This window comes from Aythya marila, assembly GCF_965140915.1.
Source record: "Aythya marila genome assembly, chromosome: 13".
Taxonomy (NCBI): domain Eukaryota; kingdom Metazoa; phylum Chordata; class Aves; order Anseriformes; family Anatidae; genus Aythya; species Aythya marila.
The window spans coordinates 8,378,573-8,633,282 of record NC_139054.1 but is presented as its reverse complement, the minus strand read 5'-3'; the positions used below and the strand labels follow the sequence as shown (position 1 = coordinate 8,633,282).

General features: G+C 42.2%; 6 protein-coding genes across 12 annotated transcripts; 4 read left to right on the top strand and 2 right to left on the bottom strand.

Annotated features, from left to right (window-relative positions):
- The first annotated feature begins 35,431 nt into the window (after window positions 1-35,431).
- On the top strand, window positions 35,432-60,586 carry WDR44 (WD repeat domain 44). 2 transcript variants are annotated; one of them, XM_082770829.1, is made up of 20 exons: window positions 35,432-35,605; window positions 42,063-42,096; window positions 45,430-45,504; window positions 45,995-46,628; window positions 47,279-47,409; window positions 47,507-47,599; window positions 48,505-48,641; window positions 49,558-49,641; window positions 49,944-50,050; window positions 51,006-51,157; window positions 52,552-52,690; window positions 52,786-52,850; window positions 54,031-54,144; window positions 54,982-55,104; window positions 55,718-55,909; window positions 56,079-56,180; window positions 56,537-56,652; window positions 58,103-58,230; window positions 58,961-59,092; window positions 59,489-60,586. In XM_082770829.1, the coding sequence occupies exons 1-20, from the start codon at window positions 35,529-35,531 to the stop codon at window positions 59,581-59,583; spliced, it is 2,730 nt and encodes a 909-aa protein (XP_082626955.1). In that variant the 5' UTR covers window positions 35,432-35,528; the 3' UTR covers window positions 59,584-60,586. The 2 variants fall into 2 exon arrangements, with proteins under 2 accessions (XP_082626955.1, XP_082626954.1); XM_082770828.1 differs by having other exon boundaries at window positions 35,436-35,605; window positions 59,492-60,586.
- A 5,240-nt stretch (window positions 60,587-65,826) lies between these two features.
- DOCK11 (dedicator of cytokinesis 11) lies at window positions 65,827-148,081 on the top strand. 3 transcript variants are annotated; one of them, XR_014318413.1, is made up of 54 exons: window positions 65,827-65,966; window positions 81,234-81,350; window positions 81,576-81,665; window positions 82,360-82,442; window positions 82,957-83,026; window positions 85,279-85,374; window positions 88,413-88,547; window positions 89,670-89,847; window positions 90,308-90,387; window positions 90,964-91,047; window positions 93,025-93,165; window positions 94,949-95,158; window positions 95,706-95,828; window positions 96,713-96,795; window positions 97,833-97,955; window positions 98,136-98,212; window positions 99,330-99,514; window positions 99,617-99,682; window positions 99,829-99,921; window positions 100,336-100,459; window positions 101,149-101,270; window positions 101,707-101,793; window positions 103,162-103,251; window positions 104,710-104,828; window positions 107,199-107,268; window positions 107,348-107,473; window positions 108,052-108,123; window positions 108,532-108,678; window positions 109,098-109,181; window positions 109,610-109,721; window positions 113,296-113,474; window positions 115,469-115,582; window positions 116,269-116,344; window positions 116,671-116,774; window positions 118,816-118,927; window positions 119,079-119,145; window positions 119,633-119,680; window positions 120,223-120,365; window positions 120,996-121,111; window positions 122,903-123,040; window positions 128,009-128,191; window positions 128,903-129,016; window positions 130,732-130,947; window positions 131,029-131,086; window positions 132,506-132,612; window positions 133,579-133,701; window positions 134,580-134,693; window positions 136,983-137,129; window positions 138,174-138,384; window positions 138,683-138,873; window positions 139,521-139,621; window positions 141,119-141,257; window positions 143,882-144,261; window positions 147,940-148,030. XR_014318413.1 is itself a non-coding variant. In XM_082771013.1 (53 exons), the coding sequence occupies exons 1-53, from the start codon at window positions 65,865-65,867 to the stop codon at window positions 144,002-144,004; spliced, it is 6,210 nt and encodes a 2,069-aa protein (XP_082627139.1). In that variant the 5' UTR covers window positions 65,827-65,864; the 3' UTR covers window positions 144,005-148,081. The 3 variants fall into 3 exon arrangements, 2 of the variants coding, with proteins under 2 accessions (XP_082627139.1, XP_082627138.1); XM_082771013.1 differs by having other exon boundaries at window positions 101,710-101,793; window positions 143,882-148,081; XM_082771012.1 differs by having other exon boundaries at window positions 143,882-148,047.
- A 3,316-nt stretch (window positions 148,082-151,397) lies between these two features.
- IL13RA1 (interleukin 13 receptor subunit alpha 1) lies at window positions 151,398-167,474 on the top strand. The gene is made up of 10 exons (XM_082770429.1): window positions 151,398-151,527; window positions 154,978-155,135; window positions 156,927-157,062; window positions 158,259-158,379; window positions 160,644-160,828; window positions 161,255-161,406; window positions 162,611-162,743; window positions 163,144-163,240; window positions 163,732-163,816; window positions 164,627-167,474. The coding sequence occupies exons 1-10, from the start codon at window positions 151,440-151,442 to the stop codon at window positions 164,744-164,746; spliced, it is 1,275 nt and encodes a 424-aa protein (XP_082626555.1). The 5' UTR covers window positions 151,398-151,439; the 3' UTR covers window positions 164,747-167,474.
- A 21,024-nt stretch (window positions 167,475-188,498) lies between these two features.
- Window positions 188,499-220,036, top strand: STK26 (serine/threonine kinase 26; the record flags this gene model as incomplete). 3 transcript variants are annotated; one of them, XM_082771009.1, is made up of 12 exons in its annotated part: window positions 188,500-188,782; window positions 188,922-189,043; window positions 204,652-204,882; window positions 211,087-211,143; window positions 212,874-212,982; window positions 213,071-213,228; window positions 215,276-215,461; window positions 216,082-216,230; window positions 216,808-216,901; window positions 217,358-217,420; window positions 217,510-217,646; window positions 218,101-220,036. In XM_082771009.1, exons 2-12 carry the CDS (start codon window positions 189,002-189,004, stop codon window positions 218,123-218,125), a joined length of 1,251 nt encoding a protein of 416 aa, XP_082627135.1. In that variant the 5' UTR covers window positions 188,500-188,782; window positions 188,922-189,001. The 3 variants fall into 3 exon arrangements, with proteins under 3 accessions (XP_082627137.1, XP_082627135.1, XP_082627136.1); XM_082771011.1 differs by lacking the exon at window positions 218,101-220,036 and having other exon boundaries at window positions 188,499-188,782; window positions 217,510-217,650; XM_082771010.1 differs by lacking the exons at window positions 188,500-188,782; window positions 188,922-189,043 and adding an exon at window positions 204,213-204,257.
- A 2,932-nt stretch (window positions 220,037-222,968) lies between these two features.
- On the bottom strand, window positions 222,969-235,128 carry FRMD7 (FERM domain containing 7). Of its 2 annotated transcripts, XM_082771185.1 has the most exons (12): window positions 234,621-235,128; window positions 230,632-230,736; window positions 230,218-230,260; window positions 228,972-229,050; window positions 228,170-228,267; window positions 227,954-228,068; window positions 227,642-227,789; window positions 226,415-226,510; window positions 226,134-226,297; window positions 225,858-225,926; window positions 225,704-225,779; window positions 222,969-225,571 (listed from the first exon to the last, which is right to left on the bottom strand). In XM_082771185.1, exons 1-12 carry the CDS (start codon window positions 234,675-234,677, stop codon window positions 224,540-224,542), a joined length of 2,082 nt encoding a protein of 693 aa, XP_082627311.1. In that variant the 5' UTR covers window positions 234,678-235,128; the 3' UTR covers window positions 222,969-224,539. The 2 variants fall into 2 exon arrangements, with proteins under 2 accessions (XP_082627311.1, XP_082627310.1); XM_082771184.1 differs by lacking the exons at window positions 228,972-229,050; window positions 230,218-230,260; window positions 230,632-230,736.
- Window positions 235,129-245,101: 9,973 nt separating this feature from the next.
- On the bottom strand, window positions 245,102-253,517 carry RAP2C (RAP2C, member of RAS oncogene family). The gene is made up of 4 exons (XM_082770548.1): window positions 253,391-253,517; window positions 252,895-253,294; window positions 250,818-251,137; window positions 245,102-246,716 (listed from the first exon to the last, which is right to left on the bottom strand). The coding sequence occupies exons 2-3, from the start codon at window positions 253,165-253,167 to the stop codon at window positions 250,859-250,861; spliced, it is 552 nt and encodes a 183-aa protein (XP_082626674.1). The 5' UTR covers window positions 253,168-253,294; window positions 253,391-253,517; the 3' UTR covers window positions 245,102-246,716; window positions 250,818-250,858.
- Window positions 253,518-254,710: the final 1,193 nt, after the last annotated feature.

Below are 254,710 nucleotides of genomic sequence, written 5' to 3'. Positions count from 1 at the left end.
AGTTACCCCGAATCAGTTAAAAATCCTATTTAATAAGAGCTACTGTGCCTCCACGCTGCGAAGCTCAGCTAATATGAGCGATGGGTGTCCAAAAATAGCTTCCAATGGGGATTAATTTGGGATCAGCTTTACTAGCAAGTGAGAGGACAGTCCCAAGCTGCTCTCTGGGCTGTAACATGTAGTGCTGGAAAGCTCAGAATTGCTTCACCCGCTCTTGTAGCGCTGCAGTATGGTGAAGTCTCCTCACAGCACAATTCTCTCTTTCATGTGGCCCTCATCTGGGGACTGCTGTTCTGCCTGTATTGTTTCCTGTAAACACAGCTTCAATTACTAAACCCCCAACACTCAGCAAATTTTTGACTCTAGGTAATCCTACGGTAATAACACCCTAGTTAAACCCAGTCAACCCTAATGAAGATACAGGAATTTCAGCAATGCAATTGAGGGCAGAACTTGATGCAAAATTAATTATGAAGCTGTAGCATGGCTCCTCATGGCAGCTCTGTAACTTCAGCTTGGTAACTATTTTTGTCTTGAAAAATGTCAGCTTAAAGAAAAGGTTATGCAAAATTTGAGAACATGCCATACCATTTGAGAGTTGCCCATCCCCAATGTTGCTTGCTTTTAAAGCTGTCTTTTATATAGAAATTTTCAAAGCCGTTCTGTTAAAGGCAGAGCACCATCTGGGTCAGAGGGAAAGCATTTCTAGTCAAGTAACTAATGGATTTTGCTATGGATAGTTTCATGTTCACTTCTGTTCTCACATCATTAACATCAACTGAGGCAACCTTCAGCACAAAAAAACAACTTATCACTACACACAAGCTGACAAGAAATTCAGTGTCTCGCTTGCAGAAGAAAGCATTTTTTGTGTATATATTTTCTGACTTCTGTCCATGAAAATGACCCCTTGATAAGCCAATACCTATCTCTACTTCTCTTCACAAAACTTGGGAAGAAAAGCATCTCTGCTGAGAAAAGACACTGAGATAGTGACACACTGGATATCTCACAAATGTTCCCAAATAGAAGAAAAACTCTTGGGACTGCTTACTCATAGTGTTTTACAAATGGCTTGTAATTATGAGTTCTTCATCTTTCTCCTTACTTATCTCCATTAGAAAGAAAGTGAAATCTATGTTTTAAATAGACTGTAGTTATAAAGCACATACCCTTTAAACACAAACCTCTTGCAGCTCTTTGTACTCACAAGGCAAGGTAGTGTCTCCAGTGCACATTTAACACAGGCTCTTGTCCAAGTTTCAAGCCGATCCCACATTCCTAGCCACACAGAAACTTTCTGACCCTCATTGCTTGCTGACATGGCAGAAGGTGAGTTTTTTTTACAGCCCAGGTTTGATCTCATTTCATTTTTCTCTCATTTTTCTCTCTCTCTCTCTCTTTTTTTTTTTTTTTTTTTTTTTTTTGCAAAGGACTTGGCAAACAAATCAGGTGTTCCAGTGTTCTTCTAGCTGTTCCACCCTTAACACCAGGCAAGTTTTCTGAGGCTTATGCAGGGCCTCATGGCACCAAGGCCCATGAAAATTCCTCTGGAAACCCCCAGGAGACCACAGCACAGCAAGGAAAGCAAAGGGCTGAAAATCTCAGTTCATCTAACCTATGTTTTGTCACTAAGGATTCACACTTCTTGTGAAATGCAGTCTTACTGAAATTGCATGTAGTAGAGCTGCTCAAATGTTATTTTGTTGTTAATAAAATTATTCTAAAACACTCTTCTACAAAGTTTTGATATCTCTGTTATGTATTTCTTTGTGAGAAATTCAACTTAAATTTGCTGCAGAATCTCTCTGTCATCTCAAACTATAAACATGACACAAGACAAATACACAAATTTATTAATATAAAACTACTTGCAAGGTAAGTCCTTTATACATGACTTTACCACCACACTGTAACCACAAATGCTTCCTATTAAAGTCTACAAATAGTGAAATTCCTTTCAAAAAAAAGCATTCTAAGTACACAAATCTGACATTTGATAACTGCATTGAGCACAATTTATTGTCACAGTATATATTTTCAACATCTAACAGCAGTACAAGGAATGAACAAAACTACCAGTTCAGACAACCGCATTTATACTCACTTTACAGCCATTTTGCATTAATATTACAAATTAGACAAAGAGAACAATACCCATTAAGCAAGAGTATTTCTCCTTCCAAAATTTTACTTGATTTATTTAAAAAGAAAAAATAATTCATACCCAGCACCTGAGCTATAAGCATCTCATTCTGAACATATGCCATAAAGTATAACAAAGTCTATTATAAAGCTGAATGCAGAACTTGGGTGGAAGAGGAACTAAGCTCTATTAAGCTTCAATTGCTTGTGACAAGGTATATTCATTATTCACAGTTCTGCAGATATTTGCAGGTGAAGTTAGCTTGAGCATGTAAGTAGTTCCAGTGTAAGTACCCACAGACACGTACTTACAGCAGCCCTTCCCCAGCTGTTCTGACTTGCTTTGACTGCCAAAGAGAACTGTACAATCCAGGCCCCCTTCTACAAGTGGTCCGAGGGCAATGCTTTAGATAGAGAGGCATCTCTCTGCCACTAGGTCTTGAAGTGAGCTCATGTGGTCCATGAGCCCTGCTTTTGCTTCCCATTCCCCTCTTGGCATTTTTGTGTGCTGCAGTTTGGAAAACGGTTACTTTCAGGATCACGTTCGTCATGCTTTCTCTGCAGTGAAAGTATTCCGTTCCAGTAAATCTGCATATTCATGCCACAGTAACAGCCTGAAAAAAATAAGAGATGGGGTGCATGTATGTCAATCGCTAAACACAGAAAACATTTTCCATTAAGAAATCATCCCTTTCAAGTATTGGTAAAGCTCTCAACTTTCCCCCTCACCCACAGCTATAGCCATCTTGATTCCATCCATGTGCACATCTTTCATCATATTTGCAAAGTTCATGGACTGGTCTGGTCCCTACTAATGCACAGCAAATCCCGCATAGCCATTTTTTTCAAAGTCATTTTATTAACTTGGAATAAAAAGCCATATTTACACCTGTTCAGGGGAGCTCTCACAGGCAGACACCACAGTGTCCTGCTCCATCTCCATTTCCAGCAGCAGTCGCGAAGCAGCAGACATTTTCTAGGAAGTCCAGCATGAAAGTGCCTCTCCCATTTTCCAGGTATTTCCTGCAAGGAGAGGCTGTGCCCCAATCCAGAAGTGCAAACTGCAACAAGCTTGGTGCCCAAAGTGGAAAAAGGGAAGTGTCAACCTTCCAGGTTGGTGCTTTAGGGCAGAGAAAGAACTATAAGCTGGGTGGGTGGGTGACTTGTATGCAATCTTGTAGACATGCCCTCAAAATAAATTACACTAAAAATATATTAAAGCTTGGTGCAAAAGATATTTGAAATGTCTTTGAAATTTGTTTGAAATTTCATGTTTGACCACACAAAACTACTAGATGTATCACAGTTTTCCTCTGTCCTTAGAAGAGGAAATATCTGCCTGCTCTGTGCTGTCCAATACTAGCATTTTAAATGACAGTTACAATACAGAAAAACTATTCATGTGCAAGCCTTGATTTTCAGCCTTTTTTACCATTCACAGTCATTTCCTCGTGTGCAACAGGGGTAAAACACCAACCTAACAACTGTTTGTTTTTTTTTAATACCACTTTTAACATCTTGCCTCTCCTAGCCGTTGGTACAATCTCCCACCACAGAAATGACAGTATTGGGGCAGCAGAGAATCACACACTGTTTTGACAGCCTGCCCTTCTCTTCCAGGCAAAAATGCAAGAGATCAAGGAACAAATCAGCATAAATATCACTGCTATTCTCAGAGAAACATTTTCGATGTAAATGGAGCATTTCACTAGAGAGAAACAGTCAAGATATTAAAATATGTAGGAAGGGGGAATTATTTTGGCCACCGAGCATTAAAATTCAACATGTGTGGGAAAAAAAAAAAAAAAAAAAAAAAAAAAAAAAAAAAAAAAGCAAAAACGTTCAATATACAATTGATCAAAACCTTGGGAGTTTGGAAAGATAAATGAAATGTGAAAAGAGTGAAAGGAAGGATGGGAAAATCAGAGGAGAGTTCTGCAGGGAGTACAGTCAGTAAATAACATTCTGGCAGAGAGAAGGACAGCCAGTGCAATCTGAGGTTTAAATGCCTCAGGAATTTTGAGTAGTTGCAAAATTTAACATAGCTATTAAGACAGTATCTGACCTAAATGCACCACTTACATCCTTAAATTGTCTAGTGCTAAAGTAACCTCTATAATTTGTGAACATGAAGGACCAAAGTAAAAATAACACTGATGTTTTAATACAATTTTTTAAGTCACAAATAATAAGACTGCTGATTGAGCTAGTCTTTATAAGAAATACAGTGGATCTTGTTTTTATATCGGCTTTGTATAAATGAGTAAAGTCAGGAAGAGAGAGACCATTGTTTCCTTTCATCACCAGAGGTCCATTGCATAGTCTACAAGTTAGTATGGTGGACAAACAAAATGTTCTACACTCTTAGTCTTGCAAATTCTTGTAAGATTGCAACATTTACATTTACAATAAGGACTTCCTCATCTTCAGTGTTTTGAAAGACTTCCGTGGACACATAAGCACTGACAAATAACAAGCCTTTATCAACTGCAGTCTTCCAGTCCCTGGCCATAGTTTTCCTTTACTTCTAAGGAATTCTTTCAAAGAAAATATATAGCAATGAAGCTTGCTCATTTCCTCCAAAGTCATTTTACAGTTCCTCATGTTTTTTTTTCCTCCAGCTAATCTCAATGAAGCAGAATTTTAGATTTGGAGGAACAGATATTTTAAAAATAGACTTCTTTATGCTATCATAATAAAAGCATCTGTCAGATGACTGGTAATTGGTCAGCCGAGGCAGGGAGCTTTGCAAAGCTGTAGGCAGTGCCAGAGGACTCAGTCAAGCTGTTTGTTTGGCAGCTCAGGTGTTTTTCTGCAATAACATTTATTTGTAAGTCATAAAGGCATTTTCTTGTAAATTCTTTCATTGCTGTCTTTGAGATATATTTTTGTAAAGAGTAGTCAGGCTACTTAATTTCTGAGTTGTATTGTTTCTCTGCATATCTCTGTTTTTTAATTTCTGAGACAGTAAGGAGAGGGGTGGGCATTTGAGTTCGAGACATAGATCATAGATTTTCAGCAAGTTGAAAGTTTCAGTTATCTGACTTTTTAAGCCAGACTTGTATATTCATGCTCCTTTTTCCAGGGTTTTGCTTTCTATCTCAACTTACTGTCTTGGGAAAAATATCCAAATGTAACACTTTTTCATTATTGAGCAATTAGTGAAGCAAGTAAAGAAATGCTCCAAAAAAGTCAAAGGAAAAGAGCAAAAAACAATATTCAGGTTCAGCTATACACATTTCCAAAATGTACTATGTACTAGCTTTTTTCTTTAAATACCTATATAGCAAAACATGCAAACATTAAGCTTTGAGGTGCTATCATGGGGTTGCTTTATCATTCATTAAATAATTACTTTATTTTTTAGCATATATAAGTTCCAAGAGCCAACAACAATCCAGGGCTAATCAATGTCTTCTACAATTTGTCACTGTTCTTCTGGTTTGGGCAATAACTACAAAATGATTTTTTATTATTTTTTTTTTGCACGGAATCACTAGTCACTGAAGATAACTATTTCCATCACTATAGATTAGTTCCAGGCTAAACAGTTTGTAATAGCACATTTATATGCCTTTGTTCCTCACTGGCAAATGGTACCAATTCCTTGTGTATAACTGCAGGTAGACTTTAAGAACAAGAGGAATTTTTACTTCTTTTTTTTTTTTTCTTTTTCTCAAACTTCAGTAAAATCATCTTGATTTTGAGTCATAAAACTTACTTAAAAAGAGGAAACAGGGAGCTTAACACTCCTTGTCTTGCCAGGAGTAAGGAAGGATAAAGAAGCAAACTTTCACCTCCCTTCCTGTTCCCACAGGTAGGGAAGGATAAGGAACAAGCACCAGCAGAGGAAGCTCTGCTCCAGCCAACAGAGTTCAGCAGGATACAGGAAAAATGGCCTGTGCCAGATATGGGGCTTATGTATAGAATTTCCCCTGGAGCAGTAGGGAAAACAGTGACTTTGGATGAAGTAATAGAATAGTGCAATCCGTTGCTCAAGCTGTATGGCATAACCCATACTAGCTTGGCATCTGGACATTTCTTCCCATAGAAGAAAGCAGTACATCTTTGTTTCCTTCTACATGAGCACTAAGGGTAAAAAATAAATAAATAAATACATAAATAAATAAATAAATAAATAACAACCCCTGTGCGTCTTATTAAATTATCGTTTCTCACGTGATATCAAAGCAAGATACAGACTTCTGTCATTTGTGCTTTTTAGTATCATGAACAAATGATTAAAAGCAAGATTTTTCTTGTCTTCTGGAAACACTCATGCTGATTTCTGGAGTGCTGCTGATGTGCACAAGATCTGATCAAAGGTGGTTATGACACAGTATAGCTATGTTCTAGCAGAAGACCTACTGTTACTTCTAACATCACAAAAGCAGTACAAGCAAACAACTGTATGTTCTTGTTCCCTAGAATGTAAGCTAAGTCTTTCCACAGCAATTAATAACTCTTACACTCAAGCAATCCATCTTTAGGTTAATTTCCACTTAAAGATTACAATCAATATAAAATAAATTACTGATTGCTGCCAGGAAATACATTAACAAATCTGTCTCCAAGCAAAAACAGCTCAATGGTTCCAAGTGGAGCAAATTTAGTAACTGTCAGTGATTTGGAAGTTCTCATTAATCAGCTGAGCTGACCCACTAGTAAAGAAGCTTAGTACACACTGAACTGCTCCTGAGCCAGGTCATGGAAACAATACAGGACTATCCAGTGTGTATTTCCAAAAGTGATACTTCAAAAAGAAGTTTCAAGTTGTCACAGGGCAAAATGTATTGCCTCCTCAGATGTTCCTAAAAACAATAGAGCACTTGTTAAACTTAAATGCTCTCCTACCCCAAGGCAAAAAATAGTGACAGATTTAGACACAGCTACAAGGCCAAAGCTGGACTGCAGGAGCAGCAGTGAATTATTTATTTGCTGTTATTTCTTCAGAGATAAATCACAAAAAAATGCTTGCTCCACTGAGATATCACAGGGTGCACACAGGATCAGAACCTCAAGAAAAGGGCATATTATTGTTACAGGATGCAGAATCTGTATGGATATAAATCCTTAGTTATGAGTTGTGACTGTACTAAGAGTCCATGCCCTTATCTTTCTGACTAGCAAAAAGGTATTGACTGTGGAGGAAAAACAGAGAAACCATCCAATCTTTTACATTAGCAGTAGCAGAACATTTCAGCACACAGAACTGGTTAAGACCAAGATTTGCAAGACCAGAGAGGACTGAATTGAATTTTAAGGACCCCCTCCCTTGAGCCCAACTAAATGAAATGAGGTAAAAGTCACAAACAAAAATACAACATAACACACATCAGAAGAGAAATGAGCAACTCATAAGCATCACAGCCCAGACACTGAACAGCTCTATCACTCCGCAAGATCTGCCTGGGGATTTCTGTTCTGACCAGAGATTTACTCCCTTTATGAGCTGTCTAATATGGGCTTAATTTCACGGGCACATTTTGCAATAAACAGCAGCAATCACTCCAAAATATCACAGTTTCACTACTTCTGTTCAATTTCCCATAAAGTGTATTGCCATGTAGGGAAAGAAAGAGCAAAAGCTCCTGAATATATGAGCTTAGTACACATTGCTAGGTCATTCTTCCAGGTAGAAGATAAGAAATGATGGAAGATCCCTGAAAAGCTGCTTGGCAGGCACATCTACTACCTATTGACTTGGATGTTTTTTGTTGTTTACACACATTTTCAGCTCCTCCTCTCCTCAGATGTAAAAGCTACATTTTGTGTATGAGAAAAAGGGGGCACAGCAAAGACTGCCAATGCTTCTAGAAATCTTGATCACCATGGGCCCTCTTCACTGTGCCTCTGGGCCTGTAAACCCCCTGCTTGCTTTGCTGCCAGGGAGGAAATAGTCTCCTAATTTTAAAAATTTGATTCTCTGTTTTTTGGCAGAAATTCTCAGCAGTATACAATTCTCCCTTCAATGAGACAAAATGAATTAGCATTAAATGGGGGTTGTAAATTACAGGTCATCAGTATTGGCAGAGAAATTATAGGTGTTCAGCATCACAATATATACTAGAGGTAAACCCAGCCAATTGCTTTAGAAACTCATTATTTAACACTGGTCACAGCTGCAGAGCTATGATGGCTGTGAATATAGCTCCTGTTTATAGTGTACAGGGGCAAGCCCCATGGAATACAACATCAGAAGTAAAACAAATATACAGGATGACTGGGTCAGTGAAGCCATGCTTCATTTGGTTCAACACATTGTTGAAAATAATTTCCATTAAACTATTGATCAGGCATTTTCAAAATATCCCTGAAAAGATCCTGGAGACAGTTGCAAGTGCCTGATGAGAAAGCACAGCTAGTGCTCATCTTCGTGCCATTAAAATCAGCCACAGAAGCAAGACTTGATTGTCTTTTCTCTGGTGTTTTGTTGTCTGGGCTCTGTGACAGCGTTTTTTATTCAGTGATTGGAGCCTGCACAGCTGGGGATTCAGGGGGCTTTATGATACAGATCCTCCTTTTCCTTTCAGGCATCCTGGATGTCTGCTCTCCAGCAATCCCTTTGGTGCCAGGGAAGCTCTAATCCAGGTGTCCAGGCAAAGAGGGGAAAAGGAAATTGTTCTTATATTTCCCCTCAGGGGCACAGTTTGCAACGTGCAATCCCTTGCCAAAAGAGGGTCCTACTGGAGAGTGATGTCCACTCATCCTTCCTGGGTATATTTTTTCACCTCCATTAAGCCCTGCTGCAGAAGTCATTTCTCTCCACCCAAGCATGTGGGATGATGTTTACTAAGGGGGACATCAGCCTCCTCTGTTTCCAGCCTGCTAGAATGCTTAGAACCATGCTGTGCCATGCAGGGCTCCCTGAAAATATTGAAAAGCTTACCTCTTTTTTTACTGAGGGAGAAATTTAGAGCATCATTTTTTATAATTGTTATTGCCCAGCTCCATTTCCTGGCCAGCCCATGCACCCCAGTAGGGCAATGTGCCTCTCGCCAGGAAGAATCAGTTTATTGGAAAATGAAATGAGGATTCTCATTGAATGAGAATACCCATGTCCATCCTCAGAGCTGCTATCTTAATGCATCATTGCCAAGTTTCTTAAACCCCTTCTTGATCTCCTTGTGCAGTTCGTATGCAGTGACCCAGAGGCAGATCCCAAAAGCCCTGGGCTGAATGCAGTGCTGTGCTGTGAGTCTCTTCTGAGGAGGAAAATTGCATCCTTCGCACTTGTTCATGTGCTCTTTAATACAGAGCATCTGAATTTTTATTGAATTTTAGCCTGCGGCTAAGTAGAAAGACATTAAAGACAAACTTCAGTGTTTCACTGTACACTTGATGTTCCACCGTACTTCTGAAAGAATTGATTTTCTCTATACCAGATGGACTGCTCTGCCTCTTTGCTTCCTTTCTCCTTTCATATTGATAGGAGCACATGTATTTTGTCTGTTAGTTACTTTATCAATTCAATTTCAATCTTTATTTTAAAGTCACCTAAGAATATTCTCAGGGAGAGGATTACATGTCTGGACACTGTGCTGATGCCAATGCATTGCTGTTCTTCACCTGTGGTTCTGCAAGCCCCTTCCAGCATCCTGCTGTGTCTTCCCAGGCAGGCTGCAGAAATATGGACCATGTTCCCGTGACATTTGTTCAAATCTCTGCCTGACGCTGACTGGGCTGAACTGCATGTATTTCCTAAGTAAACTATATTTCAGTGAGGACTGCTGTAAGGACAAGGTATTATAGATAATCCCTAAACGTAAAGAGAGATTGTGGCTGCATAACCTGAGTCTATATGAAACACACTTCTCTAAGGAGGTTATATAATGAACAGCAAAACCCTGGGAGAGCAGAAGGTTTTAGCACTTAGCTCACTGCTTTTGCTTCAGAAGAGAAGAGCAGCCTGCCAAAAACTTGTCTGTTTTTTGTTTGTTTGTTTGTTTTCAGCTGAAGAAGTCTAAGAAACCCTCTCTCCCCACTACTCCTCAGGTAGGAGCTTCCACCAGTGTGGAGCCCTTGTTTAGCCAAAGCAGGACAGAAATCAGCATTGCTGAGGGACCATGCAGGCCTAAGGGAACAGGTTTGGCCAGAATCATGGGGTGTATGTTGATGGTCCTACTGTGAAGTGTAGGCAGAGAAGCTTTCTCAGGGTGCCACAACACCCTTGTTGGTGCTATAGATGGGAGGCAGCCTCCAGGCTGTCATCTCCAAGGTAGCTGGGGAGAACAAATGACAGACAGACACACATACACACAGAGGTTGTAGAAAGCTCATAAGGAAACCAAACATACATGTATATTACATATGCTAAATAGCATAATAAATAAAAGTGGCACAGACCACTTCAAAAACTATATGAGTCACTGTGCACTTTGTAGCAATCCCAAATCAATTGTTCTTTGAATACATTTCAGTGGCAGCTACAAATTTATTTGATTTGGATATACATTAGCCCACTTAATTTGTTGTGCTTGGGTTTTGCAGCATGACTCTATCCTGGTGCTGAAAAACACAAAGTCAGTGTCAGAAACAAACAAACAAAATGGTATTAGGAACTGTGCATCCCACAGGGGAGAGCAGCCGGGCTGCCTCATGCCCTGAGCATCACTGGCAGCTTGCTGATTTGCAAGAAGTGCCGATACTGCTGGAGCATCCATGCACTGCAGGGCAATTTGGTGGTGGTAGATGCAGTGGTCAGCCCAGGCTATGGCCACTCCTGAGCTGCAGTTTAATGTAACTTCCTGCTGCTACAACCACTGCACCTGCTGTTCTCCTTTTACCTGCATGATTTAGCAATGTCGCTCAAGTTTGTTTGTTTCTTTATTTCACCATGAGTGCTATTGTTCTCAGTTATTCTACATGTAGCATGAACATGGAAAATGTGTGAAGGGGGGTTGTAAAAGTTGCTTTTTCATCTGGAACTCAATGGAAGAATGAGAAAAACCATGATCAGACAGAAGAAACATGGAGTTGCTATAAATGAATACGTGTACCCTTACAAGAGTGGATTTCCAATAAATGTTTGAATACATAAACCTCTGACATCAAACTGCTAAAAATAGTCTATAGCTTTTCTTTTCAATGAGGAGAGTACCTTGTTGCCAGAGGAGACTTCTCTGAAGTTTGAAAGAAAAGGGGAACAAGAGATAGGTGGGAATGTTTTCTCAGCTGGAAGAAGGGAAGGTTGAGGTTAGAGGAAATAGTCTCCCACACCATGGAATATAAAGGTTGAGGTTAGAGGGAATAGTCTCCCACACCATGGAATATAACGACACTTTTCCCTGCTGATATGAACCTGCTGCTTGCCAGCAGTGATAGCAAGCCATGCAGGTATCATTGTCATAGCAAATGCTGTGTCCTCATCAAACCTATCTCATTTTTATTCTCAAACCACCACAACTCCAGGAGTGTCACTGCTAAGAATTTTCTTCTTGTTTTTATGTTGTCTTGCAATTTTCTGTTTTGATTGTTTGTTTTAAGGGTGTTTCTTGATTTAAAGAAAGCTGTAACAATATAAAAAGCAACCTTACATTCAAGAGCAAAACTTTCTTGCTATGTCCCATTTCACCTTTGGAAGAGCAACATTTCTCCCTGCCCAGCTCTGGGAATCCTATCCAGTGACTTCCACAAATATATTGCATAATTCATTTTGTATATTTTATGACTCATTTAATGTGCTTGGAATAAATGAACAGTCAAGGGTCCACACACCAATTCCTTGAAATGTCTGTGATTTAGAATAAAACTATTTTGGTGTAAGAGGAAAAAATAGTATTCCTAAGAAATGAAATGTCACCAAAGAGCTGGACATTGAGGAGGTAAAGAGGGATCTAAGCCCTTCTGCCACTTCCAACATGGGGATAGAAATTACTCCCACTCCTGGGCCAGCACTGGGGGGCTGGCCCCAGTTCACTCTGATACCACTGAGGGTATTCAGGGGGTTTCTGTGAGAACAGGGCTCATGCAGAGGAGCTGAAACACTGGGATACTGCATCTATGAAGCTGGGGGGGGGGGGCGGGGGGGGAAGGAGGGACAGAGAAAGGCAGAGGTCCTTCCCAGGAGCCCCAGGGGAGCTCAGTCCAGATTTGCAGCCTGGGACCTACACAAGCTGCTGCTAGGGCAGGTCTGTGGTTAGCAATGTGCAGCCCAGTGGGAAAACAACATTTGTTTTCATAGTTTGTGGAGATAATTCAAAGCATCCTGAATGAAAAAGATAAAACAGGCAGAATTTTATAAATCTTTAATAATGGTAGGATAGTGTGGCAATTAATGTTGAATGTAACTAGCGTATAAAGCAAAAATGTGTGTCATTTGGGAGATGTGAGCTCTCTGTGACAAGTCCTGCCTCTCACTGACTGCTCCCTGGAGTGACAGCGGTAGAAAACTCTAACTGCTAAATGCAAAAAATAATTAACCCAAACATGAGTGCATGAGCAGTGGGAAGCTGTGGATGGCACAGGAGGCAGCATGTGGGTCAGTGGCAGTGGGAGCCATTTGCTCTCCTTTCTGCTCTGCTTTTGCTCCAGTAAAGAAGTGTGTATGCTGCTCAAGCAGAGAGGGTCTGCCAGTGCATGTCTCTCCTCCTTTGAATGCCTGCTGGTCCCTGCCACAGAGCTGTGCTGGCCCAGGGACACAAGGCAGTGTCCTGCATGTTGACTTTGGCCCATGGACGTATTTACAAGCCACAGGAGGAACAGCTGACACTAAAATCAGCCAAGAAAAGCATCCACACAACAGAGGGGTTATTGCTTGCATGTGAGTGAGTGAGTGAGAAGTGCAAAAAAGCTGCTCCCTTGCAATACTGTGTCTTTCTGAAAAAGTAGGAAATGAAAAGAGACCAAGTGTCCTGACAGAGGAGAAAACATGACTGGCTGGGAAAAAGAAAGCTGTAGGAAGAGGCACAAAAAATGCAGAAGACCAAGGATAACTTCTGTCCTGTGACAGTTTCTGGAGGCGATTGAGCAATGTGATCTACAAAAAATAGCACAGAAGGTCCAGAAAGAGATATTGAAATGCAAGGCAAGGAAGCAGGCAAAGAGGAAATGAAGGTTGAATGCACACACACGGAGATGATGCCTGGCATAGCACAGACAAACAGAAAAAGGTTTACCACAAGACAAATGCACACAGAAACATGAGTGCAGTGTGCAAGCTTCCAGCTTCTGCTCTGAAATATACCCTGGCCTCTCTGAGGCTGCTACATCCGCCCCACTCATCTCAGGCATGGTCATACCAGTGGCCATGGGCATTAAAGTGCTCTGTTGCCACAGTGGGAACAGTGATCTAATCCAACAGCACTGAGCTGCATCCATATCATTTTGTTATATCAGTTTGAAGTGCTTCATGCAACTCCCATGTCTTCATGATTCTCTGCTCACAGCAGCTTCCCTGCTGGGAGGAGGACAGGACATGGTTGGGGCTGTGCTCTGCTGGTTCCAGGCTTCTGCCTGGAGCCCCCAGGGAGCACAGGGAGGAGCCATCCCTTTGCCTTCTTCCATCAGTCTCATATTCAGATTCATCTGAATGTGCACATACTGCCACAGAATATAATTGTATTTACAAGCGTGAATGAATCCCATCAGCTTGGCTTATTATTTCAAAGGGTTTTTGCTTGCTTAATGCTCCATAGTTATTGTCTCTGCTGTAGAAGAGACAAAGCTATTGCTCTGTTCTCAGTCACAGCTATTTATATCTTGTAATAACACTCCTCAGGATACAAGGAAAGGTATGAAACCAATAGTGTAAAATTAGGACAAAGACAAAACCTCCAGGGCCATTCTGCTCAAAAGCTGTCACTAATGCTATCACCTTGCTTTTGTTTTCTCTACTGGATTCCTCCCCTGCAATCTCTCAGGTAGAAGCTCTTCATTTCTGTGTCTTTAAGCTTAATTCAAATCAAAAGGAACCTGTGTCTTTGGGGAGATCAGTCCCACATTTAGCACTAGACATGCTGACACTTCCAGGAGGCCAGCGACAATAAACCCTTTAAAAGCCTCTAAAAGCTGGGGAAATCAGTGGTGGCTTTTGGCATCATGAACCAGCAAACACCCCAGCTCTGAATCTAGTCACAGCTCTCTCTGTGTGCGGCTGCTCTCAGCTGGACATGGCTAACCCTCCTGGCCAGTGTGAAGCCACTCACTGGAGGAGATTCCCAAGGGACCAAAGAGGAAATGGACACATGACAATTGCCACATCTGAGCACTTGGCGAGTACATTTTGTGCCTCTTTAAATACTTCCTCTAACTTTAAAATCACTGGCATGTTTTTTGTTGTTGTTGTTTGTTTTGTTTTGTTTTGTTTTCAGGAGTTTGTTGAGATACTGCATTGCTGCCCTCAGGATGTTTTGCTCTTAATGATTCCAACTGGCTTACAAAACTAAATAGTTAGTGATTTTTTTGGAATTCATATGTGGATGTTATTCCCTTTCAGATGCAATTAAATATCTTCTGCCCATTTCATTGCACATATGCAATTCCTTGTGTGTGTATTTAGATGATTTTTTTTGTGTGTGCTATTAAGCCCATCTGCTAAAATTTCACAAAGATAACATCAGAGGCCCCACTCCTTCAAAGAAATGCTGTGCTTGAAAATGACTCATGTAACCAGATGTGACATAGTGTGTTACATATACTCAGGGATATTTTTATTCTTCACTGTTTTCATCATTGATTTAAGCTTCTATCACATAACCTGGCACTTTGAAACTTCTGCTGGACCTCAATACCACCATACAATGCTCCATCCCACCATATATCTCAGTCTGGGTAAATCAAGGTAACTGCAGGGAGATGTTGCCCTGTGTGCTCTGGGCAGATTAAGCAGCTTTGAGCACAGCTGTGATGCCACCTTCTCTGGTTTTGTTTTGAGAGGTGTCTCTTCTCAAAAGGGCGGAGATGCTTGGGCTGTACTTCAAGGTCTGCCTGGGCTCTACTTCCAGGTCTTCCTGGGCCTGAAGGAAGCCAGTTCAGGCCAGGGGAGATATGGAGACATTCCCAGCCCACCCTCACTTCATGCCTGCCACAGGCTACAGCCCCAGTGGTACTGACCGATGGCATGTGCCAGCCCTTGAGGACAGCACCAAGAGCTGGGCATCCAACAGCTGCAAAGCTGCTGGCCATGGGGCAATCCCCAGTTCTTTCCCTTTCACTTTTCCCTACACCATTTTTTTTTAGAACAGTCAAAGGGTGATTGAAATTTACATGGCTCCCAAAAAAATTCAATAACTTGATAAGGGTATCAGAAAAATGACATTTTACAAAACCCAGCCATCATGTAAAGTTTTTAGAAAAACACATCCAAAAACCAAACCAAACAAAAATGAAAAACCTGTCAATATTTCAAACCCCAGCACTTGTGACCAAGAAGCAATTAGTGCAGATGTGCCATACCTTGCCCTGTGTCTGCAAGGAGCATGTCTGGAGCTTTTGCACCCAGGCAGATGCTCTGCTCCTGAACCCACACAGAGCTATTTCATTTCTTCCATCAGCTCAGAGCTGCTGCGTCAGTGCCGGCTTCAGGAAAAGTGTTCATTGTATCTAGACAACAAACATGACTTCTTCAGCAAATATTCGACTAGAAATGTAGACAGCATAATCAAGATAGCCATCTACTGCAGAAAAGGCTTCTGAGGAATTAAGTTACACCCTTTATACATCACATACCAGATTATAATTCAGTTCCCCCTCGGGGAATTAACATAGAAGCTAATTATTATGTAAACTGCAGGATGTGTGGGAAACTGTCTCTTATCAGCAGCAGTGTTATCCCTGGGAATGAGAAGGCTCCACAGCACCAGTATGCTAGGTCGTCCCTGAAGCCCTGCCGCCCACTGCTCCAGGCTTCTGGATGTTTTGGGGACTAGGGAAGGCAGTGGCTGTGAATGGTTTGGCCTGGGTTTTTCCCTGTTCTAAGCTCCCTGGGGTGGATACAGCAATTTGGTATCGCAGGTCCTCTGCAAAAACACGGATTCTGACACAGCTGTGGTCTAAGGCTAGGTATGCTCCTTGCTGGGGGAGGAAAAAAACTTGCAAGGGCTGGTGATGAGTGCTTGAGAACCTTCCCAGAACCTTGCAGCTGGTTCTAGAGGATGGCAACCCCCAAAGGGAGAGTAATTCACCCCAAGCACCGCTGGCACATCTGTAATCCCCAAGGCGAGAGCTGGAGCAAGCTGCTGCTCTGTAGATAAAGATGAGTCTTTCTCTGCCTGAGCAGCAGTTTCCAAGTTACCAGGCAGGATTTTTTTTTCCCCAGTAATGTTTATTTTTATTTTTATTTTTATTTTTATTTTTATTTTTATTTTTATTTTTATTTTTATTTTTATTTTTATTTTTATTTTTATTTTTATTTCTATTTCTATTTCTATTTCTATTTCTATTTCTATTTCTATTTCTATTTCTATTTTTAGGTTTGATCTGGAAAGGTGTGATTGAGAGATCACAATGAGAAGATGGTGCAGCTTTGCTCTGAGGAAGCCTTGGGAAGCCACTGTGTCTGCACATTGCCAGAAGGACTCAGTTCATGATTTTTTAGTTTAACTTTTTCAGGAGATAATGTGGTGTCTACCAACTCAGTGCTTTCTACTGGAATATCGTGTGAAACACTTTCTTCCTACCAAGAAGCAAGATATTTCATTTTGTGCTAGCTCTTAGAGATTTGACATCTGTCATTCTGCAGAATTATGTCAAAAACTTTTCCAACGTCCTCTGGCTGAGCCATCATGTCAAGAGCCGTGTGTCCCCACACCTGCCAGGGGCTGTGTCCTATGAGGAGGATGCAGGCAGGAGGCCCCAAGCTGCCTCTACATGGACTTGAGCAAGTACATGATGCACTGAGCAAATACCTGGCCATGTTTACAGAGCAGGGATAAACTTTTAGACTGACTGATGGTTAAGAAGGTGCCTGGCACCCTAGGGCAGGTCTGGACTTAAGTCTTTATGTGACACCTCCCTGGGCATCATGGCAATGCAGGCAGCCCCAGCAGTGCTACACTGACCCAAAGTAAAATGTTTTGGCATTTCCAGTTTATTCTTTATTCTTATTATTATAACTTTCCATTTAAAAAAGACTTGATACATACACCCTGTGTCCTGATCCGGGGCACAACAATACATCAAGCTGTTGGCCTCTCCACAGGCCTCTCCCATCACTGCTGACCTTTGCTAAACAAAGCTTTGCCCGAACATCAAGTCCTGAAACAAGTTCCTGGCTGGCATGAGGCTGCTCATGCTGAAGGTGCAAACAGGTTTCAGCTCTGCCAGCAGACAATGCAGCCCAGGATGTGGTGGCAGCAAGGACTGATGGTATCAGCTCTCCAGGACATCTAGAAAAGGGTACATTTCTACACCACAAGTTTACAGAAAGTCTCTGGGTCGTGCTGCTTCTGCTTCCTTACTTCTGGATTTCTGAAGTCACTCTGCAGAGTTGCCTTTGTCTTATCTACAGACAGGTACAATTTGTGGTTCTTTATTGCTAGTGTTGGCCCACAGTGAATAAACAGCAAAAGTCACATTAGCATTTTCCCACAATAGTCTGCTTGCGAGCCAAGGCTGCAGTGTTATCTGCATCAGTGCAGTGGTAAGTCCCTGAAACCAGAGCCCTGACATTTTCTCAGATTAGGACCACGATACCCAGCCCCCATGAAATTCTTACACAGCCATCAGCTATGCAGAGGCCTGGCAAGCTATTAATTGAACACTTATTTGGACAGCTCAATTCAAGTTGGACCTAAATTCAGTGCCGAGGGCACCTACAAGGAAGGCGAGCGACTCCTTGCTGCTCCTGGTTCATTCCATCTGAGGGGTCACAAACGGGGTCCACACCCAGCACCCAGCAAACACTGAATACTGATGAATTCCACTAAGACAGCTGTCAGTGCTTTCCATCCTGGATAAATAATAAATGCAATAATAACCCTGGCCTGAATTTCCCCCTTAAAGTCCAGAGGAAGCTGAAATGAAGTTCAAATAAATTAAATCTGCTTGCTCCCTTTTGGTGATGAACTTCACGTTGATGAAAGTGAACTATTTTTAGTGCTAGCTAGAGGCACAAGCATATGGCTGGCAAAGCACAGAGAATGTTTCCCTGCCCTGCCAGTGCATCCAGCTGGGATCTGCACTGCCTCAGTGCAAATGATGGCACAAGCCTCAACACTGTTATGCAGCTGTGCTCAGCTGTGCCCCTTTTCCTTTAAAGAGCACTGGCAAGCAGGGACCATGGCTGGGGAAGGGGCAGCCCCCTTCCAGCTGCATGCCTGAACAAGAGGAGATCAGTGTCCCAGCCTCCCCTGCCAGCACCAACACTGAGTGCTCCCCTGAAGCCCCTGTGGCTGCTTGGGAATGCTCTCCTGTGCCTCTTTCACATGGAGGAGCTCTTTTCAGCCCAGATCCCCCAGGGGGGTGCCTGTCCTGCTTCACCCATGCTGGGGGTGACATCCCTGTATCCAACATTGGGGTGCTGGCATGTGAGCCACCAGAAACAACCTGGACACACTGCTTTTCTGCCTTGAGACAGCTAATGGAAATGCTCTTGCTGCCACTACATTGCTGACATTGCAATGTGCTGGAGAAAGAGGAGAAGTCATCTCCCTTAGGTTCAGGGTCATCCTCAGTTGCATGAACTGGAAATTGGCTCTTGCTGCATGTCCTGTGCCTCAGACCATAATGGTGGGAGGACGGGGACGCTTGTATGGGGGCTCTGCAGAAACAGCCTCTATCTAAGTGCTCCAAGGGCTGCTGATGATTTCAGCTTTACTTATTGTAATGTGTCCTTTACCATGGTCGTTTGTCTTGTTCTTTAAAGGCTACAGTCTGACATTTGAGTTTTGCTGGATTTAGCATTGCTTGTGAGCATAAAGGTTCTGCCTGCTTAAATAAAGTTTTATCCCAAATGTTATTTACACTTTTCCGTTCTCTCCTTACCAAATGTCAATATTTGCTTTTAATGCAGGCTGGCAGGGCACCTCATGCTTGCTGCTGAATAGCAGTGCAGACTGCGCCCACTCAGCCTGTGTTTCTGAGCCCCCAGCAGCAGCTTGTGGGGGCCACGTGCCCTGGGAAGAGGCAGTGGGATGGCCAGGCTGCCCACAACATGCAGCTGCAGCTTCTCTGGGAAGGGTCTGGCTCCTTTATTTCAAGATTCATATAGATAGCTACTCGTTGGGCCTTTTATACACAGATGTTATCTCTTAAAATGTTTTCTTCTGTTCTTTGATATATTTCTTTGTGTCTTTGTCCTACATGCATGGAGTATATCTGCCTGGGGATGTATACACTGTCCCGGAAAAGGCAAGTCTGTATCTACGGGCTTCATAGAATTAGATGCTGACTTTGCTGTTGGAATAACAAACGAGGGGTTGTAATCAGCAAGGAAGCAGGATTCTCTCTTGTGTTTCCAAGTACAATCCAAGGCATGCACAGACTGCAGGGAAGGAGTAGGGCTGCATTGGAGGCAATGGCCCTGATGGGCAGTGGGAGCAGCAAGGGTGAAGCAGGGTCCCTGCCCACAGTAGCTGCTGGATCCAGGCCAGCACATGAAGGGACAGGTGCATGGCTTTCCCCGCCGAATGGCATAGCTGGGGCATTGCTCCAAGGGCTTTCTTCTATCCCGCTCACAAGGTTTTACATCTAAAAGCAGTGATGGCTGTGACACCTGAGAAGCAATAGAAAAACAGAGATAAACCATACTGAAAGTGATCTTCCACATAATGGAGGTTAGTTGTTCTCTTTGTGCGCCAGAGTCTCAATTACAACCATGTACAGAGGTCCTTCAGTTACAGTGAACTGCTCTGAACTCACAGGAGTTAATCTATTTAAATTACTCTGCCCTGCTGTAGGACACTGGACAGGCTCTGAATGTCAGAGCTAAGGCCTCCTCACGTAAACCCTGTGCTGAGGACAGTCAGTGGATTTACCACTGACAATTGCCTGCATGCTTATCATGGATGGGCATCTGTTCTGCAATGTTATCTGGGAGATCTGGAGGCTCTGATCATTGCAAGACTGCTAGCGTTTTAGTTATGCATTTGCTGTCATTAATGACAGCAGTTGATAAAAATGCAATTATAAAAATAAGGCATAAGAAGTATCTCACAGAGAATTCCTGTGGCTCAGCCCCCTTGCCCTTATCCCTGGAAATCCTTGCAGGATTTACGGCGCAATAGCAGTGCCCATTCTTCTGACCCATCATCGCCCTCCAAGCACTGTGCCAGGTAGGAGCAACCCTCCATGGCTTTGCAAACTGCCTTCCAAATCACACAAAAAGCCAGCAGTCTGCTTGCCAAAAGGAGCAGGCTCGCGGGGCTGATGCTGCTTTGGCTCTCAAGGCAGAATGACTCTGCGGGGAATCTGGCAGCAGAAATCCCCCCTGCCTGCAGCATGACTCTTGTGTTCATGCACACACAGTCCCCCACAGCAGTGCCATCTGCATGTTGTGGTGCCGTGGCAACACCCAGACCCGGGTGGCAGGAGTGGAGAGAAGCCCATGGGTGCCATCCTTGGTGCAGCACCCAGTTCTGGACCCTCCTGCCCATGGGCTGCTTTGCTCCAGTGCCAAGCAAGAGGGGAGCTGCATCTCCACTGCACCAAATTGCATTTCTTCCCCCACAGCAGTAGGTTTTTCCAAGTCATTACTGCAGAAGCAGCGGTGCTTTTCTGTTATACCAGAATTACATTTCTCTCCTGCCTGAGGAAGTGCGTAGTGAAATGTTGTTTGCTCTGCTTTAGGAAATTCTGAGGGGAGATAAGCACCAGCCAGCAAGCTAAGCAATACAGCAAGCTCTTTCCACTAGACACAGGCCTGTGCTGAGATCTGTTCAATGAATCGGTGTTCTTCCCAGAGACCTTATGAAACCAGATTCCTTTAATTCTGTGGCATTCAGGATGCAGAGCTAAACTCGCAGGAGTTGATCTATCTAAATTGCTCTGTGATTTATATTCAAGAAAACTGAGCTAAACTCATAAGAGTTAATGCATTTAAATTGATTTTGTCTTTCAGCCTTTCTGAAACATCTGTGCAGGAGAGCTCATGGGCTTTTGACATTTCTAAGTTAAGAAAGAGAGCAGCCAAGCCAAATCATGTATGGAAAAGGGAGGACCAAAGTCTGCCTTATTGCAAACACACTGAATCTGGTATTTCAATTGGTACCCCAAAACCAAGCTGCTGGAAATGAGCTGGAAAAATTCACCAGGGTCCTACATCTTGCAATAAAAGGAGAGAGGATCAAAGTAACCCCTGAGAGCTGCCACAGAGATGAACAAGCAGATGGGTCCCAAAGGAGTGAACACATCCAAACTCATATCTCATGCAGAGGCTTCAAGTTAGTTGCTTTTTCCATCCCCTGGAGGGAGACATGATCCATTTTCCCTTAAGGATGGTTCTAGCTATTGGATACCACAACAGAACATGTTCTCATTCCCCTTGCAGTATCAAACCCAGGGGAACCAGCATCCCTAAAGCCACCAGCAGAGTTTGAAACAGGGGCCCCACCACTACGGCTGCAGGGGCCTTGCACTCTTGCCCCATGCCCATGTGCTTGAGCGTTGCACACACTCACCATGGGCTGCCCCTGAGCCCCACCAGTCACCTGCTCTCTGCAGCTTCACTGAGCTGCACTGCTTTGAAGTAAAACCAAGGGAATTTCTGCCAGACAAAACACTCTTCCCCCCCTCCCTCTTTTTTTTCTTTTTTTTTTTTTTTCCTAGACCCCAGTTTACTTTTTACCTCTTTGAGAGGTCCTTGCTCTGGGGAATCCCTCGCAGACCTGCGCACACCAGGAGTTCACCGACTTCTGGGAAAGACAAAAAAATAATACATATATATATATATGGCAAGACACACTCATTTGTTGCAATTTGGCTGATTTTCCTCAAACAACCCAAACCCTGGCGGCGGGAGCCCTGCCCGCTGCGGGCTGTGCGCACTGCGGGGACCCAGCGCCACCGTCTGGGGACGCGTCCGGAGCCGCCCCGGCCCCGGCAGCCCCCCCGACCCCCGCCGTATGGTCCTTTGCTTCCCTTCTCCAGCATCCCTCATCTCCCTGTTTTGGGGCACTTTTGGCAGGGCGCAAGGCACCCCGTTGCATTGCCCGTGCCCCACTGCAGGGAGAGCACTGAGCTGGTTGCTCTGCATTCCCTGGGCTGTGGTTGTTCCAAACCCCTGAGCTGCCACGTGCGCTGCGGTGGCCCAGGGACAGATGCAGGGGTATTAAGGACAATCATGCCTTTAATCACAGCCACGTTCTCCCTGCCAGGTCTGATGCTGCAGCCTGGTCCTGTCAGCACCAATGTCCCCCCGCAGCCAGTGAGCCTGGATGCTGCCCATCGCTCTTGGCATGGATGTTGCTTCCTCTGGTGATGCATGGGCAATGCTGGCAGTGTCCAGGTGCACCCCAGCCTTGGCAGCAGGACACTGGCAACCAGTAAATAGCATTTAGTTGCAGGTGTGTTTGCTGACTGCTCTGTAATCCTATGTGGTGAGTGAAACACAGGTTATATTCTTCTTCCTAGGGAGTGAGATTGTGCTCACAAACAAGTGCAAGGTTGGTTTTCTGGTGTGTTGTCTTCACAGGGCTCTGAGATAGCAATAACGGACTTTGCTTTGCACCCTGATTTTCCAACTTAGATGAAAAGTGCTCTGTAAGAGCAGGATATGGATGCTTTTTCAGGAAAGGACATTGTGAGCAGCTGACATAACTCAGAGCAGCCCTGTGATGCACATCCTGGCACAGAACCAGAGCTATGACACTCAGGCAAGGACTTTAACTTTAGGCCACAAGGTGCCTCCATGCTTCATTTTCTTCTGTAGAAGGATATTTGCCAGTCATTGCAGACAGCTGCACCATGCTGCTGTGATGATACCCCACAAAACACACAGCAGGAGCAATATCTGCAACCTTTACACACCTGGTATTACACCCCTCACATACACTTATCACAGCACCCTTTGCCGTGCTGCCTCCAATCCTTACTCCGTCCCCTCTTTGCTGGGACCATGCCCAGCACTTTCCCTAAATGAGCTGCCCCCTGGACAGCCCTTGATCAGAACTCTCCAACCTCCATTTCTCCCATATCCACTGCCCTGAGACTGCTCAAGCCCCCCACTCAGGCTCTCACTAACATTCAGTGCTGGACACTCTCATGCAGCACTTTTTTCCACCTGTTCCATCCCACTGACAGTGCTGACATCTCCAGGCCTTCTGCAGGAAAGGTGTTCTCCAGGATCAGGTGCTCTGCAGGTGGTGGCCCTTTGTTCCTTTTGCTGAAAAAGCAGCATGCACAAAACATACGGGGGACAGCAGAGCCTCAGATCATGCCAGATGGTTGCCATTTATCCAAAATATTTGTTTGAATGAAGCTATTTCAAGAAGTGTATTAACAGATTAACAGATTAAGATTCTTAAATCTTCTGTCCTTTCAGGTTAAAAATACTGACCATTTTTGAGACTTGTCCTGATAAACTCTATAATTTTATTTGGCTTGATCTCTTTTCATATTAAATATTTGTTAGTTTGTTTGTTTGCTTGTTTCTTCAACATCTCCAGCTAAAGGGAATCATCACAGCAGGAAAGACACTACTGCAAAGGAAACTTCACAGGAGCAGCAAGACTTTCTGCAGAAGAGACCTGCCAAAGACTGCAAAACTACCAGAACAATACTTGTACAAACAGATATTCTGAGAGCAAATTATTGTATAACTTTAGTAACATGCCACGGATGTGAGTACTTAATATCTGCTTATAAAAGACTCCGCTTGCTATTTATTGCCCCTTCCAGGATTAGCTGAGGAAGGAAATGGGAAATTTTACTCTCTGGCATGTCATGAATGTGTCTGAGATGCTGAGGAGGAAATGGAGCTGGGACCAGCGGAGAACAGTGCTTTCCAGCTAAGCTCCATGGGGTGTTTTGCTTTGCATTACAATGCCAGAAAGGTCCAAGTCACACATAACCATCCAACCTTCCCTACAACAGGGGCAGCACCTTTCCTCTGACTGCTGATGGTCTGTGTCAGGAGAGAGGAGGCTTTAAAAAACTTCTTCACTACTTGGATGAGAGTTTAAAACCAAACCAGAGCAGCAGGGAGCATTTCTGCTGCTTCCTACCGTAGCTGCCAACCACTGCCCAGCCACTAGCTCAGATGTGCCACATTGTCCCCAAAAGCCATCAGTGGTGCATCCCTCACCCTTTTGGTGAAGGTCACTGTTGTCCTGCACACTGGGACATGACAAGAGGAGGGTCAAGCACATGTCCTTCCTGTTGAAAAAGGCATTTCCCTCCTGTGCTAAATATGGGGGCAGACATAAATTCTTCCCAGGGTCAGTGGTGGCATGGGAAAACTCAGAGGAGGCTTTTCCTTAGCCTCTTCCTACAGCCACTTCCCTCACACTGCCGACAGAGCCAGAGCTAACACAATACAGGGGCTGGAATTTAGCACCCCACTGTTTGAGGGAGGTTAGTTTTCCCAAAAAGGCTTACCTGAGAGCATGCATTGCCTCCAGGCTGCCTCCAGGCAGGGGACACAGTGTGCAGTCACAGCCACTGGGTTCTGGGCATCCTCCCTGGGGTGCACACCCCCAGCTCTAAGCTACAGGAGCATGGGGACACAGCAGGAGCTGCTTCTTTCCAGTAGAAAGCTGGCTCTGAAGTAAGTTACATTGCCTTTATTGTTCCTTGGCTCCAGCCTTTAAAAGTTCAAACTGTTTTTGTTTTTCCTGGTGTTAGTCATGCACACAGATTGGGAGTCCAACCTGTAATTCTGGCTTTGCTGCTGCTATAAAACATTCACACTGTGCTGCTCTAAACCAGGAGCAGAAACCTTTAATTTAATTCCACTAGAGAAGTTTAATCTAGGACTATGACATTTCAATTACTTAGTAATGCATATTTAACATTTAGCTGTACACGTCTAAAATTAAACCAAGGAAAAATGTTGTATATAAGCAACTGTAAGGATTTTATTTAAAGCCAGTAAAAGTTGTAAATTTAGAACAAAGATCTAAACAAAGACATTTAAAGTAAACACTTTTGCTTGTTAGGCTGCATGATTTATAGAGCTCTATTCAAAACAAAATGGCTGAGATTTCCATTTCTCCCTGTTTTTTGAATTTTTGGCTGATGGGGACAGAAAAGTTCAAAATATCGTAAGTTACCCCTGAATGGGAAAACCATTTCTGCACCGTGTGGGTCCCAGCATGGAGAACACAGATGTTCCTCATCTCCAGGGCTTGGTGCAGCGATACAGGAAACCGCTCAGGTTTGTTCTGATCGATGCTGAGGGCCGGGTGTGCTGGTTTGCAGTCTAGCAGTCCATAAAATAATGGGATAAGCAATGTGCTGGTACTTTTGACTCTCGCACAGAGAATACAGGCTTATTGCTCCCCAGTTTGACTTTGTCTCCTGGTATCTATAGGTCTCCTCTTGCTTTTCAGGTGGGTTTTGAGTTCTCAGGGGTGTTTCCCCATGCCACGTTTTAGTGGGGATGCTGGTCCAGTGTGGCAGCTCATCCAGAGCTTGGCATTGACATACTGCATATATATATAAGAAGTATATGAAGTGCTTGACAGTTTGGCTTTCTCAAATGGTGTCATTAAGAAATATCTTCAATTTTATGTTCTTTAACATCACTGCTTTCTGCAACCCCATAGATGGTTGTTTATTGCCTGCTTCCAGAGAAGTTTCTATTCTTCCATAACATAAGCACAATAAATCAAATTCTTTTTAGCACAGCCTCCAGAGTTCCTTGAGCAGTTTCAGTTCCACAGGCCCATAGCTTGACTCAAATCAGCAAATGGATAGATAGTCTTTCCCAGTCAACCTCTGTTTCTACCCAAAAGTTATTGGTGGATATTGAGTGGTTTCGATTCTACCAGGGATCTCCAGCCTCTGGTGTAGCCCCTCTGAGCAGAGTGTTGCAGGGCAAGCAGAGGCAGTCTTGTGAAGGGATGCAAGACACAGACTCCTGAAGGCTCTTGAACAGGAGATGTTTATTGCCCTTTTTCACTACTACATATACTTTCCCTGTAGCCCCACGCACTGTCCACATGCTCGAATCTGTCACACAATTGGTTAGAGACCCTCAGACATGTGCCTCAAGCCAGCCAGCAACTGGCCACTGCCCAAAGCTCATCTTTAACACTGTAGCCAATTTACTTCATCTCAACCTTTTTCAAGGTTTTGTTTCTACCGCTTGTTTCCTCATTATCTCTAACTCAGGGACATGTGAAACAGCACGGAGCCACCTGCAAATTCCTTTCCCACAGTCTTGGAGGTCTGGGGTGGTGCTAGAATTGAAGAACAGCAAAGGAAACCCAGGGAAAAAGGAAGAAATCCTGCTGGGCTGCAGCAGTTTGGAAACAGCCCTGTGGAAGCAGTTGCTTGGGTGAGAAACAGAGCTTCCCCACCAGGGCTTGTGCATGCACACTGACCCATCACGGGCAGGATACAGCTGGGTTTCTGCACTTCCTAAATATTTTGGGAACCATTATTATTTTCTAATTTAAATGAAGTTGCAGGAAATTAAGGGAGGTGAGAATGAAAGTGCAGGTGTCAGCAAAGGAGCTGTTTTGTTGTTTCTCAACCAGGCACAGCAGGGACCTGGAGCTGCTGGCTAAGCCACAGCAATGCCAACACTAGGTTCGTGGAACTGCTTTTTACAAGTGACCACTGACGACTCTATTAGCTTCCACAGCAGGTTTCAACACCTGTAGAAGGAAGATTTGTTTCCACTAATAACACATTCCCTGCTAGCAATGTAGAATAAGTTAAATACTGTGAGCTTTGTCTTAGAATAAAGGCTATAGGCCACATAGTGCCCTTTTAAAGCTCAGATGTGATGTTTGTACTAAACTTATCAGTGGTGAAATAGGCAGGTTGCCCTCCTGGCTGCCAGAGCATGCAATGAGGCTAAACATGGTTCTCAGCAGTCTTTAGAGGAAAAGTAAATACTGACTCTCATTAAATATAATAACATATAATAACCTGATATTCATTTACTTAATGCTCATGCTATTAATAGGTGATATTGACCTAAATGTCTGAATAGCCTTATCCAATGTTCTATCATCTACCATTAATCCTTATCAGCTTTGTGGTCATGTTCAGAGATCTCCCTTGGGTATGTTTCCTGGACACTAGTAAACAAATAAATTGCTTCTGCTGGCTGTAATTAAAAAAAAAAAAACAAAAAAAAAAAAAAACAAGCAAACAAGATTTCCAGCAGCAAAGGGGGACCTTGCACTATCCTTCAAACAAAGTACAGTGGCAGAATAAGGCTCTCTTCCTGCTGGCAAGGAAAAAGCAGAAAAGAGAATGTGAGATCAATGCAGACCAGATGCAGTGCAGTCCCTGGAGTGCCCTGCCATTTCCACAGCAAATACTTTTCTGGGCAGGGAGGGCTCTGTCTTATTTTTCTTGGGCACTTCTGCCTTCCATTGCTGTTATTCAAGTTTTACTTGCACCCCTCTCTGCCACCCTTCATGGACAGCTCTTTGCTATCACCTGCTTTTCCCTGTCTTTCTCTGTCCTCTGCCAGTATTACTTCTTACACCAGGGAGTACAGCTCCCCTCCAGGAACAGGACAGGTGATTCAGTGAGTGGAGCTTTGGTGGATTCTTTCCAAACACCGTAAAAGCCGCAAAGGCCCATTTCAGACTGTTCTCCCACATCTGACTAGAAAAGTTTGCAGATATTCACCATGTGTTCTTTCTGGGCACTGGAGAGAGCAGCAATTTAATTCCCTCTGGGAGATGGAGTCTATCGAGAGAAAAAGCAGCAGAACAAGCCACTGGAAGTAAACAGTAATTATCATCAGAAGCACAGATATATATAAACTGGGGTTAAACTAATACTAAGGTTGAGGCAGAAAACCATGAAACCAGGAGAATTAATGCTAGGGCTGCCATGGCAACCCTGACTTACTCTGGCGTGGTTGGGTGTTGCAGCATTTCTCCAGGACCTCCCAGCAAGTGCCAATGTTTAGCAGTCATGGACATTTTTGGACAGGTAACAGAGCTGCTGGAGAAAGTGGCTGGTGCATTTGTGTAAAAGGATGCAAGTTCTGATGGAAGATCTGGAAACACAGTTTTGCATCAGTAGACCCAGGCTCATGAGTTAGGTAGCATATGAAATCTTGAGCCCCCAGCCCAAGCAAGACATTACACCAGCAGAAGCTGATGAGTCAGGAAAGCAAAAGCTTTAGCAGTGAAACTCGGAAAAATGAAACCCCAGCTGCAAGTCCAAATCAGAGTCAGCTCCAGCACTAGTCCTGTTGACAGAGCTGCTAACTTCCAGTTCCCTCCCTGCCCAGCAGATATCTCTGTGCAACAGAAACAACTTCATTTTCCTCTAAGTAATATTCCTTATGGCCGTTCTTAGTGTGACTCAGAGTCGTGGTTGCAATTGTTCTGTGGAGGAAAGGAGTCTACAGATTAATAGTTGATAAAACCCTAGTTTAGGAAACATTTGATAAAATCCTAAGTTTAAAAACCATTCAAACTGCTGATTGTAGCCCAGGGAAGCCTGGGCTCAACTTGAGGCTCAGCAGAGGCTTTGTCCAGGCATGTGCCCTGTGGGCTATTACACACAGATGTGATGACCATGAATTGGAGATGTTTTCTTAGTAGTGACAAGCTTTGTGTTAATGGCATATATAAAGTTATAACTTCCAGATACCATAATACTTTGTGGCATTATTATACCTTTCAGGATCTAACTGATTTTTGTGAATGTTTTAAGAGAACATCTACTTTGGTTTAAATTTCTGTTCAATGCAGAAAATGTATGCAAGGTAATCAATTCACCATAATGTTATTACCTTTTCTATTTCTACTTTCTCTTTCAAATATAAGAAGGGTCTGTAAAGCGATGTTAGTAAAAGCTACTTATTTGTTTCTGATTCAACACTTAGATTAACTTTGGATCCTTTTTTGATCTTCACAAGTAGCTAATTATCTTTTCAAACCTGACAAAATTCAGTTCAAAGGGAGCTGCTTACAATTCTGCCTTAGAAGAATAGTGAATGCACCTTCTTTTACTGTGGATTGCTTTCATCGTGACTTTTGATGAGCTACAATGAAGAACAAAAGCAAATCTCTAGAGGAAATCATGGCTCCGCTATACAGTGAGGCACCAACTCTGATTCATATTAGCAGTACGCTTCTAGGCACTTAAAGATGGAACACAGAGCAAACAAAAGTGTAACAATTGTGTATGAAAGCATACGCATCCACTGAACATCTTCAGACAAAAATAAAAAAAAAAATAAATAAAAACAACACAAAAACGTGGAAATTTGGAGGATGGAGCATTTGCATTGGCAAAGGCTGAGACACAACTCATCTGCACATGCAGAAATTGTCAGTATGCCAGGAAGAATGAATAAAGAGCATGTCTATATAATTAAATTGGTTTATTTGTGAGAGCAGATGATGTAGCACAAGTCAGAGCAGCAGGAAAGTTCTCTGAATACAAATCTATGCACAGTGAGTTTCAGGAGGGCACCTCAGGAGGCAGCTGGGGCATTCTCAACCATTTCTTATTCCATTCAGCAGGCACCCAGTTTACATTTCACCTTCAGTTTAGTAGTTGTGCTGTGTCCTGTTTTTTATTTTGGATAGCTCCCCTCAAAAATAACAAGGTTATTTCTCTTCCAACAAACCAGCTTGATGCTCTGGGTCTGGAAGCTAGGGGAAAACCTCAGATGTTGCCAGTTTTGCTCAGCTCCAGGCACCACATCCTCATGCTTGTGGGATGGACACAAGCATCTTGTTGTCAGAGCACCTTTTCCTCTTAATCACGTCGGGAAAAAATCCCATCCATCCTGGGACAATATTTTCCAGAGGAACTCTTCTGCATTTCACAGACAGGGTTATTTTCTTTCCTACAGTGTGACCAGTGCTGAGCACTTTCCATGTTCCCAGGAAGGAAAAGCTTTTGCTACAGTGCCGCATGATCCCTGCATGAATGCAAACCTGTTCATTGCTGCTAGATTAAGCAGATCAAGCACGACAGCCTTGCAGTGTGGCTTTAGTGATCAGTAGCCAGCAGATGCCACTGTCTCTTTCCACACCCATCACACACAGCAGCTGCCACAGCCACCATCGCCTTATCTCCCTTGCCCCACCTTCTTCAGCATTGTGTTTGATGTATTTTTGTCAGTTTGCAGTGATTTCATTTGCTGTTTATGAGTGTTTAGTTGCTGTTGTCACCTGGACATCTGGAGAGGGCTGTCTGGGTGCCCTCAGCTGGGTATGACATGTTTCCCAGCACAGTTTTTCTCCTCCTCCATACCTGGAGGCAGGTGTTGGACCACATTCCATCAGTCGCCCTCATATTTGCATTTCTCAGCATGTTACTCCATCCCTCACAGGATGATTTGAGTTCACCCATCATGTCTGGGCTCCCTGCTCCCAAGCATCCTCCCTCCTTGCTCCAATGTCCCTCATATCCTCTCATTGCTGACACTCTCCCAAAGCGGATCCCTTCTTATCACCTTCCCACCACCCCTGCTAGCTCTCCTGCACCATTTTGGGTGGTGGCAATTTTGGAAGGCTCTTCCGCAGCCTGCAGCAATGGCTAGATCTGTGCCCTGGGATGACAGTGCAGCATGTCTGCTGGACATCCACCTGGTACCATGGCAAGAAAAAAAGCAAAGGAAAGCACACAGAGGTATAAGTGATAGAAATTCAGACCAGAACACACCTCTGAATGCCAGCCCACGCTGTGCACAAGCAGTGATTGGGTGGATGTAGTTGGGACACAGCTCCTTGTGGCTTGCTCAGCCTCTGCTGCATATTGCATTGTGCTGCCTTGCTCCCCAGTATGCTTTTTGGGCACGTTAGCTGTAACAGAACACTGTGTGCATGTCTATGCATGTGTGCATGTGTGTGCCCTGACACATCTGCACACACAAACAGGTTCAGGGTGTCATTTACCACAGCAGGAGCCACAGGGCGCCACTCACCACAGACCCCAGGCTGTTGTTAGCTCTGTGCAAGGTTAAAACTTCCACGGATGGACTGCCATTGGCGCAAAGCTGCCTGTGCAACACAGCTGTGACCCAAACTCCCCAGTGAGCCCTGTCACCAGACTGGTGCAGGGGCCGGCTGCTGCCACATGACGGCTGCCCAAGCGGCGGCAGTGAGTCAGCAGCGGTTTGCAGTGCTGGGAAGAAGCACTGTTCTCACAAAGGGAACCAGAAATCATAATTTACATCAATGGGCTGTCAAGCGAGTTGGCAAAGATAGATCCTCCTCCCGTATGTATGTGTGTGTGTGCAAGGTATGCAGCTTTTCCTGTTTTCCTGCTCCGCTTAGACCAGCACAGGCTTGATGCTCAGGACTTTAACCCAGAGCGATTCATCCTCTTTCAACTGACCATTGATGCCATCCCCAAGCCACATCACAGCTCCACACAGACATCACCTCTGGTCATCTTTGTCTCTCTTACTCTCACCAAATGCCATAACCCAGGGGAACATGGTTATGCAGACAAGCATCTCCAAGCCCTGCGATCAGATGCAGGAGACCTTAGTGTGATTGTTGGGTCAGTCACATGTTCTGGGCTTGACTTTGATCTCTCCTCCCTATGGGTGACATGGAACCATAGGACCCTTGCCTCTCCCTGCACGGACAGGGTAGACAGAAGATCCCCTGCTGGCTGTGCTGTGGGTGGAACCCGTTCCAGCTTTGTTCTGAAAGTACTTCTTGCCTTTGTTTTTTTAAAGCAATGAAAGTAATAATTTTGCTTTAACTGTTTATGCCCCTAGTTGACTAGATGGATTGGGAGACAGGTGATAATTTGCAAAAGCTTTGAATCTACCTTATATCTGTCTGCAGTAGGTATCTTAAGATTTAGTGAGAGCAAGACCTATCTTCCAGCATAAGCACTGCTAGCACATGAGCTAGGAAACAACTGAGAGAGACTCCTGTGCTTTCTGGGCCTCTAACCTAGGAAAGCAGCAGCACGCTCACTGAAGCAGACACAACCCTTTCTGCTAGAAGTCAGGCTGGCAGTGGCCAAATGCTGGGAAACTTCCAGCTGCCAGTGGTGCTTTTGGTAGGATGGTCCTGCTGACACCCCGGGGTGCTGGGGACAGGCTGACACATGAGCCTAATTTATGGAAGTCCCTGAGGGAAGTTCACATCTAAGCCAAAGGGGAAAAAAAATCACTGTAAGCTCAGGAAGGGAGCAGGCAGGTGGGGCTGCAGCAACGGGTATGCAGCTCAGCCATGGGGCACAGAGATGCACTGGGACCAGCCTGTGCTCACCCAGCTATGAAACACATAGACTTCCTGCCTAGCAGTACATAGAAACCAGAAAGTAATTCAAGCTTTGACAGTGGGGTGAATTTTCTATTATTTTATGTTAGAAAATCCTAGCAAATGAACTGTCTGCTATGCCAAAGAATTTGCATTTTTAGCTCCTCTTCCTCTTAGGAGCCTGAGGCTTTTGGGAGAACTTTTTCTAGGCTCAGGGGCCATATTGGGTACAAAATTGAGGATCTAGCATCCCACTTCTCACAAAAGTGTCTGTCATGGCCTCTTCCAAGCCACAGCATGTCACATTTCATCCAAGCATGCTAGACACATCCATGCCAAGGTGAGACAAACCCTTGTTAACTCTCATCAACGCTGAAACTGTCCCAGTGTTCATCCCTGCCTGCAACCTGGGAAAGGCTGTGCAAGCCCTGGGGTGAAAACATGCAGGTCACTTGTTATTCCTAATCATAACCTGTGAAGCTGATTGTAATTTATCTCCATGGACAAAGGTGGGCTGGGTTGTGCCACAGTGGAACTGTGGTTGTAGTGCTCCTGCTCTGGAGGCTCTAACAGCCTTGGAGGAGCCAATCTGATGCAAAAAGCAAGTGATTTTGGAGTGTGAAGGTCAAGACCATTGCAGTTAGGCTGAATTTTATTCACCACATAGACCTGACTAAGCCCCTGAGCTGTACTTTTATTTTAGCGTTCCTGAATTCTGCAACTATATAATTTCCTCTGCGTAACAGAGCATGAAGTCGTGAAGCTGCCGCCAGTTACTGACAGGATGCTAAACAATTCAAGATGCTTTTCAATAGTTTTTTTTTTTCCCCCCATTTTCTAGAGCTGCCTGCCTTTCCAGCTAAGGTTACATCATTGTTGTCTTTAATAATTTAGAGACCATCCCACTTACACTAATGCAATCGGTGTGTTTGGCTGTCAGTTAGAGCAGGAACAGTGAGCAGTGAATCACAAGTCAGTAATTTTCTGTACCAGTTATTTGCTCAAATTCTTCAACACTAAGAGCTTAAGGTGTACGCTAGCCTCCTACCTACTTATTTTTAAGAAGAATCAAAAGAATTGGTCATGCATTTCCAATTCACCTCCTTTCTGTTGTCCCAGCTTCATGATTTTTTAAGGAAACAGGAAGACACAGCCCCATACCACATGTGTATGCATATGCACAAACACCTCAGTGTCAAATGATTTGACAAGAGTAGCTCTCTCAAACATTTTAAGTTCTTACCAGTTTTACACTGTCTCAACAGTTAATCAGGCTCAACACCTGATTTTTTCACAGATTTTGACTATAGCTGTACCACACAGTGACCCTCTACTAAGCTGTGCTCAGCAGGATGCTCAGAAGCATGTACTTATTGCTGTGCAGATATTAAAAGATTTCAAAGGAAGCTTCTTTCCTTCATGAGTTATTGCTGTCTGATCATTCATAATTTGATGGCAGAACAAAAACAACCAGAAGATGAAATGAAAATTTATTGGAAGGAAAATACAAGACAAAGCAAATAAGGAACCATATAATTTAATTCCTGCTACTGGTTTCAAACATTCATTACATTAGGTAATTAGAAAAAAAAAATCCTTTTAAGGATTCTTAGCAATTAATCTAACAGACTAGCTTGATTCTCTGTCTTTTGTTTCTCACTATTACCTTGATTCTGATTTCCCCCTGTGACCAGACTGATGGGAAAAAAACAGGCTTTCTCCTCACTTCTTTTCCACTGTACATTTGCTTTATTAACCAGGTGTTTTGGCAGTGTTTAACAGCGTGGATAAATATTTGCATCTGATTTATTGACCTCTATTTGAACGTCACCTGAGAGGTCACACTAAGCGCTGCTTTGGTTGTAGCAATCTCCTTGAAACTGCGTTCGTGCGACAAGCAGAAAACTGGGGAGGGTGCTGCTGTGTGTGGTGATTTTACTCAGGTGGGCAGCTGAGCTCTACCACAATCCTTCTCACTCCCCCTCATCAAAGGGCAAGGGGGAGAAAATATGATGAAAAGGGCTCCAGGGTTGAGGTGGGGATGGGGAGACCACTCAACAATTATCACGAAGCCACCCTTGCAGCCCCCCACTACCAAAACCTTGCCACCACACTGTGCCACCGCTGCCTCGATGCCTTGAGCGTCCAGAGACTCTACCTCACATCCCATATGAACCAAGGGACAAGCCTGTGTTCAGTTTTGGGCCCCTCACTACAAGGACATGGAGGTGCTTGAGCGAGTCCAGAGAAGGGCGATGAAGCTGGTGAGGGGTCTGGAGGACAAGTCCTACGAGAAGTGGCTGAGGGAGCTGGGCTTGTTCAGCCTGGAGAAAAGGAGGCTCAGGGGCGACCTTATTGCTCTCTACAGGTACCTTAAAGGAGGCTGTAGTGAGGTGGAGGTTGGTCTGCTCTCCCACGTGCCTGGTGACAGGACGAGGGGGAATGGGCTAAAGTTGCGCCAGGGGAGTTTTAGGTTGGATGTTAGGAAGAACTTCTTTACCGAAGGGGTTGTTAGACATTGGAACAGGCTGCCCAGGGAAGTGGTGGAGTCACCATCCCTGGAAGTCTTTAAAAGACGTTTAGATGTAGAGCTTAGGGATATGGTTTAGTGGGGACTGCTAGTGTTAGGTCAGAGGTTGGACTCGATGATCTTGAGGTCTCTTCCAACCTAGAAATTCTGTGATTCTGTGAAAATGTGATTCTTGGCCTGAGCCAGCCCTCCTGCACCTGGCATCCCTGACTGACAGACATAGCCCATAACGGAGCCCCTGCAACCCTGGAGGGAAGGGGACAGAACTGTGGGCAAGAGCGCTGTCAGCACGCCTTTCCCCTCTTCTTCAGCACCCCGCACTGCCCTGGGTCGGCGCACAGCCGCAGGGCCGAGCCAGGGGCCGGTCGAGGCGAGCAGAAGGGCGCAGCGCCCCGCCCAACAGCCCCACTAGGGGGAGCCGCCATGACGGGAGGCGGCTCCGCCATACTGCCTGCTCCCGCCCTTCCGCCCGGCACAGGGCGGTGCCGCCCCTCTCGCGAGAGCCCCGCGGCCCCCGCCCGCTCCCCCGCCGTGCCCCGAGGTGGCGGCGGCCCCGCCAGGCCCGGCCTGGTCTCCGCTCCGTGCGGCCCGGCCCCGCCATGGCCTCCGACAGCGACACCGAGGAGTTCTACGACGCGCCCGAGGACGTGCACCTGGCGGCCGCCTCCCCCACGCCGTGAGTCCCCTGCCCTGCCCTGCCATACCCTGCCCTGCCCTCCTTTCCCTCCATGCCCTCAGCGCGGCTCTAGGGGGGGACGCGGCCGCCCCCTCGCCTGAGGTGCGGAGGTCCCGGGGCGGTGGGGCCCTGCCTCAGCCCTGCGGCCCCCCAGCAGGGTGCTGGGCCGGGTTGGGGGGCCCTGCTCGGCCGGGGGCTGCTTGAGAGGGTGGTGAGGTGACAGGCAAGGGGATGCGAGGGACTGGGGTGGCTCTCGGGGGGCTTTTTTGGGGGCTGGCAGCAGGCGTGGTGTTGGTGAGATGGTAACGGCCCGTCTGGGGCAGCGACACGTAAGGTTTGGAAAAGATGCGTGATGAAATAAGGGCTGGCGGAACTGATTCTGGAGCGCGATTAAAATAAAAGAGCTTTCAGGGGGAAAAGGAGAGAGCAGGCTCCCCCAGCAACAGGCGAACTGTTGCTGTGCGTAAAACAACTTCTGGTGCACCCTGTCACTTGTTTTTAACAGCGTTGCATTGACGTGTCTTGTGAAATGCAAGCGTGGGGTTCCGTGCGGTGAGTTTAACAGCATTTTTATAGTGCAGATTCAGAGCTGTTACCTCAAACAGCGTCACTACATTGTTAATGTTAGTGAAACACATTATTTCTTCTTTAATTTATAAATATCTTTCTGGTTTTGTGCTAAAACAGGTTATGGGTTGTATCGGTTCTGGTTTTCACGCAGCCTGGACCAAACCTCTCCATCATTTGATCTCGCAAGATGAGGTTTCATGTAGGTTGTTTGAAGAGCAATAAGATATGGATTGTGGGATCCAGCCATTTGAAGCTTTAATAATTGACTAAGAGCTCATTTTAATCTGTGTGCCAGTGGCTGCTGGATGCCTTGAACAAAGGAAAAACGACCTGCGCTGCTCACTCCCACATCCTGTATCAAAGCTCTTCTGAACTTAGCTTTTTACATAGCACCGTGAAAAGCACATCTTGGCATGCAGTTCTGCAAGATATGGTGAGACAAATTAACAGCACGCTGTTGCTGAAGTGTTGTGTTGCTCCAGCTAACCTTGCCCTGGCACTAGTGGTCATCAGACTCTCCTGAGTTGCTTTAACTCAGGAACTGAAAGCAGCTGAAAACTAGAAACAGCAAAACCTATTCAGTAAGTTAAAACAGCTAGAATCTGGGAGGGCAGGGACAGGAGAGGGTAAAGGTGTGGGATTGTGTGGCTAGAAGCAGAAGTGGGAAGCAGGAAACATCTTTTGCTTCAAGAGAGCCATTAAATCTGACCTGACTGCATATCCTGCCTTTTATTTGATACAAATAATGCCATATGTCCAGGCTTGAAAGTTTCCCCCACCTGTATCTAAGCAGAACTTGATATGAAGTTAATAACTTAAAACTGAAGATGCTTTTTGGTTTTGTATTGCTCTTCCGTAACCTATAAGGATGCATCGTTGACTCAATTTGATAGAGATCAGTCAGCTTGAGTCAAGGAAGGAGTTAATCTCAGAGGATTTACTTTGCAGTGCAGATACTGAATCTGTTATTCATCTGACATTGAATCTCTATTAACAATATTGAGAATATTTTCTCTAAATAAGCTCTGAGATTTCTTAAGAGCTAATTTCAAATTTCCATTGCATGCTTCTTGGAAGCAGGATTGTAGATTGTAGTTTTGAGACCTGTATGTGTACTGAGTTGAGATCCACAAAAAACAACCCAAAACCTCATGGGAAGAAGGGCAACTGAAAACAAGTTCATGTGACCCTCTGCAGTTAGAGGTTTTTCTTTGTGCATTCACCATTCTGGTATCAGCAAAATGACTTGGGAATTGATTTTGCAGCATGTTACGGCCAGTTTTTAGCAAAGTAGTGTAGATATATTTGCCCTCATTAAAATTGTGGGTTTGGTAGCTTCCTCCCTTCTGCCCTGTGTGGGGAAGTTTACTAACTGCTGATACAGAAATTCTGAAAGCGGCAACTTCTTTGCTATTTAATTGTTTTGCTAGTTATCTCTTGTGATATGCAAGAATGGAATTTTCAAGTTGGATGTAAGCTCCCAGTTCCCACCTGCAGTTTGGGTTTCCAAAGATTAAACTCTCGCTCTCAAGGAAAGCACCGTATCTGCATACTCACTTACACATGAACTGGTGCTTTACAAGGATTAATTAGTAAAAAATTACAGAACTTGTTACAAAATGTTTGTCATATAATAATGAACTGAGGTAGCTCATGGATTGATGACTTCTGTAAGGGGAAGTGTGTTTAAATGAGATGTTTGGAGACTATTGTTTTGCCACTGGGGAGGCCTATATCCTTCACGTCTGCTGCAGGTAGATCTGTCCTTTTGAGGGTAGCTCTGCTTTTGTCATGACATATGGAGAGTGTCCATCTTACTGATAGCTAGGTCAAAAGCAATGTCCCTTTCTGAAAGCTTTTTAAGATAACTAGTGAAAAAGAAACTATGTGGACCAGTCAATGAAGGCATCTATTTGTTGTACGGTCAACAAATTGGCGAGGAAGAGGTAGTGTGGCAGAAAATGTCCTTATTCAACCTCTATCACTCTGCTTTCAAAAGATGGTAACTACGGAAAAGGTCTTCATGCCTTTAATAATTTCTGGGTCTCTCATGAAAAAGGATGTCAGCTTTGAGAGAAGAGAATATGAAGTAAGGCTCCCTTGTTTGGATGCAGGCATGACTGACTTTATCTCATAAATAGGGAAAGCACTTCACCCACTCAAATCAAGAATAGCCAAACCTATTAGTTTGAATATCATATACTTAATAGCAAGGAGTAAGTTTGTTCCTGCTATACTCTTATCCTAAAAACTTGTTATACGAAACCAAACAAAAGGCACTAGATTGAAGAGATGGTGTAGGTAAAGAGAAATATCGTGTGGTATGTCCAGAAATTTAAATTCTTAATTCTAACTTCAGTAGTCCTGTTTTTCTAAAGATGTTTCAACACTTTTTCTGAAGAAATGAGTTTTCTCTGTAGGAAGCTGGATAATGTTAAGGTGTGCCCTGTTTATACATGAGACATGTTTAGCACAACTTTGTGTGTGTGTGTTAGCCAGTGCACAAAACTGAAGTCAGCAGGAAGTGGAGCACTCGTCACATCGCTGTAGTGCCTTGCAGCACTGCAGACAGGTTTCTGCATCCTGAGCTAGCTGAAGATCCCACATGCTTTCCAAGGCTAGCTCAAACAGTGCATTGCAGTAGTGACTCGGTGTGGTTTAGAAGGTGTGGACTACCACAGAGAGCAGCTTCAGGAATAATTGTAGCTTCCAGGCCAGCCTTGAGTTAGAGGGAGGAAACCATGGTGTGCCTCTGCAAGCTGAAGGACACCAGTAAGTACTGTGCTGGCTGAGGTTGAGCCTGTATCTTCTGTACAAGGTGCAACAACTGTCCATACCCTTTGAATCTCTTTCCATCTGCCTGTTCCCACGCTTTCTTTGTAACAATGTTCATCCTCCCAGGAAATCAGGCAGTTTACTTCTGGAGTTTGACCAACGGGAATCGTTTAGCACACTGGGTTTGTTTTTTGAAGGGCTAAATGTATTTTATTTTTTTATTTTTTTTTCTCTCACAAAACTTAGCAACAAGAAGTTGAAAATGTGAAGCTTAGTAAAGATTGAGTTAGTTGTTGGAAAAGGTACTGGGCTGGAGCTACGAGTGGGAGAGACAGCCTCATGTAGTCTGGTCAGCATTAGGATGAATTTTGCAGCTGAAGAAATACAAAAAAGTTCTTCAGGAGTTTGTTTGACTTAGATATTAGTCAGACATGCGGTTATGTTTGTTCAGGTGAAATGAGCAGGTGAAATAGGATTTTTCTTTGACTATTGCCTAATCTTTATAGATAACCTTGAACTTCTCCCTTTGTTAAACTGGTATTACAATGGTATCATAAGAAAACTGAAGCTAGAAGCATTTTATTTGAAGTGTAGTCTACAAAATCTGTTGCTATGAAAGTTTTAATCATATTATTCACTGAACAATCATATGAGAAAACAAAATGAAGTTCTTGCATTTTCTGTGGTGTGTCAGTCTTTATGTTTTACCTGATAACCCTGTAAAGCCACAGACCTTTCAAAGCAAAATCAGTATTTGGTTATTGGGTTGTTGATCTACATAGAAAATCTTTTCAAACGCTTTTGCTGCTACATGCAGAAACACATACAGGCAGGAATTTCAGATGCAGTGTCTATAAAACTATTGGCCTTCACGTAAAACTGAATGGGAAGAAGGCTGGTAACTTCACATGGTTGGGAAGGCGAGACCATTGCAGAGTAGTGTTGACCTGTAAGATACTTCAGTTACCAAACTTGCTCTTTGGCTTATTTTCTTTATAAATGTAATAGTGCGTAAGCAGCAACTAATCGTGACTAGGAGAATGATATTGAATAGCTGAAAATTTTTCGGCCAAAATATTTTTCAGGGAAGCCACTGAACTTACGTGGCTATATTATGAACGTGTCTGAAAGTGGTAGCATTGCCAAAGTCATGGAAGCTTTGCAATGTTTTCAAAGCATGATAATTTAAATGGCAAAGCTTTACCTTATTAGACTTGTATGCTCAATAAATCAAGCAATCAGTACAGTTATATTCTATACCTGTGATCTCTAGCATTTATCCCCTAAGCAGCTTTGTTGTAATGCATCTGAGTAAAATAGTGGGAAATAACATCTGTTTCAGTCTTTTTGCAGCTTGCATTTTTTGTTACCCAGTTGGAGGAATGATTTGCCTGTACTGGCAGCGATGTGCTAATTGATGGGAAGTGTCAGAAAACTGAAATAGGGATTTGCACTTTATTTGGGTTGTAACGTCTAAGCAGTACCTTGTACAACTGGACCATGTGCTTGCTGAAGCCTAGGCATTAATGTAGTAATTATAAAACGTGTTTCATTATTGAAGTCATTTTGTGTATTTAATGAACTGACACACAATTTGACCTCTGTTTCTGTGGAAATCCAAGAGTAGATAGTAGAATTGAAAATATTTCAGTAACAAGAAATTCAGCACAGGTTCTAGTCTTTCCCAGCAATATATTATTATGGGAGACCAAAGACATGTGTGTTTTTCAGGTCAAAATACCAATTGCTCACTTTGCACACCGTGGTCAGTACCTTCTAGAAAGGAGCATTCTTTGAAACTGTGTTACAGATCTTGTGTGTTTTAAATGTCAAGATCTGCACAGATACCAGTTTAAGAGATTAAATTAGTTACACATAACATAGTCTTTAAACAAATCCTCTGTGCTTTCCTTAACTCTGCTGTACAAGTGCAGTCTTTTCTTGTTGCCTTAAAATATTCTCAAACAGTAAAGTATAATTAAAAAAGAACCAAAATTCTTAAAAAAACTAGTTGGAAGTATGTCTTTTTCAGAAGATATTGTCTCTTAAAGCCATCATTTTGGAGTCAGGAGGGTCAAATTAGACTGAAATCTGTATTTGTCTGTATTGGTTGGTACAAGATGATACAAATTGTTGAATGTCCCTGACCTTGGTAGCTACCTGGGATGATTTTGCACTCCAGATTGTAGTTACATTTAGTGCTAAACCTGTAAGGCTGTAATCTGTAACTTGGTTCTGATTATGACTGACAAACTTCTTTATGTATTCGTAAGATCTTGTAGACATAATAAACCAAGTGAGTCATTGCTTAAGTATCTTCTAGAATTCTGAAAATCTCGTGAAAATGCAATTTCAGGATATAATAAAGGTTGACAGTTCACAGATGGGATTGCATGGTGATCTGAAGAGAAGTAATTATTTGATACCAGTCCCCTTTGATACCTTGTTGCATGTGATTAGTGATATGAGAGGTTGTGTGTGAGTGGATGCTAATGCAACTTAACTGCTTCAGAGTATGCATTTTGGAAAGTAAGCAGTGCAAAACTGCTTTTCTCCTTTCATGATGTAAATGCTTATATTTACATTCAGCATTGTGATTAGAAACAAGAGTTTTCAATTACTAGAGATGTTGAAAAGCAAAATGTCTATGATAATGTTGACACTACAGATTAGGATTCAGGCACTTGATTTGCAAGATACTAGGGCGTTTGTACTTCTGCTTCCCATTTTGGTGTCCACCCTGTGCTTTCTGTATAAACATGCTGATTTTAAAGTATCTATAATGGGAGATGTTCTTCAATGTCTGCTTGGAATAGCACCAGTTTAGAAAAGGGTGATAGAAAAACGGTTTCTAGAAACTTGAGCTGAGAAACTGTCAGGGATTATAGAGCCTCCAGTAGAGCTGTGCATCTTAGTTGGGCACTTACCTCTATGTGGAACATTTTTTGTAAAAGAGAGAAGTATCAGGAGCATTCACTTTGCTTGTGTGAAGCATCGAGTATACATTAACCGTAAAGGAAGACTCTGTTAGAGATTGTTTAATATGAAGTTTACTGTTAAGAGATGTATTTTTCTTGGAGCTGTACTTAAGTCTGTCTTTTCTTTCTAACAGGTCACCAACAAAAGTTGGATCCCATGTGTTAAAGGTAAGTTTCTTAAAATCAGACAAATATTTGTTGATGAACATAGTGCTAAGCATTTTCACCTAATGTAGTTGTGCTATGGTAGTTCTAACATCTACACAGACAGGAAATTGTAGACTTTCCTTGCTGTAGGGAGCAACCGTTGGGCTTACATATCTTGAAGTTCCAACTTTACTTTTATTTACAGTATGTTAACGTGTCATGAAGCTAATTTTATTCAAAAAAATAAAAAATACAATTGAGCTGTACCCAATTACTAGACTGTCCTTTCAGGTGATTTGTGAATAGGAAGTAAGTTCCTGCAGGACTTGTTCTTTTGGTCAGAATTTATCTGAAATAGTTGAGTCTGCTCCCTTCAGTCTTCAAAACAAGAAAAATCTTTGTGTGTATACTTCAGAAAGCCTCCCCTCTAGGTTATATGAAAATAAAATACTATATTTAGCTTATTGAGACAGCATTGCCACTTCCCACGCGGGTAATTGGTATGCTGCATCTGTGCACAGTGACGGTGCAGCTGAAATCTGACACACATTAAATAGGTGAAAAGTTGGAACATTGTACAAATAACACTCATTTGCCTGTCTCAGAAGGGCCAAATGTGGTACTATGCAATACTTTCACATGGAGTAAAGAAGACTTCACACTTGACACTGTCCTAAAAATGCTGGTCGCACAAAATAAGTGTTTATGACTTGTCAGCAGTGTTAGAAAATAAGTTATAGTACTCTGGTCTCCAGCTGCCAGCAAATCAATAATCTTTTTTTTACAGTGATACAATATCTTCTGGTATCTCTTGTGGAACAGACTTATCCCCTATTTTGTGTTCTACTTAATATCCCTTTAATCGTAAAGTATTACATGTTTAAACCTTTCAGGAAACGTAACTATCATTCTGACTAAACTCATTGCAGTTAAACTAACTTTAATGTCAAATTTTGTTGACTGAAATGTGGAGAATTTTTAGCTATAAAGTTTTGCATGTTACAGTTTTTTCTTTTTGTAAGTGTCTTCCTAAGTCACTTGTTTAGGTGTTTTTGAAGCTGAAGCATTAATTCCTTCTCTTATTGGTACCATATCAGTTCAGTGAGTGTGTGACTAATGGTATAGTTTGTCTTGGAGTGGGGAAGAATTATTTCTTAAGTCCAAAGTTTAACAGGTGTGGGAGATAAAATGTCAACAAAATTAGAAATTAATACAATGGGCTACTGTAGGCACTGGTTACACTTCAGTATTTAAGTTATATCTTTGAAGACAGATTTTTAGTGATAAAGCAAAATAGAACTTGCACTTGCACTAGAAAGATTTTGTATGGAAGGTGGGGAAGGGAGTGGACAGAAAAGAAGAATTTTTCTGTAACTGCAGCTGTCTCTGCGTGACATTCCATTTCTAGAGGTCAAAGCTCTAAAAGGTGAATGTTTACAAGTGTTTTTTCCCCAAACATTAGTGTGTGTTAATATGCTATAAAAAGTTTTTGACTAGCTGAATATCTTAGAAGAAACATCTTTTTTTTGTCAGCACTACGTAGCCAGAAAATCTTTCAAAGTCAAAAAAGGAGAGGTCTTTTAAAATACTCACTGAAAAACGTGAATTAAATGTTTAATATGGAGAATAACTTATTTTGTGTATATCCAAAGCCGTGTAAGCTAAATTAAATTAATAGCCCAACAAAAATATTTTATAATGGTAACAGTTAATCTCTGTGGGCTCTAACATTGTGGGGTGACAGCTGAGGACTGCTGACCTCTGCAGGAATTATCAGAGTTCTATATCTGTTGGCAAGAAGGAGTAGAAGAACAACAATTCTGTATCTCAACTCAGGGAATTGGTCAAGATACATTTGTTTTCCCTTAATTTTTTGAGCAGTTGTTGGCTTATTAGGTAGCAATTTTTAGATCCAGTAACGAGAAGTCCTTCTCTTTTGTGAGACAAACTCTGGGCTGCTCCATTAGTCAAGAGGTCCCTTCCAACCTCAGAGTTTCTATCAAATTCCACTTTTGATACGGCTTTTATATATAGTATTTGCAGGCAATGTCAAAAAAAACAAACAAACATGCAAACAGAAGGCATATGATGAATGTGTTAATAGACCATACTAACTGAGGTTAAGGTAGGCTTCTGGTTAAAGCACTATCCTTCTATGGTATAAACTACTTCTCTGAACACAAGATTTTTTGGGAGTTGAATATTTTTACTCACAGCTAGGGTATTTTCAGACCTGTTTTAAGTCTTTGTATAGATTTCCATACCTAGCATGCCCAATATGTAGTCTAATTCTTTTGTTCACAGGGCTGCTTATCCTAAGGATGATAGCTTTAAGTCTTGCGTAATAAAAAGTAATTAAATCAATTGCAAAGACTGAAAGCTTGATTTTGGCACACAAACCCACTTCTAGTGAAATCTTCTATTCTTCATTTGATAGGATATGCCAGAGTGTTGATGCTATTTATACACTTCTAAACTATGCTTCTTAAATTGCAAACTGACTTCACATCACTAGTGTAATATACTCGTAGTGTTGATGATACATATAGAAACTATAAATGGTATACTCAGTTTTGAATATTCATGCAGTCTTTTATCCAAATGTTCTGAAAATGTTCTTGTTTTTTTTTTTTTTTTGCTTGAATCTAGTAATTCCATTTGTTCTGCTACAGTTTATATAAATTTCAGAAGAATCTGCATGAAGATGACTGATAGCAAAAATAGTGCTAGATATAGTTATTGTAGTAGAAGGTAAGATTCCATGTCAGAACCTCAAAGGCGTTTTTGTGACTACTTGATAGATCTGCCTATCTTAACCTGCTAACTTCTAATTGTTTCTGTCATAAATGGTGATAATACAGTTCTTGCATCCTTTCCCACAACCTGATAAACAGGAAAATATTTTTGTAGCTTTTATTTCCTCCAGATTATTATATACATGTATTTCTCTAAATTTCATGCTACCTTCAGTTTTATCTCAGTTGAGGTTGCAACCTGTTAAATATATAGAACTTATGCATATAAAAGAAATCTTATTTGGAAAAATATTAATGTTTATCTTGGAGCCTGTTCCATCAGATTTCCCTACACTGCAACAGTAGCAAGGAGAAGGTAGAACACCAAATGTTGAATTGCATTTTTGTTTAGTAGTGTGCAGGCTGACTCTGTGTGCGCTAGTGTGAAATAATATTCCTGTGTACAGTGCATTTCTGTGTACTGTACATGTTTATATGACAGCGGGTGAAAATGCTGCAGAATTATTTTCCTTACACTATTTAGTTTGTTGTAGCTGTACTTCAGATCAGTTTATTGAAGAACTTCTTACTACCTTCTACATGTGTCTTTTTTTCATAGGACCTAGACAGCAAACTACACAAAGCTGGAAATGAAACCTTTGTACAAGAAATGAAACAAGATGATTCAAAAGAGGTTAGCTAAATACTGCTTTACTTTTTCATCATCACACAAGAAATACTAAATAATAACATTAATCAGTTGTCATCTGAAAACTGACAGAGGTTAGAATTCATTGTTAATGCGAGATTGTTCATCTAAAGTGTAAATATCAAGCTAAGCATTCTGAAAACAAATTTAAGATTCATTAGTGATAAATTATTTGTGTGGTTTACAGGATCGTATGTATCAGTGTGTGAGAGCTTGGAGGGTTGAACAGCTTTTGAGACAGAACCAGCTGTCTCAAACTAAGTTAGAGGAGTGGAAATTATTCACTTTTATCTTTCAGATATGCCTATTTCTGCACCTAGGTTTTAATCTCCAGAATTTTTAAGCAAAACGTATTTTGAATGCAAAGCAACTCTTCAATGGAAGGATTTTTGTGGGTATTGTACAGACCAACTGGTAAGTGTTCTCCAGGAGTGCCTGCTGTTTAACAATAGAATTTCTTTTTTCATTTCTTTAGATTATTGACAGTATTATAGAAGAAAGCCAGAAGGCACAGCAGCTAGAGGATGATGATTCCTTAGGTACTAGAGGAAAAGGACTGAGTGTTCCAACTTCAGATACAAATGCTTGGATTGCTGGAGCAGGTATCATTAGTAATATTCCAGAAGTATTAGCAGCTAAAATACCATTACAAGAAGATCCAAGTGAACCAATGTGTCAGAGTATGGGTAAGGACACTGACCTGAAGTCTGGGAAGCTTTTGTTTACTTCTGAGGAACAGGAAATTGATAAACTAACAGAAGTAACAAATATGACTGACCATAAAATGAATGAAACTGAAGCACAAGAAGAAACATCAAAAAATGAGGACATAACAGAGAAGAAAGAGGCAAACGCTTTAGAGCAAGTGGCTTCAGATTTATCTACCAAAGACCTTCATACAACAGAAGAAATGCCTCCAGCAAAACCTCCAAGGCAGCTTACTGTAGAACCTGATATAGTTGCTAGCACAAAGAAGCCTGTTCCAGCACGACCACCACCTCCAACAAATGTTCCCCCACCAAGACCACCACCACCTGCACGGCCAGCTCCACCACCCCGGAAAAAAAAGAGTGAACTGGATTTTGAAGTGCAAAAACCTGTTTTAGAAGGCAAGTATTCAATTTAAATGGCTTTAGGTGTCTACATGGTTACTGTTTTTGTGTTTTCAGTGGAGAATCATTTAATCTTGTGATTTCAGTTTAATTGACCTGTAAAAAGAGGAAAAAGTCTTTTAACAATCTTAGCTTCTTACAATGTAAAAATACCCTTTTGCATTACAAATGTTCCTAATTCGTGGACTTTCTTGCGTACAGACACATTTTACCAAAATAGCTACTTTTGCCACAGTAATGCAGAAACAAAACAAAACAAACAAAAAAAACACGTGATACAATTGCAGAAGTATCTTACAATAAAGTATCTGCAATCTGTATTAGCATAGAAATACAAGTCAAGGTGTAATCTGAGGCTTCATGAAAAAGAGTAGTTCTAGGTTACTAGAAAAATGATCAAAAGGGGAAAAAAAAAGTTTCTTAATAAAATTTAAGAGAACTAGGTGTGAAACCATGCTTATGCATCCAGCTACGTATGAAATATGTAAGTGATGAGACACCTATAGTGGTGGTTGGTATAAAAACAAACAAAAACTTGCCAGAAAGGGTGCTTGGGAGTTAAACTATTATGCTAGGACTCCAGTAAACTGTGTAGCCTGTCCATGGCTAGTTTTATGCTCTTCTTCCTGATATGAATCTCTTTCCAGTTCCTCGAGAGAATTTCACAGCTGGTGGTCTTTTAACTCCAGCTACAGCAACAGAAGGCATGCCCAAGGATTCTCAGCCGTCTTTGGATTTGGCAAGTGCAACTAGTGGAGATAAAATAGTCACTGCACAGGTATTGGGAAGTGGTTCTGAGACTGAGAATAACTAATATTTTCTTTGATTCTGTTGTTATACTAGAGATTATGTATTCTATATTTGCAACGTTTCAGGAAAATGGGAAAGCAGCTGATGGTCAAACAACAAATGAAGTACTTGGACCACAAAGACCGAGGTCTAATTCTGGAAGAGAGCTCACAGATGAGGTAGTAATAAATGTGGTCTATACATAGTACTTTTCTGTGCTTGCAATTTCCTGTCTGAGTTAAATGGTATAGTCACATCACTCTTGCCTTCTGACCCACTGTATGCTGTGACTAAAGGCTCAAGTAGAAGGGACAACATGCTGACTTTGTCCACATAAAGACTTCATAGTTCCTGAGTCATTTGGGGTATTAGTGTTTGAAAGCATGAGGTGTAATAGATATGGGATGATACGAGTCTGTGCTTGTAGCTGTACAAACATAGTACAAGATTCAACATAAGGGAACACCAGGAAACTTGGTATTTTTTTCACGCATAGGAGAAAGGAAGCAGTCAGCAATAAGAGAATGACCTTCCTAATATTAAGAAATAGTTTGTTCAGTTTATAAACTGCAATAATCCTAGTGATGTTATCAAACTGTTGCCAGTTTCTATTGGTGTATGTTTGTGGGTGGTTTATTACTGCTGAACAGGTATACTCATGCTCCAAAAAAACACTTTACTCTTGTGTTCTGCTTGCTAGGTTTAAATACTCTTTCTCTGTAGGTAAAGGTTCTTCGACTAAATCTAAACTACAGCTGCTAGAATATCTGAAAGGGTATTCAAAATCTTTTAATTACATATTAGCATGGAAGGTGTCAGGCAGTGTCTGATGTCAGTATAGCTTCACTTCTGATCTATGAAACTGAAGCTTGTGACGACATGTAATTGTTTCACTACATGTAGTGGTTGATAGCACTTGCACTAACATGCCAAAGGCAAATTTAGCTTGAACTTTCTTCAGAAAATATAATGAATTAGAGAATCATTCTGTAATATAATGTGTAAGACCAGATGATTTCTGTTTTGCTCTAGGTTTTGGAGCCTAATCAACTCATCTTGACTTCACACCTTATTTTTTCCATAGGAAATTCTAGCAAGTGTAATGATAAAAAACCTTGATACAGGTGAAGAAATACCCCTGAGTTTGGCAGAAGAAAAGTTGCCAACAGGCATTAATCCCCTCACTTTGCATATCATGAGGAGAACTAAGGAATATGTCAGGTATGAATGATGATAGCTATCAGCTCTTTATAATACTGTTGCTCTCATTGTTTTTGCATGCATGGTGACTCTTCTTATGCAATTAAGATTCCTGATCAATCTGTCTCTAATTTGCACGTTCAATTCCCAGCTCTTTATGAACTAGCTTATTTATTGAGGCAACAGAATTGTTTATTGAATTATTCTAATTTAACTAAAAGTTGATGGTAGTACTGGAATGTGCACCTCTCAGGGAAGTATCTCTGAAAATCCAACTGAACTGCAGTTAGCACTAAATGTGCTAAATATTATTGTTTCCCTTATGAATTAAAGTACTTGAATACAAACAGTAATTATTATGCTCATGCTACCTCCTCCTTTAAGCTTTTCAGTGTTTAATTTAGTAGAATGTGGTGCTGTGAGATCTGTGATCATTACAGCTGACTACATGGGGGTTTTCCTTTTCTCGGCAGAGCATTAGGCCCTTCTGATGCTTAAAACTGATTCTATTTGTAAAACTTGGTTTAAAAAAAATATCTAGACTGATGCTTTCCTGATTTTCATCATCAAGAAACTGGATTTTTTTCCTAATGCCTAAAAATAAGTGCATTATAAATTAGATAATTTCTTTTTTCTTTTTTTTTTTTTTCCATTGCTCTGTTATTGAAAAGCTCACTTCTATGAAACTATCTTTGGTACCTAGGGAATATATGCAGTTTTAGTATCAAGATTCCTAACAATTGAAAGATCTGTTTTATCACTTGGTTAACATTGTGTCCGTATATTTCTGATATGTGATGTGAAAGAATGAAGTGGAATCCTAAAGTTCCTACTTCATTGATAGTAGGATCCTAAAGATCCTACTTTGTTGATGTTTCAGTCAGTTTAGATTTAGCATGATTTTATACTAAACAACAATCACTTCTGTGTTTCCTAGTAATGATGCAGCCCAGTCTGACGATGAAGACAAAATACAGACGCAGCAAACAGACACTGATGGAGGGAGGTTAAAGCAGAAAACGTAAGATATTGTTTCATGTCCCTACGAAGAAATGTCAGATTTCATTTTAGTAACCTGAAGTTCCCCTTCTCACTTCTGAACAAGTTCACTTTTAGGTACAAGTGATACCTGAAACTACGTAAGCCCATTGTTCTGCAGTTAAATTAAAGGTTACATGACTGCTGGCAAATTAAATGTTTATTTTTAGAAGCAATAATGGAAAACAGTAATACTGCATTTCAAAACAAAGTTATTGATTCATAATAGGGGAAAATAAGAATTTGCCAGTATTATGTGTTGAAAAAGTTTCCTTGCTTTTTAAGGACTCAGCTGAAAAAATTCCTCGGCAAATCTGTAAAGCGAGCAAAGCACCTTGCTGAAGAATATGGCGAACGCGCTGTAAATAAAGTGAAGAGTGTTCGAGATGAAGGTCAGTGACACAGTTTCCATGCTCCGCAAATAAGTCTGTTTATCCTCACGCCTCTTGAAATCAAAGCTGGCTGAGGGGCATTTACCACTGTATGCTACCACTGTACAGTTGATAATGATGTGGCTTCTTAAAGTTTGTAGCTGAGTAGGCATTTTGAGAATATCAGGCTACGAGAATGAATTCTTGTATAGTAGCTGGTGAATGACCTTTTTGGCTAAATCAGTTAAATACTGTATTTTTTTATGCTGTTAGAAAGCTGTCTGGATATGAAAACAAACTTTTTGAGAAGTTATTCCAGCAAAGTAAGAAGTTGGGATTGTCTTCACTGCTTTAATGACTGTCAGAAAACTATCTGATTTCAATTCCATATTCTCATAAAAACAGAGCTCCTATTAGTTTTCCTAGCTACAACTGAATTCTCCCTTTGTTTCACCATTATTTTTTTTCAGGCATATATGATACTTCAGTAAGCCAGTCTAACCGTAGCCTGAGATAAGTGCTATAGAATTGCTGTGCTTTAGAATCCTATGTTACCGCTGACTGTTTGCCCCACCTGTTTTTGCAATTCTTATGCTTCACAGTCAAACCACCTGGCCATTTCAGCACATAGAAACCAATACAATTAAATGGATGATTTTCAGCATGCATTAAATTGACAGAAATTGCTAACCACAGGATGTGCTGAATGCAAAATTTGTTGCAAGAAACAGGGCAGAACAAAAAATGATGGCAATTACTTCTAGTGTTGACTGTTTTACTGCAACGTAAAATCAGCGTAAATGTGTTTTTAGACCTTGATGCAACAGTACTTTTGTTTCGCTTTAAGATCTTAAAATTGCCTATCAAAAGTTGCTAATTCAAGACTGATTTGCTACCAAAATGTTTTGGCACAAATGCTTTCTAATAGAAAAAATGTATGCTGCAATATGTACTTCCAAATTTGTGTTCCTCTTAGTCTTCCATACAGATCAAGATGATCCTTCTTCCAGCGATGATGAAGGGATGCCATATACAAGACCAGTTAAGTTCAAAGCAGCACATGGCTTCAAGGGACCTTATGATTTTGAGCAAATTAAAGTTGTTCAGGATCTCAGCGGGGAACATATGGTATGTCTCAAATTTCTTCTGTGGCTTTTTTTCATTTCTTCTGATGACCTTCAGAAATAACTGTCAAATTTCTTCTTGAAATTTCCATTCCGAAAAAGTAATATTTTGGCATGGCAAAACCACCGCATCTGGCAAGAAATGGAAATTCAGCTGATTTGATGAGATCATCAGAAAAAAAAAAACCAGTAGTCTACACATACTTAGGCATGAGGAATTCTCCAGAGCTTTTCCTCAGAAGAGTTTGTTTTTCTGGTTCTTGTAATTACAAATCTAGGCTGAGTAGTCTATGATTCGCTACCAGAACTGAGCACAGAGCAGTGAGTTTGAACCAATCAGCAGCAAATAAGCTGTTTTGCTTAACAGAGATTTGACTGTAAGTATTGAACTGAAACACTACATTGGTTCCATAGGCAAAAGTGGGGAGAGAATAATGGGGTATATACATTGGAATGATAAGGATGGAAGAGACTGGAGTGTGATGCTTGCAAAAGGACAACTGTGGAGAGTGATGCAGCAGAACTACCCATCCATCACTGAAGCGTGCATGCTCCCCTGCAGAGTCTGAAATGCACTGTAGTATTCCTGACTTCCCAGATACTTCTGACAGCAGCTGTGTAACAGCAATTGAAGCTGTCCTTTATCTTTAACTGTTAGACCAAGGATAATGACCTGTAGTAACCAGTTTGACTGTAGAGTTCAAGCTTGCCCTCCAAAACTGAAGTTTCTGGTCCTGAAGGTAATGCATCTGTATAAGGTTTCCATCAAGCCGGTAGCTGACTTCTTAAAACCTAGAAAATTACCCAAAAGTATCCTAAGAGAAAGTTAGGTTGGTGGAATCAAGTATCTCGTAGCTGTTCATTAAATAACAAAGAGGAGGTTGAATACTGCTTGTGCAGTATTGTGTTCTTATTGGTTGCTGACTTTTTGAACTTGGCACTGGAAAAATAATTGTTGTCATCACAAGCTTTGCAAAATGCTCATTTAATTTATATATACGTAGCACTTGGTTTGGGTGCCAGAATGCAACTAAGCATGATTTCTCAAAAAAAAAGAGATAACACAGCTTGTGGTAACTTCAAGCACAGCTACAAATACTTGCTACTTCTGCAAATAAGCCCTGCCTTGCTGACTGTTAGTAAGCATATCAGTTTTACGTAGAATGCTGTGGCAACATCGAGCTTCCTTAACTCCTCTCTTCCAGAATAATCTTCCCTATATGCTTTATCTTTTCAACTATTTTTTGCAAAGCTTGTTACGCTGTCCACAAGCTTTAACGACTACCTTTCAGTGTCTTGATAGTGTGTCCTAAATCATATCAGTGGATATTCTAGAAGGGTTTTTTGCTATGGAAAAGGGCACTTTAACTTAAACTGCAATCTCTTTGTTTTTTACAGGGTGCTGTTTGGACAATGAAATTCTCTCACTGTGGTCGATTACTTGCATCTGCAGGACAGGACAATGTAGTGAGAATATGGGTTTTAAAAAATGCTTTTGACTACTTTAATAATATGCGAATGAAATACAACACAGAAGGTATCTTTCTGTATATTAGTAGAGCTCTAAAACATTAGAAATTCTAGTTTTGTAGTAACATAGAGATGATCATGGAATTTCTGCCTTTGTTCTAGGCCGTGTTTCTCCTTCCCCATCTCAAGAGAGTCTGAATTCTTCAAAGTCTGATACTGATGCAGGGGTATGCATATTAGATATTGAGAGGGAAAGAGGTGGGGGGAGAAGTTGCACTGTTCTGCAATGCCAAATCTTTGTTGTCACTTCATCCAAACGCATTAAAGAATTTTTGCCCTGAGGCATGGGCAAACTGTTTAATCAACAGATTTCATCAGTTGAATAGTTATCCCATATATATAAGATGTAAGCAAGAAAAAGTCATTAAACTCAATGCATTACAAAATCTGCTTAACTTCGCTGTGACCTTCTGACAACTAACTCGTTCCTCAGAGTAGATTTCAGAATTAAATACTAAAGAAGGAAAAAACGTTATTGAATTTCTTGACCTAGTGTTTTGTCTTAGAGCATTACTTGGAGTTAACATTTGACTTGATGCCTTTTCTGAGAAAAGGCAAGCTGAATAATAGGATACTCAGAAGCCTGTTAAAACATGATGTTCTTTACACATCTGTATAGAATTAAATGGAACATGTCAGACCAAAAGTTAGGACATTGTTACTTGTATTCAGATATTTTGTAAGCTTGCCATTAAAATCTACATAATCAGGATTTTTCTATTTTTGGTTTTCAGTAATGTAAGAAAAAGATAATAAAATTGGGGGTAAAGTTTTTTAGCAGTAGCATTATTTAATGTGTTGCCTTGGTGGTGGGGAATCTTTCCTTACCCTTAAGTGAATATGCCACACACAGCAGGGTTGTTGTTTTGATTTTTTTTCATGAGAGCTTTAGTATAGGAACTCCTAGTTTTGTTTTGCACTTGTCTATTCTGGAAGGCGCTTTTATTAGGAAGCTAACGTTCTTGATATGCACTAGGAATATTGAAAAATACGTCAGTTTATTTTCTAAATCAAAATGCACTTTCAAGTTTGGTATGCTCTGTTCCAAAAACTTATCTTCAACTGTTTGCTTTAATTGCTGTCAAGCTTATCCCATTGAATAAAAGCTGTATTGATGGACAGTGTAGAGCTGCTTTGTTTTGGCATTTTGAGATGATGTTTCACAGCGCGTTTGTACTTGAAAATGACTGTTTTATTTTTTTATTAGGACAGTGCTGTTTATTTTAACTTTTCTAGGAGTAGTTATTCAAATTCATATTGGTCCTGTAGATTTTGTTAGCAGTAAATGCTATATTTTTAATTTTTCCAACTGACATTTTCTAATGTTTCAAAACACTTATCTGATAGATTTGCAGTGGAGTTGATGAAGACCCAGATGATAAAAATGCCCCATTTCGTCAACGACCATTTTGCAAATACAAAGGCCACACAGCAGATCTTCTTGATCTTTCCTGGTCTAAAGTAAGGCACCATAATAGAGACATCACAGTTCTGTGTTTTCATTTTTTTCTTTTGACAAATGTCATTGGAACTATATTTATAAACAATATGAAATAATTTTTGAATTTAAAAGAAAAGGTTTTTAGAAACATTGCTTATTGCATCTGAAATAACTGATAAAATGAATAACTTCTTAGACTTCTCTAAGTCTTGAAAAAAAAAAAAAGCTAGTAACAATTACTAGCTTTTTTTTTTTTTTTTTACTAGTTGTGTATTCACTACTAAAGCTAGCTTAATTGTTTAGAGTGAGAGGAGAAGAATTTCCATTGAGCAATTTTGTGATTTCTGATTTATGGCATTAACTGCTTTTCTTGATTTCCATATACTTCACTGTTTTTTGCAAAATGTACAGATTCTATAGTTATTGAAAACATAATATATATTACCTTGTACTAAATAGAAACTAGAAAATTTTCTTGTACTTCTGAAATATTTCACATGAAGCTAACTTGAGTAATTCTTCATATTGGAAGACTTGTCATTTTATTTAAGAATTCAGTCTGGTTGGAGGACCTTAGGCAGGAGAGGTTCTCAACCCCTTCTCTGAAGACTATTTTGCAATAAAACCCTCTCTTTTATACTGCATTACAGTCAATGCTCTGGAAATACTGTGGTAAAGAAAATTTTTGCATCACAGTGAACCAGTGTTAAACTAGAACTGTTAAACGTATTCATCAGTTGCAAGAAAGCATGTACAAGGCACTGCAATGCAAGCCAAAATTTGCAGTATCAGGTTGCTCCTGTATTTTCTGTTACGTTTGTGCCTATTAATAACCGTGGAATTCTTTTGTTACACAGAATTACTTCCTGCTTTCTTCTTCTATGGACAAAACTGTCAGATTATGGCACATATCAAGAAGAGAATGTCTCTGCTGTTTCCAGCATATAGACTTTGTTACTGCTATAGCATTCCATCCAAGGGTAAGTGTAATTGCCCTGTTTCTTCTAGAGACAGAATTTGAAATGACAAGTCTTCCCCCTTTACTTTTGATTTTTAAAAGCACATTGAATAACAGCATTTGTACACTTCAAAAATATCCCCATTAGATAATGTTCCAGAACTGTGTGTTGATCTTCATCAAACATCTCCAGAAATGTACGTTTAACCATACAGAGCTTCCTAATATTAATAAAACTGAAGGAGAGAAGCATTTTTGGCATTCCCTGAATCTATTCATATGTAACTAATAGATGCATTAGGAACTCTGAAGGGAACTTTGAGCTCCTGACAGGATTAGTATTTTTCTAACTTATGTTCAGAGGATAAAAAGTAACAGTGAACAATTCTCTAACTTGAAGTACTTCTGTTCCTTTGACAAGGTTAAACGTATTCAGTCTAAAATCTCTAAGAAACTGAACTCTTTTTACCAGTAACTTTAACATTGTCTTTTCAGTAATCTGAAACTTCATAATCAATTAATTTGGGAGGCTCTAGATAAGAAGTTGTTTCAAAGCGGGGTGGGAATATTTTAAGGAAATACTTCAAGGGCATGTTCATAGCATAAGCTGAGATTAATGCAGTGTGTCCTCTCAGGATGACAGGTACTTCTTAAGTGGTTCATTGGATGGGAAACTTCGACTCTGGAACATTCCTGATAAAAAAGTGGCATTATGGAATGAAGTAGATGGGCAGACAAAATTGATTACAGCTGCCAACTTCTGTCAGAATGGCAAATATGCAGTCATAGGCACATATGATGGAAGATGCATCTTCTATGACACAGAGGTAAAAAGTTTTGAAACCGTTTTCTCATGCTAAAGAACAAATGGATTTAAAAGTCATGCTTATAATTTACCTATAAAGAATCAAACCTGTTAGAACTTGAAGCAAAATAGCTTGAAATTGAAGTTTTTACGATTATTTCAAATCAGGATAAAATTTAATTTATTTTCAGCACTTGAAGTACCATACACAAATTCATGTGCGTTCTACTAGAGGCCGAAATAGAGTTGGAAGAAAAATTACTGGCATTGAACCTTTGCCCGGGGAAAATAAGGTACCATTTTTCAGTGCAACTTTGGCTCAGTCTGGCATTTATATCTAATGCTCAGTAAGTTTGTTTTGCTTGCTCAGCTAAGCTATTTGCTGTAACTTGCTTAAATCAAGATTCTTCTAAGACTCCTAAAACAAAATTGCTCTTTGGTGTTACACACTTACAGAACGCTGAATAGTGTTAAAACATTTTTTAAATGACATTTTACTCTGTGATTAATGCAAAACTGAGAAAATGCTTGTAGATGGCTTTCACTGATTTTTTTTTTTTTTTTTTAATTCTTACTGTTTCAATTAACTCTGTTGCTCCTTCTTGGGCATGCTAATGGTTTTCTTTTCTACGTTTCTTATCTTTTCTAGATATTGGTCACATCAAATGATTCCAGAATCAGATTGTATGACCTAAGAGATTTGTCTTTATCTATGAAATATAAAGGCTATGTCAACAGTAGCAGCCAAATCAAAGCCAGCTTTAGGTAAGACAGGAGTTCTTGAATTTTGGAAATACCATAGATGAAGTACAGAGGCTTTTGGTTGAATAACCCATTTAGTTCGGTATGAAAGTGAGTCTCTGAAACGTCACTTAGCTCAGAATACAGAGGTAACTGCAGGCTCTGGTCAAGAATGACATAACTGCCTATGGGCTGAGATCCTTCTATAAATGAGTGAATCCTTTTATATTGACAGTATGATCATTCTAATTACGAGAACTGTGCTGCAGCTGGTAGGGCTGGAACACTGTATTCTTTCTCCTCTGTGGTAAATACATTTAATGCCCTTACTTTTGTTGTGTTGTAGATTGGTTGTTGGTCACCCAAATATTGCTCAAGGCTGTTAGTAACCCCGTGTATCATAACTCTCAGGAAACAGCCTGAAAATCTGAGTTTGAATTCTTTTTTCCTGTTTCCCTGTGCTTATCTAAGATGTTCTTCTCAGTTTGGGTGTATTGCTGTGACTGTCGCAGAAATAGTAGTTTTTAGGATAGAAAAAGGAAGGGCAGAAGGGGAGAAGAACATCTACTCTACTTCTCTTTGAGCCTTTTAGAAGTTGAAGGGGAAAAACGCTTGGTTATCTTTTTAAGCTAGATGTTTGAGCACAGGAGGGTGGTGTTTAAGGAGAATAATAGTAGGTTTAATCTCGGTTGTCATCTGGTGGTCTTTGGGTCAGCTTAAAGATGGTTTCAGTGTTTCACAGAATGGCTGATGTTGGAAGGGACCTCTGGAGGTTATCTTGTGCAGACCCATGCTCAAGATTAATTTCCCAAATTAAGTCATCTCTACTTACAAGACTGTAGCATGGTATTAGTTTTGATAAGTAGCATATGTATATAGTAAGTAAATTATATACTTGAGTATATATTGATATATATTATATCAATATATATATTGAGTGCATGTATAGCTTTGTCTCTGTCAGTGTGTATTAGTCATCTGGTTAGTCTTATTGAATGCCTTTCATCTTCCACTTGTGTGGACTTTTTTCTGCCCATAATTTGTATTGCAAACGATTCCTGTTATACAGTCTCAGGTGTTCACACAGGTCCCAGACTCAGAAGCAAATTGTGCCTAAAAATTATGCCACTTTTTTGTTGTTGAGCATAGCTGTTTAATTTAACCCTATTCTATTCTAGTATTACCCTATTATACGAGATGCTGCAGGAGAATGGCTTCTGTGCACCATTATGAAGTTGTCTTATTCACAAGAACAGTTTTTTCAAAGTTTTTTTCTTTCATCAAGAAGCTTACATATACCTTTTTTTAGAGACTGCAGATCAAAAAATACAGTCTTCAAAGATAAAGGAGCAGTTTTGAGTTGTGAACTTAGCCTGGCTGCACTTGTAAAGTTGCAAGTCATCTGAAGTGCCGTTGTAACAGTTGCTTGAACATCCAATGAAAGTAATGGTTTTTTTCTTCTTTCTATCTTTAGCCATGACTTTACGTACATTGTAAGTGGTTCAGAAGATAAATATGTTTATATTTGGAGTACCTACCATGACTTGAGCAAGTTTACGTCTGTAAGAAGAGACCGTAATGACTTCTGGGAAGGCATTAAAGGTAAATCAGTTTTTGATCTTTGTTTTATCAAAGCTTATATGATTTAAAAAATTAAAAAATATTTTTCTTTCAGTTTTAATTTGCTTGGCAGTGCTATTCATTCAGTTTGAACAACTTGTTAGCATTTCAAAAGCAAGGTGATATTAAGTTGTGGGCTTTTAATAACTGGACTCTGTCAGAAAACCTTGTCCTCAGGAAAATGATGCATGAGATTGGGATGCATGACTGGGATGGCAAGTGGCAAAGTAGCTTCAGTCAGAGCTACTGAATTTAATGAAATCACTGAATTTAATGAATTTAAAATGAAAAATGAATTTAATGTATCACTGGCAGAAATGGATTGCTCATCAACGCTTAAATCCTTTATGGAAAAGTAACTTTGCAAACAAATGCAAACATTCTTATTGTTCTTTAAAATCTATAATGAAAGAAAAAAATGCAGCTCTCTTCTATTTATCCACCATGCCCCCCATACCCAAGTGTTTGGAAAATGCAGGACTGTTTATATTAAATGTGCTTCAGAGTTCTTGACAACTGGTTTTGGGCACTTCAAAGAGCTGAGATCCTCAATCTTGTAAAACAATGAAAATTGTTCCTTGAATTATGAGCTTACCTGGTTCCACTAGCACTGGTATTCTGGGATATTTACTGAAATGTATGCTTGCTGTTTCTTGTAAAGATTAATAATTCCTTGAAACAATGTAATCAAAATTGGGTTGTCTTTCTGAAGCGCACAATGCAGTGGTGACATCTGCGATTTTTGCTCCCAATCCTGGCTTGATGGTATCTCTGGAAACTTCTGATAAGCAAGAAGCTGAAAGTAAAGGAGAAGATTCTGAAACAGCAGATACCATTCCCTCTGGTAGGTATTTACGATGATCTCTGCTTGTTAGCATGGTATGAGAAGGAAAACAAGAAAACTACTTTCAGTTTGGGAGGGAGGCTTTGGAACAAAAGTCCTTGTAGGGAGCATGGATATATTTGTGACTTAGCAGTGGAACATTTTGACAGCTCTTGCATTCTTAAAATCACAGAGAAAATGAAGTGAGGGGCATAGCTAGTGCTCTTCGTACTTTAGGTGTATTCTTGTTATATCTGAGCTGTTATGAGGTATGTCTGTCTCTACCACATTTATAATGTAATAGTCCCTTTCCTAGAAATGCAGATGTTTCTTGAAGTAATAGTTAGAAATAACGTTTATATATATTTATATATATAACAGTTAAATAGAAATAACAGTTTATTTTCTTTCCTTAAGGAGCATTGAAGATGGATCACACGGAAGTGCTTTTATCAGCTGACTTTACTGGAGCAATCAAAGTCTTCATTAACAAAAAGAAATATGTATCTTAATTATTTTGCAACTGACAGCATAAAGCTATGGTACTATGGGATTCAAATTCCATAAATAATGTGGGTAAAAGCAAAGTATCTAATGTAATAATGTTACCGGCTGATTTATTTTAAAATCTTTATTTTAAGGCTACTTAAATATTGGATCCTTGGAAAGCAGTGTACCTATTAACACCTGGGCTTATAGAATAGAGAGGAATGTGTAAGAATAATCCTGCCATACATTAGAATCTAAACTTTCTGGGGGAAAAAAAAAAAAGATATTTGCAATGTAATTGTGAACCTGCACAGGTTTCTGCACGAAAACGTATTCACACAGGTGTGTGCCTTTTGGTTACATGCGCTAATTTGAACATATATCAAGAAGAATATAGTGGTGCTTGTGGCCACTAGATGTCAGGAGTGAGAGTGGAGACGGATGGAGGGGAGGGATGGCTGAAAAGATGCTGAATGATTGTCTGATCTTTGCACAAAAATCCATTTGAGAAAGATCTTGAATTTGTAGTAGTTCTTGTTCAGAATTTTAAGTTATGCAAGTTATCAGTGGGTCAGCAACCATGTGTAAATGTTTTTATAAATTTCTGAACTTCAGGACGTGAAAATTTTTGTTGTCTTTTAATTGTTGTGGACTTTAGATTCTTATATATAATTTTTTTGCACACTGGAGCACAATACTTGTGTAAAGAATTCTCTCATTCCTTGTTCATGGGCACCAGGATATATTCACCTTCCAGATAAAATTAAGCTGCATTAGAAAATTCTTATATTTTACAACTCTGTAAAATAAATTGTTTACATTTTTTAAGCATTGTAGCTTAAAGTTCTAAGTTCCTGTTTATTTGTTTAGTGCCACTGAATTTTGAAAGTCTTTGTAAATATTCATATAACACACCTATGAAGTAACATTCTGGGCATCATAACCCACGAAATGTTATTGATGGTCAAGTGTTTCAGAGAACAGATGTATCATTAAACTTGGTCACACACTTGGAAGTTGTTGCTTCTTTTCCATTTTGGTTCATAAATTCGCCTTTTGTCTAAATAACTTTGATCAGTTTCTCGCATCATTGTCTTGCATTCACTTGTTACTTTGGAGTTCTGCTTTGTCTGATCTTGTCACTTTTTAACAACTTTATTTCTGAAATAATGGGGAATAGTGTATTGGAAATGGATAAGCTGTTTTTTTAAGCATAGTTAAAGAGTAGTTACATGGTAATTTAATGTAAGGAGGAGACTTCAAAAGTGTGTAAAGAGAGCTGTCCTTTCCATTAGTGGAAGAACAAAGGTATGGAAAGTCAGGAAATCAGTCCTTCTCTTTTAATTCTTTTCTTGCTTGGGAGAATTTGACCATGACTGTGTAAGACTGTACCAGTACAAGAAAGGGAGTTGCAAGGGGTACATTGTCTGACAAAATAAGTAGAAAAAATGTTATGTGCTATAGAAAATTATTTTCAGATGGCACACTTGGAGTAAGTATAACTCAGATTTGAAAATGCTTGTGTACATGAGACAAAAACAAGCTCTCAAGATTTTGGTTTTGTTACTTTGAGTTCTACGGAGTTGACAGCTGACACAATAGAGAGGAATGTGTAAGAATAATCCTGCCATACATTAGAATCTAAACTACGTAAAATATTTGGTATGTGACAATGAGTTTCTGCAATAGGTTATATATCTAGATGACTGTAACTGACAGTTTCCTGTGAGCTAATCTCAGACACTTCTGAAGTTTGGTATAGATGCTACACATTTAGTGACATGCAAGCAAAGAAGCTGCTTTATATAGTATAAACACCACCCCTTTGCTACAGCTTTCATGAAGAATCCTGTAGATCCTGCTGGCCCCCCAGCTTGCCTTGCACAAGGTGAGTTGGCCCCACCTTGTACAGCAGCCCTGGCATGCAGAGCAGCAGTGAGACCCTGCTGAGATAAGCACTCACCTGGACTGCACCCTTCTGGGAAAATCGGTGTTTGGACTTCATGGTTCTCCTGTCTTTGAGCTGTGGTTGTGCAATCCTGTGTAAGTCAGCAGAGGGCGGTCCTTTAACAGCAAGGGCTTCAAATTAAGCATCAGTAAGCATTAATTTACTGCTACCCAGCTGCAGTATGCTTCCTTCACAGGTGTGGAGAAGCCAACAATAAGCAGTTTCATGTTAGTGCCTTTGACATATCCAGCATTAGGTGACACAAGTCAATAGGCAGGACAGATGGCACAGAAGGAGTAACAGTAGTAGCTAAGGTCTGCTAAACCCCAGTTGACAACAGAGTCCAAACTGTGCTGTTCTTGCCATATCCAGCCTTGCATGTAACAGTGCCAGTGCTTTAATCAGGCTGCTTCTGGGGCACCAGATGTGCAGTGTATAGCTAAGGAAAAAGCAAGTGGTGTCTAATCAGATTATCAAATACGTAGGTTTTTCCCATTCTTGCTTGACATTAGGCATGAGCTACACAGAAAGCACTGCTTGAAGAATTCTTCACTTCTGAACCCAGAGCAGTCTGTCCCTTGGCTTTGTTATCAAGAAGGGTAAATGCGCAGATGTGATTCCAAGGCTGCATCCTTTTTATTGTCGTTATTTTAAATCTTGAACCACTGAAATGCCTTAAAATACCTCACAGAAATTGCGAAGTGAGGGAACAGAAGACGTAAAGGCATTTATAACCCCTTCCCTCCCAGCAAAATATGTCTGGATCTGGGTTACTGAGTCCTGCAGGTTCACTGCAGGAATGCAGGCTACTGCCCAATGAAGTGAAACAATGGGATTAATCACCTGCTTAAGGTCAGTCACTTAGTTAAGTGTTTTTCTGGGATAGGCCCTTTTGAAGGTGATAAAAAGGCCCACGGTTAACCAGTGAAGGCAGTTCTAAACGGGATTATTTGCTAATGATAATGAGTGTCTTTTACTTTGGTTCATAAGAAATGAAATCCTAAACATGCTTCTAACCCTTCAGCTTGTCTCAGAGGCTTTCAGAGCCGATTCCAGAGTCCCATAAATAGGGTTCTGGATCTTATATTAGTGTCAGCTACAGGCTGATGTCTATTACCCAAAAAATTGAGTGTCCCTTAGTGCATCTTCCACGTCACAGTGCTACTGATAAGTGGGGAAGATTCTGCTGTTGGTCTATTATGATGTCCCTTGCAAATCTTGTTTTCTTGTAGTCTGTTCTGTCCATCTGACCTAGGGAAGGAGCTGGCAGGAGAGCTGCTTCACCCATGTTGGTTATACTTTCCAGTGTATCTCCTTGCTGTTCACTGTGAGCTGGTGCTGTTGCTCACCCTCTGATCAGCCAGGCAGGTGCAGATGTCTCTGATGACTTGGAAAGCTGGAATGGATGTCATTAAGATTTTAACTGTCTAGAAAGTCATGTAAATAGGTAAATATATATATATATATATATATGTGTATTTTCTGTTATCTTGGGTTGCCAGTCCAAGCTTTTTTTGTGGGAATGTTTGGATCTCCAGGGTGAAAAGATTTCTGTCATATTCCATCATCCTTCCTTCCCTTCAAATCTCGGGCTGCAGGTCAAAGTAGCCTGGACAGCTGTTCACACACACCCTGGTATTGTGGGTTTTCAACATCAGCACACACAATGCAAAGCACTGAAATCCCCTTGTGGTTTCTGATATGTCATCAATTCTGTGCTTGCTCTGAGGACATTTCAGGCTTTTTTTTTTTTTTTTTTTTTTTTTTTTAAAGCTGGTAGTCAAAAGCTGATACAGGCTGGAGGTAGTTTGGCATCAGCTGTGAGTTCTCTTCTGGCTGTGAACTCCATGTTGTTTTAGGAGCTTTACTTTTGTTTGTTTGTGTGTTTGTGTCTGTTCTATTACTTATGTTTTATTGAAATTTCCTTTTAGGTTGGGTAGACCATAAAGCCTGGTTAGTAGCAGAGTACATTTCTACATTCAGGCTGTCGATTTTGCCTCTCCTCAGAAAGAGGAGTTCCCTGCCTGACCTTGATGAGTGAAGGGTGACAGACAACGGAAGCAGGAAGAGCTATCCTAAAGACAACCTTGGACTGCAGCGAAGACTATTTCTTCAGAAGACCTGGTGTTCATTGCAGTTCCTGTGCTCCCAGTAAATGCACGTGCACGTGCCTGGGAAAAAGGCAGCCGATCTGTCAGTTGTAACCCATCAGCTGGAGAGCCTGGTGCTGGGTGCTCTTGTTGGAATCTTCTAAAGGCAAAGGAGAGGCTGCTGATGCTTACATGGAAGAAGGCAGCAGCCTGGGCATTACTAAGTTATACACTGAAAGAATATTTTACTAAACTGTTTTTTGAAAAATTAAACTGGGATCTGCATTTTTTTTTTCTGAAAAACAGTCTCTGGCCTTTCTTCCCCATGCAAAATGAGATACAAGTCTTGCAACCTTGGGCTTTTTGCAGTAATAATAACTATTATAATTTTGTTGCAGTGATGCTGTGGCTGCTGTTATCTTGCCATTGTACTCCTTGTGCTTGAAACTCATATTCTGATGTTCGAACTTCCTGAGAGGGAGTCAGAGCTTTCTGCATGTTGTTTACATGTGATGTGTCCTTCCCATTATTTCTGTTTTCCTTTTGTTTTCATGCTTAGCTCCAAAAATCAGCCTCACTCTTTGCTGGTCTTCCATGGCTTCTTAGCTCATTTGAGTGGGATGCTGATGTGCAGCTGATCAGATGCAGCTCCTCACTGGCACCACACCAAGCTCATAACCTTACTGGAAAGTTCTTGCTTCTCACTGCATAAACAAGGGTGGGTGCTCTAGGGATGATTTTATTGCAAGTGACCCATCACAACGCTCTTCTTAGCCCTTTGGCAAATGTTCTAGTTCTCAGAGCTCTTCCTATCTAGCAAACCAAAGACAGAAATGGCACTGCTCTAAGTGCTGGTCCTTGATCAGAGGTGCTGTGCTGGCCCATGCTCTCCTGTGGTGCCCAGGCTGCCCTAAGCAACCACAGGGGCTGGGGCTGTTCCCTGCAGGCAGCATGAAAAAGGCTGCCCTGTTCTAGGACAAGCAGCCCTACGCACACAAGTTATGCTGTGTTCCCTGTCCTCTCACAGCCAGGTGACTGAGCACTATTGCCATAGCCCGGCTCATCACAGTGCAGTCGGTGGGGTTGTGTAGTGTGGCACTTTAGCTGGCAAAATCTCTGCAAGAATGTGCACGGGTGAAGGGATAAGGAAGTGAACCTCAGTGCTCTGCAGCTGGAATTGTTTTTCAGAAAGCTTATTGCTTCTTCAGAAACAATTTAGACAGATTTGGAAAAGCCTAGTGAAAGGATGTTTGTGAAATGCTAATTCTCCAGCTAATAGCCCCCTTCTTTTCCTGTCCCTCATCTAGTAGATATTTTACATTAAAGGATAAACTTTTAGATTTGTTTTGCCTCTGGTGTAGAAAATCAGAGCAACGCTTAATATGAAATGGTGTCTGCTGCCCCTTCAGTGAACTGCTAAAAAGCAGAACAATAACTCTCTTGCATGCTTTAGAAGTCACAAATAACATTTTAAATGGTTTGGATCATAATGGCTGTATTCATTGCCCCCCTACAGACTGGCTCTCACAATCTAACCGATTTCTCTATATGTTGTGTGACTGACAGCGTGCCTCTAATTCCAGTGGAGTCCTTGTGAACAGTATTTAATCAGCCATATGGCACAATATGTGTAAATTCCTTAACGCTGTGACTACAGGGCAGCTCTATTCCATTCAGTATTTTACTGTGCAGACAAAGCACACAATAAAAAACAAGCAAAAGCATTTAAAAGAAAGATATTAAGGTGCAAAATATATATGAAAAAAAAAATAAAAATTAAAATTAATGGATCTCTCTGCCTTTATTGTAATTTCAAAATCACCCTCCTGGGAACAATGCACGGCGCTAAAGCAAGCGGGACCAGGAATTAATCTCACTTCTAAGCACCCTTCCTTCCACCCCCGCTGCTTTGCTTGTTTTTGCAGCCAGAGAGCTGGGCTCACGGCTGCTATCATCACAACCCCGGAGAGGCTCAGGACCACGATCTCGTCCCGGCTCCAGCTTAACCTTACAGCAGGGACCCACCTGGGGCAGAGCTGCACGGAGCCTCCCCCCTCTCCGCTCCCGGGCACCCCGGCCGGGCGGCACCTGCCGCGGGGACAAAGCGGGGCCGCGCCGGGGGCGGGAGCCGAGCTCGGGCCCTCCCCAGCTCCGCCCGCAGCCGCCGAGCGGCTCCGCCCGGCCCCCGCCCGGCCCCGGCCCGGCCCCGGCCCCTGCCCCGCCTGCCCGCAGCAGCCCCGCTCGGCTCGGCGCGGACCATGCCGCTATGGCGGAGGTGAGGAAGTTCACCAAGCGGCTCAGCAAGCCGGGCACGGCCGCCGAGCTGCGGCAGAGCGTGTCGGAGGCGGTGCGCAGCTCTTTCGTCCTGGTGAGTGCGGGGCGCGGAGGGGCGGCACGGTTCGGCTCGGCTCGGGCTCGGCACAGCGGTACCTCGGGCAGCTCCCGCCGGGGCCGCGCCCAGCCTGGGGAGCGGTGGCGGAAGGGGTAGAGAGCGGCAGGGGATGCTCAGAGCAGGGGAAGAGGAAAAAGGAAAGGGCTGGGCAGGGGATGGGGATGAGGATGGGGGAGGTGGGGGCCACCTGCAGTCCCTGTGCCCGTCTGAACGTCGCTCGGAGATGCGAGGACCGCAGGAACCGGCGCTTCTGTCGTTTAGGATTAGGGTTAGGTAGCGCTCCCGTAGCAGGAGCGGGAATTAATAAGAAGCCATCAGTGCCGGGCAGCGAGCGAACAGGTGCTGGAGCTCACCCTGGTAGGGTGCAGGCAATGTAAATTTGGCAAATAAATAGGGTAGGACTGAAGGGCGCAGCCTGGCAAGGTGAGAAGGATGTGGGCATTGGCATAAGGGGCAGTGTGATGTATCCCAGGAATCACGCTCAAACGTCTGGGGCGAAAGTCATGTGCTTTCTCAGATGCATTTCATCCCTGCCTGTGGGATGCTGCAGCAGGTTGTCTTTGTTGTGCTCACAGCTGTGCAAATGTTAGCTGTGGTACCCTGGGTGGATGCTTGGGTCAGTTCAAAGCTTCCCTGGGCTTTGTTGGATGTGTTTCACTGCTGCTCATTGAATTACTCTAGCATGCAATCACGCTTGACCTTGACTTTGATGGAAGGTTGTTCAGTGGGACATGCAGAAAGTACAATACAAGTTCAGTGAATAATTCCTATTCAGTTTCTGCTGGCACATTAAGTGGTGTGTGAGCTAAGTGGAGGGTTTTTAACAGTTCTCTTTAAAATAGAGTTTTCTTGTAAATGTGTTAATTGCTAGGGCTGAAAAAAAAAATCATGGTAATAATACGGTCTGATTTCCTTGTGCCAAGGCTATTGTTTCCTGTGTGCAGTTGTTCAGGGATCTTTAGAAGCTCCTTTGGGGTTTGCTTTCACTCTTTCATCAACAATACATAGAGACAAATGCTTTGTGGAAGCTGATGGAACCTCGTTTAAAATGAGCTTGTTTAGGAGCTAAAGAGCTTTGGTATCCTACAGGCAAACAGTTACACAAGGCCTGTGCAGGGTTAGGTGGGATTGCAGATGAAAATAAATGAAATCCTGACAGCAACCCAAAGGAGCCAGCGGAGTCCAGCAGCTGTCAGCAGCCACTCTCTTTCTGAGCCTCTCTAGGGTTTCATTGCCCACACTGTTCCTGCCAACTCTATCTCATTCCCTTTCAGACAGGCAAATCCCCCAGGGCTGCTGTGCTGCTCAGTGTGTTTGCAGCCAAGCGCCGGAGGAGGTTGAGGGAAGGTGTCACTGATTCCCTGGGCTTGGCAGAGTTTCTTGCTTCTGACAGTTCAGTGGCAAGGGATAAATCCCAGCACTTCTGCATCACCAGGAAGAGCCATAAGATGCTGCAGCGTTCAGGGACTGTGGAAGGAGGTAGTGTAAGCTTAAGGACTGTCTCAGATAATCACTGCAGGTGTCTGAAATGCTATGTGTGAGGTGCATACTCCCCAGGTTTCTCCAAGGACAAGGTGGTTCCTCTGCATCTGCCAGATCATCATGTTTGTGAGGAAGGGACGGATGTCTGTGCTGAGGTGTGCTGGCTGTAGCTGAGTCCACAGAGATCTGTGAATGTTAACATGGATGAGACAAGGGGTGGGGAGCAGAGCTAACACTGCATGTGCCAGATCACACAACTTCATCTGCAGGAGGAGTGGGCACCATAAAGGTCCATTACTGTGTAGATGGAGCTCAGCATTTTGGGCATTCAAGGCACTCCCTTGAGAGGAGGAACTGTCTGGAGTAAGACGCCATTTGCAGTTAGTGAATGAAATACTGCTAAATGAAAACATCTCAGGGAGGAGAACCTTTAACGTCACAGAAAAGGTCAGGCTGTGTGGAGCCATAATTTGTGCGTCAAAGGAGACGCATCTCCAGTCAGGAACACTGCGCTCCTGCAAGGCCACCCTGAGTGAGTGGGACATCTGGCGTGATGCAGCTCCCAAAATGCTGTCCTGCAGGTGCAATGCAGTTGTTTCTGTTCCTGGTTTCCCATTTACGCTCACCTAGCACCATGAGGATATCTGTTCTTCTCTTTGGTGTGCAAACCTGGAGTGAAGTCAATGTGAGTTTTGTTGGTAACTTCTGGCAGGGCTTTGCTCTTTTGTGAAAGGGAAGCAGCAGAAAGTGTGGTGCTTGGGCTTCCCAGCAAAGAGAGGCTGCCCACAGCTTCACTCCCAGCCTTCCTGAGGTGGCCTGTGTTGCCCATGTCCCACCCATTGCCCTTTGCACCAGCTGCTAGGATGCAGTCGTTGTTCTTCCTGTCATGATTTAAGGGGAGCTGTGATCCTGATCTGTAGCAGTGAAAGTCTAGGCTGTGGTGGGGAGCTCAGAGGCAATTCAGTCCCCCTGGATGGGGAAGGATGAAGCACAGCTTTCACTTGGTGCTGTTCTCTTTCTTCTTCCTGTGCTGGTGTTCCCAGTGTGCTGGCTGTCATTCTGGCCTTGCATCACGTTCACAGACAGGCTTTGTAGAGGAGGTCTTGGCAAGAAAAAAGACTTCAGCAGGAATCTCTTGAAAGCACACACAGCCCTACAAAGCACTGCTGCAAGCACTTAGGGTGCTGTAGGCACCAGGGCATGTGGGAACCCCGATTCTGTCTGCACACTTTTCTTTGCAAAGCTGTAGGGCAGATTGTATCAAATTCAGCTTTGAATGGTCCCTGATGCATGCTACCGATTATAAATCATTGGATAGAGATTTGGCAGAATAACAGACAAACAAGGTCACTGTTGAAATAGACAAATGCAAAAGCATTCAATTGGCTGGTGGGATAAATGACATGCAAAACAATGAAGGAAAAAAAAAATACTAAGATTTGGTTAAAAAGAAGAACAGTCAAAGCATAAGTATGATAACTGACACCACTCTTAACCAAGGGATTACCTGCAGTTTAAACCTTGGGGCACCAATAGTAAAATACTGTGTTAAAACTGCAACTTCAGAGCCAGAGTACAAAGTGCTGATGCTATCTGAGAGGGGTAGCGAGGCCAGACCTCTAGCAAGAAAAGGAGCAGCCAGGAGACCTTTGACAGTGAATAGACACTCTTCGTTTTGGCTCAGACGTTCAATGAAATCTCCCTCCTCTCCATGTTTGGTGTGTTGCTGGCCATTAATGGGAAGGTCGTGTGGTGAGGCAGGGGAAACCTGCGCTGAGTTGCCTGCCAAAGTGGGACCTGCACAGCCATGGCAGCACTGTGGGACAGAGCTCAGCCCTCACCAGGAGGATGGAGCCCCATGCTCCCTGGCCTGGAAGAGGTGCCTGTGCACCTCTCCCTTGCCCCATCTTTGCTTTCCACTCAAAACGTTATGGGGTACTGTAGAGTTGAGCAGAGCGCATGTGCTTGAATGAGATCTGTAATTTGTGGCACTGCCAGAAGAATAGCAAAGGCTCTGCCTTCTGCCTCAGGATGCAGATCAGCTGCACATGGTCACTTGCATTGTTTGGCCTGGGTGAGCATAAGGCCAAGGCTTCCCTGTGCCTCCCCACCTCACAGGAGCCGTGCGCCCAGCAGCGGCAGGGCCCTGGTGGGGTGAGGGTGGTCTCAAGCCAGTTGCAGGCTTTCCAAAGGTGTAATTCGCTGTGCTGTGACAGAGAAACGAAATGTGGGAGATCACAGGAAGAAGTGTTTGACAAAACCCAGACAATCCATTTTCCCACAGTGCTGCCAAAACCAGTCATCTGGTGGTAATTGTAAGTATCCCCCAAGTACTCTGATTTTCTTTAGATCATTTCTATGCAGATTAACTGAAGACCCATTCACTGCTTCACCACAGAGGTTTACACAGGATGCAGACCCAGAGCATCATACCTGGGCACCTGCAGCTGTGCAGGCTTTCCCCAAGCTGGGTGTCAGCCCTCTCTGTGGGTCATCCCAAAGCGCAGCTCGGTGACATGTGTCCTGTGCACGCAGGCACAGCTTGGTGCTGTGTGCCCCACGCGCTCAGGCACACTCACAGCTATCAGCCACACATCTGGCAGCACGTGAACTCCCAGCAATTGCAATGTGGGAGGACCTCTGCTTGCAAACAACTGCATCAATCCTTGCCATACAGATGTGTTCAAATCCAGAGCATCTTCTCTCCTATGTTACGCGGTGCTATGGGATGTGCTCCCTGTAACAGCACCGTGAGACTGTGGGCAGCACGCCAGGAGGAGAAGATGGCTTTTATTTGATCCTGGTGGGACTGGGTTGGTATGTGTTGCTCAGTTTCAGGCAGACACAAAATAGGAGATAAAAAGCTCCCAAAGAGAGATATTAAGAAGGTTTTGACTTGAAGCAAAAAGGCACTTTGTTCTTTCTGTGTGTGTGTAGTTTGTTTTTTTTAACATCTTAATCTATATTGTATGTGACTGAATTTGTACTCATGCAGGGGAAATCAGCTTTCTGTATAGAATCCTATTTTAATTATCTAAATTTGCTTTGATCAATGTGCAGACTGTTTATGCGCACTGCTCGTAGCGATCTTAGTGCTGAAGAGAGACACATTATATGCATGTTCCCCCTTGGGTGTAGTCAGTACTCTGTGTTTGCATAACTTCAATAGAAAAAGAGATGTACTGGAGACAAGGGAGGAAATTCAGCCCTTACTTCAGTGGGTGGGAGTTTTGCTGCCGGTTCAGCTGGGGCAGGCTTTCCTGCTGCGGCTGGCTGCCTCCAGAGACTGCCGCTACTGCTTGCTCGAGTGGTTTCTGTGGAAGTGCACACAGTGAGATTATTACTCACAGGGGCTTAGTCAAGAAAAAACTTATACACATTCTTAAAATTAATCACATACTTTCCTGAATTGGGGCTTGTGTACTGTGAAGGGCTGAATTTAGCTCAGCATCGGCTGGTTGCTGTGACATGGCCTTGGGCAGTGCATGCAGTGGAAGTGGCCTGGTTTGTTCCTGCGTGAGCACAACTGGGGTGTGCTCTGGATGAAGGGCACCACTTTACAGGGAGGAGCAAGGGCCCTGCTACACCACACAGCTATTTGGGGCCACTTCTTAGCAAATCTCCTACCAACGCCCAGTCCGGAAGAGAGAGCAATACCTCCCCCATGCATGCCTGTGTGCTGAGGAATGGGTACTGTAGTCTGAGCTGTGGTCACTACAGCCTTTTCTGGAAGTTTTTGGAGACTACAACAAACTTCTGATAGGTATTAAATCTTACCCTTCCCAAAGCATCATTTAAATATGATTCATCTGAGGAAGAGAGCAAACCAGGCAGCCCTTAAACTCATGTGCATGTACCTCTTGCCACTTTTTGCTGGCTGTATGGCCGGGGCTTTAGCACTCATTGGACAAGGCTGAGAACGGTTTGTCCTGTGCCAGAGGCAGTGTCATGAAATTACAGGTGTCCCTGCATTGACAGCATCTGCCCCGACCTGCCACCGTCAATGCAGTGAAACGCCTGGAACAGATGGTTGTTCTTGGTGCCTGCAGCTAGTGCCAGCAATGCAGCTGGGGACTTGGTGTGCTCAAAATCCAGTGAGGGGACAGTTCTAGGGCTTTGTTTCATCTCTTTCTGGTGTCTGGGGATATTTGCAGAGTCCCTCCCAGAACCAGGATCATTTGAACCTGGGCTGCTGTAGTGCATATTACAGCATCCTTTCATATAGGCAGTTTGGTGTATCTTAGAGTGTTTCACTTAAGTCTTTGCACACTGATTTATCATCTCTAATGATGCAAAATTGCACAAGGCTTTTGACATTTCTGTGGCCTAAGAATGCAAATCACAATCACACACAGTAGCTGAACAGCAACCACTCCTGGGGCATATGCGTGGTTTTAGATTTCCCTGCTTAATTGCCTCCTCACTGCTGTTCTGGCCAAGGAAGAGAAGGATGGCTTTGTATGCCTTTGTGGGCATCGCTGTCATCTTAGAAACGCTGGAGTGTTTTTCCCTGCTGCCATCTCCCTCCATCTCTTTCATTCCCTTAAAAAGTACAAATCAAAGCTCTCCCTTGCTGACTCCTCTTCCCTTCAGCGCAGCCCTGTCTCATCTTTACCATTTTTCCCTGCCTCCTGCTGCTTCTCTAATGGGGTCAGGTCTGCTCATTCCTAACCCCTTTCTCACCCCTGTCTCCTTTCTTGCTGAACTGCAATTTCTTTCTCTCTTCTATTAATAACTCCTGCCACAGGGCTATCCCTGGGGAGCAGCTGTGTGTGGAAGGAGACCCTACCTGCTTCAATACAGAGCACTCCATCCTCCTTCCTATGTTTTGGCAGTGGTTGGGAGCCTGGGATGCAGGTTGGAGCTGTGCTAGCAGGGTGCAGATGAAGGCCATGGACTGCAGCCTGCATGCCGAGGGCTTGGGGCAGGGGTACCCAGGCAGCAGCAAGGTCCCGCAGCATGGCAGAAGCTGTGGCTTCTCTCGGGTGTTTGGTAGAACTGGGGAATCCACGAGTGTTGATTTTTTTGTGCAATCCAGCCCCACACATCTGCAGAGTTGCTGCAGGCTGTATCAGGAGAGATCTTCTCTCTTCTCAGGAGAGAAGAAAGGAGTCTCCTCCTCTTGTAGGGAGATGATTGTCTTGGCTCTTCCCACAGCAGGCTGGGGCTTCAGGAAAGTTGCTCTTGGCTCAGGTTTCCCTTGCAGTTCCACTTTTTTCTCCACGCTCCCTTGTCCCTTTGAATAATGCTGGAGCTTGTGTGGATGTCTTCACCTGGGAGAAACTTGGAGGTGCTTCCATCAACAACAGCATTTCATCTGTAGCTGAGTCGAAGCATTGCAGAGCCTGTCCAGCAGCCTCAGAGACCCTCCTGGAGCACTCAGCCACCATGTGTTTACTGGGGAGAACGTGGTTTAACTTTGCAGCCGCTGCAGCCCAAAGGCAGAGCTGAGATGGGCGCTGACACGATTTCCTGAGCTGGTTAAGTCACCACTGACATCCCCGGGGCCTGACTTCACTGTTGTGGGTGTTCACTCTATTGCTAAGGCAACCCAAAATCAGATTGTGACTTCCTGCTTTGGTTCCCCCTGCAGTGCTGCATGGGCTGGTGCCTAGCTGGGCAGAGAAGCAGCTCGCCTCCTCCCGGGGCTGCTCGCCTGCGGGGAGTGGCTGCCCAGTTGGCTCGGCCCAGTGCGAATGAGATTTCTTGAGTGAAAAACAAGGGTTTTTTAAGAGCAGGCAGGAAAGGGAGGGGTTCTGCTTGTGTGCAATTAATTGTTTTCAGATGTTCTGAAGCTGGATCTTCTGGAGATGGATGCTAAATATAAAACTGATACTACATAAATAAATGATGAAATACCAGTGACATCTGAAAAGCACTTTGGGATGCTCTAGTTAAGAACTTATATAAATATCATGCATTATTGTCATTATAATAACTAGTTCCCTTTTTTAGCATGCCCGTGCTTACAGAATGTTTTGAGAATTCCTATCTGGCAGAAATTCAGCTGTCCCATGGAAACCAGTAGCTTTTTGCCAATTTCTATTAACACTATTATTTTCAGAAGAGAAAATCAAAGCTGCGCTGTGTTTCCATCTCTCATGCTCTGCAGCAGATGCTCAGCTGGATGCAGGTGCAGCTCTGCTGACACAGAGATGCACTGATCCTTCCCTCTGCTCCTCATGCGGAAGGGCTGGGTTTGAGCCTGGACATACCTGTGCCAGGGTATAGGATGAGCACTGCTGGAGTACCCTACTGAAGGCAGCACCTAACATCTCCTCAGGGAGCCTGTGCTGCTGCAGAGGAGATCTGTTTGCTGCTGGAAGAGGAGTAAACAACTGAGCAAAACCCATAAAAGCTGCATGGAAAAAAGCCTTTTTCCAGTCCCTGTCTCCAGACTCATCTCAGCCTTCAGAAGTGCTTCCTCCCGTGCACCCGACCCCTCCACCTATAAGCCCTGTATGCCATTCACACAAAGCCCTCTGAGAGCTTTTGGGTCAGGGTTACAGCAGAGTCTTGCACTCTTCCTGGGATGCAGTGTTTTTGTTCCTCCAGCACAACCAGGATTCCTGTCTAGGCATTTGTCTCATGTTTCTAAACTTCCTTCTCTCTGGCCAGTGTAAAAATAGTTTTGGCCTGCTCCTACCCTACTTTATTGACTGTTTCTCATCCCTGTGGTTTTACTGTAGCACGTCTGTGTGCATCTCTTACTGTGCCCGGCTGTTCCATCCAGCCGAGGGCTGAGTTTGCAGCAGACTCATAGGCAGGAGCTCCCCGCCACCCAGTGAGAGCTGCCTCATTGCCTCCCTCCTGGTTTCTCCTCAAAATGTGGCTTTGCTAAGAAGTCTGCAAACCCCTTGGCAGCAGCAAGGCTGCGTCGTGTTGTGACTGCTGCCATCTGTGCTGACTAACGCTGTCGCCCTGTTTGCCCTTCCTCCCGTTTCTCCATTTCCACCTCTTCTTTCCTCAGCTTCAGATACTGTTTGGTTTTGCACTGGGTTACAACAGTTCCAGACATTGAACAGGCAAGCTCAGGGTCTCTCACTTTTTGTTTTTCTGCCTTATACCCAGGTTCCTGGAATAATGAGTTACATGTGAATCTCAGCTTTTTTAAATGAAGTACCCTAGCCCTCTTGCGAGCTTGAGCTAGAGCCTGTAAATGCAATCAGATGGCAGTGCAGGAACGGGGGGCAGGGAAAGTGAAAAGTTACCAATGTGCTACTTAAATAAATAAAAACAATAATAAAAAACTCTTCAGGACCAAACGATCTGAGAGTGCCGTGACTTGTGATCTTTGAACCCTTGACTTTGGAAAAGTTTTTCTATGGATAGAAATTTCTCAGTTCTGCATGTCCACAGAGGTTGCCAAATGGGTTTTTTCAGTTCCCAGATTCCATATAAATTCTCCCATGGACTGTCAGGTTTAGTGCACAAAACCCCAATTAAGGAGTTTTCTTCTCTGAGTGGTATCTTTGCATTTCCAGATTGCATACTGTGGTAGGAAGTGGTCCCTCTCTGACGAGGGCTGCTGCCAGTCTCAGAAGTGATGCGACTGTGACTGTTATGGGCAGGGGGTAGTTGTGCACTTCCTTATTTGCCCCTTTAGCCTTGAATCAATTCCCCAGATTTAATTTGTTGTCTATTTTCTGTGTATCTCACCTACTTGGTCCCTTGGGATTTATTTTAAAATCTGGACTTCGCTAGGCTTTGCACGTAAGTGCATTACTGGGTTGCAACAGATGAAGCAGTAAATAAGTCAGCTATAAAATGCTCACTAATTTTTTACAGAACAGTTGTACAGTGTGAGGCAATACATTTACATGTGCACGTGGTCTGCACTATTTCCTTTTCTCGTAGGTACCTTAAATAAACATCTCTTTTCTTATATGGATCCCTTGCGTCTCTAGCTGCTTCGTGAGCATGGATTCCTGTTGCTGGCTGAAGATTTCCCTTCTGAGGAAGTGAGAAACTGATGTCCCGGGTGCTGCTGAGCCTGCAAGCTTTTCAGTGAGAGGTGCGAAGGAAGTGCTGCAGGAACGGCTGAGCATCACGCAGGGCAAGCCCAGAAGCAATGCGTGCGCTAGCCGTTAGCAGCGCGGCACTCGCAGGGAGAAGCGAAAGCCGAACACCGTGCAGCCGTTGCGCTGGGGCTGTGGGTTTTTCTGGGGTTGGCTTCCGCTGTGCAATGGGAAACGTGCGCTGGCAGCCACCGTAGGGCTGGTGTCAACACAAACAGATGAGCATAGTGGTTAAAACAGAGCCAGACCAGAGGGGTTTGCCATCAAATTGTTTTATTTTCTAGGTATTGTTTGTTTTAAGTGAGAGACAGCCTGAAAGGACTGAAAATATGCATACTTTCTGATAGTTTTCCCTTGGTTTCTGTTTTAAAATATCCTTGAACAAAACATTTTTCCTTCACTTTCTGTACAGTTGTGTCAATCTGATTATGTTTGTTGTAATTATGGGAGAAAAGGATCTCAGACAAACACTAATAAGAATAAGCTTCTATTGTGCAACAAAAGTTGCACATTTGTACAGTGTACAAATGCGGGACAGTAGAAGACAGTCACTTTTTTGAGCAATTAAAGTTGAAAATAGAAATGTCCTTCCCAGTATGAATATGTCCAGGTGTTGTTGTGTACCCTTGTTTATAAAGCAAATATAAGGAATTTGATAAGCTTTGCAAATGGATACAGAAAGGAGACAATTCAGTCTGACTGCTCCAGATTCCTTCACTTTGGCTAATGTGTTACTCCCTTGCTAACACTTTCCTTCACCCCTATTTTGTGGTGTCTGTTCAGTGGAGGTTTGCTCTCGTGCTTTTTTGTTGGCTGGGCAAGCAGGGCGATGAGGTTGGGAACCTTTACGTGGGGTTTTCCTGGGGCCCAGCTCTTTGTGCTTGTGCTTGGACGAAGGCAGAGCCTAGCGTTGGCGTCCGTGGGCATGTTGCTGTTGAAGTAATTCAATTGAATTTCCTGTTAAAATGCCAGCCAACTTGCTTCTTGGTGGTGAGTCAATACTGTAATAGATTGGCTGTTGTTTGGCCTGTGCTGTTGTCCAAAAGGAGCCTTGTGACCTGACCTGGATGGGGGTCACAGAGGGGTCCTGCAGACCCCCCCTTTCCCTCGTGCACCGCAGAGCCCTGTGCTCATGAGAGCAACGCTCTTGGGGCAGAAGCAGATGGGTACAGCACACGGTGTTTTCAGGAGCGGTCCAGCGTGCAGGGATTGAACCAGGATTTTTTGTAAGAGAAGTGAGAGGGCTCATCCACAAGGGCTCACTGCTCCTCTCATTAAAATTTTGTTTAAAATCACATTAATTTATTTTTCTCCTCTGTGAGGTCTTTCCCAACAATTCCCTGTTTTTATCCCAGTGCACTGGACTGTGGTGCTTTGGGTTGGAAGCTGCTGCTGGGTGTTCTCAGTTTCCCCCTCCTGCCCACCCTGGTACAGGGTGCTGGAGCAAGCCACAGGGCAGCACGGGGAACCCCTCTGCCAGCCCTGGGTAAGCAGCTGCTGTATGCCTGTCTGGAACAGGCTTGCTTTGGCATCATTGTGTGGTTTTTCCTGCAGAAATGGGTTGATTTTGTTGCTGGACTGGCAGCATTTCTTTGCACTTGGATATTGGCTTTCCCTGTGGAGGAATTTGTGGTTTCTAAGACTCTAATTGCTTTAGTGTAATAGTTCTTCCTCTGCTTTTGTAATGACTTTGGTGGGTGCCATCTGCTGTTGTGACAGGACGGGGCAGCATGAGGCCGAGCCTTGTCTGCTGGGAGATGTCTGAATTAACCAAGCTCATCAGAAAAACTAAGACTTTGAAATCTGATTTTCAGGGCTTAAAGTTTTATCTCCTGCCCTGATGGGACACTGAGCACTAGGGTGGGCCAAAGGATGAAAAATATTTGTGATATCCCTACTTACTCTGGAGCTCTGTTTGCAGGGGCGTGAGCATGTCTGGCCCTGTGCAGTTCTGGACAGACGGAGGCGTCCGTGTTTCCTTGGCAGCAGGCAGACAGGCCACATCCTTCTGCTAGCTGTTGCTTTGCTTACATATAGCTTGACCTGTATCTTTTGGCTTTGCTTTAGAGACACTGGTGTGGTTCCCCTCGTGGCCTGTGACAAGTTGGTTATACTGTGCTGGGTGCAGGGACAGAGGGCTGCTGTGTGTGGCTACCCTTGTCCTGCACTCTCCTTGCTGCAACAAGCCAATCGTGCAGCCGGGGTAAGGAGAGCACTAGGGGCTGTGTTTCTAACGTCCCTAGAGGAGAAACGAAGTCTGTGGGGACTGCAAACCCGCCTGGGGGACATACCCATTGGCACCCACCTCTCGCCTCTGGGAGCTCTCTGGACAATTGGCCGCCCACCCTGGCGCTGCAGCAGCCTGCACCATGCTTCCTGCCCGGTGTCACCAAATGCACAAGTGGGGAAGGGCAGCACTGAGTTATTTTAAGAAGCTTATTTGTACCTGCAGTGGACAGTGCTATAAGGGTTTTGAAGCCTCTCATGTGAGAATAAGGGGTCCTCTTTGGTCCTCAAAGTCATTACCCTGTAATTGACATCAATGTTACCATAAAATAACTTTTACAACAACTTCTGAAACACAGTCCGTTTCAGAACCATGTTGCAAGCAGGACTGAAAATCATGAGTAATTGGGAGGCTTGAATTCAGAGTACCCAAAGCCACTATTTAATGCCACAGCAATGTGCAAGACTCTTAGAAGGAACCTAATTTACCATTACAGCTGCTGCTGGGGTGAGATGAGAACAGGAGCTGGTGGGACCTTTTAATGCCAGGAGTGTTGTTGGGATTGCTGTGGTGATGGCAGTGAGAAAGGTGGATTGGGCAGCGGAGTGGCTGAGATTTGGGAATGCCTGACTTGCAAATGGGAGAGCAGCTCATGAATGTCCTAATGTGTTAAGTCACGTTAATGTGCCAGGCTTGGCAAATTTGCAGAAATGTGTAGCATTATAACGAAATAAGGCCTGTGCTTCAGATGATTAAACAAATCTAGTTAAGTATTTAAAGAATGTGAGGCTAACTGAAGAAAAAAGGGGTTCCTTTTCTCCATCTTCCCGCTGGATTTTAGGGACTCCTAATTTTTCAGTGATCTCCTTTTACATGAGATTCAGTCCTGGCTGCCAGAGCAGGAGCAGCTCCAGGGGTGGTTGTGCCGGTGGCACACAGTGCTGGGGCTGGCAACACTTGCCACCCCACATCACAGACTCCCCCCAACTCCCTAGCTTGGCACACATCATGGGCTCTCTGCTGGGCAATGCTGCCCTTCCTTACTCATGTCCTGGTGGGCTATTCCCTGTGATGCTGCAGTGCTGCTGCTGGTCATGCAACAGGAGGCTTGTGAGGTTTCTTTTGGGACTGCATTAGGAATGAAGCAAAGTTTTCCAGAGAGCGATTAAGAGGAAGCTGTTTCAAATATCTGAGCTAATCCCTGCTGGATTCCTGCAGCATGGAAAATAGACATTCTGAATGCAAAAGTGCCTTGGGCAGGAGGTATATTTTCTTCAGTCAAAAGTAAGAGTTTCTTTGTGGACAGCCAGAAGCAGGGCGGAGCGGGTGCTTGACAAAAGCCAGTGCAGAAATCACCCTGACCAGAGGCATCGCTTATGCTAGTAACACAGGCCTTGATTACACATAGGCTCTGCTCTCTCCTCCTTCAGTGAGCTGCTAGGATACTGTCCTGATGCTGGGATGCAGTCCTGGGAAACGTGTCATGCGAGGTACCCACTTTGCATTTCTGAAGTGCTGTGGGGAAAATATTTCATCTCAGTTTTGCTTTCTGAACATACTACAAGTTTCCTGGGCATGCACCTGGGATAGAAGAACAGCCTCTGCTCAGCAGGGCTGCCCTTTGAGTGGGAAAAGCCAGAGGCAGCCTCAGAGAGACGTCTGCCTTCGCTGTTCCAGTCCATCAGACCATCCAGGTCTGCCACAGAGCCTGGATTTTTATTCTCTTTTTACCATATGCCAGAGTATAGCAGAAAAAGGGGAAAAAATCTACAATTCCTTTATTTTTTAAGATGCTTCTGTATGAGAAGATATCAACATAACAAGATTTTCTACAGTGTTTCAGAAAAAGATAAAAACAAGATTAAAACATGACCACCCCTGAATGGCTCTCACCTGATACTGTTACCTGCTGATGTGACAACTTTCTCCCCAAAGTCACAGCACCAGCTCCACTTCAACATAAGAGATGCTCAGCTGTCATTAGAACAAGTGGCTCACATTTGCTGCAAAGGGCTTGATCATATTAACCCATGCTGGAGACTCAGGTGCCAAGGGCATAGGACAGAAACTCTGGCTATGATTGCTTTTGGAAGAGCAATGTTGATTTCTTCTCTCATGCGTCACAGGCAATGTTGAGTTGTTTGGATGCTCAGTGGCATGGCTATTTATTTACCTGTTGGTTTTATATGGTGCTGAGCTTTCAATCCTTATTTTTGAGTCGTTTTCTCAGGCTGCAGCTTTCATTGTCTTCAGCAAGAGACTTCCACCAGTCTAATTTTTAATTGAGGGAGCTATGCAAGTAGTTCATCTGGGTTAAAAAAAAAAAAAAAAAAAAAAGAAAAAAGAAAACAAAACAAAACAAAAAAAACTGTGTGGTAAATCTTGATGCTGCTGTTGGAGAAGCATCGGACATTCCTTTTCCAAGGGTGAAGAGCCCAAGCACACCATCTTACAAGGGTGTTAGCTCCCCGGGGCACGTGCCAGCCTGGCTCCACACAAGCTGGGGGGGTTTTGTTAATACCATCCATAGCATGGCCAGGCATCGACAGTCTTTTGGTAGGAATTCAAAGCAAGGGAAAGTTCATGTATTGGAATTTACTTCCCCTTTTGTTATGAGCATTCTTGTGCATACAGGGTCATGGGTTTGATTTGGTGTCATTTTTACAACTGCAGTGCTAAGTGCCTGACTCTTGCTTATGAAAGCCAAAGTCTAGGAGTGGGCAGCTAAGATGATGTTTTCCTACTTTGGAACTTGTCTTTGTTTTTCTAACATTTTAAAGCTATGTTTTCTGGGCTTGTAGCATGAACGGAAGTAATGCAGTGGTAAGCATACTGGCATTCTCCTAATAGTTCTTACTGGTGACTCCAGAGATTATGGAGAAGTTCCTCTTGCTTTCCAGAAACGTAAATGAGAACAAAACCAGGCCCTGGGGTTTTCCAGATGTGGGCTGTGGCTGAGGTGTGATTCATGGAGAGGGCTTTCCAGAGGAATCTTCATTCCACAGGGAGAGATTCCCACACCGGAGGTTATTGCAGCCAGCTTACTACCATCCCACCAGCAGCACATTTCCAGAGATAGCACAACTCTCCTCATCTTGTCTAGCAAAACTGGCTTCGACCTGGTATAGAGTCCGTATTCCTTCTGAGCTGTGCAGATGAGCTGCTCATACTGGTGAAAGCTGAAGCTTGTAGCTGTTAAAGCTGTGGCCTTTCCAGGAGAATTGCTTTCTCCATTAAGAAATTAGAGACTGTGCCTGGAGAAGAACAGCACAGTACTTGCTTTCTTCCTGTAGCTTATTACCAAGCACAAATAACGTAACCCCTTGTTTCCCTCACTGCAATGCATGTACATCAGTAGTTCCTTGTATCATGCAAGTATCTGATTGTTGAATTCATAAGCAGTCCATTGGTAACATGGTTTGAAGTTGTCAGACCAAATTAGGCACAAGATGTTACTTACTGGTTATTTGATATATTATACATCTGTAAATATTCTACCTTTTATTCATCCTACAGGAAAAAACCAAAGTTGTTGAACCCTTGGACTATGAGAACGTGATCCTTCAACGCAAAGTTCAGATCTACAGTGATCCCCTCCGGGACCTGCTGATATTTCCGATTGAAGATGTGTCTGTGAGTTTGCACTGGCTCTTTCTTATGTTTGAGGCTCGGTCATCTCCAGTCCTGTTTACTTTGGAAAATTTCCACGCTTGTCTACATGTTGATTTTGGCTGCGTTACTAACACATAAAAGTGAAACAACCCGTGGGTGATTTGGGCCCGCCATATTTATTTAAAGCAAGTATCAGTTCCTGAAGACCCAGTTTACACTGAAACCATTTTCTCCTTTTCCCTGCAGATTTCAGTTATCAGTCGTCAGAGAAGGACTGTCCAGTCTACAGTGCCAGAAGATGCTCTGAAGAAAGCTCAGAGTCTCTTTGTCAAAGAGGTAGGGGTAAAAGTCCATGTGATGCCTGTGCTCAGCGCACCTTCTCCCTTAAGCAAGATGCTCTGCTGTAGCTGCTTGTCTATGAGGTTGCAGATCACTTAGTTTATCCTCGGAAGCATCGATCACTGGCAGGGTACTGCACTAGCTAGTTCCTACATGCCTCTCGTATGGCACTTGTTTTCATCAGGTTTTGTATGCAGACAATGTGTGGGGCTTGAGCTGCAAGGTGCGGGGTGTGCAGCAGGGCAGGGGCTGGGCTGCACAGCCTTTCTAGCTTCATCCTGAGTGCTGCAGATTTGTTTTTGTAAAATGCTGCCCTCTAAGACCATTCCTTCCAAGTGCAGTGGAAGTAAATGCCAGGCGACGGTCAGTGTCGAATGAAAGGCACTATAGTTGTGAGGGCAGGAAATCAGTGCTTTCAGGAAAGCAGTCCCCTTGCAAATCACTATTCCTTTTTTAAAGTGTTAGAGCTATGTGGATACAAAATCAGCAGCTGTGTGGCAGTCCAGATGCTGTGTGATTTTTGTCTCTGTGCTGAAAAGGTTCCTTATGACATCTTGTATGGTAGCACAAAAATAAGTTCACACTTTCCACTTATAGTTACATCACCCAGCAGTCTGTAACCTTTTGAACTTGTGCATGGTTTTGTTATGCTTTCTCTAGCTTTCAAATACCTGTATTGTTTTCTTTTCAGTGCATTAAAACCTACAGCTCAGACTGGCATGTGGTAAACTACAAATATGAGGAATACTCAGGCGACTTTCGGATGTTGCCATGGTAAGTGTCATGCTCCCTTGGAATACTAATGCATGGTCATGGGGCTGTGGTTTGATCAGGCTTAGGAGAAACAGTCTGGCCAAAGTAGCTCTGTTCTGAAGATCTTGCAGGGAAGTGAAGCAACAACAGAGCAACACTGTTGAACAAATTATATTAAAATTTGTGAATAATCTTGCAGTCTGATCTGGCTTCTCCTTTAGCAGGATGGAAGATAGATCTGCTTCATCCCTGTGTTGCACAAATGCAAGTCAGCAAAAACTCTGCAAAGGCAGACGGCTAATACAGAGAATGTTAATTACGTGCTCCTTGTGCTTAGCTTCAATGAAGTGCATTCAGAAGTTAGATATCTCCAGCTGTAAAGGGCTGTAGGTCTTTTGAACTCTTCTACGGTTGGACAGTTCTGCTATGCTCTGTAATCTGCAGTTTGACAGTCAGTTGTGGAGCCAGCATCAGACAGCTGGCTTTGTGCATCCTGGTTTCCCAGTCATTAAAAATGAAAATGTTGTGATTTCAGCAAATCCTTTAGGCCAGACAAGATTCCAAGTCATGTGTTTGAAATCGATGAAGACTTTGAAAAAGACGAGGTAAGGAGAAAGTTTTTTACATATTCCACTCTAAGATCTTTTATAACGAGATCTTTTATAACTTTTATATATTTCACAAGACAAAGTCAGAATTCAGCTCCCAGGAACAGCTTTATGGTGAAATGCTTCATACTGCAGATATGGGGCCAAAACTGAGACAGTGATTTATTTGAAAGTGTGACAAGATAATCTCTTGGAGCCAAGAGTCTCCTAAATTAGGTGGAAGATTAGCCTTAATGTTTCTCATGGCTTTTTCACTTGATAGAGTCCAGCAATGAAATAGGGGAAATAAAAAAAGGAAGCCAAGAAATTTACTAAGTAAAATTCTTTGTGACCATAATTTAAAGCAGGCAGTTTAGTTTCCAGCTACATTGTGATACAGCAATATCAGGGTCCTCTGCTTTAACAGGTTGGCGCTCTGCCTTGTAATCTGCCATTCTTAACCAGTTACTTCTCCCCAGCATGTTCACAGCACATCAATCCTAATTCTGTATACACTCTGCAGATATTCAGAGGCATTCACCTCTTCTGGAAGCTAGCGCCTTTGTGTTTACCTGTCTGCAGGGGAGATTTTGCAGCTTGAGAGTTTTTCCACATGGAGGAGCTGGGGGCTCTGACAATTGCGATATCTCAAACCTGGCAGTCATTTCAGGAAATACGTATGCCATGTTTTCCCCATGCATATTTGCATTTTTGGGGTAGGGCATTGGCATGTTAACATATTTCTTTATCAATTACCATGTGAAGTTTAGTTCCAACACTTGACGCTAAGAAATTTTAGTTTACAGTCTGAAGAATTTAGTCCAGCTGTTTAAAATCCTTATGGCACCAAGGTGCTGCTGCTGAGGAACAGGAAAGTTTCTGTCTTGCAAAGCTGTAGATTTGAAGGGCTGTTTCATACACATTTCTAACAATTGCTATGCATGTTCCACACCTCATGTCTGGACTTGGATGACTTTTTTATAAATGGAAATGTATTGTCAAGTTTGGCCTTATTTTTTTTGGCTGCATTGTTGGTTTTCATTACACTGTTAACTTGAGCTGTTACTTCTTTAATAATATCTAATTTTGGCTGGAGACAAAACTGAGACAGAGCTTATCAGCATACCTCTGAAAAAGTAAAGAGATAAAAATATGCTATCAGAATTTGGTGGAGACCTTTTTTTCTTCTGATCAGTGTCCCAAATATGCAAACAAATGAAGTTACTGTTGTTGGCAATGGAAGAGTATTCCAGATACTTTGGCAGATATTTTGACATTTATGTCTTTTGGCTTGGTCATATCTAAAGGATTCTGTTACAATTTCCTGACAGAACATTTGCATTAGAACTATGCAATGGAAATTTGAGTAAAAGAAATCTCTTGATGAAAAAGGGCAAACCATTATAAAGGATAAATTATTGGTTGTTCTACCCAGAGAAATAAAGCATTAGAAATTTTACTTTTCTCACTGGAAGTTTGACAAGAAAAGAGTGAAAACCTGACATTTGAGGTGCTGGAGATGATATAAACTAGTGCCTTGATAGCTCGTCAACAGTCAGTCCAGGTCCATCTCTGCTGCTGAGTCATTGAAAAGACCAGGGCAAGTTTTTCATCAGTCTGGGATCTTGTTTCCCTCCATCTTCAGTGGAGGTCACTGTTGGATATGGATGGAGAGCTGTTCACCCATTCTGGGACCAGAGGACAGGACAAAAGATAGAAATCCCAGCCAGTATGCCAAGAATAATGCAGTTGAGTCACTTGAAACTTATCATTTTGATAAATGTGAAATACTCTAGTTACTTTTCAGTTATTTGGGTTTGCTGTTCTTTTACCTAAATTTAAAATGCAAGTTGATTTGTACAAAAGGAAATGATGAAATAAATCTAATGTTCTGCATTTTGCAACTGTCCAAACAGACCATTTTGAAAACTTCTTGCTTCCCTGGGTTTTTGAAATACTACCTAAGAACCATGCATTTCTTCATTGCAAAATCCATGTGCAGTTCTGTCAGCACAGATGTAATTTTTCCTTGTTAAAGATGACCAGAACTAGCCTGTTTCACTTCTTTGTTGGAAAGAGATGACCCTGATATTTTATTGTGGTCACACTGTATATGTAGATGTGTATGTGTACATTCTACATGATAGCTTTGTTGCTGTAGTTCTCAATATTGCTTTCCAGCGCAGACATACTCTCATGTCCAAGGGAAATTTTGCATGGAAGGCAGTTCACGTGACCTCCTCTTTTTATGATCCTTTGCTCTCTTTCAGGATTCCTCATCATTGTGTTCCCAGAAGGGTGGTGTGATAAAGCAAGGCTGGTTGCACAAAGCAAATGTAAACAGCACAATCACTGTTACCATGAAGGTGAGACTGATCCAGCATTGTGTTAATTGGAAACGAGACATAATCCCTGTTAAGTTCAGCTCACATCTCTAAAGGTAGCAGGAGTGTAGCAGTGGGTTCAAGTTCAGTTGGATGTCCATCCGTTTTGTAGACCATCCCAAGGTAGATTGGAAAACCAATCTGGAAACAGCTTTTGACCCTTCCCTCCCAAGAATATAAGACCAATGCACTTCAAATCTTGACAGGCAAGCTGAAGAAAAAGGCAAAGCTGTTTTCATGATGAGCAGCTGAGGCTAGGAAGAGGAAGGCAATTTAAATAACTGAAACAGCTGCCCTGCAATGAAGACTTTATGAATAGATAGTTTCCTTGGCAGTAGAAAATACGTACAGAGAACAATTTTAAATTGAAATAACAAGGCTTTGCTCTAAGAGGAAGGATGATGTCACTGAGGAGATGGAGCATTACTGACCTAAAAGCAACAGCTGCATCGTCTCCTGTTCTCCCTTGTACATAATCTGGCATGACATTGCTTAGATTTTGCAGGGGAAGTTTTTTATAGTTCCACTGAAGGTTTTTGCTGTGGCAATGGGCCTTTCTGTTGCTCTACCCTACAGTTGCCTTCTTAAAGCATAGAGAGAAAGAATATTAGGTAATTATGTTCAACTGTGCAGCTGAGGAATGGCTGCAGTGGGGTTCTTTACTTTGTAAGGTCAGTTGCTCTAAGGTTCAGTTCAACACGTTTTACATTCATAAGTGGAACTGGGCAGTTCATATGGCTAATTTTAATTTGAGTTTTAAAATGACTCCTCATGTACTTGAAGGAAATAGAGCAGGGATTTCTGTTTATCTGTTTTTCTGAGCAGCAAGTTTGAAGTCATTTCGGCTCCTGTAACTTCTGGAGAAGGAGGTACTACCATATATGTTCAAAGCAGTTAGTTATGTCCATTCTTGACTGAGCCTCCTGTGGTATTGTTGGCCTCAGTGCCCAGCACCTTAGACCCACCTTTCAGAGATGCCTGAACTGCACTGCTTTCAGTTCAGTTAATAAAAATCTCTCATTAAACTTAAAGTACCAGTAAGGAGTGGCCATTTTCTGAGCTGGTCACTGCTGTGTCTTACAAATCACCTTCTAAGGCACATGCGAGAAATCTGAGGACTTTGAAAGTCTTCACCCTTATCGCCACTTCAAGAAGCTGCTGCACTACTGTGGAAGCAGACACATCCATCTTCTATGTGCTGGTTCTTTCGCTGCTGTGACATACTGAGTCTCTGGTACCTCATGCTGTTGCTAAGCTCATACAGAGTATATTTTGTGGAAAGCCAGCCCGTGAGCAAGCTGTAATGAGGCTACAGCTGCCAAAAATTATTTGAGAGTAACCTTTCCTTTGCAAAGAACTTCCCACTGCTTCAGTGGGCTGCTCTGCAACAAGGGCGTCAGGATTTTCTCTTCTTTCGTCTCTGCCATAACAGACATCTCCAGTTCTCTAGCTGTCCTTCTGCAATTTCCATGCTCGTCCGCAACATCTGTAACCTGATCAAAAGGGATGTTTCTTCTGTTTTTAGGTTTATACTATTTATTTTAAATGTTTGTAGACTTCTGACAATTATTTCTGACAGCAGTGCTTAGAAGTGGGGCGAAGGTTACAGGAATAGTGTTTGCTTCTTGCTTCTGCATCTTTCCCTCGAACAGAATTCAGAGGATACAAATGGTTTTGCACGAAACCCCATATCCATGAGGGATATCAACCCTGTAATGTGTAGAGAGATATACATGTATAATGGGTTTCTGTAGCATTAACTATCAAAGTTTCCAAGACTGATTCAATGAAGTGCTGAATCAGTGTTTAAGTTGGTATAACACTTAGCAGACTTAGATTTCTATGTGTTCTTACGCTTTGCTAAACTAAGGTTTAGTTGCATTTTTTTTTCAGTAAATCTGAAGCTCCACAACCTTTGATGCATCTCCGCAGCAAACTGCTCATCTAAATGATGCCAGAGGTTACCGTTCAGAGCAGTTAGTCACAATGCTCCCTACCAGTTCCATGCAAGTGAGCAAATGGTTTTATTGAACATACGATTGTGTCAGTAGTGGTGGGTGCAGGAAATTACTGGCAGTCTCCTGTCTGGGATGAAAAATATTGTGTTCATTCATAGCTCTTCCAGATACTCAGAACAGTGGAAATACTCTGAGCCTCGCAATGCTGCTTGCCCTGGCTTGCTTTGTGGTTCTCCTGATATCCAGCAACTGTGAAATGCACCCTGCTCCTCACACACCTGGCAGCATATGGTGCTATCTTAATTGCTGCCAGAATGTTCTCCTGAATGATAGTACCCTGCCTGTGAGCTGACAAATGTGAAGGAAGGTGTTCTGAGAAAAAGCTGGAGAGCTTTTTCTTTTTAAATCTATCTGGGGTCTCTTCATAATGATCAATAGCTCAAGCATATGAATACTTCTCCCAGATTTACTGCTTTTTAAGGTGAGAATTGAACATACTAAGCCAAAGCTAGTTTGTGAAACTAGGTGTGTTAGGAAAAAATGACAACAACAACAAAATACCTTGAGCAGTTGCATGGATTACAGTGTTCTTTGGCTTGCGTTTGAGTGCTAGGAATTTCCACATCTGCTCCAAAGTCTTCCGGAGAATTGCTTTGTAATTCTAACTGAGGTCTTTATCAAAAAGGCTCTGGAAATACCTGCTTTAGGGTGGGATGAATCTTCAAGCAATATATTGATCTGAATTTACCATGCAGCATTATTTTATGAAGACAAATGAGTCTGGAGCCAGCTGAGAGATGAGCTTGAAGCCCTAGGGCTTTGCTTTAGATAGGTGAACGTATAATAACAACAAGAACGTTAAAATTAAAGAAGACAAGAAAATCTCCCCACACAAAAACAAGTTGTACTCAAAGGGGTGCGTTTGCAACACTCTAGGGTCATCAGTGCTTCTATTTATAGTATTTTCTCCGTAGCAGGAGGGCAGATACTGAAACTGAGACTTTTGCTTGTAATATACAGAAGAGTGAATACTTGAATGAGCAAGACTTTGCACTTTTGCAGGTATTCAAGAGGAGGTATTTTTACTTGTCACAACTTACAGATGGCTCCTACATTCTTAATTCCTACAAAGATGAGAAAATTTCAAAAGAATCCAAAGGCTGTATCTTCTTGGATGCTTGCAATGATGTTGTTCAGGTAGGTGGACTTTCGCCATGACTGTACGTAGGCTTATGCATTGCTAGATCAGACAGAAATGCTCTCAGTCTGTGACACTGAGAGCTGAAAGCATGAATTTAGAAACTAACCCATAGCTTTTTTGCCCAGTTAGTCTCCCTGCTTTGTCCATCCCCTTTACCATGTGCCTTCCTGGTAAATGAAATATCTCACACCCCGAGGACTGGGGCCAATAAGTAGCTGGTGCAGCTAAGTCTTGGGCACCTTCTTTGTTTGCTGTTAGCACCAGCTTCTTATTAGGTCTTGTTAGGTTCTTAAGTTAAGTCTTGATATGTCTATGCTAACATACAGCCCTTTGGGGCTTACCTCCTGCAAATGGCCTGTAAGGTTCTTGGAGGAGGTATTTGCACTGGGCTTAAACTTGGGGTTTCTTTGTGCTGAGAGTGAAGTGCACAGGGGAATTGCTGTTGTGTCTTGTGCCATTGCTGTCTGTGCTGAAGCTTCAAGCACCAAGTGCGATGGAGCTGATACAGGGCAACATAAATTACTTTGACTGTTTTCTTCAGTGTAGATGAGTCAGAGCTCTGCATTTCCATTTATCTTTCTGAGTAGAATAAAAGCAGTAGTAGAGATGCCTCGGTGATGTACTTCCCAAGTTGCATCAGATTTGCCTGGGCTTCTCATTAGAAAGTGCTGTTTAAAGGCCAGCAGAGCTCCAAAAATTGTATTGAACCACTTGCCTTTAAGATAGATGCCTCTAAATGTGCTGGAGCACAAAATTACTGTGGACAAAACCAATTCCTGGTTTCTCTGGCTAAATATTAAAGGTCTAATGACATAGGAAGGAGCTTGCTTCTGTTCCTTAGTGCTATGTCTGTGGTTCAGTCTGATTTTCTTCCACTCTCAGAGTAACTGGCTACTGTGGAACTGCATACTGCTTGATCACTATTGTAAAGCCCTTTGTGATTAACTGCAGGAGAGGTGCTGTGGCAAGGACATTCTTACATTCTAAGTTAGGTGGTTTTTTCCCTGTCATGGTATTTCAGTTCAGGATGCTTTCTGCAGAGAGGAGCCTTGCAGAAGGTACTATGCGGAGTTATTGAGGAAAGTGTAACACAAAGCTTGCCCTTTTTGTTTGTCCAGTGTCCTAAAATGCGCCGCTATGCATTTGAACTCAAGACAATAGATAAATACAGCCACTATCTCGCAGCTGAAACTGAGCAGGAGATGGAAGAGTGGCTGGTAACTCTGAGAAAGATCATTCAGAGCAATACTGAGAGTTTGGTGCAAGAGAAGAAAGATACTGTGGAATCTGCACAAGGTCAGTTTATAAATAAACACCTACCTTCACCATTCTCCAGCAGGATGTGAGCAGCGTGCTTATAAAAGCATATACTTTTCTTTCTGGATTAATCGCAAGAATTGTGGTTGACACAGGATATCATGATGAATGGCTTAGTACAATGTAGACAATAGTCAGAGGAATAAAAGTGGAGAGAAACATGACCCTTCCTCTGGATGGGAAATCCATGGCAGTGTTTCAAGACTCCTGGAAAATTGGATCTGTGCTGAAGTTCTGCTTTGGAAAGACATAGCAGGCTGTTAATAGTACGCTCTGGTACTAGTAATTTATGGAAAAATCTTACATCCTAGAAGTGGAAAAATCTCCATAAACTGTTTCTGTTCTATTGTAGCAAATACTGCAGTATGCTTTCTGGCAGAGGGAAATAAAATGGTGCTTAGGCAGTTGTTTTGGACATCTGTGTTTTTTGTCCTTGCAGATGATGAATCAAGCATGCAAGGAAAATCAGAAAACATCCTGGAGAGCCTAGAGAGAAGCATGCATCCAGAGCTGATGAAGGTATTGTGTTTGTAGAGATCGCTCTCCCTGCCCTATAGCTAGTTCTCTCCACCACATCTGTAACAGGAGTTTCCCTGTGCTTTGACTTCAGCTCTGAGGGAGCTGGGCAAGCACCAAGTGCTGCTGGGGTCTTGGGCGTCTCACTTTCCTGTCCCCAGGATGGAGCTAGGGGAGCTCCATGGTTTGAGGCTGCATGGTGCTCACTCTTAGTGTGGGACCCATGAGGGAGATCCATGCTTACCGAATGAAGGGTTGTCATGGCTGGTATTACTCATTCCTGCTCCACAGGGATGACTGTCCTTGCTATCAGTGCAGAGGGAGTTAAGTGGCAGCTGTCTCCTGCATGATCCAGAGCTCAGTTGCCTCCTCCTCTCTGCTCTCTCATTTAGCAGAGCCACATCATTTTACTCTGACTGTGTGGTGTTGGTAGATATAGCTAGGAAGCTTTGCATTATCTCATATATCACAAAGGGAACCTGAAACATATTCATTTTGTTTTGCTCCCATTCCTTCCAAATAACGAATGTTTGCCTCTGTGTGGCCAGGCAGTAACATCAATGCTTTTCTTTTGCCTAGTATGGAAGAGAAACAGATCAGCTGAACAAACTGAGCAGAAATGATGGAAGACAAAACCTCTTTTCTTTTGACCCAGAAGTCCAGGTAAACATTCCCTTGTTGGCAAATGTGAGGTTTTGCTCCCTTGGCATCATGCCTACCCTGTTCCCTTGCATGGCCACAGCATTTGCCTGTAGAGGCAGTATGTTTTTTGGTGGGTTGGAGAATAGGAGTGCAGCACATGTTCTTTTCAGTATGAGCCAAACAACTTAGATGATAGCTCAAATAAAAGGAGAGCTCATGGCAGCCCCACAAAGGGCCTCCCTCCAGCTTTGCTGGCTTATGTGACGCATCTTGATGTTTCTGGATCCTGAACCCATCATATGGGCCTCTGGGAGGTTCCCATGTTGGGTCAGAAGCTTTAGAAGTGGAGAAATCAATGCACATCTGGAGGAGGGAGCAGTGATCTTAGAGACAATCCTAGGAGCTTACAGGGAGAGCCTCAGTCTTCAGAGAGTTTTTAGATGTGGGGGAGGTACAAACAAAAAACACCATATGCTGTTCTCATGCACTGGAACAGGGGTTCATTGACTATTTGGCTTGTTTTCTTCTCGGCTTTGACCTCTTAGCTGAGCTTTCTGCCAAGGCCCAGGTGTGGGATTTCAGTGGAATGAGCTGCAATTGTTAACATGGATTTAGAGAAGTGTTCCAAGTTGTTTCGTAGTTTCTGGTTTTCCTTCTGGCGTGCTTTGGCTTGTTCACACCTGTGAAAAAAAAACATCCTGGTTTACCAAGGACATGTAATTAGTCTTTAAAAGGTTTGTAAGTTTTTTGTTGTGGTGGTGGTTTTGTTTGTTTGTCTGTTTGTTTTGAAGAGAAGCTTTGAGAAATTTCCTATCTTTTATTCAGATAATAAAAATGGAAATATCATTCAGTGTAGCGTGCAGAGCATCTGAGATGCTTTTTTCCTAACTAAACATTTTGGCTATATTTACTGCCCTCCCTACATAGACAGAGCTCTTCATTATGGCGTGGGCCAGTCAGATCTGCTGTAACATTGGGTATTCAAAATCACTGCCCCAGGCAGTATGATGTATACTTGCATGCTTGTATGCCTTGTGCTAAGCAAACTGGGAGCAGGAACATAGACCTGCAATGCACTTTTCTCATGCAAGGGAAATGGGGAAAACAATGGTAAGAGTTTCCTAGAATCAGATTAACAATTGCAGCCTATTTTACTGAAATTACTTGTTTGTGAGATTTCAGTATCCCAAGTTTGGCATGCAGATTTCTGCAGGATGTGAGGAGGAAAAACTAATAAGACTGTGTCAGATTGTCACTAAGAGATGTGCTGGTATTTAGGGGTGTCTGGTAGCTGTGTGTTCCTGGTGCCCAGGACAATGGGTGTGGTGAAGGCTAAGGGTCTTTTTCTGGTTAATGGTATTTTGGTCATTTATGTATCTGCTTTCTGAGAAGGGCAGACGTTGTGGCACAGACCAGCCATGGGTGTTCTGGGTTAGGAAGGAGGTGATTATAATCAAGGCAGTTTGGATTTCCCAGCCAGCTCTGCAGAGTCTTTGTTGTTGCTAACCATGCCAGTTATTGCTGTGCATCTAGAAATGCCTTCCAGTTCAAGATGTTGTTCACGATCCCAACAGAATGTGCCTTCTCTCTATTTCAGGCACAGGGACCATCTCTTAAACTAGTCAAATCTTCAAAGTGGAAGATACTTTTCTGAGTGTAACGACGGCTTATGTTCCGCTTTCTTCCCCAAGCTCTAAATGGTGTTTGGGAAGATCCCCAGGGTTACAGCAAAGCAGGAAGGAACTGAAATCATTCTGAGGTTTAGTTTTCTGTGCTATACAAACCAGATTGCTAAAAATTGATACATCCCCATGAATTCATGTCTTGAATACATTTGTGTAACATCACCAAATGACACTCATTTGTGAATGTCTTGTAATTTTTACACCACCTAAATGAAAATGGTTAAGATAGTATTGGCTGTAATGTGATCCCTTAACATTATTCAGGAGTATATTTTCTTTTTAATGAGACTACATTTCTTTCTTTGCTGTATAGAGGCTAGACTTCTCAGGGATTGAGCCAGACGTGAAGCCATTTGAAGAAAAGTGCAGCAGGCGTTTTGTGGTGTGCTGCCAGGATTTGTCCCTCAACCTTCTTGCTCAGCTCAATGATCGATCAGAAGGAGGACCTACCAACGTAAGGAGAGCTCTGGCATTTCCTGCTTTGGCATCTTTCTATTCATTGGCCAAAAAAAAAAAAAAAAAACAAACCACAAAACAACAACAACAAAACTATTGTATGTTAATCTGGGTGGATAGAGACATCCCATTCTGTCATAAGCTGTGATGGAACCTGGGCCAGTGGTGTCTGCTGGCCCAGGGTCATTGCAGGATTTGTCTGCCTTGGTATTCTGGAGTTCCAGAATGTGTTTGGGGAAGAAGTTTGTCCTTCCGTGCCTCAGCCTGCCAGGAACTGGGACTGCTGGGAAGCCAGAGGTTCACAAGCATAGAGAACAAGGAGCGTGTCTGCAGTATTCTGAGTCCCTTTGAAAGTCCTGTTGGTAAATGATTAAGCTCCATCTCCAAACCACTCACTGCTGTGTTTTATTTCGTTTCCTCTAATGGCAAGGGATTTCCCTATTCTGAAACCTTCTCCCGAGTCCCAGACCAACAGTGTTCACAGCCACTTTATTGTATGCATTTGTTATTGTGCCAAAGTTGTACCTTAACCTAAAAAGCTCTTCCTTGTATTTTCTGAGCCTCTCGGGTCTGTAGACAGCAATTATATCTCTCCTCAGCCTTTGTTCTGCCAGGCTGAACAGACCAGTCTTTTCTCCCAATACAAGCTCCCTATTATCATGTCCTATACTTGCTGTGGCTGGAGTCAGCCCTTTATGCAATGGTGCCCAGAGCAGCAGATAGCATTGCATGCGAGGGAGACAGCAGCACCAGCTGACCAGTCTCTGCTGATGGTACCTTGTCTGGTGCCTATTAGGACTGCAAAACCTCTTTGTGATAGTTTCACACCGGCAGCTCCCAGTCCATGTAGGATCAGTTAATATACCAGGCTTGTTCTTCTCAGTCACTCCCAGCAGATGAGCACACCACTGATAGCAGAGATTGTTATTTGTACTTAATCAAGCCCAGCATTGGACCTAATCAGCACATTTTTAATATTGATGTAATGCTTCCAAGTTATGTTGTAATGTCTCAGACACACTACAGCCTTATCACAGGCCTTCACTTTTATCCTTACATGGATGCATGCCTGCTGGGGATCTTTGAACTAAAAATATGTGGAATTGCTGCCACTTACGTTGTGCTGTCAAGGTCAATAGCTACAAAGCAAGCTGAGCTTGGTGTGAGACAGCCCTCATCTGTAGAGCACCTCCTGAGATGCAGCTTTTGTACATGTGGTTCCCCAGCAGTGTTAGCCTTGTGTTCAAGCTTTCCTAGCTTGGAGGTGCTTTATACTAACTTTGCTTCTGTGCCCTGGTGTATAGCAGCCAAGGAACGTTTTGTTAATGCCTTGCAGTTGGACAGTCCAGAGCTGATGGACTTGGGACAATGACAAGTGAAGTGTTCTCTAGCATGTGAACATAAACACTCTTAAGTTGCTTTCTTTCTCATTACAAGGGATGAATAATTCACAACGCTAATTGATGGATTGGGGTAATCTTTTCTTCATAACTTCATAGTTTGTCATTTATATAAACCCCTCTACATTGCTAGTTTTTAAAGTAGCTTTGTTTAAATTGACCAGATCAAAATACAAGATGATGAAGGGAAGAAGTGGTTTTATGTATTTATAGAGCAAATAAGCATGGATTATATGAATCCTGGAAAATTCTGGTACACTAAACTAAAGGAACAAACAGATACAGAAGGCAAACCTAGTGGGAAAGGCAAGGAATGTTACTATTCTTGAGCCAGTAGCATGTTGTTTTTGTGTTTTTTTGACACATATATTCAATTTCCAGGTTGAGCCCTTTTTCCTAAGCTTGGCATTATTTGACCTGAAGAATAATTGCAAGATTTCAGCTGACTTCCACGTGGACTTGAACCCTCCATCTGTTCGTGATATGCTGCTGGATGCCTCCACATCTGGGGCAGAGGACACCAAGGGACGTTCACCAGGCGAGAACCTTGTGCATGGAATACCCGAGTCTTGCCTGCGCTACATAAAACGGGTGAAGAACTGACTTTGGCCTCTCATTCTGTGTCTCTATTGAGGTTGTGGCTGTTCAGTAGCATTGTGGTGTGTTCTTATCCATTGTGTGGGCCAGTGCTCGTGAGCTGTCACTGTGAATGGCCATGCTCTGTTGTGAGAGCCATGGTTTAAAAACTACTTGGAAAGATTGCTTCCCCAAGACAGCCATCAGCCATCTCAATTGACCATATTTCTCTCACTTCATCTGCTGAAATGAAAACAGGTCAATCAAATGGAAAAGCAGAAGTCAGCTTTTCTCTGGAGCTGTGGGATTTTGTCATATTTTGTTCAGTGTCGTAAGCTGATCGCCACTTTGGCCTTGCTGGTAGCTATAGGCAAAGTACCAGCTAGAGTTTTTCAAAAGCTGACTGTTCTCAAGCCTTGTGAGCCCCTGTGACCCATCTATGGCAGCAGCCATAGCAGGGTCTGTGTGGACTGTGGCAAGGGATGTGAGACAACTGGGGCCAAACCCAGTGGTGTGAGTAGGGTGTCCCACTGTCTGACAGCCTGCTATTTATTTGTTGTAGGGTGTTTTCTCTGTGACTGACCCACATGTGGAGATCTTCCTGGTGGCCCGCGTGGAGAAGGTGCTGCAGGGCAGCATTACGCACTGTGCAGAGCCGTACATGAAAAACTCGGACCCGGGGAAGGTATTGGATGGGCCCATGGGAGTATCTGCTTAGTGGTGTTGTCTGTTGCTGTGGCGAGTAGCGTGGTCTGAAACATGGATTGTTTCTGCAGCTCTTTAGCTTCTTTCTTGCAAATTCTGATCTTCATCCATTCTGCTACCTGTGCTGTTCCCAGGCTGGCTTCATCTGGGCTTTCCTGGGAGAATCAGCTCCTTCCTCTGGGAGGAGGCAGACAAGTTTTAGAAAGATCCAGGCAGTTGGAGCAGAAGGACTTTCCCCATTACACTGAAACAAAGCAGAGCCTGGTATGGCAGTGGCGAAGTAGGACAATTCATCCCCTGAGAAAGGGGCCACACTGCACAGTGCAACACACAGCATCTCTGACTGGTCATGCCTCACTCCCACTGGGAACAGCAATGTTTTAGTAGCAGCAGAACACAGGCTTCACCCTTTACTTTGCTTGCCCTGCCTTTGTCCTGCTGCATTGTATGGGGGAACTTATGCACATCTTTGTTAATGAGGGGCTCTGGTCCTGCTGTGCGTCAGCTCCACGTGGCATGCACAGAGACTGATGCTGCCTTGCTGCAGCCAACCAAACTTAGTCCCTGGAAAATTGACGTGTGGAATACCTGGTATGTGATGGCATTCCCTCTGTGCACTTTGTAAGCTACACAGCATGACTGTGCTCACGACATGTTTGTTACTGCTTTGCAAAAGTAATAAATGTGCATGGTGTGAAGTGACAAAAGATCTTGTATTGACTGCTCGGGCAGTGTTATGCCATGTGCCTGCAAGGCTGTGCATTGTGGAATACAGAATGTCTTCTCAATTCTTTCATCCTTTATTCTTTCTCCACTGGTGTGGAAGCAGTGGCACATGCTCACCTTCTCTCTTGTGTTTTGCAGACAGCCCAGAAGGTCCATAAAGTGGCCAAGCAGGTGTGCAGCCGTCTTGGGCAGTACAGGATGCCCTTCGGCTGGGCTGCCAGGTTAGTTGCCTTGGACTGTGCTTTGGCTGGTATGGGAGCTTCTGCTGTAAGTTATTTGGGACATCATTAGGCTGAGTGGGCAAAGGGCCAACTTGCTGAAGTCAGTGACGTTGCATGGAAGCAACAGGGGGCAGAATCTGGCTCTGACTCCCTAGGCAGAACGTGGATTGGCCTGAAATACTCTATCTAGAATTAGAAACAAAATATTAAATAGTAAACAGTTCTGGGAAGGCAGTAACCTTCCCGCTGACCTGCAGTTACTGATTTCAAGGCAGAACATTCCTGGAGATGGATTACCCAGTCCCATGCTATTGCGGGAATTGGTGTAGAAATTACTTCCTGGCACCATGCATTCCCAGGGAAAGGATAAAAGTGGAGACCTCCTGGCCTGATGGTGGCAACCAGCTTTGACTCTGCTTTAATTAATGTTCTTGGGAATGACCAGAGAATAGTGATCCTATTCCCTCACTGTTACCAGTTTATGTGACTGATAAAGTACATTAGTGGTAATTCCCTTAAAACTCACATCAGAAGAAGGCCCTACAGGCAAGTTCCACCCTTTGCCTCTGCCTCCTGTTGCTAATTGCCATTTGGTGGTGAAGCAAGTGACAGTAATGATATGGGAACACCAGGTGATTGTCATGGTAAGCAGGTATTTGGTGGTGTACAGCTTGCAATGTGTATTCCTGAGCTGGATTTTCCTGTAAGGAAAATACTTTACTACTCAGTATTAGTGGAAGGGGATTGAAGGACATTTATGACTGCAGAATAGATTTGGAGCTGGTCTGGGTGTGTATTTCTCACCTGGCTTGAGAGAAGAGGATGGTGTCCTGTGCAATTCTATGTGATGTGGTGCATTTCAGACTGTGTGGGGTCTAAACACCACATGAGGATGGGAGAGTGATCATGAGGTCTGGAGGTGATCAGAGCAGTCACTGTCCAGAGAACCTCTTGCCTGATAAATTCCAGACTGTCAAAGACCTCAGATGTCTGCATATTTACCAACACTTAGGAAGTGTGTCTGTTCTTTTCTGCAGACCAGTTTTCAAAGACTCCCAGGGCACTCTCGATGCTGAAGGAAAATTCTCACCTCTGTACAAGCAAGACAGTGGCAAACTCTCAAATGAAGATATGCTGAAGCTTTTAGCAGAGTATAAGAAGTAAGTGTAAGAGACTGGTGCAGAGGCTGAGCAGGCATTTTAATATACATTTTTAAACAGTAAGTGTAAGCATGAGATGACATTTTCTAAAATACTCAGGAGGTAACAAAAAGCCCTGCTGATGTGTTCATCACCTGAATGTTCAAGATTAGTAGTCTTGTTCCTTTCTTCCTAATGCAGACCAGAGAAGACAAAACTACAGGTCATTCCAGCCCAGTTAAATATTGTCATCAAAGACATCCCACTGGACTTCACAAGTAAGGATCTTGGATCTGAAAATAAATATTGGTGGTGCTAGCCTCAGGAATTAGCACTTATATGGGGAGTTTTTCTGTTTCATTATCAAGAATATCCTGGGGTTGCAATAAGAAATGAGTAATTCGGGACAACTGCTGACTTGTACCTCTTTCTGATGGATTCTTTGGAGTGTTGTGGTTCAAGTGCAGAGGTTTACCAGAGGGGTGCATCTGCTTTGCAGCTTGATTGTCACATCCTAAATATAAAGGAAGCCACCTGCCTGCTTTTGCCATTATTATTACGCCAGACTTCTATAACACCAGAGGGCTTCACAAACATGCTCAGTGTGATTGACTCTTCACACTCATGATGTGTTCAGTGTCACCCCATGGGCCTTTGCCAGCTCCCATCATGGGTTCTGTGATCCAGTCCCCTGTCCAAAAGGCTTTTCTGGCAGCCTTTTTTAATGTTTGTGAGCACCATCACTTGAGCTGACCTCTCCCTCATGATGGATGTGAGTCTTGGTGAATTAGGTGGGGATTATGCACAGGTATTCGCAGGCAAACTAACCATCAAGCATCTTTCTGAAGCAGAGAGTCAAGGACTGACATAGTAGAACCGATGCATTTTGAGAAGTCAGTCTCAAGTCATCATTTCAGTAACCTGTCTGTTTCAGTTAGGTAGCATTTGCATGACTTATAAAACAGTAACTTAACAGGTCGTATTTTTGGGAGTCTCAGGGTAGAGGTCTTGGGCAGAGCAGCCATCACTGCCCAGACGTGGGTGGGCCACAAGGCCCTTCAACTTTGCCCAGAGCTGCAGCAAAGTGCCACTTCTGCAGTCCTCTCTGGCAAGGAGAACGGAGCACCGTGGTGCCTGTGTACCCGTCTTTTCTCAGTAATGCTAATGCAGATGGGGACCTCAGATGTCACATAATCAGGAGGAGAATTTTCCCTTAATTGTTTCTGTGAGAGTGGGCCAAGCCCCACTGCCTGGTCACACACGACCCTCCAGTATGGAGAGAACTGAGTGCTCAGGAGCAATGGCAGACTTTCAGACCACAAATTTCCTGTCACATAAACTGTACTTCCCATGTTTTTGGGGTGTGTGCTCATCCAAGCTTTTCTTCTCTTCTAGATTGTGTCACAGCTTCTTATATTCCTATAAAGCCTTTTGAGAAGAGCTGTGAGAACATTGCAGTTGAAGTGGAGGAGCTTGTCCCAGAAGTTGCAAAATACTGTTATCCCTTCACTGTCTACAAAAACCACCTTTATGTCTACCCCTTGCATTTGAAGTATGAGAACCAGAAAGTGTTTGCAAAGGTGAGCAAACCAGAGAACAGGCTGCAGGCAGACTTGGTGGGCTTTGGGGTGATGCTGCTGACCTGGAGCAATGGCTCATCTTTCTGTTCTTCCCCATTCCAGGCAAGGAATATTGCTGTCTGTATTGAGTTCAGGGATTCAGATGAAGCTGATTCCAGGCCGTTAAAGGTGGGTACTTGTTATTTCTAGGAAACTGTGACTGCCATTTGCTCACTGCTGTGCTGTCCATATGCCAGCCAAATTGAACAGGACGGTAGGAAAGCACTTTTAGGGTGGCAACATCTCTGAATCCAGTTTCTCATTTGTACTTCCAGTGTATATATGGCAAACCTGGAGGCAACCTCCTGACAGCAAACGCATACGCAGCTGTGCTGCATCACAACCAGAGCCCAGAGTTCTACGATGAGGTAAAGCAAAATGGTGGGAAATAATTGATTTGCCTGGGTGCTACAAAGCCAAGCAGCTTTTCAGGATTTTTCCAGGGCTGGGTGAAATATTGAAAATGGAAAAAACAAAACCACCAGCCCTTTTCCCCTTTGCGCCTCAGTATAAGAGCCCTGCAAAGCAAGAGACTTTGTCAATTTTTAATGCAGGTTTGTTTTCTGCTGTCTTTACTGTCACGCTTTGTGCACTCCAATCACACACCCCCATTAATAACTAATGTGCAAATGTGATGAAAGTGTTAGCCAGGAATTATCTTGGATGAGTAGGAATGTGTCTTGTGTAACTGCAAAAAATGTAACATTTGTGAAATAAAATAGAACTTAAAATACTACTCCATGATTAAAAATACAGTCTTATCTATCATGATATCATTTTAGATTAAAATTGAGCTTCCAATTCACCTCCATCAAAAGCATCATTTGCTTTTCACCTTCTATCATGTCAGCTGTGAAATTAATACAAAGGCAACATCAAAAAAACAGGACACCGTTGAAACTCAAGGTATGTTCACTGCTTACGTTATTTCTGTTGAAGTTTAAGAGTCCAAGATAAAATAAATGTAGACATGTGAAATGTATGTCTAGACGCACAAATGTAGCTTATCTGAATTTTGTTTTTAGAAAGCAACCTAAGACAAATTGTGGGTTTAAACTGTATCTCACATTTCTCATATCTCTGTGGGTTTAAACTAAATCTTATATTTTTGCTGCAATGTGGCAGCTATTTCTGCACGTTCTTGATTTGGCTTGTGTGAACAGGACTACAGTCAGTCAAGTCACTAACAAAAACTTGGCACAAAATCAAAGCCTCCAAGGTTGGCTGCCAACACTAGGCACATGTAAGAGACTGAGTGTACTGAAGTCCCGCTGGTTGGGATGCTTCTCCATCCCGCCAGTCCTCAGACAACTGATGGACCCTTGTCCTTGTCACGGTGCTCACAGCTCACACATCATTTCTGTTCCTCAAACCCACTCCTTATCCTGGTTGAGCACTGTCTTAATGTTGTTCACTGAGTCTTCAGGTAGAATATGTTTTAGCAAGGCTGACATGATCGATCCCAGCCTGTTTGAAGCCACTTGCACTACTCTGAGTTGGATTTTCTTAGGGTGAGAGACAGCTCCTTTTGGAGCTTGAGCTAACCATGTATCACTGTGTGTCTGTTAACTTTGGTCCCTTGGTTGCCTCTGCAGTGGGGTACGCCTGGGTCCCGTTGCTGAAGGATGGACGGATTGTCACCCTGGAACGGCATTTGCCTGTTTCATCCAACCTTCCACCTGGGTACCTGGGTCTCGGGGACACAGAGTCACGAAGGGTAGGGCGGATATTTAAAATGGATTAAACATAGAGAAAATCTGAGTTTTTTTTTACCGCTGTAAGTTCTTGCCTTGTGCTTGTGCTCTGAATGGCTGGAAAGATCCTCACAGGAGTGTAGCCCCCAAAGCTTATTATTCAAAGGGGTGGGAGATGGGACACTTTCATTCCACTTTCTGTGATTGTATAGGTTGCAGATCATATTTCTGTGACTGGCTGGACTGGGCTGTTGTACATGGTGCAGCTCAGGACAGTAGGCATATGCTCTGCATGCATGTTCTCATGTGGACCCCTCTGCTCTGCCGTGGCTGCAGTCGTGTCACTGGGGGTCCCCGTTCTTCCACCCCAACCTTACCTTCTGAGCAGGTGCCTGCCCGCACAGAACCACCTTCCCTTCACAGTCTGAGGCCAAGTGCTTCAATGTTGTCTGTTCACAGCAGTCCAGCGTGGATGCAAAGTGGGTGGATGGAGCAAAGCCTCTCTTTAAAATCAGAATCCACTTGGATTCAACCATTTACACCCAGGTAAGTCAAACATCTTGTCCTTGTAGACTTTCAACACAAATGCAGAGGAAGCAACTGTTGTATCTCTGCTGCTGCTCTGCTGTAGGTGCTGTGGGAAAGAGGTACCCATGTTTGCAGAGCAGCACTGAGATACTTCCATAGCAGGGATTACTTGTAGGGGTCTGCTGCTTAGTCTAGATTTGATGAGACAGCTGTGGGAGTGAATGAGCCCTGGGAGGTGCTGATGTTTTCTTGGCCAGTTGTGCTGTAGCTGGCAGGACAAGGGAAACATCTGAGAAAAAAAAAAAAAAAAAAAAAAACACAAACGAGAGGCAACAGACACAAACTGAAGCACAGGAGATTCCGGCTGAATATGAGAGGGCACTTCTTTACTGTGAAGGTAACAGAGCATTGGAACAGGTTGCCCAGAGGGGTTGTGGAGTCTCCTTCTCTGGAGATATTTAAAATCTGCCTGGATGCCATCCCGTGCAATGTACTCTAGGTGATCCTGCCTAACAGGGGTTGGACTAGATAATCTTCAGAGGTCCCTTCCAACCTTGCCCATTCTGTGACTATGAAATAAGTTGCTTCAATGATGCAAAAGAGAAAAGAACTGGTGGAGATGGGAGATTTTTCCCAAATTATAGACTGTACATTGACTTAAAAAAAAAAAAAAAAAATCTGACAACAGCAGACACTTTTCACAAGTGAACAAGAATCCTCATTTCCCTTTGAAACCAGTTTAGGCTGTTTTACCTAGTCCTCAAGAGTTTTTTTTGACTTATGGTGGTGATGGACTTCCCCAAGTTTCATGTGATGTTCAAAGATCCCAAGCAAATGCTCCAGGGCACCTCCTGTCTGTACTGCTGATGCGGAAATGTACTTGGCAGGGCTTGTTGTCCTGTGCTGGATGGGATCGGCTGCATTTACATTCACTGCAACTTCTTATAAGCATCAACTAAACCTGTTTTAAGATCTTACTGATTCTGTACAGAACTAAGAGCAGCACAGTATCTCTACAGCCCTTCAAATTGCATTCCCAGATGCATTTCAGGGTTCAATAACCCAGTAATTACATTTCACATTGGAAGAGGAGGGAAGGAAACAGAGAAGCACAGGAAGGATCTGAGGTCTGCTTCAGATGGACTGCAGGAGGACAGTGAGGCAGATAGCGAGGCAATATGAAAGAGTTGCAGCTGTGCTGTCGTCCTGGGGGGTGGCAGCTGGGGACCAGGAGTGCCACTGCTAGTGACAGGAGCCTTGTTAGAAATGTACGTGCTCCTGGCCCTCTGCTGCAGGTCTGTCAGCAGAGTTTCACGTGTAAGCTGGAAAGTAGGGGCAGGCAAAAACTGAGGCTGCTGCACTGAATTTACTTTTCATCTCTTCCAGGACATGCACTTGCACAAATTCTTCCAGTACTGCCAGCTGGTTCAGGCGGGAGCTAAGGAAGTCCCTGGAGAGCTTGTTAAATACCTAAAGGTGAACAGTGCCTGTCAGTAGGTTTTGTTTATGTTTTCTGGACCATCAGTAAATATCCAGAGCCATGTTCTGTAAGAACACATGCTCACTGCAGTGCTGGGACCAGCACATTGTGCAAGGTCCTTACCTTTGCTTACTGACACAGCTGTCTGCTGTCTGTGTGCTGCTTCCTGCTGCTTTTCCCAGTAGAAGAAACATGTAGTCAGCATTGCTCTGCCATGCTCATGCCAAACCCTCCTCTGGATAGGCTCACACACTCCTCTGCTGCTGCTGTAGATCTGATTTAAACTTTTAAAACTGTAGCATGATTTCTTGTTTTCACCAATTTATCCATTCAAAACAGGATTATTTTTTTCAGGCTGAAAAAAAAAATCTGTGAGATTGTAACTCAGTGAAGTTTGACCACAGATGACCTGTGACCCAGACCAAGCTTTTCAGCACTTGCTGCAGCATGAGTAAGGGCCTCGGAGCAGGTCCAACAAAAGCTTCTGTAGGGAATATATTTCTTGGCTGTTTACTGTTCTTGTTTCCTTCCATAACTGCCTGTTTTTGAGATTGCTGCTGTAGCAACAACTCCATTTCCAGTGGTGAGGATTTATCATCACAAAGTTACTGGGTGTGTTTCAGATAGCATACAAATATTTTAAGTAGTAAAAATAATTGCAGGTTTGAAGCCAAGCACTAAGAGAAACTGTTGCCCTGACCACATTGCAGCCTGCAAGCAGGGAAACATTTCTATGCTAGGCACAAGTGGGGGCTTCTTACCACTGATATATCAGTAATTTCAGTCATTTTAATACCCACATACAGATTTCAGAACGTTTCTTTAGATTTGCGGATTTGAAAACCGAAAATGAAACACACTGTCCTTCCTAGACTCATATCACGAGATTCGGGCAAAAGAGATTTATGAGACAGGTGAAGGGTGTGTACAACAGATGATCTTGGCTTTCACCAAGTCACTTAAATCCCATTTCCAATAGCAAGCTCTGCCCTTTAGATAAAAGTCTTACCACAAGTTATCAGGCATCAGTTTTCTGTGCTTCAAAGACATTTGTGAAAATGGTACTTAGTCACATCAAAAAACTGTCAAAAAGGGTGAGAAGAGTTGGAAGCAAACCTTCAGCCTTAAATTCTGGGTTACTAGGGTCAAACTGTAGCATGTGACCTCTAATTAAGTCATAGCTGCCTGGGCACATCTGAGAGGAGGATTAATACCTGCCATGAGTGATTCATGTCGCTCCCTGAAGGCACGCAGCTGGAATCTGTCAGCTGAAAGGCAGGCAGTAAGTAGTGCTCTGGGTCCAAGTTCTCCTGTCCTCTGGCAGGCTGAAGCTCAAACCCCGAAGCATTTGCTAATGCCTGTCATATTGGCACAGAAATGTCTGTGCACTATAAATATTTAACATCTGCAAAATGTTGAACTAAAAGTGTCTGTATTTTGAACATTTGTTTTAGTGTTTGCACGCCATGGAGATCCAAGTAATGATTCAGTTTCTACCTGTAATTCTTATGCAACTATTTAGAGTCCTTACAAATGTGACCCAGGAAGATGAAGTAGCTGTCAACTGCACCATGTGAGTGTCTGGTAAACCATCTGTCTTTCTTCAGTTGCAAACGCAAAGCCACAAACTACAGTGCAAGCCCGGGTGTGGTTTCACAGCACAGGGAGCTAAGTGACAGCGCTCGCTGTCCACTGCTGCGTGGTCGCACGGTCATGCAGTGGAGCACCAGACGCTGTCTTCCTCTGGCACAGGCAAATGGCATGAGGCAGTGTGGGGCCCTTTTCCTGGGAGCTGAGAAGGAGTGCTGGTGATGGCGAGGAGGTGAGGGGATGCTTAGGCAAGTGATTTCAGGGAAACCATCCTGATATTTTGTCACTCGCTACGAGAAATATAATTAGCAGTAGTCCTAGGTGACATCTGTGGTGAGGTATCCTAGTGCAGCACCTGGAACCTAGGGTTTGGATTTTCTCCTCCCCACCACTTCGTTTGACTCACAGGCTTCGTTCTGGAGGTTTCAGACCTCCCTTCAGCAGTCGGGCAGGGTTTGCTGGAGGGGCTTGCTGCTGCCAGGGAAGCCGGGTACTGGCATGCTGAAATGTTCATGGGTGCCCCAGCTGTCGGTGGTGTCACCATGGGTGGGAGCTTGAACCCCAAAAGCCCCATGGAGCGGGGTGCTGCCTCCCTGGAGGCTGCCTCAGGCAGTCCCTGCCCAGCTGTGGCAGCAGCCCCCAGAGGGCAGTGCTGCCTAGCGCCTGGCTGCCGTGCCGCTGCTTCCAAACAGAGCAAAAGGTCTGAAAGTGCCTTTCAGTCCTGCCTCTGGTCACCATGCGCATAAACCGAAGGATGTGTTAAAAACATGCATCTTCCTCCTATGGCTCTTGCTCCGTAAAGTGCTGCAATGCCTAGGGGAATGCTGGATGCCGCTGCATGGAGGGCTTGCTCCGACTGCAGGAAGAACTGTGCATCCACATATCAAACGCCTCTTGCTCTCGTCAAACCAAAGATCAGAGACAGCCCTGGTTCCCCAAGGATATACATCCCATTGCAGTCGCAGTCCTGGGTTGAAGGTGCGGGGACTGCTTCTGTGCCAAGCACTCTCCCATTCTGCTCAAATTGCCAGAGGACAAGGACAGGGGAATAAGTGACCCCACAGCTACCTTCTGGGTGACCAGCTCCCACGTTCAGCTCCACAGATCTGTACAAAGTTTGGCCTGATCCTTTCCTGTTTGTCAGTAGTTCTCTGTTAATGACAACTGCTTTCTTATCCAGGGTTTCAGAGTGGAATTTAAAACCAGCCTTATCTGATAAGCGGCTTGTAAACTCCTCTCTGTGGTTTGGCCTATGGGGTCTATGACAATGTGCAACAGTTTGTTGTTCCCTCTGACTTGAACTGGAATGTAAATTCCTGATGCTGGCTGGGGAAGCCAGGCACTTGCTGCCTTCATCAACTTCCTGGAGTGCTTCCAGAGGGCTGGCATGTTCTTCAGGGGTTGTGTATCCCCAGTGAACTGCAAGACAGCAGCCTGAAAATAATCTAGCACACGTAACAAGGAGCAAGGGAGGATACAAGTGACATCAATTCAGTAAAAAAGAGCCTTCAAAATTAATACATTTGGAGGAACCAGGAAGATATAACAACCATGGAGAATTTTTCTCCACTTCTCAGCAGAGATCTTTTGTTGTTGTTGTTTTGTTTTTGTTTGTGTTGTTGTTTTTTTTTTTTATTGATTTTTCAGATTTGGTGTAGTGTTATGGTTGTTAGAAATCACTCTTATTAGCATTAGGAAAAAATTCACAATGAGGACAGACTCGACACACAATAAGCTGTATGATGTGGATGAATTGGTGGTGTGCAGAAGATGAAATTTGGCTCCCTCTTCATGTAGAGATCTGGATATGCATCTTGTGTTGGGTGACACCAGCCAAAGAGAACTGGCTGCAGAGCAGATGAACTTCATATTTTCATTTTTGACTTATCTAACCCCTGAATGTTGTTCAGGTGCCTAACGCTCACTGCAACATGGGTTTAAGGATCTGCAGACTTTAATCCTGGTATGCACAGAGGCTAATGAGTAGAAGATATCCTCCACAGAGAATCACTCCACCTCACCTCCTTGTGTAGGGAGCATTGAACATTGAAGGTAGCTGGTCAAGGTGACACCTGGTCCAGTCCAGCATCAGGATAAAAAGCTTTGGGTGCTCAGCTCTAGGTGCTCTGTCGATAGATTGAGCTATGGCAAGGATGGTGCAGCCACAACAACTGTGAGGGACGCTGGCCTGCAAGTACTGTCTGGAAAACCAGGACCTTTGCAGCAATCAGACCTTGCCAGTGTTGAGGCTTTGGGGGTTGAGCAGGATAGGGCACAGCCGGTGTCTGCTTTCATGAGCTGGAGGAACTTGCCCTCGCGCTGCATGCTGAACACAAACCACATTTCTCCCCAGGGTTCTTCTGCACATAGTGTCCAAGTGCCATGAAGAAGGCCTAGACCACTACTTGCGCTCCTTCATAAAGGTCAGTCATGACATACCATTCTGTGAAACTCCCTGGTGGGAGCAGGCACACCACTGACATTGTTCTTCTTGCCTTTCAGTACGTCTTTCGAGCTGAGAAACCCAGTGTTGCACAGGCGAAGATGACCCATGAAATACTGGTCCTTTCCATGGCCACGATTTTGAAACAATCAGCAGATTTTCTAGCCATCAATAAGCTACTCAAGGTGAACTGCTGGTAGTATTTGGCTGCCAAAGGTAGAAGGGGATCGGGAATAAAAGGGGAAAAGGGGATCTGGAATAAAGCCCAGCATTTCCACCCATCCAAGCCCACTAAGGAGCAAAGCTACCAGGGCAGCTCCCTGTATCCACATCCTTGAGGTTCTCCCCTTACAACAGAGACAAGTCCTCGCAGAGGACTTGCCTGTGTTAAGGTTCATGGCCAGACACAGCAAAGGGCTTTCCACTTTGCCAGTTTTATGTTTTTTCTTCATGCCATACGTGGGAATCAAACAGTTCCTGCCCTTCTGGGTAGGATTGCACCTTAAACTCTGCTGGCTGCTTGCAGAATGCCTTGGGGTGCAGAGGGATGGAGCTATTCTCACCCCAAGGCTGGCAAGACTCCTCCAGGTAGCACAGCATGCTTCCAGATTGCTTCCCATGCCAAGCTGGCTGTGCAAGCACAGCCGTGCTTACAAAATGTCATTTGATTGCGAACTCTATCTCCCACACTGCTTCTTCCCCAGATAGTCAAGCATGTTCAGTCCTGCTTAGAAAAAAAAATAATATTCTTTGTTTGTTCTAGTACTCGTGGTTTTTCTTTGAAGCACTGGCAAAATCAATGGCAATATACTTACTGGAAGAAAACAAAATCAAGGTAAAAATGAATTTGTTCAATGCTGCATTACAGAGCTGTCACAAACTAATTCTCCTCCATTTTTTTAAATGAAAAACTATGTAATTCTTTATTTAAAAAAAAAAAAAAAAGACAAGCTGAATGGCTAGCCAGATCATTCCTTTTTTTTCTTTTCCTCTTTTCTCTTTCTCATTCTCTTTCGTAATTTAAAAATTCCAGATCTCCCTGTGGCTTGTGCAGCCTTTCTTTTCTATTACAAGCTACTGTAGTTTCAGCCACAGCTTTTTTTTGTGCCAATGTTTTATTAGGAAGCAACATAAACAAATATCAAAAACATAAACAAATGTTGAAGGGAACTTGTGCCTGTGCTCAGTTCTCTCCCAGCTGCTTGCCTGCAGCACTGAGTGTACGACATGCTTTTGGTTTCAGCTGCCCAGGGGCCAGCGGTTTCCTGACTCCTACCAGCATGCCCTGCATTCGCTCCTGCTTGCCATCATTCCTCACGTGACCATACGCTATAACGAAATCCCTGAAGAATCCAGGAATGCCAATTTTAGCTTGGCTAATTTCCTGAAGGTCAGCAGTTTCTTTCATTCTCCCAGGCTTTAAAAAAAAAAAAAAAAAAAGTAACAAGCAAACAAATATGTTTTTAGTGTCTCATCTCTCAGGTTTCTTCAGTGATGAAAACTCAAGAGATTAGCTTTCCTAGGAAAGAAACAATCTCTTTCTGAGAGACTATGATGCTGAATGTTATCTAGGGTTTTCAGTCATGACTAGAAACGGTTCAAAACCTGAGATGAAATATGCATGTTCTCATTTTAAATATTTCTGTTCTCCACTGGAGACTTAAGTGAGGTCATCCAAATAATTTCAGAGAAACAGGATCAAGCAAATTGAGACCCAGAGGATTAAATCTGGCTGCTGGTGGGATGGTAGCGTGGAGATGATTGCTTTCTTCTTTAATGATTGGTCACATGCCACTATGTTTTCTGCAGCGTTGTTTGACCTTTATGGACAGAGGATTTGTTTTTAACCTGATAAATGATTACATTTCTGGATTCAGCCCAAAAGACCCTAAGGTATGTAGTGCATTTCTTGAAAGGTGGTTTGTGGTTGTACTTGTCTACCTCAGCCCAAGCTCTGCAGTGACTATTTCATACCACGCCTGGAGGCCTTTTAGACACTATTCTTGCAGAGCTTTCTGTAGGCAGAGACCTCTCTGTCTAGGCTGAGAGCCTCTATGCAGCTAAGCTTTAAAACAATATAAAGAGCCAGAACTAAAGGAGGAGCTGGTTAACGGTCTGGATGAAAAAGGTAAAGAAATCCCAAGTGACAGTTGCATGCAGTGATGCTTAAGAGGAAATCACAAAAATTGGTCAATTATTACTGAGTTCACCAAATGGTATTTGTATTCCTCGGTCTTTGTATAAGAAACACAGAACTGGAAGCAAATAAGTCAACCTGAAAACATATTTTTTGTTTGTCTATTTGTTTGTTTTTTCCTCAGCTGCTGGTTGAATACAAGTTTGAATTTCTTCAAACCATTTGCAATCATGAGCACTACATTCCTCTGAACTTACCAATGACCTTTTCCAAACCCAAGCTGCAGAGAATTCAAGGTATGTCCTTTCTCAAGGGACAGGCTAGAAAGCCATAATCTGTCATTCTCGATGGCCTCAAACCAGACATAACTTACTTTACTGTCAAGGAAATTTATGTCTGAGTTAGCCTTATTTACATTAACCTTGGGAAAAGATGCTGCTCTGGCAGTATTGCCTTATTGGGCTCCAGAATGGTCTGCAATCAGTCCTTCCAGTATTTTCTATGTTTAAATTCACAAGGGATTCACAATATCTAAAACAAATTGCCCCAATTTCAGTAAATACAAGTTGTACACGTGTAATCCTTAGTTTCTACAACTGTCAGTGTCCCCTGAGAAGTATTGTTTCTCATCAATCAGGGCCGTAGTGAATGGAGATAAAAGAGAAAAGATTGCATTTGCTGTTCTGCTGCCAGCCCTCTTTATGGCCACAAGAAGGTGATTTAGGTTGCTTTCTGCTTTCATTTTGAACACAAGTATAGCTGTGCACAGTGCATTCAAGCTTGTTCTCAAGCCTGGGCTGAAGGCAGTCAGCAGAGGACTTGAGCCCATGCCAATCCTTAGTGCACAGCATGGATGTATGTGCCATGGCACCATCACGCATTCAGCCTGCTTTTGTAGTCACACCATGTCCCCTTCAGTCCTGATGTTGCTCACCACAGGACAGATGTGGTTTGCAAGGGCCCGAGCTGAGGTGCTGTATTTTGTGTTTGTATTTGGCTGCAGCTGGGCTACTGATGATGGTAGGAATGCACAGTGCTGGGCCCAGAGTGCCTCACTGGCATCCTAAGATTGTTATAGACATAGCCTCATGCTCTCTGGGTCCTGATTTCGTATCTGTGCTAGACAAATGTAGTGAAAATTGCCAGATCTGGGTGCTAATAACCTGGCCAAGACAAGTACCAGAGAGGAAGGTGAGGCTTGGGATTTCCTATGTGATTTCCACAGGGATTTATTTTGTTGGAGATGAGGGAATGTTTGGCTGTGCCTCCAGAAGCAGCCATGCAAATCCCAAAGGGGTTAGGTTCCCTTTGCATCCTGGTGGCAAAAGCAGCAATAACTCAGGTTTCCTTTATTCTGGTATGTTTCTGACTGCTCTGAGTTTTGTGGGCCAGGTGCTAACACTGGTGTACACTTACATCAGTTTGGCTACTTGCCTGCCATAGTTTTAACAAAGAGCATTGCTAGAAATGGCTGAGAAACAGAAAAACACACAACCACAGTGCCTCCCCATTGCTTATTAGTGGCATGATAACATAACAATGCTCTCTCATAATTAACATTCACTTTTGCGTTGCTTTAACTGAAAAGACATAAGAGCAGGTCACCTTTCCTCTTCTGTTTTACTGTAACTGGGACCTGACAGTTGAGATTTTGCTTTTAAAATACCCTCAAGTAGCAAAGTGTCTTTGTGGTACTGCCTGTGCTATGCTTGCCGTGGTAGAGGCATAGTGGTACATCTCCATTGCAGACTCATCTGTTTTCAAGGACAGAACTGTAATTACAGGAGACAGTGGGCTCAGAGGTTGGGAACTATGATGTGCGTATCACCAAGGAAATGTCCTGCTGGGGAGCCTCACGTCTGTCTCAGCTTAATTTGAACAAAGACAGGGGACATGCCCAGCCCCCTAGTACTCTGTTCCTTGGGGAAAAAAAAGGAATAGCCTCCAGGAAGATGGAAAAAGAGAGCTTCTGCAGCAGAAGCTGGTATAGATGGGGCTGCAGGCAGAGCACATCCCAGTGGGCTAGAAGACTGTATCTTGGAGCAGTTTCTTTGAAACATCTTAACTGATGAGAGGCTGGTAGCTGGTCTGCATCCCTATTGCCTCTCCTTGGGGACTTGTGTGTTTCATCAGCCAGAGCAAACCACCAAGCCTGTCCTCAGTCAGCAGCACAGAGTTGTTTTTGCAATCTTTTGATAGCAAAAAAAACCAAGAGATTGACAGAAGTTGGAAGTTAAGCAAGTAGCTTGTAAAAATATTAAAACGTGACGTACTCTCTAATTTCTTCAAGATGTGTTTGCTTTTGCTGTCTTTGATGGTCCCTTTTCTTTTTACCCACAAATTGGATTATTTTTTTTTTTATTTGCTGGGAAACAGTTCACTTCAGTGGATAGGTCCAGCTGGTGTAACTGAAACCTCTAATGTCAAATTAAATATACAACCTCCAATCAATTAGCTTGCATCCAACTAATGAGATTACCATGATGTGTGACACTTAGGCATTTACTAACATGACTAACAATGAAAGCGAGATAATAGTTCAGATTGCTTTCTTTTTCCTCTGAATCAGATTTTCACAAACCAATAAATGCTACTTATGAATCAACCAATTTAAAATTATGTTTTGCATAGGACAAAGCTGTTGGTACCCTTTGGCTGGGATTTTCAAAGCTGTGTGTATACACCATGCATAACCACAGAAAAGCTTTCATACTTGTGGGGCTTTCAAAAACATCTGAGCTGAGCACACAGGTTTTGTACCCTTTGGGGGAGGAATGCAGAACTTTGAGGTTATCCCTTGAGGCTTAGTGCTGCAATGCAACAGTCAAACGGTTGTCTGTTGTGGGTCTGATTAGGCATATGGGCTGCCCAAAAGAGATAACGGTGTCAGGGTAAGGTCATTTGTAGCAGGCTGAGCGAGCATGCAACCCACTCTGAAATCTGTGTCTCAGTCGCTTTTCTGCTGCATTACCCAGGCAAGTCAGTGAAATTGATGCCTCATCTTTGTTGCACTCGCTCCTTTGATCACAGTATAGATACAGACTGAATCTATGTGAGATGCAGAGCGTGCGTTAACCAAGTTGATTAGGTACTGAGCTGCCTTTCTCCTGGTAGTCAGAGCTGCTTCTAATCTGTGCTGAGTGTTTGTTGTTGAGAAGCTAATGGAGTCTCTCAACTTCTGGCAAGCAGCTTCCTGGAACCCTGCCCTGGTTCCCGGGTCCTTGCAGCGGGGCTGGAAAGCCTGGCTGTGTAAACTGCTGGAGGATGCAGTAGAGGTCACTTGGCACCACGTCCTTGTTTGCATCCCTCATCCCAGCAGAGCCTCTGCTCTGCTCTCTAACCCTGGTGACAAGGAATGCAGGTTTCACAGAGGATGTGGAACAAGTTGCAGAGATGGCACTACCAGAGCTGGACGACTGTGATAACCATGCAGTCTCCTTACCGCTCTCGCAGCTGCACTGTGGAGCTTAGTGCCTCTGCTGCCTGGGCACTCCAGGAATTTGTAGGGTCACATGGAGTGAGGAAGGAGCCTGTCAGCTCCCAGGCAGTAAGTCATGCTGTCTTTCCCTCTTTCACCCATCTCTGACTTTGCAAATTAGTCCTAATCCTTCATTTAGCTGCGGCTGAAATACTGAGGGCCACAATTAACAACTAGTCTGAGCTGGAAGACGCCAAGTTCTTTAATATAACTTAACTCAGTGGTGAAAAAAACTGTAGTCAGTACAGGCTTTATTAAAAGATCACTGCACTGCAGAAGAGAGTATGATGAACTGTGCTCTTGGACTGTTTTGGCTTACTTGACTGTTCTGTCTCACTCTGAATAGATATTTGGAACAGTTTCCTTAACCATTGCTTTGCTGTTTCTTTCAGATGTAAATCTTGAATACAGTTTAACTGATGAGTATTGCAAGCATCATTTCCTGGTGGGGATGCTTCTCAGAGAAGCCTCTGTTGCCTTGCAGGACAACTATGATATCAGATATACGGCCATTTCAGTCTTAAAAAATCTCTTGATAAAGCACGCCTTCGACAACAGATACCAGCACAAGGTCAGGAATATTTTGTTGGCTTTTAAATGTAAAGTTCTTGAATTTTATGAAAAATCTTACATCAGAATTTTAGATCTTGCACGGTGCACTGAGGGTGTTCTCATTACTATTTAGGAAACTGTTTTAAGTAACTGATATTTATGACATTACAGAAATAGCTCTGAGAAATGGTCCAGGAATACAAATAATTCAGTAAGATAACTGCAGCGCTCTTATCCACGCTGAGTATTTAGATAAAGCTCTGAGCCAGTAAGGAACCTGAGAGTGTCGTTAGCCAAGAGGCTGTTCAAAGTTAAGCAATGGCAATGTTCTTCTGGTCTTGGGCTTAAATTAATATCCTGCATTAATATACTATAATTAGGAAGCAGGACAGATCTCTGTTACAAGTCAGCTGCATGTTTGGCTAATTAGTGAATCAAGAGAAGATCTGTGGATTCTCATGAGACGCTGGATTTCCGCTGAGGAGCTTTCAGCTTTCTTTGGTCAGAGGTTCAGCATGCAGTATTGGTGAAAGCGACTGGAGGTGGACTTGTTTTCTTTCTGGATGCTGATCTCTCCTGAAGTACGTGCCATTGAAAGTACAGGGCTACCTGTCTAAGTACTACCTGTCCTTGCTGTAAGCTGAAAACAAGCCTCTTTTTAGAGTTTAGCTCCTAAAATTGCTCCGAGTTCGCTGCCATCTGGGTTTTGTCTGGGAATATGGATAGTATCCTGGGCATGAAGGGTAAAAATGACCCAAATGTGCTAGGGACTCCTACCCCTCTGCATGGACAAGAACCAGCTCCTCTCCTCTCCCATCTCTGCGTCTTTGGCAGCATCACTAGATGGGCTGAGCAGGAGATAGTCTTGTTTTTCTCTGCAGCAAGGATTCCTGGTGACTTGTACAGCCTGGAAACAAAACCACAGCACGTGGTAGTTGGCCAGACTTGGTGTAACAGGAGAGATTTGCCAGCTGTCTGCCAAGGCTGGGTCAGAGGCAGCCTGTTTCTGCTCTTTTGGGTGCCTGAAAACCCTTATGCTAATTCAGAAGATGTTTGCCTCATCAGTGTGCAGCCTCCTCAAAAATACCATGTGCCTTAGAATTGTCCCTCTGGATTTTTGTACATGTGGTGCTCTGGGCTTCATGGCCAGGAAGCTGTCTGAAGCCAGGGCATGATGCTCAGCTGGTGTCCTGGGAATCAATTGCATTGCAGGCAGGATAGGCTGACCATGGCAGGGTCTGTTGCTGCAGTCTTGCTCCAGCCAAGCAAACCTCATCTTTATCGATGCCTGAAAGAGGATTTGCTCAGCCTGTGATCATTTTCAAGATTTCTTGTATCGTTTGTCATACTGAATCACAAGAAAATGTTGGATTCTTGTATCAGTTAAAATGCACCATTCGATTTGCAAGCCTTAGATACCTTTTTCTAACCTTTCTGTCAAGTCCAGAATAATCGATTTTTATCAAGAAAAGAATTGGTTGTCAAATAGTGCTGCATTTAGAAAAGCCAAACAGACTATTTTTGATCATTTCAAAAGTTTAAAAACAAGTCTGTATCAGTTAATTCAAGTTAATCCTTTCATACAAACTGTTCTAACTAGGAGCATTCGTTACAGAGAATTCCCAACTGGAAGCAATAGTCAGCACCAGGCAAAAAGCGAACGTTTTTAGTTCATTGCTCCTGAGTGTTGCACTTGAAAATCAAGCCATGTGAGTGAAGTGCCAGTTAAAGAGTTAGGAAATCCGGGATTTAGTTTGTCACACTTCCTGTATGACTGTGAATGTCATTCAGCCCCCGAAATCCCTGACTTCCCAAAGATTGTAGCTAAAAGGGTAATATCCACTGGTAGCTGGAGAAGTGATGATGAGAACTCAAACCAACCCATGCCTTCAGACACCATATAGAGTGTAAATATATATGTATGTATGTATATATACATTTCAGCTAAAGAGTTTCCCTTTTTCACTGTAGAAAGCCTGCACTCTTACCTACGTTGTCCTCCCTTTTTTTCAGAACCAGCAGGCAAAAATAGCCCAGCTCTACCTGCCGCTCTTTGGGCTGCTCCTGGAAAACATCCAGCGAGTGGCCGGACGCGACGTGCTCTCCTGCGCAGCCGCCTCCAGTCCTGTGAGTGCAGCCCCGTGACCCCACACCGCTCCCCCCTGCACCTCCTCTCCCTGTGCACCCTCAGTTGCAACTCCCACCGCCTGCAGCTAGCCTTAACTGTGGATATACGTTTTTTGTGTGTTTTTTTTTTTTTTTTTTTTTCTCCCCGCCATCCACTAATGTGCTTTTTTATTTAATTTGGCATTTCCTGTGACTTTGCTCTGTCTGCTGGACTGCTGTTTTGCTTGCTATTGTTCAGTGTATTTCTTTACAGCATATGTAGTGCTGTACGGTGAGGTAAGTCCCTCCAGCTGGAGTGAGTTGGACCAGGACTCAGCCTCAGCCTCCAGTAGCTTTTCCGGGAACTGTCTGCCTGCCTGAGGGATCTGTGTGGACTCAGCCTTACAGACTAGGCTTTCCTCCTTGTTTAGCGCAAAGTGACAACAACAACAAAGATATTTAAATAATAATTTCAAATCAAGTGATGAAACATTAAAGGGATAACACTGACATCATTTCCTTTAATATGTTTTACTGTTCCCCGAGTCATTTGTCTCCTTGTCATGGGTGAAAGGAAATAGATTTATTTTTGTTTCATCTGCATTTTAAAAGTTGCCCTAATTTTCTTTTTTATTTCATTATTCTATTCTATAGAAGAATTGGTATTAGCTCCCATTGGTCACAACAAAACTCATATTTCTTTACAGGCATCCAGAGATGAATTCATGTGCAGTTTTGCATCCCCCTCAAATAGATCCAGCCTGATTGCAGACAAAGATACAGGTAAATTAACTTTTCTAAAACATTGCTTTTGTTTTTATTTTCAGTGTAACTATCACCACTCCTTGGTAGGCACAGCTGGTAAACAGCTCTCTCCCAAAATCTGAAATAGCCATCTGCTCAACAACTTCTAAGAGCTTGCATGCTTTTCCCAGGATGTGGTGGGACCCTGTGTGTCCTTTCCAGATGAACCAACTTTAAACAAAGGATTTCTGCATGCCCCATCTGTACTGTCCAAATTGCATCCCCCACTTGTTGTCCATGATGCATTGAGGAGTGTGGGTGCAAACCATGTCATTTTGGGTGTTTCTTTTTGTTTTATTGTCCAGCCAGTGGAGCAGCACTTCCAAATGGCCATGGGATAAAGCGAGAGGACTCAAAAGGATCCCTGAACTCAGAAGGGGCAACCAGTTCACCGGATCAGTGTGAAAATGTAATGCATCTGGGGTTAGAAAGGATGGCATTTACTGCACCAGAATGTGGGCTGTGTACAGGCTGTTTTAGATAAGGGAGAGGGAAAAGGACTTCCCTGTGGTAACAAACTCAAAGAACAGCTTATAAAAACCTCTCTTTGGAAACAATCAGATTCACGTTTCATAGTGGAGGTCAGACTCACTGGTCTGGTATGCCTTCCCTCTTTAAAAATCTCTGAGCTAAAAATATAACGGCTGACAAATTATGAAATATGAAAGCCAAAATCCATGGGGAAAGTCCATCTGCATATACCGATGTGCAGATGCATTCCCTGTGCTTGGATGGATCTGAGCTGATCAGTGCCTGGTATGTGGCACTGGGAACTGGTTTCCACAGACGGCTGGGTGGTAAAGTGCATTGACATGAGGTTACCGGTGACTGCTGACTCAAGAGAAGATGAGATATTTGTAGGAAAATCAACACAGGTTAATAACCACAGTCCCAAACTTGCATAAGGTGACCGTGGTCACACCAAAAAGAGGTCTGGTCCAAATATTCATATAGTGTGTACTCTCTTTGGCAGATTGCACAGATGGAAATCAGGTATTTGTGCAGACCAGCCCCTGGTTTTCTTCAAGGCACTCTCCAGATGCCTAGGGTTGGCATAAATCATTGATGCATCTTGAAAAACTGTGGCCCTTCCAACAAGCAAAGCAAAGATTATCTGGGCTTCTGCTGGCTGTGTCCTGACACGCTCAGGAGAGGTGGGGCCTTTCATGCTCCCCTACATGAATCACAAAGCTACAAGTCCAAGTATAGCCAAATGCCTGAATATCAAACTGTTCATATTCAGCAGAGCTCAGCGCATATGCTTCCACCCTGCTGGCAGCAACACCTGGCTGGGTTTGCAGAAAGCACTACGGCTTTCAGCTCAGCTTATCCCCACAGCCAGACACCCTCTTCTGTGTCCTTGTAGGAATATTTTTCAGAGTAGTTGAAAATAGATTCTCTGTCATTAAATGTAATATCCTCAAAGCCCTGTAAAAGTAATGCCATGTGAAGGAGCACAGCTTTAAGGCTGCTCTACGGGGGTAGACATGTTACTTATCGCCTGTTCCCCTGGAGTAAGTTGTGTACTGACTTGATAGTTTGGCATGGTCAACAGCAAAGTTCTGGCTGTAGGACTGTATCTCCAACCCTAATCTGAATGTTTAAATCTGTTTTCTTATGACTCATATCCATAGCCTGTCACAGAATAAACAACAAATATGATCTGTGGGTCAGTCTCCAAACATATGAGGCACAGCTTTAAGAGAAGCATCCTCCTTAGAGCTTAATTGTATCCATTTGTCAGGGAATACAGCTAGGGCAAGCACAGAGAATGAAAAAAAAAAAAAAAAAAGGTAAAACTGTAGGAGTCCAGTCTTTTCTACCACAGAATTCCCGGGCCTTTCCCACAAAGATTGACTCACCAGAAGGATTTCACTTATCTTTGCGTAATTCACCAAATAGGAGGGAAAAAAAAAAAAAAAAAAAAAAAAAGAACACAAAAGCCACTCCCAAAAGTCAGGAGAGGAAAAAAAAAAGTTTCTTAAGTTGGAAGTTCCTGTTTTTTTAATAACTGTTATTTTGAAGTGTACATATTTGGCAGAAAATTAGATTATTGTTTTAAACCATGAAAGCTAATTAATTATTTTGTTTGATAAAAACTGACTTCAAAAACGTGAAGCCTAGATGCTCTAGAGAGCAGAAGTGAAAGTAAGATTGCCGTGCATTTTGCTGGATAAGTCATCACTCTCTGCCCAGACATTTTTTTCTGGGTGAAGAAGACTTTGGCTGTGCATCCAGGATTTCCAGACTGCCCATCCCTGCATTGGCAGCAGCCTCAAAGATGGAGATGTCTCCAAAGCGTGTCACACATGGTGCTGATGGGGTTGCAGATGCTGGGGACAAGAGGCATGCTGCTGTATCTGGAATGTGCTGATTTGTTGTGCCCGTGCTCAGGTGCAGCCTAGGCACTCAGAGCCACTGGCCTCCGTGTGACGTCTGTGTCTTGTTAGATCCGCAGAAGCTCCACGAGGAGCAGCGTGTCACACTGCAGCCGCCTGGATCAGTTTGAGATCCGAACACTCCTGATGTGCTACCTCTACATTGTGAAGATGATTTCTGAAGGTTGGTGGCTCTTGCTTACTGAGGGTGGTGTACAGGAGGGCAGCCAGAAAGACAAAGAGTCCATCACTGGATGTTTTGGTCTGCAAAGTCAGTTTTTTTATTTAAAAAAAAAAAAAGGCAAAAACAAAATGTAATTTTTTTCCTCTTTCAGATACACTTTTAGCTTACTGGAATAAATTCTCCCCCCAGGAGCTGATCAACGTCCTTGTGCTTCTGGAGTGAGTATTGTGAGGCTACAATTCAAACACTGCACCTTTGTGCTGGCAGCATTGTCAAGGAAGTAGAAATGAGTGCGGCTGCCTCTCAGGGTGCACATGGTCTTGTGCAGCACTAGAGGTGTCTGGCCAGGGTACAATGAGATGATCTTCCTCCCTCTGACAAACAGGTGTCTATGGAGGGAGCAGGGTGAAGTGGCAGTTCCCTGTGCTCAGTGCAGGCTGTGCAGAGGGCGTCCCACCACCCATAGGGCAACCTGGCTCACAGCACAGCACAGCCTCCCCCTCCTTGCTGGAACAGATGGGTGCGAGACATGGGTGCACCACTGGGTTCAGAAACCAAGGGTGTGAGGTCTAGTAATGCATAAATATAGACCCCAAACCCTCATGCAACAGACATGGCTGGAGTAGATTTGAAATGTTTTGATCTTTCCTGATCTGCAGGATCTGTAACATACTTTTTGTTTTTTCTTTCTTTCTTTCTTTCTAGAGTGTGTTTATTTCACTTCAGATATGTGGGGAAGAGAAATATTGCCAGGTACTGTATTCTTCCATCTGGGGCCAGTGTGAGGGGGCCCTCCTCATGCTCCCTGCCACAGCAAAGGCAGGAAGGGAGCGTGCACACCCACGTCAGGCAAACCCAAGCAAGCAGGAAGCCTGCAGGGTCGGGGCTAGGACTCTGCTGAGTGTCATGCAGGGAGCAGAGCACCGTGCAGAGCACCGTGCTCCTTTTAGCACCATGCCCCTTCCTTCCCCTCCAGCTCCTGCATGACACCCCTGGCCCTAGGCACTCCTGGATGCCTGCGCAGGTGTGCAATGTCCCCCACAGTTGGCTACAGGTGAGACACAAGTCACAGCTTCGTCTCAGCTCCCTGAGCAGCAGCTCTGCTGTCTCATCCGCTCTAAGGCCATTTGTAGCAGGCGGGACCAAGGTAGCCTGGTCAGTCCTGGGGTTGGCTGGGATGAGACACTTTAGCTTGTGGGAGGGAGGCCAGGTGTCCATCCAGGTACCTCGTGTAATCCTGTAGTGGTGTGGCTTCTGGCCTTGTCCCATCCCACAGCCTTCACTTCCCCTTGCAGGGTGCACGACGCCTGGTTATCCAAGCACGTGGCAGCTGATCGGAAATCCCAGACGATGCCAGTGCTCCGCAGCAGAGCTGGTGGGATGCAGGTGCGGCTCCAGCACCTGGGCAGCTTGGACACATCCTTCACACTCAACCACAGTATGTACAGTGGAGTGAGAGGGGATCATGCAGTTTTAGCCTGTTGAAAACTTCATGCAGCCATTTGCTATTTGCTCTTGGTTGCATGGGGATACTTGAACTCTGCAGAATTGCAGTGGTCACCACTCTCTCTTGCAACATTACTAGATTTGAAGGGGAGATATCTGAGCCACTGGGACTTAGGGCTTTTCCCCTTGCCTGTCATGACTCAGCTTCTTGTCTTGGAGTGAGCGCAGGTGATACCTTGGTTTGAGTAGTGAGCCTGGCAGGCAGGAGAGTTACCCTGGTGTGCAGTTCAGCCCTACATAGAGACCTGGGCTGGGATCTGCTCTAAACCTTCCATGTGGGTATTTTCCATTTCCCTTCTGTGGGTGAAACTTGTACACCTCAGTCTGTGTCTGGCTTTAAAGACGGATTAAGGGGAAATACTGACATTGTTTTTTTTGGTTGGCATCAGGCTGAGGCATTCTCTAAATGGAGCTGGCAAATTTAGCATCTTGCTATGTGCACCTCATCTCACAACACCAGGGAAGTGTAAAGGGAGAACCAATCTATATCAGTATTTACATCTTGTGGGAGCTGGAGTGCTGAATACTGTTTCCTCCTGATTTATTTTTTTTCTGTCCGCAGGTGCAGGCACCTCAGAAGCAGATATTGTGCACCAAGCATTACTGGAGGGCAATATAGCCACTGAAGTGTGCCTGACCGTTCTGGACACCATCTCTTTTTTCACTCAGAGTTTCAAGGTCAGCTTTGAAATCAAAAGTATTGGAGAATAGTGTGCTGTATTTCTGTGTGCTTGTTGCTTTTGTTGACCCATTCTCTTAGAATTTCGGATTGTGAAAGGATTTACAAAAGTAAATCATTTGCAGCTTGTTTATTTTCCAAAACACTAAGTGTTCACAGGCTCAACAAGCCTTATGCACTTATGCAATCTCACAATTTCTTCAAAATTGCAAGACCAGAGAAAATTACGTGGATGTTATACCATGAGCGTAGGCATTACAAAAATAGAATAAGAGGAAATGTACATCATATAGAAAGTAGGGACCAGAGGAAAGGGAAATGAACATGCTCACAATAGTCACTGTTTTCTACCATAAATTGCCTAGAAGTGAGACCCAGATTCTTTGAATTGTCGTACATGGATGTCCCAGTGGAAAAGGCTTTCCACATGTGGTTGCTGGTCCAGATAAGACCAGTGCTGCTGGCAGAAGTCTTCTCCTCCATATAGTGATTCACACTCCTGGCAGTTCTTGCCACCCACAGGAATCAAAGCCTTTGTGACGGAGAGAACCCTAGGCTGGGAAGAAAATACTGAAAAACTGTTCCAGAAAAGCTCTTCTTGAAGTGTGGTTGGAGGAATCCTGCCAATTGCAATGTGTCTTTCATAATGTCGCAAGAACAACTCTGTATTTCAGAGTAAGCACAATGAAGACTTCATTTTTAGATGTATTGAAAAACATGAAGACAAAGCGTATCCTCTGCTTCTGTTATGGAGCAAAAAGACCATCCTGGGGCATACATTAAATTACTCCATAATAGTTTTGCAATAGCAGAAGAATTTAGATGCAAGAGTTAAACCTTGCTTGAATTTCACAGTTGCCTCTTTTTTAATATAGCTGAACCACAAAACAATGTGATTTTCAAACCACAGGATAGACTGGATTCCCTTCCGCTTTAATGGGCTTCTGCTTTGCTTTTATGGTTATATGGTGTTACCACACAGAAGTGTGCAGTAAAAGTGCTGATGCTGTTCTTAATGACAATATAAATAATTTCAGTTTAAAATAATGGATTCTAAACTTGCTCTGCTATAAGATGTGTATAGGATGTCAAAGACAAATCCAAACCAGACAAAAGGTCAATTGGGCTGACAATCATACAGGGGACTGTTGATCTATCGATATGGAGCATCTGCATTCCTGCTGGGTGGCCACAATGTGCCAGGCTTCCTGCACAGTGGCTGCAAGGGTGGCAGAGACATAGGCAAGATAACTTTGACATGAAACTATATTAATCCTCTCTAGGTAATTCTGTTTTGCCATCTGTCTACAGGGGAGGAGGGAAAAGGGAGATGGGTTCTCCAGAAGGTGCAATTAGTCAAAACTCTGCAAAAGACAAGGGAAGTGATTTACTGATTTACTGCAGCAATAAAACACTTGTTGAGACTCATACAATGAAATGGAAAAAGAGTGTAACTGTTATGGTGGTAGCAGCCTGTTTTATTTAAAATATCTCTAGACCATTGATGAACGTTGCACAGAACATTGTCCAAAACCTAAAAGAGTTAGGTTTTGGAATTAGTGATGCAATAATAATAAAATGTATTGTTTTATTCTCTGCTATTAAAATAGCATCTGACCAAACACTGTAAGTTTGTACTGATTGTCACAGTTTCTGGTTATATTTTTACTAAAGGCTCTGCTCCTTCTCTGGCTTAAGAATTGGTGTGATTAATTATGCAAAATTATCTATTTCATTTTCAGCTTCAGGCACAACCTTGCTGCAAAGTAAATTCTCTTCTTGCTTTCCAGACCCAACTTTTAAGCAACGATGGTCATAATCCACTCATGAAGAAGGTTTTTGATATTCACCTTGCTTTTCTCAAAAATGGGCAGTCAGAAGCAGCTCTTAAGCATGTGTTTGCCTCTCTGAGAGCTTTTATTAGCAAGGTATGTAATGCTTAACTTAAAGGTGCAGGAGAATTTGCCTAGACATGACAGAATATAAAGCAATATTTAAGTTAACTTTAAAAAGTTTAACTCCTGTTAAACTGCTATTTTGTGCAGTTTGAAGATAAGATTTAGAAAATAGCTTCTTAACCAGGGCATGTCTTTAAAACAGTTATTACAGCCATTATTATTTGCTGTATACCAGGAAACAAAATGAGAAATCACAAGGAATTCCTTCATGAGCCTGGGTCGCACAACTGCTATTAAGGATTAGTATCCTTTCTACCCAAAGCTGATGCTTCTCGACTCTTTTTTCCCCAAACTGCCAATATTGCTAACAGTATTATTGCTTGAATAGTACTTGCACTGAGGACCTGCTCATCCTCTAGCCTTGGGCTGCATTTAACAGAGGCTAGCACCTGCTGAACCTCTTCCTACACTTTTCTGAGCTATGAGGTTGTTTAATCCCCTGAGCTCATGCAGTGACAAAGCCACAGCTAACCACACAAGAACAGTGACTGATGCTATTGCTGACATTTCCTTTCACGTGTATCAAAATTTGCCACTTCTCATAAGTACATTTTTGATACCAGATGTACACACAAACTCCGCTGTTTCCAAGCTGCACAGTTATAATAAATTCAAAATGAATTAAAAGCTCTCAAATCACTTGAATGCAACACTTCATTAATGAGGTAAATTCATACAGCTTCAGATTGCAGCCAGGCAGCACAGCATGTGATTGATATGCAGAAAAGTATTGTTTCCAAAGGAGGTCTTGCATGAGTCACTGAACAAAGTCTGATGAAAGAAAGAGACTGCTAAAACTGTTTTTCAAAGGTGGTAAAAATCTGTACTATGATTATTTTACTACAACTACACATAAAAGCTAAGAGATAATATGAGTATGTCTAGGGCTGATTTTAGGTTTGTTCTGACCAGACATGTGAAAAGCAGAAAATGCAGAAGTCTCACTAGCTACCTATCTGGCTCCAGACAGCATGGTTTCCTACGTGATGTTTTCTCCATTGGGCTTCTTAAAGCCTGCCAAATTGGCAACTGTCACCAGCAGGAATCACTTAGTTTTTCTACAGGGTCTAATATATGTTTATTGTTTTACCTTTCCAGTATCTCTCAAGTTTTCTGCTTGACTGTGATCTGCTTATCTTTGAAATACATCCTGTTGTAGAGCTACATAGACCCCACATGAACGTAGTCTCTCTGCACCTCTGTCCCCCTTATTAGCTGAAAGTTTGTATAGATGAAAGTATTGTTTCTTGCCTGTAGCAAAGAAGAGACCTTCCTTGCCTCCTTGGCAAATTTTCTGTGTTTGTTCAAATGCAAAGCCAAAGCCGCACACCTGTTCAACTTGATCTCACCATCAGCCTTCAAAACCTGGAGCCCTTCAGGGGTTACACACTCATTGTACGAAATGCTGATTGCAGCAATGAAGGCTGCATTCCAGGCAGCTGCGAGGACAGGCATTCGGGTGGTTTTCTTGGATTTCTGCCATCCTGAATCCACACTGAATTTGGCATTATGAGTCTTTGGAGATTTGAAAAATTGCTTTCAGTTAATTTCTCACATTTCCCCTATGACAGGACACGGTGTTGCTTCTGTAAAAGCAAGATATGAGCCCAGCAGATGGTATCTATAAGGAAGTGATTTCTTTGCCAACTCCTTAACCACATGGGTCCTAAACTTCCTTTTAAGTCCTCTGAAAGGCTTTTCTAAGATCCGAAGCAACAATAAAATAGATGGGGCATCACTGCGTTTCACAACAAGTGCAAGGATGGCATGTTTTTCTGCAAGTTTGTTTTGAAATACGAAAGTTGAGCTGTTTTGTTTTGAGTTGCATATCATTGTTAGCTATAAAAGTGTTAATTTCAAGAAAACCAAAAGTGAATTATACCTCTGACGCAGCTAGAAGAGACCGTTTGTCAGTTTTATGGCCTTCTGCAGCTAATAATTAAAATGAAAAGCCCCCCCCTTTTATCTAGTGTCACAGCAAATAGTTGTTGGAGGGAAAACCTCCTGAGAGTTATTTCACTTCCCAAAATCTGTCTTAAAACACCCTTATTTCTTCATTAAACCTGGTTATTTCATAGGCAAGAGATTCAGAATAGAAATGTCGCAAGAAAGTAAGGAACAAAGGAGGCTTATAATTGTTTGCATATTTGGTTTTGGTTTTGAAAATGAATGCTGCTTGCATACATGTGAGCCAGGAATTTGGAAAGGGAGATTTGTCTGCTTTACCGGCTGGGAAGAAGCAATAATAGCTAGAATATTCCTGTTTAATATCCCAGGTTTTCTTAAAATCTAAACCTCTTTTTAGAGCATCAGGTAGATGAATACGTATGTATATGCTTGGGAATGGTCTTTAAATTGTTATGAAGAAAAAGATGCACAGAGTAGAAGGCTGAGATAATTTGCCTGCGTTAAAGAGACAAGTGGATGTGAGAGTGAATGAAACCCCATGTAGCTGCCAGCTCCATGCCTCTCTGTCCCTTGGTGCATTCGTACTATCAGGGCCTGTTAGAGGCATCGCCAATCCCAGGCCCTGCAGTATGAAGGTAGCAGAGCTTTGCTCCTTTCCTGCAACAGCTGATTGCATCTGACCATGTTAAGCCTTTCCTTCCCCATTAGTGCAATTTCACAGCATCAGGCTGTGATTTGTCCAAACTGATGCCCACAACTTTGAAAGGCAGGAAGGAGCATAAAGCTTTCTGCCCTACTTTACTGTGCCAAGGCTGGTCTGGAGCCTCTCACTGTGCTGACTCCTGCTCCAGCCCTTCATATTAGGACTGGTCCAGAAACACATTGCTCCAGAGCACACGGGGTCATGGCCACGTGCAATGTTTCTCAGCATTTCTCAGCTTGTGTTCTCCTGCCAGCTGGAGAGCCGCAGTCAGCACCTGGTCCAAGCTGCAGCAGGCATCAACCCTTGGCTCTGCAGCCCTGGCACCACATGTGATTGCATCTGCTTGGGATCATTCTCCAGGAGGGAGGTGCTCAGGGATGCGGACTGGCTATGTGCAGGTCACAGCTTTTCCTCCTGGAGCTGGTGCACAGTGGAGAAGAGCACACAGGGAGAGATTTGGGGCTTGTTGTCCAGATTTTCAGGCAAAGTTTTCTCCCTAGCACTGAGTTGGAAATATTCACTAAATCTCTGCAGGCAAGCAGTGATGCATGCCAAGAGCCAGTGCCAGACATATTTTCTTGGTTGCCCCTGTGCTGCCCATGCATGCCCAAACTGACATCACTGTGGCCATCTCTGTGCTAATCCCAATTACTAGTGTGATCCTATCTCACTATGGGAGGATTGCATTACAACAGGCAGCGGTTACTTAATAGCTCCTTTCCCAAGTGTACACGTGACCCTCTTGGCCCTGTTTTACTATGATACTTATTTGCTTCTTTTCTCCCATTTTTTTTCCTGAAAATACTGCAAGAGGCAGAGAACATCAAATAGTTGGGCAATATTTTCATGCTGCCTTGTAACCTATGTGGCTCAGTGTAATCCTAATGCTGTAGTCTTCCTAGATGCAGCTCCTAGATTCCTGCTTTAAAACTTGCCCACCAGCATGCCGTGGTGGTGGCCACAGCAGTACCTACAATCTTTTCTGAGTCATATATATTTAATGTAAGGAATAGAGTGCCAAGGTAACATCACCAACCTCTGACTTGGAGGATGTGAGTGAATACTCTGACAGCGTTTACTGTCATTTCCCTTGGGGAGGTGGTAGGACAGAGAGAGGTGACTCACAGACCATGCCCCCTCAGTACCACTGTGTCTTGGATGGACTGAGCAAATCCTCTCCCTCAAATAGACAGAAAACAGGGTTACCTCTTTTTGCCAGGAAGTTCCCTAGGGCTTGGTCCCTGGCAGAGGGATCAAAGTGCTGCTGCATGATGCCTGAACAGCCTCCGCTCACACCAGGACGCACCCCTCTCCAGCCAAGTCCCTGTGGAGGCGGCTGCGTGCCAGCACAAAACCTTGCCTTGTTCTGCTTCTCTGCACCCAGCCCATTGTGGCAGGGGTGGAAGGAAGCAGTGTGCAGTCCCACCTCACAGCCTGCCACCACTCTGACCAAGGACGGATGGATGCCTGCTGGCATCCCTGCTCCAGCAAGCCCTGCATGGAGGCTGCTGCCAATCGGGCCAATGCACTGCTGCAGCTGTCTGCTTTTCAGGCATGGCTGAGCTCGCCCCCGCAGACATGCACTGAAATAGGTGTTTGCTAAGGTGACAGACGTGCTGTGGCAGTGCAGGCTGCTGCTCTTCCCTTTCTGCTTTTCTTCACCCTGCTGCAAATCCCCAAGCCCTGTTTCTAACCAAAGTAGCTCACACTGTGGTTTGGCTTTGTCCTGCTGCTTCCTGGGGCTGGCTCAGTTTGTGGGGTCACTGCGTATTTTAGGTACTCAGGGACAAGCGTGTCCCTTACTTGCTTTCCTGAATTCCTGAGGACAATTGTGAGATTTTTTTCTGGGACTTGTAGAAGTAGCTGTGCAAGCATCACAGGTCATGTTTCCCAGCACGGTTGGACTTGTGGTCAAGCTCCAGCAGGTTTTCTGATACGTCACACAGCAGCCTTTGGCGGGAATGTCTGTGGGACCTCTTTCTGCCCTGCTGCTGGGGTTTATGGCTTTTGCAAAAGCATGAGACAGGATGTCCAATATGATGAGAATTTTCACTGACCAAAAATTGTTGGGGGTAGGGATAGATGGACATACACAAGCACATCCCAAAAAAGTGTGACAGCTAAGGTCACGTTGCTTTAGGAAATGTGGTTAAAAATAGATCCTGATTTCATTCCCACAAATACTTTTGAGCATGAAGCTTTAGCAGAATTTTTATTTAGGCTGTCCAGGCTGGAGCTCCCTATGTTGCCCCATGCCCGTGCCCATCTGAGCTCTGTAGGTATTATTTTGTGGAGTATGTTCTAATATTTGCATACCTTTTGTGAAGTTTCCCTCAGCGTTTTTCAAGGGAAGGGTGAACATGTGCGCTGCCCTCTGCTATGAGATCCTGAAGTGTTGCACTTCAAAGGTGGCCTCCACAAGGAATGAAGCCTCCGCTCTTCTGTATCTGCTGATGAGAAATAACTTTGAGTTCACCAAAAGAAGAACATTCCTGAGAACACATCTTCAGGTCAGTTACTGGGGAAAAGGGAGGGATCGGGACGCCTCAGATTTAATGAACAGATATATTGATATAGCTGTGTTACCACATGTCTGCAGAGGAATTGTTGTGTATTTCAAAAAAAAAAGAGCAAATCTTGCCAATCTTTTATATGGACAAAATGCCTCTTGATTTCCAGGCTTTAACTAATCCCTGTTTTCAGTGATTGGCCTAGGGCCCATTGGGTGAAATACACAGCCATTAAGCACTCCAAATTGTTGATTTTTTGGAATTGAAACTACAAGACACATCTCTGCCTTGGGTGCTGACTGGCATGGGGTGTGAGGTATGGCAAGAAGAGCCACCTTTAGTGCAGGAGGGATTTTTCTGGAGCTGCTTTTGAAGCATTGCTTTTTTAAAGTAAATTTAAATACCCAGAGGGGCAGATGAACACCCACTGGGTCGTAATAAGTCAGGTAAGAAGGTAACCAATGTACTAATTTCTGCATCAGGATTTGTGTTATGTTTGTTATCTTGTTAATTCTGTGAATTTGCCGTTCAGCAAAGCAGCTTGGTCCTCTGGGGACTGTTTGTCCATGGGAGATCAGACAGTAAAGCCACAACAAATGTTGCTTACACTGTGGGAAAGATATGTTTTTGTATAAGCTTTTTATGTAACTGTGACAATAAATCTTTTCTATTAGGGCTCGTTTAAATAAAGCCCCTATGCTGTCCCAACAGATAATAATTGCAGTGAGCCAGTTAATAGCAGATGTGGCACTCAGCGGTGGGACGAGGTTTCAGGACTCCTTGCTCATCATTAACAACTTTGCAAACAGTGACAGGCCTATGAAGGTAGGTTGGAGAAGATAAATCACATGTGCTATCAGCCATTAATGCAAGATGGGGTATGTATGCACTAAAAGAAAGTGCATGCTCATGTTTAAGGGTAAGCCTAATGATTCTAACTGTATGATTTATAAGCACATGCTGGCCTGGTTGCTCAGTAAACAAGAATTATAGCAACAGCAGTAGGGCCAGCTGTACCATGCGTCACGTTCCACTGTGATGCCTAACGGCAAGAAGAGAGAGCACAGTAATTCAGGTTACACTTCACATAGGGTGCTCCTTTCAAGGGCTTCCAAAGAGCTTTCTAAGAACATCCAGCTTTGAGAGGAATGACAAGGGAGGCTTGTTACCTAAAGGAAATAATTATCAGGAATTAAAATTAATTAACTGATTGTCAGTAATATTATGAAAGTCCTCTTTTGTAAAGATTAATGGTTTTATTTCTTTGGAAAATAACAGTCTCTCTTTGCATTAGAATGAACAGCTTCTACCTAACCCATTGAGCAATATATCATCACTACAACTTGCTTCATTGTGCATGGTGTAGCTGTCAGTGTAGGACTGAGAAAAATGGAAAAGAAGACTTTTACAATTCTATGGCCATCCTATGACCTAAAGGCAGAATGAGAACCTCAGTTGGGTGTTGAATTGTGATATAGCAAAGTTATAGTTAGGATGTACCTGACAAAAACTTCAGCTCTCTTCTGCACACATACATGTATGTTTACAAGCTTTTCACTGATCCAAATTTTGCTGATCTTATTTTATATCATGAGAACATCATTATATCTAGTTTACATACATAAATAAGTATAAGACAGATCTCCCAGTACAAGAGAGATTCTATTATGGTGGAGAGAATGCCGTACACAGGTCCAGACATAGCACAAGGAGAGATAATAACCAGGTTCAATACAGAAAAGAGAAAGATGAGGAAGCTTCTAACTGCTACTTTTTACTACCAAAAAGGGAGGTTATAGAGATGAGGAAGTCAGGCTCTTCTCAAAGGGGCAGGATGGAAGGCAATGAACACAAGTTGCTACAAGGGAAATTCCAACTTTACATAAAGAAAAATTTGTTTTCCAAGATAGTGGGGCAGGGTCCAGAAAAGAGGTCAGATTTCTGTCCTTGGGGATTATCAAAACTTGGCTGGACAAGTCTTGCTCTAACTCAGTGCTGATCCTCCTCAGAGTAGACGATCAGACTTAAGCATGTGTTTTTTTCTCTAATACATTCCAGTGGTGGGAAGCTCTACAAATGCCTTTGGTGTTTTAGGAATTACAGAGTGAGCACATCAGATACTAACAAGCCAGATGTTGATTGAAGAGAAAAATGCTTCAGGAGTAGTTTACGGTTCCATTCTGTGGCATTCATGTGCAAGGAGCACCTCTGTCTCACCCTCACACCCGCTCCTCAGGATGCAGAAGTACCTGCTGCACTTCAGCACAGGAATATCTAGCCTGACATCCTGTGCACAACCAGGAAAGATTTCCCTGCGCATGCTCAGATTGAAATATCTCTAATTGAGTATGAAATATTGTTTACTGTATAAACTGTGAGTTCAGTAGGTAAAAGCTACAGTCAGGACTATCCCCTATACTTTGTTTTTTCAGACTGACAGCAAGTGGAGTTCGGGCTTAAAGAGTACCAATGGTCTTTGACAAAGCCTAGAACACCTTTTGTTTCTGTGTTTGCTTCTAATTAAATTTGTTTTGTATCAGGCAACTGCTTTTCCTTCTGAAGTCAAAGATCTGACAAAGAGAATCCGTACAGTGCTTATGGCTACTGCCCAAATGAAAGAACATGAAAAAGATCCAGAAATGTTGATAGATCTACAGTACAGTTTAGCTAAATCTTATGCAAGCACCCCAGAGCTCCGGAAAACATGGCTGGACAGTATGGCAAAGATACATGTGAAAAATGGAGACTTTTCAGAGGTAATTTACATAATTAAAAACAATGTGCCTAACAAGACAGATGTTCAGATGACATTTTAATTTTCCCTTTATACTTTGCAGGCAGCCATGTGTTATGTTCATGTAGCAGCCCTTGTTGCAGAGTTTCTGCACAGAAAAAGTAAGTGTTTACTGTTTAAGAGGCATAAGACAATGCCTCTTAATGATGCATTGTGAATGATTATTTGGTAAATTATTATTTATTGATCTCTTCTGAACATGCTAAAGAGGAAAAAAAAATGCAGTGTGACATGATGAAGGTAGAAGAAGGTGAGTATTTTTGAAGAAAATAATGTAAGTGTTCAAACACAGGCATCTACTAGACTGTCCAGGTCTTCTTAGACAGTTATGTTGGCACCTTGCTGAGAAAAATAAGAACTGACACATCATGTCTCTGTTTAAATGTTTAGATGTGTTTCACATTAGGAAATGTGCTCACAGGGGAAGCCCATTTTACAAACAGGCTGTATGTATGTTCATCAGAAGTATCACTATAGGCAACTGGAGAAAACTAGTGAAAACTACATAGAAGCAGTCAAAATTCACCCAAAAAAAAAATGAAGCTATAGCCTAACTATACAAATATATAAAGAGCAACTGGAAAAAAGAGAGTGGTGTGGTTTAATGCAAAACAAGAGGCAAGGACAAACTTGTGTATTCTCAAGTAAGAGCATAACATTTTGCAGGTTTTCTTGTAAAAATCTATTCCACAGTAGATATATTGACCCCATTTCTTGTTTCCATGTAAGGGAGTATTGTTGAAAGAGACTTAACTCTCTACTACTTTTAAAAGTTAAAGCCACACAGAAGTTGACTATGTGCACCGCCTTGGCTGGAAAGGTCTCTGAGTGCTTTGCTCAGGGGGCTTGAAGTTCCAATTCTGTGTGTTGGCTAAATGGAAAAAATCGGCACATGTTTTTTTTTGATATGTATGTAAACTTCATATGGCTGCAGAGGGGAGAGCATTGAAAGTTGAACCATCTGTATTTGTACCCTGGAAGCTGCTGTCCACAACCAGTGGTAAAAAAGAAGAGGAACAAGTCTGAAGGAATATTAAATGATATACCTTGTGTTATCTCTGTCACAGACACTGTTTACATATATGTAGGCTGCAAACAGTTCAATACAGGCTGAACTACTCAAAGCTTCAGGGTGCATAACTATGGTTTCTGCTAGGAGTATACTGCCCTGTTCACTTCCTATCCTGCTCTTCAGCATCCAGTGGTAGCTTTCTCCATGCAACTTCTTTGCAAAAATATACCCTGGTCTGTCCTAATGGGTTGGTCAAAGGTGACTTCCAGATACTACACTGGAAGATCTGTTGTTGGTGTTAGTCACATACTAGGAATGACTCCTTTGGCAAATGGCTGGAGAGATTCTTATGTGTTCAATCCCATGATAGCAAATCAGTAGCAAAAATGGGAGTTGGGTCCCCTGCTGCCTTTAGGACTTTGCTATCAAATGGACTTCTTTGGCCACTGAAGCACGATGCATTTGAGAAAAGTTATTCTATGAATACATTTTCTTTTGTCTGCTACAGAACTCTTCCCCAGTGGATGCACTGCCTTCAGGAAAATCACTCCCAACATTGATGAAGAAGGTGCAATGAAAGAAGATGGTGGGATGATGGATGTACATTACAGTGAGGTGAGGTCCTGTAGTATAGACTACAGAAAATTTGATAAGCTAATAGGATTTAGTGTTAAACCATGCTCATGTGAGCTTTAGCAAATTGTAGTTGTGCACTGTCATCTGTAAGGAAGGCTGTTCCATGGCAATTTCCCAAGAGAACTCTTCGTTGACAGATGTTATGGGTACAATTCAGATAGGTAAATCTGGTGCAAGTTCTTGGTTCCTTTGAAAGGCTTTTCTAGTTCTGAGAGTGAAAAAGCTACACCGCAAACTTTGTCTGCCACGTTATGCAAATTCTAGCCCTTGCCAGCACAGGACAGCGCAGCTTGGTATTTTTGAGGCACAGAGTGTAAGTCAAGCTCTGCTGAGCAAGAGGTCCATTTAGATTCCCCTTGAGTTTGGGCTGTGCTGCAGGACACCATGGTAACAGAACAATCTAGAGATCATAGCAGGGCACTGGGGAAACAGAAAGATCCTCCCGTAAGTTCCAGAGAGTCACGATTACTTCTGCTCCATCCATGTGCAACTGGGTGGGCCACATGGGTGACTGAGGTAGCCCTGCAGCCTAGCTGCTTGACTGTCCATTCATTAAGACTAGGCTTGGGGATCCTTAGCAGCACATCCCATTGCTATTACATGCATGTTCCTTGAACATACCTCTTTGTTATGTACCTCTTTCTTCCAGAACTGTCATCTCCATATCCTCCCAAAGTTTTGGCATTCTCCTAGGGACATAGCTAAATAACCAAGGTATACTTGCTGGCTACTGTGCTGATTGATGAGTTACTAAGAATTAAACTTTTAAAAACTAACTTTTTTTTTCCCCTTCACAGTTTAGAATACATTTGGAAAGGCCAGGAACACAAAGTGTTTGAACTTATGTAACTGTGGCCACTTATACTGGGACCTATTAAAGTATTTGAAGCTCAAATGGTTTATCTTCTCTTTGACTTAACAACAACCATTTGGTTGCTCTTGTAGGAGGTCCTAGTGGAGCTGCTGGAGCAATGTATAGATGGTCTGTGGAAAGCAGAGCGTTACGAAACAATTTCTGAAGTTTCCAAACTGATCATTCCTATTTATGAAAAACGGCGTGAATTTGAGGTACTCATTTTGTAGTAGTTTGTATGTATCAGGTAATTTCATAGATTGCTAGGTTAAAAACAAGACACTTCTGTTTCTCACATTCTGAGTTAATGGATTGTAGTCTGTAAAGCACGCATTGTGCTTCATTGCTGGTCATTAAATGAATGAAAGCAGTGGTCTGGAGGGTAATAAAGTTAAAGCATTCCTAGATGTGGAAGACCATTGCTAGTGAATAATGCCCATCTTCCTTTCCCTAAAATAAAGCTGTCATTCCCATATGCTCATCAAAGCCATAGATTCTTTTTGTCCTTTAATACATAGAGACTTGAGTGTTTTAAGGGTTAAGAAAAGTGTGAACTGTTCAAAGAGAGGACTAGGTCCTCAAGTAATGCAGTGGCTAACAGAGAGGAAGGAAGGAAGCTGTTACTGTCTTGCTACTCCCTAACACCTGCATTGATCTGTGCCCCAGTGAGGCTCAAATGCTGATCAGTGCTTCCCTTTCCCTTCCTCTATCCAGCTACATTAATAAAGCTATTAGAAGTCTTGATCTATTGTTTTCAACATAAAGTTGGTTTTAATCAGAAAAGAATTTCTGAGTAAAATACTGCAAGCTGGTCTACCCTTAAAGGCTTAGTCAGAGAACATGCTGAGACTGTAGGCTGTGTTCTGTTGAAAGACAGTGGTTTTATTGCAGACCTCTGTACCTGTCAGACCTGAAGCCAAAATTTGCTTGAGACTGAGGTTTTTTGAAAGAAACTACATGAACTCAACCTCTTTAGAAATTCTGATTTGCATTCTCCAATGGATTGTGATCAAATACTCAGTAGCTTCCAGTGTTAGCTAGAATTTCCTGCTTGTGTAATTCTGCTCTAATGATGTCAAGATTTGTTTTTCAGAAACTTACTCAACTATACAGAACGCTTCATGGAGCATATGCTAAGATATTGGAAGTGATGCACACAAGGAAGAGGCTTCTTGGAACTTTTTTCAGAGTGGCCTTTTATGGACAAGTAAGTATATACACAGGTTTGCCAGCTACCGCTCACCTGGCATCCAGACCCATAAAGCTGCTGCTCGGTCAGGTCTGAAGCTGAAAAACCTACAAGCTCCTCTGGTGCTCCACCAGTGTGTTGTGTCTTTGTGTTTTGGTATTGCACCCTTGAGGTGAGTGTTTGTATCTCTCTCTGGGAGCACTTGATTTATTATAAATTTTATGTTTAAGCTGATGGGATTTTCATAAAGCAACTCAGCAGTAAGAAAATGGCTTAGTGGGTTCAGAAATTTTCCTTTTTTAAAAAAATTATAGTAGTTACAAGTTACACAAATGCAATTTAGCGTGTATAGTATATAACCAGTAATAGTATTCAAGCATAGATTATAAACAGTAATAGTAACAGATATTTTCTTTTGCAGACAAATGCTGCTCCCATCTAAATATTAGTAAAGTAAAAGTTTACCATAGAAGCTGGAGGCAAAATATGTATCAGAGTTGGTTTCATACTTTTAGGGATAGATAGTATTTTTCATTAGCAGGGGTAGTTGGAAAAATGGAGATCTGGGGCTCAGTCTGGAAGAGTGTGATCTTACTGTATCTGATGCAGTCTTCTGAACCCGAAAGTAGTTGCATGGGTTTTTCTTCCACCTATAGCAGTTAATCTAATAAAGTGTGTTACTTCTCATCTCCCTTGCATCTCTGGACAATCTTCTTCTGCTTATGGACCCATAACCCCAAGGGAAATGCAGATTCCCTCTTTAGAAAATACTATGTAAATGATATTAGCCGTTCCTTTCCTGGTTCCTTCTTTTAGAAGATGTGATAAATACCCCTGAAACCATCATGGGTTTGTACCTTTGAACATCTCTGTCATTTCACGAACAACATATCTTTATTGAGAGCAGCTCAGAGGAGAAGGACCTGGGAGTGCTGGTTGATGAGAAGCTCAACATGAGCCAGCAATGTGCACTTGTAGTCCAGAAAGACAACCATATCCTGGGCTGTATCAAAAGGAGAGTGGCCAGCAGGCTGAGGAAGGTGATTCTCCCTCTCTGCACTGCTCTCCTGGGACCCCACATGGAGTACTGCATTCAGGTCTGGGGCCCCTGGCACAGGGAGGGCATGGACATATTAGAATGAGCCTAGAAAAGGGCCACAAAGATTATCAAAGGGCTGGAGCCCCTCTCCTACAGAGACAGACTGAGGGAGCTGGGGATGTTCAGCCTGGAGAAGGGAAGGCGCCAGGAAGACCTTATAGCAGCCCTCCAGTACCTAAAGGGGAGCTACAGAAAATCTGGGAAGAGACTCTCTGTCATGGCATTTTAATTCCATAGGTTGGAATAAGATGATCCCTAAGGTCTATTCCAACCCAAGCCATTCTATGAGTCTATGATCAGTGACTTTTGCTGCAGCATTTTGTCCTCATCTTCATACTTTGGGTATGTAAAAAGTTAATATGGTTAGCAACAGATAAAAGGAAACAACTGCTAGTTTGGTTTTCTAGAATCTAGAAATAACTGGATCAATCCCTAAAACTAAGCAATATAACATACCATCCTGACAAACAATACTTGATCCAGTTTTCCATTTTCAAGCTTTGTCAGCTTTATAGATCAGCTACATACAGATAGTTTTAATAATGTCACAATTTCTGAGTGGAGCAACTTGCCAAAGCATGAAGCTTTCAGGCTGTTTCCATTACAGGAAGAACTGGCAATGCAGGCACAACCTTTGGTGCAATTTTGTTTCTGTTTACAACAAATACACTTCCCTGAATACAAGAAGAATCAAAACAGTGGAAGCACGTTTCCTTATTTATTGCTTGAAGTCCCCGTTGGCTTACAGAAAATCGTTTCCTTTAGATTTTTCATATGGCTCTGCTTTCATGGCTTGGCAAATTTATGTCTTTCTACTCCTTCTTTATCCCTGGTTTTGGTGTTTTTTTGTTGTTGTTTTTTTTTTTTTTTCTCCTAGTTGCCTCTTTCCAACCTTCCTAAAAGTCAACCTCTGACCAAACCTCTCTTCCGCATTGTTTAGATTTCTCATTAGTCATACTAACGCCTTTGTGTTTAGCAATGACATGCTTATATTTGTTGAGGAATTTAAAAATTTATTTGCGCAATTTTTGAAGGAGTCTATTAAACAGACCACATTGTGAGATTTAGTGCAAGTCATAGTCTTCTAAACCTTCTTCACTTTCTGAAACATTAGTAGGAAGTTGCTTTCAAAGTAGCAAATCTGAAATAATGTTTTCCAAGAGAAGAAACTCATCTATTCCTCATGCCTTGTTTATGATTACTACTAGACATTCTTTGAAGAAGAAGATGGAAAGGAATATATCTATAAAGAGCCCAAGCTGACAGGCCTATCAGAGATCTCTCTCAGACTTCTTAAACTTTATGGAGAAAAGTTTGGGTCGGAAACTGTAAAAATTATCCAGGATTCCAACAAGGTAATGTTAAAATGCATGAACAACCTAACAAAATGCAGTGAATGTCAGGGCCACGTACTAGAGAGTGAACTGATGAGTGCACTGACAGAAATATCAGTTGTACTCTACTAATACTGGTCAGGCCTGGGACTACACTGCTCTAAGCACTGTGCAAATGCAGCACAGAAGGATGAGCTTTGCTCTGTGGACCTGACAGATGGGAGATGATGCAGCATCCCTTCCTTCTGCCAGTAGAGAGGGAGGAGTGAGCCCGGTCTTCTGCCCTTTTACAGGCACCTTGCTTCCAATTGCCCCTCCCATCCCTATGCTCCCATGTGGACAAAGTGCATAGCTTGGCAGTGTGGTGCTGATCTGTCTTCCAGGTGGAAATAAATGCATTGGGAAGTGGCAATTCACGTCTCTCTGAGCCCTGTTGCTGAAAGGTGTTGGGAACAAGCACATAGGAGCAGATGATTGGAAGGAGAATTACTTGTCATTGTCATTATTTGACACTCCAAATCTAAGAGAAAATCTTTCCCGGCCTCATAGTCATAGCTTCCTTTCCCTATAGAATATCCATTTATGCTCACTACAAGGACTGTGCACGCTCTTGGGTTGCAACTGTGGATATGTCTTAGTTACTAAAGATAGTGCTAGAGACCTCAAATGTTGTTTTGTGCAAACCTGCAGATTTGCATGGTACAGCACAGTGCTGCATAAATGCTAGCTCATGGCTGGGAAGCAATATGATCATATTGGAAGTTCAGGAGTGTGCTGCATTGATTGATAGCACAATATGACTATCCCTTCGAGGTGTACCTTGTTTGGCACCAAATGTGGTATTTCTTGTGCCACAGCCTCATTGTCTTGTATGTCTGCTAGCTGATGGTGTAACCAACACAGCTGAGGTTAAAAGGAGTGTTTGATGTATCATTCACATGTGTGCAATGGGGCCAGGACAGCAGAGAGTCAGAGTGTACATCTGATCCCTATAGATAAATTAAATGATTGTGAGTTAACTTGCTAACCTTTGTTCTTTTAGTGAGAAACTCTCTTATTTCACAGGTCAATGTTAAAGACCTTGACCCTAAGTATGCTCATATTCAAGTGACTTACGTGAAGCCCTATTTTGAAGACAAAGAAATCTCTGAAAGAAAGACTGAATTTGAAAGAAATCACAACATCAATAGATTTGTATTTGAGACTCCTTACACTTTATCTGGAAAAAAACATGGCAGTGTGGAAGAACAGTGTAAAAAAAGAACCATTCTAACTAGTAAGTACAAGCATCTGAACTTGAGACAGTGGGTATCAGCAACTGGTTCTAGACCTTTTTATCTTGTAAAAACTTCTTAATCAAAATTGTGATATGATATTCTGGTTAGGAGGGGGGATTTACCTTGCATTTCTATGTGCAAATTTTTACAAGTGAATAAACTGTGATACTAAATTATAGTCTTATTCAGGATTTCACACACACGAAGTAAAACTCTAAGCATAAGGATGTATCTGTATATACTCCTGTTTGCTAAAAGACTTTTCAATCTATAAACCTCATTTGCTGTTTCTGCTAGCTTCGAACTCCTTTCCATATGTAAAGAAGAGAATTCCAGTCAATTATGAACACCAGGTTAATTTAAAACCAATTGATGTTGCAACTGATGAAATAAAAGACAAGACAGCAGAGCTGCAAAAACTCTGCTCTGCTGGTGATGTTGACATGATCCAGCTGCAGCTCAAACTGCAAGGCTGTGTTTCTGTGCAGGTAAGGCTTGACATCTATTCAAAATTACATTTATATACACATCTCTGAGTGAGTCATCTTTTCACAACGCAGCACATTTACTTTCCAGAAATCATTAACTACCTGGTTTGCAGCACTGCAGCCATCATCCTGCCAACACAGCTTGCCTTGCCACACATATTTGTGGGTGGCTTGTGGCAATAAGGGTTTTGTCCAGGGGTGTTTGCAGTGCCAAGTCCAAGTGTAGCTGCACATTAGTTGTCCATGGGTGGATGCTAAATTATACTTAGTTCTTGAAGACTGTTCTGTAAATATCAGGCTGAAATAACCTTTTTGTGAACCTGACTTTTCTCCAGCCGGATATATGACCTTAAGACTCAGACCATACAGCTTGCCAAACGGAAATAAGAGGAAAGTATGAGGAAACAGATTGCCTCTCTGTTTTTTATCTCCCTTTATCTTTTGGTCTTAAAAAGCCTAGATGGAAAACAATTCTCAAGTGTAAAGACTTCAGGTGCCTCTGGTGATACTAGTAATGTAGAGCTAGTGGCATTCAAATAATAAGCTAATTATTTTCAAGGAAAAAAAAAAGATAAATACTTCTTAACTACCTTTAGCAACTCAATTGAATTTCTATCATAAATTATTCCTTACTTCTTTGATTCCAGGTTAATGCTGGTCCCTTGGCCTATGCCAGGGCTTTCCTAAGTGACAGCCAGTCCAGCAAATATCCCGCTAAGAAGGTGAATGAGTTGAAAGAAATGTTCAGGTAGGACTTCTAATGTAATAAAAGCTTGTCAACTGGCTGGAATATGGTAGTTGCTTTTCTTGTGTTTTGGTGTGTTTCCAAAATCAGTAAATGCTGAATGCTCACGTCTTATAAAGGTCCAGATCTGATGGTGCCATGGTTGCTCAGACATATGGAAAAAAGCCACTGTAACTATATATGTCAAGTGTTCCCAGTCTTCGGGTTGTGATTTCCATAACTGAATGCCTGCTTCAGTTTTTTGTGTGCATGTTTGAGTTTATAGAAAGTACATTTGAAAATTAGAGGTCTAATAGTCTTGTGTTCAGGACTCTTTCATTTTGTGCATTTTTTTCCCCATCTTTCCAAAGAGGTTTTTGACTATATAATGATGAACTTCAAATATTTTAAAGCAAATCCCTTTTTTATGGGAGACCATCATTCTTGACTGTTGCTATATTTGGACCCTGTATGACTTGCACAGGCATTTTTCTAAATCTCTCCAGTCCCCCAGAATAGGTGCATAGACCATGGCCTTTTACTTCCCACTTGAAAGTGTCCCCCTTATAATCCAGCAGCTCCTGCTTCACCTCAGGATGACATGTGTTCCCACACTTCGCCACACTACTTTCTGGACCTCTTGGGAGCAACCAGTTGCCCACCAGCTCCTGCATTCATGGCTTGGTGCTGGTGACACCCATTTCATCTGCAGGTGACAAAGCAGCATTAGGGCCAATTCTAGGTATCTTCAGTGTATTGAGTAATCTAGCAAACCATTGAAAGAATAAGGGAATACTCCCTGCAAACCTGCCATGCATGGCTGCAGAACAGAGGAGAAGGTCAAACATAATCTGTTTCATGCAAAAAATAAAATAAATAAATAAATACATTTCTCAAAAATCCCAGACATGATTGTAGTATTTTCACTATAGTCTCATTAGAGAGAGAGAAATAATGCCTGTGAAATAAGAGAAGAAAATGAGCAACACTAACTGAGAAAACAGTGTTACAGCTCCCCATGATCTATATTTCTTGTCTGGTGTTAGCAACTTGACCTCGTGTAGTGCAAGTGCTGCATCACATACACCCAGATTTGTCAAGCCCTGTACAATTGATTTCCCTCCTTTTGATTTCCCTCCTTTTGATTTTTACAATTGATTTTGCCTGAGTATGGTTTGCCTCTGTTTTTTGACCCCACCTGCTGCTGGTTGGGCTCATCTGAGATCTACAAGCTGTGTGTGGTGCCACAGGTTCTGGAGAAGGTCAGAGATCATTGTGCGGTGCAGGTATGTGCTCCCTTTTTTGAGCACTCGGGCTCAAAGGAACCCAGCAGAACACGATCCTGTGCTGAAGTCCCTCCCCATTCACTGACCCACTGTGCCAGGAATGCCTCTAGAATGTGACTTGTCCCAGACACTGGGGAACAGGGAAAAACTGTTTTATTTTGGTAAAAAAAAAAAAAAAAAAAAAAAAAAAGACTGGGAAATTGTAATACACAAAGTTCATTCCTTTCCTCCCCAGGAAGTTTATACAAGCCTGTGGAATTGCTCTGGAGCTCAACGAGCGACTCATTAAGGAGGATCAAGTGGAGTACCATGAGGGACTAAAATCAAACTTCCGGGATATGGTGAAAGAGCTTTCAGATATCATCCATGAACAGGCATGTACTGCATGTCAAGAGCCCACAAAAGTGGTTCTCTGTGCTTGTAAATTAGCTAATGTTGAAAACTTACTGAAAACTAAATGAAAACACCTCATGTAATTTAACTAAATTCAAAAAAGGCAAATAACTAAATGTGAAAAGTAAATGATACACTCGGTAGGTTCCTAACAACCAGTTTCTGTTGCTTGCAAGCCTCATCCTGGCATTGGTATACAGGGTGGAGTCTTCAGTGACACACATCATTAGTTTCCTGGCTACTGTGGTCATCAGAAATCTTGTGCCGTGTTTTGTTTCATGCTTTCTGCATTGGAAAAGTCCTGTGATAAGTCACAGGTTGAAATTGTCTGGCAAAATTTCCGTTTCCTGTTATATCCCACTTATGTTCCTTTTTTTTTTTTTTTTTTTTTTAAAGGATATTTTCTTTGAATTTTGACTTAATGCTAACTATTCATATGCACTGATAAGGTATTTGTGCTAAATTATGTGACCCATGTTTTAACATTTGATTGGATCTTTCTAGGAAAACACACTTGAATAGTGACATCAGAGAGGGGAGAGGTTCGGGAAACAATTCCACATCTACCTAATATCATGCTATGAGATCAGATGAAAACTGTTTTTCTGAAGTAACCTCTTTATCTCTGTACTCTAATTGTGCCTTCATTATGACAAAAGAAAAATAAATGTAGATTTATAGTATCAAGCATGTAAGATGAATGGTTCTGACTGTGTTGTGATTCATAGGTCTTGAAAGTTAGAATAATGTTTTCAAAATCTCCCAGTTCCTCTACAAACAGTCATTTAGCTTCTCACGCCATAGGTAGATAAACTGCTTAAATATAGTTTATTTACCTTTTATACAACAGTTCCACGTGTGGCAATTAAAAATGTAGCATGTTAAATTCCTAAAAATAGAGAGACAAATTCCACAACAAATTGAGAAGTAGATAAGAAAAATGAGCAAGTAGCAAAATAATATAACTGCACCAGGCTGCTATTTCTAAGTCACGTTTATTTACAGTAAAATAATGCTTATGAAAATCAAACAAAGGGGTTTTTTTGTGGAAAAGTACCATATCATTTCAGGGAAGCAGGATGAGTAGTCTCATGACGCAGCTGAATTTTGTCATAGAAATATAAGGGAGGATCTGTTTGAGAATAAGTAATATTCTGCTTGCGACCACCATTTTCCTAGCGTGCAAACTACTATTTTGCACATTTAGTGCATTCATTTTTTCCATGTACACTCCCTACCTTGTTTACTTCACTGTTGAATTTTGCTCAGAGAGGTTTGTCCATAGGAGTTGCCACCTGCTTACTCTACACTGTTTGCAAGTAAACCTCTCCAAGACATTTGATTTGCATGCAGCTGCTGGAACTTCTGTGGTTTCTGAATTCTGCAATAGTCAAATTGAAAACAAATTGCTCAGTTCTGCACTCTGGCAGTATAATAGTTTAGATTATCTTAGAACAAAGAAGCATTATTAAAGCACACCCTATTATCTTTACATATTTACAAATACAATGTCTTGTTCTCTTCTGTTGATGTGTGAAATATTGCAGCAACGGAAGAGTCAAAGTGAATTGCTCACTGGAAGGAGGTATTTTCACTTTCTTCTATGGGGCTTTAGTATTTTGTAGTTGATCAAAAAACAGCTTAAAACATCATGTTTACAAGCACTGTTCATAATCGTACAAAATTAGATAACAAAATTAGATAAGCAGTATAGATAACTGCTGACATTAATTTTGTATTGCCATCAAATGAGCCAAGTATCTAGCAATTTAAACAATGAAACATTTTCTTTTTCTGCAAAATTGCTCAGTTAAGTGTAAAAAGTATATTATATTAATTTATATTAATTTCATTACAAATAACAAATCCTTTTCTAATTTTTTTCAGTGCCCCAAAGCAACACAGGCAGTGCATTTACTTTGAGGTGGCAGGGCAGATGGGTCAGCCTGTGACCTATCTACTGATATTTTAAGTTAGGGAAATGTAAAAACAAAAAATTGGTAAACTGCACCTGAATAAGTACAAGAAGCCTCAGAGAGTGTCTGAATACTGATGTCCAGAAACTGTTTATGATGGCCAGTGATCTCAGTTTCACAAATGTAAATTAAGACTAACTTGTTGGCTGATGAACCACAGAGTGAAAAACAAATACTCAATAAGCTCTAGAGCAGCTCTACCAGTACAGTCAGATTCCATGCGGTGAGACCATCCTTCAGCTTATAAAATACAAAATTTTGTCACAGGTATAGTGGGTGTTTGTTATACTTAGCTGCATATGCTCCCCGTGTTTATTAATGAATTAATATATATATATATATATATCACTGCTAAGATATAATACAATTCTCTCTGTATAGAAATTTTTTTTCTTTGTTTGACTGGATAGTCATAACTGAAAGCTATCTGGTAATGTGGAGAAGAACGTATATATGAATGCTACAGAAATTGCTAAATTACTGTTCTTTCTCATTTTTTGTTGTGCTGCCTTTGTGAAACAGCTTTGAAGACAAGGTTGGATATCTTTTTCACGTATCTTTTTAAAGAGCTTGATTATAATAATGAACTAAAACACTTACTGAACTTGTGGCTGTTTTGTTTCGTCTAGATGTACCATGAAGATACAATGCATTCGCCATGGATGCATGACTCCTTACATGTCTTCTGCGCCATCAGCGGGACATCTGGTGATGGAAGTTATTGTTCACTCAGACCCACTGCTGAAATATAAACATATCAGCGTAATTTTACAGAGCTTTCTCAGGAATATTTGGAACTGTACAGAAGATGTTAAAAAGAATCCATGATACGTGAATTTACCATTTTCTTCCTCCAAAGTTACTATGCTTTCAAACAGGGTGCTTGCTTATTTTGCTGAGCAACACTGAAAGTGCCTGGACATTGCACCACTGTGCTTGTTTTCTACCTTTTTTTTTTTTTTTTTTTTTTTTTAAGTGTATAACAGGACATGGAAAGGCAGTTATCTAAGTATGTATTGAATTGCAGAACTATGAATTGGAATGTTAATGGTACTATGTAAAATTGTATAATGGAATATGATAAAATGTAAAACTACTTTGTAAATAGAAGGAGCATAGAGTATATAGAAATTAGCACTGTATCATATTTGCTGCTAAAAGCTTTCTCGGGCAGGGAAGATGACGGAGAAGTTGTAAGAGATCTCACTTGTAAGAGATCTTCCTTGTCTAGAAAGTGACAGGGGGTCCAGACGCCCCTGTTTCCCTCATATGATGAGAGTAAACTTGTGTTAGTCTGGAATAACTAAAACCCGAATCAGAAATTATAGTTTTTGTACATCCTTTGGGCAGATAATTGTAAAGTGACCTCCATGAGAACTGAGTATACTATAGATGATTTGAATTTTGGCTAACCTTTCATGTCTCTAAGAGGATGGATTGTAGTCACTAAGGACAACCTAACAAATTTGTCATTTGATACCAGTTTTTCCTCTTTATCATTCATTGTCTCACACAAATATAAACTCTGAGAACACCTTAAAGTGAGTTGGGCATTATAAAGTGCTTTAATGTCTTTTGATATAATTCTAATAATCTGTGAGATGTGTTTTAAAAAGAAGTGCAGTGCGTTGAAATTAAGTAAATCATACATAAATGGTATTGTTTTAACATCATATGACATGCATGTTCCCTCCTGTTAAATTGATCTGCTTTCTGCAAACTTGTTATTTTTGTCCAAGAAGTGGTTGAAGAAAATCTTTTCTCCATAATGCTTTTATTCCATCTTCCCCTCCCTAGAGCTTTAGTATGTTAGCTCTGTCTCCTTTAATAAGACGCTTTCAGATCCAGAAAGAAGAAAACAGATCAGTAATTTTTTTATCCACCAACATTTAGATGTCCATGTTTTTCCAAGTCCCATAAATTGTAAATATGGTTCCAGTAGTTGATATGGGAAGGGGTTTTGTTTGTTTCTTTTTAATGATATGTAACAAAATGCCATAATAAAAGGACTCCAGCCTAGGTATTTAGCTTGGCTATAGTGTCCATAGAATGTTAAGCTTCTAATTTCTGTAACAAAAAGTATCTTCAAATAGTAAATGGACCACATTTCAAAATGTTCATTATGCATGATTCTAAATACCCGAAATTAATTGTCTTTTGAGAAACAAATGTTGTGATCCATACATTCACCCCCTAGCAGTTGCAAGCAACTTATAGATATGCCAGTGTAACAGACAGCTCACATTTCTGCTTCTATGTGCTTTTATGCTAGGCAAGCCCTAAATTTAGTTTAACAGAAAGAGGAAGAGAGTTTGAATGTTTAAATATGGTTACTACCTTACTGATTTTCATCTTTCAGCAAATAATGTTTAAAGGCAGATAGTGAGAGTTTCCCAAATTACTTTTCTAAAAGGTGATGAAGCTGCTTAATAGTGGATACATTAAAAACCTTGTTTTTGGAGCTAGTAATACTTTAAACATCAGTACTAAAGACCTATTCTGAATACAAGAAGCAATAATGAGAATTCACTAAAATTCATGAACTATCACTCTCTTATCAGTTACATTTTTCTGTAGCAGTTTTCCTGGAATTGCGGTGAAATACTTGGATGTCCGTAATGTTCCAAAATAATGTTTATGGATTGATTTTCATATTTTATTCCTTATTTTTGGTGAAATTCCAGTGAAATTCTTGTTTGTGTGTCTGGATGTCTTTAATGTTCCAAGATGAAATTTTGTCTGAACTTCTAAACCTAATGTTGGTATTGGAGTTATTCTATCATTTCATTTTAATATCAATATGGAAACCTGTCTCAGTAATTCAGCCACCCCAAAAAAATATTTAATACAAATCCTTCCTTCTTTGGAAGAATATAAATATTGTTTATCAGCACTTCAGTTTTTCTTACACTGCCTAACTAAGCAACAGTGGGTGTCATTTGGCCTATAATAATTAGTAGACATATTTTAAATTACAAATGGCATGCACACTTTCTAATACCAGTGTATCTGCACATATGTATTTTATATATAAGACTTTTTTTATATAGGACTTCTAATAACTTTTGCTGCAAAACTAGTCTCTATCAAGTCTCTAGAACAAATGCATTGGTAATTTAGCAATTACTTGATTGTTTGCATAAAGGGAAAAGAAAAAGGGTAAAATGCTTGGCAATGAGGCACTGGACTACTATCAGTATCCGGATTGTTTTGGATAATAGTATGTGTTAGAGCCAAATTGTTTGCAGATAGGACATAAAGAGCAATGCAGGGTCTGCCAGCACTTTATATTCAAGAAATGCTTTTAGAGATTTATATACCTGTGTGGGATAGCACAGGAAAGCATAAACATTTCCTGTCATCTCTGACATGCTGTTTTTCTCTCTGCAGAGAGATAAGTAAGTAGTACTTTCAGACTTCAGAGCTACATTTCTTTCAAAAAAAATTAAAATAAAATAGTCTGGAACCCAGAATTTACTACAGCCGAGGATATATTTCTATGTGCTACTTGATGTTCTAAATTTCTTCTGAGAATCAACATTTTCTTGAGACAGGGTAATGAATGGGAAATCTTGGGTCTGAGAATATCTGTAGTGTGTGAACATGAACATCTTGCTTCAGAAGCCTTTTGAACATATACCACATGGTATTTTGATATCGAGTAAGAGTTTACATAGGCATAATGCGTTTTGTCTTAAAGTATGTTTGTTTTCCCTTCTTGTAAAGACAGCATCCCATTGACTTTGCAGCAGGCTTCAGAATAAAGGGGAGGAAGAGACTCTCCCTCTCCAACTTCACTTAACACGTAAAAAAAAAAAAAAAAAAAAAAAAAAAAAAAAGAGGAAAAAACACATGATTTGCCCACTTTAAGAGTGTAGCATGTGTCTAGGGTGTTTCTTTTGATACTCATTGAGCTAAGTTCTCCTAATTAAACAAAGCAATCTTACTGGATTTGGAAATACCATATGCAACTAATTATTATGCAACCACATATTGTAGTACATACCCTTTAGATAATATGCTTGTGTCAAGCAATGGTGAACCAATTATGATATACACCTAATAATCTATTGTAATCTACTCTCTCTTCATGTAAATAACATCTGCTAGCCCATAGTCATAGCAGAAGTGTTTTTATCGTGCATGTTGCATGTATATGTGTTGTACAAGCTCTCTTTAACTTTCTGTATGTGATGACAGAATGGTACATACTGTTTGACTTGGTTGTTAACTGGTGTAACTTTGGCACTGAGAAATACACAAAGCTACTCCAGAGAATTCTGACACCAGTGATCCTATATTGCTCTTTTTATTACTGTTTTCTTTTTCTTGAAGAATCAAAAATTTTGACAAGAAGCAAGGACAAATTCATATTTCAGTTGATAAAAGAAGGGACAGTTTGTTCTAGGTCACACTAAAAGACCACAAAATCAGAAAAAATAAGTGTTGCAATCAGTACACTTTGCGTAGGCTTCTTTTTTTCCTTCACTGAACAACAGAATGTCTTATCTGAAGATACCATGCTAAGATTTGTGAAACCTAGCCAAATGTGTTATTGCATACACTTAAAAGCAAACAAACAAACAAACAAACAAAAAACACACACAGGGAAAACAAAGAAAAAAACTTCAAATACATAAGTACACCAAATGTAATCATTAACAGTGAATTTTTCATTGTCAAATAGAAGCTGTTGATTCAGAAATACCAAAGGAGCAAGAATGCCACACATCCTTCTCTGAGCATCCTGGAAATATGATTCTTCAAGAAACCAACAACTGAGACAGGAATGTATACAAATTTATAAATAGAAATAAAGTATGATTCACCCGTGAAGAAATGTCACGGCAAGTCAGCCTACTTTCCTAAAACGTAAGTTCGTGATCATGTTTTTGCTGTGTTTTGTAGTTCCAATTTTCAAACCTACACTTCTGCTCTTTGGGAATATGTTTATGGTTGCTCTACTCCAACTAACTCGGCTTAGATTGCTAGATTCAGTTGCCAGTAAACTAGTAAATATTCCAAGCACAGGCTATTACGTGATGTAATGGAAGTCAGTAATACCATTGCTATTTACCTCACACCATCTGATAAAGGACAAATTGCTTTTTCTACTGCTCTCTTCTACTTTCAAGGCTTTCTGTACAGGGTTCTTGCAAGTCTTGTCAAAACAGCTGCAGAATATTCCTGGCCTCCGTTTGTGAGTTATAAGAGGCAAAGCATTTACTCTCTTGCTAAATAAATAGACAAGTTAAGCAGACCTTGGCATTTGGGGAAATGAGCAGAAAAGTTGATGCATGCATTTACAGTAGCTAATTCTTGGAGAGGGACACAATTTTTGCATGAGCATAGTTGGTTCTACATCTATCCCAAAGGGCTCTTCAAGGGAATTGGTTTTTATTCAACATGATTTCTGGATTCCAGTGATGCTTGGGTAGCAGCTCAGAGAGAACTTGCAGAGTTTATGTCTGTTTTGAGCACGTGTACTCCAAAACTCTTGACATCCCCCAAAGAATATTGAGGTCAAAAAGGGAGAGGCCCAGTGAGTCAGACCATATTTTTTTCAGCTCACATTTTTGGACTTTTATGGTTCTGATCCAACTGTATTCTAGTTGACTGAGCTCCTTTTTTAATTGACCCCAGCCATCTTTTGAAGAGCTTGTAATTGTGACAGGTAAGATCTAAGGTATTCACAGAAGTTGCTGCAAAATCAGAAATTATAAAGGAGGAATTTCATGGTCAGTGTGGGGCAACTGAAGACTTCTGCTCCCAGACGGGACAGTCCCATACTCCCTCCCCTTCCCCCCGCCCCCCCCCCCACTGCTAATTACTGCTGCCTCTTCTTGCACCTAGTAATCATGCAGTCACACTCATTAGACTCATTTATTAATCTGATTTATAGAACACGTAGAGAAATATATATATATATATATGTTTTTTGTTTGTTTGTTTGTTTAATGCATCAGCAGACTTGATACACAGCCTATGATCTCTATCTTAACATGGGTGGAAATGGCAAGAACACACAGCCATGGGCAGATCAGCAGTATAATCTTAAACCCGTTTACACCAAATATGATGCCATGTGCCAAGTAGCTATTTAGTAGTCTTTTAGAAATACCTCAGGTGTGTCTGTCATGAGTTTGTCACTGTGTCATGGATGTATTATCTAAGAGCATCAGGAAGCATGAGATTCACAACAGAAAGATGCAGGACAGGACTCACTGAGATTGAGAAATGAAGTCTTGGGGAGGTGGTAAGGATCAAAGGGTTTGGCAAGAGCTCTGATGGCCGTGCAATGGGATATGGGAGGGGAAAGTGACGACAGGCTGAGTGAGGGGGAAGAAGGCTGCCGGTGAAAAACATTTCAACTGCCTCCAACTATGGGCAGGCAGCCAAAAGCATGCTAAGCATTGGATGTGGGCTTGGCACTGTGTCCCCCAAGAGCAGGAGTGGACAAAACAGAAAGAAGGAAGGAAAGAAAACATACACAAGGAAACTGAAAGCAAGGGAGAGGTCACTGGGTCTCTGATCAGTTTTAGTCTACGAAGGTCATCTGTAGCAACCATAGTCCTCACCAGCTACGCACGGTTATACAGCCTGACATGTAAATTCATGTCCTGGAACTTTAAGTCACACTTTCCATTTGTTTATAATTCCAGGTCTTTGGGTGCTTTCTAGCAGCAACTAGGAAATTTGCTAAATCCTCTTGTTTTCCCAGGAGTACGATAACAAACAGGCAGAAAAGAAAATTTACAGCATTAACACAGGATATTCCCCACCCTATTATAAAAAGATCTGCTTCCCTTTTTCTAAAAAGGGTCTCTAAAAAGCAGATGAACTCTTGCAAAACTCCTTGAAGAGCTGAGTAAATACCAAACAGTGCAGTTGACTTAGGAATAATAATTTTCACTAATTAATTTCAGTTTGCCCTGAAATTTAGCCAAAGTTTCCTTTCTGCTTCTTCTGTGCTTTTTTATACCTGTATTAGGGTGACAACTAGGAGCAAACTTGCTAGCTACCACAAAAATCTAGGTTCTGAAAAAAACTCCTTATCCCAATTTTTTTCTTATCCTGGAAATATCAAAAGATCACTTGTGTGATATTCCACCTCTGCAGAAATCTGTGAAAACTGCTGCCATATTACACTAGTAGAAATGAGGGCAATAGTGCAAGCGCCTATATCATGCTTGCAAAAGAGCTGAAGAAGAGGAAGTTTGGGGATGTTTGTAGAAGACATCCCCAAACATCTGTAGTAGTAGATCAGAAAATGAAGTATATGTACTATATGTACGTTTAGTACAGATGAGAACTCTAGCAATGGCATGAATTTGCATGAGGGATTGGGAAGAAGGGAGTTCTGCTGGGAGGGGGATTGAATAACTAGGTGTAACATCAAGAGAACTACTAGGGGACTTGCTAACATATTTTCCTGGTGAGAAGATATTAATGTCTTGGGCACATTTCAATAGTAGTAGGTGACAAGTATAGGTCTGGTTGTAAAAGGAAAATTACTTTGACCCTCAAAACAAGATCTTGCAGAGTACTGCTCCAGGGAACTTGTCCTTGAGCATGGCATGAGGGAAAGTAGCAAGGTGTTGGGGGAGACTGCAGTTGACATACGTTGGGGTGCCACTGGAGCAGGGGAAACAGCCTGGAGCCTCAGGGTGCCTGTGGTCCCTGGACAGCGATGCACAGACAGCGTTCTGGAGCCTGGAGCACCGACGAAGTTCTGGTTTGGTGGCAAGGCTGTAGCGGGGCTTGGGGAAGACCCCTGGGAAGCACAGAAGGCGCCGGGGACAGGAAAAGCGGCTCGGTGGCAGGGCTGCTCGAGGAATCGATGGGCAGCAAAGACACCCAGCACGGGCAGGGGGTGCGCGGGGGGGAGTCAAGGGGCGGCAACAGAGGGAGGTGGGGGGCAGTGGAAGGGCTAGGACCCGGCCCCACAGGGGAAGTCCTCCCGGCGGGGCAGCCACAGCCCGCACCCTCAGGTGCGGGGCAGCAGAGCCGGGCCGGGGGCGGCCCAGGTAGCAGGGGTGGGGCGGCTGCCACCGCCCTGCCGAGGCCGCTCCCCGCTCGGCTCGGGTTACCTGGGCGGGCCGCGCCGCGGCTCTTCCCGTCTGGCCCGGCCCCCGCTACGGGAAGTGGGAGTCAGGGGCGCGCTCGGACGGCCGGGACGGCGGAGCCATGGATCCCTCCGGTCCCTTTGGAGCTGCGCTGCGGGGCCGGCTGCTCCTCGCCGTCTGCTGGGCGGTGGCAGCGGTGGCGGCGGCAGGTGAGGAGCTGGCCGGGCTGGGGCTGGGGCGGGGGGCGGGGATGGGACCCCCCGGCCGGTTGCGAGCAGCGCGCCGGGCTCGCTCCGCTCCGCTGCCGGCTCTGCTGCCGGCGCCGCCGCTTCGCCGCCGGGCGCTTCGCCCGCGGGGCCGGGGCCGAGGTGGCCTCGCTGCCGGCCCCAGCCCGTAACCGGCTCGGGGGCCCCTCGGGGCGAAGCGCCCGGCGGCGAAGCTGCGGTGCCGGCAGCGCCGTGCGGGGATCTGGGGATCTGCCGCTGCCGAGCGGCTGCGGGGCTGGTGCGGGCCGTATGGCCGGCGCGGGGACCTTGGAGTCCGCGTCCTGAAGTCCAGCGCTTTCGTTTCGTGGTGGAAATTGCCTAAGCTTTGGACTCGGAGCGTCCTCGGCGTCTTACAAGACAGGGGAAAGGGGATGCGTACAACTCCCCTCTTCATTCTCTCTAATGCAGCGTTTGATAGGGGTGGCGAATACCTTTAAACTCTGTCTTCGGTTCCCGGGGCTGTTTCTGTCTTGAAAATCCACGCAGAAGCCCACCGCCTTCTCTGTGCGTATGTCTTGAGGCAGATTCCTGGAAATCAGGAAGGCTGTTGCTGACAGCACTGGAGAAGCTGTGTTTGTTGTTTACTGGAGCTCTGTGCACGGTTTCCCTTACTGTACTTCTTGTACCTTGGGTTTGCCATTAGTTTTGCTTTCCTTGCTTTTGGAAGCACAACGATTTAGTAGTAGGAAAGAAGAGTGAATGCGTGAGAGGTTTAATAGGAAATGGGTGAAGCCTTGCTCTATCTTTGCCGATTTTAATGCACCAGCACAGTAACAGGCGTTAAAGAATTGCTATTTTTTTAACTGGCTGTAATTCAATTTTATAGGATGAAATCAATCTTAAGAAAATATAGGAGGACAAAATGCAAGTAGAAAGTATTTTATGATATATTACAGTACTTGAACCATTCATCGATGTTTCCATCTTTAAAATAAAACGTTCCATTTCTGTTGTTTTTTTGTTGTTGTTTTAAATGCGGGATTGCTTCCACTGATCTCTGCTACAGTTACTTCCACACTTTTTTAGAAACCATTACCGTGTTGTTGTTTTTTTTTTTAAGAGTGAAATTATAATGTCTTTCATATGTCTTGTAATTTGTCTTTGAGGTGTTTTCTTAAAGTGCTGTACCAATGAGATTTTAATAGCAAAAGTATTTAGACTGTATGTATATCCCATATTTTTTTAAAAATGGGACTGGCCAAGCCTATAAATAAAAGTAAACGTTCATCTGAATATAACATTAATCTACACAATTCTTAAACTTGTGCTTTAACCTAAAACTTTTCAGATTTATACTTTTTATGTAAATATGACTTATTTATTTATAAATTTTGAATATTCACAGTTCTTACTCTGGGCAGTTAGAAATCTGCAAGCTCCATTACTTCTCACCAGACGCGTTAAAAGGAAATGTGCAGAACTTCAGGACGTCAGTCAGAAAGAAAACTATATATTTTTTTTAATGATTTGTGGCTTTTGTAGGTAATAACAAAAAAGTTAATCATGAGAAGAGAATGTTTGGAGCTGTGTAGTTATTTTGAACAAATATGTGCTGTTTTTTTGTTTGTTTGTTTTTTGTTTGATTGCTTAGATGTTTTAAAGGACTTGGGCAAGAAACACTCAGTATTTGCGAAGTCAGGCCCTGATGCTGTTCACTAGAGACTTTGCTAGTGGAACAGGTAATAGGTAAAGATATTCTGTCTAGCTGACTAGGTTTAGTTTTCAAAGAGGAGGTTTTTTTTCTAAGTTCATTGGCTCTGAAAAGTTATGTGTTCTCTTCTCTGCTTCTGTGTTCACCATTTAAAAAAAAAAAATCTTGTAAATTTTAAGCATTCAGAAAAGCTAGGAATAGTCAGACTAAATGAGCAAATCCTAGTAACTATTCTTGTTTCTTTGTCAGCATAGTCACACGCATACATGGACACACAAATGGTGATAGCGTCTGATCTCTGCTATTGCCTGTTCCTTAGCTATGTCTGTGAAACCTCCAAGTGTTTCATAATTCTCAAGTTTTAGCAGATCTGACTCCAGGGAATGGAAGATAATGGTGTCACAGACACTTAAGGAAAAAATCTTGCTGAAAGAACCTTTTTTGCCTTTTCATCCACCCTCTTCCTTATGCTAGCAGCAAACTGGATGGGAGATTGCATCTCAGCGTAACTATTTGCTGTTTCCATACATATTTCCCCAAAAGTTGGAGGGGTTTTGAGACAGGTTTCCTGGGATGAGCAAGACCTGCAGAGCTGTTGATATCAATTGGAAGTGTTTATGAAACTGCTGCATAACAGGGATGCTCTCTTTCCACAGACAAGTGGGTGGTGGTGCTTCAGTGGTGATACTTGTAAATGCAATCAAGAAGCAGTCTCATTTGGCCTCTTATTTAATATCTTTTAATAGTACACAGAGGGGAGGGAGGCGGGGAAGCTTAATCACTTTCAATTTCTTAGGGAATTACCAGTTGCGAACTTTCTCTAGAATTTGACTTAGACTCATACTTTAATCTTTCATGGCAATTTTCTACTTTCTCTCTCATTTGTATTCTTCCTTTTCTAATCTGACCTTCGAGCCGTGTGACTGGATATTGAGTAGACTGTGACTCAGTGCACAAATGTGAGGAAGGTTCAAGGCACAAATGGATTTATCCTGGCAAGTATTTCTGAGTCATGGCTCTTCCTCAGCTTCTGTCTTGTTTTTGGGGAGGTGAAGAAATTTACCGGTGAAGTGCACCAGCAGTAAATTACTGTTTTTTCTCACACTGATTTTGCTCACTGTGCATGAGTATAGCATTAAAAGTTTAATAGGTGAGTAATTGAAAAAGTGGTGTGGTTTTTTGGTTGTTTTTCTAATATCCTCGTTTTTGCTTATATTGGGCTAAATCATGACTCTAACTTACAACTGCTACTTGTGAGTTTTGTTGTTTGTCTTTTTGCAAAGTTCTCCTTCAAAAACTGTATTGAAGGATGATTAGTAGTAGAATAAAGCATTAACTGTTTCTCATAATTTAAATGTATTTACTAAAAATTGGCATGAATGATGCAAACTCACAGCAAGAAAGAACTGAAAAACAAGGGCACTTAGATTCATCTTCCCTCTGCAAACATAAATTTCATTGCAGCATGCAACAACATAATGCACGTGGTAATTTCCTTTAAAAAAAAAAAACAAAAACATTTGTGTGTGTGTTTCTTATAATTATTTAAATAATTAATTGACTCTGTTAGTTGGAAGAGTACAAACACTTCGGACAATAACTTATCTGATAGCAAGCAGGAACAGACAGAGTTGAGAATTCATTTGTGTTCTTCCTTTTCGGAGAGTTAAATAAAAAAATCTATCAGTGATGAAATGTACACCAACAGGATTGTTATACTGATAATTTCTCCTTTCTTTTAGGAGCAAAAGTTCTTCCACCTCCATCCAACTTAAATTATTCATTTATCCAAATCTGTACGTTAAATTGGACATGGAATCCCCCAGAGAACATCAGCAGTAGCTGTGACCTGGAATATTCCAGTGACATAGTGATTGACGAGGTCCCTCAGAACCAAAGAGTAAGTTCTTTATGTCTTAAAGCTGTGCTGTGCTCCAGTGAATATATTATTGTGATAAAACTATGTGTGTATATGTTTATATATATAATATACATATATAAAATGTAGTTTTAATATAACCTTTAATTCTCGTCATGGGATCAAAACCTCAAAAATGAGTCATACCAGCATGGTATATGGAGACTAGAAAAATCTCTCTGCCGCTCTCTGATAATCGAACTATGACTGATAACACAAGTACAATAATAATAATGTAAAAAGACTTGTTTCCATCTTTTGTTTTTTACAGCCTTTCAGGAAAATATACAATATACACACAGAGCAGTCTACATGTATAAGATGTAAATGTGAATTTGCAAAGGTCAACCTGCTTCATTATGAGCTCAATTCAAGAAAGAGGTTTGCACATTAATCTTGGTGCAATTGTAATTTGACTGTTTAGAGGCTTTTGGAAGTAATGCCAAGTATTAACCTATTCTCACGTTTGCTCTGTCCCAGCACTTGGTGTTGTGTTAGGAATACAATATGGAACAATTATTTTTTTTTTTTTTCCCGGAAAAGAAACTATTCCTTTAAGGATGCCTCCTGAAATAGTCCTTTGTTGTTGAGCCCTTCTTGTAGGTTTATGGCCTGATATAATGGCCTCCTTACTGTGACTGCTGTATTCTTTCTGATAGCTATGGGATATCCTGGACTTGAAGTAAGACTGCAGTTTCATAAACAGTTGAGCGGATTTAATGGCTGGACACTGCTAAAAGGATGATATTTCATTTTTGACATCCCCTCCTCTAATGATCTTTGCCAGACCTTTATATGAGCCAGTTGAACTTGCCAACTCAGCAGAAACCTAAAGAGATTACCTCTTTAATAGGTTCATTAACAAGTTGAAAGTCTGCTTGGTTTACAAGTGGAACAAATTTGTCAAAAGGTTTACCAAATGTTAAGGTCAGCAGCAGTAAAAGAGCCGTTGGACGGTTTCATGAAACAGGATAAACGAGAGTGTTTTGTCTTGTTGTCTTGCATTACAGTTGGTAGAATGTAGTTTGTTAATAGCTGTTAGATTTCCTTGCACTTTCATTAGTGCAAATATTATTTCTATACACACAATGCATGAGTGGTTATACCATTCTTCTATTATAACAATTTTTTTAATCTTGTTTCTAGTCAAGTAAGAGGCATCACCCTAGCCAAAAATGATTAAGAAAGCGCACGAGAAAAGGTTTATCCTTTTGCTTGCACAAACACATTCTTTCTTCCAAAAATAGAAGCTCATGGACTTCTTGGTCCTGCTGTGATGTCACTGTAATTAATAGCTGTTTGTGGATTTTTTTCTTTGCTTCTTATGTCCTTGTAGACTCTTTTTATCATTTTAGATGTTCTTTCTGTATGTGTGTACACGTGAATGTGCAATGTGAAGGTTAAATCTGTAAGCTACTTTCTGTATAAGTGTAGTATAACCAGATGTATTTTGCATTACCCATGCAGACTTACTCTAGGACCATTTTCCTCCACCTTATACTAGTTCCTTGGTCTCTCGCTCCAGTTAGTAATAAATATGAACATTAGCCACAAAGAGAGGTTTTCCTTTGGTGACTTCTGAGTGTGCCTGATAAGGAAAAAGAAAAGTTAAGTGACACTGAGACTTCCATGTTATCAGATGTTCATTTCATTTGTCTTTGAATTGCAGCTTTTTTGATGGACTCTAATGTATTTTCATTTTAACAGTAATTTCCATGTATTTGATACGATATACCAAATGCTATGGTTTTCTTTTTCCCCATCTAAACCTAGCAGTGGAGTAAGAGTCTCTTTCGCGTGACGGATACGTTCTTGAATGAGGAAATGCGTTTCAAAGTGAGAAGTGAATGCAAGCATGATAATGCCAGTGAACCAAGCCGATGGGTGGAGACTTCTGTTCTACCAAAAGGTAACGTGTAAAAAGGCAAGACTTGAGACAGACATGCCTCTTTTGGACTGAGGAGATGTAGTTTTATCTGTGCTATTTTAACAAAATATCTTAGAACTATATCAGAGTAAAATGTCTGAGAGATACTAGAAGCAATGGAAAGGTCAGTTGACAAAGCTTAGTAAAATGACTTTGATACGTTTAAACCGAAGTACTTTTCTGACACTTAAAATGTTACAGGCAAGCTTTTAAAATTTCAGTGCACTTCCAAGACATCCTGATTCCCATCACTAATCTTGTTTCTGCCATCCTGTGGTTGTGAGATGAGAGAACTTATGTTGATTAAGTTTGCTGACTTATCATTAAAATCTAAATATATTTTCTATGATTTCTCTATACAAGCAAGACTACTTAAACTACATTTGTAAATGTTGGAGGGATGAATCTAGCAAATTTAACAAGTCTGTGAATAAAAAAGGGACTTAATTACAGTAAGGTTCTCTTTTTTGAAAGGTAGATGAGTGAATAGCAGAATGAGTAGAGAAAAATATTTTCTGTTTCTTGTCCTCCAGAAATGAGGGCTACATTGCAAAAGTTATGAAGCAGGCACTAAGCAAAATTGTTTCATTTTTATGTTCTGTAACTTGTTTAATTTCAATATGTTGAAGAAGTCAAATGTCTAGTGGTGTATGGGTGTCAATTAAAAATTCAACTTAAATATGGACAGAAGCAACACTGGGGTTAAGAGCTACAGGTAATTTCCGTATTTAGAATATTGAGAAACTAATACTTTGTCTGGAGAAGATAACTATAAATACTATTTTTATGGAGATGTCTGTAATAACTATAACAAAGCTTAGCACTGTCCCTATAAGTGGTAATTACTTTAATTCTTTTTTAAAGTATCAGTAGTTTAATAGAAACAAAATATTTTTTCTGACTCACCACCTTGTGCTTAGTGTCAGATAAGAGTAGTAATTCAGGCATCGTGGAAACTTTGAGATTCAGTGTTACAGTAAGCTGACATTTAGAAGTTGTCCTGGTGAGATTTCAATAAACAACTGGATTTATTGCGCTGAGACTGCAGGCTGAGAGGTAACCCATCTTTGCCTTTCAAACATGTTTAGTTATGTAAAAAGGGATGCTTTACTTTTGGAAACTGAGATAAGAATTTGCTGGCAAAATAAATGTTGACATCTTTCAATTTTCTTTTGTAGGTATTCCAGGGACTGCTGCTGTTGGTTTGAACTGTGTTTGGCACAATTTGGAGTACATGGTTTGTAAGTGGTATCCTGGAGAGAATGCAAGTAGCGATATCAATTACACTTTATTCTACTGGTTCGTATTAACTTTTTGTTGCCAACCCTGTTAGTGTTAATCTGTAGTTTTACATTACTTAAGTTTTACTACTTTATTTCCTGTTGTTTTGAAAGATCCCAAAAGCACTGCATACAAGTTAATGTTGGGTCCTGTCCAACAGAAAATTTAGCAACTGAAGAAGTTGCCGCTACCGAGTCTGTTTGGGAAGCTGATATGTTTATTATGTGAACGATTTACTGCTTCTGTAGCTCTTTTTAAAAATAACTGCTATTTATTTTCTTTTTTTTTTTTTTTTTCTAATTGTGGATTTAAACAAGGAGAAAGAACTGCACTAAAACAGTATATTCATTCCTTTCTTTAAAGCCCAATAAGCATGGGCCGTTTAGGTCAGAATCACTCACTAATTCATATATCAGCTCTTAAATCATTGGAAAATGGTATGGAAGCATTAACATCTAGTAGTTCTGTTTGTATCTTCTATGTCATAAATCACTGATTTGCAATGAAAGTAATGAACATCTTTTTATCATCATCCATGCTTGCAAGCTGACTGCCATAAATAGACTCTTGTTCCAAAGGAACAGAGTTGTGGTGTGAGCAAAAGCTTGGCAGCAAGATCTGTGCACACTAATCTATGCATACTTCTGCATGTTGATGGGGCTTGTGAAATGCCAGGTTGTATTAGTTTCTGTAGAAATATTGAGGTTTTATTTTTGTAAGTCCCTTGTTGTAGTTCTTAAATCAGCTTTGTGTCTTATCTGAATGGACTAAATAAAATTTTCCCTCCTCAGTGTCAGTCTCACAGGCTAACTGTTCTATTTAATGCAATTTGACAGCAAATAGCGGAAAACTTCCTGCATTAGTTAAATGCTTGTAGGACTGTTTTCTAACAGTCTAAACTGATACTCACAGGAGGCTTTTTTGTTTATTACACCAACAGTAACAATGAGAAGTTGAAGATCTGAATTTGTAGGTATATGGATACTTACTGGACTAATGCTTTAGATAAGAGCTAAATGCTTTGATCTTATCCCTTAATATAAGATATGTAGCTGCAGCAATGTCAGAGTGATTCGATCTGTTGCTTAACTGAATTTATGACAAAAATAATTGAAAGTCAAACACCTTTTCTCCATTGCAGTCCAACATTTTGCTTAACAAAAATAAAAAGATACTCTAAAATTTTAAGGCTAAAAACTAAGGAAACAGTTGATTTTTTGACTGAAAGATGCTTTTTCTATAATGCAGGAGAGGTTTTTTTTTTTTTTTTTTTTTTACTAAGAAATGACTGAAAAATGACCTGAAAAAATACTGCTTCATTTTATTTTATGTTATTTTTCTTTAATGTTTTCTTCTAAAATGTATCTTTTCATCCAAAGTGAATATAATTATAACAATTGCATAGAACAAACAAATCCTGACAGTACAGAGGAATAATTGCTGAAACAGAGGCTTACTAGAGCAGGTTGATGTCCTTACATAGCTCTGTCTGCTCTGAATGCCTCTTGTCTTCGTCAGACCTGGAGTAGAGAGATGAGAAGGACAGATAAAAAAGGGGGCCTGAAAACAGGACAGGCAGTTCTGGCTTTGGCATCCCCTATATAGAGCGGTGCGAAATAGGGGAATTTTACTCCTATTGTGCTCCTAAATTGATCCCTGGTTACTGGTTTGAGAGACTGATTCCCTAATTTTCTATGGAGGAAAAGCTACTGGAATATTTTCAGTGGAATCTAGGGAAGACAGAAACAAGGAAGAAGGTAGACATTGCTTCTCAGTTATAGGAAGTGAATACTGACATTTTGAAAAGCAAATGCATGCAGTAGGTGAAACTTGACCATCTGAAGCAAGAGCAGCAATGCCTAAGGCATTGCTGAAGGATGTTGGTGATTTCATCCTGTTACAAGTGAAATTCTGTTGATGGGAAGTGATCCAGATTGGTTTGATTTCTTTTTTTTTTTTTTTTTTTTTTTCTCCTGATGTTGTTTTGCACCGGGGAAAATGTGAACTCAAGCTGAAAACAACCATTATCTTTGCTTGGATATATAAACACTGTGACCTGTCTCTCATTCTGATTTTGCACACTTTATGAAAATAATATTCTTCCTAAAGCTTGATATAAATGAGAAGCATCTTACTTTGTTTAGCTTTAGTTTTATATATGTTATAGTACAATACAAGATCAGTCTTTAGAATTCATAACAGGTTTAAAAAGTAAGCTTACTCCCTGCTGTCCTATTCTTTTGAAATTTTTAAAAATATATATATTATTTCTATTCCTATAGGTTTGATGGTTTGAAAAATCCCAAGAAGTGCAAAAACTATTCAATAAGCCAAGGAAGCTTTGAATGCACATTCAGTCTTACCTTCCCAAGGTTTACTAATACTTACCCAGTTATCAGTATTTTGATTAGAGATGATTCAGAAGAAATTAGGCCTGTGTGTGCAAGTAAAAATCCTACCACCCTTGGTAAGTTTAATGCCACATAGTGGGGGGTTTGGGGGGGAAGAGTGGGGTGGGGAATAAAGCTTGCTGGTATATCAGTGTGCTTGAGAAGCTTGCCACTTGTAAGCTGTGGATCAGACAACATGGTACATTCTCTTCTACTGATCTTCTGATTTAGAAATTAAGTAGATAATCTATAGTTTTTTTACTGGGAGGTGGGTGGGTTTTTTTGTCATTTGTTTTTTGCTCTCTTCTACTCCTGCTGTTCCATTGTTTTTATTCCTTTATTTTTTTGGTGCTAGCTTTTTTCCTCTTTCTGTCGCTAAATTGTATGCATAATATGTGTAATAAGTGTAATAATAAGTGTATGCATAATATGCCATACAGGACTTCAACCACATTTGTAACCAGTGAAATATAACTTTTAATTATTTCTATTTTATATTTCAGTAAAACCTGCTACACCAAAAATAGTTGAACTATCATATGTTAATGGTGGAATATATCTACAGTGGAGTGAATCAGATGCCTTTCCAGCAAACTGTCTCTATTATGAACTGAGATATCACAATGGTGATCTGACTGTTGCTCAGACAGTTCGAGTAAGTTTTCATTACTTACAGTTAACAGTGTGTTTTTTTTCCTGTGCATCTTCTATAATTTGTATTGATGTTCATAGTGAATTTTCTGTTTGAAAATGAATGATTGCATATGCTGCATGTGAATGTGTCTGTCTGTTGTACTAGCTGAAACTTGTGTAGATTGAATATGTTTTTCTTCCATATGATAGTTTTCTGGTAGTAATATCTATCCAACATAATCTGTGTTTGTCTTCCAAATCTTTACCATTTATTATTGCAAAGCAATAACATGTAAAGATTCTCTGATAAAGAAGTATTTATTAAACCAAATAGCACTTAGCTGGGAATATACTGCAGTGTGTATAACCTGTTTAATTCTCTTTGGTATGGAACTTTGGTCTGTTCTTGTTATATTTGCATGCTATTGGTCTGCTCTCTGCCTTAGATGATATGACTCAATACCATAAAGCAAAATTAATTGCTGATGCACAAAAGAGCACAGAAAGTGATACAGAAAGTCAAGGGGATGAAAAGACTGAGGGTAGGAGGCAGGGGTGGGAAAAAGTGTGTACTCTTAGATATGCCAATTTTGACATAAAAAATATTGTCTTTGGTGTCTGGATGTATTCATGCCTGAATATGCGTAATCAGCCTGACTGCTGTCTGATCAGAATGGTAAACAATATGGTAAATTTAAATGAAAAGTGTCAGTCTTCTCCTGCAGAGCTTCTGGTTGTGTGTACAACCTAAAATCTAGCAAACCTGAATTACATCAACATTCAGAAAACAGGCCTCTTGGATCAAAAATAAGTGAAGTTCCATCTCGGCCATCTGTAGAGGCATCACAGAAGACTTTTGTATGGTCAGAATTAGATCAACATTGTTACCCTGACAGAGAGGGGAAGGCAGTGTAAATCAGGTGTTTCTCAAAAACAAAACAAGAGGCTCTGCTCCAGACATAGTCTTACTTTAATCATTTATGCCAAATGGTGTATAATAGGTATAGCACTGAGTCAGTTCAAATCTTAGCTTTGGAATCTCTATTTAGGCAGTCTTTGCAGGTTAAATGCTATTACATCGTTTTTTTAAGAAGTTTGGTATTCACAAGTAGATCTTCCTTCTAAACATCAAGAATACATTAACTGCATGATGAAAATGGGCTTGTAAATGACTGAGAATATGTTAGTAATCGAACAACCTCAATAACCTTTTATTTGTATCCTAGGTTACATCTAATCGTACATCAATTCCTAGTGTTGATTTTAATAGCAAGTATACCTTCCAAGTAAGAGCACAACCAAAGCCTGAGTGTTACAGCAGTAAGCTCTGCAGTGAATGGAGTGAAGAAAAGAGTATTGGTGAGAACAGTTGTTCCTTGAGTTTGAACTTCATTTTTCATCTGTTAGTAATCTCATACTTTTGTCTGCTAAGTAAATGGGAGTCCAAGATTATCTTCCTATGTACTAGCAAGGGACTTCTGTTACTACATGCACTAGGATATATATTGATGGGGTTGCTATCCATTTAGCTGTGCAATAAGTTCTTTCTAGAGCTGTTGATTTTTCAGACCCAACTCTATTTTTCATTGTCTTATCAACTGTCTTTACATTATAACATCATATTTTGAGAAATGAGTTCTTGCCTACAAGTTAGTGTATTTGAAAAACATTGTCTCTGAATTAGAAGCTTGATTTATTGTCACTATTCCCAGAAAGCTTCCCAACACATCCCTAAACTTCAACAATTTTTATATTCCAGGTGAGAATCCAGACTCTACATTCTATTTTGTTTTAATAGTCACCATTCCATTAGTAGTAGCAGTATCTACAATAGTCCTACTAGTTTATCTTAAGAGGTAGGTAATTATATTATTTTATTGTCAATACATTATTTCTGATTAATTTTTTGACTTCCATTATAATGCATCTCTTCTAGATAACTGCCCATGTTGTTACATGTTTCAACAGTAGCTGTTTTCTGAGTAACATGCATGAATAAGAAAAATGGCAATGCAATCATACCTCAGTCATTAGGGTTATAGACCAAATACATGCTCTGTTTCCACTTTGGTAACATTGCTTATATTTGCTTACAGTTAGATTCTTGTAGCATGGACATTACATCCCCTCTCTTTAAGCAATGAAATCCAAATACAAAATTAAGCTAATACATATATTTTATGGGATTAAAAAAATGGGCTACAATTGCACAGAGGATAAAGGCTAGCCAGTGGTATCAAAGCTGATTCCACACATTTTCTTGACTGCACCCGGGTATTACTTTGAAATAGTGATTTTTAAATTAATATGTCTTTCTTCTAAAGCTTTTCTTTTTAATTTTCTGAAGGCTTAAGATATTAATTCTTCCACCAATCCCGGACCCTAGAGAAATACTTAAGCGCATGTTTGGAGAGCAGAATGAGAATCCCCAGGTTAGTAAAAAGTTGTTTGGACACCTTGTCTATCGAGCTGGAATCTATAAGTTTCCAGTTTTCTTTTTCATACTAAAAATAACAACTTAATACTTAGTCTGCATGATATACTTACATATATTTACAATGGAAAGGGTTGTACTGAAACAATTTCCCAAAACAGAGAGTTTTTTTTCCTTAAATTGCTTATATTTTTCTAGATACATTAATAGAATTTCATTATTCTGCTACTTCACAGCCTGATAGGCCCTCAAATTTAGGTTGGGTCTTTTGCAACTGCACTAAACTTTTCATGAACATTAAGGTCTTTGCTCATGCCTCATATTTCTGATGCTGAATAAAGCTACTCATATTTGACTTCCAGAAACTTCCACTTGGCCATCAGGATCATAACTGCTGTAGTTGGTGCACTTTGTCTTACAAGTGCTTTGTCACAAGTAACACTGTTCTTGCCTCAGAGTATTATCTTGATCTTCTCTGTCTGTTCAGGGTCTCTGAAAACTGGGCTAAGTGCATACATTGTCACTCATCTGCCTTCCTGTCTGGCCTTCACACATTAGCTGTAGTTGGGATTACTCTGTTAAGGTAGAGGCCAACCTTCAGTTCTTCCTTGTCACCAGAAAGCAAAACCCTTCTGACAGCTGGGACTAAGTTATGCCCCTGAGAAAAATGATTTCTTGCCCAGTTATCTTTGCCTCTTCACCATAATACACACTGTATGTTGTGAAACTGGTCTTACTTTTGGGGGGTTGAAAAAAACAATACTTACTATGAAGGAATTCTGTTTAAAATGTTGTTCCTCTCTTTCAGAGCTGTGCAAAGGATGATTCTATGAATGCTTATGACAAGTTAATCAAGGAAGAAGAAATTCATTCTTTAATTTTAACAGAAACTACAGAATCCTCTAATTCTGAAAAAGAAAACCGATAAACTCTGCCTCCCCAATGATAGATAAGGAAAGACTTTCATACTTGCTACTTTACCTCAGGTGACAATGTAGATGTGAAGAGGCCTGCGAGACATTCACCACCAACTTCTACCTTATGGAGTCTTTTCTGAGCCTTATTTCTTTGATGCTCAGAAGATGAGTTGCTAATGTTGGCCGTTCCTCCATCTCTGCTAGAAAAATTCATCTTGGATCATTTGAGATGAATATGTACATAAATTTCATCTAACTGCATTGCAGCATCTCTTGTTCTAGCTCCAACCAGCTCTGCCTTATTACTTGTTATTTGCACTTGTGTTTGAGCCTCACATTAGACTGTAAATGTTGGCTTTTCTTGGTTTCATTGTTTTTAGGGTTTTGCTTTGCTTTGTTATGTTTTTGGAGCAAGCACTGTGACTTTAAAGTATTTGGCTCTGTTTTGCGGCAGGTGAGACAACTTGCTTGCAGTAGGTGAGCTGTCTCTACTCATACACAGAACTGTTGCCAGATAGGATGCCAGAGCAATGGACCATTTGTGAATGGCTTATTTTGAGTGCTACAGGGCTTTTTTTTTTTTTTTTTTTTCCAGAGGACATTAATAGACTGACATTCATAAGCTTTTAGTTGATGTGTTTCAGCTGTGGGCTGATCAAACCCAATAAGAGGATTGCTTTTTCTTTAAAAATGTGTGTGAAAAGCCTTATCACCTTACAGCTGGTATTCAGACTATTCATATAAAAGGCTTTTATTTTTTTTATTCTTTCAAGCGCCTGTTTTCAGATCTGAGGCCTTCATGAGCTTCTTGGGTTAATCACACTTTAAAATTGTAAGAAGAACTCTTTACCTCTGTTGTGCAGTGGCTGATACCTCTGTATTGACTGTCACTGGACTGTGATTCCACTTTGGCCATATTGGCCTGAAAGTATCTGATTTTTAGAAGCTGAGTCATCTTGAGTCTGTCCAGCAAAATTACCAGGATGGATGCATATGTCCAAGGAGCTGTGTACAAATTACTGAGAAAGATGCTAAACCACAGAAACTGATGAATTCAATGACTTTAAAATTCATCCTTACTGCTACGCTGATGGATTTGTGGAAAGAAAATATGACAACCTTGGCCTGCTTTCTTGGGGACGAATTTTATTGTTTCTGTAGTGACAATGCTTTAATTTTAGCATCTTCTCTAAGGACTTAGCAATTAAAAAAAAGTTCTTATTTGACTTCTAAAAAATTTTCTTGGATATTTGCTGCTGTACCTTGATGACTCTTTTGGTTTTTAAATCATGAATTGTTTTGTTTTCATGTAACGGTTTTGTTTTGAGGTTTCTTTACCCAACAGAGTCCAACAGAAACTTTTTTGATACAACTGTGACACTTCTCTGCTCTGAGTTCTGAGCATTGGTTTCTAACATGCTGCAAGGATGTTAGCAGAAGTACTTTGATTGTACTGGAGGCAGAAAGTAATGGGGAGAAAGGGATCCATACAGCTGGTTACTGTTGAGGAACTTGTTCCTCCCAGTTCCTTCAATAGCTAAGTGCAAAAGCATTAGTCATCGAGACACAGATTCTTAGTAGACTGGGAAAAGATCTCCTCGGAGCTTCATTTGGAAACAAATTCTGTAGCCACTGAATGTTGTAAAATTCAGCCCTCTCCTCAAACTCAATTCAATCAAAATCCTGAAATGAAATACTAATTTTTAGAACATGTTGTTCTGTGGGAAGTAGAACTAATAGAGTTTGTATTTTTAAGCTACAAATGTTTATCCTTTATCCTCCTATATATTTCTTTCTTCAATAAATGCAGGTCTTTCCTCAGTCCCCACTGAACCTCTCAAATATGCAGTTTCTTCCACATTTCTTATCTTCCTCTGGTTTCTAGTGGTAGAAAGGGGAGGAGAAATGTAGCAGAACTGGCAGACCACGTAAGAGCTTAAATCTTTTACTTACAAGCAGGCTAAAAGAAAAGACACTATAAAAATTGGTTAATGAGACAAAACAAGAAGTCTCAGGGATTTCAGTGAGATATAATGAAACTCAGGTTATATAAAGTCAGCTAGCAGCGCTATTTGATATTCCAGAGGTAAAGGAACAGTGTGGGGGAAAGGGTTATTCATTTCCTTCATCAACTTCACTCCCACTCCACCGCAACATTCACATCACTATGGAGAGATAACTATTTCTCAAATCTACCTCATCTTGAATGTTGCTCATTGTAGATCACTAGACAAACAGAAATATATAATTTCAATATCAGTAAGCATAACAGCTTTACGTTTTGTGGCTTTCAGTACAGTAGTCTAAGAAGATGATCCTTGGTACTTTACCCTAAGTTCATTTGACTTTGTTTTGATGTTTAAAGTAAAGCCAAAGCTCTTTTGTTTGTGTAAACAAACAAACAAAAAAAACTTCATAAAGCAAAAAGAGGGAAAAACAGATGAAGTACTAGGCCAAGAGGAAAGCTTAAATGCAAAGGATGGTTTAATCAGAATAGAAATGTTTAGGTAATACTTTTGTTTTCTGAATAATAGTAATTGACACACTTCCTAAGGATGGATTTCTTGAGCCTGTGTTTTGACATACAAAGTAACTGTTCAAGTTTATTTTAATCTTGTCTTGTTTATGGTTATTTTTTTCTAAGTTTTGCTATCATATGTTTGCTCTTTGTTGCAGTTACTTGATTTGTAAGTTTGTTTAAGGAATGAATAAATATGTTTGAATGTTTTTCAATATGGATACATGCCATACTCTTCCTTGGTTGAGAAGATACATTGAGACAGAAAAGATGCCAATGGTTTAATAAGAAAGTGTTTAAGGCATGCAAAACACAGAGGGAGAAAAAAAGTGTTGCTTTGTCTTCTTTCTGTGAACTCAGCCTGCACAATCAGTGGGGAACGTTGGGGCTGCCATTTTTTGGCTTGAGTAATGATAGGGCTGTGCACCAGGGGGTCTTGCCCTGTGCATGCTCATTGCAACACTACTTTCTTATATTGGCATGTTTTTTTCATAATGGTGTAGAGAAGTAATAAAATTCTCAAACTGAAATTTGACTGAATGTTCTGTAACCTCCAGTGTAGTTCAAATATTTAATGTGCTGTTGAAGTAATTGAAAATGTCAGGTTGCTAACCTGATGATAGCCATTGCTTAGTTGCTTACACCAAAATGTGTTCAAGTGCCAAATAAACACATTAGTGATGGATTATTTGAAAGATTCAGTGAAAGTACATTTTGTTCCCTTCAGTTCAGTGAGCAGATACTTCTGCTATTTAACTTCGCAGCTTATTGTTTAATTTTTGAACAATCTGTTTTTTATTTCTACAATGTTTATGGCAGTAATGGCCACTAATTTTAAACATTCCCCTCCGATAACCTTTCCCTATTTTAATACATTATGTTAAATACAAAACAAATGATGTTTTCTGTATTTGGAATGTCTATAAAGATTAAACACTTTGCGATATTTTAAATTAATTTCAATTAAGGTATGACATCATTGAATAACTTTAAAGTAATGAGTAGATGGACACTGAGTTGTACACCAAGGTGTTGTGGTGTTCAATAGGTAGAAAGAACTATTCACAGTTTGGGTATTTCCATTCTCTGGAAAATCTTCAATAAATTTAGTTCTGAATTGGCACTTGAAATGTTCAGAATTTCCATTGGAAGGGAAATGTCGATTTACTTTTCATTTAAAAAAAAAAAAAAACTTCCAGTGTTGGAGGGATTTTCCCCTTGCCCCAAGAAAGAGGAGGAGGTAGGTGACTTGAAGCCCAGGTATGGTCAGGGTGCAGCATAAACCTCCCTCCTGCTCCCCCCAGCACTATGTTTGGCAGCTGCTGAGTGCCTGAGCTCCAGGAACAGACACAGTGAAGCTGGTAAGAACAATAGGTTTGTCAGGGTCATTGAAAACTCATCATGGTGATTTCCAAATACTTTGGTTTTGCTCACTTGCTTTATGCTGAAACTATTCTATTGGAACAACCCCAATTGGTTGTGCTGTCAGCTGTAGAAATGTAGCTTCTAGACAAAAATTAAAATTAAAATCCAAATGCAAAGCCAGATTAAGATCATTCTATTTGGACGAGTTTCCTACCAGCTACGTTGAATCATGGTGAAAAGTAAGTGACTGAAGATCACTTTGATGTAAATAAATCCACACTCTCACCACAGCAAAGCAATATCAGTTTGGGTGGGAGGGAAAGGGGAGAGAAAAACTTTCTTTTGGGTCCGGAAACGGTGCCTCAGGTTTGCAGTGTGTGAGAGCTTGAAAGCCTGTTGATTACTTCTAGGTCTTTTCTCTTTCCTCCACTTATGTTGTTAGGCTAATGAAATAATTTCTCTTTGTTTATAAACCTTGCATATTTATCATTAAAGTATCCCAACAACAGCTCTGATGTAGTTATTTCTAAATAGTGCTCTTAAGGTAGTAAGTCAGCAGTGAAAGCTGATCACTGCTGTCACTGCAGAGCTGTAAACCAGCCAGTGTATTCTAGTAATACTCCCTGCTCCTTGTTTTGCTTTTGCCAAAGTACTGGAATTATTTTGATGACTCTTGCACAAAGCATCTACAAAAAGACACTTTCCAGCCAAACAGTATTTCAAGTAATCATACGCTTAGCTTATTACATTGATGTTTTGCTTAACTTGTATTACATTCTAAACTGGTCTTGGCTAAAAGCATGAGATAGAAAGTAGACACAAAGAAGCTCATTAAACTCAGACAGTATCACTTTTTGGAACACAGACAGAGTGTAATAAGCTAAATTGAAAGTTAGGGGCAACTTGAACCCAGAGTTAAACTAATGTCTTGCATTAAAAGTAGTGCTGGCCCTACATCTTCTGTGATATGAAAACAACAAAACAAACACCTGAACATGTACTTCATTCTAAAAAAACAACTAACTGATGTGTGCAATGGGCATCTTTTCCTATTGATCTAATCAAAGACCAATTAGATCACATGCTATCAGCTATAGCTGTCTTAGAGCTCGTTGCCTGTATACAGAGCAATTCTGTAATGTATGAATTACAAAAGGCCAGTGCTTCCTTAAAGCACTTAAGTATGTCATTACCACCTCTCTTTGACCTGTTTTAATGAAGCAAGTTCAAACAAATACCATTGATTTTTGGCAATGGCAGTGGAAGCACTGAAATTAATTCTTATTTATCTATTTTGCCTGTTGGAACCTTTCTTACTCCTACACGTCAAACCTCTTAGCCTCACTAGTTTCCTTCCTTTACACAAAATGTCAGCGTAGAAACTTTGAAAATGCCAGCTAGGTACTTTTTTGAAAAGGTATGAAACTGTTCAGCCCTTCAAATGTCAAGGTGTCAGCTACAGGGAACGTTATTCGTGGTATGGCTATTTAGTTCTTAATTTACATCCTACCGTTTTCCGGGAGAATATTCAAATGTAGATAACCCTGACTACATTGGCAACTACTAAGGCAGAACCATTAGCTGACATTTTTCAAGAGCTGATTTTCATACAGCTATTCCAGTGTGCACAAGACTCTGACTTGTTTTCCTAGGGGGAATAAAAGGCAGAAAAGCTGGTAACACATCTATCTGCATGCTGGACTTGAGGGGCTGTGTTTAAGCTTAGCTTAGAGCAAAAAACCTGTATCCTTGGAAAACTGGCTCATTTTTATTAGGTGTGTAATATGTGTGGGGTATTTTTTGTTTACAGGAGCTATGTAAAATTATATCGATAAACCATTTATTAAAGCTTAGGTAGGGCTAGAGGAGGTCTCAGGACAACACCTGCTGTATTCTTCTGTGCCAGAACTGAGCACTAATGGTGTCTGTTTGCCAAGCTTGTTTTTGTTGTTGTTGTTGCTGTTGGTTGTTTTATATATATATATATATATATAAAAAAAAAATAAAAAATAAAAATCTCATGAAGGAAGCTCCCAAATATTCTGTTCTACTGCTGTATTTGCCTTAATTAGAAAACTCCCTTAATAACTGACCTAAATTAAATTTGCTGCAAACTAAGTTGATTTCTTGTTCTTCCTGCCATTGCCAGGGACCATGACTGTTCAGCAGCTGTTTTTGCACTCTGGTATACTGCCTTGACTTCAGTTTCTATTTTCTGTTTTCTTTGAAAACAGCCCAAATCTTTCAAACTCATCTCCTAAATTATGTTTCTAAACATTTTGTCGTTCTTACTGGTCTTCTCTATAGCTGTGTGTGTTGCTTTCTAAGCAAAACTGCATCATCCCCAGAACAGCAGAACACTTACCTTATTTGTCCATCAGTCCTTTCCCCAAGTATGTCCAGAATGAGTAGTTTTTCTTTCTTTTTGTGGCAATGGATTGTTATACAGTCAGTTTGTGGCTTTCTACAATTTTTGATCTTTTTAGCGATGCTACTACCCTGTTAGTCACTTTTTACTGCAAAATTGATTTCTCCTGCCTAAGAGGAATACTTTTAACAATTTTATTGAATTGCATTTTTGTCACTTGTCTTTCTGTGCCATTTGGAAACTGTTGCAATCTTTTATACTCTAAGCGTGTCCCTGGACATCTTTCTAACCATTTCTCATTCAATATAATCCATGGAGTGCCATCTTTCACATGATTAAATTGTTTAAAATGCTGAAAAAAGCTGCTAACCTGGCAGATTCCTGTGAAATAGCAGCATTTGCTATCCTGCTGGGTGGTCAAGTGCTCTTTAAGAGTTTTTTGTTTTGTTTTGTTTTGTTTTTATCTAGCTGCTTGCCTATCTCAGTGATTAACTGTTGTATTTCTTCAAGTTGATTATAAGGATGTTGCCCCACATATTTGGGCTATCAAATATATATATATGTGCGTGTTTTGGCACAAACTGTTGTTAATGGCTCATAAACAAGGCAAAGAAGGAATACAAAATTGTTTACTTTGTTCCAGGATTTCTCTCGGGATAAGAGTTGGATAACTGGATGAATAATTTCTTGGAGGCTTCCTTTCTGAAAACAAATATAATGGTTGTTCTTCAGTTTTTAGAGACTTCTCCTGTTTGCTGCAGGCTTTGCCAGCATTTCAGGTGGCCTCATTCTGCACTCAGGGACTAATATGGCCCTGCCCATCTGAAGACATCCACTTTATCTCAGTGTTCTCCAGCCTGTTCATCTGGATGTATGTTTATTTGCTTGTTAAAGTTAATGCACTTTGATTATAGATAACAGTTTTTGCGAGGACTAAAACAAAAGGAAAATCAAATGCACCAAGACTCACTGCAGCCAGCTCATTCTGATCCTGCTCATTGGGCCATAAGCCTGTATTTCATCTTCCTTTAGCTTTTGGGGTATGCACAAGTTCTTTCCTTGTCTGCCAGAATGCCTTTTAGCCCTGGGCTCTCATGCTGGCTGCTGCAGTACAGAGTGTGGTGAGGTGAAGGCTGGAGGGCAGAGGCAGGGAATGCTCAGAGGGAGCAAAGTGCATCAGATCTCCATGAGATAGTGACCGCAAATTACAGCATACACAAAACAGGCTCTATTGCCAACTGCCTGCCAAGCCAGGCTTTTCGTTCTTGCCTTGCATCCTCGTTGCTCTACCAAATATGGTAGGAGGACAAGGTCTGGCAGCAGCACGCAGTGGCCCTGAGACTTAAACCAGGTCTCATACAGCTCTCCCCTGCTCCTGGTGCTCCCAAAGGTGTTTCAATATCTCTCCTGAATCACTCACTAGCTTGTCTTCTTAACATGCCATGTATTTTTGCATGTTTGTCAATTGTAGATTTAAAAAATATGTGGAAGTGGATGCAATGTGGATTTTTGCTCTGTTGTGTTCTAGAAGTAGAACAAAAATGGGAAGCATACTGTAAAAAAAAAAAAAAAAAAAAAAAAAAAAAAAAAAAACAGCAGCCAGAGAGCTTAGGGCTCTGTTACTTTCCTATCAAGTAACTATGTAAATAACAGGAGATTTTTGACTTGCCAATGCCCAACTTTGTGATGCTGATCTTTAAATGTTCTTATTTATAGCTGCCATCTTTTATTTTATCTGTATGTTGGGATGTCGTATAGCATCTTCTTAATGCACATGGGCTTGGTAGTTTTTTTGTTCCCTTTAAGCAAAGTCACCCAGAGTTGCTAATTTCTTACAATAAGTGTGTGACACATGCAGATTTATGGATGCCAATAATAGTGGGATTAGAGTGAATGTCACTGTCCCAGAGTGACTGAGGTATATCTTATGCAACCCAGAGCTGACTCAGCTGGTGTACAGCTTTTCTTCCTCTTGAGGAAATGTAACACCCTGTCAGGGGTTGGGAAATGTAATTTTCTTTATTTTTTTTTAAGCAACTAGGAAGAGGAAGTATCTGAGAACTTTGTCCCTAGTGCAGAGCAGTCCTCTGAGCTATTTTCCCTCCCACAGCCCCAAGGGGACACAACGCCGTCTGGTTCAGAGCAGAAGCATCCAAAGTGTCCCCAGCCATGGCAGCTGAGAAGTGGCCAAGGAGCCAGCAGAGGCTGTGCTCCATGTGTCCCACGGCAGAGCACCCAGCCAGGGCAGGGGTGCTGGAGGCAGCCGGTCTCTGCTTGTGATTCTTTTGAGCATCTCCTGCCAGCACCCAGAGTGCTCTGCCCTGGGGCATGGCTGTTCCCAGCCTTTGGATTTTTCCTCCTGAGCACGAAGTGTCTTCCTGAATCATCTGGACTAGGACCATGATTCTTCATATTTAATTAATAGACATGATAAAGCAAGGGTGTTTTCTAATGGTTTTGTAAGTGTGCTGCTGCTTATACTGTCCTTCTACTACCTTTATCTCCTGACTTGTTAAATGTTTTTCTGCTTTTCTTCCTCTCTAGGTGATTGTTTTGGTCTAATCCCGGCAGGCAGCTCAGTACCACACACGCAGTGCTCACTCACTTTCCATAGGTGGGATGGGGGAGAAAATTGGAAAGGTAAAAGTGTGAGAACTCATGTGTTGAGATAAAGGCAGATTGCTAGATAAAGCAAAAGCTGCATGTGCAAACAAAGCAAACCAAGGAATTCATTTGCCACTTCCTGTCAGCAGGCAGGTGTTCAGCCACTTCCAGGAAAGCAGGGCTCATTGCATGGTTTCTTGGGAAAGCAAATGCCATTACTCCAGATGTTCCTCTCACCCCTCACCCTCCACCTTCCTCTGTTATTGTTGAGTGTTACTCCACATGGTGTGGGACATCCCTTTAGTCAGCCTGGGTCACCTGTCCTGGATGTGTCCCCTCACAGCTCCTGGTGCACCCTGAGCCTCCCTGCTGGCAGAGCAGCACAAGAAGCTGAAAAGTTCTTGGCTCTGTGTGAGCACTGCTCTGCAACAGCTAAGATATTGATGTCCTATCACCATTCTTTTCATCTAAACATGGCATCATAAAAACCTCTACAAAGAAAGTTAACTCTATCCCAGCCAAAACCATGACAGTCAGATAAGCAAAATAAGCTTGCAAAAGCAGCATTTCCTTCAGCACACAGAGCTCATCGTACCAAGGATAGTCTTGTTAGCAGATTCTCATACAGAGGCTCCTGCCACCCTTATAGATGAGTTGTGTGCGGCCTCTACAGGAACTGGCATACAATTGATGTTTTTATGCTGCTTAACTGTTACGTGAAGCCTCTGAGTGAGTGATACAGAAAGAATTAAGAAGGAAGGTTGCCGTTGTGTTTAAGCTACAACTATACACTTTTCAGAGTATGTTCTGACTCCTGAGTAGCATGAGTAAAAACTCCCACTTTATCAAGAGAGAGAGAGAGAAAGAAAAAAAAAAAAAAAAAAAAAAAAAAGAAAGAAAGAAAAAAAAGCCTCTGTTTTAAAGGCTAAATCCAAATAACATGGTGCTTCTGGAGATGCACTATGCTAAACTTCTCAGAAACCAAGCTGACTGGTTAGGATTGATATAAAACAGATACAGATGGGTCACACCATGCAATTTTTTCCCCTCCTTAGGATTCTTTGCCTTTTTGGTGTAATCAAGTCAGTTCTTGGCTCTCCCTTAACAATAAGGAAGGTAAAAGCTTTCTAGTGGAAGCTGTAGCCGTCTATCTCTGGGACACAGAGCTCTGGGAAAATGTCAAACACTGCAAGATTCATGTCAGGTCCTGGTGTTACTTTGCACCTCGTTTACAAATATTCTGAGGCAATGCTCTTGCCAGCTGCAGCTTGAATATGTCTGTAGTTATTAATGCTGCAGGATAACTAGCTTCTAGTGAGAGCCTGGGCTCCTGTTACATTTTCTTTTCTTAGCTTGAAGGGGGGTCAGGGAGAAAGGTGTCATGCTTTTCATGCTGAAGAGAGAGGCTGTGAGCACTGAACCAAATGAAGCCTTGATTCCTGCAGATTTGTGCCTTGTGCTTCCTGACAGCCACTTGGCAGGTAGTGGGGTACATGCTATCTCTCCTATCCTGGGATGCATTCGTGGGCTTCATCTATCTCCTGTCTTCACAAGCTTGTAGGAGTAAATTCATGGGTGGAGGAACCCTCCTGGCCCTTTAATGAAGTCAGGTGAAAGTGGAACAAAACCCAAAAGTGATGATGGAGAAGATGGAACCGTTCCGCCCCCTCTGCACCTCTGAAAAGTCAGGTTTTCGCAAGAAATGGGAATGTAAAATTTGAGTGCAGTCCAACATTTCATTGCAAGATGACTAATGAGCAGAGAGCGGCACGGCCAGCTTAGGGGGACAGAGCTGGCATCACCCACACGGAGTTCGTCCCTTTCGTGCCCAGTTCTGGGATGCTTCTTTGTGTTTGTTTGCTTGTCGAACCGATGTGCATCCCTGCTGCTGCAAACCCAGCAGCAGCAGCCCAGCACGGCGGCCGGCCGTGGCAGCGCGGCACTGCCCGCAGCCGGCGCTGGGGGGCAGGAGCCTCCCGCGAACGGGTCCCCAAGTGCTGCCCTGTCCCTTCCCAGCCTGTCGCCTCCAGCACGGGCTGTGCTGTGCTCCCGGCCCACCCGGTGCATGCCCAAGCCCCCCCCTGTGCACGTCCAGGAGCCCCAGTGCACGCCTAGCTGCCCCAAGCCCTGGCACCCCCCCTTGCATGTTTATATCCCCACCACCCTAACATGCCCTGGCACCCCCCTGACCTGCCTTGGCCCCCCCACCCCCCAAACATGCCCTGGCAGCCCACACACCTCGCAGCTGGCCACGCTGCCAGGGCTGGGTGTGCGGGCGTGCTCAGGGGCATGCAGGTGTGCTCCAAGGTGTGCCCGTGTGCTCCAGGGCATGGACTAGGCTGGGGCTAGGTGAAGGTAAATGGAGGGTGCACATCCCTCCTGCTGTTTGGGTAGACCAGGGACATGCGGCTGTGAGTAATTAACAGCTCTGATAACTTCCCAGAGCGCAGGGAACTTCTGCATGAGAATGCACCTGGTCTACACCTCGGGTGTGAGCTCATCCTGCTCCTTCCTTTTTTCTGCCCTTGTCCCAGCTTTGTGCAGCACCTGGTGAGACAGGAAATGGCTTTGGTGAAGGTGCAAAGCACGGGATAAGGGTGAGAGGGGGGCAGAGGGATCGATGGGGTGCTCACTGTGTGCAGCTGCCGGGAGCTGTTTACAAATCCACCTCCCAACTTTTTTTTTTTTTTTTTTTTTTTAAGAAATTTGACTGCACTACCCAAGAGTTACCCGGTGTCGGCAGCAGGGCTCACATTTCCTTTTGCAGAGAGGGTTCCTGCAGCCGCCTTCCACCCTTATACCCCGGCACCAGCCAGTGTCTGATACTTTAAAAAACCCGTTTTCCTTGCTTTAAGTGAATCCATGCTTTCTAACAAGTGGGACTAAGCAACTTGTGACCTTTGGCCAGCCACTCTGGGAGGTTGTGGTTTGGTGATGTGCTGCATCCTGTTTCAGGGCTTCCAGTACCAGAATATGGGTGCTGCGGTCGCACACCACTCAGCACTGACCCAGCCTCCCCTGCCACTGCACCTCTCTCTGCCCTCAGCGGGTGCCCCAACACCACAGGTGTCCCAGGGGACTGAGCTCAAACATGATTTCCTTCTCCCCAGCAATTGGTGCAGTTGTACAAACTGCCCCTGTTCTGGCCTTAATGGGAAAGCACCTGCAGTTGCTCGGCCAGAAAAGCCCAAATTAGTAAAGTACACTTGGGAAATACCTTAAGGGCAAAAGGCAGAATGGGGTGCCCAGGCCCTGTTCGAAAGCCTGAGATGACAGAGAACAGTGATATTTTATTAATAAGCCACTAATGACAGTCTCTTTGGCGTTTCCTTAAAATTTAATATGTTGGCTTTGCCTTGCCTTCTGCTCATGGAGCACTCTGATGTCAGCAGACAGAAATCCTGCTAAACCGGCTGAACCTGCAAATGAATGAAAGTCAGTGTAATCTGCTGTCTTATCTCTCCTCCACCCCCAAATCTCATCCACTCCAGGCATCAGAGTAGAGCTAATTGACTATTGAGCTTCCTTTTCGTGCTCAGACACCTCAGGTGACTTGGCTATTTTCTCTCAATTTTGTTTCCTAAACAAATCAGCTTCAAAGGCAGTGCTGTGCAGGTGTCAGTGCTATGTGATAAATATCTCTGAAATAACTGGGGGAGAGGTCTAGCTTCACCAGGTGCTCACTGCCTCTTTGAGAGGCCTGTTTGTAGTTTTGCTGCCTCTCCCAGCTAACCACAGTGAGGATTGACACCTGGAAAGATTTTGGTTGCTGCTTGCCTTCTCTCCCTGCCTTTATTCCCCAAAGCAGAGGCAGGTAGGGACTTTTGAATGGAATAGGCTGGTGTGGAGTGGCCTGGGAAATAGGACATTTGCAGGGACACAGAACCATTCCTCAGAGCAGCTTTTTTCATGGGCAGCTACCCATGGGAATGGTCCACTGGTTGGGAGCTGGTACAGAGGTGGGTGGGTTCCTGTTTTTCGCTGCCTGACTCTAACCCTTGTCCTCCTCCACCCTGCAGAGCGCAGGGCCAGACATGCTATGTTTTCCTTTCCCAGGCTGGAAGCACAGCAGAAATTTGGAGGGAGGTAGGGGATGCTGAGCTCTTGCCCTGGCATCAACCATGAAAAAGAGGCAGGAGGGGTGCAGGCAGGGGGACCACCAGGACCAAGCATGAGGAGTCGTGGCATCCCAGTGAGCGTATCTCTCTCTGATGTCATCTGCTGCTGCTAGCCACGTCTCATCTCTCTCTGTACCCCTCCACTGCAGAGGTTTTCACCAACTTGGCCCATCCCTGCAAGAAGTGAAAGCAAAGCACTACAAATTAAGAAATGGGCCCATTAAGACAGCATGGTCTTCCCTCCCATGCTGTCACACCACCAGCATGCCATTCAAAACCTGCTAGTTAGGTTGGTGTTTTCCAAGGGATAAGCCAGCCAGCAGCCGCAATGCGCCCATCAGAGCAGCCATAAACCACTGAACTACAGCATGGGAAGATGTGTCAGAGAAGACATCTAGGCAGGTAAGGTGGCCAGGTTGGACCTACCTAATCCACGGGAGCATTAGGCTAAGTGTCTCACTGCAGGGCCTGTCTCTTAGGTCTCAGTGCTGCCACCAGGCAGCTCGCAGGCTGCAGGAGGGCTGTGGCAAGCAGCTGAAGCATAAACCTCTGAGCAAGGACACCATGTTGGGCCAGGCTGGGTACGTGACTTATGCTTTCTGACCTTACAGTTGCGGTTCAGTGACCCATCTTCCCCTGGGGAGCTGGCAGGGGAGGAGAGAGCCTTGTAGGGTCTCCCCTCCGTGGCAGCAGGATGTGGGGCAGAAAGGCCATTTGAGGGCGTCTGCTCACCTTGCCTACCACGTACCTGTACCAGTCCTTCGTTCCCAGGCAGCCCAAGTCAGAGCCATGGAAGCGTGCAGCATGAGCATAAAACAGCAGTGACAGACCTGAGATGCTGCTCACTGGGTGCTGTCATCTGGGCTAGTACCTCCTGCCACCATAACATTTTTCTTGTTACTTATCCTGTTTCCAAAAATTGCTTTGTTTGTTTGTTTGTTTGTTTTTGTTGTACATGCATATAGGGTCTTGGCCCTACTGTTCATTGTTTTGGCTTGTGCAAACCGTTTCAGGAGGCTGGCTTGTTCCTCTTATCTGTGAGTTGATGTTTAACCAAGTTAAGTGTATTTTGCTATAATCTTCCTGTGTTAGCACTGTTGCCCTTGAGCCTTCCCTATTCTCCTCCCTCGAATTTTTCAGTCTGTCAGCATCTCCCTTGACTTGCCATGCCATTAACACACGCTTTTCAAGGTGATGCTGTGCTTCGTGTTCATCCTGTCTGGCTTGCACAAACTCCCAGATTGTTGCTGGGCCTTCTGCTCACTCTGTGGTATGAACAGAAAGTGAAAAGCTCTGCGAGAGACGGCTCCTATGCAGTTCTGTACATTTCCTATGTGATCATAAGTTGCCATTGAAACCACAGAATGACATAGTTTTCCTTTCCTTTGAGTTCAGAGAATAGAGAACAGATGCAGGAGAGGGCGAATGGAAAAAGAAGAGACGCCACGTTATGCTGTATGAGAGCAGTCAAACTGACACAACACAAAGCTGCAGCACATCATATTTTCTTATTTTAAATTAAAAAAAAAAAAAAAAAAAAAAAAAAAAGAAAACAAAAACCAACCCACAGTTCTGCAAGAGGACGTGGCTCTTAACCGTGTTTGTTTCCTCCCTGGGATTACAAAATCTGCTTCCAGGCCCCTCCACAACAGTCACAGCTGAAAGGTAAAGCTGTGCTCTGGTGGGCCATGCTCACAGCAAGAGAGCTGCCAGGGATTTGGCTCTATCTTGCAAAGGGAAGGTGAGCACACCTTTTCACTGTGGCATTGTACATTTTTTCCTGCATGCAATAAATACAATTTTGGTACATAAAATCAGTAAGTGAAATAAGGTTAGTCACAGGACTTCCTGACAAAGCAGCTCATAAACAAGCTTTCCTCACTTCCCTCTTATGAAAGTTCAGCTCTCCTCTGCTGCACTGACTCCTTTGTTTCTCTCTTCTCCCACTTATCCCCTGACTCCCATTAGTATCTGAGTCAGTCTAGTAAACATTTCGCCCTGTGGCAGCCTCTCCAAACATAGCAGGAAGATCAGGCTCTGGAGTGCACTCTTGACACGTCTCCTGGGGATCCTTTCGTACTTGCTGGTAGGTTATTCTGCTGTTGTTCCTCATTCACACATTGAGAAAGAGAGAACCAATGCCCCATGTATTCAGCAGCTTGTTAGCAGTGAATGGTAATAGGGTCTGCAAGGCTTCCTCTTCCCTTTCTCACTCATATCCTCCATGTACTTTAACCTTTGTAGTGGCAGTTTCCTGGACTGAATGTGCTGTTCAACATCTGCTTGTAGAAGAAGGTACTTATCTAAGTCTCACTATTATTTACATTTTATTTAAAAGTGTGCCCCCTTTCATGGATGCAATGCTGGTCAAACACTAGCACACACAGAGGATACATCAACCACCGTGCTCTTTATGGATGCAGTCTTCTACCACGTAAGTCACACTGCCATTCTCATGCCATTTACAGTCTTACCAGTAGCCTTGTTGGCCTTGATCCACGTATTTACGTCTGACTTCCTCGTCAGCACAAGGGATAAATGTACGTAGCAGTTGGACCAGATAGAGGAGAGCTTCCAAAGCAGCCGGGAAAGAAGCGTACTTATGAGTCATCTGCTCTTGGTTGCTCCTAGTTGGCAGAAAAATAACTCCTTACGAACAGGGCTGTACTGGAAGTTTCCTTTCCTCGCAGCAGTCAGTCTACCTTTGAACCCACAAAGACCATATGACAATGTTGGTGCCTTGGCCTCATCCATTCACACAGAGAGACCCTTGCATGGGGTTGTTTTACCTACAGGACTACCTGTAAAAGTCTGATTGCAGAACTGAGAGTTCTTCACACCATTGTCAGCCTGTTTTCACCCTCAACCAGTTGCTGCTGTATGGGCAGCTGGGCTGGTTTGCAGCATTGCTTGAGGCTTCACTTCCTGGAAACAAGAATTGTGAAGGCAGGAAAGTTTCCAGCTCACCCTACTTACATATTCAAATTAGGATGAAAAGCTAGCAGGATTTTCTGGTAGCCATGTTTCCTTTTTAGTTCTGTTATCTTTTCACTCTCTTTTGCTGTAAAAGTAGCAAAACCCTGAACTGTCCTCACCCTCTCAGCTTCATAGTGCCCTCTTCCCCCCCCCTTCTGGCCTTGCTGAAGTCTTGAGCATCTCCTGATTTTCCCTACACAGGAGTCACCACCATCTGTGGTGTCTAACAGCATGCCCAGAGCAGGGCACTTGCTGTTCTCATCAAGTGACAGCCCAACTGGGACACAGATGTTGAGCTTCATTTCCCACAATCCAGTGGCTTTTGGACATTTTTCCAAGAGATTTGTTCCACTCTCTCCTCTTGCTCAAGTCCCCTTTTAAGAACCAACTCAACTTAGCATGTCTTTTATGCAAACAGCAATTTCCTTTTGAAGCTCTCAGTGAAGGCCATGTTTGTTACTTCAGTGCTCTGTGAGGAATTTGGCTAAATCAGACCACAGACAAAAATCTCTCTGTTCCCTCTCCCAGGAAGGTATCGGGTTCCTTTGCTTAATGTGCATTTCTGCTCTGGGAAGGAGCTCAGTAACAGGGGTATTATCAGGTTGTTTCTTCAGATTGATTCCTGGCTCAAACACATCCAATTCACTTACTAAAAAGACTTGTTGCCAACATTACTAACTTCCATCTAGAGGCTCAGGTGGGTCTCCATGAGCCAAGGTGTGGTCTTACCCCTACTAGGCCATCATCATTAATAACAAAAGGTACTGAAGACAAATACAGCACTTGGGTCCACTGGCTGTGACAGTAATAGAGTCCCAGCTGTTCAAGCTCACTGTGCCACTTGGGCTCAGCTTGCTGTTGTGTCACAGCCCTGCCTCTGCAGGGGTACAGGAATTCAAAGACAGCAACAAGGAGAATAGGGGTTTTGCATTTAATGTCCTGCTTTGGCCTTGCAGAAGCTGTAGGCAGAGACAAAAGCAATGGGTCTCTCCCACCCTGACTGTTCCCTGGGGAACTGCACGATGCTGTTAACTGAGAGCCACCAAATGCTTATTGTGTGGGCTCCAGGGATAAGTGCTCTTCCACAGCCGCATCCCACTGCTTTTTTCCTCTTGCTACTTTGGGGCAGTGGAGAAGAAACTGGTCACAGATCAGGGTAATGAGCACATGCCCCAGCCCTGTCGAAGAAATCATGTTGCCGCAGTCTCTTCCTATCTGCCAGCGTCGCTGCAGGGGTGGTGAATTTCTAAGCTGTATTCCTCCAAGGGAACTGTGAAGTTATTTCTAGCTTTGACCCAAGTTTTTTCTTCTGAGCATCCCCATCTGCGCTCCCCACCGGGCTGTGACCACTCCGCCAGCCTGTTTTCAGCAGGTACTGATAGCTGTGATGTGCCAGGAGCCCTTGGAGGGCTGCCTGTGCATTTTGTGAGCCCTGTTGCCACGAAACTGAACGCAGAGCAGATGTTTATTTCAACAGAGATGGCTTTGATTCCTTTTCAACTTTTCTTTTGAGCTGCCATCGTGTGTGAATACTTCTTCCCAGGAGCCAAGCACTGTCAGGGCCCAACAGGCAGGCACTGTTGCTGCAGCCAGCACGGAGGGAAACGGGCTCGCAAGGCATGTGGTGGAGTGGTACGAAGCTAACTCATGGCCCTGGCAGATCATTAAGCCTCTCAGGAGAGACAGGGAGACTGTTTGAAAATGGGTGTGCTTCTGTGTTCGTGTCTGCTTACACGCACGTGTGTATGCATGTACATGTGCTTGCATGTCCTTGTGTTGATGCTAACAGTCTGGCAAGGCTAGGGAAAAGCTGCCTCCCACTCCCAGCTACTGCTCCTAGAACTAAAGTTTTCTATTTTTTTCACCCCAGTTGCCATCATCAAATCATTGCAGCCTTGCTGTAGGCCTGGACCAGCATACCTGGGGCCTGAGCTGATGAGACCGTCCTCTTCTGGAGAGCAAGAGAAACCAAACACCGAAAAAAGACCAAAGATGTGGTAGAAAAGGTGAGCAGATCCATTTTTTTTAGGACAATGCCAGGTGAGAATTACTGAGTAGAGGTACCAGTTCCCTTCCCTTCCCTCCTCTTCCCTTCCCCTCCGTTCTCTTCCCTTTCCTTTCCTTCCCTTCCCTAAAAAAATTCTTAATTTCTCTTTTGTCTTTTTCCCTTGAACCATCCTGTCTTTCTCTTTTTCTCTCCATCTCACCCCTGAGCTCCCTGCCCAGGGCTATCAGCCCTTGTGGAGCAGCTGCTTTTTTAGTATAGGAATTCTACCAGACCCAGCTTCCTGTTGCCATTTCCTTATATAGAAATGTTTTTAATTCTATAAATATTGTATGTATTTTAGTAAATATCTATATATATGGCTGGACCAGCTATGCAAAGACTCTGTGCTGATTGGGCCAGCATTTTGTTTGCCCACTGGCAGGGCCTCTCACTTCTTTCACCCCTTCCACTGTTGTGGCCAAACTATTTTTGGTATTCCAAGAGTACAAGCTTTGCTGAAATTTTGTTTTCATGCTAAGGTGAAGTTAGAGCAGGGAAGAGTTATTTAAAAGAATAAAATGTGTTTTCAGGTAGGGAGGATAATATATGAGAACATTCTTTTGAGAAGATCAATGTTCTGTGATGTTAAACTACTGAACTGGTTATAATTACATATATATGTATGAGCATATTGTTTGTTTTACAAATGGAAGTATAAGTAGAGTGTATTTGTAATGAAGAGGTCAGAAACACAATATTAACACTATCTCACTTCTGTTGCAACCGTGGAAGAACAGGACTATCCTACAGAAGACCGGCTTGTTTAAGCCAAATACTATATTGAAATATAAAGTTCACCAGGAGAAGGATCTTTTATGACAAAGGTGTAAAGCTTGTCCTTGAACCTGCAAACAGTCCATTCAATTTATCATAATCCTTAATCACGTAGTGACTCACCATTCACCACATAGGTACAATACACATTCACTGTTAGCTTAGTACCTGTGTAAAGAGAACTGGCTGATCTTTTTATAATGTCAGGGAAAAACTCCCAGGAAAGGAACAGCAAAACTGTGCTACAGGCTCATTTAGTACCATGGGTACCACGTCTATTTGTGCTGTTAGCAAGTAGCTTTGCCTTGATTGCAAGATTGTTCCTTTCATTTCAGCTGTGTACTCTATGGCCCAATGCTAACCCTCCAGGTTGAAAGTTCAACACAGGAACAGGCAGATTATGCCAGAATGGGAGTCTGTCTACCAGGGTAGCTCGTCTCTGACTGGAGCCAGTAGCAGTGATTTAGGGAAGCGCGTGAGAACAGCGTAAGGATGGGTAATGCTTGCACATGCCTGCAGGGATTTGCAGCTCACATACTTCCTCAACCAGAGGTGCTAGTTTTATAAATAGTATTTCCCAATGCTTTTTTCTTCCATTAAATTGTCCAGTCACTTTTGGCCCGTAGCGATGAGTTCCCCAGTTTAACTATTACCTCTGCAAAAAAGTATCTACTTTTGTTTGTTTTAAACTTGGCACCTGCTTGTTTGATTTAATGATCGTTAGTCTTTGCATTGAAGGAGATGGTGAACAAGCATCCCTCACCCACCTTATCCATCCTAATCATTTACCTCAGCCTGATTATTTTCCTTAAAACAGCAGGAAGTGACAATTAACAAATAGTTCAGACATTTCTAAGAAGATTGCAGGCAGATGTATCATTTTGCCCTGTTAAGAAAAAGAATAAATGTGCCCCATTGCTTTTGAGGGAGGATGTGGAATGCGGTATAGCAATCACCTTAGTGTTGAGGATGTGCCATTGTTGTCTCCAGGATAAAGCACACAATTTGGCCATATTACATGAAAAATTCCATTTCTGAACACTTAGTTGACACTGGCAGACTTTGGCAGCTGAATTCTCTAAATAATTTATTTGTGATGAAGAAGCTCTGTGCACCTGCTGATCAGGGGAACCCAGAGCTGGAGAAGGCTTTTGACAGCCGGTTCTCCTGGTGGCATTGAGCTGCTATCACCATGCTGGGAACAAGGGGAACCTGTACTTTATGTCCTGGCACTCACCTATGTGCATGCAGACAGTAGGAGGCTAGAAGCTACCATGCCATGTCAGAGGGGAAACAAAGGAGGGAAGAGGCTGCAGGAGCTGAAGAATGAGGGGAAGCAGGGAGGTTGGATACACGGCATGGAAAGGAGAGTCCTGGGCAAAAGTGGATGTACTATGGTACTGTTTCTAGACCAGCGGCAAGGTTTTGTCGTTTTAAATGATTAACTGGTTGTAGAAATATCACAGTTGTAATATGGGATTGATGAGAGCTACATCTGTCTTTTACACTAGTGAGTACCCGCAATTTCCAGCAGCAGTGCTGGAAATTCTGCAGCTGCTGAATAACTTGCCTCTAAGACAAAGTGACTCCTAGCGCCCATGAATCAGAAAATGATATACGTCGAAGAATGGAGAAATTATACCCTTCCAAAAACATTTTCATTCTTCCTTTAACATCTCTGGTGTTCTCATTAATAAAATAAATATGTAGCCCATTTTTACCATCTTAGTCAACTTTTAAGCTCTGAAACATCTTTGGAAGGTGCTTCAAAAGTAAAAACACGAAAGGCATTGGACTTTACAAGTTTTTGATGCGGTCTTCCACTTCTACTTGACGACCCTTTAGATATACTGCTTGTATTATGAGAACAGTGTATGGAAGAAAACTGTGGAGTGGCCTCTAAGTTCATCACATGGGATGACCCTCATGAGCCCAGGACAGTACTGCACTGGCCAGCTGAACTTTGCAAAGGCACTAAGGAGTTTTAAATACCCAGATCCACTGCTTATGTGTAGAAACCAGGCATTCCATTTCCTAGACAGACATGCGAGTCTGATGGGGTCTTTGCTAATAGTGAGTTTGCATCAGCTCTACTGGAATGAGATCAGACATTCACTCCCTTCCTCATCCCAGAAAATCACTGGGAGGAGTCCCTGGAGTCCACAGCTCTAAAACACATTATTTTTCTACTTACCAGTGTAATGACACTTTATGTTTGGAAGCTTGAGAGAAATCCCAACTGTTTGTGGTGAGTCTAAACTAGCTAACATGGTACAGGCACTTGGAAAGAGCCTAGTGTTTTTACTATCTCCCTGCAGTCTTCTGGTGTAAAAATAACTGTATTTTCACACCAGCAACATCAAAATAGTACCTAAATGCACAAAACAGTAGAAGGTCTGAATTGGGTCACATTGCTACTGTGAGGCCCTGAGAGATGTCCTATGTGAATTATAGACATATTTTAAGTCTTGGAAAACAGCAGCAACAGGTATTTACAGAGCAGGCTGGGAAGGAGCAGGGAAGTCCTTTCATACAGCAGTATCAGCAACTGACCATCTGACTTTCTTAATGAACAAATTAGATCTTGCTAATTACAGAGTGGCATACAATATTACAACCCTTTTCTTAGATGTTATGGTGCCAGCCTACCTTACTTCACAGCCTGGCTTGATGATTCAGTCATTACGTGACTGACTGATTACTTAAGATTCCCTGACAGATTTTCTTTCCTGGCTTTGCTAACCGTATCATCCCAGGGCTTTTTGAGCAAGTGTGGCATAAACAAGTGCTGCCTTTTTGCAGAACGTTTTGCTTATGTTCTTGTCACTGCAGTCCTCCCAGCCAGTCTGCCACGGGTGGGTTTTAACTACAAATACAGTTATTGGGGAGAAAACATTGTACCATGCATATCAATTGTCGTCTTCTTACTCTATTAAATATTTTTTTTAGTCCTGGTCATTTTATATTCAGTTGTGTGCAAGCCAAAAATGCATAAAAGGCCAAAAGTCTCAGTGTATGGTCCCAAAAAGGGAAGCACAGATCGGAACCAGAACTCTCTCTGATATAAAGTAAACAGGTACCATCAAGAGAGAGAATATAAAATCAGGCAAGGCTGAGATAACTAGTCAGCAGGATTCTAGGGAGAAAAATCAAGGTAACTAATGGATTGAAAAAGAAAAGCTGAGCCTCAGAGTCAGAGGAGGAACAGAGGGAACCAAAATGGTAATGCATTAGCAGCTGAAACAAAAACCCTCCAACGTCCTTTGTCAGGATTTTTTCAGGAATTCTGTTCTACAGGTCATTAAAATGTAAGATGAGAAGTGATTTAAGTATGTCTGAGTAGAATGAACCAGGCAGGATTCAGAGGTTCCATGAGTGGATATTCATTCATTTATTCACTGAGCCACTGTATACAATTAAGAAAACTTTTTATTAATAGAAAGCCCTTTTTCTTCCCCAATTTTATTAAATAAAAATATTTTTGCCTTTAAGTTTACAACACAAACTTTCCACCCATTAAACTGACTTCTTTACAGGCTCTTAGGTAACTTAGATGTATAACTGTCACTTAGAAACCTTTTACTGCTATATATTTTTAAAAGGTGCAGAATAATCTAAATATTTTAATAACAGTAAAGACTTAACAAAATAGCAAGTCAGAAAATAAAGTAATTCCAGCATGAGCCACAAGTCTGTCCTTAACTAACATCAGTGTGAGTTGTTTTCTGATTCAAACCACAGTGAGTTAAGGATGGAAAGACTGCCTAACGTTGAAATTCTTGGCTTTAGCCTTCTTTAGCAAAACCTCACCTTAAACAGAGGTGTTTTGTGCTCCTTGCCACAGTGCAACATTTCTCCGTGTCGTAACGGAGAGAGACTGCCTCCAGTCACATCCTTTCTGAAGAGAACCACCCTTTGAACAGGGTAGGTCCAGCATGGGCAACAATCCTAAGTCTCCAGTTTACTTTACACTTTCTCAGTTTTCAGACCCATAGATCTGTGAATTTGAGGAAAGTCCTCAAGAACCCCTGAGGATATTTGTAGTTGAACATGAGTGTGACCGCCCCCATGTGATTTCTATATTCTTGCTCAGAGGGTAAGGATGGCATAAAGGATGTCATTTTTAGCTTCACTTGAGTAACTGGCAAAACTTTAATGTATAGGAATGTGAATCATGCAACACAAATAGGTGACTCACACATGAATGAGAAAAATGTCGCCTTAAAACACTGTAATTTTCCTCTCCAGGACCTTGCAGAATCCGGGGTAGCCGACCCCACAGTGGAAGATGGTGATGAGAGGTAGAAGTGGTCATTGGGATGGTCCTGTAGCAGCTTGGGCCAGGCTGGCAGAGGGCTGGCCTTGATGGGAAATCCTTCTGCTGACACCAAACCCACCCCAAACTGTACGCTGCACCTCCACAGCATATTGGGCTTGTCCACACTACCTTTAGAGAGGCTGGCTGCCAGGAGTGCCCCCGAGACAAGAAGATGCCACCTCTGTGTGTCACAAAAGCCAAAACCCCATAAAATGTCCACTGGGTTACTTAACACCAGCGTGTCTCTGGGGCACGGCAGCCCGAGGTACGGGTGCTGTGGCTGTGTTTGTGGGTACGGGGTGCAGCGACTGTTTGCCCAGAGGTACAGACGCTGTTTGGTAGGACAGGGCCCAGCGACACCGTGCCTGCAGGGGACACGGCCCTGTGACAGTGTGCTGGAGGGGGACATGGCCGTGTGACAGAGTGCTTGAGGGGGACAGGGCACTGTGACAGCGTGCTTGAGGGGTCACTGCGACAGCGTGCCTGAGGGGAACAGGACACCGTGACAGAGCCCGAGGGGCCCAGATCGCGGCGTGGCGTCGCGGGCGGCCTCGTCGGTGTGACAGCGGGGCTGAGGGGCCCCGCCGCAGCCCGGCCGCCACTCCCTGCCCGCCCGGCCCGGGGCGGGGGCAGCTGACGCCGGGGCCCTGTGCGGCGGCGGCTCCGCCCCGCGAGGCCGGAGCTGAGACGGAAGAAGCCGCCGCCGCCGCCGCACAGCAGCCGCCACCTCCTCCTCCTCCTCCTCCTGTTGCCGGAGCCCGACATGGCGCTCTGAGCCCAGCCCCGAGAGCCGCCACCCCGGGGGGGCTCCGAGCAGCCGCCCCCCGCGCCGGCAGCGGGAAGCGGGGCATGGGCAGGGCCGCTGCGAGGAGCCCGGCAGGCATGGCAGGAGAGCGGCGCTAAGGGTCCGCGTCCCGCCCGCCCGCCTCGCAGCTCGGCCCCAGCCCCGCGGCCGCGAGGTGAGTCGGCAGCGGGCGGGCGGGCGGGGGCGCCGGGCAGGGCGGGCCGCGCGGGGAGGGAAGGAAAGGAACAGAAAGGAGAGGAGAGGAGGGAGCACGGCCCGCGCTGAAGCCGCTCCCCGCCGCTTTGTCCTTCCAGGCCCCGCCGCCGTCGCCGCCCAGGAGCAGGGAGGCCGAGAGAAGGGAGCAGCCGGCGGCGCCCGGCCGCCGCAGCCCGCCATGGCCCACTCGCCCGTGGCGGTGCAAGTGCCCGGCATGCAGGTGAGCTCCGCGCCCAGCCGGCCCCAAAATGGAGGCGCCGGGCTCCGGGCTCGGCCCCGGCTCCGGAAGCGGCGCTCGCGGCCCCGCGGGGCGGAGGCCGCCGCTGGGGCGCCGGGTGCGGGGGGGACCGCGGGTGGGCGAAGCGGAGCGGGGAGGCCGCGGGGAGGCCGCGCTCGGCCCCGGGAGGAGCGGGGGGGGAAGGCTGGGCCGCAGCCCTGGCCCCTTGGAGGGGGTGCCGCGAGGTAACGGGAGGCCGGGTGGTGGAGGGCGGGGGGGTGCTTGCGGGGAAGGGTTTCTCTCCCCCCCCCCCCCGCTTTGTTCAGGCATCCAGGAGCACGTAAGGGCTTTTAAAAGTGATTAAGGACGAAACGAAGCTGCTCGCAGGGTGTGTGGGTGCGCGGTAAGTGGCACACCGGCCTCGCTGGCGGGCGTCCCTCCTGCAGGACTTCCCCACCGACGTGCACTTGGCGCTGGGCCTGTAGTGCGGTCTCAGAGGACCTTGCGCGCAGTGGAAAAGTGAGGGCCGGGGTTCGCGCAGTGCAGCAGCCACCTCGCTGTTGGGAGCCATCGTCTGTCAGGAGCTTGCACCTCTCTCTGTGGCTGGGAATGAGACTTTGTGTCGTTTACACGTTTGTGGCACTTGCTTAAAAAATAAATGAGCTAGCATGTAACTGATTTTTTTCCTGGGAAGGTAGGAATACCTCTGACCCTTCATTCTTACTCTACTGGACAATCTAATACAAGTTAGGTCAGAGATCTTTATCAAGCAAAGAGAAGCTAAGCTCATCTCAGCATTAGCTTTTGCTTGTCAAAGGCTGGCAGCCCTGTCAGCATTTTCAGCTTTCTCTCAACTTGTTAGGATAGTCATGCCTGTATAATAGCCAAGTTTTCTTTTTTTTAATTTGTTGTTCCAGTAATACAGAAGCCTTTATAATACATCTCTATATATGTGAGATGTACAGTAAATAATTTAGGAGGTTTCAGAACAGGTATTTAAAACTTCTCTTGGTTAAGTATCTTCTGTGTTTTTAGAAAGTGTAGAATTGAGGTATAAAGAGTATTTATGTATTAATTTATGTCGGTTACAATACCAAGGTTTGCTTTAATTTTTTTATTTCAAATAGCTTGCAGGCCTTTTAAAAGCAGTTAAACTTTGGTCATCCACTGACTTTTGTTTATATAAAAGAACATAAACTGCGTTCAGCCTCCCTGTTCTATTGATATGTCAAGGTTACTGTTGGGTTGGTACATCCTCAACAATGGAAAGCTAAAGAAACTTTGTGATAAAGATTTACGAGCTTTAGCCTGAGCTTCTTTATTTATATCCTCTGCCATTGTTAGTGTTTTCATATTTGGTAGACTTGTATTTCAAAATCCAAGTTTGTCAATTCTTTATTTTCATATTTGCTTAATGTATTGCTGTCCAATTTCCCATAGCTGCTCTGTCATCACAAAAGGACCTTGAAATTATTTAAGGTCCTGTCTTCCACTGTTAAACAAATAAACTTTATGTAATACTGTACTTAGTTCCACGAGTGTTTTTAGCTTAACCCAAGTTTCTTAACCTGTATCTGTAGGTTTAAAGCAAAACCTTTTTTTAACAGTTAGGTATATACAGCTGCATAGAACTAAGAAATCTTTATCAAGGTGACTTTTTAAAGTGAAAACTATTACACATATTCTGATAGTCTTAATGTAAAAAAGGGATAGGCTTCGGTGCAAAATTATTCTGTGTGCTGCTCTTTAAGAAGAGTTTATTGAGGGGAAAAAAGAAGCTCAGGAAGAAGGTGGTAGTCTGGAGTACAAGGACTGTTTTTTTTTTTTTTTTTCCTTTTTAACTTATTTGAACTATTTGGTCAGGATCATCTGAGGGATTATAAAAGCATCCCTGCTTCTGCTCAACATTAAAATAAATGCATGGTGACTGAAGAAGGAATAAACAGGTTCATCTGTGATAGAAGAAGATCTAATAGTTGCCTTAAAACTAGCACTGTGTGAAAGTGCATGTGATGTCAAACCCCTTATTTTGTAGTCTGTGTTGAGGGAGATAATTTATTGAATATAACAGATGGAATCTGAATTTGCCAGAGAATGTGTTACAGGTGTGAACTCTTCGATTTTATGGTAATCCTATATTTACATCCTGTTTTATTATTTAAAAAACAAAACTCAGACTGGTGATAAACTGTCAGACTCTTCTTTTTGGAGTTTTACAGAAACTCTTTTGACTGTTTTAAGATCTTTCATCTAATAAAGTGTCAGACTCCATTTAAAAAATAAAAATAAATCCAAACATAGAAAATTACTGAAGGTCACATAGGGTTATTTTGGTGGAGTCTGACTTGGAGTGCCATGACAACAGTGGAAGACCCAGAGGTAGTATTATCTGTTGCCCTTATGAGTAGTTGCAGAATCATTTGTTTATATAGTGGTGGCATTCCGTTTATCCTGTCTTGTGTCCCTAACAAAACCAAATATTATACCTAACAATTCATGCCTGTGCAAACAACTTCCTAAAGATGTTTTTCTCCCCCCCCTCAGTTTTTTTTGGAAAGGCTCCATTTGGACCACTTATAGCTGGGTTAAGTTAACATCATACCAAACTTCTAAGACTGTTTAATATAGTCAAAGTACTTAGTGAATGTACAAAACGAGTGCTTTGAAGCTGAGTGTGATACTCCAGGTTATAGCATTTTATACAGAATGCAAGATTAAAAGGAAAAATAGAAGGTTGATGGATCTATGTGAGCACAACTAATGTGCCCTGATTACATGAGGTACGCTTTGTTATGAAAGTCAGGTTGGAGTTTTTATTCAGTGATGCCATTGTAAGTTGGTTCCTCATTAGAAAGAGATAAAATACTCAAAACGTTTTTTAGGCTGAAATACTTTGAAATTTCACAGCGAAGCGAGCATCTTGTTGACTGGCAGTATCTTGGAGGAATCCAATAAAACTGATACAGAGCATTTTTGGACATGGAATGTAAGACAGACGAGATATTAGAGCTGAGCCTACCTGTGTATTTCTACCAACCTGGGGATTATACTGAAAATGACGGTGTTGCTGGAATGAGGGTGTTGGACCCCTTATTGGTACCCATATACTTCGGCATTTTTCCTTACCAGCTGGCAAGATGAATAGTTCAAAGGATTATATTTGTTTCAAGTGATCAGAAAGTTTAAAGTCAGTCACTTCAGATTGATGCATCTTCTGATGGGCTTATGTTATTGACAGCATCTTACACATTACTTGAAAACTTCCAGCCTCTCTTGTAAGCTTACAAATAAGTGACAGTTAATCTTTCTAAGGTGGACAGTGAGGAAACTTTGCTATTAGCATCCTGAATTTCCAAACTAGTTTGTAGACTTAAACAATGGAACTTCACTCAAGTAATACGTTCTTCTTGTTACAGGTTTTTTTTTGTTTTGTTTTGTTTTTTTAATGTATAAATGTTTCCTATTCTAACTTGTTCTGCAAAATAAGTCTGAAATACTCATTCATTAACTCATGGAATTGTTGATTCTTTGCTCTCTTCTTCCTGTCAATATGCATGTCTCTGGAACTTGTACTGGGGCTTTATCTCTGTATCTATGCTATGCTATTCTTCTAAATGCTTTTTTTTCCTTTTTTTCTAATGGCTTTATCTCCTGATGCTGCATGGCAGTAGCCTTCAGGGTAGCCAGCAAGACTATTTAGACCTGATCTGCTTTCCTTGGCATCCAGATTATCTTGCAATAAGGAACCTACCTTCCTCTAAAAGCAGAGCAGCTAGAAACATGTGACCTGTCAGCCAGTGTACTCTGATTCATAGTTGAAGGATTGCTTGATTAAATGCAAACTCAGATGTACAGGTGAGCTTTGCTCTCTGTGCTGCCAGTGAACAGACTGTCTGTGAGGTGCTGCTCGCTCAACAACCTGAGCTTGGCAGCTGGAGATTCTATCCCTACGGGATGCTCAGAGGCAGATCAGTTAACGTCTAGTTGTTGGATGGATATAGAAAGATGACAGGAGTAGTGGTGTTCAGATTTGGAAGTGGTAGACTTCATAGACTGAGAGGGGAGAAAAAAAAATACATTTTTTCTTAAATTGGTGCATTTGTAGAAACAGGCTCTTTATGCGCAGTGCCTAAAGATGAGCACTGGAGGTGTGTCAGATTGCTAGCAAACCTTATTTATTATGGTTATAAGGGTGAGACATGCTTAGAGCAAGCAATTTGTTACTGTCAGGTACTTACATGTTTAGAGGGTATGCATTAGAGGAACTTAAACCTTTGAGAAAGGGTCTATTCAAGGATCTGTTAATATATTGCTGTCCACAGATCTGAGTTGGCTCCCAGATAATTCCACAGTGAGTTTGAAAAGGCTTTATTTACACTTAGAAATGTGACCCACCTAGAGAGAAGTGGGAAGTCTAGCGCTTGCAGGTCACCAGAAAACTTACACAGTGCCTAGAAAACTGGCATTCCTTGTGATTGATCTAGAATGGACTCTGATAAATACCCTGGTCCTATTTCAGTTCCTTGATTTGTGCTTTGACCCACAGTGCAGTCAGACTGCAGGAAGATAGTATTTATGACTTGTGCAGAGCGTGCCTCTTTGCTACTTGTAGTAGATTCACATAAAAGTATTTGTGGAATTTAGCACTGCAGTTGTTCTTTTCCTGGTTGTACTTCGTGTACAAGCTGTATTGAATGTAACAGTCTGCTAACTCCAGTCAGGCTTCATTAGCTGGGCTTGGTCCTTCTGTCTCGTGCACTGTGATAAGTTATTCTGACGACAAAGAAAAGTAGGGCTCAGTCATACTTGTACTGTTGTAGTGTTACCAAAGGAGGATAGAGTGAGCTTTGGAAAGTGTTTGCTGCATGGAAGTTATATTAGGTATAACCAACTGGAATTCAGCAGATGCTTTTATCAGTCAGGAGAAAAAAATCCACAGCAGTCTTTTCCTTTTTTTTTTTTTTTTTTTTTTTGTGCAGATTTTACAGTTTTATACACTTGTTAAGTGCACTGACCTGGAATTCAGCAAATCTGCTGAAGCTGCAGAGAATGCATAAAACAAACTCAACTCTTCTCACCTTAATTGCTTTGCTCTTCTGCACCATCTGATGCTATCAGTTTTGAGCAGAGGATAATTTAACTTAAAAATATATATATAATTATTATTTTATTCTATAGTGGTTATTCTATTGAATTTAACATTGAAAAAAGTCACATGGGCTGTTTTTTTAAACTCCAACATCTTACTGTTACAGTTTTACAAGTCCTGATGAAAGGTTGTTTTTCTTCCTTTTCTCAAGAAGGAGAAAATATATTAGTAGCTCAGTGCTGTATTGCATTTTGTTTAAAAAAATGTCTCATTTAGATGTTTATTTTGAGGGGAGGATTCTTTCTTTATATCACAAAATGTCCCGAGTTGGAAGGGACCAATAAAGATTGAGTCCAACTCCTGGCTCCACACGGGACCACTGCAAAACCAAACCTGGTGTCTGAGAGTGTTGTCCAAATGCTCCTTGAACTTTGGCAGGCTCGGGGCCATGCCCACTTCCCCAGGGAATGCCTGACCACCCTCGCTGTGAAGATGCATGGTTACTTCATGGCATTGAGAGTATATGGCTACTTGTGCCACTGCAGTAATGTTTGTAATGTGAGACCTGTGAAACATCTTAGTAAAGATGGACAAGCATATTACGCTCAGTTTTCATTGGTTTCAGTGCCCTGAAAATATGGTTTTCAATCTTCTCCAAACGTGAAAGGATGAATTTTAAACCTGTTAGTGGTTGCATCACTCATTTACTCTTTGGTGATTAACTTCAGATTTAAGAAAGGGTCACCAACTGTGAAAAGTGATAAGAGGTTATCATTTGTTTTTCTTTTTTCCAGCCTTAGGAACTGAGTTCAATAGTTGCCAGGCCCTCAGAGTTTAGGGGTGGGTTTTGGGGGAGGATGGGGTTGGGGGTTAAACAGTACAAGATTGGTTGTGAAACAAATAATTTTATTGCACGCTGTAATTAGTGGCTACATGTATGTTCTCTTTGCAGAAATAAACAGTTAACGAGGTATCTTATCATGTCGGGAGCTACTGTTGCAAGTCCTACTATTTCTTTCTAACTTAAAATTGCTGAAAATCAAATTTCTTCCTAATACTGTCTCACCAGGTTTCTTGATGTTTTTAAACTCTATTTAGAGAACTGTCATTTGTTCTTTAAACTTTCAGCAGCTCTTTTGGAATAAGTCTGCTCTGCTGATTAGGTGAGGATCACTGAGCACACTCAGTTCTGAAGGAGACTTAAATCTCATGAGAATGGTGCCCATCTAGTGATAGTCACTGAAAACTATTCTCCCGGAGGGATTGCTACCTAAATAAATAGGGTGAAAGAACCTGCATCAGAGAAGCTAAGCTATTAATAAAGGGTCTGACAAGGTAACAGTAGCTTGCTGGTCTTGTTCTTCATCATATGTTGTGCATGTGGTTTTGCAGAGAGATTCTATATACAGTGCATGTGATTAGGTCCATAACTCAGGAAGGAGTTTCAGCTTAGATCTTTCTTGATTGCAGTTCTTTAAAGCTTTATTCATACTTGAGTGGTAGAAGTATGAAACAAAGTTTGTCTTACTAAAGTCTGGATTTGAATGGTCTTGGTTGAGGCAGTGTATCTGGAGAAGCTTCATGGTGTGTTGTAGCTCAGATCTGCATGAATTCTATGTGCTCTTCTGAATGAGAAATGTTATCTGCAGGTTTCACTCTTGAGCTATAGGAATCTGAGAGCCCAGGGTGGCTTTCCCATTTTCATGGACCAGAAGTCAAGAATGATCTATTCAGTTCAATGTTAGTATTCCCTCCCTCCTCATCTTCTGCAGGCTTTTCATTCGACTGGATACTGTTAGGTCCTGAATACTGGAATAATGTTTACTGGGGGGCTGTCAGAGGCTACATGCTTGCTAAATGTGAAGTTGTATTTCAGTGCAGGCTTCAGCTTCGGCAGCTGAACACAGAATAAATAAAAAATCAAAAACACTGCATACCTCAGAATGACTATTATTATTGTGAAGTGCCTGAATGTAAAGTGCTGAGTGAAAAAGGTTGAATTTCCACTGATGTAAATTGACTTAAAAGCATTTAGAGAAACTGGGAGGAGAGGAGGACAAGATGTAAGTGCGTTGCCCTTGTTGGCAGAGACTTCTACTGGCTGGACCTGCCCCCAGCAGAGGCTGGGTGTGGTGGGGCAGACTGGCAGGGAGATCATTGGCAATGATCTCTCACCTAGGAAGGTGTTATCTGGCAACCAGTCACAACAAGAACATTTTTACCTTCCTGCTCAGCTTTATTCCAGCCTAGTTGGCAAGAAGAATCTCCTTTTTTTTGGGGGGGGGTGGGGTGGGGAGAGGGTGTTTCTCTTCCTCCCTTCCTTTTTGGATTTCAGTGAAGCTTTTGACACAGTTTGCCATAGGATTCGACTGCACAAAATGTCCAGCATACAGCTAAACAAAAACATCCTACGGTGGGTGAGCAATTGACTGATGGGCAGGGCTCAAAGGGTTGTGGTAAATGGGCACCTGTGTGGTGCCAGGACTTGGACTCGATGATCCTTGTGGGTCCCTTCCAATTTGGGATATTCCATGATTCTGTGTCTGGTAGCTTCAGGTCCAGTGTGATTGATACCATCAAGGGCCAGTGTCCAAGAGCAGACCACAGCTTTTGGGCCAGTGGTCATGGAGCCTTGCAGAGAGGACAGGAATGTAGGAATCCAGTAGACTGGTGTATTATTTGTCCTTTCTCAAAATGGTCCCCTCCAAAACTAAAGGAATAAAATGATCTCCTTGAACTGTGGGTTCCCATTTCGGCTTATTGCAGGCAGTGGTTACTCCTAGAGAGCTATCAGTGGTAAATAAAGTTGTGGCCTGCTCTTTCCACCGTATCATGTTTTGAAGCCATCTAATTTTTTTTTTTTCAGACAATGTTTTTCTGCAATATTTTAATGTTGTTTAGCCCAAAAGTAAGTAGTGACAGCTTCACTAGAGAGAGAGATTTAACAAGGATACTTGTATGTGCATTAAACTTGGTCTTGTTGCTGCTTTTTTTTTTTTAGGAACTAGCATGTTTAAAAGGTGGAAATCGTTCTTCTTGTTCTATCTGGATTATTGTATGAGTTTAGCCTTATTTACAGGAGGGAAATCAGTGTTATCAGGTTCCAACTTGCACAGGAGTCCTAAAACGGCTTCTAAGATAGAGCAGTAAGAGGCCTTTGAAATTTGTGTATCAGGTACCATCTTGTTGCAGGTACTAAACCTCTAAATATTGGAAAAATAGCCCAAATGCCAAAATGATATAATTTATTGCTGGTAGAGTGCTGACGTAGTTGTTCCTTTAAATGGGTGTGGCAAAAATTGAAAAAAATTGTTTATGTACTGATAAGCAGGCTGCTAGCTGAAAGGAAAGGCAGAGTGCTAAAAGCAGACTGCAGCCCATAAATGGCTATTTTTCCGTGTTCCTGTTAGACATGGCTTTTGTAATCTCTCTGCATATTAGGTTTTTCAAAGCAGTTTGTAACATTAGGAGAACACAAATATTCTTCAGCAATGTGGAACTGTAGTAGTCCTCTGACTTGTAATTCAGATGTGCAGGCAGCTCATTGAGGTGGGTTAATTACCCATTCAACAGTCATTTGGCCTGCACTGCTCAACAAAGGAGATTAAATTTGTTTTGAAAGGTCAGCTTGTTGAACTCCATAATAAATGCAGAATGGAATTTGAACGTTTTGGTGTACAGGAATCTGTTGAATTCTGACTGACTTCTGTCTCCATCACAGCACACCCATCCATCTTAGCTACGGAGTGCTGTCACTTGAGGTTTTTTTCTTTTCCAAATCACAGTAAGGATCTAGTCACGTAATCTGTGGCTTTCCTCCCCTTTGCATTCCTCTGACTTACTAGGCCACGCTCACCGATGAAAGCAAACTGAAGGATATGAAGCAGTATGCGGAGGTTTGAGGGTTTTTTATTTAAATATTTTACAATACTGGATAGTTAAAATGTGTCTGTAAGGATTTTCAGTCAGAGAGAAGCTCACTGGCATGAGGACTTTCTTTTTGTGTTTTTCCACTATGCAGAATACTCAGCATAAACAATTGGTGTAATTTTTTAATGTCAAAGAGCTAATCTTTGGAAAACCGTGTTGTAATTCTTGCTTTTGGCTTATTTATCCTATTCCTTATAAGCTTCTTGTGCTGTGTTACCAAAGTGGAAGAATAGCTAAGAATAGAGGAAGTGAGTTTGTTTGTTTCCATTTTCAGTGCAGTGTGCAATTGACAGCATGCATCTGCCATGGGTCAGAGATGGTTGGAGGATGAAGGTGATTCCTTCCTTAAAAATCGGAGAATGGGCAAGAATGAAAGCAAATTTTAAAATTTGATGGTCATCAGAATTTTTAAGCAGCTGGCCTTATAGCTAACATGATGAAAACAAAGCCATATGGGTTTTTCTTTCCTTGCTTTTTAAAGAATATTGTTTTATAATAATGTTCTCAGGTTTTTACTAAAAATGGCAGTGAGTCTTGGCCTTGTCAGATAAGGGAGATGCTTTGTAAAGGGTGTAACAGGTCAGGTCCAATTTAAGGGGAGTAGAGCTCAGATCCAGTTTTTATTACCTGTGGTACAGAAAGTTTAGTGTAAAGGTTTGATACTTCATACGAATGAAATTATTTTGTTGTCAAAAACACTTTTCCCTTCAGCAGTTATCAGTTGTTATGGTAAATGTAATAAAGTATCTATTACCTTGATGATTGAGTCTTAGAAAGGACTGAACGTCAGAGTTCAGGTCCATGCAAAAGTCAGTGAGAAGCCAGAGTATGTACAAGATGGAGGAAAAAACGTGTCCACAGGTTCCGCCCTTTTATTGAATATCTGCAGGTTAATTTTTTTCTGACTCTTCGTAAGTGATAATGGATTTGCACCTGTGCTTTTACTGACTTCAAGGTATTTTAATAATATATAAATAGATACTCATACACACAGTGCCATATGCTTGTATATGTAACTTTAATTGTAATAGGATTTTAAAGGAAAATGGAAGGGGTGGAGTGGGGAGAAACTCTAGGAATTAAAAAAACCTCTCTCTACCAGGGGTGGCTTTATTGTAAAGAAGTAGAATATTCTGTATGCAGATAAAATACAGAAACTTATATACGTGAATATAGAGAGATATGTTAGAATATGTGTAGCATATAGTTAATTTCATATCTGATAATGTATGGAAAGAAATTCAATCAAGATATTTGTACCATATCTGAGTAAAACATTATTCTAAAATTATCCTGTGCCCCGTTAGTTTCACCATTCCTATTCCTCTCTTAATTTAAATTTTATTTGGAATTTGAACAGAAGAAAAATGTAGAAGTAACTTATTCTCTGAAAATAAATAAATATCTATGAGTGGACTGATAGCCTATGATTTCAATGTGCTTGACCCTGATCCAGTGTTTTGTAAGAGCCTGATAAATGCTGAGACTAGATTAAGTGACTTAATTTTTAATCTGGTTTTCTTTTTACTGACTTTCGAGTATCTTTTATTCAGTGTATTTCAGGTATGAATTCTTAAGACAGTAAGTGGTATTTTGGAGATTGTACAGATAACAGTAATTATTAACCCTAGCTTAATTTTATTGTCAGCAGTAATTCAGATATTGGGAATTCAGAGAAATCCTAGTGCGGTACATGTGGGCTTCAGCACCAAAGTTGGCACATGTTCTTGATCTGGCATTTTAATGCTAACACGGCTGTGGGGCTGCCCAGCAAATTAATTACAGGGATGTTTTTTGTTTGTTTTGGTTTGCTTATAATGTTCTGCCGTAACGTAATCTTCTTTTCCGGAGGCTTTCTTTAAGATAACTTTCTTTAAGATGACTCTTTTCCTTAAAGTTTGCCTTCAGTACCTGACTAAAGATCAGGCCTTTATTGTAGCAATTGCTTGAAATGTCTTTTAAACACATGGCTAATTCTGATGACTTCCAAAAATACCGCTATATGGTAGGGTGTCATTGAAGTGGATATATGAAAAATATGACAGTAGATACTCAGATCTTCTCTACTAGCCTCTTAGAAAATCTGAGCTAATTATATTTTTATAAATGGTCTTCTAACTGTGTATTTCAGCAATGTTTCACAATGTAGATGAACTATTCTGTATTACTCCTATAATTTTAAGAGAATTTCTGTTCCAAATAAAGCCTGGGAGATGCTTGAAAAATCCAGTTAATGTAACACCATTTATGGGTCAGGTTTTAGAAATACTGTTAAGACAACAGTCTTCTTATGTTCTCGCATTGATGGACCATATAGGAATCTAATGTGACTATGTTAAATTACTTGCTTTGGGACACCTGGAGGATGCTGGTTTTGATTCAGTTAGATGCAAGGCATTAACTCAGTCTGTCTGAGATACTTGGAAGCTTCTCTTTTTTTCATCCAGTTGTACTCAGTACCCGTTAATGAAATACATTAATGAACCTTCTTATAGGAAGACCCAATTCAGGTCTCACAGGCTGGACTAGGTGACCTCTTGAGGTAACTTCCAAGACAAAATATGGTATAATCCTGTGACTCCAGATGTATATATGCATGTGTGTATGAACTCAGAACTATGAACTAATGGCACATATCTGGATGGTAGGATGGCAGAGATCTTGCTAAACGCTAGTGCAAGCAGTGTAGTTGTGCTGCACTGGTGAAATGGTGGACTTCCGAAGCTATGCAGAGGGCTTGTATCATCATGCTTGTGCTGGTACTATTGTTACTCATGCTGGATAGATTGAAGTTGGCATGTATATATGCCTGTGCTTGTCATATTTGTTGCTGCTTTTGTCTATGGTAGCAGATTTAGGGAGTAGAAGAGCCATAAATTCTCTTCCTGACCTGTCCACTTACAGGTGTTACCTTGCCAGAGGCGATGATGGAGTTCACGCACTGCCTATTGACACCATCTGCTCTCCAACAGACGTGGCTTTCCATATGAACCAATTAAAAAAAAAAAAAAGTGCTGTTATTCATGCTGGCAACTTGCAAAGCTTCTAATCCTTTTTGCTATTCAATGAAACATCTGTGAAAGAATATAGAGTAACAGTTTTGGTGAGGAGTATTAATAGTGTTACTTTCTAATTTCTACGATATTAGAAGTTTAGCTGGCATCTCTACTGCGAAATTTCAGTGATCTACATTGGGGATGTATATACACATGCTTTTATTTACATAAATCTCCACCCTTCTTTGTACTAGGAGGAAGAGAATAGGTATTGCTGCATATTCTAAATTTGCCTTTGATTAAAAGTAGTCTTCAGTTTTTGTTTGTTTTTATCAGATGTAAAGAAGTACTCTTGTAGAACAACCTTAAAGACAAGGTAATTAAAGAAAGGTAAAAGCAAATGCATTTCAAGATGCAGTCTTTGTTCTAAGCCTGTGTTTTAAATAATGTAAGGGTTCTTAGTTTGAAGCCTTTCCAAAAGAAATTATCTCAACATTAGCCCAAGTTGTTCAGAAATACTTGTTTTCGTCCTGGAGCATCCTACATATGCTTGTCAGCCTCGGAAGCTGTAACAGAAGCTGTAAAGCTGACTTTGATTGCGGTAAGGGGGTTTGCTCAGAATAAAGATTTGTTTCCCTTTAGTAATTCCACACTACTTGTTCATCTCTGAGCTGCCTTTGTTCCACCTCTCTCTCCCCTGGGTGTACACAGTTCTATGGTGCCATCTTTTCCCTATACTCCAGCACTCCCACGTGATGGCATTAGGAATTGCTGGAAGTTAAAGTAGCTTTTAAAGCTGTGATTCACCTGAAGTAGCTTGGGGGAATTGTGAAGCCTGTCTTGTGTTGTTGATGACCAACCGTTAATTGGTTGTATAAGGTTGAGTGGTGTGCATTTCCAATGAGGATCCCAGAGGAATTTTCTACTTAAGGTTTCTCCCCAAGCAAAATCCAAGAGCAGCTCTTTGAGTTCATCAAATGCTTGTAAAGGTTAGATCAGCTGACTGTGTCTGGGATTGGGTCCCTTTTGTTTTACCTACATGGAAGAGTTCAGCAGGTTTCCTATCAAATCCAACTACTAATTAACTTGAATGGGCATCCCAGGCTCTTAAGCATCTCAAAGTGAAGCTGGCATTTCTGAAGATGACTGCTTAGGGGTTAATGGAAAGTTTTGCCAATCCTCTCTCTTCACTCTTTCTGGGGGATTTCTGTTTATGTCAGTGGAGAACTATTGGTTAATCATTCTTATTGGAACTGGGGTCGTAGTTCAGAAACACATCAGTTTGCTAGCTAAGTAACAGTTCTGCAGTTTAACTAGCAGCAGGAGAAGGCTGGGTAGCAGTTGCTGCTGCTTTTGCCATACTTGTTCCCAAAATATTTTTTGAAACAGCTCTAAAAATGAACTTTGGATTCAAATTATTTTTATGGTCTTAATAACAAAATGCCATACACTACTGCATCAACTCCTGCCATCAATGTGTCTGTCTTTCGGTAATTTGAAGATTTACTGTTCTTTCATCTAACAAAAAACTTTCCAAGCATCTGAGGCCTACAGTCATTTTTTTTTCCCCTTTTCTAATAATATTAATTATCTCAGATTTCAGGTCACAATAGTACTTACCTTTTTTTCACTTGCTTTGATTGTATATTTGCTTATCTTTCAAGTACTTCAGATTTTTCAACAGATAAAAATACACTTTTTTTTTGCTTATTTATTTCTCTGAAAGTGTGTTTTGTGTGTTTGCTGTTGTTGTTTTGTGGTGTTTTAATGGAGCAAAGTCGTAAAGGGCTCTTTGTAGACAAAGGAAGAAATTCTTATTCTTTTTGCTGTAATGTGCTACCCAGGAACAACGTGTCCTGTACATATGCAAAATCTAACATCTAGCTACACAGATCAGCATGAACCTGCCATACTACTTCGTGTTCCCTCCTCTTGTGATAGCACAAGTGACAGCTTGGTATATATGAGCAGTGAATTGATTCTGCTGAAAATAGACCTGACAAATCATATGGTTAAATCCTTGGTAATCTGTTTGGATTCATCTCACCATATTGTGGAATAAATTCTGGTCTTGATAGAAGGAACAGAACAGTAATAAGGGGCTAGTAAGGAAATGAGATTAGTTCGGTCCAAAAGGATGAAAATAGCAATGGTTTTGTTTTCCCGGTAAAGGTTTTGCATCTGTTTGTAAAAGGACTGATGTAAGGGTGTTTTCTGGAGTTTCATGTCGGTATTGAAGTTGTGCAAGGTAATCTGTGCTTAAGTGTCTGCTTTTGCTAGATGTGTTCTTTCATGACAGCTCACTTGTTCTGACCAGTGAGCGAGAATTTTAGGGGTATGAGAAAGATCTCAAATTATCTTGGTTTTATGTTTTCAAAAGCTGATTTTTGAATCAGAGGGCTTTTGGGCAAAGGCTTCTTTTTTGAGGCTTGATCTGTTCAATGAATTGCCCAGTTCTGACAGCATGAGTAAATGAACAGTAGCAAAATTGTGGTGAAGTGTTAGGGGTCATCTTTCTCAAAATCCTGTTGTATTTTTCAGTAGTGGTAATATATTTAACTTGCTTACTCTGCAAAGCATGGGCATGTTTTGAAGAGGTAAAACAGACACCTTTCTGAAAACTTTCTAACGGTGTTCTGAAGTTTTACGTGCTTAAACTGTGGGTCAAATTGTCCATATCCTTCCTAAGTCACTGCTGCGGCTTTTGGGTAAGCAAGATTCTCTCATCAGCTGTGTTATGCTTTGTCTTGAAAGAAAAATGAGAATTTGTTAGGTGTTTGTTTGATTTCCCTCCTGTCTACTTGAACAAAGCTGAGAAGTTTTAAAAAAATCTTTGTATGATATCACTGTTTGCTGATCTTTGAGCAGTTAACCTCCAGGGACTAGATCAGATGTCCTCAGTGGTGCTTTGCTGTCTGATGCTCTGCTCCCCCTTCTAAGGCATGCTTGGGCGCTATCAGCAGGCTCTGATCAGTGCTTCAGTTTCACTTCAGCATTCTTATTCCTTCAAACATCTCTCAGTCCCTTTTGCTCAACTACCTGTCAGCACTTTCAGCTAACCTGAACATATACACAGCCTTATCAGAAGCTCAGCGTGTTTGTTGGAGGCTGCTGGTGAACACTGGTATTGCGGTCCTCTCACAACGAACTCTGTACTGTGCTATTTGATGTAATGCTTTGTCTGCCCCAGGCTGTTGGCCAGGTAGGAAGCCCAGCCTTTTTTGCCTGAGTAATGATGTTAGTGCTTCTGTGCCAGTAATTGCGTTCCCCAGTCTTCTGAGGTATGCACGGGTAGGATTAATATTAAGGATGGCTCTGTTCTTTCCTTTTAAAGTGTTATGTGGGGAAATGAAATGAGATTTGTACCTGACTCTCTCCTTGGTGAGACTCATGTACCTTTAATATAATTGTGTAATGTATGTTCTGTAACTAACAGCTGAATTAGAAGTTAGTGCATGGGAGACAAATTTGTCTGATATGATCCTTCTAATAAGAAATCTGGATGATGTGCTTTTTGGGAAGTAATAAATGCTAATAAACTGGAAGTAAATTAAGATAACTCATCTCTTTTTTTTTTTCCACTTTTCTTTTTCCAGAACCATAGAGCAGACCCAGAAGAGCTATTCACAAAACTGGAACGCATTGGGAAAGGCTCCTTTGGTGAAGTCTTTAAAGGAATTGATAATCGGACGCAGCAAGTGGTTGCTATAAAAATCATAGACCTTGAGGAAGCAGAAGATGAAATAGAAGATATACAGCAAGAGATAACTGTTTTAAGTCAGTGTGATAGTCCTTATGTAACGAAATACTATGGATCATATTTAAAGGTAGTGTATAGTATTGCACAGATATTTGCTGGCAGCATGTCACCCAGTTTCAAATGCTGCTAGGAAAAAAAAATCTGAATTTGAGGATATGTTGTCATGCCAACTTTACTTTTTTTAGTGTGTTTGTTTGTTTGTTTAACAGTTCTTTTCACTTTGTTTTGTTTCTTTTGCTACATAGTCTTTGAGGCTAGAATTTGCATAAAATGGCTACATGTCCTGCGGATAGGGGATTGCCATTGCTGTTGCTTTTGGACCATAGTTTTCTTTCTTCCTCTACAATCTCTAGCACAACTTTGTGGCCTTTCTGGGGAAGGAAAAATACATTCATAGCTATACTAACAAAAACCTTTCTCTGATATGGAAAGAAATCATGCACCTTGTGGAGATGCCTTTGTGATTATGAAATGTAGTAGGCCTGAGACAGTAGAACTAACATCAGCGTTATGTAACTACTTTGTAAAATGGTATATTTGTAAAAAATACTAAAAAAAAAAAAAAAATACCCACCACAACCCTATAGAAATCCAAAATGTTGAGAAAGTCTTCTCAACTTCTGAAACTGTCCAGGTGTTATCATCTAAAATGTCCCTTAAAGTATCTGCAGTGCATATGCTTTATGTGACTTTAAAACTAAAACCATTCAAAAAAAGCTAAAAGCATTAACCGTAGTTGGTATTTAAAATGTTTGGTGTGGGGGTTGTTTTTTGAGGCTTAGTGTATACTGTTTATTGATCTTATTCCAAAGATATTTCTGATAAGCTGTGTCACACTTGAGTGATACGATAGAATTATTTGCAGAATCTACATAATAGTGTTCTCTGAGTTAGATCCTAAACGTTATCCTCCTGGTTGTTAATCATTTTTACTTTGAGTTATAAAACCCAAACGTTTGCCCTGAAGTACAAACATGTCTTGGAAGTGTTTTTGCTTGGAATCTGTTTTTCTTCAGAATTAAACAGGGATTTCAACAGTTGTAAATGGGGAAATGAAACCTTGACTTGGTTAGTGGGGGGAAGGAGACATTGTTTGAGGGGTAGTGGATGGAGGAAGCTTGGTAAGCCATGAGTTGAACAGGGACAGAAAATCGTTGTTTTATTATTACAGTAACAGGTGCTAAAGGGGTATTCCAGATCTAAATAAGTACCTGTGCTTAGCAGTGGTGTCTTTGCTGTTCTTATGCAAGTCTTCCATTTTTTCCCTTTTTCTCAAATACGTATATGTAGCTGTTTTGTCAGTGCTATAAAACTTTCAACTCTTGGTTAGGGCTTTTTACTTTTAAAAAAATCCTGGCAAATACAGGCGTATATTAATGCTTCATTACTTTCCTCACCACTGTTTGAGTTCTTTCCATTTCTGTTCTAGATGGATAAATTCTGAAAGATTAATGCTGATCTCCTGCTTACTTTTCACACTTCTAATATTTTTGGGGAAGGAAAACTTGAGTGTGAAGTTTAGGGAGGTGTTTGTGGAATTTTGGTTACTCTTCCATTCCTTTAAGAAATTCATTTTAAAAAGTCCACAGGAATGTTTTTCATCCCAGACTAGCATGGTAGGTAATTCTATTGCTTGCTGTTCCCTGCTTAAGTAGTATCTTGGCTCCAAATTTTTCTTAGGTTAGATTTATTCCTGGTTGCTAATACTAGAGCTTTCAACTTGAGATTCCTCAGTGGAAAGAGTGTATTAGCTTTGCTATAAATGTGCAAAGAATCCTTTATGCTGACTTGAATTTTGGTAATAACAGGTATTTTGAGGGTAGTATCTGTCCAATTTTCAGAATTTAATTGCTATACCTTTTAACTTTCTGTTAACTATTATTCTGAGAATGGCTGTCAGCTTAAGTATTCAACTCTGTAGTATTTAATTCTGGATTTAATTTCTACATACACTGCAGACTTCTTCTGGAAACAGAAGTATGTGCAATTTTGTTCCAAATGACTTCATAATTAAAGGTTAAAGAACATTGAGGCTAAATTCTGAAAATGAAGACATCTTATTTCTTAGAAAGCAAAGTCCTAGGCTGTTGAGAGTAATAGCGGTTTGCTATGGATATGACTGGTACCATGATCACATTCAAAGCAGTCAAATAGGTTTGTTGGTGAATACTTAGTTATATATATATATAAATCAGTGAAAATAACTCCTAGAAATACTTTTTTAAGATAGTGGCTAAAAGAGCATTAGTATACACTAAATAGGAGACATTTCAAAATTTAAAAGATAATACGCGTCTTCTGTTTGCATCTTTTATTTGCCAGAAACCAAACAGGTTGAGCTCGATTGACCTTTTCTAGATAATAGAATAGAAATAGTTCACTGAAATATAATAATTATATATGTAGCTTTCTCTGAAGCTCTAGGAATGCTGTTAGAAATGTTTTTGCAGTTTTGCACTGCTTAAACAGACTTCTGTTTGTACCAAAGCAAACCATCAGTGCACGTGGTCAAATTGCTTTTAGTGCTTCTTAATATATTTTAGTTGAATAATCCCAATCACTTTTTAAATATTGTTGGCAAGTTGCTGTTAATGAAACCTACAAGATTTGATGGGTTTTACTTTGAAGAAACTACTCTTGAAACCATGTCTTGACTTCAGATTTTTCTTGTCTGTTCATCCAATTGAACTGTAACTGAAAATATTCTGTTGTAACTTATTCTTGTTCGTTGACCAATTTTAGGTAAACTTTGAACAAGCAGATTAGTGTCATCAAGGTTTAGTCAGTCTCAACTTTTCTTCTGTAAGATACCATAGCTGATAATTGAATGTTATTTATGATTAAAACTTGAAATTAGGGATGTTAACTGTGAGGGTTTTCTAACGGCAAGCTTTTCAGATGAGTGATTTTTGCTTTGTATGGTCTATTTTAAGTATTTTGTAGCTTTACAGTTTGTTCAGTCTCCTATGGTTCCTGATGCAGAAGCAGCTTTGTGACTGACAGGAATGGACTTGACCCAGTCTTGGGCCTTGGGACTTGCCAGCAACATGCAGGCTCTTCCAGATGCTCCTCCAGCTAAGCAGAAACTGGAAGTGGGGAGGAAAGAGTGTCTTTATCTTGATTGCTTGACTTAACTCATTTGTAACTTAGTCAGCTAAGCAGATGCCATTAAGATACTCTAATGCTCTGCAGCCTAGCTGCTCTTTAGCTACAGTGTTTTCATCTGACTTCTAAATGTGGTTTTAAAAATATGGACAGTCCCTGAATATTTTTACCTAACAATGTGAAGTTATGTATCTGTTATTAGATACTTCAAAAAACTTATCATTGAATAAAGATAGTAAGGTTTACTTTCTGTAGAGCTTCTTGAGATGAATCTGATGCCAGTTTTCCATTATTGTGATGCAAAAAAGGTGCAAAAAAACACCCCACAAAAAACATGTCTTTGTAATTTGGGACATCTGTGTATCTTGAATTTTGGAGCTCAAGTGGGAGTTTCCCACTGATTTAATTTTAGAGTTCTGCTATCGTTCCTATTTTTTTCTTAGTTTTTCTTTGGGTGTTTGGCAAGATCATTAGTATTTTCTAAACATTGGCAGGTGAAGTAAACACTTGTGTAGGTAGAAGAAGGTTTCAACTTTTGCTTAATGCCTTTCACAAATGTGTGTAGCATTGTGCAAGCTTACAATTGTGCTAATGGAACTTTTTTCAGTAAGATAACTGAAATCCTGATTTATCTGTTTGTAGATGTTCGTGTCTGTGGTAGGTAAAGGTCTAAATTCCTCTTGTCATCCGGTATTGCATTTTGATTGCATTTAACATCATACCTCAGTAAATGAAACAGAGGTTGTGTTAAGTACCCTTCAAAGTGATAAAACAGCAATGTAGCAGTGTAAGATAAGCGAGACTGCTAAAGTGAGCACCTTCTTCAACTCCATGGCTTGCCAAAATGTTGGTAGTACTATCTTATCATGGAAAAAAAAAAAGAAAAAGATTAAAGGTATTAAAGGTTACTGCACTTCTTGTGTGTTTTGGTTATGCCAAATTGTGAAGCTTAATAAAAAAAAGCTTGTGCTTTATTTTTTGCTTGATCCCATAGAGAGCAATCTTGTCTTGATGACTGAAATACCATGATTGTTTTCCGTATTTGTGCTGTGTAGCCTTTGGAGTAGGGAATTGAGTATCCGTCCTTGTAACTAGCATAGCTGCCTAGAATTGTTCTTTCCTTTTGCAATTAAACTGAAGTTCCTTAGTTCTTTGGATTTCAGAATGGAAAACTCATACTAGCATCCAGAGACTTCCATCAAAACTGTACAGAAGTTAGTGCAGCAAAGTTTTGAGTCCATCTAAAGATATTGTTTGTTCTACATTGTCTATTTATACTTGGTCAACCTAAAATAGCTAGGAAAAAGGTTGTACATGCTTGGCTAGAAAATATCCACACCCGGTTAGGCTGGATAGTTGCAGTTTCTTTGAGACATTATTTCAGAAACACAGTACTTATTCATTTTCACCTTATGGTGTTTTCAACTAATAGTCAAATCCTCCAAACATGTCTGGTAACCACAATGTTTGCCTTAATCTGGAGTTCCTTGCAGGTCTTCTCAACTGACAAAGTAGGGCTTTATAAAAACTGCTAAAATTAGCCAGCCCTTCCCTGCTGATCTCATAATATTGGAATAGACTCTCATAAATGGCGTGTTTCTTAAATTCAGTATAAATCTAACAGAGTACACTTTGTTAGCATAATTGGATGTGTTACTTTCAGAAACTGCACCTTTATTTGCTTGTTGTATCCTCTAGATTTCTATCACTAGTCAGGAAATAGGGTAGGACAGAGTACAATCTAGCAAGAGGCTTTAAAAAGTACTTCTGCTATAAGCTTATGTTCTGCTATAAGGAACTAGTGCTAATAAATATTTGCTGCTTAAACAGTGTGCATGGTACTTTGTTTCTGCTCTATTTTAGTCATTTTTTTTAAATACCTGTGGTATTGATTTCAACAAAACGTTTTTACTCCCAGAATTCCTTAAAGTAGTAGCCCATAGGTTAATATCTGCATTTCTGCTTCTGAGGGGACTGTGGCAAGTAGCAGATCCCAGTTTTGAAACATACACTCTGTAGATCTCATAACAAGTCTTTCTGGTTTTTTACTTACATGAATTAACTGCTTCTTGCAATTGCAGACTAAGGATGAACTCAGTACCTATAAAATCGTTAGAAGAATGTCAAATCTAGTACTGTAGCTGAGACAGCTCAACAAAGAAAGCACAGCAACTCACAGGAGTGAAGATTCAAATAGTACATAGTGAAGGAATATGTGAACTCTGCAGTGTTACTAGCAATTTAAAAACAAACTATAAGTTAGGTTACTTAAGTCATACCCTATATATAATTGTATTGTTCTTATCAACCTTTTTTAGTGGTTGATTTAGAATGTCTGGTCTAATAACCTAGGAAATATGAATGTTTTTGTAGGCTTCCAGGTCTAACAGTGCAGTTTCCCCTGGTTGGTGCTCACGGTGCTGCTTATTCTCTCAAAATTGGAGCTGCCTATCTGATAGCAGGCGTGTTTCATGATAGATAGAAGAGCTGTGAATTTTCATGTATTTATTTTTTCCCACAACTTAAGTTGGAACTTGTAGACGTGATAAATATGCACTTGCACGACTAATGTGGATGGAGGGACGGCTAGCATCTATGTCCATTTAGTCTTTAAATTTCTGTTGTCTGAAGAGAGGTTTATGTTCTCTCACTTGCCTAAAAGCAGTTCTAAGTTCTGAGTATTTTCCTCAGATGAGAATTGTAGTGATGTTACAAGTTTTTTGTTAAAATGTTATTGATTCTGTTCAGCAAATAGCTGGAAGTAATAATTTCAGTGCAAAGATAGATTGTAGTTCTTGCAGAAGACTTAGATTAAAACGCTGGCTTTAAACTTAAACCCCCCACCAGAATCTTTTTTTTCTCTTTAATTCCGTTTCTTTAGGTGGAATGGATCAGCTTAGAGGAAAGCGATTTGGGGGGAGGAGGAAGGTGGTGACGTATATCTCTTTTGTTGTTGTTTTTGCTCTTATATGGAAGTCAAACTTTAATTGATATGTAGGCATCTTGAACGGGAGCTATGTGATCATTCTGCAGGAAGTAATTAGATGCATCTTAATCATTAATGGGTTTCTGTATTTGTATTCTCCTAACAGTATACTGGTAGTCCATTGAAGGACTTTTTTTATGGCACCCTTGGACTTCTAACAGCTCATGCATTCTTTTACAGGGCACAAAACTATGGATAATAATGGAATACTTGGGTGGAGGGTCAGCTTTGGATCTTGTAAGTATATAATATTTGCATTATAAGTATGAATAAAACCTACGTAATTGTGTTTTCGTATCACTTAATTCAATCAAGTCCCTGGAGGCTGTTAATGTTGCATCACTGCTACGTTATAGTGCTCCAAAAATTGTTGATTTGCATGGTAGTTCTGTTACATGTTGGTACATTGAGTTGGTGTTATTTTTGTTTGTTTGTTTTACTGTTTGTCTCTAAGCATTAGGAAACTCTTGTTCTTAGTCAAATGGAAGACAAATGGTGGTGTTTTTCTTTTTAGTATGAGAAGTACTGTTTGCCCCATACAGGGTGTAGGAGGGTGGGTGACTTGTCTTGAGTGAGGAGTTTTTTTGTTTGTTTTCTTTTGGCGGTGTCCAGTCCCGCCCCCCCCCCCCCCCTCCAGATCAGAGTGTATTCATTACAGTTGCATACAAAATGTTTCCATTAGGATCAGGTCTCAGGAATTAATGTTGTGTGTGCCTACAGAGTATAATTAATCTTAATTGGTTAGGTGTTAATTTTTCCATTTTCTGTTAAACATGAAAGTACCTTTTTTTTTTTAAGATTGTGTAGCATTCACAAAGGATGTAGCTTATATAGAACAAGCGCACAGTCCACTTCACGTGGATGTGGTTTCCCCATACTTTCGGTATTGCTCCGCCTCAACTGTAAAACTTCAAGACACACCCTTTCCTGCAAGATAATATAACTCAGTCTTTGTGTGATTCTGAAGGAAAAATATCATGTCTTCAGTATTACAACATGGTGTTAATTATATAGTTGCTACCGGTTCTCCTTTCTGCAAAGGTTTAAGTCTATGCTTAACTTCACAGATCTATTTAAACTTCATGAAATTACATCACATCAGCTCAAGTCTAGGAATGCAAAAACATAGTAATTATGTATAGTGTATAGTACTTTGTAGCTTTGGAACTTAATCTTTTTGAGAGTAAGGCTGTGAGATAATTCTTTAACATTTTCACATAATTTATAGTCTTTCATGGATTGTCAGGAAATAATGAAGTTGTGTGTTTTTTTAGTATTGTTCAGTGGTTTCACTTGTTCTTTTGGAGGATAAAACCTTAATTTTTAGCTTCTTTCACTTTGCTTCAATTTTTCATGATGTTATAGTTCTCTATTTCACTATGTTTTTTTGTGGGTTTTTGATTCTTGGTTTTATAGTAGAATCACACACCTTAATACTTCTGTTTTATTTACATAGCTTTCCCATGTGCAGAACTTACAAGCAGCTTTATAGTAGTGCATTATGTTCTCCTTGCAAAGGCAAGCATGGAATCAAAAATATTGGAACAAGGAAAAAAGAAGTATTGTTAACTTTAAAAACAGCATTCAATAGACATTTATTTTGAAATAAACTGTTTTTCTTCATAAACATTTTAAAATGCAAAATTCAGTCGACTGTGTTTGATAGAAAACTCAAACATCTTAGTAAGTTCTGGCTTTTCATGTGTGTTGCATGCTTAGGGGACTATATATAAAAAAAAAAATTAGCAGTGCTTTGCATGTATTATCAGTAGAGGAGCTGTGAAGATGATTGTTCTAATGGCACCTATTTGTGATAGAATATTGAGTTACTTAATTGAATCCTCATTTTATGCATTCTTTTAGCTCTTTACATTAAAAATGTTTCAAGTTAATATTTAATTAAATCAATAAGAAGGCAGAAATTAGATATAAGAATAAAACTATTTTACTGTGTCTTTTCTCTAAAGCTGCGTGCTGGCCCATTTGATGAGTTCCAGATCGCTACCATGCTAAAGGAAATCTTGAAAGGTCTTGACTACCTACATTCAGAGAAAAAAATTCACAGGGATATAAAAGGTGCATTTAAAATGTAACTTTGTTAAAGCCCTTAAAAATCATGGGAGCAGCGTTCTAAATTAGATGTTATATTATTTCCATTTGGCAGCTGCCAATGTCTTGTTATCAGAGCAAGGTGATGTTAAGCTTGCTGATTTTGGAGTTGCTGGGCAGCTGACAGACACGCAAATTAAGAGGAATACCTTTGTTGGAACTCCATTTTGGATGGCCCCTGAAGTTATTCAGCAGTCAGCATATGATTCAAAAGTAAGTATGAGAGCAGAATATCTTTTCTTTGTATCTGCAGATGTAACAGAAAGCATTTTTTTTTTGTCTTTTTCTAGCTTTATCAATACTGAAAAAAGTTTATTTCAGATTACATGATTTTAAGTAACAAAAGAACAATTAAATTGTTATTACAGTTTATAAACTGTATAAATAAACTGGATGTCACTGTACTGCCATACAAGATCCATGAAAACTCAGCAAGTAAACTTGATGCTTTCCTGTTAACATTCTGTTAGAGAAACTCCCTGGATACTTTGTGTTGTGGGTTTATTTTTGTTTAATTTAAATTCAGTGTTTCCCACTTTATTCAAGTAGTAATAAAGCTTTCATATCAGAATACTACCATAATTTATCACCTTATTTTAAACCTAAGATCAGGGCTGAAATTTTACTCTATTCTCACTCTTTTATATGACATGAATCTTACCATTTGAACTTAATTTCTTAAGATGCAGGTATTTAAGTTGGTCTCTAGGCTTCCTCTTACTGTCAAAGGAGAAGGAATTGGATGGGTTGCCTGCCCTTCCATTATCTACAAAAGGGTGACTTGTGTGAGACAAAGTTTAGCTTTACTATTCATCTGTGTTTTGTCAGTATACATTAGACTCTTAATACATGATTGCATTTCTACAACTTGCTGTCAGGTATTTCCGATGACCTGTGTACTTCCGAAGATTTCAGCTAATTGTAGACAAATTGGAAGGGAGAGTTTCTCGATGTGAACAAACAGTAGAAAAGCAGACACTATACCCCCACCATGTTTTCTGCGGGTTTGGAGCTGCTGCTAAAAATCACTATAAGGAAGGAAAGTGAAGTTTGAAGAAATTTTGTACATAGAAGGGCTTCTTGCTGATAATAAGGAGCATATACATTCACTTGTAATTTTCATGTGTAGAGTTCCAGTGGTACAGCTGTAATACTCCTTCCATGGCTTTTTGGGAAAGTACTCTAGCTTGTTTTTAAAATGCATGTTACCCTGTCCAAGTGAAAATAATTCCTCTTCGGTTTGCCCTGTGGGTAAATCAGCTGTACCACCCCTTCATTTACATTCTGCCAGCAACCTAATCTCCTGCGTTCTGTATCTCCTCACTATTGTTGCGAGAGCAATGCCCTTTCTCCTTTCTTTCTTAGCCAGAAGTCTAGAAGTATGAAAGAGGCAAGCCTTTGGGTAGGACAGATGAAAAGGTTTTGGACAGGATACACTGATTTCTAGTCTAATACTGAAAAGTATTTTGGCATCTGGACTGATTTTTAACTTCTCTGTTCCCCTCTTCAAAATAGTAGAAAATGAAATAAATTAGTACACTTTTATAGCAATAGAGACTTAAAAGCCCCATCTCTTTCAAAATGTTTTGTTCCAGTCATGAGCTAGCTTATTTTTTCAATGTTAAATTACAGATATTTTAGTTCTTCTTATGAATAGGAAAGGAGTATTGGAGAGATGCAACTTGTAACCCTTCTTTACTATATGGGCAGCTTTAGATCATGACTATTTGCCAAGTGTAGTCCATCATTCCCATTTTTAATGAGAAACACCTATAGTGACTTGAATGGCTCTTGCAACTAATCTAAAAAGATGCAAATGATGTATATTTCACTTCTGAGAAATCTCCAGGTTGGAAGATTGCATAGTTCATAAGACACAAATAAAATTTGTCTCTGTATCAGTAATGCTTATTTCTAGGTAAAAATAGTATCAATTATTTAGAAACTTTTCCTCCCAACTTGGTGTCTCAGATCTAACCAGAGTTGTTGATCATTTTCCAGCTAACTTCATAAAGCTGTTAGGAAAGAAATAGACAGTGCAACAATACTGATTTTGTATACATTGGTCAAAGTTATTCAAGACTGATGAAATCACTTAGGTCTTTGGAAATTATAGCCTTTGAGTATTAAAAAAGAATCTTTATGCATTTTCTACTGAGACCAAAGTTAACTTTATTATATAAATGCAGATTTCAGTTACTAAATACTTTGTTGTGATATCATTTAACTTTATATTATAAGTAACTTTTTCCCTTCTCAGGCTGACATCTGGTCATTGGGAATCACTGCTATTGAACTAGCCAAAGGGGAGCCACCCAACTCCGATATGCATCCAATGAGAGTTCTGTTTCTCATTCCAAAAAACAATCCTCCAACTTTGTTAGGAGAATTCAGTAAACCTTTTAAAGAATTCATCGATGCGTGTCTGAATAAGGATCCAACATTTGTGAGTAGATAAGTGTTTGTGTGTAGAGATCTATAATTATATTTTTTAATACATGTTTGTGAAGTATTCTGCTGGTACGGTACATCGTAGTTAATTGAAATAATTTTGGAGACTATACTTTTGACTGTAAATATTAATGGTACTTCTTAACAACTGTCTCTTCACCCCAGCCTGTTGTGTTTAAAATAATGAAGGGGGGAGGAGGGGGAACAGAAGAAATGATGATGGCAGAGGCAACTTCCTACAACGCATGTGAACATAGGATAAGGTCAGAAGAGAAGCTTTGAAAGAGGAGAGAATCCTAAATCTCTTCCCTAGCAGAACTTTTGCTGTCTGCTTGAATTCTGCTTACAAGGAAATGTTGCAGTGGAGAAATTTGATTAGTCATTTTCCTGGGTGTGTACTTTCTAGCATAGAAGGGTAAGCAATAGTCTGTGTGTGACTTGATCGTATTTTTAGAGTGCTTGTAAATGTGGATTACTGGCTTCTCTCAACTTCCTGTTTCTACTAATTTCCTGATGCTGTATGAGCTAAGTCAGTTGTCATACTAAATCTCCCCTACTAACATTTAAAGTCACAAAATGTTAGCATAACATTAAATACTTAAGTGTTTCTTATAGCGCCCTACAGCAAAAGAACTTCTGAAGCACAAATTCATTATGAAAAATGCCAAGAAGACTTCATACCTGACAGAACTAATTGATAGGTTTAAGAGATGGAAAGCAGAGGGACATAGTAGCGATGAAACTGATTCCGATGGTTCTGATTCGTAAGTTAATTTTCACAATTTAGTCTCTATCTGACTTTTTCTGTTTTGCATTGGCTTCTTTCAAGGAAATCCTCTGTTTGAAACTGAAGACTAATGTATAAGTCAAGCTATGCACTCATTCGCTTTCAATTTTTTTAAATCTAAACTCAGTTTCAGTGCTGTTTAAGTGCTGTGTATTTCCTAGTTTGGGGCTAGTGGTTATACCAAAAACAATGAATTATAATCAGAAATACCACAGAGCAAGGCTGAGGTGTACAAAGAGGTTTGCACAATGTGGGTGGAACAACATACCTTCTGTAAGTGTCTTGCCTTTCTGGACATCAGATAACTGTTTTAAATGGGATGTCATAGGAGAAGGTAAGCTTTATAAGTAGGCATCCTCTGTTTGCTTTGTATTTCAAGTTGGTCTCTGAAGTTGTTTTTCTGAAGTTCAGTTAACATTTCAACACATGCTTTTTTCCCTTGTTTTAAGGCATACAGAAATAATCCATATAGATTTGCTATGTATTTGGGTTACCTATGGTTGCTTAGCATTATGCTGCGGCTAGTATTATGTACATCATATCCTTTTTCTTAGGGAGTCAAGTAACAAAGAAAACAACTCTCATCCTGAGTGGAGCTTTACTACAGTTCGAAAGAAACCAGATGCAAAAAAGCTGCAGAATGGGACGGTATGTAGTCTAACGAGTTCTTCTTTAAGTGATAGTTTTGAAGCCATTGTAAGGTAGTGTTTAAACTTGTAATTATTCGGTTTTCTTAAGAATTGACTACTTTTTTGTAGTCCAACAGATAATGCTTGTTAATGACATTTCCTATGCCTGTGTCAGCCTTAATTGCAAAAGATACCACATTCTAATAGAACAGTATCTGTTCAAAGATATGTGAATTTTAAACTGTTATATAATATTAGAGAAGAGAAATTGGAGCGTGACAATATGGCGTATGTCATCAGGCATCTATTTCTGTATTTCCTAAAGTTTATTGACGTACTGTACCTTCATTGTTTTGTGGTATGTTACAAGGACTGTGTTGAATTCAGCTGAACTTTCAAAATCATGTAAGCTGAATTTAACACAGCATACGTATGGTATAGGAATATACTGATATCCTGATTTGTTAATTTTTAGGATCAAGATCTTGTTAAAACCCTGAGTTGTTTAACTATGATAATCACCCCTGTGTTTGCTGAGGTAAGTTCTACCTTCAAAGAAATTTTTAAGTTATTGCCCAAGCACCTGATGAATTCTGTAAGCTTTATCTGCTTTGGTTTGCTACTCAGCTCAAACAGCAGGACACAAATAATGCTAGCAGAAAGAAAGCAATTGAGGAACTTGAGAAAAGCATCAATATGGCAGAAGCAACATGTCCAGGGATCACAGATAAGATGGTGAAGAAACTTATGGAGAAATTTCAGAAGTAAGTGAAGAAAGTTTTGCATGCATTTAAAAAAATGTGTGTGTGTGTTTTTATGGACGGGGGAGAAATACTTCCATTAAGGAAAAGCTAGTTGATATTCAAGCATTTCATATGCTAGGGAAGTTAGAATACAGTATTTTGATCCGTTACATCTGTTATATCTAGGGCTCTACATTCTTAGCTTCAGTAGTTACATGTAACATGTCTGGTTATTGAAAGAAAAACTAATGCTAACAATAACTTTTTCTGCTTGGTCTTTACACTCTGGAATTTTACTGTAGTTGTTACATTTTGCTTCCTTTAATTTAACCTGCAGTTTTATCTTAACCATATTTATAGCAAGGAAGGGGAGCAGAAGAATCCTTACTAGTTTAATGATGCATAGATAGTTACTTGCTGTCTGCCAAGATGAGACACAGTAATTAACAAAAAAATTATTTTTTCTTATCTGTAGATTTTCTGTTAATGACTCATCCTAAGAAACTTCACATAAGTGACTGCTGTTTCATATGGACCCAGTGAAACCCACCAAAACTACTTCAAGCTTGGCAGTGCTTAGCTCATGAGCTCCTTGTGCCTTTTGGATCTTTGCAACATATTGATGGTGATTTGAGGATTTGAAAGAACCTACTCAACTATTTTGTGGCAGTGCACATGGTTTTATATTTTCAGGAAATTATTTTGTAAAGAACAACTTTTAATATTGTAGTTTCACCAGTTTAATCTGATAAATGTTGAGGTGCAGTTTTGCTTTTAGAAATAACCATTACTTTAGTTGATAGAAAGTGCAAGTACAGTATGTTTTGATGCTATTTTGTTCCTGTACACAGGGATGTACAGGTCTTTTGTATTCATGAGTTAAACTTTTGTAAATCACTAACAAGCTTCAGAGAAAATAGCTTTTTCACAAGCATATTCAAAACATGTATTGTAGTGGCAAGGGTATTGCTGTAGCACCTGCTTCAACCAGCATATAGTTATCGTGCCCTGAAGAATAAACCTGCAACAGTATCTATTATAATTCTAAATTGGTACAGTATTTTAGGCAGCTCTATGATTAAATATATTTGAGAGCAATATGTCAATAGTTTGCAGGTGATATGTAGCAACAGGTATATCCTGATGTACAGTATATGTATTACCTTTTAGAACAAGTAGTAATTCAATCTTATATCATCATGGTAGGAAAATTTAAAGCAATACAGTTGAGGGGGTGGGGCTTTTGGCAATAATGGACAAAAACTGAAGTCCAATTTTATTTAATTTAATTTTTTTCCTCTGAGTATACATACCTGGGTGGAAGGGAGCCAGAGAAGCCGAGCGTCGCATGATACATACCTCACAAGCAGGTATAAGTGTAACACCAGCGTTCTTTGTGGTGGTGTTGTTTCTCCTGTAAGATATTTATACACATTTTTGTTCTTAAATACATTAAATACAGTACATCAACATAATTTGTTTATAATTTTCTGAAAGTGTATTTTAAATATGTATTTACCAGTTAATATGCAAATAACTGAGTTATAGATATTCTTTCACAAAAAGGTAGTACTGTGCAGTATGGAGTGATTTTTTTCATAAAAAGTAGGTAAGATTATAAAGTTGCTTTCAGTTATATATTTATGGTACTGCTAACTGGGTAATCTCTTCTGGTTTTTTATTATTTTTTTGTTATTGTTTTTCTTTCTTTTTCAACCCAGTATGTATATTATGCTGAAATTTTGAACTGGGATTTTTTTTCAGTACTTAGCTGTGGAACTGTTGGTGTAAATTTATTTTTGATAAAGGTTGGGTGTGTTTATTTTATGGTTCAGACCTGCACATTTTGTTTTTGCACAAAAGTCATTTTAAAAAATCTGAAATATATCTGCCAAATATTAAAAAAGTAATGGTGTGCAAGTAAATACTGCATTTTTAGTCAAATGTTGCCATTACATCGTTTTTATATAAAGGACACTTGTGAGAGATGGTGGTTAGATATGCCAAGGACAATTATTTTCAATGGTGCCTACACTGTAAAAAATTTAAAAAAGGAAAAAAAAGAATAACTTTGTTTTAATTTTAAAGAAGTGTTTCTGTTTAAAACTTTCATCTGCTATATAACTGAAATTCAATTAGAATTTATATCTGAGAAAAAGTCTGGAAATAGTTTTTGAAAACAATAATGTTATGGATTAAATAAATATTTTTATAAATGTAAAAGCAGCAAAAGTTGTAAATACAGTTGATCTGAAGCTTTACAAAATAACTGCATCACAGAAACAAATTGTAGTGCTTCTCTAGCTTCTGTAGTTGTTAGTCTTGTAAATCTGTTTATAGATGAAGCTTATTTCAATGTTTTGGGGGGTTTTAAATGGTTTAAAAATAAATATTTAAGTTCTGTAAACTTTCATGAGCTCTTTCTGTTGTGCATTTTATTCTGGATTTTAATAAATGTGCAGAGGCGTGGATATACCTCCTATCTTGTCTTATGGTTTAGCAAAGGTGTTCCTTACACAGTTGTTTTGAAAAGGTTTTGGGTCACTCTCCCCCACCCCCCATGCTGTTCTTGCCTGGAAGATACCTACCAGCTGCTATGCAACAGGGAGTGCTAGAGAGACAGAGCAACTCCAGGGTTCAGTTTTGGTTTCAGTCCCGTAGAGGAGTGTTCAGGATCTGTGTGCTCAAATGAATGTTCATGGCCTGTGACAACGTAGTGTGACCTAATATCTCTGTGGGCTTAATTGTGAATTTGGCATTGTAAAATGAAGGTACAAAAAGGCCAGGGCCACAGTTACCTCAGCTTTTACTTCACCAGTCTCATCCTAAATCTCATTGCAAAGACCTCCATATTCATTTCTCAGAATTAAAATCATGTTTTCTCCTGTATGTCACTTCCCTTAAGGTGTGTTGTTTTTTTTTTTATGAGACCAAGGGGAGAGGTGATAAGAATTTCTCCTGAATTTTGTAATTAGTGGTAATACCCTGTTGACACAGTCTTTAATCTATGCAACTCCATATCCTGTTCTGGGTAGCAAGGGTTAGTGAATTAATTAATCTGTCCTATTTATGTGGTAAGACTGTAGCATGTTACTGAACTATGGTATCTCTTCCTGTGAAATGGGTGGGTCCTATGCCTACCTCACTGGACAGTATTGGGAAAAAGTCATCCATATATGCATAAAACAGCTTCATTCTCTTGTAAGAACAGTCCGTTTAAAGACTACTTTATTGTACTGCACATGGCATTTTTGCACCTAAGGTCTCTGTGCATTGTACGACTGTTCACTCTTAAGAATGGACGTCTGTATTACTGGTTTCCAGAGAATAGTGTCTTTTTCCCCATGACTTGTTAGATATTGATGAACTGTGTAACTTAATCAGCAGTATTCTGTTGCTGGCAGATAGATAATGGGAAGAGATATCAAGATATTCATTTAGGAATCATCTTCTTGTGTGTTTGGTTTGTTAGGTTTCCCACAGTAGATGGAGAAGAATTGATACTGAAGTAGTCTTATCAAAGTAGTCTGAATCACAGAGTAGAGAAATATGTTTGTTCATGGGTAGATGAGTCCTTTATCAATGTAATCATTCTTAAAACCCCTGGTCTCTTAATTCCTCTAGCACACTTCTGTACAGTAAGCTTTGTAGTATTGTAAAAACCTGTTCTTGCATTCAATTGAATGTCTATAGTTGAATAGGAAAGTACATAGATTCTTGATGTGTTTGCACAAGGCTTAGCAATTGTTAAAGGTCTCATTTTTATAACACTGTTTTATGACTTAACACTGGAATAAAATTATTTTATTCTTTACAAAGTTTTAATGGTATGTATGTTGGCTTGCCTTATTTCACATCTTTCCAATAAATTAAGTTACACTTTAATATAGAAATTAGTTAAATTTACTGGAATCTTAGAGCTCCTCCAAACTAATGTTCTTCATATACTGTGTACATTTTGATGCTTTTTTAACTTAATGCATACACCTATATGTTTAAAAACAAAACAAAACAAAAAAAAAAACCTGAATATCTTGCATGTAAATCTCAAGATTAGCTTTATCTGTAAGTGATGTATTTTATGACCCCCAGCTACATCAGTCCAAATGCATTGAGTAGCTTAACGTTTTGATGCTATAATGCTTCTGTGCCCCCACCCAATTAATACTGCTTGCTTGCTTAAGGGATATGTTTGCATTTTCCCGGGTAGTGATATGTCTTTTATCAGCAGCAGTCCCTGTCATCTCTCTATCCTCGGTATTTTTTGTTCATTTGTTTTACTAGTGAAACACACTCAATATTCTTTCCTCTTCTTGGTGAACAGGGCTGAGAAGGGGCTATACAGGTACCACAGGGAAGGACTGATGCAAAGGTTATTTTGGTTGTTCCTTTGCATGTGTGCCACTGCTTACTGAGATTGTTCCTTTATTTTAGTCAGTCCCAGCAAAGTTGGCTTATGTAATGATTTTAGCTTAATTTCTGTCACTTACTCAGGACTGCTTTGTTCCTCTGCTATTGTTGACCATTATGTATGATGTGCTAAGTCACAGTGTACATGCTGTGCCCCAGTACTCCCTAGTCAATGGAAAAATCCAAAAATAGTTCCCAAGTCCTTGTTTCTCCATCTTATTGCAGTGTCCCCAGCAGTCTCAAATGCCAGAGCTAGGACCTCCTGGAGTTTTGTGCAGTGTAGTTTTCACGTTGATCCCTCCCAGTAAGGCTGCTTTTCTGTTCTGGGCTATGCTCAAGGTAAAGCTGACCTGGGCCAGCCTTCCATGTCTCTACATGATTTCAGGACCTAACTGATTGTAGGTTTGCCTGCGTGCTTAAGGTATAATAACCCTTTAAGGGATGTTCTCTGGGGACTACATGTAAATTTTGTAGTTGAATCACTACAGCTATTTTTTTCCCCTTACCACACCATACATGTAGATTGCCATACTTAAATGCTGCATTGAATGGCAGTTTTTGCTGTTTCCAAGATGCAGAGCATGGAGAAAGTAAACTTTCTATTTATGCAGTTTGTTTTTCCTTTTTTTTTTTTCTTTTTTTTTTTTTCCTTCACCAGAATGTGTGCCAGTCCCAGAGCAGCATGTGGGGTCCAGGTAGTTCATAGCTTCTTCATCCCAGAATAACCTGGAGCAAAAGCAAACAGTGTGCTCTCTTGTTGATCTAACACATTTCTTTGGGCAGCTGACCAAGAATGTGATTGTTTTCAGCAGCATTCAGTGAGTCTCAGCTGCCTCTAAGACAATGAACACACACAGGGAAAGCAGCCTGGCAGCTCTATGGAGCAATGAGGGCTGCCTGGGGGCTGTGAGCTGTAGGGGAAGGTGGGCTGAAGTGCAGATTGCCTTAGCTGCAGCAGCTTGGGCCCCATCCAAAAGGAGGAAACGAAAACTCTAATGTGAACAACTGTTTTTTTTTTATTATTTTATTGTCCAGCTTCTAAAACAAAAGACAGCAATGCACAGTGAGGCAGTAACCACGAACCTAGTTCTTTTCACACTTATTTTCCATCTCTGCCCCAGCTTCCTTGTTCCTGAAATCCCTTCAACTGCTTTCCCCTGTTTTCTCAAGCATATGTATTATGGGGCTGTTCCTCTCCTTATAGTCATGTCCTGCAGTTTTACAGAGTTGTTCTTAAAGAAAAATAATAACTTCTCTTAACATCTTACAGAAGTAACATCATTCTCCTGTTTTCAGAGTAGATTTCCTGTGTTTTTAGGGTAATAAGTTCTTTGTTATGAAAACATGTCTAGGAAGTATCTGTACCTTTTCACTTCAGGGAGCAATGCACAAAAAACAAATCTCCCTCCTGCTGCCCTATGTATAGTGAGAAGCTCCCTCTCCTGCTCTTCTATAACTAGAAATGGCCCTCGTAAAAATAACATTGCATTCATGTAGCAAACAGGAACGTTTAGAAGCACCATGGTTACAGCAGCCTTCCTAATGCCAAAAGGGTAAGCACCAGCTGCCTCTCTTTCCTGCCCTCCTCCTGAGAGCTTTTTCCCCATGCTGCTTGGTGGAGGCCTGATTTGGGGGAGCAAGACCATCCTCTGCGTGCCTCACTCCCCCCTGATTTAAGCAGGACACTGAGGTGCCTGGGCTGTGGAGCTGCTGACAGAAAATAACAGCTACTAGGCCTAAGAAGAGTGGAGCTATACATCATCATTCATTAACCCACTTACTACAGCTCAGAGTGGGATGCTGTTTAATGATTTACGAGAGCTGCTATGATATTTCCTGGGCAGGATAATGCCCTAACCTGGCCAGGGACAAGACGGAGCTGCTTGCATGGAGTACATGGCTCCAAGCATCACAAGGAGCACCCCATGCGTGGCATCCTGTCCTGAGCACTGGGTGTTCCTGCAGCATTGGCACAGCTCCAAGAGCAGACATCTCTGCTCAGCTTCCCCTGGCCATCCTGCTCCTCTCCCACTTGGCCTCAAACATTCCTCCCACCAGCAGGCTTCCCTGGAGTTGTGATAAACTAATGTTTAAGATCTCCCATAAAATGTCTTTTTTTTTTTTTTTTCCTTTTCTTTTCTTCCGCCTCACTGATGAAGACTTAAGTGTCTGAGCTCTGACTGTGGCCTGCTTGGACTGCACGCAGTGTCTATGCAGGGCTTAAGCGAGAGCCCCTGCCCATCTGGCTAAAGCTGGACCCCTGCATGTGAAAAGCCTGGCGGCAGAGATGCACCAGTTTCAGGTTATGATGCAGGAGATGGGTACCTCAGAACATTCCCCAGCTGTCCCTTAACACTTCCTCTACAGCTAAAAGCACTCACACAACATGAGCCCATCACAACATTTCACAAGCAGTAAGCAGCCCTGCAAGCAGGACAGGGACCATTCTCTGGGTCTGGATCAGTCCTGGCCACCTGTGGCTCCTTTCAGCCGGTGTGAGGCACCTAAGTGAAATACCTGGAAGTCCTCTCTTCAGCAGCGCTGGTCGCAAAGGACACCTCTTCATCCTCTTCTTCTAGCTGGAGACTGCCAGAGGACAGCCGCACCCGAGCCATGGGTGAGCGCAGCACCCGGCCGTACAGGGAGCAGTATTCAGCGGCCAGGAGGTCGGAGTCGGAGTCGCTGGACTCAGTGCTGCTGCCCACGTAGCGCTCAGCAGGGTGCCGCGGCCGTGGGGCGAGCCCTTGCTGGGCCAGCGCGTGCCGTAGGATTCCTGCCTTGCGGCTGCTCAGGGCAGGCCGTGGGCCCAGGGGCCTGAACTCCGAGCCATAGGGGAAGCGGATGGTTTTCATGTCCGACTGGCTCCAGGAGCGTTTGGGAGGCTGCTCTTGAAGGCCGTAATCGAAGGAGCGAGCCAGCGGCCTGCTCCCCCCTTCTGGGGCTGCACTGCTGCCCGCAGCCCTGTGCGAAGCCTCGTGCTGGAATTCCCCCGTCCAGGCAGTGCTTGGGCTCCACTTGGGTGTTTTTGTGGCTGTGGGGACAGATCCACCAGCTGCTCCTGCCGCCTCCTGGCTGGGTGTTTGCATGTGGCACAGGGGCTGTGGTGGCCTGTCTACGTAAAAAAGGACCTGCGGGGCCGGGGAGGCCAGTGGCTGGGGGCACGGCACGTCCGTGTACACCAGCGGCCTCGTGCTGACCTCCCGCATGTTGCCCACCGAGGTGCTCTTACTGTTCCCAGCAAACTTGTGGTGGGGCCGAAAGGACGTCAAGGGGTTCCTGGAGCCGAAGAGGTCGGCGGGCTCCCACGCCCGCTCCAGCTCCAGCTCGGCGTAGAGCAGGGGGAAGGCAGAGCTGCTCTTGGAGTGGGGCAGGAAGATGGGGGCTGCTTCGGGCTTGGAGCGCTCCAGCTCGGCAGCGAATGTCACCTCCGTGGTGGAGCTGCAGCAGCGGCTGTCCAGTGTGGGCTCTGAGGTGTGCACCCCGTTGGCAGTGCGGAAGGAGCCCCGGCTGCCGTAGGCCAGGCGCAGCTCTTCCACCTGGCGGAAAAAAAAAAGGGTGTGTGGGCATCCTGCTCAGCCCCAAGGCGGGCAGGGGGAGCAGAGCAGGGCCAGCAGCAGGATGAAGAGCCAGGATTCTGGCTGCCTCTTGTGCACACTGCGGGGACATACCTGCTTGGACACATCTGTCAGGAGGTCCGGGGAAGAGCGGCACTGCCTCTCATCGTAGCGGGATGCATGGTGCTTCCTGCAAGGCCGAGCGTATTAGGGCCAGGATGCCCCCCATACACACCTCAGTACTGCCCCCCCTCCCTGCCCTCGGTACCTCTCAAAGGGCAGGCTCTTCATCTTCGCCTTCCTCCCGTGCTCCAGCAGCTGTCTCTGTGTCCTCCCACTGCAGCAGCAAGGAGGGAAAGGTGTGAGCAGCACCATCAGCCCAGCCCCTCACCTGGGGGAGGTGAGGGGACACGGCAGGACTGACTGGCAACAGCAGGACCCGGGAAGCAGCTGTCAGGCATCAGCCTCTTGCACCCAGCCAGGACAGATGTAAAGGGGAGAGTTAGAGCCTCTGCACACCAGGGTTTTTGCTCTGGGACTTTACCTGTAGCGGAAACTCGAGCCCTTGCTGCACAGAAGGGCTTTGGGCTTTGACTTGGGCTCTTCAGACAACCGGAAAAATGCATGGTACTCCACACACGTCTTCCAGAAAGCCTTGCAGGCATCCCTGCTCGCCATGGTGAACTCCAGCGTGTCCTTGCACAGTGCCTGTGTGGCCAGGGACAAGCACGGGGGTGTCACGGGCACGCTGGGCCAGACTCTGCTGCTTGCCCTCACAGTCCTGAGCTGGGCAGCTGCCTTAGCAGCTTACAGAGACCTACTTACAGAAATGTTTGCATGGAGCTTGATGAGAAAATGCTTCCTCTTGAAACTCAGTTTGCGAATTTTGGACCAGTTGAATGTGTTGATCTTTGTATTGCCCTGCAAGGACGGACACAGCAGTTATACTGGGATGGGGCAAGATGCAGAAATATGACTGGCCAAGACCTGGGCTCCCAGGACACCACATGAGCCATTTCTACAGCTCTCACTGCTTCTGGGCCTGGGGAAGAGGCAATGGGGATTTAGCATTTGACCCTCAGTTCTCTACCAGCTGATCCCAAGAGCAGGAATTAAGGCTCAGGGCTGAACTCTGCCTAATGAAGCTAACTGTAAAACAGCAGTAGTCCGAGAGAAAACTCACAGAGGTCAAGGCAGAATGTCCCATCCTTCCCAGCTCACAGGGCAGGTGAGGTGTTAATGCAGAATCTGTCTCCCAAAAGAAGTGAGATGGGAAGCACAGCAGAGCTCAGCTCATTTCCACACCTTTAATGCCAGCTTAAGCAGACTGCAAGCACACCTTACCTTCATTACTGCTATGTATCAGTTTGGATGCAGCCATACAACACATATCCCAGCAGGAACAGATAAAACTGTGCTACCTTGTGCTATGGCACTGAGACCCTCTCAGCTCTCTGGGAGAGCCCAGACTCGCATGGGCTCACAGATGCTCTAATCATGCATGCACACGAGGGGTGTTTACATCTTTGAATAAATAACTGGGTCTGGCAGCACTAATTATGAACAGCAGACCCGCAGTTAGGATTTTTTTCTGCTCTGGCAAGATGTTCCCAGGTTGAAATTAGTCAGTGTGGGAGGCAAGCACTGTTTCACGCCGGCTGCGAGGAAGTCTGTATTTATTCCTCAGCTATGCTGTGATTACAACGTTATGTAATTGCACAGACATTAGGTGGCTATTTTTGCTGGAAGATTATACGGTGAATGCATGTGACGCAGCCGTGTAACCTGTGGTGCTTACACGGCTGTGCCTGCAATGACAAGGGCCAGCAGGGCTCTGCCAGAGCCTGGGCAGGCACAGCTGTGTGCAGCCTGTGCTGGCAGAGGTGCTGGGGCTGAGCCCAGGGTGATATCCCAGAGCATCACATCCCTGCTTGAGGTTTGCTAGGGTGAGATTGCTCCACGGGATTTGGGAGGGTTTAGAGCAGGTGAAGGGAGAAGGCTGAGAGCAGGAGGTTATGTCCTCACAGAGCCCACCCTGAGCCCCCAGCTTACCCGCAGGACCAGCACCCCCATGTGTGTCACGGCCAGGTTGATCTGCGTCCCCTCGCCGTCGCTGGCGGGGTGCGGGCGAATCCCATACATCTCCAGTTTCCTGGCCACGTCCAGCAGCTGAACATCCGACTCAGCTGGCGTCTTCCCCCTGGAGACACAAACACACTGGGAAGTGACAGGAATGTAAAAGCAACTGCTGAAATGGGCTGAAAAGATCCCATTTTGGAGGTGTGCATGCCAGGGTGCTGAGCACCCATGCCACTGCTGGCCCTGTGTGCTGATGGAAAGGAACCCATGCACAGCAGCCCTTACCCGTGCCTTCGGTGGTAGTGCATGATCTTGTTGTCCAGGTACTCCTGGTTGGGCAGGTACCTGTGGGTGGCCAGGTGCTGCTGGTCTGTCTCCTCGTGGAAGTCACCCAGCTCAGCTGTGGGGGGCGCAGGGAGAGTGGGGTTAGAGGCACCCTTTGCCATGCAGTCAAAGCAAAGCCCTGGTGCCCCCCTGCTGCAGGCATGTGCCTGCCCTTACACTGCAGCAGGTGGGAGACGAGCAGCGCCGCGCTCTTGTCACTGCAGGGCAGCCGCCCCAGCGCCAGGTCCTTCTTGATCTGGAGTGTGAAGAGATACCTGCGGAGGGGACAGGAGATGCCCTAAGAGGGGACTCTTCTCGGGCCCCAGCTCAGCACAGCCAGGCTGTCCCCGTGCCCCTCCCAGCGCTCGCCTGTGCCCTAGCACAAGGGATGCAGGTCTGGGGGGGCCACAGGAGGAGTGTGCAGCCCCTCCCTGAGCCTACAGCTGGGCACCACCATGAGCAGCATGCCCCTGCCATTTAAATGGCCATTAATAGGTTTCAGAGCTAACATTCCTTTATGCTTCAGAGGGCATTCGTGTCTCCTCTCAGGGCTAATGTTGTGCAGAAGCACTGTATTGGTTTTATTCTTAGCTCCTGTTTGCAGCGCGTTCTCTGAAATGTAAGAGCTAGCAATGTCATTTTTAAAAATAAAATAAAGGTTTTTCTTTCAGAACACAGCTTGAGGCAGGAGCTAGACTGAGCAAGTCAGACTTGGTGCTCAACTGCTAAAACGTTTGGCAGTAAACACACTGCAGCCTCTTAAGATGGCTGATTTTCAAGTGTTTTTTATATAAAAATAGAGCACCAAGATACTATTTGCAGTTTTGTTTTGTAAAGCACAGAGCTCAGTCAATACTTAGTATTAGCATTGCTAACAGATCGGTTTGGTTGGATGAAGATAAGGACTTTTATACACATGCACTGCAACTGCGAAAACATAGGACTGTGCAATAAGGAAGGAGCAGAACAAACACAGTACCTGGTCAGCTCTTCTCTCAGATGTCCAGGGTCCACTGGGAAAAATTTCACCATAAATTTGAAAAGAACCTCCTTAGGATCTTAAAACACAACATCTTCATAAGTTTTCTTTTATGTGCCTATTGAGAACATTTACAACTCTTTTCACACATGCTGTCTCCTTACAGAGCAAATCACCCTGGTCACTTACAAACCAGGGCTGGAAGCCCTGAGCATCAAGATCTCCATTCTGCCTGGAAGGACGAGCCTGCCCCAACCCGTGGCATCCAGGATGGAAGCAAACAGGGAGTTGGACATCTCAAAATTGCCCCCACCAGGAGTGGGGTTGCCACATTGGTCCCCACTGGAGCAGTGCTACAGGTGCTGCTCTGAAGTGTGGCCAGAGCCCCATGGTAGCTGCCATCAGAAGCTGTACATTAAACCCTCAGCAAAAGCCCTGGGCTTTACCCAGCCCTGCAAGCACTTGGGATGCAGCAGCTTCAGGGGAGGCCATTTGGGCAAAGCTGGTTTGTGGGCTAGGCGAGAGCAAGCAGCCAAACCCCAGGCAAAGTGCAGGGAGGCGATTGTGTAGGCACCAACCATCCCAGGCCACCACGGGATGGCTCTGGGACTCCCTCTTGCAAACACATGGGTCATGGCCTCGTGCTCTCGACCACTTGCTAGTCATCATGTATTTGGGGACAATACATGGTTTGGTTCATTATGGGGGTGGAAACAGGCTGAAAGAGGTGCTGTGTTAACACAGGCCATGGATTCAGGTCAGGCTGCGCTGCATCACTGTGCAGCAGCGTGGGGGTCTGGGGGCTGAGTGGGGTCACCGCACGCCTGCGAGGCACAGGGTTAACCCTGCTCTACACAGGGCTCACGCTGTGTGGGCATCTGGGCTGCTAAGAGCTGCAAAGGGGAAAGGAGGACACTCAGAGAGCCGTTCCTACTGCTCTGCCAGCACAGCAGCACGCACAAACACACACGCGCACATGCACGCAGCCGCCCCTGCCCCTCCGCCAAGCTGTCAGGATATTAACAGCTCAGGCTCAAAATGCTGCAAAAAGCAGATTGAAAAGGCATTTCTGCAGGATTTTAGGTGGACAATGCTGTTTTTGCAAACAATTCTGCCCAGCTTCACACCACATGAGTTGCTCAGGTAAGTGCCAAAAACCTGAGATCCCATCCTCCAGCACAAGAAACTACACTAATGTGCCCCCACTGGTAGCGACTGAGATGAGTTTTATGTTTGAAATACTTACTTTTGACTTGCTTTGTTATGGGCTTTAGTGGCTCCAGCCAGACCTGAAATAAGGCAATGAACTGGGTGAATAAACAGCACAACGGCAGTGGGAATAGAAGCAGGAGCATCGTGCTGGAACACCATAAAGGAATGCTGGCTAGCTTGGGGACCACCACAAACCATCCTGCTGGGGCTGTGCTGCTTGCCACAGATGGTTACGGATAAACCCTATGGGCTGTGGCTGTCAGCAGGGCTTTGCCGACCAGGTCATGGCTTCTGACTCCTATTTTCAAGTTTTTTTAGCATTATGGCAAGCCTTTCCATTTTGATTTTCCACCCAGTATTTCGTGGAGGTTCCAGCACCTGCAGCAGCGCGGGCTGCTTCTGCCTGGCTGTGGGCACTGCGATGGGGCTGTGCTGCAACTGCACTCACGTGGTTCCCGGCCTGGCTGCGAAACTCCAGCCCGAAGTACTCCTTCTCCACCAGGTTGAGGTGGCTGCAGGTGAGGTTAAACAGCCCTCTTCCACAGGATTTTTGCTAGTGAGCAAACACAGCAGGGAAGCAGCAGGTTAGGCAATGCTGACAGCAGTGGTGCGAGGATTTCAGGGAGATTGGGAAGACGATTTAACCCCCTCCCTTCAGCTGAGATAGGCTGTGGGATTTTTCCAAACTGTGCCACAGCAAAACCTTACTCAGTAAATGCTGATGGCTTTGGTATGTGGGACGGGATGATGGCAGCTGTATGACGTTTACCTCAGCTCTTGGAAGTCAGATTCCTCCCCACCACTTCTCGCCTTTATTAAGGAACTTAATAAATCAGGAGGGGAAGGAAGAGGAAAGAAATCTCAGTCTCACCTTGCCTGTTACAGCCATTGGGACAGGTCTGTCCCTGGCTGGAGCCTGTGGACAGGCACATTGCAGGCAAAGGTGCACGGGTCACTGCGAACCAGGGCACCCCACCAGTGCGGCCAGCCTGCAGGCAGATGGCCAGGATGAGCTGTCGTTAATGGTAATTAACAGCAACTGGACCTTGCAGAGATCCTCTGCCTTGGGCCCTGGGTCATCTGTGAACTTCAGCAATGTTAATTAAGTGGCACTGCACACTGATAAGGGAGGCCAAGTTTATATACACCCAGGAAACAGAAACACTAGGAGGGCATTCGGCTTTGTCACCACACTGCTGGGGAATGACCTGGCAGGCCAGAAAACACCAAAGGTGACCACGGAAATGACCAAACCCAGCAAAAATTCATGTTCCTAAATCATTAACCCAGGAAAAGCGGTCCAGAAATGAGCAGTGGTCATTGCAAAGGCCAGCTGGGGCCAGGAGTAGGGCAGGGGAGTCGTGCTGCACAGCCTGCGCAGGGGTGGGAGGGGATGGGGTGCTGGCGGGGCTGCATGCTAATGACCGCCTTTCACAGCTTCTCCCTGGGTGAAATTGCTAGCTCCGCTCTGTAAGGCTGCTGAAAAGTGATAGCGTAATAACAGCATTCGCTCTGCAGCACTCCCGGTTCTCCTCAAAATTACTGGATCGCAGAGGTAATTAAAACAATTATAATTGTTGATTTCCAAGCTAGAATTTTCCAGCATGAAAGGCCTTGGCCTTTGTCAGGCATCCAGGGAAGACAAGCATTTCCTACCAGGTTATTAGCCTCCACATCTGTGGGCAGCGAGCCACTCTCCTTGGTGCTTGTAGATGGGGCTGTGCTGCACTGCAAAGCAGGCGTGCGACGTGCGGGACTGGAACCTACGTCCCAGCCCAAATGTGCCACTGGTGGTCTGTACAATGATGCTGCAGGACCAGGGCAGCACCCACAGGCAGAAACCTCAGTGGTGAGGCCGATAGAAAGGAGGGGCTGCACGCACCCTTCCTCTACATGTTGGGCACAGATGGGGCCATAAGCAGGGTATGAAATGGAGAGGCATGTCCAGAAGCAGATAGCAGCATGTGTGATGCACAGGGACGTGCACAGCCTTCCCCAAAGGACCTCCTGGCAGTGCCAGTGCTCCAAGAGCAAAGCCACATTTCAGTGGCTTTTCCTGTCACTGCACCCATAAATGTGTTTTGGGGGGCGAATTGCTGTGACCATACCCCAAAAAGCCACCAGCCCTAGTGCTCCCCACCCCCTTGCTGGACCAGCTTGCATGCAGCCAGCTCTATGCATCTCCTTTCAAAAATTCCAGTCTTTTCTCATTAGAAGGAACACAAGACCAAGGGAGACTTTGTCCTTCACTCAGTTCCAGCAATTAGTTTTCCTGGCTTGTATGGTTTCCCTTTTCTTTCTTTTTTTTTTTTTTTTTCCTTCCCAATGAATCTTGCCCTGTAGCAAAGTCTACTTGCAAAGATGCGAACCCTGCAAACACCCAGCTTTTGTGAAGCTGCGAAGTGGATCATGCTCTTTCTGTGCTTCTCTCAAGGCTCCAGGGGCTCAGGGCTGCTTTGTTTAAACCCTTTCCAGAGAGGAGAGTGGCTTTATAGGCAAGAGCACGCGCCAGTTCACAGCTTTAGATATCTGGGGCAGGGGGGAGAAGTAGGGAGGCAGCTTTGCGAGGTCTCCTCTCAGTGCCAGAGGCCAGTGAATGCTGACTTGGGGCTGTCTGGGTGCCAGGGCACTGGGGCAGGGCATCCCAGTGTCCTCCCAAGTGCAAGGTGCTGGGCCCACTGGAGCACGCAGGGATGTGCCAGCACCAGGCTAATGCCTTCCCCTGCCATGGGATCACCTCGTTACACCCCCAGCAGCTTTTAACTTGCCGGCTGGGGATTGCAGCTGCAGTGCCCTCTTGCAGAGCTGGCCCTGGTGTGTGGCTGCAGGGAGGGCACCAGTCCTGGCCACCTGCAAAAGTCTGGCCACACGTGCTAGCAGCTGCCATACCCATGCAAGGTAGGTACAAACGCACACGCTGAGCACAAGGCATCGAGTCCACTGGGCTTTCTTTCTGCTGTCTTTCTCCCAGCCATTATACTGATGTACTAGCCATTGAAAAGAGCTTTCCAAAGTCGGGTTTAGGAAGAGTTGCTTGAAATGTATGCTCAAGACTTAGCCCAAAGCGGTCCTGATATAATGGAGAACTCACTAATTCAGCTACTCATTTATCGCAACCACGCAGCATGAAACACATGAAATGGCTAAAAGGGGTTTCCACGACCCTTCCATGCTAAAAAAGGAATCAGCTCCGAGTCCCTTAATGGAAGCCATTTGCTGCAATAACATGTTGCTGCAGGACTGGAAGTGTTTTGGGAAATAAGAAAGCAGAGATGGATAAAGTGCAGCAATATTGTAACAGCAGCAGCTTCTAAATTGTCTTTTACTGTGCCCTGATCTAATTGATACAAAAATAAATAAATACATAAAATTAACACTAATCTCATTTTTAAGCAGACTCCAGGTCTATGATATATTAATTAAACTAAATCAGAAAACTTCCATATCAGTCCAAGAGATGAAATTCCTTTGCAATCCTCTTTTGTGCAAAATTGCCATTGCAAAGAAACTGACCAGTACGTTGAGACCAAGTAGTTCTTAGGCTATGCTATAAAAAAGGACAGGAATGTTTAAGAAATGTAAAAGAACTTGAAAAAAAAATGGTTATCTATAAAACACACTGGTCCCATAAGATATGTAGGTGAGGACTAGAACAGATCTACCTGAATTACCTAATTCATTTAGCTACTGATTGTCAAATCCTAACCAACAGCAATTGCTCAATGACACTTGTAATTCTAACACACAGGCAGGATATCCATTACATTTAGGTCCAGTTATCTATACGCACATACATATATATATATATATAATATCATAGATATTGATTCCCAACATTTAAAATATATTCCAGCAGTCAATATTCAAAACTAGTATTTATTAAATATGAATTATTAATGACAGTGTGTTTTGGGACACTGTCATACAGAAAACAAGACACAATGAGTTTTTTTCCTCACTTATCCCCAAAACCACAGCTTTCTTTTTCAACAGAATGCCCAAGAAGAGATGTACACAGATGTTTCTCACCATGGGTAGTGTAGTTAAATATGCTATTTTTATTCTGTTCTCAGATTTTTCTTCCTTGTTGAATGCTCATGCTAGCAGTCAGACAAATAAGAGAACTCCACGCTTGTCAAGAACATCACTTCATATTAGCTGATTTCCAAAAGATAACACCAGATAAATAAAAGCCATTCCTCCTTCTTTATAAGTAATCCCAACAAGAGGAGAGAGTGGGAGTGTGTTGGTGCTGAAAGACACTTAGTAATCAGCACTGTGAGCTCATTTTTTTAAGCTTTTTGTTTGTTTTGTCCTTTTGCTTTGCAAAGCTGAACACCAGAAGCTAGCAGAGAACATTAGAGAGCTATGCAATCCTGCAGAGTAGAAATTACTTCATTAATTAGCACAAAACCCAATAATATCATACCCACTTACATCAACTACAAAGATCTTCTGGGAGTCATCCAGGAACTGGACTTTCAGATGCAGCATCCTCGAGCATGCGGCTGAGCGTGCAGTGCAGCAGGCGCGGAGTCCTAGTGCTGTGAGCAGGGAGCCCCGACTCCTCGCTCACACATAATTTCCTTCTCAGCTGGGTGCAGAAGGCTGCAGTCACAGATGTGGAGTGGAGGTCGCAGCAAAGGAGTGGAATGCCTAAAACCAAGTCAAAAAAAAAAATACTGATGCCTCCCCTGGTCTGAAGATCACCACTACACTGCAGGATACTTCCCCCTGTGAATGATGCTTCTGTCGCTAGGGGAGAAGGCTGTGCAAGAGTCACACTGATGGGGAAGGGACAGTGTCTGATAAACATGCAGTTTTGCAGCTCCTGCTGAGAAATGTGAGGGCAAAGCAAGCCCAGGTTTTACACAGCAGGGTCGGGGGAAAAAAAGAGGTGAGCAGCTCTCCTGCAGAAGTCACTGAGCAGTGAGCATTACCTGCGCTTTGCTCCAGTTAAGTTGCATTGAAACTTTTGCTCACTAGCAGTCTTGCATTTGGCTGGTGCGGCGAGGCAATCCTCTTGGTAGGTCAGGTCCTATCAGCCCAGCAGATGCATGTGAACCTGGCAGGAGGGCTGATGGACTTCACCAGAGACCCCCATGTTTCCTGCTGAACCAAAATACCATGGGAGCCCTTCTTGGGGAGGCAGAGGAGGGCTTGGGGTGTGCCCCCTCACCCCGTTCTCTGCCCTGTTCCTCTGACTGCCCCTTGTCCCCCTCTCTGAGTGCTTGGATAACAGCAGCACGAGAGCCCCTGCTCACAGAGCAAAGAGGCAGTGAGTACATGAACGCACCAAAAGGCAGCCGCTGGATTGTCACAGGGGATCACTACTGCTGCTCCCGGAAAAAGCCCCAACCACTCGCAGTCCTGGGGGACTCAAAGCAAAGCTAAAAAGCCACATTAAGTGCTGCTGAAATTTTGCTCGTTGCTTTCTTCTCAGTTTCCACTGAAATATCCACTGTCAGCGACTCCAGGCAGCTGAGCCATTTGCTGTGGTCCCTCTTACACTTCCCAGTTATTCCTGGCAATGGCAGGACAGAGCCTCTCAGGGCGCTTGCTCTCTGGGCTGCAGAGAGTGAAAACCTACAGAACCACCTTCCTATTAGTATTCTACTTACTGGGGCAAAAAAAAAGATAATTTTATATATATATAAATTGAAGCTAATGTGCTTTTCCATGTGAATGTGCTCTGCAAAGCAGGTGAACTGATCTTCTGCCAGTGGCGAGGGAAAGGGACTGGCTGTGCTAAGTGTCTGGTCACTGCACTGTGGGACTGAATTCCTAGTGCTTTCCTTGGCCCAGAATTCATGCTTGTTGTGTCACTGGAAGGGGGCAGTGTCACGTGCAGCCCTCCCAAAGAGGACCGATCTCCTCTTCCTCGGTATGACCATGCCAGACGGAGCTGCTGGAGGACTTCCACCCAGGCAGGGAGCTCCTCAAGGAAGCAGCACCATGGCTTGGCTGCTGTCTCTGGCCACAGGCTCAGGTGAAGCTGAAGTCCTGGCTGAACAGTGTGAGGCACAAGGAGCATAGGTCATTAACCAGCTGGTTAAGAAGCCTGAGGTAGGGCACTGATACTGCAAAACAGGTAAGTTTCTTTCTGCAACACGATTCCTGCAATGTTTCTGCTGCCACACAGCAAAAGGAATTGTTTCACTCTATGCTGGGGTCTTGGCTTAGGTACTAGTTGCTTTATTTATTTTAATGCCTTACCTCACCCCCTCCCCCAAAATGTAACTTCAAAAACTAAAGTCTGAAATAATTAAATTTGTTTAAAAAAAAAAAAAAAAGAGGGGAAACAGCAATGATCTATTTCTCTGTGGGACCATGCCAGGATGACCAGCTGGCTGGGCTCCTGAGCTATGAGGGAAACAAAGAAATAATTTGAAACTGCAGAAAAAATTTGAGTTAGGTGCTAAGCAAGACCTGTGAACTGTGAGGCAAGGGAAACACTCGAGCAGACAGTCCAAGAAAATTGGGTCCTGCTACGGGGCCAAGGAAAGGATGAGCTGCGTCCTTTCAGCCAGCCTCTTCTCTGACTCCAGGTATAAGCACAGATGCCTCCTGCTTGCAGTCTTGCATTAGTAAGGAGACTTCCCAATTGATGCAATCATTCCTGGAATGCCTGTTGCTGGCGATGACAACTGGAGACCTGTGTGGGCAGGGGAAGCAACTGGAAGGAAAAGGAAAGCGTTTATGCTGCTAATTCCATGGGAGGCTGCCAGCAAGCGCGCCGCCACTCCGCGACGTCACACTGTCAAAGTCCAGGCCCATCCCTGGATTAGGAAGGTTGCATATAAATAATTCATTAATTCGTTGTTGAGAAAAGATCATAAAGACATCTGCCAAAGTGGTATTCACTGACAGTTCTCAAATGGGCCTATTCTCAGAAATACATCAGTGATTGGTACAAAACAAAAAAGTTCCCTAAAGCTTTAACAATGACTATTATTTTTCATTGATTTCACAAGTCATTATATTTGGAGCGTATCTCAACAGATACAATTGACCAGCCAAGTCCTGCCCTTCCAGAAACTTCTGCACCAGAACCATTCTATGGATTGAATATAATCAACAATGACACATTTGCATTTCCATCAAATTTTCTTGCCAAACATCAGTTAAACAGTCTGACATCACTCTGCTGTAACTTATTACTCATAAGTAATTGCTGGGAAAGTAGAAACGGTTGCATTTTTAATTTTGTGTTTTAGGTGGGTTTTGCCCATTAGCTTCCAACAGCAGGATCAGGCCACGCTTTGCTTTGACACCAGAAGGTGACATTATGCAGCAGCGTAATTTGCCGCCGGTTTGCCCCAGTCCTACCCAAGGAAAGGTTGTGTAGTATTTCAGATGCTTGGTGGCTGCTCTTCTTGCTAGAATTCCCACTGAGAGCTGTACTTATGGCAATGCAACATCACAAATTACTCACTGAAAGAAGCTCCACAGACACCCCGGTGTTCATCAGCGTTAATATATTCGTCTGCAAAACTTGATGAGGCTGGCAGGAGGGGACCAGCCTTGATGCCTGAACTCTGACAAGAAGACTGATGGGCAACACCCCTGGTGTTAGGCTGGAAATGAAGACAAGTATAAGGAAGAATTGTGCCGTCTGCCAGTCTCTCACCAGGTGGTGCCAGGGCAGGTGATGACACAATTACACACTAGCTGTATGAATTATTTGCATCAGTGTTCAGCTGGGAAGTATTGCAAGATAAACAGGGGACGGGACTTTTTTGGAGTGGTCCAGCTTCTGTGGAGGCAGCTCTCCTGCAGGCAGGCATCCCAGCCAAACCAGCAGACCCGTGTTCATTACAGCCTGCAGGCGTCTGTCTGTGTGGGAGCAGAGGGTGACCCTGACGTGGTAAGAAGCATGTTGACGTTTCAGCTGTTGGACCAGGTTGCAATTTAAAAAACAAACAAACAAACAAAATCAGAAAAAGTAGATTCAGCTTTATTTAAGCACTAAGTCAAATTAAGAGTCAATCACCCTGCTCCTCCTGTTTTTTTTCTTTTTTTTCTTTTTCTTTTTTTCCAGTGATAATTTCTGATATCCAAGGAAGCAGAGTCGTATCAGATCTTATTCTTGTGATGACATTTTTGCTTCTGTCTCGGCAGCTGAGGTAAATAACAATATTTACCAAGATGTAATAATAGAGTAGGAAAAAAAAATAACCCTTCATTATGCACAAAAAGTCTCCGAGTGTGATCTGCAATTCCAGACACCCAATAGATAAATTAACTGTAAGTGCAAAACTTCCTTGGAAGTCTTACTAAGATATACTCTGACCATGCTACCAAAGTCCTGAAATATAAATTTATCTCAGTTATTCTTTTGTTCTCAACCTGTACACAACCGCGTTTGCTCTCCAGGGACAGAGCACAGCCCCGCAATACAAAGACCATTGCCAGGAGGAAACAGATCCTTGCTTCCAAGCTCCCTCTCGTGGTTGTTGTGCCCAACAACCAGACAGTACGGGTGACAACTCAGTGTGCACATACAAGCTATTCGGTACAGCAATAACACTACCTACCATGCGTTGATGTATATTGCTAACTTTTCTTCGTTTTTCAGATGATATGTAAAAACTATTATCAGGCAGTGAAGAAGGCAGCTTGCTTTATGCTAATTCTAAATAAGAAACCTATATAAGAAAAATAACCTTTTGTAAGAAAAATAGTAGTACAACTCTGGTATTATCCAGAATATGATGTTATCTCATTTTTAACGCGTCAGTTGTGCTCCATTGTTGGCACAGCTATGTAAAAAGCACTCAGTGATGTTTAATTCTAACAGATCACTTCCAAGACACAAAGCAATTTATACAGAAAAAGAAAGCCTTGTGAACACATCAAGTCAAAGGAGCACTGATTCCTCCAGAGACTCAGGCATGTTTCAGCTTTCAGTCATTTCTGGCTAGGGAGATGCATCTCGCTACATCCATGTAGTAGTACAAAAAGTCAGACTAGGATATACCATCCTTAATTTGTTTCAAGCATGAACATTTCACAGTCCACTTGCATGTGGTGTCCATGTCAACAGGGTAAAGGTAGCGTAAATTTACCTGTAATGCAGCAGTCCTGTGACAAGGTCTCAGGATGCCTGGGCTCTCTGTCCTTGTGAGTGTTGTCAGGAAGACAAACCAATCAATCCTCCCCCTCAGGCTCTCCAAGAGGAGCATGCAGATCTTTCCCAACTTATGCCCCAAAGGGAGAAAACATCAGACCCCAGCTAGGAATGAATATTGATTTCAACATACACGCACTACACTGCAGAAACCTGACTGACGGGTGGGTAGTGTCTGCTCTTCTGCTCACGCAGCTCTGGCAATCGAGAGTTTGGAGACGATAAACAGCAGCAACTCTTCAGAAGGGAATGAAATTGATAAGGTAATAAAGGCAGCTTCCTTTGCTGATTGTCATCAGGAAGGATCCTATGGCCAAAGGCTGACTCTGAGGAAGCAGCCAAATTAAGTCTGCAATACCAGATGAAGAAACTGAATCCTAGAGAAAAGGACAGACTTCTAAGGAACTATATTGCTTGTTTTCATGACAGATGTGGTTTCCTTCTTGGCTGGAGACAACTAGCTCTGGTTGAGTAAGCCTTGATTACATCTAGGTGAAGAAACGCACGTGTTCTCAAGGTGCCTCCAGGCTAACGGATCAGACCCATCTCACCATATAGATCTTGATCCTGCATTTTGTTAACATGTTTCCCTCCCAGGTAGTCTCTCTTCTCCCACTCATTTCCTTTGCTTTTATTCTTCATTTAAAAACCCTTATCACACTTCAGTCCTATTAAGGCCCACCAAATTCCAAGCATATAGCTCAAAGCAGAGCTGAAGTTGAGTCAAAGCCATTCTTCACAGCAGGAAGCAGAGGACAATAGAGCAGCATCCATCTGAAGTTAGGAACTTGGTAACTTTGTAGTGATCAAAGGCAACCCCTGTTTTACAGTTCCTCTTCCAGGGCCTTCTGGCAGAGGGTGGAAACTGAAAGACAGACGTGATTCAAAGAAAAGGAAACATTCCCATACTGTGACTGGCAAAAAGTTTCAGGGGTATATTCATAAAATCTTTCTCAATCATTAATTTTGGCCACAAGATAAAACAATTCAGATGGCCCGAGATAGCGTGCTGACAGTTCACAGAGAAACAGCCTACATAGTTAAAATGTTTGTTCAGAGAGGTAACTAACAGATTTTCCCCAAAAGAAACCACTCACAGCCAGACTGCAAAGTACTTCCAACCACAGCTTGACCCTAGGACAGGCCCTGAAGCTAAAATCTTTATTCAAACCTATTAGAAAATACATTTGCATTACTGAGATTAAACATAAGGCATTTGGCAAGTCTGTGCTAATTCCTGGAACATCAAATGGAAAACAGTGCCAGGATCAGTAATGTGACTGAGGTCATAGAAATACAGGGCTGCAAGGGACTTCAGGAGATCCCACATGACAACCCAGCATACGGAGGCAGGAGCTATACACACCACACATTCTCCTTCCTTCAGCAAATGGTTACCCAGTGTTGACTTCAAAAATTCTCCATCACCTCCAAATGCAGCTTGCTCCAGCACGTCAGCCATCCAATGAGATGTTTTCTCTGATTTCCAACATAAATCAGCTTTGCTGAAAATTCTGTTTATTCCTTCTTGCTTTCCCAGAGTAGTCATGCTATGGGTGATTACATTCCTAATTTGCTTTTAATTGTCTAAGTTCTTTTACAGTGGTAGGATGAATCCCAGGCTTACAATTAACGATCCTATCTGCTAGTTCCCAAAAGGACAAGTAGCCCTTAAGGAATGTTACAAACAGCAAATATATTTTCTCTTTTCTGTGCTGACCACGTAATTTAAATCTAATGTCAAGGCAGATCTTCTAAGGACATAAAAATAGAGAAAAAAGTCAGCCTAGAGGCAGGGAAAAAAAAAAAAAAAAAGCAAGGAACTTAAGAGCCTGAAATTTCCCAAGAATCTACCTGAATTACTGTGTTCACTTATTAATTGATCAACTGTTATTCCTATATTTTGTATAAGCATAAGAAGTCTAAATCACTTCTATCGTGGTATTACAAAAGTATAAAAGACTTCTCATAAATCTGAAAAAAAAAAAAACATTTTGATTTTTAGATCTAGCCCACTTATTTATTTACATTCAAGAAATGAAATGTCAAAATTATTCTACTATGCAATATGAAAATTATTCTACTATGTCAGTGCATCTGACTCCAGGTAAGCCTAAGCAACTTGTAGTCTTAATGCAGTCTTCACTTTATGCCCCGCCCCCCCAAATTAACATTTTTCTTCTAATTAAGAACTGAGGTTACCCTCAGTAGCCAGCAATGTCTCAGAGCCTCAAATGCCATGTAAGCTTCATCACTGAAAATATGATTTGGAGGAAGTAAGTCACTGGTAGAAAGCACATTCAAACAGACCCTGCAGAACACCGAAGAGCACAGACACATCAGAAAACAAATATAAACAGCAAATGCTTCCCTTCATTGAGTGTTTTTCAGGTTCCTGCAACACAAGAGACCCTTCCCCATCAACTGCTGCAGTTAACTCTGGACTTTTTGAAGGGCCATGAGGAGAACCACAGCTTCGAGGGGTGATCTTTTAAGATTGATTCCAGGCTAAATATATTGGTTCCATAAAAAAAAAAAAAAATTATCCCCCTCAGTCTTGTAGTTGAACTGTATCATTGCTGCAAGCAAAGCTATTGTAAGCTCAATGCTGCCCTCAACAGAGCCAAGAAATAATTACAGGTAGGATTTGACCTTGAAAAACATAGTTGCTGATTTACAGCTGAAAGTCCATCTTCTCTGCTCCTCACAGCTGTACTGACCAGCCAGAGCTAAAAGTGAAGCACCCTTTATTATTTCACTTTCACACTGTGCAGAGCACAGGACCACAGCCACCTCATCTCTTGACTGAACTTGCCCGCAGCCGCAGTAGCTGTGCACACGCTTCCTCCAGCTACTAAGCGAGCAGTGACTCAACCAACAAACGACTGAAGCGCCTACCAGCAAGCCAAGCTAGCAGGACTGCTGACTTTTCAGCAGAGATAACTCAAACAGGTCAATAGACATTGTTTGAGAACCCGTATCTCATTTTAATTAAGGCTAGACACTTCCACCTAGCTCAAAACTGTAATTACAGCAAAGCCTATTAGGGCAGATAACAGCTTGCTACCCGACATGAGGTGTGGCGGTCGGCTCGCACCCCACCCACTCCGGGTACCCTGTGTACTTCCTCCTAGAGCCGTCTCCACTGCAGGGTTCGTGCGGTTGTTGGTTCATAGCCCAGTGCAGCCAGCCAGGCTGCAAGGCCAGCTCTGCCCTTGTTAGCAATTCATTTACCTGGCACCCTGCTACATGGGAGCGGGGTGGGAGAGTCCTCTTGCCTGTGCCGTGGTTAGCTACTGCCTTCCAAATACACTGGGGGCCATACCTGTCCTGACCACACGGGAGAAGTGGGACACTGGGTGGCTTTCTGCATGGTATGGGCACTTTTACAGCAGGAACTGTTCCACCAAAAATAAAGCTTTGCTTATGAAGTCCCATCTATACAGCCCTCTAAACCAGCTAGCCCAGGTTTAAAACAACACGAAGCTGTCACACCTGTTTTATGAAGGACACTACTTAACAATTGTACAGCAGTAACCGAGTTGACTCTCAGCACCAAGACTTTTGAAATATAAATGAAATATAATAAATTGAAATATAATGGCCTTAGACATAAATCTTCCACACTTCCTTAAAACCCCATCCCCAATGACTCTACTGTCACCTTGAAACAAACCAGTGCTGTGAAGTCCCGGGGACTTCCTGGCTGCACTTGTCGTCAGTTCCTGGCCTGAGCGAGAAGAGGAAGCAGCTTAGTTACACTGGAGTGCCGCGAGAACCAGGAATATTATCACCCAACTATGACTTTTTTAAACTGCATGAGAAAACAGACACAGACAACGACCCATCAACTAGTTACATCTGAATGCACATCAGCCTTTGTCAGCTAACACACTCGCTGACACATCAGCGCTACTCAGAGCAACACTCCTTGAGAGGAGGAGGTTGGGGAAGCATACATTTACTCCAAGATCATTTAGAACGGGAGCCTACCTTTCTTCTCTGTCATTTTCCCTTGAGATGGAAATTATTTCCCTGTCTGAGGAGGGGGAAGGAACAGTATGGATGCCTACCAACAAGATAAGGCTAACACTTTTTACCAGGAAGAGAAGCATTAAGCGTGCTAGGTGATTTTGCCCGCCGACACAATGCAGACAACCAAAGGTGCTGCTAAAGTAGCAAGATTTTTGTTGTTGTTTTTTTAAAGTTTAAAGCACATTTCACACTAATACGTGGCTTTAGTTACAAAAGCCGTATAAAAGGTCAGTACCAAGACATTAAGTTCCGAGGAAGATGCACTTTTTGTTATAGAGTCTAGATGATTCAATCACTGACTTAGCAAATTCAAGGCTTTTACTGAGCATTTAAGATAATGGTTATCAAATAGCACTCTCAGCTGAAAGGTTTTGTAGACAAATATTCCACCTCTCTTGAGGCAGAACTGAGAGTGTGCTTATTGGATGGTGTGGTGGAAAGATGCCAGTTCAGGGTTACTATGAGGGAGAGTAGCTACAGGAACATCATAACCTGATGTCAAGACCCCTACCCATTGTCACCTTTGTGAACACAAAAGCCTGTATGAAAAATAAGGACATTACAGATTTGGACAAGACAAACATGGATGCTTTCGAACAAAGCCTCATCATACCAGCCTGCGAGCAGAAGCACCACTGCAGCTCTGAACAGGCAGCCCTTGGACCCCATCTTCTCTATTCAAGGCATGAAATAGTGCTTTATGCCATCCCAGCAGGGGTGCAGGCATGGTTTCCCTGAGCTAGAAGTTGTAATCCATGACAATTCAGGTGTAGCTACTATGTTCAGAATAACCAGTACCTCAAAAAAAAAAAAAAAAAAAAAAAGTTACTAAATAAGAGGCTTGTTTATTCAGCCCACTTCAGAAGAAATTGAACACAGACTAGTCACCCCAGTTTGGTAATACAGGTATCTATTTTATTAAAAAAGTTACAAACAGGTGGACTGTAGGGTTGTCTTACAAAATGACAAGAATGATTTCTACTGGAAAAAACTTTTTACAAAGCATTATAGGTAATTGTTCCATTTTTGCACTTGTTATTCCAGATTTCACCTATCACTGATAAAGATACAGTACATTAGATACATGATGTTAGGTTACATTTTTATTTGTAGAGCCCTACTGCAGTGATTTGAACAACTCCTAAACAGATGCCATAGTAAAGACAATACATATTTCATTTATTATTAGCCTCTTACTCTAATAAGCAACTTCACATGCAATCTATTGAGGAAGCCTAAAATAACTTTTGGTCCCTTTTTCCCCCCCAAAGTGTGCTGAAGAAACCATCTCTCGTTTTCCCAGTCCTGTCACTCTAAGCTAGTTCAAGTTTTTTTTTTTTCCTCTTTTTTTTTTTTTTTTTTTTTTTTTGCTGAGGTCGATGAAAATGAACACTGGCTTGATAACTACCCATAGGAATGAACCACTGATTAATATTAATCAACTTTTCCCCCCTTAGATAAAGGAAAACTAAGATTTTTATGAATTACTTTTATTTCCTATTACTTCCTTACAACCTACAAAAAAAGAGCAACAACCACCACTTAAAAGTCTACTTTGAATACAAGGTTTGGTTTAATTCTGATATTAAAGTGCAAACCTAAACATTAGCCTCAGCCTGTTTATAAAGTTTGTACAAACAGGGGGGAAAAAAAATTCAAGTAACCCCACAGGAAAAAAAAAACAGGTGTTTTAATACCCAAGCAGAAAACCTGATGTTCTCTTCTTTTCAGGATTCAAATTCAACACTGAATGTAGACTCAGAACCTTTATTTCTGCTAAACACTGTAAAGTCAGCCTGCATTATTACCAATAAAACACATTAATGTTGAGATACTGTACCGGTGATCTTTTATTGTTTCAAATGCCATCATCCACAATACATTTTGTGAGTTTTAAACTGCTTAACCTCATATATCCATCACTGCTTTTACTGGAGCTTTTCTCAAAGTTATTTAGCTATTACAGGAAAAGAATGTACATTTCTAGAAGCATGTTCAAATGACTAAAGCTGGGCTCCTAAAAACCTAGAACTTTGGTGCAGTAGGTGAGCTGCAGTTATTAAACTTCTGCAAAAAAAAATTACACATTTTAAACCACTGCTAGAAAAAGCTCTCATGTATGCAACATGTTAATAAAACAGAACAAAAAGATTTCATCTGTTCTTTGTACATTTTCATTCTGCTCTTTATACCTGTGTTATTGTTAAAATTTTCAAGTATTCAGAGAAAATGTTGATCAGGTAAACAATACGGAAGGCAATGGCTGTTTAAAGCACGCTTACAGTTAGTATCACTGAAACCTGGTGCTTTTCCCCTTGTTACACCAACTTGTCTCTAACATTAAACTTGCTTACTGGGAAAAAAAAAACTAAAAAGCAATTTGTGACAGTGCAAGAAAAACTTTAACAAATATTGCTTTAAAATATTATTCAGAAAGACAATATTAGGAACTATAAAATGTAAAGTGATCTTATTTGCATTAGATTTACATGTGCAGAGGTCTACAAGATGTCTCAATGTGCCAGGCAAAGCTGAGCTGACTCTGACTAGGCATACAGCCCATTTTGAAGGATACATTATCCCTTTTCAAAGGCATGAAGAAGCTACTTGTAAACAAGCAAGTTTAGAAACTCAGTAGGAGGAAAAGTGTGCTGCCATTTTGCAATGCTACAATTGTCATTTTTTGATTAAATGAGTTTAAGAAACTCATGATTGCAAGAAAAGAAACATCAGCCAGAGACTTCACATCCCGTTCCAAGTGATCCCAATTGTTAAATCAGAGCAGTTAACAAACAATATCACAGCTGCATTTGCCAAGAAAAGGGATACTACATCCATACAACAGAGGTGCCCTCAGTATCTTTTCACGACACTGTCACACGTAAACAAAAAGTCTCAAAGAATGACCAACTACATTGTAGGAGAAAACTTTGCAAATAGAAATAAGCACTGATGCGAGGTAATATACAGAAGTAACCATTTGTTTAAGGCTCAATTTATTCTCCATTAAAACTCTCTTTTAAAAGGCATTGAGTAGGTAATACTGAGTTTAAGTATTTAATAAATACAAGTTCAGAAATTGATTAAAGAAATCAATTAAACTATTAAAAATGAACTCTTGCATATTAGCCATTATATGAACTTAGAAAGCTATAAAAGGACTGATAGATAAAGAACAGATTTTAAACTTATGGTAAACATGCTAAGCATTCTGATTAAGGTGTGTGGATCCTGGAGGCCACCAACCTTATGCACTTAGATGTATGGCAATGTGCTGTAATAGAGACAGGTTTACCAAGGCTCAGCTCTGCAACCTGGGCTGAAAGTTCTCCAAAGCAGCATCTGTGCAAGTTTCCTCTGAGTTTTATCTGAAATTTAAACAAAATAACCAATGAAAGCCACATTCAATACATATTCAAAGTGAACTCAGCTTCTCCCATAGATTGGAACAACTCGCTGTCCACACTGGGCTTCAAAGCACTGCTTTACAGTGGCATTCTTGAACTTCTTTTCATATAATTCTGGTAATGTAAGAGGCAAGCAGGTAACAACAACAGCTCATAACAGCTGCCCTAAGGGATACTAAACTGCTTCTAAAGATCTGAAACCGCTAGGAAATTTAAGTTCTCCTGTACAGTGATGTATATGTATGACTGGGCTTTGCATTGGTGGTAAGGAGGCACTACATCACTCAGCAACATGAAGCAATGGTATTTTACACGATTTCTGGGAACAGACAGTGATCCAACTAATCCGGTTTTGACATCTGAGTCCTCAGCATTCAGATGCCCTAAATTACTATCAAAAAAACCTTAGCATTTACCAGACTTAGGGAGAATTGTACGCTACTTTTCTTAACCAAGCACACAGTTCTACCAGCAATGACCAATAAATCTTTGTATTTCTGATAATTTGCTTACATTTCACAAGATTTATTGGCAGATATCCTAAACAGCTCGGTAGAAGCTCAAAGTCTGTTGAAACCAGTCCTCCATATTCACATGCATACATTTCATTCAAGTTTGATGCTTGACTTTTGAGGGAATTTTGATGAGTCTACTGAGAAATTACTTGAAGTATACAGGAGTCAGGACTCTACTTTTCCTACACAACTGTTTCTTTTCAATTTGACTTGTACCTATCTGGCTTTACTTACCTATGACATTCCTATACTATTCTCTATTCTCCTGCAAGCAGGCATGCAGGGGTGGGAGACGGTAGACTAGTAGGATAAATTTGCCTGCGTTGCATAGCCACACAAACCAGAAGCCAGTATACTTTCGGTTTTCTCCCTAGAGAGAACTATTCCTTCAGCACTTGCTAATTTCAGTTACTCATGAATGGAAGGGGCAGAAATCATTAATCAGGATCAATCTTTCACCCCAATATCAAATGTTCTCCATCTGCTCAGTACCTCTTACAGAACACCTTTAACACCAACACTGGAACAGGTACGGTATTTCAACTATGATGCAAAATAAAAACCACTATCATACTGAAAAATTGAGAGAAATGCTCAGCAAGCAACAGAATGCAGCTACTGGGAATCTCACATCTCTGAATGCAACAACGAGATGACAGAAGACCACTGCAGAAGCAGGAAAGGGAAGGAGGGGGAAACAGGATGCAAGAACAACACACATTTTAAAAGGAACTATGGGTTATTCTGATTATGTAGTTACGTTCCATCCTCCATTTCACCGGAAGGACTGAAACAGCAATCTAAGCTCAAAAATACCTACTCAAAAAAGAACCTACACAACATCCTACTTCACATACAGACTGAGGTACCCATACTCAAAAGAAGTGATAACGGCTAGATAAAACTGATACTGAAACAGTCTTAGATGAGTCTAGGCCCAGCACACACCCCTCCTCTCCCACACGCACTAGTTTCTCCACCAGAACTGTAGAAAAACTGTTTCTATAAACCTTATCCTGAGGTGACTTACTGGTTCAGACCAAAGACTGCCCTTAGACAGACAGGTTGCAGAACTGAGATGTGATGATGTTAGGACAGAGCAATCGTTTAAACCCATTCCTTACACACAGGTTTTTAGACAGCTGTTTTCACTATACCTAGGAGGGGTCACTGCTACGGCAGATGTTTGAGAAGCAGCAATTGTCCCTTGGATCACAGATAAGAAGAACACTTATCCCTGCAGAGAAGATTACAGCTATCAGAAGACACCATCAGCAGCTCTCCTACACTAGAGCACGAGACAGATATTACCAGGTAGCAAAGGCTTATCATAAAGTTAATGAGATCCTACACCTTCTCAAAGAACAAGGACATAGTGGGAGCCAGGAAGAAGAAAATATCCCAAAAGTGTGAAGCTGAAGTGTGGTATTGGGCAGAAGCAGCACTTCCTGGAACTATGGAAGTATTTCGCTTCTAGAGGTTTTATGTGACATGAGCAAAGCAGAATGAAGAAGAAATCTATATACCAGAAGCTTAATATCCTCTATCTCAAGAGATAACAGACATAAAAATACAAATGTTTCTTGAGAAGCAAGAGCACGCTCTGCTTTGGAAGCTCATCAAATCATCATAAATTAGAAGGACTCAAAAGAGTAACACATAGCCCCATTCCTCCTCAATTTCAACTTGAAAATTAAACTTGGTATTTAATGTTAAGTCCAGAACTGGTCTAGTTACACAGAAGCTTCCCTTAGCTGTAATCAACTCTGGAAGTATAAATTTCATGCATAAGTGACCCAATTTTGTCAGAGTTGAAGACCGGAACCTGCACAAGACGAACCACTAGTAACGCCAACAACTGCCATAACTTCTAGCATGATACCTTAAGTACAGATGCTCTTATTTGTAAGTCTACCTTAGAATTCACTGAAACTGCATTACTGGAGGTGGTCCAAGATATTAACCCTGTACCACTTTATTTGTACTTTGCTCTCCTCCGAGACAAGCAGTTTGCTTGCCTTTCAGCAAGAAAGGCTTGAACCTGTACACACCTCTTACATGCTGACAGCAGTCTTTCCTTATTTCACAGAATTAGAGATAAAAATATTGTCTATTATCTTGAGCATGACAGTACCAGGGTCATGAGTACCCAAAATTTTGTATTCACAAAGCACTCGATAACAATCTCAGAGACAAGCTCTGAGACTTCACTCTCTGACCTTACACTCAAGATTAAAGAGGATACATAGTCCAAAGCTTCCAGTAATAACCTATTTTCGCTCTTGTCACTCAGACACAAAAAGCTCCTTTGACTCGAGTTACTAACAGGGCAGTCAGCGCCTAAGCTTTAATCAGTGTAGCTGTCAAGACAAGCAGTTCTTTCCCCAGAATTTTCATGTCCTCCCTCATCCCTGCACTTGCCCTCACAGATTACATCAAGTTGTTTGCAGAGACAGATCCAACAGACAACTGCAGGTCTAAAGGACCACCTGGCTGCACTGGGAGCCCATGCAAGAAGCGTGCCAATGACACAGAAGAGCCCCTTACAGCAGCGTGGGTTCAAGCTGATGGTGAAACTGCACCCACAACGGCTACAAGGAAAACAGAGCAGGGGTAACAGTAGCATCTCGCACAGGAATGACAGCGCTGCTGCTTGCACAAGAGGACCTGATCCATTTACACAGTCACGTGAGAGGCAAGGAATGGTACAGAAAGATGACCGCGCATGTGAAGAGCCAAGAGTAGCTATCCTTGCAGAAGAATCAAAGCAATACCCAAGACTAGTGAAGCTTTACTTCAGGGTCCCCTCTGAACACTGCACTCTTGCAACATCTTCTATGAGTCACTGGAAAAGGAAAGAGTCCCGCATCGGGAAGCCATTATCATGTGTTCTCTGCTCAGGAGTTTTCAGATGAAAAGCACTTTGCACATGTCCTTGACTAGTATGTGTGGGCTTCAAGCCACTCCTTACAGCTCGGGGTAGTTTTCTTTTAAACTTATTCTCCTGATAAGGCAGAAATGTGCTCTAAGTACACTCAGTTTCTGTACCACAGTTCTTTTTGCTTTGTTTTTAAACCCGCCCTCTTTCAAAAAAACACACACAAAGTTTCTCAGAATAATTAGTGGAAAACTTGATCACAATACTCCTGTATAGGTCCAAAGTAATTCACATTAACTTGCAAATAATTCAGATAGCAAGTGGAACCAACAAAGAATCACACTGCAACATCACAAAGCATTTTTAAGGATACAGCAATGTCAAATACAGCAGTGACAGTCAAAATAGGTGAGGATGAGATCATACACTTGTCTCACTGCAAAATTGCTACAAGTAAAGGCAGTGTTCCCTGACTAACCCATATACAGTAATGCAAGAAGTCCATTGACTCAAGTACTTATATGCCACTGAATCCACAAGCTTCCAGCTCTTCCAGAGGAAAGCTACCTCCAAGTTAGGCTACTTAACTTCAGACTCCTTGTCACACTTTATCTGCTTACTTCAACAGCATGCTTGTGCACCTCAATTAGTTATGACTGTTCAACCAACCTGCTCTGTATGGCCATGACTGAGGTTTTTCTTAATTTCTCTCACTGGACGATGCAAGTTGTACAACACTGATCTTGTTTTTCAGGCAGGGAGGCATAGTTCATTTGCCTGACGATCTCAGCAAACAGTTCATCCACCATTGTTTTGCTCTTGGCTGACGTCTCCATGAAGGGACAGCCCCACTCCTGAGCCAGAGCTCGGCCTTCTGCAGACAAGACCTCCCTCTCCGGCTCCAGATCCACTTTATTTCCCACTAGGATCAGAGGAACTTTCTCGTATCTCTTCACCCGGACAATCTGGTCCCTCATTGGCTTGATGTCCTGATCAAACAATCCAAGCGGTTAGTATATGCAAGCAATCACATGAAATTGCCATATAAACACTACAAAAGCACATTTTAATCAACCCTCACATGCTACTGAAAATTGAAAATATTCCAGGAGGTTTCTTAAATTCATATCCACGTAGATCTAGAAATCAGAGCACGTTCATTACCCACTTCTAGTAAGCTATATACATTTATATGAAATAAGAACTAACTTGTATAAAACGTACACATATTATACATAAACAGAAAGCACTCAGATTTTTGGTTCAGCCAGAGGAAGACACGGTACCTCTGTTTTGAAAAAATCGATTTCAGTTTTCTGAAAAATTTGTCTCAAGTCTAATGACAGCAAACCTGTAACATTAGCAACATGATACCCTTACATGATCATTTAGAAAACCTGTATTTAGTTTACAACTTGAGAAAGTTTGTGATCTAGAGACTTCTCACTTCTGGAATGCTTAAAATAATTCATTGTGAACACATTTAATCACATGTAAGTAACCAAATTAGATGCTGTAAGAATGCTGTACTACCTAGAGACGCATTTATTCAAGCCCAAGCTAACATTAGGAGTTTACATTTGAAACTCTGAGTCAGCCTCCTCTGCCCCCTGCATGTTTTATGTTACTATCAGTGTCACTAAGTTCTACAAATTCTGGCATAGTCCTGAGACAAAGCAATTAAGCTTTGAAGTTACTACTGTGGAAAAGAACCATAGAGAGGGGTTTACGCCTACAGGTTTGGAGTAAACATGCGACAGACAGACAAGCACAACTAAACATTAACAGAGTGAATTACTAACTGTATGCCTGTTCCTTAAATAAGGAGGTCTCATTGGTCCCAAAAATGTGTGAAAACAAGAGGAGAAGCATCCTAATGTCATTGCTGTTCCTTTCTAAAGACAGCATGTCTGCAGCTTGTACTTGAGCTACATCGAGGTCTCTGCTAAGATAAAGTTTAGCCTTCAGCAGAAGCAAACATTCTGCTTCAGTGGGGGTGTGCAAGGTTGTGCCAAGCAGCTGGAATACACCCAACTCAGAAACCAAAGCCAACGCAGTAGTTGCAAATCCCTGTGCTGTATGCAGTGCTGCTAAATCCATGTGTTCCCCTCAAATAAAGCCTCATTTCTAGAGGCAGCTTAGACCAGTTACCGGCCAAAACATTTCAATTTTTTCAAGAGTTTTACCAGTAGAAATGAAATCCAGACCCACGAATTATCACATATGGCTTGCTTCTCTTCTTCAGTACACCACCTACGCTGTGAAAGCATCGAGCTTATGCTGGACAGGAATATGTTTGGGGGGGAGGGGGCGGAAAATAACAGCTTATTTAACAAGTCATAACTGAAGAACAATAATTCTCTCTTCAAAAGCAACTGAAGACAGATGCCTTTCAAGAAGAGGAAAAAAAAAAAAGGCGGAAGCCTCGATTTTAATACTGAGTGATTTCTTCATAGAAGGGGATTGCCAAAACATTTCTATTAGGGAAGTGGGAGCGGGTCATTGTTCTCCAGCACTGCGTGGGATTTAACAATGGTGGCACCCCGATAAGTACCTGCAAGGCAAGCAGTTTTCCAGCGGGAAGCCGGGCTCCTAAAGGCACTTTTGAGGGGGGGGGGAACACACACATTTTAACTCGCTCCCTTTCGGAGGAAGGCTGTGGGCACGGCCGGCCAGCCCTAAAACTTCCTCCTCGGCCTTCAGCCGCCTCCTCTCCCCTTCCCGTCCCGTCCCCCCGCGGGGTTACCTGGAAGGACTGCTGATTGACCAGGCTGTAGACCAGGATGAAGCCCTGCCCGTTCTTGATGTAGAGGTCGCGCATGGAGGCGAACTGCTCGGTGCCCGCCGTGTCCAGGATCTCCAGCACCGAGGGCGACGAGTCCACCTCGATCTCCTTGCGGTAGAAGTCCTCGATGGTGGGGTCGTACTTCTCGATGAAGGTCCCGGTGACGAACTGCACCGTCAGGGCGGACTTCCCCACCCCCCCGCTGCCCAGCACCACCACCTTGTACTCCCGCATCGGGCCCCGCAGCCTCTCGCCGCTCCCCAAGCCGGGCCCGGGCCTAGGGCAGGCGGCAGCGCGGCCCTCGCATAGCCCCGGCCCGCCTAGCGGAGAAGGGCGAGGCCCCGCTGGCTCCCGCGACGGCCTGCAGGGGAGACACAGCCGTTAAGGGAGCCGTTAAAAGGCCGTTAAGAGCCGTTAGGGGCCGTGAGGGGCCGCGCGGCCCCGCTCCGCTCCTTACCGCCTCGCCTCGCCTCACTCCATCGCGCCGCGGGACCCGCCCGGCAGCGGCCGCCCCGCCCGGCAGGCTTTCGCTGCGACACCCGCGGCGCAGCCCCGCCCCGCCTGGCTTCCGCCGCGGGGGAAGGGGTTGCGTGTGGCACCGCCGCGCAAGGGGACGGCACCCCCCCCCCCCTCCCCTTCCCTCTCCTCCCCTCCCCTCCAGCCCCGCCCTGCCCGCGGGGCCCGCCCCAAGATGGCGGCCGCCGCCCGGCCCGGCCTGGCCCGGAGCATGGAGCCGGTCCCGGCTCCCTCACGGGGGGCGATGGCGGGCCCTGAGCTGGGCTCACGCCGCTGCGGGGCTGTGGGTGATCGCTGCCGGGCTGGGGGGTTCCGTCGTGAAGCTGCACCCCCCCGCAGAGAAAAGCAAGCGGGGGAGGCAGCGCCGTGCGCTTTTCGGCTTGGGCCGAAATAATAATTTCACTAATAAAATAAAACCTGTGAGAAAAGAACGCGTGTCCTGTTTATTTATGCGTTATCCGAGTCTTTCCTCAGGGCACAGCCCCGGGGGGGCGGGAGCCGGGCAGGCCGCTGGGTGCCGGGCCGGTAGGTGTCGGTAGGGGACATGATTTGAGGCGCTGTTTGTTACACCCAAGGAATTCCTCCTCCCATGGCCCTGCCCCAACGTCGTTTTGTCAGGTGAACTGTGAGGTAGATGTGCGAGGATGGGAGATCCTCGTGTGGCTGGTGAATCAGCTCGAAACTGTATAAAGGTGAACATTAAAAGCCTCCTGCCTCAGCTCTGTCATAAATCGCGAGTCGTTGCAAACCACCTGCTGCGCTCAAGGTGCGCGGGGTAAAGAGGAGAAAGGCACCGACACCCTGAGGTGCTGCTGTCTGGTGTCAGCCATCACACAGTCAGCCACGGTGACAAACGGGGAGAGGGGGGAGAGAGGGAGAAAAGGGGAAAGGGAGGATGAGGGTTGCAATAATAAGATTACACGGTCACTTAGGTTCATTGTGTGCACATCTTTGTGGTGCTGCTGGTCCTTTATGTGCGGGACGGGTGGAGGAGTGACTAAGGGAAAGGGACTGGGGCATAGAGCACAAAGGTGGGGCAAGCCAAAGAAAAAACCCTTTTGTCTTAAGATAATTTGACTTAACCAGCAGCGCCTTGCTTGTGGGCAGAGCGGGCAGCCTGAGGGGGTGGTGTGGGATTGGGAGCTTGGATTTTTCCTCCAGGTCCTTGGTGTATAATCAATATCAGTTTGGAGTTCCTGGCATTTATTTTCCAGCGTACAGCACTCGATACTTTCCCCTACATATCTTACATCTGAAAAAA

Coding starts and splice junctions, on each gene's coding strand:
- WDR44 (XM_082770829.1), top strand. CDS start 35,529: ATGGCCTCCGACAGCGACACCGAGGAGTTCTACGACGCGCCCGAGGAC. Junction 47,410..47,506: donor ATAAAATAGTCACTGCACAG/GTATTGGGAAGT, acceptor GCAACGTTTCAG/GAAAATGGGAAAGCAGCTGA. Junction 55,105..55,717: donor CTATAGCATTCCATCCAAGG/GTAAGTGTAATT, acceptor GTGTCCTCTCAG/GATGACAGGTACTTCTTAAG.
- DOCK11 (XM_082771012.1), top strand. CDS start 65,865: ATGGCGGAGGTGAGGAAGTTCACCAAGCGGCTCAGCAAGCCGGGCACG. Junction 95,159..95,705: donor GCCTGCGCTACATAAAACGG/GTGAAGAACTGA, acceptor TATTTGTTGTAG/GGTGTTTTCTCTGTGACTGA. Junction 97,956..98,135: donor CTTTTAGCAGAGTATAAGAA/GTAAGTGTAAGA, acceptor TTCCTAATGCAG/ACCAGAGAAGACAAAACTAC.
- IL13RA1 (XM_082770429.1), top strand. CDS start 151,440: ATGGATCCCTCCGGTCCCTTTGGAGCTGCGCTGCGGGGCCGGCTGCTC. Junction 151,528..154,977: donor GGCAGCGGTGGCGGCGGCAG/GTGAGGAGCTGG, acceptor CCTTTCTTTTAG/GAGCAAAAGTTCTTCCACCT. Junction 158,380..160,643: donor AATTACACTTTATTCTACTG/GTTCGTATTAAC, acceptor CTATTCCTATAG/GTTTGATGGTTTGAAAAATC.
- FRMD7 (XM_082771185.1), bottom strand. CDS start 234,677: ATGCTGCATCTGAAAGTCCAGTTCCTGGATGACTCCCAGAAGATCTTT. Junction 228,268..228,971: donor CTGAGAGAAGAGCTGACCAG/GTACTGTGTTTG, acceptor TCCCCTCCGCAG/GTATCTCTTCACACTCCAGA. Junction 226,298..226,414: donor AGCTCCATGCAAACATTTCT/GTAAGTAGGTCT, acceptor CTGGCCACACAG/GCACTGTGCAAGGACACGCT.
- RAP2C (XM_082770548.1), bottom strand. CDS start 253,167: ATGCGGGAGTACAAGGTGGTGGTGCTGGGCAGCGGGGGGGTGGGGAAG. Junction 251,138..252,894: donor TCAATCAGCAGTCCTTCCAG/GTAACCCCGCGG, acceptor TTGTTTGATCAG/GACATCAAGCCAATGAGGGA.